At 37.3% G+C, this 288358-nt stretch overlaps 14 protein-coding genes and 2 non-coding genes across 19 annotated transcripts; 8 read left to right on the forward strand and 8 right to left on the reverse strand.

The window, feature by feature from the left end:
- Window positions 1-2272: 2272 nt before the first annotated feature.
- On the reverse strand, window positions 2273-2344 carry Trnad-guc. Its single transcript has one exon. It is a non-coding gene; the product is annotated as a tRNA-Asp (tRNA).
- A 1105-nt stretch (window positions 2345-3449) lies between these two features.
- Trnad-guc lies at window positions 3450-3521 on the forward strand. Its single transcript has one exon. It is a non-coding gene; the product is annotated as a tRNA-Asp (tRNA).
- Window positions 3522-6456: 2935 nt separating this feature from the next.
- Window positions 6457-9194, forward strand: LOC124631431 (cell surface glycoprotein 1-like). Its single transcript, XM_047165819.1, has 2 exons — window positions 6457-6487; window positions 6565-9194. Exons 1-2 carry the CDS (start codon window positions 6457-6459, stop codon window positions 9192-9194), a joined length of 2661 nt encoding a protein of 886 aa, XP_047021775.1.
- An 8409-nt stretch (window positions 9195-17603) lies between these two features.
- On the reverse strand, window positions 17604-34696 carry LOC124631420 (kynurenine 3-monooxygenase). The gene is made up of 10 exons (XM_047165800.1): window positions 34459-34696; window positions 33835-33904; window positions 32711-32904; window positions 32389-32437; window positions 31919-32006; window positions 30742-30913; window positions 28098-28349; window positions 22440-22670; window positions 18156-18317; window positions 17604-17710 (listed from the first exon to the last, which is right to left on the reverse strand). The coding sequence occupies exons 1-10, from the start codon at window positions 34525-34527 to the stop codon at window positions 17627-17629; spliced, it is 1371 nt and encodes a 456-aa protein (XP_047021756.1). The 5' UTR covers window positions 34528-34696; the 3' UTR covers window positions 17604-17626.
- Window positions 34697-36283: 1587 nt separating this feature from the next.
- Window positions 36284-51810, reverse strand: LOC124631224 (transcription initiation factor TFIID subunit 2). Its single transcript, XM_047165480.1, has 19 exons — window positions 51647-51810; window positions 51484-51538; window positions 51209-51372; window positions 50843-51059; window positions 50403-50635; window positions 49895-50072; window positions 48432-48701; window positions 47980-48120; window positions 47498-47778; window positions 46917-47156; window positions 46277-46526; window positions 45791-45953; window positions 45287-45456; window positions 40428-40641; window positions 39842-40043; window positions 39192-39453; window positions 38706-38882; window positions 38174-38299; window positions 36284-37637 (listed from the first exon to the last, which is right to left on the reverse strand). The coding sequence occupies exons 1-19, from the start codon at window positions 51688-51690 to the stop codon at window positions 37401-37403; spliced, it is 3624 nt and encodes a 1207-aa protein (XP_047021436.1). The 5' UTR covers window positions 51691-51810; the 3' UTR covers window positions 36284-37400.
- Window positions 51811-52291: 481 nt separating this feature from the next.
- LOC124630885 lies at window positions 52292-63199 on the forward strand. The gene is made up of 7 exons (XM_047164924.1): window positions 52292-52591; window positions 52823-52962; window positions 53875-54034; window positions 55150-55362; window positions 58005-58163; window positions 58630-58764; window positions 61087-63199. The coding sequence occupies exons 1-7, from the start codon at window positions 52442-52444 to the stop codon at window positions 61243-61245; spliced, it is 1116 nt and encodes a 371-aa protein (XP_047020880.1). The 5' UTR covers window positions 52292-52441; the 3' UTR covers window positions 61246-63199.
- Window positions 63200-63741: 542 nt separating this feature from the next.
- LOC124630886 (probable nuclear transport factor 2) lies at window positions 63742-66446 on the reverse strand. The gene is made up of 4 exons (XM_047164925.1): window positions 66198-66446; window positions 65799-65870; window positions 65458-65556; window positions 63742-64136 (listed from the first exon to the last, which is right to left on the reverse strand). The coding sequence occupies exons 1-4, from the start codon at window positions 66303-66305 to the stop codon at window positions 64020-64022; spliced, it is 396 nt and encodes a 131-aa protein (XP_047020881.1). The 5' UTR covers window positions 66306-66446; the 3' UTR covers window positions 63742-64019.
- A 166-nt stretch (window positions 66447-66612) lies between these two features.
- Window positions 66613-85592, forward strand: LOC124630884 (U4/U6 small nuclear ribonucleoprotein Prp31). The gene is made up of 9 exons (XM_047164923.1): window positions 66613-66917; window positions 67100-67235; window positions 67582-67786; window positions 68277-68419; window positions 68739-68923; window positions 69363-69503; window positions 70249-70398; window positions 72812-73036; window positions 85414-85592. The coding sequence occupies exons 1-9, from the start codon at window positions 66720-66722 to the stop codon at window positions 85522-85524; spliced, it is 1494 nt and encodes a 497-aa protein (XP_047020879.1). The 5' UTR covers window positions 66613-66719; the 3' UTR covers window positions 85525-85592.
- A 5984-nt stretch (window positions 85593-91576) lies between these two features.
- On the forward strand, window positions 91577-178996 carry LOC124631512. Of its 3 annotated transcripts, none has more exons than XM_047165945.1 (6): window positions 91577-91909; window positions 174344-174456; window positions 174854-175002; window positions 175099-175539; window positions 175629-175803; window positions 176950-178996. In XM_047165945.1, the coding sequence occupies exons 1-6, from the start codon at window positions 91834-91836 to the stop codon at window positions 178372-178374; spliced, it is 2379 nt and encodes a 792-aa protein (XP_047021901.1). In that variant the 5' UTR covers window positions 91577-91833; the 3' UTR covers window positions 178375-178996. The 3 variants fall into 3 exon arrangements, with proteins under 3 accessions (XP_047021901.1, XP_047021900.1, XP_047021899.1); XM_047165944.1 differs by lacking the exon at window positions 91577-91909 and adding an exon at window positions 152480-152878; XM_047165943.1 differs by lacking the exon at window positions 91577-91909 and adding an exon at window positions 167049-167289.
- A 71-nt stretch (window positions 178997-179067) lies between these two features.
- On the reverse strand, window positions 179068-188031 carry LOC124631513 (ATP-binding cassette sub-family F member 3). The gene is made up of 12 exons (XM_047165946.1): window positions 187826-188031; window positions 187523-187628; window positions 186903-187071; window positions 185812-186026; window positions 185164-185427; window positions 183624-183824; window positions 183051-183233; window positions 182485-182658; window positions 182041-182215; window positions 180996-181176; window positions 180014-180234; window positions 179068-179509 (listed from the first exon to the last, which is right to left on the reverse strand). Exons 1-12 carry the CDS (start codon window positions 187896-187898, stop codon window positions 179354-179356), a joined length of 2118 nt encoding a protein of 705 aa, XP_047021902.1. The 5' UTR covers window positions 187899-188031; the 3' UTR covers window positions 179068-179353.
- A 486-nt stretch (window positions 188032-188517) lies between these two features.
- On the forward strand, window positions 188518-189942 carry LOC124631063. 2 transcript variants are annotated; one of them, XM_047165196.1, is made up of 5 exons: window positions 188518-188832; window positions 188941-189036; window positions 189117-189253; window positions 189339-189414; window positions 189491-189636. In XM_047165196.1, exons 1-5 carry the CDS (start codon window positions 188778-188780, stop codon window positions 189526-189528), a joined length of 402 nt encoding a protein of 133 aa, XP_047021152.1. In that variant the 5' UTR covers window positions 188518-188777; the 3' UTR covers window positions 189529-189636. The 2 variants fall into 2 exon arrangements, with proteins under 2 accessions (XP_047021152.1, XP_047021150.1); XM_047165194.1 differs by having other exon boundaries at window positions 189339-189942.
- LOC124631060 (protein ANTAGONIST OF LIKE HETEROCHROMATIN PROTEIN 1-like) lies at window positions 189830-191538 on the reverse strand. Its single transcript, XM_047165191.1, has 2 exons — window positions 190932-191538; window positions 189830-190854 (listed from the first exon to the last, which is right to left on the reverse strand). Exons 1-2 carry the CDS (start codon window positions 191215-191217, stop codon window positions 190049-190051), a joined length of 1092 nt encoding a protein of 363 aa, XP_047021147.1. The 5' UTR covers window positions 191218-191538; the 3' UTR covers window positions 189830-190048.
- Window positions 191539-191657: 119 nt separating this feature from the next.
- LOC124631062 lies at window positions 191658-192895 on the forward strand. The gene is made up of 4 exons (XM_047165193.1): window positions 191658-191820; window positions 191900-191992; window positions 192090-192226; window positions 192304-192895. Exons 1-4 carry the CDS (start codon window positions 191778-191780, stop codon window positions 192853-192855), a joined length of 825 nt encoding a protein of 274 aa, XP_047021149.1. The 5' UTR covers window positions 191658-191777; the 3' UTR covers window positions 192856-192895.
- A 211-nt stretch (window positions 192896-193106) lies between these two features.
- Window positions 193107-195528, forward strand: LOC124631061 (transcription factor E2F5). The gene is made up of 8 exons (XM_047165192.1): window positions 193107-193319; window positions 193431-193540; window positions 193666-193767; window positions 193914-194085; window positions 194410-194469; window positions 194570-194659; window positions 194925-195009; window positions 195255-195528. Exons 1-8 carry the CDS (start codon window positions 193212-193214, stop codon window positions 195353-195355), a joined length of 828 nt encoding a protein of 275 aa, XP_047021148.1. The 5' UTR covers window positions 193107-193211; the 3' UTR covers window positions 195356-195528.
- On the reverse strand, window positions 195513-202157 carry LOC124631059 (WD repeat-containing protein 46). Its single transcript, XM_047165190.1, has 11 exons — window positions 202025-202157; window positions 201810-201944; window positions 201441-201673; window positions 200962-201213; window positions 200356-200506; window positions 197379-197614; window positions 196902-197066; window positions 196599-196738; window positions 196044-196234; window positions 195748-195846; window positions 195513-195660 (listed from the first exon to the last, which is right to left on the reverse strand). Exons 1-11 carry the CDS (start codon window positions 202040-202042, stop codon window positions 195538-195540), a joined length of 1743 nt encoding a protein of 580 aa, XP_047021146.1. The 5' UTR covers window positions 202043-202157; the 3' UTR covers window positions 195513-195537.
- Window positions 202158-202746: 589 nt separating this feature from the next.
- LOC124630901 (myelin transcription factor 1) lies at window positions 202747-217882 on the reverse strand. The gene is made up of 16 exons (XM_047164943.1): window positions 217852-217882; window positions 216356-217420; window positions 215566-215638; window positions 215235-215275; window positions 214684-214842; window positions 213875-214142; window positions 213297-213494; window positions 212918-213128; window positions 212668-212831; window positions 212495-212592; window positions 211617-211830; window positions 206125-206334; window positions 205477-205539; window positions 205074-205363; window positions 204789-204949; window positions 202747-204408 (listed from the first exon to the last, which is right to left on the reverse strand). Exons 1-16 carry the CDS (start codon window positions 217880-217882, stop codon window positions 204097-204099), a joined length of 3558 nt encoding a protein of 1185 aa, XP_047020899.1. The 3' UTR covers window positions 202747-204096.
- Between the last annotated feature and the right edge of the window lie 70476 nt (window positions 217883-288358).

Raw genomic sequence — 288358 nt, forward strand, 5'->3', positions numbered from 1 at the left:
TTTTGTTAGGGGAAGCCCTGCCAATTCTCTTATTGACTTCATAAAGGCCTGTACTCCCAGTGAACGTCCACTTAGTATCTGCAAAACTGACTTTCATTATGCTCTTGAGCAAAATGGTTTGAAAGCCAAGTTTTTAGAGCAAACGCTGAGTGCCATTACGTGGTTTACGCAGACAAAGGGTTGTTTTGAGATCGGTTTTAAGTTTTTAAGTGTTAGTTTTTCGGTTGTTTAGTTTATCGATTGGTTAAAATGAAATGGAAAATTGCTTTTCATTTTAGTTTGTTTGCTTTTATAAAGTACGAGTTATTAAGGAAGCTTTACTCGATGGCGTTAAATAAAATGCTGCGATTAGAAGACAAATGGGCTATTATTAAAAGTAAAGTAAATAATAAGAAATAGGTGATAGATTATGACATAGTTATAGAATTACTCAATTTGCAAGAGGCAAGGAGATACCTAGGCAATTTACTGTTTGCAAGAGGACGACAATAATGATGAAATTTCAAAGCTTGTTTTTTTTTTTGTCCGCAGCATTTGCGATTTTTTTAATTTATAAAAGTAATACTAGAACGAAACATATTACGCAAGCCACACAACATCACATCAAATTCCACCAGCCATACTAAAAAAAAAAAACAAAACAAACATATTTAAATTTAGAACAGGGTCCTAAACAGAACGTCAATTCGCAATACAAATGTCGCATTCCATGGAAATGAGAGGGGCCACCACTTTCCGTGGGAATCATTTCTCATGCGTTTCGTTACACCCCTTCGTAAAGGGCGCGTGCCACTCTTACTAAACAATGACACGTTTATTATTATTTTTTTGTTTATGGATTGTGTAACCGAACTCTTTTATCGACCGAGTTGAATTTGGAATATTGTTTGAAGTTGGAGTGTCTATAAATTGTCCCACGGTGGGGATGGAGTTTTGATGTTTGGTTTATACTGTGTTCCTTTTTTGAAAATGTGGCATTTAAAAATAGAATATTGATAGATTGAGGATTGAGTTTTTATCGGAGAATTAATGATTAACAACAATTTCGTTTTTTATAAAACTCTAATCCAAATGAAACAATTTGCAATAACTATCTCGGACACAAATATGCAATCAGTGCTGAAATCAAACTATTGATCATTAGCTTTCACAATTTGAAATTGCAAACAACATTGCCATACATCAAATATTCAATATCACAAATCGGCATAACCTGTTTAAAACGTTAATTTTATTTAGCCAACGCGTTGCTCCACTTCACAACTGACGTCGCATAATCAGATTCCGGTTTGATTAAAACAGTTGAATTCATTCCCGTAGTTACCCACCGTACTTAGAATATCCGACCTACTGGAGACGCCATTACTGTCTTCCTTCACCTCTGCCAAAGTTCGGGACCTACAATGATACATAATTTGACTTTGACAACTTTGTCGTGTGTGCACGAAAAGGTGTGGTCGAGAAGGTATGAATGAGCTATCAACCACGCGAGAAGGAGCCAGACTTTATCACATAGAGCTGTTTTTTTGTATGGAGGGTCCTGGAGGTTAAGTGTTCTAAGTCGTAGTTACCCACCGACGGATATGAAAGTTTCCTTCGCAAATATTATTTTCTGCAACATTTTTGAGCTTGATGTTTTTAATCTTATCTTTTTCCTTATTTGTTCCATTGGGCGATGTCCTATTTCGTTGACCTCGCTCGAGTATTTTTTCAATTTCTGTCTGCTTGTTCATGGAAGATTGATAAAGTTTTGTTTTGTCTTAGGTCAATCTTAGGTGAATCATAGATAAACTAGTCGACTACTAGAAAGGTTGAATGTCGACGCAGTTTGTCCTTGTTTGTCAATTTTCAAATGATGTACCTCCTGGTCATCGCGATTTGTTTTATTTTTACCTTTGGATCTAGAATGGCATTAATTAAATTAAATGATGAAACCTAACATCAAAAAGCAATTAAGTAATTATTATTTTTCTATGCAAAATTATTTTAATTTCACTTTAATTGCGTCGAAAAACAAAATTCCTAATGTTTTAATTAATAAGTCCTAATGCAGATGAATAATGCATGCATAATGGAAATGTTTTTAATTTTTGACACCTGTGCGTTCTTTACGGGTCACCTTTATATCGATACCTTCTGAAAAATATAGGTTTTTCCTGTTGAAACATGTCTATAGATAGTTTTGATTTTTAATTCTTTGTTCCTATATAAGTAATTTTGACAAAACTGTAAACAGAACACAACATAATATCTAGGGACTATAAAAAGGTAACTCCCCGGCGGGGAATCGAACCCCGGTCTCCCGCGTGACAGGCGGGGATACTTACCACTATACTACCGAGGATACGAAGATAGGGGTTAAATTAGGAACAAAATTCAACCCCACGTTCTGCTGTAAGTAGCTATTCTTTGAATATAGATGGTGACTCGATTGATTTTCTATTTTACATTACGACACTTACTTTTGTCGACGTAAACCACTAAGTACCATTTTTCAAAAAGAACAATTATCAAAGCAGTAAAGAAAAAATATTCCTGCCTACAAATTACAGAATCGTAATCTTATCGATATCTCGATTATAATCATGATTATCGATATTGTGTACAAACAAATGTGCAGCCGAACTGGACAATATTCATAGTGTTAATCGCTCATTATCCGCTTAATGACAGTAAAACACGACACGCAAGCCTTAAACGCAAGAATTCATACATTAATCATGAACTAGTTAATTTAATTTCAATTTAATTAGGGTATTCAGATATTTAAATGGCTATTGGTTTAGTCTAATTAATGTCTTTGTATGGTATGTGAGAACAGCTTCTAATTTATTACGCTTTTATTTCCTATATTCTAAAGTTGAGTTGCGCCATTACTATAACGACAACCAAACTATGACCAGCCGTGAAATTGCCACCCACTGGTCAAATCGGCAATTTGACAACTGAAGGTTCGATTATAGTTAAATGGTACAACTCAGAGCATATTGTTGAGTGTTTAACAAATAAACTAGGTATTTTCTCTAAACTATGCCATATTTTAAGTAGGTATAATTCTTAATAGTAGGTATAATCTTTGGCATAATTATGTATTTGTTTGTTTAATATAATTGTTTGACATGTTTGATACAATTGTACTAACTTTGACATTAATTTTTAACTAACGTGTATCAACATTTACGGGAGTGCATATTTCTAATTGTACTTGGTGTTCTAATAAACTTTAGGTATAACAAATATTTGCATACCGTATGTAATGGTAGAATGTAAATGGGCCACTTTAGATTTAAGAACATACTCTGTACACCTACATTCTGGCAAATAAATGACTTTGACTTTGAATAAACACATTTTTTCAACGAAAACAGTTTCTATTAACAAGGTTTAATTAAATCCTATTGCCACTTTCTTAATAAAAGGGTGAATACGATTTCAACCCTTACGGTGCATCCTCGGTAGTATAGTGGTAAGTATCCCCGCCTGTCACGCGGGAGACCGGGGTTCGATTCCCCGCCGGGGAGTAAGATTTTTGCTGAATGATATCTGGCTGATAGAGCGTTTATCCCTCTAACTAGTTATTTACTTTAAATAATAAAAATAATCCATGATATTTGTGATTATATAAAATCCAGGTGCGCGGAGAAGGACACGTGTGAAACAAATACAAAATAAAATGAAATAAACTAATCCTGCGATCAAAGTATCATCGGGGTTGGTTATAGAATTAAGAGGTATATTTCCACACTTTTTAATGTTTAATTTGACCTTTAAAAAAAACAATATTTATTATTTGTCAAAATCAAGAGTGGTGATCCAAATCGACAGATACATACGATTACTTTAAGTCATTACCCCTCACTGGTTACTCAGTTACTCGCAAATCATCGCACGTTAGCGTTAATTATTCTTAGCAAAAACAAGAGCAGAGTATTGCCCCGGTTCCCATTCCCACATTAATGGTAGCTGGCGATATTTCTAACACGTTCATTACACAGGCTTGTGAACTTATACATGCTAATTATGTATTACAACTAGGATTTACCACCATAGTGTAAATAGTGACGTGTTAGCAAGATATTGATGTTTTACAAATGCTGCAAAGTCATTCTGGTTCTTCAGCAGCTTACAGAATTACTCTGAAGCGTCAGGGACCCTGACATAACTATCCTTTACGTAGTTAAGCAAGTAATCATCTGAACATTGCCAATAACAAACCGTAGTACCTAGGTATAAATGAGCAGCCTATATCGAATTACATCTATCAACTATCAAATGAAATCAGCATCATCTTTGCACATCTTCACAACAAACAAAAAGTTGTTAATACCCATCCATTACAGGTTTACTAAGGCAGAACTATTTTGCAACACATTACTTACCCACTAACCCGTCAATGTACAAAGCATCAAACTAGCTATATATTCAAGCATGCCAGGAGCAATTAGGCCGATGCTTTGTGAATATTCAGGGGTAGGGAATGCCCGGTTGGAACGAAAACTATGCACTAACGATAATAATTGGTCGGCATGCCGCCCGATACCGATCACAATAGGCCTGTTGACCCCGACAGCTGGATACTGTTGAACTATCCGACAGTTTTAATTCACACTGAGATATTAAAGTCGAAAGGTTTTCGATTCAATGACGTGTTGGGTGTTAATCTTTCTTTTGTTTTATTCAGAAAAAGAGGATGTAAAAAATGTTTGCTCGTAGATTTTTAATGTGCAATTTTTAGGTCTTCAATTTCCACGACAAGACTAGAGACAATATTTTGACTTTGGGATCTGAAAGCTCCTATCAATTCACCGTAATGGTCAAATAAAAAATTGAAAGAAACTTTCACTCCTTAAGATACTGATTTTAAAGTACATAATGCATTTCTTATTAGCGTGGTTTGCGGTTATTTTTATCAAAGGCGCGTCGACACATGTGGTCCGTCGCCACCTTTGTTTGTTCGAAGGGAGTCGGCCAAAGCTGACAAAACACGTGTCTTAATTACAGCCATTACGGCCTGATGCCTGTGGGAACAGATTTTGTTTAATTTACTATAAAAAATTATGTACTTAAACAAACTTTTTTGTTTTGATGCGTATGCCATTCCTTAACAGGTGGTTTGAACTCATGGAAGTGAAACAAACTAATGTTCGAAATAACATCATCATCGTCATCACCATTCCCCTGCCCTGATCCCAAAGTAACATTTGAGGTGGGCGTACCTAACTTGTTTTTTTCTTCTAACCTATCTGACGTCATCTCGAAAGTATCTACCTAATACTCTTTGGAGAAAACTGGGCATGGAAAATCACTATTTAGCCTAGACTATCTAGTTCGGCCATTCAGAGAATGCGTTCCTGACACGTCGCGATTGAACTGACGACGTAACTACATTCATTGATTATTGATATAATAATGTTCTTTTAATGCTCCTCAATTGTTAAAACGGTAAACAACCAGCAAAAATATTTTTATCGTAACTGCAACGCCATTGCAAAGTTACGTCGTCAGTTCAATCGCGACGTGTCAGGAACGCATTCTCTGAATGGCCGAACTATAGGACAAAATCGTCTCGAATAAACGTGTCGAGACATGTCCTTTCTCAAACCAGTATTAATTAAAATAACCAAGGAGGCTTTAGGTACTCACCGCTCATGTTGCACCTGTTTCGTATAAAAAGTAAAAAGAATATGACAGCTATCAGTTTGCGGCATCCATTGCACGGTCACTCCTCTTAATTGGTCGACTAAACCGATTACGAAGATGCGTTACAAGCGGAGCTATAATATCCATACGAATAATATAAATAAATAAAAGTTGGCACGCATAGACTGTGTTTAATATTATTTAAAATTCTTAATTATTGGATCTACAAAATGGAGGGTTTTTGACAGTAGGCTGACTCTTAGGATGATGTCAGTTAAGGAAGATAGTGAATCGTATTGAACTCTTGCCGACCACAAGTCTTAAGCAAATACCACTACTATACTTGGTGATTATTTCCAAGTTAACTTCTTTGTAGACGAATGCAAGAAATATCCATCTGATTAAATAAAACCAAGGTTCATTAATATAAAATTAACTAATCAAAATTGATTCGCTATGCAAGAAGAAGAAGCTATTAATAACTGATTATCTGAATAACTCTCAGCCATTGTTTAGACCAAATCGATATTTTTGATTTCGGTACCTACGCGGTCTCTAGATAATTATGTAAAAACGCGGGACATATCTAAAATCTAGTGATACGTTTTTTTATGTTTTACGACACATATTTTTACGAGTTCATACGTATTCAAATTCTAATACATATTTTATTAATATGTAGGCTATTAGTCACAGCTCCTGTACCTATACATTAATGAAAAATGGTAAATTATGTTCATATAATTAGTAATTACCTACAAATTAGCTTCAGATGAAAATTGCATGTCTTAATTCGATGGCGTAGACGTGCGATAAATGGTGAAACGGAACATGGAGATTGGACCACGTGAGTAAAATATATTCAAATTAATATTTAAAAGTGACAAAATGTCTTTGAATTAACTATTGCCATTTTTCCCTTAGTTGTTTACTGGATGATGATACAATGCAGTCTCCATGTTGCATCATCACCATGGGCTCCTTATCCAGAAACAGCAAATGAGCACAACAAGGATGAGAATAGGACATTAATAAGGCGTAATAATTTTAGCGAACAGTTACCGAAATTTAATCCACAGTTATATAGCAATTACAGAGCTAGAAGCAAAACCCGCTCAGACGATGACTACAAAAAAAGTTTGTTCAAATTACAAAAAAAAACTGCCGACTTTGTTGAGCAACCATTTTTATCTTCTAACATCGCAAGTCCCGGTCTTATCGAAGAAAATGCTTCGCACGAATATGAACCATCACATGAATCCCAAAATTTACCTGCATTTCAACCTTCCATATTTCAAGACGAAATCCATGAATTCATTCAAAAAAAAGAAACAAACAACGAGCAACTACAAAAGCCTTTAAATGAAGTAAGTAATGAAGCTGTAGCAGAGAGTAGACTAAACCAAGGGGATACTTTAACAGTCACAGATAAATCTGAAACGTTGATTACCACATTAGCTAGTGATAAGGTGTCTGAGAAACCCGCACAGAGACTTGACTCCACCGACCCAGTAACGGATAAAAAGATCAATGAACCAACCAAGACTAGCCAAACACCAATTGATGAAAAAATATTTTTCCCGCAAAACTTAACAAGTATATACATGGAAGATTTATGTGAGAAACTGCGAGGTACCATATACGAAACATTGTTTTGCGTTCTGTCTGAACAAGCTCGTAAGCAAGAAAACATCGATAAAACGACAACACCTCAAAATTCTGAGAATAACATTGACCGTACAACTAATAATATTGAAATATCAACAGATGTAAACCCAATAGTTGAAGATACTGGCAAATCAATGGTTGACGATAAAATAACAACTGAAAAAATTGAGGCTGAAACTAATGCTTCAACAATCGATGATCCCCAAAAACCCGCGAATGACTCGACAAATAAACCAACTGAAGCCGACAACACTTCTAAACCAGACCAGACAACCAAGGACACACATAAACCAACACAAGATCCAACGCATGAAGAGAGCACTCAGGATGAAATGACTACTACTAAGGATGAAATGACCACTGGAGCAACGACAAACGCTGACATACCAGTCATACCAATAGACACAAGCAAGGAAACAGATATACAAGTCAAGAATTTCCAGACGTCTACAAAAGACTCAACTGTAGAGCCAAACACTCACGAACCAATTACTGAAAATAAACCTACGGATGTAAACACTTATGCCCCAACAGAGTCCACAAATAATATGCAAACGGATAAACAGAACACGGAGCCCACCGTACAAGCTGACCAACAAATGGGTGAAAAAACCAATGTGCCTACGAATGAAACACCAACACACGAAGCTACTGAGGAATCAGTAACCGAAAATACCCGTCCACCAATGCAAGTGAACATTAGCACGCCGATCCCCGAGCAAACCGGTACCGACAATGTAGCAAATGAAAGCCAAAATAAGCCAGATCAATTAATCTACAAGCCAGAGAATTCTCATGCAATTATCTGCGTAAAATTGATCGGAACACAGTTCGAGACGCTCTTTTGCCCTCCGCATCCGTTCATCCAGTCGCCTTATGATCATACTCCTATCCCACCTCACGAACAAATTAATAGACCATCTAACAAAGAGACGCAATATCATTACCATTATCATTATCACAACCATAACTCTAGGCCACAGTACGAAAACAGTGACGATTTACCAGGCAAAGACGGTAGTCAACCATATCACATCCAACCACAAACCGAACCATTACTCGTACACGAAGAAACTACGGAGTCATCACCAAACGCGCAGGAAGAGCTAACACAATACGAGAAACCCAGCGACGAACCGACTACAGAGACACCATACGAAATTTCCCAAGAATCACCATCACCATCAGATTATGCCCAAGAATTACCCGATTATAACGACGATTATAACGTCCAACCCCTAGACGAGCCTACGTGTTCACCACCCACGCAAACTTCTGAAGACAAACCACCAGAAGAACCACCAGAATATGGGATATCTGAACATACCCCAAATCCACCTTGTGTGTGCCCTGAACACACTCACCAAGCACCACAAGAACATCATCATGAATGTAAGGAACATACTACACCATCACAAGAGCATATCCAAGAACCGCCGCATGAAATTAACAACAAACAACAGCCAGAACACCAAAATGTACCATCAGGCGAGCATTCCAACGGACCATGGTACGAGGAATCACCCGATGTCCCTAAACCACCAATCGAGTATTACTACGAAATGCCAGACGACCCATCCTACGATCCTCCACACGAGTATAACCAGAAGCCACATTTCTTCGGGAAGATATACAATCATTTTAAAAAGGGAATTCAAGGAATACATAAATACAAAAAAAATATATTCGACAATATCCTGTTTGGGAATCAACAGTGCCGTAAGTGTTTTCCGTGGGAATTAGGGTTACAAAAAAATTGGAACCCAGTATCTAACGGCGGCATATTTAATAGGGGCCAAGCACATGGAAATATCCGAATGCACCACAGGTTACCATGTTGTCAGAATCTACGAAACGGTCGCTATTATTTATACCAGAACTACTAATAACTAAGTTGTATATAATATTATTTTATTTATGTTCATTGTAAAAAAAGCAGCCAAGAGTGTGCCGGGCCACGCTTAGTGTAGAGTTCCATATAGGGTTATTCCCGATCTCCCCCATTCTGTCGTTTAGCAATCTTTAAAAAGCGAATATTAATTCCCAAACTCCGCCAAGGCATTTTTATTAAAATTACTAATCACCAATTCACGAGGAAACATCTTTCCGTATCCGGTTCAAACAAAGCTCATGTTCAGCGAGAGAGTGTAGCTTCCTAACAGTGAAAGAATCATACAAATCGGTGCAATAGTTCCGGAGCCTGTTCGCGTCAAACAATTAAATCTTTCCTATTCATATACCTATTAGTATAAATATTACAGTATAAAAGGTACTTTGAGTTTCATTCTACCACACGAATAGTTTTAAAGATAAATAGTTTTGTTTCCCAATTGTTTCTTCCTCACATAAAAAGCATCGAAATATTAAAACATTGAAGTTTTATTTTCTTCCGTAACAGCTTGCTGACTATTGAACTAACTACACTCTTTTGCAAAAAAAAACGGTCACCTATGCGAAATCTTAGTTTTAAGGACTTTACTTGTATTTCAAAGGGTTTTAATGATTGTAGTATGTTTCTAGCATCAAAAGGGTTAGCCAAGCATGCGTGAGAGTGTATTCTAAATTTGAATTTTGTCCAATTGCTAAGAAATTGGTTAAACCTTGTTTTGGACTAATTGCTGGCAGAAAGTTCGTCGGTGTTTTGAAAAGTTTTTGAAGCGATTTTCAGAAAACTGATAATGCAGTTTTAATTAATGATTAATGTAGCTTTTTTTTAGATCAAAACATTTTTGAAAAACTATGCGTATTTGATTAAATTTTCACCTGCTCTAAATGGGCTATACTGATGATTAATGGCAATGTTAAGAGTTTCGGTATTTTAGTGTAAAGCGTTCTATTGTTAAGATATTGTACCCACGTGTTTTAAAATATCGCTTTTACATAATTAAACACTATTTAGAGGAGTATCAGTACATTGGGTTCGACAAAACCAATTTAAAGTAAGCAGTGCCGATCACAACTCGTCTCCTATCAGACTTTGTCATTTTTAAAAGTCTTGAAATTCTACAAAATACAGAAAATAACGCATAGACTGTGAGCACGAGATCTTAAGGTCTCGTAATCACTGATTTTCAAACAACCTCGTCTTTTGGGAACCTCCGTAGACCTCCGAAGATCTATGAGTCTGAGCGTTCAAATAGCGTGTTTTCATCCCACGGACATCTAGACACACGGCAGTGTGTCCGCCAAGTTCGAGCAAAAAAAGCGACACACCGGCCGTGGGTTATATTACACGAACCATTTCGGGCCAAATTCGACCCCCCTGTAACTCAAAATCTATTTTATTTACGCATATCAAATTTCTAGTATCTATTGAGACCCCCTCACTTATCTAAAATACAAAATTTCATTAATATACCTATTGTAGGTCTTGAGATATTGACGTCAGAAAATCGCTATTTTTACTATACACTCACTGACTGACTGATTCACTGACTCACTCATCAAAAACCAAGACCACTTCCAATGGTCGTATTGACTTGAAATTTGGCATGGAGGTAGGTCTTTATGTCAAGGTAAAGGGAAAAATCTGAAAATGGCCAAGTGTGAGTCGGTTTCAAAATAATGAAGGTGTTTTATACCCGGTGTAAAGGAGATGGCCAAAAAAACACCCAGAGTCGACAGGAACTTCATATGTATGATTGGATTCAGTATAATTTGTGGATTTTAAAAAGTATTTCAAATCATCTAAAAACCATGGGGTTCTCTTTTTATAACGTTTTTTCGATCAAGATTTTAGTTCACAAAAAAGTTTACTTTTACTGTTTGATGTTCGTTAGAAGTTGAATGCAGACTCGTGATTGGACCGTTTTACATTGCTAAGTCATTTGTTATATTTGACAATGTCACATGGCGCGATTTTCAAAGACAATTTCTCCAAAAACATTTCATAGCCAGTTGTGAAGGTTGCATGGAACTGCGAAACCTCTCCAAGTAGGTAAGGTCGGTGCTTAATCGTATCTGGAGTGGTTAAATACAAGACCTTTTAATCACCAGGCCAACTCTGAAACTATGGGGTTATTACTAGTGGCTTGTATAATGTTAGTTTACTTTGCTTTTTTATGTCCCTTGATGTTAATAATCTTTAAAATCAACATATATTCAACATAATCTATTTTTGCGATAATATGAAATAGCTCCTATACCCCATGGATTTCAGTCTGGATTTTTTGGCACCATCAAAGGTCTATCATAAAGAACCTATTGGTAACCATTTCATTGCTGTCGATTCTGGGTTTTTTTTCTATGAAAATTTGGCCATCTCCTTTATACCCCTAAGGAACTAAAACGAACTAAAGAAGACGGATCACAATCCATACAAAATTGCCCCACGTCCTATAACAATGTGACATATCTCAAAAAAAAGATAAAAATGTAAAAAAAAATATGGCATACTCTCTAATTTATTTTTTTCACACCTTCATACGAAAATACTGCTTTAAAAATTGTTCAGGCGCTGTTATGAAAACATCGTTCGTAGGACTATTTATGGACCATCTTATTAAATATTTTTTTTGTTTGATAGGGTATACCACACAGGTGGTCCCATAATCATCAGGTCAGGATCTGATGATGGAAACCCTGAGAAACCCAGGGCAACTTTTAAAAGTTGTAGGCATGCGCAGGATAAAAACTTGACTATGAGGTGTATGTCTGGTAACATTATGCAACAATGAAGGTTTGGAACTGACCTGATGATGGAGACGAAAAAAGATCGAGGGAACTCAACAACTGAATATGTAGGTAAACTACCTCGTGTTTGGGCTTATATTATTCGAATTGATGAGAACCTTCTACTAAAACGAAAAAAATACTATTCTTAGGTGCATCGGCCTAGAAGTCAGTGTCTAAGTCCCCAGCGACTTCTAGGCCGATGCACCTAAGAATAGTTTTATCTTGATTTTAAGTGTTTTTGGGAGTCGGTTTTATTTTATTGTAAAAAGTTTTTTTTTTGGCTTTTCTGTGACAAGCATAGTTGTCACTATCCGGATTTGTAGAAAGTTCTCATCAATACGAATAATAAAAGACCAAATACGAAGTAGTTTACATATTCAGTTGTCGAGTTCCCTCGACCTTCTCTGGTCTCCATCATTAGGTCAGCTCCAAACCTTCACTGTTGCAAAGGTCTATTCAATACAAATAATATAAGCCCTAACACAAGGTAGTTTACATATTCAGTTGTTGAGTTCCCTCGACCTTTTTTCGTCTCCATCATTAGGTCAGCTCCAAACCTTCATTGTTGCATAGTTTTACCAGACATACACCTCATAGTCAAGTTTTTATCCTGTGCATGCCTACAACTTTTAAAAGTTGCCCTGGGTTTCTCAGGGTTTCCATCATCAGATCCTGACCTGATGATTATGGGACCACCTGTGTGGTATACCCTATCAAACAAAAAACATATTTAATAAAATGGTCCATTAATAGTCCTACGAACGACGTTTTCATAACAGCGCCTGAACAATTTTTAAAGCAGTTTTTTCGTATGAAGGTGTGAAAAAAATAAATTAGAGAGTATGCCATAATTTTTTTAACATTTTTATCTTTTTTTTGAGATACGTCACATTGTTATAGGACGTGGGGCAATTTTGATCCATCTTCTTTATCTATATTTATATAATATATCTTCGAATGGTCGTACCGATCTGAAATTCGTTACAAAGGTTTGTATTTAGTCAAAGTAAAGTAAAATTCTGAAAACGGCCAAGTGTGAATCACTTTCGAAAATAACGAATGTGTAACTTTGATCCATGAACATAATATATGATAACATGTCATGTCAGTCAGTTGGTAAATCTAGTGCATTTAGTTAATCTAGTTCATTTCTTTGTAAGAAACATAGTGCATATTAAAAAATCTGAAAGATAGCATAAATGAGACATTTCTTTAACTAACTTCATCATAAGAAAAAAATAAAATAAACAACCTTACAAAAATAAATGAAATCCCACCCAAAACAAAAATGTGAAAGACTGCCAAGTTCGATAATATGGGAATGCTTCGCCTATAAAAGAAGTGAGATCTGAATAAGTATCAAGTTCCATACACATACCTCAGTTAAAAATAGTTACTTTTTAATGATGTGTAACTATTTTTAACTGAGGTATGTGTATGGAACTTGGTACTTATTCAGATCTCACTTCTTTTATAGGCGAAGCATTCCCATATTATCGAACTTGGCAGTCTTTCACATTTTTGTTTTGGGTGGGATTTTATTAAATAAACTTGCCTACACCGAGACTTTCTAGCATTTACAGCACTTTCCTCCTTAAATCATAACAATAATTGGCTATTTGCTCATTTCTTAAGAAACAAACGTTTGGCCAATAATTTAGGTCTTTCGTCATCTCGACACACTTAACACGAATGTGTTCAGTTGGTGAAACTCAAAATTTTAATATTTATCATGTCGTCAACTCGACACGTCAAGATTTTGATGCGTGTTCAGTTGGTGGAACTTAAATTATTCACTTTTATGTTTTCACCAAGTCGACACGTTTTATAATTTAACCCGATTTCAAGGAAAATGTTGAATTCATTGTTGAATTCATTTTCTGTGTCACAAACATCATTGGCCACTGAACGTCCGCTTAGCAAACGCTTGAAACGAGAACATGGATTCCCAAACTCCTTCACAACATTTTTACTAAAAATGTACATACTTTTCATTCTGTTACTTACTACAAGTACTAGGAAATCATAAGTGCATTGAAGCCAGATCAATGCATTAGCAACTTTTAATAATGTTCTACAATAAAATAATGGTATTAAAATCGAATCATTGTTTGTCACAAGTACTAGGGTGACATAACTTAACAGAAGCTATTCGCTATCGGATTACTAAGTGTTAGTTATTATTGCTTACCCGTGGAATATAATTGTTAACTACTGTATGTTGTAATGTATACTAGATGTACAGGGTTTTATTATTATTGTCGTAGCATGTAGGTTACTTAATTTTTGTGATCGACTTTAATATTTGTGTTGACATCTGTCAACGCCAAGAGTTAGCTGGCATGAATAATGGAAATGGCAAACGATTGTAATTTTGTGATAAGTAAGTACAAGAAGTTATTGTGATACGAATTGACGTTTTATTTCTGATGAAGGTTAGGAGATCATACCCTAGCTTATATAAGTATTGCACACCTCAGTCATCGTTCCGCAAGAAAATGCAACACAAAAATATATTTAATTTATTTTATAAAATGTGTGGAGAAAGAAACTTGACATATTGTATTATTTATTTTCATAAATAAACAAAAAATTCTTTTAAATTTTTAAACTCGTGGGGGGGATGGGGACATACTACCTATTTTAATTTAATATTTTTGTTGTGGATAGGGATGTCTGGGAAATCATGTCTAAAGAAAACGAACATTGTATGTGAGGAATAATGGAAATCAAACAGTTGGTGATTTTCAGTAAACCTCAAATAAAAACAAAGTATTAAGAATTACAGACAGTACCCACTTGAAAAGTCTTCTGTCGATAAATTGAAGAAGAACAGATATGTGCATTACTTAGCAATCCGATTAATATTGAAATAAAATATCTTCTGTTCAGTTCTGTTACCCTAGTACTTATGACATGCAATGATTCGATTTCAATACCATTATTTTATTGTAGAACATTTTAAAAGTTGCTGATTCATCTTCAATGCAATCTTCATGCATCTTCAATGCTTCAATGCACTTGTGATTTCCTAGTACTTGTAGTAAGTAGTTTGGGAATCAATGTTCGCGTTTCAAGCGTTTGCTAAGCGGACGTTCAGAGGCCGATGATGTTTGTGACACAGAAAATGAATTTAGTTGACTGTACTTTTTCCTTGAAATCGGGTTAAATTATAAAACGTGTCGACTTGGTGAAAACATAAAAGTGAATAATTTAAGTTTCACCTACTGAACACGCATCAAAATCTTGACGTGTCGAGTTGACGACATGATAAATATTATTAAAATTTTGAGTTTCACCAACTGAACACATTCGTGTTGAGTTAAGTGTGTCGAGATGACGAAAGACCCAATAATTTTGAATTCTTGACTCCCTTCAGCTAAATCATCGATTAGTAAACCGATACCTACGGAGTTATCTAGAGCTTTAACGCGGCAATAATTTGACTTTTTAGATAGCTTAAACCCTCCTCATTATTTTTTATGTGGTTAATTTTAACATTTATCACAAAATTTGATATTTTTTAAATGTCAAAGTCCGAAAGGAGACGAGTTGTGATCGGCACTGCTTACTTTAAATTGGTTTTGTCGCAGCCCAAAGTACTGATACTCCTCTAAATAGTGTTTAATTATGAAAAAGCGATATTTTAAAACACGTGGGTACAATATCTAAACAGTAGAACGCTTTACACTAAAATACCGAAACTTTTAACATTGCCATTAATCATCAGTATAGCCCATTTAGAGCAGGTGAAAATTTAATCAAATACGCATAGTTTTTCAAAAATGTTTTGATCTAACAAAAAGCTACATTAATCATTAATTAAAACTGCATTATCAGTTTTCTGAAAATCGCTTCAAAAACTTTTCAAAACACCGACGAACTTTCTGCCAGCAATTAGTCCAAAACAAGGTTTAACCAATTTCTTAGCAATTGTACAAAATTCAAATTTAGAATACACTCTCACGCATGCTTGGCTAACCCTTTTGATGCTAGAAACATACTACAATCATTAAAACCCTTTGAAATACACGTAAAGTCCTTAAAACTCAGATTTCGCATAGGTGCCCGCTTTTTTTGCGAAAGAGTTTATTTACTGTGGCGACATAACTGAATTGAAACTGGATGCATAAGTGACGTACATACCTATAAGGGTTTCTCTAAGTTACTTTCCCTAACAATGTCTAAGTTTATTATTGAGAGATGCCTACATACAGTAGTGCCGGCCAAGAATTTTGGAGTGGTGGGGGTGGTGGTTCCATGTGCCCGCCGCCGCGCCGAGTGATAAATTTTCATTAACGTCAAAGTAGTTCGCCATTTTCTTTTTTGATGTCAAATCGGGGCCCAATTAATTTGGTGGGAACACTTTCGATTCGTCGGGAGACAAGGTATGCGAATATAAAAACCTGGGAACGCCCCGGCCAATAGCTAGGAATTCAAGGTTTATTTTTCTCTTTTTTACACCTAATGTCGGACTGCCTCTTTGCAACGAATGAACTCTAACTGGTTTTATACTCTCATTTCAACAAACTGTTTTTATGAGTCTGATGATACTTTCCATTCACTAAAGTCTAAACCTCTAATAATTCGGAAACATGACCCAATACAATTATGTGACAATTAAATCAAAGTGAGCAACGCTTGGCCATAATAATACACTGAAACCAAAGCCCCCAAAGCTTAAACAGCTAATAGATATTCTCAAAGAGAAACGCGATGTATGCAGCGCGTATTTCAACTAAAACACTCATCAAGATTAGAGAAACATAGATAAGCCTAGCACTCATTTCACGTTCCGTTTCCCCCTAGCTGCGCTTCCATTATGCCGAGGTGCAGAGCACAAGTTTTGCTGCATATTGAATGAGCAAAATCTCGGCTATTATCCAATGCTGAACAAACTTGCATTTCAACACCGAGTGCTTTTAGTTTTAATCTCGGTTGAAATGGGAACAAACAAAATGATCGGAAGCTGTATTTTTTATATCTTTTTCTGAAGATTGGTTGGTACTCGTTTCAAGGATCAATTTCTATTCCTCCAAGCGTTTCCTTCTTTGATTTAAATAAACAGTTTTACGCTTTTATGTATTTAGGTAATACCAATCGAGTACCCGAGTTTCAATAAGGAAGTATTGGAATTAAGTGAAGCTAGAATATACTTTCAGCGTCAACAACAATTATAGGTATCTACTAGAACGTATCATCATCATCAGTCTTAAAGAAAGGTAAGTAAACTTTACCATATGTAGGTAGGTAGGGTATTCCATAGAATAAATTCAAAACAATCTAAGTAAGTCATTCTTAAGGAGATTACGGGATCTGCGTAGTAAATGAGAACTAACGCTACAAAAGGGATTCAATGAGAAATGTCTGTGATTTCCCTATTGCCAATTGGATTTATTGCGCTTTCACTCAGTAAATCGAACAGTATTTGTACACCTATCTAGGAACACAGTGCTAGATTATTGATCTTTATGTTTGGTGATACATAAGTTGGAACAACTTTAATAAAATTAAAGTGTGAGGACGTCCAAATTTTGGGTAATAAGATGTTTCATTTTAACATTTATTCTAGGTATGTTACCTTCGAGAAAAAGAGATGTACTTTAAATGAAATAAGTAGATTTAGATAAAACGAAACATATATTTAAACAAAATGTTTGAGTTTCAATGCAACAGCACCTCCGATTAATGCTGCTACGCCAAAAAATGACCAAGTCTTCTTTAGGACCTGAAATTAAAACGAAAATAATTGTCACGAAGCTACACCAACATCATAATTAAAGGTAAAATAATTCTATGGGGCATATTACGTATTTGCTTATAGAGAAAAGTATGTATGCAAAACTAAGTGCACAGATCGTTACAAATTCAACTCGAACCTGAAAAATTGAAATTGACCCTAGTATATTTTGTAATCTAATCTAATTAGGTACAGTTACTTAAATACTTGTTACATTTCTATCAACCAACATGTACCTGAATATTGGCTTAATTATCTCTCAATCAATCAATTATAAATTTATGTCTCATCATCAAGTTCAGGAATTTGGTAGTTACAAATTGCATTAAACATAGAAGAATGTTAATCCTGTATTACAAAACACCAGGCGTACCCTCTGCCGTAACAAAAATCTTAAAACTATTTTATACTAAAGAGGTCATATATTTCTCACCTGATCCTGCCACTCGCGGTTCTTGATACAACGACTGTAAGGCATGGTGGAGAATGTGACAGAGTTGTACAGAGGCACCCAGAAGTTGGGCAGCAGCCAGAATATGAAGTCGTCCATTGCTTTGCGAAGACGATACGACGGTCGGGTCACTAGGTCCCGCATCTGTGAACATGGAAAAATGTTTAAGTTTAGGACCTGAAGATCACAAAAATACCAGAGTCCCCATAGTACCTACCAATCTGCATTATCATAAGCTCAGCGACAAAAATGTATTGAATGTAAAGAATTTTCTGAGCTGATAGCAAACATCGGTACTAAAGAAGACGACGTGAACGTGCTGGTATTGGATTCATGTTTTTGTTAATGTTAAGCAAAACCACAGTTTAAATATATGTAGAGCAGTTCGGAAACTACGAACAAACGTTCGAAATGGCGCACTCACACAAACATGCACACAGACGAGGCTCCGAGGGGATCTCGCGGTGCTCTCAGTAACGCGTGTCAAGACGAGTGGTCTCGCGTTTAATTTATTTTTTCTCCAAAAATGCCACGAGCGAACGATTTATTTATTGTTATTGTTATACTTATCATCGTTTTTATTCCATTTAAGGCCGCAATCATAATGCATTCGTGGTCTTATAAAAAAATACTTAAATCTTTATTATATTTTTACTGTGATGCGGCGGCGGCGGTTATGAGAATATTTAAAGCCGATAGTGTAATAGTTGTAGAAAATGTAAATCAAAGATGGCGGCCGAAATACGTATAATATTTTTCGTCATAGGACACCCATCCATAGACATAATATTAGTAAACAGGACTGCGCATATAAACCCAAAAAACGAGCCGAGTGAAACAGTTAGTACGGAGGCTGTCTGTCCCTTTCTAATAGGGTGACTATGAGATTAAGCTATGTGAGACAAATCCGAATTTGCTAAGATTATTAAACACAGATTAGTATTGAAGTTTTAACTTACGCAGTTTGTGACCTTAAGATACTAATAAAGGCTTTTAATAATTAGCGGAAATTAGCAGTATAAAGGCAGGAAGATTCGAAGTGAAGACTGTTTTTTTTGTATTTCTACTTCATATATAGACTGCTGAGCCATTTATGTCGCCTTTCTTCATTTTTTGGGAAGCTATAACAATAGTACAACAGTTTTAAAATCCATCACCCATATTTTGACTCGTTACAAGAATTCATGGGCACCCTAGTTGTTTGGTTTACGAAAATGTTATTATTAGCTAACCTGTGGAACGATATATTGCAACCACCATAGGATTCACTTTTGCAAGTAGAAACGCAACACTTTTTCACCATTTTAATAGTTTAAATTGATTTAATACAAAAAAATATAAACAAAATTTTAAATGCTGATTACGCGCCAAGAATGTTCAGGGTTACCGCTAGAAAATAAAAAAAAGCAAAATAAAAATTTATGTTGTTTATGTTTTAATAATAAATACGAATAAATTAATGCGATTGTTATTAATTTGTTGACTTACAATTGTTAAAATAAGATAAAAATATAAGTGATTCAATTGTTTTTGGGAAGACAAAACTTTTGATCACAACATTTTTTTATGCTGGCAAGGTGTTAGAAAGAGACAAACAGCCTCCGTTCGAACTATCCCTCTCGGCTCGGATTTGCCTCTGTGTATTATGCAACCAATTTAGTACCTTATTGCGTTAGAATAGAGTTCATTTTCGTAAATATATATTTTGAGCGTGCGCAATCTTGTTTAGTAATATTATATCTATGCACCCATCACCCATTTTCAAGATATTCGAGGGTGCTAAAAACGATAGTGCAGTCAAAACGTGAATCCAAGATGGCGGCTGTAACAAGTATAATTTTTTTCGTCATGGGTGTCATTTTCATGGTATTCGAGGGTGCTAAAAACGATAGTGCAGTTAAAACGTGAATCCAAGATGGCGGCTGTAAGAGGTCTCATTTTTTTCGTCATGGGTGTCATTTTCATGGTATTCGAGGGTGCTAAAAACGATAGTGCAGTCAAAACGTGAATCCAAGATGGCGGCTGCAACAGGTATAATTTTTTTCGTCATGGGTGTCATTTTCATGGTGTTTGAGGGTGCTAAAAACGATAGTGCAGTCAAAACGTGAATCCAAGATGGCGGCTGCAATAGGTATAATTTTTTTCGTCACGGGTGTCATATTCATGGTATTTGAGGGTGCTAAAAACAATAGTGCAGTCAAAACGTGAATCCAAGATGGCGGCTGCAACAGGTATAATTTTTTTTCGTCATGGGTGTCATTTTCATGGTGTTTGAGGGTGCTAAAAACGATAGTGCAGTCAAAACGTGAATCCAAGATGGCGGCTGCAATAGGTATCACTTTTTTCGTCACGGGTGTCATATTCATGGTATTTAAGGGTGCTAAAAACAATAGTGCAGTCAAAACGTGAATCCAAGATGGCGGCTGCAACAGGTATCATTTTTTTTCGTAATGGATGTCATTTTCATGGTATTTGAGGGTGCTTAAAACGATAGTGCAGTCAAAATTTAATAATAAATAAACAAAGAATTTCGAGCGTGTCGTAGCAGACGAAAATATTTTTCTGTTATTAATTTGTAGATATTTATGAACAATAGGTATTTTTTTATGTAATGGGTTTTTAATTGCTATACCTACTTCAGCAGTATAGGTAGTAAACTAAAAACTTTTAATTTAAAAACTCAGTTCATAAATAAAGAACAGCTAAAAATAAATGTAAATACAATAATAACAATTACTTAATCAATTAGAAGATTATTTTAAGCAGTAGTTTAATTTGTTTGATAATTATGTAGGTATTTGTGTAAAAAGTCCTTGAGCCTTGTCCGCGCGCGAGGCGGTGCGGCGACAACCGCGCGCCCGCTCCGACTAACGCCCGAAACATTTTCGTCCAACCTCGGCTCGCTTACTCCCACCTAGGGTTGCCAGGTCCTCAAGGCCCCAGTACACGTTGGCCCAAGTGCGGCCAATACACGCCATCACCAATGTGTACACGGGGTATTGGTGCAGGTTGGCGGACATTTGTCAAGGTTGGCGCGCATTCGGCGAGTTGTCGGTTTTTTGGGCACACATCAAAGGAATCTTGGCCCAGCTTGGCGTGTGGTGTTTACACATTCGGCCAATGTTTAGTTCGTCACCGACCGCTGAGGATAGTACACTTTTGTGTTGCGTGTAAAAATAAACATAATAATAAACATAGTAGTAAATATAGTACTGTAGTATAATATAAATATATATAGTAGTGTATTATAGTATAAATATATATAGTAGTGTACAAATAAATAGCCGCGGCCTTAATTACTTCGACGTCCATCGCAAGTGGTTTGCCAGGCAGCAATGAGCCATGCGCCAATGTGTAAACATCATTTGATCGTGGCCTACATTTGTGCATTGCAACGCTTGGCTCAACACAGGCCAATGTGTACTGGGGGCTTCAGACGCAAAAGCCGGACAGACCTGTGAGTTTGTCCTGACATTTGGGTAAAAAATCCGGACATCTTGTTTTTTTTTATAAAAAATATAAAACTATTTTTTTTGTCCTAACATTCGGTCGGAAAATCCGGACGCCTCACATTTTGGAAAAATTTTGGTGTTACTTAAAAAAAATGGAAATCCGGGATTTTCTGATTGTATTAGCGGTCGGCTGTTCTCGGGTCAACTCGGCTAGCCAAGCGCGCGTCCGCCGGTCGCCGCGCCCCGCGTCTCGCCGATACTCGTTCGGCGTGATTCGACCTCGATCCGCGCGCGAATTTCGAAATTGAAAAATCCTACCTAAATCCTAACAGGCCGGATGCCGCTTATTTTGGCCGGACAAGCAATCAAAAATCCTACGTATGTCCTGCTTTATCCTAACACCTGGCAACCCTACTCCCGCCAAAACTTCCAAAGGTTATGCCACCGTAATTATAAAAGTTACTGATCTACAGCTATAATGTTGTAATAACAAGTTGTTGTGTAAATATTATATGTTTTTCGTGTTCAAACTATCGTTTTTTGCTGAGATTAACCGAAGCCATGAAATTACCTATTTAAATTGTATTGTAAGCTAGTTAGGTAGTTATTTAAATTCGATGATAGATCACTACAGAACAAAAAAGTAAAAAAAAAACAACACCAATATCGTTAAGGTGACAACCCTATTGCTTCAACGGAGCGTAGGTAGTTATGTCCGCAAACAGGCTTAGTTTCCATACTGTCCATATCTTTACCGTGGCAAAACTTAACATTCCCAGTATTCCATAAAAATCATAACTTAATAATCTCTCACCTCAATATAATTGTACATGGCCAAATCGCTGATCGCAAAAGTATCTTCCCACCTAGTATCGGAGAACTCGTTCAGAATCTCCACTAAGTTATCATTGTGTTTCTGGAAGAGCTCGTCCAGCAATGAGCAGTCTTCGAAGCCAGCGTTCATGCCTTGACCGTAGAACGGAACGACGGCGTGGGCTGCGTCACCGATTATAAGGGCTTTGTCTTCCACGTTGTAGGGACGACACTGAGAAATAAAATGAGTTAGATGAAAGGACACTTCCTATAATATTCCTAAATTAGGTATTTATGTTTCGACGACCTCGATGGCGCAATGGTCATCATGCCGGACCGCCGAACCTGAGGTCCCGGGTTCGATTCCCGGTTCGGTCGACATTTGTGTGATGAGCATGCTTGTTGGCTGTGGTCTGGGTGTTATGATATCTATTTATAAATATGTATATATGTAGCTATATGTAGTTTATCAGTTGTGTTAGCACCCATAACACAAGTTAATAAATAACTTACCATGGGGCTAACCGACCGTGTGTGAAAAAGGTGTCCCGACATTATTTATTATTTATTTATTATATTATTATGTCTTCATCATGGGCACATAGTCATCTAGCCATCTATGAGTAGGTACCTTTATGCAAGCTAGAAGGAACACTTGCATACATTTGTAAATCAGATATGTGGGATCAATGAACTTGTGACAAATGCTTGACAAGAATATAAATATGTCGGCGTCAGGATCCGACATCGTTAAATAAAACAAAGGGGTTCTCACACAATCACTTGGTTTATTCCAATTAACACAATATTAGTCACTACAATTATTTATCACAAATTTGTGGGAGGTGTGCACTCGGCAACGGTCGGCGAACGAATGACCCGAGTCGTGCGCGCGCGCCGCTTTATATAAGGTCCACCGTTGACAGATCGACAGTTGACACATCGACGGTGGCGCCGTCACGGCCATGCTGACATACGCTCGTCCTCGAGCGTCTTCTGAAAACAAGACAGCAAACTGCTCGATCATCCTGACATACTCAGTCACATCAAATCAAGTCAAATCAGTCAGTCAAATCTTTAAGTTGCGAGCCTTTTTTTACAACCAGAGACTGTTAAACCATTCTCATCGGTATTACAACCGGAGACCGTTAAACCATTCTCATCGGTATTACAACCGGAGACCGTTAAACCATTCTCATCGGTATTACAACCGGAGACCGTTAAACCATTTTTTTAAATTACCTTTTTCTCTCATCTTTTTCTCTTTTTTTTAGCTTACTTTTTTTTTGTGACCTTTTTTCCCCTTTTTCTTTTCTTTTTTTTTATAAAATCTCACATAGCCTACACAAAATAGTGGGTTAGTCACCAGAACCTACGACCCATTAAGGCCAGTTCTTAACATGATTCGGTTTGTCATAAGTCGCAGAACATTGACCCAGAGAGCCATTTCCTAAAATCAGTCACACCAGTCACGTGTCAGGGCAGTCCCCAAGATTTGTCACACTTGTCACATGTCATGGAATATCGGAATATCGGCCCTGCGAGCCAGTTCAGTTAAGCTAGTTACGTTAAGTTAGCCACCAATCATCACTTTCTGAAGTCATGTCAGTCGAACATCATGATCATTTCTGAAGTCGTGTCATATAAGTACAGGTCAAAGAACATTAATTGAAATTCGTCACTGTCACCGTCATTATCAGATGACACCTTATACCTTCCATGATCGTGAGCCGCCGTCTCGGCCTCCTCAGTCCTTAGTTGGAATACAAGCTACTTCAAGTAAGCCTACACGGGCTCCAGGTATGTTACCACAGCACTTTTCGAGTGGTCTTACTAGTACTCGAATTCAATATAAGATGGTCTCAAATGAACCTTAGCGATTTCCTATAAAGTTTCACGACACTAGTTGCACGGGACCATACAGTTGTTCCCATGGAGAATATTCGGCAAGAAACCCCATAGAAGATACCTATCATATTGTTCGTACTCATCATTATCTACGTCTATTACAATGAAAGCAAAAGCCCTAGAAATTCCTATGCAATTGAGTTTCGGTTTCTTCCGCTCAAATTAGACGAACAAAATCATCTTCAAGAGGAATCTCACTGTTGTCACTAAAAGATTAAAACGCTCTGTTTTTTTCGAAGCTATTTTCCTCCTAAATCATTCCGTTTGCTGTATCTCGAATTTCTATCTACGACTAAGCAGAGTCGACTAAAGGGCTTATTACACTTGACTAAATTCAGTCGTCTAAATGATTCAGTCACTAAATTCAGGCAAATGTAATCGCATTCTGGAAGGTACGTTACATTAAATCATTTAGAAACCTAATTAGACAAACCTATTTAGGCGACTGAATTTAGTCAAATGTAATAAGCCTTTAAGAAGCTCGCTAGATCTGAAGACATCGTTCTCGTAGAAATAAAATATAAGCTCGATTGGTATACGGTATATTGCACTGAACCTGGTACTATTTGCTACTCAATCAACATCAACAACAACGATCTGAAGAGTATGATGATGACTGACGGGTATATGATGATTATAATGAACTTCTACGAGCCCGTCGCGCAACGTTCGAATCATTCTCTACAATCGCAAATAGGCACTAAAAATTTCGCATTGCTCGCCCTATCTGACTGTAGGCCAAAAATTCTACTATTGTTATAAGAGTAGTAGAATTTTTACAGGATTTCTCGAATACTCCGACTGGTATACGATTATCTGATTGGAAAGACTAGCCGGAAGACAACAGCTACTGTTCAAGGCCTAAGTACAGATTCAAATAAGGGATTCCTAGTTGAAAGGTTGTATTCGATCCCTGAAGTCAAACTACCAAAAGGCCCAACTCTATGATCAAGATCTATGAATTCGTAAAGAGAGGTCAGCTATTAATATAGCCGTTTCTAGGTAATTACAATACAAAAGACTCAACAACCAAACCTCCTACTATAACCACACAGCCAATTCTACTAGTCTGCTATTGTGTGAGTCGAACTTTCAGACCGAAGTCAGACCTAGCACTACAACGATTTGGGATATCTCCGCTCAGTCCGGGACAGTCAACGTCGCCGCGCACAACCGGTAAACACTGAGTCACGTTGACTATAGGGATAATTTCTCGACTTATCAACAGCTAGAACGGCAGCTAACGTCCATTGCAAAACTCTCTCGGTATCGTTATCCTCACATTCAATAAGCAACTAACTATATCTAGTAGACATTAAAGTCAAACCAACTATGTCAGCCTCCCTTACAATGAACTCTCTCTGTTCGCGTTTACATACTACCTGATTAACCAAACAGATCGACCGATCGTGGCGCAGAGCCAGATACCCCGTCAACTCAGCCACAAACCCGACAATTTCTGCTCCCCCGGCAAACTTCATCTCAGACGGCATCCGTGAAGTCAGAAAAGGAAAGTGCTTAGGCAACTGACTAAACTTTGAAAACATTTGGGTCAGCAGTGGCCCCCCCAGCCGTCAAGTCCCAAATGTGTGGTGCAACAATAGCCATCCGCGCCGATGAGGCAATATTCTGGGAACAGCAACAGTCCTCCTCCGGAAAATCTAACCTAAACAAGAGGCAAGTCCTTCACACCGACACGCTCAGAATAAGACAGGCACCACCCACCAGACCTACACTCCAGAAATCACAGCCATAAGTGCGCACCAACACTAGCCAGAACGACTCAACGGCACTACACCCCTGACACATTTCTCCTACGCATCACGAGCTGCACTACCACCAGTTACGGATTTCAAGAACAGCAATCACCTTTCAAACGAAGAAACCGGTCACATCAGCTGCCAAGCATGAAATAAAATAAAGATCCAACTTTCAAATTGTGAATTACAACTACGATTGTCACTCACACGAACGCCTTCCATTCGACAGGCTTTACATGACCTTTGTGTCCCTTAGCCGACTTATCAGCCCATCCTGGTTTTCTAGGAACCACAGTAACGCGACACTAACTGTACTTACACGAGTCTCTTCCTGATCACCACGCTGCTATCGCACAGGCCAACGGGTCTTTTCCAAGTCACCCCGATACCCATCATAGGTACAGCATAACACAATAAAATCACTAAGTAGGCGTAAGAAGTAACAACACCTTGCCAACAAATCTATAGTCTGACGTATAATTGAATTATTCTATGTAACTGAAAGACATTAATCAGAACCCGTGGAACTACTTCTCAGCGTCGGTGATTCCACTAGTTAACTACCACTGACAATAATTGTGTGCCAGCTGATTGTTGACCACGGCGATCGTATAATTAGCCCTTATTACGAGATCAGCCAGCCGCACACATATTATAGTGCGCAGGCATCTGCGCAGACACAGACGTACCCTATTCCTTCAATCTCATAGCGACAGCCCAACACAACCAGAGAGAAACCACAAGGAGGACCGACATCAATGCGCTCTCCAATGAAGGGTGCGTCAATCAGCATCTTCCAGGCTCCGGGCTGCCTTTTGAAAATTTACAAAACCAACAAAGCGAACTCGTCCCGACCCGAGATCCCGCGCACAACAGTCGCCCTACGTGACAACTAAACCAACGACACAGTTCATATCTACCAATACCACTAGTCAACGAGGCAGTTCCACGTTTAATAACCTCGTGTAAAAAATAACCTCAACATAAAACTATGGATTGAACAATGGATTGGTCTCACCGGGTTTTTCCACTCAACGTGCGTGACGATCGCACATCGCTATGGCGCGCAGTACAGCAAAGCTTTCGCGGACGTGTAGCCACGGAGATGCACAAGCACCAACACTCCGACCTCACAAAGACACGTTGGGCTAATGGCAGGCAGCGTCGTAATTTTCTCGCCATATTGCACAATGATCAAAGTCATTGTTGAAACATGAAGAAAAAAAAAAAGACAAATTCGGTCAATTTTCTAGCATACCTTCAATAACTAGCTTGACATGTAACAATGGAAACCGATACCATTACCATAACCGTGGTTACCATACTTGTACCTTCGCTGAAATTCTTAATAAATCTTCTACTACAAACTCCATTTTAAATTATCGACTTCCATTTTTTTTCTTTTAAGTGGGTAGGCAATTTATCTTCACGTGGCGAGTTCTCCCGAAACCAGTCTGGTCATTCACCAACCAACCAACATCATGTTGCAGTACGAGATTCACCACCCAGGATTCTTGCTTGTGCTTGCCTGGCTTGATTCAATGCGATAGCAGTGTTGCATCAGGCGTATCAACTTTTGCCACTAGAATCTTCACATTTTGAACACGTGGGCGATGCAGGGCAATCCTTAACAGATGTGGGCATTCGGATTGTATCCCACTTCTGATGTCGGCGTCAGGATCCGACATCGTTAAATAAAACAAAGGGGTTCTCACACAATCACTTGGTTTATTCCAATTAACACAATATTAGTCACTACAATTATTTATCACAAATTTGTGGGAGGTGTGCACTCGGCAACGGTCGGCGAACGAATGACCCGAGTCGTGCGCGCGCGCCGCTTTATATAAGGTCCACCGTTGACAGATCGACAGTTGACACATCGACGGTGGCGCCGTCAAATATAAAAGATCAAGTTAAATAACATATCTGGCACACTTTATAATGTTTTTTATATATTTGGTTTAGATGACTTCGTAGTAATTACTCACTTTAATAGCAACCAAAGGTGATGGTGATCCCGCAAAAAAGTCTTCCACAAGCTTATCCTTGCCAATAAGAGGAATTGAATCCGGGAAGTATTTTTCGAAGAAAGCTATAAGTTTCTCTTCTGTGTCCAAGTTCTTAAACTTGGAGAACGGCATGAAAAGCGTTACTGTCCAGGAAGCGTCTTGGTTTGGGAGAGCTATCATCATGAACTCGCCTCTGGGCCAAATGTGGAGGTAGTTGGCGGGCATCTGAAACTACAGAAAGCAAACATTCAAAAAAAATCTTAAGTAAAATAACTACATACCCAAACAAAGGGCCTGGATGGCCATTATTTCTTAAACAGTTTTAGCTTCAGCTTTATAGTTGAAGCTTAAAATAAGTCAAGACCGTCAATTTCAGTAAACACTTCAAAACAAAGAAAATATGTATTTAATTATATTCTGCCACTAAAACGATGATATATCATTGTAAATACACCGTTGGGACGCCATTTGTCATCGAAACTTCAACAAATTTAATTTCCAACGAATTTCAGTTAGAACAATACTTTAGTGAAAGCTGACGTTAACAATATGACGAAGCGAATAGTTGTTCTATTTTATTTAACATTTCATGAAAGCTTTATTCAATTAACTGATGCGGAAAATATACCAGAATTATATAACTTTGCTGTAAATAAAAAATACAACACAGTTGGCTGTATAAATAGTATTCTGACAAAATGTTTCCCTTGTGGATCTCTGACGACTTTTGTAAATCCCAATGCCAATATGGATCAACTGATTAAAACTACGAATGCAAAAAATATCTGCCACAGTATCATCGTCAGGTCGTTTGACGATTGCGATTGGTATATCTGGACAAACGTCTACGTGATCACGGCACCAGATTTACTCGCGTTCTGGTTTGGCATGTTGGACTTATCAAGAGATCTGTTCTGGAATCCGAGAGCTAAATTCATCATCCAAGTGGATTATTTAGGGGCCAATGGAGAAGGAATTGAAGACGTTTTCAAGATAGTCATCAAACATAGAATGTACAATGTAGTACTGTTGCAGAACCTAAAAGATGATGCAGTTATTTATACTTACCATCCTTTCGAGAACAACAGCTGCGGAAAACGTTTCGATAAGATAATAACACTTGGTACATGTGAGAACGAAGATAACATAGTTGATTATTTCCCAAACAAAATTCCCAGTGAAATGAAAAACTGCACATTCAATGTTGTGGCAACTGATGATGTTCCAAACTTTATATCGAAATCAAGTAACTACACGGTTTATGGCAAATACGTGTCAGGGTTGGAGCAATTTGTTCTGGATACCATTGCCGAGCGAGAAGGCTCTTTTGTGGAGTACGAAGTTATCACCGGTGATGCAACGTTCGGCGTGGTATTACCAAATCGCACGACTACTGGTCTTCTTAACTATATCGATAGGAATAAAGCCGATATAGCTGCCGGCGGGTTTATCCTGATGCAGAATAGAGTCGAACTGTTCGATTACATTTGGGGTTTTAACTACGCCGCTTTCTATTTGTACACGCCGGCTGCAGGAAACCAGGTATGGCGAAGAGTTTACAGGGAGTTTGGTTTACGAACATGGACACTAACAGGCACAGCTTTAGTTCTCATGATAGTAGTTGGCCTGGTTATAAAAAGACTAATTAATGACAAATCTTTTTCTGTCCTATATATCTGGGGATATTTTTTTGGAAACTCCAACGGAGGATTTTCAACACACAAAAAGTTTAAGTTTTTAATGCTTATGTGGTCTTTTTTTGCATTTTGTATAAGCAGCTTTTATAATACAGCTTTAGTCGGCTTAGTGTCTGTTCATGTACAGGAGCAGCCCCATTCGCTGAATGTAGGGAACTTGAAAACTTTATCGTATGAACCTTGTATTAGTGATAATTCGAGGTTGTTTTTCCAATACGCCTACAATCAGACTTTACCCGTCGGGAAAGATATTCATAACTGCACAAACACTGACAGCTCTTTGGAATTAGTTGCTTCTACTAAGAAGTATTACGCTGTAGAAATGGAATACAGCTACAAGCTGAAGGAGTATCAATATATGGACAAGCAAGGCAAACCGAAATTGGAGTCCTGGCTGTTTTCCAACACTAACGTGATCGTCGTGTATCTCGTTCGCGGATTCCCTTTCATTGAGAAGTTTCAAGACTACGCCCATCGTTTGTACGAATCTGGGCTAACACTGAACCACTTCAAACTTATAAGCCTGAGAAGTTACAGCGTGCTGCAAAGGCATCCGAAGCCGTTTTCGGTAACCAAACTTCTTGATTTAAAAATGCATTTTGGTATCCTCGTCGCTGGTTGGGTTTTGTCATTCATTTGTTTCTTGCTAGAGATATGGTATAACAACATAAAAATTTCAAAGAACATTCAGAGAGTATATGTTAACTAGCGACCCGCCCCGGCTTCGCACGATTTTCTCACAATATAATGAATGTTATTATACATATAAACCTTCCTTTTGAAGCACTCTATCTGCTAAAAAACCGCATGAAAATCGGTTGCGTAGTTTTAAAGAACTAAGCGTACAAAGGGATGTAGGGACAGAAAAAGCGACTTTGTTTTATAATATATTATGTAGTGATGATTAACATTGTAACTGTACTTACGCTTCCATTATCGTCTGCTGGTATGCACAGTTCTAAGTAGCCGTGTTCGATGTATTTCTGACTGAAGTCGAAGAAAGGTCTCTTCATCATGGCTTTGCGGACGGCTGAGAAGGCGCCATCAGCCCCAATGATCAAGTCGGCGGTGACGTGAACTTGCTCATTTGTGTCTGTTCTATGAGAAGAGATAAGATCAATTTTAAACTAGTGTTTGAGTGGACTTCAGAAATTAACTGTAAAATAATTGGCTTGTATTTATGTTGCTTGTTTTGCGAATTGTCAAAATCAATAGTGAATGACGTCATTTTAAAATGTTTTTGATTTCATTTTCCAAATAACTTATTTCAATGACTTAGGTAGGTACTATGTACTAATGTATTAATTTTCTCTGGCAGTTCAAAGTCATCATCATCATCCTAGCGTTGTCCCGGTTGCCCTTCCGGGCCCGGGGTCCGCTTTCCTGCTTCTTCTCCTCCACTTCGCTCGGTATTCGGCATCCCTGGTGGTTAGTCCATTGGCACGCATGTCATCCCTTACGACGTCAAGCCAGCATTTCCTGGGTCTACCCAGTCTGCCCCGGCCGGGCGGAGGCGCCATGGCTAGACATTTGTTCCCCACGTAAGTGGCCGGTTTCCGTAAAACGTGTCCGTACCAGCGTAAGCGACACTCTTGCAATTTGTCTGCAATGTCACGGACATGAAGGCTGCCGCGGATGCGCGAGTTCCTAACGCGGTCTTTCCGCGTAACTCCACACATCCAGCGCAGCATTTTCATCTCCGTGACCCGCAGCTCCTGCTTGTGCCGCTCAAGCACAGGCCACGCTTCACTGCCATACAAAAGGACAGGCCTAATGATGGATTTATAGACCTGTCCCTTCAGCTTAACCGGCATTTTAGGGTCACAAATGACACCAGACACCTCACGCCACTTGGCCCATGCCGCCGAAATTCGTGCCCTGACGTCGCAATCGATGCCACCAGACGCGTGAAGGACAGATCCCAAGTACCTGACCTGGTCCGTCTGCTCAACCATATTACCGTCTATGCAGACGGAGGTGGGATCTGTTGAGTTCAAAGTACCTGTGTGTAAAACACGTAGAAACATAGGGAACCGTAAGATTCTCAAGATAAAACCGAAAGGTTTTCTGCTTAATTATAATTTTATCTAGCTAAGCACTTACCTTTGAAACGTTAAAGATCCCTTCTTCAAATTCGATTCAATCAGCTTATGGTTGAAATATCTCTCAACATTGTCGTATTTTTCAGATTCTGAAATATACAATGTGATTCGTTGTTACATTGTTTATGAAGATTTATGAGTCTCCATGAGCAAAGATAAACTAATACATACATATATGGTAGAGATACTATATAATTATCAGTTTTACTAGAGAAAACAATTTCATATCGTTATGAATAAATAACAAAGGTGTTATCTAAATCAAACAAAACAAGAAATTAATGTGTTATACCGACATATTTAAAAAATCTCTGTTTTTCAAGTGTTGTAATAAATTGTGTCATATGTATTTGTTTTTATTTACATTTTCATGTGAATTTATTGGAATTAATTTGAACAAATCCAATTTAGCAGATTTTTTAAATTATTTAACTTAATCTCAAAGATATGTTCGATAATTGATTTACCTACCTTGTAAAAGCAGTGAGTTCAAATAATTCCTCCCCACGGAGTAAATACACTGAAAACAAAAAAATATAAATCATATTTAAACTCATAACAGATCTAAGAAATCATAGGGATCTGATAAGTAACTTCAAATATTAGATCATGCTTAAAATCTGTCCCATTGTTACACGGAAAGCATCTCAAAAAGTCAAGGCAACAGTTATCAAACAGCCAGTCGCATAACTTTACAAAACAGATAAGAAACATCTTAAATATATTGAGCAATAATTAAGAGAAACCTACGTATTTAAAAATAAAATTAGAATAAAATCTATTTATAACAAACCTGTTTGGTGTTTGCGTCGTAAGGAATGACGTAGGTGGATCCATCAGTTCTATGGATCCGTCTGCCCGTCATAGGGATGCCATGTTCCTTTATCATATGCGTCTCCAAGCCCACATCTTTTAACGCTCGCCTCCCGCGCACTGATAAGGCCAAGTTTATAGACCTGCCTCTGGCTGTTGGTGTTTTTCTTATGTCTATGGAATAAAGAAAAAAAGTGGTTGATACCTCAATATTCTGAAATGAAAACTTGACTGATGCTGTTGCTATTGTTACAGATGTAACTTTGATGGACTATCCGGTATTCTAAATCGGGACCACATAGGTAACAGTTTATTGCATTTGCGAAGAAGAAACCAACTAGATTTTTTAAATTAATATCTTTGACTACTTATGTAAATTCTTGTAGGCCACTAGGTCCTTTTCCAACTTACCTAGATGTCTACGGAAATTCGACCATATAATACTTATCAACACGATATTCTCGAATATTATTATGTCATAATACAAGAAGTGAACGTAATCCATGATTTTATTACTTAATAATAACAGAGCCGTTGCCCCTTGATAGTGGCTATCAGAATGTCACCAGGCTATATAACGTAAATTGAGATTGTAAATAGCAGATTGGCCGTATTATGAAACGATAAACAGAAAAAGTAGCCCTCTTTCTAAATCAGTTGGGTAAAATAGATGACTTGACTGTCCTAGATATCCGTCAGCCATCAGATCAGCCAAGTATCCACCTATTGTATTCTTAAACCATATTATAATAGGCATAGATAAGAGATCTTTCATTTATCATAACAAGTTCATAATACATTAATTTATCTACCTACGCTACACAAAAGTAAAATCAGGAACTGGTCAAATTAAATTAGCAACCAGTTTGAGAGACATAACATCTATTCTTTCGGTTAAGGACACTAATTTCAATATTATGAAGGTTAGCTTGTTAAATATTATTTAACTCGTGTCAAACAGCAATTATAATTCCTAAGCATTGAGGAAGTTCTAGTATGTTCATGTCTCTAAGTATATGTCGCAATCAACTGGAGTCATCAAATCAAACAGCTAGCCCTGTCGATGACAACGTCTTTCGATTAAATAGTTAGGACTATACTAACCTTCGCGGAACTCGTACAAACGAACCCGATGTCCCCTCTTCGCTAGATATAGTGCTTCGAGAGACCCCACCTTTAAATTAAAGTAAAAGAAAATAAAATTGTTTTTTTCACAAAGCAAACAACCGCAGATAACGTTCTCTCTAAGTATACCCACTGACCAGAAACTATAATAAACTTTTACCCGAGAATCGAACCCAGGACAGGATCTAAGCCCTTATGAACGCAAGCATGAATTATGTCGGCTACTGTGCCTAGTCGGCTAGTGTGTGTAGTGTGTGTGTGAATTTAGCCCATTTCTGGCTTCAGATGCTTATTAAAAAACTTTGAGATTTATTTTGTTTTGATTTAACTGAGCTTGACGCACCCAAAACGTCGCATATATTCATATTTTTCAAATACGTAAAATCGTTCATTGTTTTATGACTTGATAAAAAAGATAAACAATTTCTAAGATCTTAATAAAAACTATGTAACAAAATATGAATAACATGTAAATAAGAGGGTACCTAACTTATAAAGTAGGTATATATAGTAACTACGTAGTGCTCTTACTAATATGTTATTTAATCCAGGAGATTTATTATTAAAATATGTAATTATCTTGTAAAATTAATAATAACTTACCAATCCCGCGCCAACAACAACAATATCCAATTGTTTTTTATTAGAATATCCATTCTGTAACTGCGCCATTTGTGCACTTACTCACAAAAACACCACTATAAATAAATAGCAAAACTTTAACAAATAAAATAAATATTTTAGTTTCTTAATTTCGTAATAAATATTCACTTAACAATTCATATTTGAGATGTGTTTATCAGTGGTTGACTAAAACGAGAATGAACTATAGCCCCTTTGGTGAATGATATGCGCGCGCGCACCGATATGGTTTCAATTGAAGCTGTTTTGTTCTCTCGCGTATTGCCTATTGGGAAGAAATTAATTTCAATTAGGCATGAGTGGAACTCACTTAATATTGTTATTATGTGCCCGATGTATGTGCCTAGTTGTTTCCCGTGAGTTCACTCGCATTCTAAGGCAATTTCTTTGCATAATGATGTTATTAATTTATTGATGCTAGTTTGATCTTATAATAAAAGATAAGATAAAATTAAATCATTATTTTCAACATATATTATACCTATCCATAGTATATCCATAGTCGTGGTGGCCTAGTGGGCAAAGAACCAACCTCTCGCTCGAGTATGAGGGCGCGGTTTCGATTCCAGGTCAGGCAAGTACTAATGCAACTTTTCTAAGTTTGTATGTACTTTCTAAGTATATTTTAGACACCAATGACTGTGTTTCGGATGGCACGTTAAACTGTAGGTCCCGGCTGTCATTGAACATCCTTGGCAGTCGTTGCGGGTAGTCAGCAGCCAGTAAGTCTGACACCAGTCTTACCAAGGGGTATCGGGTTGCCCGGGTAACTGGGTTGAGGAGGTCAGATAGACAGTCGCTTCTTGTAAAGCACTGGTACTCAGCTGAATCTGGTTAGACTGGAAGCCGACCCCAACATAGTTTGGGAAAAGGCTCGGAGGATGAGGATGATGATTATACCTATCCATCTACGTGGTTGGATAAACTGTCATAACTTTTACATGCGTGACAGGGTTTAATAGAGGTTTTACTCGTAATTAATATTTATCCGATTAAAAAAAAAAAAAAACGGTGGTCATTTCATTTTAGTGTTTAATTTACAGCTTTAGCGTCTTTCAAGTGTTTCATAAGTCGTGTTTATTTTCTATGTTCAACGGTGAGACATAATAAGTCAGGCCCGACCGTTTATTAACAACATAGATTAGAAACTAACGAAAGACATTTGATACAAAACCACCGTGTCATGTTACAGACAGGGGATCGACTGACCGTACGGTTTCGGCATCAAATTCTTCATTTTAGAAGCAGCCCGACACGGAAGTAGCTAGTGACATAAAAAAATATAGTACGTGCCAAACTTAATGGCGGCTGAAAATTTGGTTGATATCAAGTATGCAGCAGGCTAGGATGTGATAGCCAAGCTTATCACTCCCTTCAGTGCCCCTAAAAATTCTTTTATTCACATAGGTATTTTAAGATACCAATTTAAACAAATAAATAATTCTTATTTATCTTTTGATTGTAGAAACCCAATGTTTAACCTTCATAAAATTATTTAGCAAGATTTTATATTCGTACGTAACATTCATTGTTACATAAAGGTATCTTATCTGTTTTCATAATATGATTCTAATATTATGTATTACAGTACATAGGTAATTCAATAGTTAGTTCCATTTCACAGGATAACTAGTTCACTGATTAGCTGGGTGGCAAATCGTGTTATATGTTATTCTCATCGAAAATCGAAGTAACGAAGTGGAACTATAAAGTATGTACATTTAATCGCACCTTTTCTGAACTTTCTGAATTGAAAAAAATTGGTAATAAGTTGAATGAAACAGAATTAATCTTATAATTTTGTATTAACTTATATTTTACATTTGTTTCTTAAAATTAAATAAACTTTCTTTTCAAAATCTTCTTCCCAAACATAGTTTCATTTACTCTTAAAAAATCAACTTGAATACCACAAAATTCTCACTTACAGCTATATCTAAATGTTCTTATATCTAAATGTTCTATATGTTGTTTGTCTTTGTAAATGTCAATTTACAAAGACAAACAGTTTATCTTTCATAGATAAAGGAGATGATATCAATTCTTAACCTGCGTCTACGCTAAGAGAGCCGAGCACGAACGGAGCACGAGCCGAACACAATTCGTCTAGTGTGGACCAACTTACAAGCCTCTAACGAGCGCGCTGCGAGCATTTCGTTCGTGCTCGGCTGCGTTCCGCCTGTTGTCGGTTTTTGACGAACACAAAGGGATTTGCTAACAGTGATCGTTGTAAGTTCGTTGTACGTCCACACTTGACGCCGCGAACTACAAGCCGAGAAGGCTCCGCTTGTGCTTCGCTCGTGCTCTGTTCGTCTAGCGTAGACCCGCCTTTGGTTTGCCGAGTCACACTTATATTATAACACGATCTAATTGTTTACATAAAACAATCAGAAAAAATTGTACGTGACATTATCAAATACAAACATCCTTATTACAAATACAACTTCATCTCATTTAGAATACAACAAACATTATTATCTTCGATAATAAAGTCACATTAAGAATTTTAAGTCAATTTTACTCTCGACTCTATAAGTGAAGATCTCCCATTTTTACTTTAGGTTTTATTGTAACAACAAAAATTAAGCCTGATTTCTGTATTCTCAATTTTTCACGCAATCACGTAGAAAGGCGTTTTCTATTGGCCCGATATTCATATAATCTAACGTTTCTAAAATGAACCTTATTAAAGTTGCGTTCAATTTGCAATACCAAGGCGATAAATGTTGGATCAAATGCGTCAAATGTACTTTTCGCCAAACTTCATGGCGGCTAGCAACTAACTTCTTGACACATGTACGTTAATGTGTTCTATAACCGTCTCGCACTTTGAAACTTAAAAATAGTTGGTTGTTCTGAGCCGTCATTAAGTTAAGCACGAACTATACGAATATTTGAATGATTTAAAAACTCATATTACTAGGCATCGACGAGATATCTTCAGAAGGGCTTTGACTTGAACTGAATGAGCTAAGAGTTTCTCTCGTTTCTTCTTTTATCTTTAAATGTTCGGTGCTCGAAGGAGGCCGCGGAGGTAGAGATCGGTCCTTATCTTTGTGTTCCTTTGATTTATCTTTGCTGCTGTGTTTGTGCTTGTGCTTATGTTTGTGCTTCTTCTTTTCCTTCTTCTTCTTTTTGGCCTGGTAAAATATAATAAATAGTATTATTTTTTATAATTTTACATATGGAGCTTTCAAAGTTTTTCTAAAGAAATGTGAAATCTATCAGCAATGTCAGTAACTGTCAGAGAAATCATAACGAGCATAGTACATAGTAGTAATGAATTTATGTTCTACATACTAGCTTTCGCCAGCTATTTTATCCATGTGTTGAGGGAACTACTTCTCGCACCAGGTTAAAAAGCCTATATGTAATACTGATGAATAAGTTATGTTACGGCCGGTTCACACATGTCTCCGTTTTACTGTTCCGTTTTATCGTGTACGTTTTTTTTTCGTCGATGGCGTTTTTACTGTATACAGAATACTGTGCCATGTGTGAAGTCACTCATACAACTACATACGCCATCGACGAAAAAAAACGTACACGATAAAACGGAACAGTAAAACGGAGACATGTGTGAACCGGCCGTTACTGCCGAGTTTGATTCTTAAGATGAAACTAACATACCTACACACCCTCGAATTTCACCTTTGTAATATTAGTTTATATTTACCTTAGGAGCTCCCATATCATCTTTGTCCCGGAACATGCCGGGCTCGAAGCCGACAGGGCCTGAGGTGCCTGGTATACCAGGTAAGGCTACGGCGTTGTCTGTCATGAATTCACGTTTGTTGTCATCCTGTTCAAATCATTTAAATGCATTAATGTATGTGACTAGGTCAATGAAAGCTGTATTTGACGCAGTTGCACTCGCTTTCCGTGGGAACTACTGCCCGTACGCAAAAAAAATATGTTTATGTCTATTTTTATTTGCTAAGAATATTTTAGGTATGTATGTATGTCAATTGTGTTTCACGTTTCTTTATCGCGAATTAAGTTTATATATCCGTCTGGGACTTTAAAAGAGACCCTTGGATTTGTTTCGGTGTTTAATCTCAAGGTAGTCAAACAAAAATACTTATTTACCATTGAGTTTCATCCAAATTAGCTGTTGACTCGTGCAGAAATTACAAACACTTCACACTCACTTTCGCCTTTACAATACAACTGTGATATTCAAATTCCAAAATAAAACATTTACTTACGCTAAACACTCTAACAGGCAACTCAGTAGGTACACTTGTAACATCAATTTTGACATCTTCCTCCTTGATACTGGACAGTGGTACGGGTAACATGTCGTCTAGAGGAATGTCCACTATTCTGTCCAGTGTGGACATGGGGAGAGAGGTGTCCATTGGCACTTCTGGCTCGTATTTTACCTGTAATTTGAGTTTTGGTTAGTTCTTTAATTAAAAGGTCATTGTTTTAGGATATTAAGGTTAGATTGCCCGGGTAACTGGGTTGAGAAGGTCAAATACTGGTTCTCAGATGTATTCAGTCAGACTGGAAGAAGACCCCAAAATTGTTGGGAAAAGTCTAGGCAGATGATGATTGCTTTACGACATTTAGAGAGAATCAAAGAGGTAGGTTATCTTTTTGTAAGTCGGGTAATGTTTTTGAATCTTGAATATTGAATTGAATGCAGCAGAAGCAGATTCAAGAACGGTCATGAATTCATGAATACTCACATCCTCCACCTCCTGCTTAATAACCGGCTTAATTTCCAACTCCTTCAATCTCTCGCGTTCTCTTTCCTTCTCCTTCTCCCGCTCTCTCTCTCTCTCCAGCCTCTCTCTCTCCTTATGGTGCATCTGCTTCATCATGGCTTGTATTTCTGGTAGAGGGACGCAGATCGGGCGCTTGAGACCGTATAACGTGTAGTATAGGTCAACGAGATCACATCGAAGTCTTGCATCGTTTGAGAGAAGACAGTTTATGTTGTTCCATAGTCTGTTAAGGAGAAAATTAGGTTATTTAAAAGATATCTTGGGTGTCACATTATTAACAGAGTAATTATTTGTCAACCTTGAAAATACTGGCAATAGATTTAGTACAAGAGCAGCGATAATGGCCACGCTGGCCAAATAGCGTTAAAGTTGCGTCCATCGTTTAAAAAACAAATACACATGCGAACATTCGAATTGAAAACCTCCAGAAAGGAGGTTTAAACGGGTTGGTTATAAACGGATTTCTGTTTCTGCTATAATGAATGAATGACAAAAGTCTATCTTAACCAGAACATTAATTAACTTAAGCGCTTGTTCTTGTACAAAGATTAATAGAACATGTAGAAAAACAGGGTCTCCTAAAAGTGACTTATCAACATTTCCATACGTACCTATGTACTACAGCTTCAGTATCAAGCCTGTGTCTCTGGGCTCGTTCAAACGGCGGCATGTTGATCAACAGGCGAGCTAGACCGTGTCTCACGCAGGGATCCGCGTCACTTTCTACCGCGGTGAGTAATGATGATAGGTCTTCTGGTTTGCCGTCTACTCTGACGAAGTCTACTAGACATTCGAAGGCTGCTAGTCGTACGTCTGTGGAAAAGAATGGTTGTAAGATTTTTTTGGTGGATAAATTAACTGTTAAAATTTTTGCAACAATCTTGAGGCATTCTCCGATGGTTGACTGTTAGAGATCTTATGGCAGTAAGTCCGCCAATATCCCATTTATTTTTTGTTCATGAAGAATAATATCACGATAAAATCTTCATGATACCTGTTACATATAGATGCATAAAGACACTACACAGGTAAAGAGATATTTTAAAAAAAGCGAGATCTTAAAAAACGCCCTAATAGTATACCTCAAAGATTTTTTTTTGGTGCTTTGAAACTCAAGAAAATCAAAATATAAAAATATTTCGGATTGCAGAAGAATTGTAAGAATATTCGAAGTAAAAAAAGAACAAGAGTTCTTACCAATATACTGTCCATACTGTGCATAAGCTCTGAACACGGTGGGTATACTGGGCAGGTGTCCACACTGCTGCAGGCGACGTATGGCTCGCAGACAGCTCACCGTCACCGTGTTCTTGTAGCATGGCAACACTTTCTCCAAGTTTAGTACGCGGGTGATCTCTTCTAGTACTAGGCGTGTGTCCGCTGAGAGAGAATCTGCTGTTATTGGGGCACCCTGAAGAAGATAATATGCAGTGAATTTAAGGGTCTCTTAAATACTAATATAATGCAGAAGAAACTTTTTTTTTTGTTTTTTTGTGTCCGGTACCCAAAAGGCTCCAAAACCACTGACAGATTGAAAATTTATTTCCCTGTTAGGACGTAGTTACACTATCTCAAAGTAGCGCGGCGGTCACCGCCGGCGCCGGACGTGTGCGCCAGCAGGCTCTCCACAGTACCTGGCGTGTCCGCTAGAGGGCGCCACAGTGTCGTGCACAGTGTCGAGCACGGCGGCGAGCGCCGTCAGTAGCGCGGCGGTCACCGCCGGCGCCGGACGTGTGCGCCAGCAGGCTCTCCACAGTACCTGGCGTGTCCGCTAGAGGGCGCCACAGTGTCGTGCACAGTGTCGAGCACGGCGGCGAGCGCCGTCAGTAGCGCGGCGGTCACCGCCGGCGCCGGACGTGTGCGCCAGCAGGCTCTCCACAGTACCTGGCGTGTCCGCTGGAGGGCGCCACAGTGTCGTGCACAGTGTCGCACGGCGGCGAGCGCCATCAGTAGCGCGGCGGCTACCGTCGGCGCCGGCGCTTGGTAACAACATCTCCCAAGCCTGATCGGAAATCCCCCGAAATTGTGTCTTGGCTAAATAGCAGACCACCACTGGTGGCAAGACACCGAGGCATCGCAGGAAGGCCTAGAGGCAGCGATAGGGATCGTGTTATCGTATGTCAAACTGCTGCATCTAACATCTCTCCGATCGTAGCGGTTCACCGTTCCATCGGATAAAGGGATGTTAGACGAGAGAGTGCTCTTGCGTTTGCGCGTATGTTTGAGCACTGTAATATATCCTGCGCATCTGACTGCTTCCGTATAATGGACCCCGATTTGGCGAAGACTAGTGGCGATAGGTTGAGGTAGAGAGGTTCGGGCTGATGCAACCTGAGCTTTGTCTGAGACCTGCACACTAGCGGCTCTGGGGGTGTGAGTACATGCCGTGGTCGTTTTCTCTTTGAGCTGGGGGGACAGAGGGAATCCGGCAGCACCCAGAGCGACAAAGCAGCCCTTTTTAGGGGAGCACTGCTTTCCTTGCTCAGCCTGGGAGGGGGCTAGAAAAGGTGCCCTAAAAAAATGCTCACCCCAAACACTCTTTGGATAGCAGTAACCACGGCTGCTTCCGCATCTTTTTATTCGTGGTCGACACAACAACAGTAATAAACGTAAAACACCTTTACTGACTTTTGGTGCATGGAATGTTCGCACCCTTCTCGACCGCGAGACAAACGCCTGCCCAGAACGGAAAACAGCCATAGTTGCTCGAGAACTCCGCCGCTACAACATTGATATAGCTGCTGTAAGCGAAACCCACCTTGCCGATGAGGGCGAGCTAGTCGAGCATGGCGGTGGCTACACTTTCTACTGGAAGGGCACTGCTGCAACAGAACCAAGAAGGTCGGGAGTTGGTTTTGTGATCAAGAATAATCTTGTGAAGACACTTCAAGAATGTCCAATCCACATCTCGGACCGTATAACCACATTGCGCCTTCACTTAGACGGTGACAATTTCCTTAATGTTATCAGTGTCTATGCACCGACGCTAGGTAGTTCTGACGACATCAAGGATAAATTTTATGAAGAACTTACACAATGTCTCCATAAAATACCGAACAGAGAAAAGATTCTCTTGTTAGGGGACTTCAATGCTAGAGTTGGTCAAGATTATGAAGCGTGGCCTAAAGTTTTGGGTAGACATGGGGTAGGCAACATCAACTCTAATGGCCAGTTGCTGCTTAGTTTATGTGCTCAATTCCAACTTGCAATCACAAACACCATGTTTCGCCTTGCTGCTAAGCACAAAACTACGTGGATGCACCCACGTTCTAAGCACTGGCACCTCATTGACTATGCCATCACGAGGCAGCGAGACATCTCTCAGGTCCTAGTCACTCGTGTTATGCGCGGTGCTCATTGCTGGACGGACCATAGACTAATTGTCACCAAACTGCGTCTTTGCCTTCGGCGACCATTCAGGGCTAGCAGGAAAAAGCCTCAGAACATAAACATTGAGAAACTCAAACATCCGGGACCCCGAAGCAAATACGCTGAAACGCTGGCATGTGATATACACTCTCATCAAAATACCGGTGATATTGATGCAGACTGGAACGCTTTATCGTCGTCCATTCTTGACGTAGCCATTAACACCATAGGGCTAAAAAATAAACGCAAGCAAGACTGGTTTGATGAGAACGACGAAGTTCTTTCTAAAGCTATTGCCAAACACCGAGACCTTCTCAGGCGCAGTAATAACAGCGCACTTATAAGAGAGTGTGACCGTGAGTTGCGTAAACTCACGAGACACACTAAAGATAAATGGTGGCAAGACAAGGCTCAATACATCCAGTGGCTTGCTGATAGTAATCAGCTCGGTGATTTCTATAGCGAAATTCGCAATCTCCTGGGTACCACCAACTTCATAAAGGTACCACTGAAGTCGCTGGATGGTAAAAGTCTGCTGAAAAGCAAAAATGAAGTGTTAGATCGTTGGGCAGAACACTTCAATAATCTACTTAATGTAGATCGAACAGCCGATCTACACTACATAGACAGTTTGCCTCAACTTCAAATAGCAGAAGAATTGGATGATGCCTTGTCTAAACATGAGGTGCTTTGTGCCATCAAACAACAGCAAAATCAGCGTGCGGTTGGCCTAGACCTTATACCAGGTGAGCTTCTGAAGTACGGCGGCGAGGAACTGCATTCGCGCGTCTGGGAAATGTTTGTGCTTATGTGGGAGAAAGAACAAGTTCCTGAAACTTTTAAGTTATCACGCGTCAGGGCTCTCTATAAGAACAAAGGCGACCGGTCGGAATGTGGTTCTTACCGCGGTATTTCACTGCTCTCTGTCTCTGGAAAAGTCTTCGCCAGAGTACTTCTAAACCGCCTCAGGAACCTCTCTGAAAAGATTCTGCCGGAAACCCAATTTGGTTTCAGACCAGACAGAGGAACTTGTGAGGCAATATTCGCAGTCCGTCAACTCCAGGAAAAAAGTAGAGAGCAGGGACAGCACTTGTATCTCTGCTTTATTGATCTGGAAAAAGCCTTTGACTGCGTCCCTCGCGAGGCCCTCTGGAAGGTACTGAGAAAGTTGGGGTGTACAGAGAAGTTCATAAGACTCCTGCGACTCCTGCACGATGACATGCAATGTTGTGTAGCGGTTGAAGATGACCAATCGAGCTTCTTCTCCGTCACCTGTGGAGTGAAGCAAGGTTGTGTCCTGGCTCCCACATTGTTTGCATTATATTTCGCAGTTGTAGTCCGGGAAGTATTGAATTCTTCTCCTGAAGGAGTTCGTATTCGTTATCGGACTGACGGCAAACTTTTCAACCTGAATAGACTCAAGGCGACCACAAAGGTGTCCTATGCACATATACAGGACATTATGTATGCAGATGACCTCTGTTTCGTGGCTGAATCCCCTGAAGTCCTGCAACAGCTAGTCACGAACCTTCACAAGCAGTGCTGTACATTTGGTCTAAAAATCAGCATCAAAAAGACAGAAGTAATGTCTTCAGATAATCACGGACGTCAAGAACTGACCATTATGCTTGGTGAAGATGTCCTGAAGCAGGTCGATAAATTTCGATATTTGGGGAGCACTATAACAGCAAAGTGCGACCTTGACGCCGAAATCAATAGCAGAATTGGTGCTGCAGCCGCTGCTTTCGGCAAATTCGACAAGAAGGTCTTCAGCTCCCATGACCTAAAGATATCCACAAAGGTTTCTGTGTATATGGCAGTTGTGTTGCCTTGTATACTCTACTCAGCGGAAACATGGACACCGTACCGACGCCACATCAAGCAACTAGACCGCTTCCACCTCAAATGTCTGCGCAAAATATTAAATATCCGTTGGTTTGATCGTGTGCGTAACACAGAAGTGTTGAGGAAAGCCAATGTAGGTGGCATTGAAGCATACCTCATGAGGAGACAGCTTCGTTGGTGCGGGCATGTACTGCGCATGCCGGATACTAGAGTGGCCAAGCGCATCCTCTACTCCGAGTTGCAGGAGGGCAAGCGGAAACGTGGCGGACAGCTGCTGCGATACAAGGATGTGCTGAAGCGTCACATGAAAAGCTGTTCCATTGACCCGTCTCAGTGGGAGAATCTGGCATCCAACCGCAGAGACTGGAGAAGCCGCGTTAAAGCCAAAGTCTTTGACTTTGAAGCACGCCGACTTTCTGAGTTGGATGCCAAACGAGATGAGTTGAAAGCTCGACCACCTGTAGCTATCAACTACAACTTTGTGGCTGGTACCCTGACATGTCCGCAGTGTGCGCGGACTTTCACGCACAAAATTGGATACTCCAGCCACATGAGAGCACACGCACGCCATTAGGGTCGAAGTGGTCGCCGTTGCCGAAATCGGCGTGGAAGATTATTATCTCAAAATAAGTATATTCTGTCTGAGTACAGGAAGAAGTTGACCCGGGTGAAACAGTTAGAGTGAGGTAAATATGTGGTATATTAAAGTAACATATTGATCTCTACAGGTTGTAACTTTGTGTGTGCATCCACCACACTACAGTGGGTATGAACGATAACTACCACAAAGTGTAAACAAAGGATAGTTTCGATACAGCAGTATTACTAAAAGTTACACTTACCGGTTGCAATACGGATATAACAGGCGTTATTGTAGCAGCTAAAGCATCAACCAATGCAGCTTTATAATAGTTGTCAGAGAAATGGTTCTTTGAGTTGTCATTATATTTGAATAGATCCAGTAAGAAACGCACCACTTCGGGAGGACAGATTCCGTGAATGTTTCTTAGACCTGTGAAAAATACATGAGTTTTTTAATAGTTGAAGTACATAAAAGAGTACATGGGGTTAGTACATAATGGAGTACGTAATATAGGGTACATCTATCCTTATGTATAAAATTCAATAGAGTTGAGAAGTCGACACCGCCTTACTCCTGTCATCATAACTGGGTTAGAGAAAAATGAAAACTTTCTCAATATAGTCCTGGATGAACTTCGCATCCACGAGAGTTGAGTAACAATAGTTCCCAGATAATTTCCTTGTAAAAATTAAACTAAAACATCCTTATCTTTCATTTTTCACTATCTGATCAGAGATATTACGATTATTAAAAAATCACTCACCTGCCATAGCAACGGGTATAGTTTTCTGCAAGAAGTAGTGTTGCAAGTTGTCAAAATTGTTCTGTTTAATTATGTGCGGCGCCGCGAACGAGCCAAACATTTTGCGGAATATCGTCAACATGGCGGGCGGGCCTACCCATGAACTTATCATTGCGTTTGCCACCTGTAAATAAGCATGATATATTAATATTTTATAACTTATTGCATTAAATTATTTTTAATCTTGGGTTAAAGGTGAGAACGCCTTCATTCCGGAACTGTTAGTTAACTTTAGTTATGACTATGCAATACACTTTGAGGTACACACTTTTTGGTATACACTTTGAGGAGGAGGTTAGCAATAGCTTCAAAAAAATAATATGTGGAGATGAGTAATTTAATTTTCAAGAAACCAGCCAAATAAGGTAATCAATAAAACTCTTTATCCTAACAACTCAAACAAAATGATTCAAAAACAAACTACATACAAAATACTCTCTAACATACCTTAGTCAAACAATGCGCAGCTCTACACCGAATCTTATAATAAGTCTGTTCGTTCTCAATAACATCCGTCAGAGCTTTCCTAGTAGCTGGTTCTGGGTAGTTGTGTAACGCGTCAATAGCTTCACTCTGGGCGGTGACGTCACGCTCGTGACGCAGCTGGTACTGCCACTGGTAGTCAGGCTGGGATATCACTGTGCTGCGCAAGAGTGACATTTCGGGGTCGAGACGGATCCAAAGGACTGGGGAATCGCTGTGAAAAAGGGGTTAAATTAGAGAATATTTTTTTTTTTTAGGTAAGTTAAAAGAGAAAGATTAGGACAAAATTCTTTTAAATCGAATAAGATCTGACAGAAATGGGACTTCCTAGTTTCTGTTGTATACTCCAATTTACTGTTACGTATCACGCAGTTAATAGGGGACCCTACGGCTTTCGCAGATTATGCAAGATTACAAATGATCTGGATCGCTTCATCTGCCTGCCTTTTCAACTTCTGTTGGAGTCAACTTCTAATCTAATCAAATGCAAGAGTTTTACACGGAGACTGCCTGTCTGACCCATACAATCCATTTATCGAGTAACCCGATACGCCCTTTATAAAGCTTGTATAGACCACATAAAAAAACACTATTAAAAACTCACTCCATAGCCGACAGATCCATATCGACCTCCTCTCCAGTACACAGGGGTATCTTCTTCTTCTTATTTCTCCTACTCTTGCTGTGACACGTGATGTCCGCTTTCACGACCGTGTTCTCAATCTGCAGCATATGCTTGAATGTGCCGTCTAACTCCTGCAGTTGGACCAGTAAAGGTCCGACGTACTTTCTGATGCCGCGCTCGTGGACGCAGTCTTGACGGATTTCTAGTTCTACTGTGTTTCTGTGGGTTTTGTGAGAAAAATTGGATTTTTATTTAATGCACTGGTGATACAATTCGAATGTTAAGTTGTGTTGGCAATATTTTGGTTTCGATGGACGAAGTTTATTAATAAATTGATTGATTAGGGTGAAAACAGCACCGTTTAACTGTATTTGCTATTTTTTTTTATGGTGCACTATTCTTACTCATATTTTATATGGCCTGTCTATAGTGTAAGGATATGAAAATATGGCTTATTTGCGCTGCAAGCAGGTAAATTCATTATTTAAGAAAACCATTAAAAAAATTGTGGCAGTTTAATCCCTTAATATAAACAATATCTATGAGATTTCCAAACTTACCTTTTGCGATTGAACACGGAAGTGAGTTGAAACTTAGCGTGACCACCAGTCCGCACCCACTGGTCTACGAACACCGCCATATCTTTGCCCGTCACCGTAAATATAGCTTTCACAAAGAGGTTGGTTGACAGTAACAGGTGGCCCCATAGACCACTACCAATCTTTGTGTTAGCTGCGTTCGTAGCTAGAGAGAGTTGCTTGTTGAACACTTGAAGCAATAGTTCTTGGCCGATACGTTGTTCTAACATCCGTAGTACTAGGTGAGATTTTTTGCGCATTATCTGAAAATGAAGGATTTTTTTAAGTCTTTTATACTATGTAACGTCGAAATTCCCAAACGATGGTTAACTTAAAGTTTTACTAAATATGTATTTCTGTCGCAGCAATTTACGTAAGTTTGACAGAAATTGAAATATTTAGATTGATAGAATATCTAGCCATAAGTCAGAAAAAGTTCTTAAATTAATTTGAATAAGATTTACCTCAATATAACGTGGAGACATAGTATGAACATTTCGCACGGGGAAATAAAATACGTCTTTCGGTTCAACTCGGGCTCCGCTGGCTGGTGGCTGCCAAGGATCTAGGACTATGCCACCATATTGTTCTTCATATCCAACTACCTGCAATACAAAAAATCTAATGTTTAAATAGAAAAATAACAACTTAAAGTAGAAGAAAGGGTATCAAACACTGAAAGAATTTTTCACATCTACCCTTAACTTCTGAGATAAGCGTATTCAAAGAAAGAAACTCTTTAGCTGTTTAGTTTCTGCTCATATTCTTAGTGTGAAATTAAGGTATTTCAGATTTCTTAGTAAGATTTAAGGTAGACTGGTAGACACGCCAAACGCCTAAGCCCGCCGTTGTACTTTGTTTGCAAGAAGTTTTAAATAAATAAATAAATTTTATAACATAAGAATGAATCACTTACCTCTTGCAATTCCTGATGTATAATATACCGGTACTCATTATTTCCGAAGCACTTCTTAGAATACAAGCCACACATATAATCCGGTATGCCTTTAGCTAGCCACAGGTCTGACCAATTCTGCATAGTTATAAAGCAGCCAAAGAATTGTTCCGCAACAGCTTGGGCCATGGCTTTGCGGCTGGCATATGTCTGGTCTATGATAGCAATGGAGTGGAGGAGGTGGGTGCTCATTATAGACATTGTTGTGTATGCTGTGGCGTCGTCTTCTGTCTGTGAAGAGGATTTAATATTATTTACACAGTTAGTTTACACTGTTTCCCTGCAGTTTCACTCAATTCACGTGGAACTACTGCCGTACTAAGACGAAATATGGCCTAGGTAATTCAGGAATAATGTAGCTTAAGCCTTAAGGATACAAACAACCAAAAAAATATTTCCTCTTTATTATATCTATACTAATATTACAAAGAGGAAAACTTTGTTTGTTTGTTTGTATAGATAGTTCAACTCAGATTTGCGCGCGGCCCTATGTGTGCGTCGGCTTGTAAATATACAACTTTCATTCGTGTGACAGTGACGTCGTCCGAGCATGACGTGTTCTTATCGCTTTTTGTTATGGGTACAGTCGTTTACGAAAATGTCTAGTTCTTCACGGAGAAAATGTTTAAGGAGTCAGGTAGCGTTTCAAAAAATGAAACAACATTCAAAGCTTTTTATTATTACATTTTACAGTTTTTCATTATTTTCTCATAAGTTTTTTCAAATTGACGTTGACAGTATCTAAGAAATAAATGAGGTGAAATATCTAAGATCAATTAAATACTCCTTACATATTTTCTAGATCTCGGGGTACGCGGACAATAAATAAAAGTGTGGACTAAGATTGTAAAAAAACGTATAATCTAGTATAATAATGTAAGAATTTTAAAAAATAATATTGCTTCGCATAATGTCGACCAAAATAAGCCGGAAATAATGAAACTCATAAATGAACGTTTAAGTCATATTGATGAAGGGATGTTGGGTAATACTTGTCGACATGTACAAAAGAAAAAAGAAAAATACTATAGACATTTTGACATGGAGTCAAAATTTATAATTTACCTTGGTGAGAGTAGCGAATCCGAAAATTCATCATTTGTACCCGACTGTACCTCTTGTCACGCACACAAAGTCACTGTGTATGTACAAGGGTTACCCACACATAAGGCCGCGCGCAAGACTGAGTTGAACTTACTATAACGGATAAACTCAAAAACGACTAAACCGATTTTAAATATTCTTTCACCATTAGAAAGCTATATTATCTGCGAGTAACATAGGCTATATTTTATCGCGGTGCGGGCAGTAGCTCCCACGGGACGCGGGTGACATCGCGGGAAAACGGCTAGTTAGTACATATAGTATAAATTACGAAAGCCTTATGTAATTAATTTCATAATTACATCTTATTTTACACTCACCTCATCAACAAAGACTTGCTTATAACATGGATAAGGATATCTAGTAGACAGTGTTTCCTCATAAAACTCAAAAGCCTCATGTAGATACCGCACAGTATTCTTCAATATTTGCAGCAAGTTGGGTAAGCAGTAGTGTGTCACTTCATTCATGAATGGGTCTACGTATGTTTCAAATGGTCTGAAAACACATAATGGAGGAATAAGCAATTATTGTGCAAGCAAGATTATGCTATACGGAAAATTGAATACAAAAAAAAATTGTCAAACTTGAATGTCCCATCTATCAATAAGGCACTAGAAAATATTCAAATAAACTTAGGTCAAAGTTCACAGGTAACATAAAGACCCATTTTTCTTGATACCCCTGTTTAGTTGTCAGTGAAGTTGGCTAAATACTAATTAAAACATTAGTAGGTACTATTTCCAAAGACTTTGTTAAATAAAATGCCTCCTTTACATGGGAACCTCTAGATCAAAAAACGAAATGACAATGCGAAAATATACTAACCCTATGGCCAAAGCAATATTAGGAGCACAAGCCGGCGTATTGACCAGGTAATGGAAAGTCTTTCTCCTATGATCCGGAGTGTACACAACATCAACCAGCTCCCCACAAGACACTGCGGTGAGACTTTCATCAACCGTGAACTCCAGTTTCCAAGTACAGGGCTCTGCAAAACTGTCTACGCAAGGGAACCAGAGGCGTGCTGAGTGTCCATAGGTGAACATGTGAGCTGATTTCTGAAATAAAATTGGAAATACCATTTTTTTCTTTACATACAACTTTTGAGGACAACTTTGGCTACTCACTTCCCAAAGACATTTTCATAAGAAAGAATAGTTGTATGTGATGATTAGTCAAAAATAATTTCCTTTGTTATTAATATTATTGATCTGTCTATGAAAAGTAAAACAAGATTTTATTTCACACAGTTATGCAATAATTACCTCTACCAATGTCCCTTCTCCATCAGGAACCACAAAATGCATTCCACCTTGAGGAGACTCCAATGAGAATTCAATGCCAATCCGAAGTCCTCTCCCCTCACCCACCAAATGGGCAGCTTCTTCTGGAATCTGAACATGGAGCTCTCCAGAATTGTGATCTGGGTCTATCTTTTGGGCAGCAGATAAGTGGAATTGGGAAAAGACTTCCAATGATCTCCTGAAATAGTAAAAGTGTTCGAGGTATTTTTTTTGAGATTGGGGAAATATTTTGTTTTGGTTCTATGGATTGTGTATACATTAGTGAAACAATTTCAGTACTATTAACATCATCATGCAAGTATTTTAGAAATACTTTAAATTACATACGTGTTGGGGTCAGCCTGACATATATCCAAAAATGGGTCAAAATATTGAAAGTTAGCCTCATATTGGTCATTGAGACAGACCCGGTAAATACGACACTGTTTCGCATTTAGACGAATGTAACGCAGGTTATCCTTCAGGGGAACGATAGTCAGCTCGACGAAGCCCTGCAAAACAATGTATTTATGTAAAATTGTATGAAATATACACCATAATCGACTTATTTTATCGACCTGTTTAGATTTGTAAAACTTGACAATATTTATGATGATTCTTACAATAACGCTCCGCCTTTCGAAGCTGATCCCCGTCAAGCTGAGAATCTGATGGGCTGTAAATAAATAAATAGAATTATCACAATATGACCCAAAGTTTGGGTTCATAGGTAGTTAGAGCCAAAATTATCTGTTCATCAAACTACAAAATTGCTATGATACTTATAATTTGAAAGGACGACAATTGTCGCCCGTGCGTTCCTTCTTCATAGTTGCTATGTATTATTGGTCATTTCTTTCGGAATATCAGTGTTATTTCCATCTAATTTTATTTATGCAGAATTTACATTTACCAACACAACACACATTTTATGACACCACAGAAAAAACACAAACTGACTATAGACAAAAACCACAGATTACATCTTTCAATGAACGAATGAAACATGAAATATCCTAAGGGGGTCCCTAGACCGAACGGAGGGGCCAGAACTTTAGTGAGTATATGGGGCGAGTACATTATTTATTTATTTAGCTACATACGTTTACCATTACAGGTTACCCCAATGCGATAAATGTGCCTTAATTACCCATGTACATAATACGTACAAGAGGGGGTACATAAAGGAGTATTAAGGGGGAATTAGTTGGGATAGCTTATAAGGGGGTACATAAGGAGAGTAGACTACATTACGTTTTTATATTTTAGTACTACCCACAGTTACATTGCAATAAGAAATTAATTATAAAGGAAAATAAGTTGGAAGATATTAATTTTCTTTAAAACTTACTATTTTCCTTTTTTTCTTCTCCGTACTAAAACTAGGGGCATCTCTATGGCTGTCAAAACATGAAAGAGACGAACTGAAAGAAGAGGTCCATTGCGATATTACGATTATTGGTAAAATATTGTAAAATTCGTAGCCGCTGGATATTGACTTTAAACAGTTTGTGTTTTGTGTGGAAGTTGAATTGATAAATGATAGATAAAAACTAGTTTTCATGCTTATTTTCGGTTCGAATGATCAAAATGTGGGACTCACCATACTTGAGTTGTTTGGTTCTGTATATATTTTCGTTCCAAATTATTGTGATAAATTCACGCACATCTAATGTTTGGAAATTGAACCCGGAAGAAGACCAGATCGTTGACGGTACTACTCTGTCTCAGGTCAGTCAGAATTCTAATAATATGTCGGTAAACTTTTATATAATCAATGCGCTACATATTCATTAAACGTATGTACCTTTCATTCTGATATTCTAGACCTTATTATGCCCGTGTTTGCCTTGAATTAATTTTCATTCATGTATTGATTATTCTTAATATGTATTTGTACCATAAGGATGCACAATGACCATGTTTTGTAAGAAAAATAATTTAACAGTAAACATATTTTAGGATGACTCTGAAAAAGCGAGAATGGGTGAAGAGGACCCTGTCTTCAACATTATAACATCTACAGTGTACTATGGGAACACATGGACTAAACATGGCTTTGATATGTTTTGCACAGATTGTCAAATATATGAGCAACAAAGGTACATTTTTCCCCTACTATGTAAATGAAAACATTGTGTATTTATCTTATTTTGTTGTGCCTTGGTCAGAGGGTTATCACACCAACAACATTTTCTAAGGATCCTTGAGAAATTAACACATGCTAGACACAAGTGTAAATAATTGCAAATAAACTGAGATGTTTATAACACTATGTTTATCCAACCTTGCAATAATGGAAAGGAAAAAAGCAAAAACCTATCTATATCTAACCTCTGTTGACCACTATCTACTAACCTTCATTTCATTAATAAATCATTAAATTATAAAAATATGCTTATGCACTAAAAACCTTCATAAGCTTGGGAATTTTATTATAATTACTAGCTGACCCCGCGAACTTCGTATTGTTTAAACCTTCCCTGGACCTCTACAAACATTATAAAACCAAAATCAGCTCAATCGGCCCAGCCGTTCTCGAGTTTTAATCAGACTAACAAACAACAATTCATTTTTATTTATATAGATAGATTATGGTCAAGGCAAGGTTGCAATCATTTTCTGCTCATCAAATAGATATTAATAAAAGTAATGCCACTTAATCTTTAAAGGAGCTGGTACTAGCCATTAACAGTAAAAGTAAAAAGAACATAATTACTTGATAAACTATCTACCACATAAAATTAAATAATAAATTATCCTAGCAGATAATTCCTTCACAACAGTGAAACATTAAACTATAAAGCCCATTTCCCTTAAGTTGTTACAGTAGTGAGCAAATAAGCTGTGTATGAAATATAAATACAAATTATTTCTGTTTTCTACATGAAGGTGACATAGGACATGCTCAAAGTTAATATTATTTACTTTGAGACACTTAGACCAGCCTTCATTTAATATTGATTCATATAAGTGCCTCTATTTATTTTTTAATTGTCTCTTATTTATTGCAGAGCCGGTGTTGAAAACAGTGATGAAAGCACAACGTCTGAAATGAATGGTGATGTGGACGATGAGTACTTAGATTGCGGTAAAGCTGTCAATTTCACGTACTATGACAACTTGGTTGGTGTGGCCAGGCGTCATAGACATCCTAATGTACCTGAGCCTCAGGTAAATATCAGCAAATTCTGTATTTATAATCTTGTGTTTTTACTCCTATAATAAGGCTGAAGAGTTTGTTGGTTTGATTCACTAATCTAGAACAAGACAGACTTGAATGATTTGAATTCTTTCAATCTTATGTATCCCATTTATTGAGGAAGGCTATAGGTTAATTTTTATCCACCAGTTCCCATGAGTGGAAGCACTGTTGGAAGCTAGTGTAAAATAAAGGAAAATATTTGGAGGCCATTCAAGTTTCAATAATCAGACACACCCATTGCATTATCTTCAAATGTCATTACTGTATAAAAGTACAATTATCAAAATATATTGATAAACAATAAACAGTTTATCTTTAGAGTTTAAGGCTTTATTCCTGTTTTACAGTGTCATTTTATGATTTCGTTTTTGATGATTACATGACATGATAAGATTACTCATTATCTTAAACAAATAAAAACTCTTTTATTTAAGTATATTTTAATGTTGAAACACATAGTTATTGCTAGTTAACAGAACAGTGATGTTCCATTACCATTGATAAGTAAAATGTTAAAGGAAGGATGTTAATCAAAACAAGATGTTTAAAAAAAAGTATACTCACTTCTAATTTTATAATGCTTCAGTAACAAAAGTTTAAAATAGTTTTATTTGCCCAGTTAATTCTAGTTAGAGAAAATATTGTATGCTACAGTAAAGTATTGTAAATATTGGTATTTGTCCATAATATGTTTCCTTTCAGTACCTATATTTATTGTTATCAATATTTTAACACATGTATAAATGGTTGTACCCGTGTCCTGGGGGCAGTATACCAGGATAAAATTTGCCTGTGTGTTATACTGACATTAAAGCCAAATTACTGTCAAGTTTCATCAAAATACTACTTTTTAAGTTACTACTCAAGTTCATTCCTAAACCGAGCGAAATTGCTGGCAGAAGCCAATGAAACATATGCTTGAAACATGCTCTTTTTTGCGTTAATGGTTAGGCTGCATGCGACAAAAAAAGGTTCCAATTTTAAATATTTGTGAATGTATAACACGTGTTTGTAAACGCGACCACAATAAACAAATTCCTTGCAGAGTCGATAAAGAAGGTTTTAATGTCGAATATTATTTTAGGTGTCGCTAATATTCCCAAAGAAGAAATCAAACGGTTTGTCGCCGTCTGAAATCAATGGCTTCGAGAAGCGTCTAAAGAAAGCAAAGCGAGAGAAGCCGAAGTCAGTACAATTGTACAACCAAATCGGAAACTTCTGGAGAATCAAGGGCGATACGAGGCAGTCTATCGAGTGCTTCAGGCGGGCACTCGCTGTGTCACCTTATAATGCGGAAGTAAGTAAAATTACTACGTTATAAAACAAATGTCTCCCCGCCACGTATTTATGTCAGTAAGCGAAAAACTCTGAAACGAATAACGGATTTTCATGCGGTTTTTAGTCAGTCGGTCAGACAGAGTGATTTATGAGGATGAATACCCGGGCTTAGTCATTGCAGGTAGTTTGTATTAAATAAAATATTTTGAAAGATCTCCTTCGAGGACAAAAACTACACAGGTGCTGCTTGTGTTGAAATTAAAACAAGGACATTACATAGCATACTTGGAGCGTAACCTTAAAATAAAATTGACCAATATAACCTACTTTGAAGTATTTTTACCGTTGTCCGAGTTATAGTAAAAAAAAGATATTTCCTAATCAAAATAACGAGACTGATATCTATCTATATCTGCAACTTCAGCAGTGTATCGGTAAAAGTCGGAGAACGCCTCCTTGGGGTAGTTAGAGATAAGTTCATTGTATAGGGAAATTAAAGCAGCATTCATAAACGTTGTTCTTGCAGAAATATGTTAAACAATAATAACCGCGGAATGTCTAGGAATCAGCAGAAATCACGCACCAGTAGGTACATAAAATATCTTGTACTTTTCTAATATCTGCTGATATCCCAAAACGTGGGAGTTTATACACTGTCACCATTAGGCATAAAGGCTCGGTCATGGTGAATATTTAAATTAAATTGAGCATAAAAACATTAGGTATACTTTTACTTTATAAAAAAAAAAAACAATAGTCTGTCACGGTCAAACTTGAATAGCCAATGCAAATGTCCATAAAAATGGCAGATAATAATTAGCTCCTACGCTGTTTGGTTCAATAGCAATTTATTTTATGAAGGTAGGTACTTGAACAAGCAAAAGGTTGCATGTCTGATCTTCCTCTCGTGTAGCTGAAGAGACGACCTTTATAGATCCGTTTTTTTTTTTCTTCTGAAAATGAATAATGAATTCTGAAGCAAAACTAGCCTGCTTAAAAGGCTATAACACCACGTGGATAGTTGATCGTGAAAACATGTGGATCGAGAGTAAAGTTACGAACAATGACCAGAGTGCCTAGTGCGAGTTTTACAAGTTAATTTTTTCGATGCGAAGATTATCATACCATTGAATCACGTAGCACTTATCTTAGAATTGTGTATTTAATAAAGACTGTCATCAGTACTTGGTCGTATTACACTTGAGCTCACTTTTGCGAGTGTAATCATTATTAACCGGCAAAATGAAAGAAGAAGTAATACCTAAATAATGTGACGTAGCATACGACTCTTTATTTCAATAGACTTATAATTACGTATCGAGTTGCGAAAGCTGTCAAAACTCGGAATCAGCACTCTGATCTATAAATATAAAAGTAGGTATAACCATAGGGCCGGTTACTATAACAGGTTTCATTGTTTGTGGGTCACTTTTTATTATCCCGCAGTCATTTGTCATCTAATTAATTACTTCACACAACCGGCTGTGTTGTTTTGTTATATTTGTGACCAATTTATAAGGAAAGTCAATACTGTAATGTATTGATTGTTCCAACTTCCACGTCATTGACATTATATTGTGGGATAATGTATTAGGCGCGGACAGCGCGTATCATTACGGAAAAAATTTCGAACCGAATGGCAGGTTTTTTTCGTCCGAAAAAAGTAAGAACGTGTGCGCTCTTGTGAACATTTTGTACGAAAAAAGAACATTTCGGTTTCCGAATCTGAATTCCTGATCAGGAAACCGAATGTGTGCGTCCAGGCTTAGGCATAATAAGTTATGATCGTAAAGTGGGTATTTTTACCTCTAACATTCGTAGCTACGGGTAGGCTCTTTTAAGTAGGTAATCAAAACAATAGCTAGGCCTACAGATTATTTTACTATTTATTCACGGATTAGATACCTACTTTATGTATAATACTCGGAATAATACTATTATTATAGCCTATATGAAATACGAGATACAATAAATGACACACCGTTTAACATTATTTACATTGCGTAGGTCATTCGCAGGGTTTCACAGCAGATGTGCAAAGATTATTTTCCTGTACCTATCTGTAACTCCTACAAACCGTAAAATATGACAAACGAGGATGTTACTTCAAACCCAGTTCGGTTCTTCCCAAAAATTTACGATAAAAAAAATCTCAGAATTTGGAATATCAAACTCGAAATTCTGATAAATTTATTTATAATAATATGACTCACTATAATTATAGAAATGAACCCTTCTATGATAAAGATGCCTAAATAATAAGGAAAAATGGTTTCGAATTAACTTTTGTCCAACTTTGAATAAGTAATTGTGTACTTTATTGCCTCGATTTCCGCTGAAAACGTAAGCATGAATACGACACTGTTAATAAAGTTTAGAGGTCAATTAAGTTTGATATTTTTTTGCCCTTTTACCTACTTGTTTAGTTTGCTTAAAGTCAAACTTTTGTGCTTCCGACAAAATTAGACATACAATTATGTTACCATCATCAGGCCATTCATTGGCCAAATTCTGGGCCTCCTCTGTACGAGTGCTCTAGAAGTCTAGATTGTAAAACTGAAAAAAAAAATACAAACATCCGAATGGAGAACCTCTTCCTTTTTCAGAACTCGGTAAAAGTAAATGTAGATAAGATATAATATTGAATGTTTTTCACACTAGGTCCTGCTAAACCTTGCAAGGGTGCTATTCACCTTGCAATACTTGGACGACGCGATCTACCTGACGCGGCGGTCGCTAGAAGTACAGCCGCCGGACCGCAGCGCGTGGCAACAATACTTCACGCTCGGCGAAATATTCAAGGCATATGGACATTATCAGGTGTGTATGCAGATTTTGAAAATGGAACTTTTGATTTTGAAAATAGAACTCTGCGAAAAACTAACAAGAACCTCTTTATTTTTTTTAAGCCTTCTTTGTACTGCTATACGATTCGTTCGTGAGTTTAAGAACTTTTTGGTCTATTTCACGGAATTTTGCAGTGTGAATAGAGCTTTATAATAAAATTGTTATAGAATAGTTCTGTGAAATGTAAAAACTAAAGGGTTCAAGTAGATAGATACAATAACAAATTAACCCCAAATAGTAGAATTCACGACTTGCTTTGAAGGTACATAATTGAAGACCCAAAGTTAATATGACACTTTATCCTTCCATTAAGAATTTTGTACAACATGTAGTTAGAACTCCCTTTAATCAAAATTTTGCTTCAGCCTAGCATAACAATACTTGCAAAACATACTTCATTGCTGCTTACAAAGGTGTGTGACTATGAACCCTTGTTCAGGAAGCGGCAATGCACCTGAGACACGCTCTCGACTTGAAACCGGACTACGAACCCGCTTTAGCCGCACTCAAAGACATCGAGAACACACCGGAGGCATCAGTGCATGTGTATACGCTCCTTATTATTGTGTGTTTGGTAAGCCTGTGTTTTTATACTACTTGATATAAATATTTACTTATTTTTTGGAACAACAAATGGAAACAATGGCGAATCTGGGATACTTTAACAACAATTTTAGCGATTTCTGTCCATCTTTCGGTATTATTATAATTTTTATTGTCTCACTGGGGACACATAGATAAATAGGGTATGAGCGTTAAACACCATGCCGCAGAGATACCGCAATATCTTTTTCTTCTTTCGTACCTACAAGCGATATGCCTTCATTAGAAAACCGTTCACAATCCTTACGAATTCTCCTTATGCACCAACCTTACGTCTTCTCTTTACGCAGACTTGACACGCACATCGTATTTACATATTTGAGTCAAGCGTTAATTAAAAGTTTTTTTTTTTTATTATATTCCGTGAGAATGTCGCGTGTCATTAAGATATTTGAATTGATATGCAGCGTTAAGCGAATGAATAATTGAAAGCTATCTCTCGTCATCTTCGCTATAATTTTGCTGATCGTAGAGAATAACGTCACACGACGTTAAGAATTAAGTATCTCCTTAAGAAAAAAAATATAATTTCGACTCACTTTTTAATGTGGTCAAGTTTTCTGATTAAGAAAATCAAAATCAATTTCTGTGTGTAAAATATTGAAACGTTATTTTTTAAGTAATCACTCCTTTGAGATTTAATACTTAAAGCAAACACAAAACTAGAAACAGTGTAACAACAACGATTGTTTATCAAAAAGTAAATGATAATATTACAACATATCATATCATTTGTTACGTGACCGCAACGGAAGCAAGGTTTACCATATCTGAAGCCACAATGTTGCATACAAACATACTTATGTAGTTTGTTTATTGTCATCCCGACAAATATGTGTGCTATGTTGATGTTGCTGCCGATTTCGGCTGTTCAATACAACAGCCAACATTCTTGTTCACCACGTCAGTTTTTTGACTGCTTCTACGCAATTTGACGATAAGTATCAGTAACTGCAGTTCCCAACCTTACACCCGTCTTCCAAGGGTTCTAATTTCTGCATCCGGATAAAAGTAGCCGATGTGCTTTCTCAGGTTCTAGACTATCTTTTATCAACGTTCATTTAGGAAATCCGTTCAGTAGTTTTCACTGATAGACATACCTAATTATTTTCGCATTTATAATAAGTAGGTGTTAGTAAACATGTAAGTTTTGACCGGCTAAGATGTATTATTATTTTTGTTGCATCGATATCGCTAGGCCTGCGCGGCTGCGCATATCTGAGAGACATGCGTGTGATAACTAGGACTGATTGCATTTTATTTGATTTAGGTATTATGTTCCTAAATCGATTTTCAAAGCAAAGTTGTAAGTTGTTGTGAACAAGAAGTAGGTTTTACGAAAATTCCCAGCATCGTAGAAAGATTACGTATGTATACGACTATACGGTGTAACTGGACGGACAATAAAATTAGGTCACCAACCCCATAGAATATCTTAACAATAGAACGATCCCTCATTGCATAGCCACACATACCTAAGAAATACCTACATCAGATTTTAATCGCAGTCAGATGTAAATGTAGCTGAAGAAACCTAATTTTTCAAAACTGCTAATCACATATGGTGTTTCGTCAGTAAATTACCAAAGTATTTATTACTTTTTTAATTAGGCAGGTTTGTCAATTTTGATTTGTTCAGCTTTTGTCGCGCTGAAAGTGTCTAAAACTTGCAAATAACCGCTCATGCTAAATGAATTAAGTGATGTCACTCTATGAACTCTATCCTAAATGTTGCTGTTATTTTCCTTCCTTAAATGCTGTAATCTTTTATGATTCATTTCGGTTTTAGGATTTAGTTGTGGTATTTTCCTTTATTGGGTACTTATTTGTCTAATTTGGGTAACTATGTATGTTGTGCGATATACCTAATATTATCACAGCACTGATGTGTCTGATAGCTCAGTTGACCATACATTATAGTAGCCAATAGCTATATTTATCATCCATAAAATCCATCACAGTAAAACTATGTATGTAGGTAATAATAAATCCATGAATATTCAATCAAATGCCTACGTAAAAAAGTGAAATCGGAAATCGTTAAGATGTTACTACGCATTACGCAAATATTACGTCTGATTGTGAAGTGTTAATTTGTTTGCAAATAATAGCCGATGCTCAAATGTTCAGTTTTTGCACATTTTCAGTCAGATTAACATCGTGATTCGATATTTGATCAATTATCATAAACTCGAAGCGACAATTTTCCTAACGATTGTTTTGATAACTTCTCGAAATATGTGTAGAATTTCATTATCAAATCAATTAATTATTTTATTTTAACGTGTTACAGGTGATGGGAGTTTTACTGGTCATACTGTCATCAGTGGACAGCGGGGGCGATGTTGAAGAGCACAAGACACAACGGCATTTCAACCGAGCTATGGCGATGCGGTCCCTCCGCGGCGTGGCTCTGCCCGGCTCCCGCGGACGCAAGAAAGGAGGCTCCTAAACACAATACTAGCGATAAAACTGAGTTTATGATCTTTGGTCGTGTTCCTAAATTGATTTGTTAACTTTTTTATGTGTAAACTTTTCAGAACATAGTGTTCGAAATTTGAAAGTGACATTTGTTTTTTTTCTTGTGTTCTGATAAGTTTTTATGTTCGGGAAGAAATTGTCTGTGGTAATAATGATGAGTCTGCAGATAGTTCTACCAAATAGAAACTGAAATCCCAGTTTTGTTAGTTTTTAAGTTCTTTTTAAACTTATGAAGGATCCCAGTGTTGGCAATATTTTTTTACGCCATCGGATCCGTGTTGTTGTTTTGTTTGAAGGAGATCGTAAACTCAGTGCGTATGAACAACTCTCATTACAAAAATTTAAGGCTTGATAAAACAAATTACGAGTGATGTTGTCGTATAGTAACAATGTTTTTATTATAATCGCTATTGGTGACCCGTGGGATTCAACCGAAATGGATGTTGTGGTACTGTTCTCTTAAATTAAGTTTTTTTTTTATTTGTACCAAAAATAACATTTTGTATTTCATCAAGTTAACTTTGGATGATGGTTATGCGATGTAGATATTCTTGAAAAAAAGTCCGAAGGAGCACTTAGTATATGCGCATCTCTTTTACTTGACTATTTCATTTGAACCATACTTTTTGCCGTGTTTTCCCCATCTATCATTCTATACGTAAACTAATATTGACGAAGGGGCAACTAATCTTGTGCGTTAAAAACTATATGAATGAGAATATAACAATATTATATGCCTATCTCCATCCCAGTGTAAATCACCTGACACCACCCCTACCACAAAATTTTCCTCTTGTTGCGGTATCAAATGAATGATTGATTCCTATAGCACGTTTTTTTTACTTTGTATGATCACATCTACTGCAGTCCAAAGTTGGCTCAGACTCCCCGACATTTTAAGAGCAAACTGAAAATTGACTGCCTAGTGAGCGCTGGACGCACCCCTAGGTTATCAATACCGATATCGGTGATATACATATTTGTAAAAGACTTCAAAACTTATTTATATTAATTTCGGTTGCACTTAGCTTTGGCAATGGCGAGAATAGTTAACTTGATGACAATATATCTGCCCTATTGTGTTGTGATTATGCCTAACTAGAGATGCTACGACAAAATGTTAATGGCTGGTTGTGCTAATAACTTATTAATATTATATTTATGTACTTACAGTTTAATGGAACAGTACTATCAATCAGAGGCTAATGTACAAATATTCTTTACGTAACGTGACCAAAACGGTCTTGCCATGTCTTATTTTGATCTCTGCTTTGTAGTCTTCATCACGTCGCGGTAATACTGACGTGGTGTACCTTTATAGCAGTTTGGAAATATATTACAAAATGGCTTTTCATTATATTTACCTTTTATAAAAATACAATCTACAAATCCGCTCCGTTCTCGTTTAATATATTTGTATCTTAAGATAAGAAAGTTCTTATTTTTAACAGGAATAAATGCTTTGGTAAGCAATAATAGAATACTATTTGTAGCTAGTTTGTAATATTCGAATATTGAACAAGCTCGAATTTCAAGTTACTGTTATAAAGCGGAGGTAAATGTCGAATAATACTGTAGAGTGGAGTATTCCACCGATGAACAATAAAACTGCTATGTATGGGAGAACACGTAATCCGTCAAGTTCAAGAAGTCAGAGCTGGTAATGGCGTGCCAGCCTTGCAACGAGCGTATCACTTTTGCAACCTAGTCATTCACTTAGACAAGTTTGGCTCGATGTCAGAGCCTTGTGTGTGTATTTTGTTTAGTAGTGCATGCAAATAAAACTTGTTAAGTGTTCGTAGCGTCTAAGGATTTAAAACGGAGGAGCAAGTCTTAAATTCGAGATTGGTAAAAAATGTACCTGTTTTCAATGGTTCTTTTGTTAATTTTTGACTATTTATAATACATGATTGTCCTAGCATCTATTTCTGTATTTTTTTCCAAACCCTACCTACCTTTCATGTCAAACTTGAAAAACAACCCAAGAGCAAAGATGTAATTTGAATACATTAATCTCAAGTTACCTACGCCACAATACCGCAGCAAGTCCTTGTTATTTGGCAACTAATCCAACTTGAATCTGACTGAAATGTTGTAGTATATACTAGCTACTTAACTAAAATATAATAAAATGTGTCTGTTTGTACGATCGGTCAGTTGCACTATGGTATAAAAGAACTGGCAAAATGGATAGAAAGGGTAGTTGCCGAATCTCCTAAATAGAGAACAGAGATTGGCATTGTTGCACGTAGTACAGCAATTACATGTTTATGCAATATGTTTGTGAGTCGCGGTAAGCTTTTTGCATTTTGGCTGTTATGTAACCATAGCAACGACATTGCAACAACATTTTTTGCTCTAGAAGAGCAACCTACAGGGTTGTGTCATTACTTATAAGACATTATTATTCCTCGGAATATTTAGGTCATTTTGGAAAGGTTTAAAGGGAAATTATAAAAAACGATCATGAGTAAAAAATTATAATGTATTTATTATAAAATGTATACATGTAACTGAAAAAAGAGTCCGCCGTACTTGCTTACTTAAGCCATCTCAAACATCTAAGCAGAAAATGAATGCCAAATATTCAATATTATGATAATGTACAATTTGAATTTTTTAAACGATAGGCAATTGATCAATACTTATACCTAGTTAACCAAAACAATAGCTGTTCGAAATAGCGTGGCGACCATATTAGTAAGTATGGATTTTCTTGATCGATTTCATATTGAAGCTTAGAAATTAGGCGGCTATGTCGTGGATGCCTAAGCGAAATAGGTCGTGCTGTACAAAGAATGAGTCTCCCAGTGGCTTCAGAACAAATGTTTGCATGTACGGGTGTGGAGGGTCGTCGTCGCACTGAAATCAACACACATTTACATTACAATACTGAACAATGTCTTTGACATTCAACTCTACTGGTTAACGTTATGTGTGGAGTAAATATTAAGAAGCCAATATTAATTCACACACAAATTAATTAGCACAAGGATGCATTCTGGCACTTCATTAGAAGAAAGTGAGAAGTTAGATCAATATTGCAAATCAATATAAAACATAAATGGCTGAAGAGGTCAGAAATCTAAGAAAAATGTGATATGGATTATTAATTACAGTTGTTATCAAAAAAGCAGAAACAAAGGTCAACTCAACTGTACTGTTCATAACATCAGGACATAAACATACATACAGTGCATGTCAACTTTACAGACCTACTTTTAAGAGAAAGTTCTGGTTACATCAACTAAATATATTCTGAAGTAGCATGGCCTTTTCATTTCTTTGGTAGACTTCAATGAATATATCATCTCAATATATCTAACGTCTAGCGTACATGGAGATAGCCAATAGCCTGCCACTTTGTGAACCATGACTGGTTTACACATGCAATAAATAGCTGCCGCCTACATCATATCTTTTCCCATATTGTAAGCTGCAGCCCAAAATAAAAGAACATCAAAGAAAAAAATCACACAGTGGCATCACTAATAATCCTCTTGACTTGTCAAGCAACAATGCTACCTATCTTTTCAATCTGAACTTGGTCACCTTTAGATATATCTGGGTGCCCAATTTACCATTGTATGCTTATTCAAGAAATTTATCTGACAATGACTCGCATAATCCAATTGTGGGGTAGTTATGTTGCATTGTTAAACTTTAAAATAAATTAGTATCAACAGAAAATGGAATCCTTGTTTATTTACAAGACATGACCTTATTTTAGAAAGGGTTCATGTGCCAAGCAGTGGGGTAGTGCATTATCTAAAAGCACTAGGGTCTACTCTTACTTTGTATCTGGAGATAAAAGTAATTAGACGTTGTGAAGTGCCAGCCTGAACATGTCATGTTCTACATAGAATGAGTTTGCTATTGGCTTCAGTACAAATGTTTGAAAGTATGCATGTGGTAGATCATCATCCGTCTGTTGCAAATGCAATAACATTATTTATTTAGACTTCAGTCTTGTTTGTCTAGATTCTATTACATACAATTTAAAGCTTCAGCAAAAGCATAAATTATTTTAAAATATCTCAAATTACTGGATGCAGATAGTTTATTTTTAAAGAATTATTTGAGCAAATACCAAGACATCACAAGAAATATGCATATATTATTACAGCATAATATTATTTTTTTGTTAAACTATCAATGAATCATAAATATGTTAAGTGCATACCTGGAGCTGCCCAAGCACATTTATTAGTACTCCACCATCAAACATGGGCTGTGAGTCAACAGCAGTTATAATCCTTCCAATTTTTTGAAATGTCAAACTCTGAAATAAAATAAGAAACTAAGTTACCAACTCATTTTGCAAATAAAAAAAATACTTGTATAAATAGAGAAAATTGTAATGCATACAAATGATCTGTTCAATAGTCTAAAATATAAAATTTAAATAAAAGGAAAGCAAGATATGAATTGTAATTAAATTGTTTTTATTTTCTGTTCCATCGGACAAGGTAGAGTCGTTGAACTGAGATAATTTGATAAGGCTAATGAACTGCAGACACATACATTTAACTTTTCCATTATTTTAACTGCACCTTGCAACTGTACTCCTTCAAAGGTCATGAATGACGTTTCAACCTGCAATGAGAGACATCAATAACATAATCAATATAGCTGACAGTGGGGCTCCAGGTAGGGTTACACAGTGACTCATAAATTGTTTTGGTTACTTCACCAATAAAAATAACACTAATCCTGCATGTTAGTCAGACTTAGATGACAACGTGCAATGATGAAATTATTAAGAAATATATTTTTTACAAGAAGTGAATCTATTTCGGCGGGAGCAACGAGTTAACCTAAAAGTAAAAAAAAAACATCTGTTTTCTCCAAAATAGCTTTCTTTCTATGCAACAAGCACAAATTCATGAGACTGCACACATTTTAATCAAAGGAAACACTCACATTATACATATTCACTAGGTTTGGTCGTTGTGCCGGATCATCGAACAGTGTGTAATATTGCTGTACAAATCCTTTGCCAATTGCATCGTATTGTGGATTGAGCGCCATTCTGACGATATATATTTAACTAATTTCCACTAAAACGCCCTAAAATCACTTTCAATTGTAAACTGCAGGCCTTTTACGGGGCTTTTGCATACCCTGGACGAGGCTTTCTTTTTGTCGCACGATAAAAATGGCAAACCGTTTTTGGTGTTGCCCATTGTAACATACTATATAGAATGACGTTATATCATTCGTTCATTGTGCTAAAAGCTTCTGCTTCCAGCGTATATTACAATGGAATACTTTAAAAAACTAACAGATTATCTCTGGATTCTACGTCAAACAAGCCAAACGACAATGTCAATGTCATTATATAATATTTGTCGATGCTCAGATTTGTAAACTTGGACTTGTTTGAAGATAGATAATTTGTTTGTTCCGTTTATCGTGTGCCATAAAAGTATATTTTAAAGAAACATGTCTTTAGCTGACGAATTACTTGCTGACTTGGAAGAAAATGACGATGGAGAACTTGAAGCTCTCATTGAAACTAATAAAATGGACGAGGACCATGAGTTCGCCGTTCCATACCCCGTGATTCCAAAAGAGGAAGACATAAAAAACGTATCTATCAGAGAATTAGCGAAATTGAGACATTCGGATCGATTGAAACGGGTAATTGGGATTGTATACTTATTTATTCTATAATGGCCCCACTTTAACAAGGGCCTTCCATGACCCTTTAACATGCTTCACTTGTTTTACTCATACTCATACTCATGTCCTTGTATGAAACTCAATTAAGTAATTAACACATAAAAATACCACACTATCATGAATTAAACTTGTAATTTCAGGTAATGACATCAATAGAACACAATATTGGAAACAATAGACAGAAAATAGAAGTGACAGGCTTAATGGAAACAGATCCCGAGTACCAGCTCATTGTAGAAGCTAATAACATTGCTGTTGAGATTGATGGAGAAGTTGGTAGGTTCCTATGAAGTTTTTTTTAGATTATTAAGCCAGATCAGATACATTAGAGTTGGTAAAAAGGTTGGTTTCTAGTTGATGCTATTTCTGTTCTAAAAATGTTTGCTGCCTTGTAATCTCACAAATAAGATTCAGATTCAGTCCCTTTACCTCTTACTTTACTCTTACCCTTACAAGGGGCACTATACTACAGAGAGTCCACTTCTATAAGCAATGATTGCCATTGCACAATGTTATGCAACATACCAATTAAAAGTAAAACCAACCATAATGCATATATATAAATAACAAAGCCTATAAAGAGTTAGGCCAACATAAACATGAGATAAAAATTATTTTTCAGCAATTATCCACAGATATGTTCGGGATAAGTATCAGAAAAGGTTTCCCGAGCTAGAGTCCCTGATCATATCACCACAAGACTATATCCGGTCTGTCAGGGAACTGGGCAATGACTTGGACCAAGCTAAGAATAATGAGACCCTGCAGAGTTTCCTTACACAAGCTACTATTATGATTGTGTCTGTGACTGCATCTACTACACAAGGGTGAGTTTAAGTTAAAATACTAATATAGTTTAATTGATATGTCTCAAACATTGACGTTATTGGGCATAATTATTGGACATGTAAATCCAAACTAATATTATAAATGCGAAAGTAACTCTGTCTGTCTGTCTGTCTGTCTTTCTGTCTGTCTGTCTGTCTTTTCTTCACGCCTAAACTACTGAACCGATTTGTGTGAAATGTGGTACAGACATAGTTTGAAACTTGAGAAAGGACATAGGATAGTTTTTATTACAAAAAAAAAATAAAAATAAAATTATTCCGGACATATAGCGCCATCTATTGGTCAAATCAAAAATCTGCTGGTCACTATTCCACGCGAACGAAGTTGCGGGCAAAAGCTAGTGTTATATATGTTGTCATTATTCTAGTACATTTTGTATTATGTGGCCCTGTTATTAAATACTACCATACTACTGTTTATTATGCTACCACATTCTATATTTATTATAATTTGTATGTATGATTGCAGGAAAATATTGACTGAGAAAGAACTAGCTGAGATAAACGAAGCTTGTGACATGGCTTCAGAGCTGAATAACTTCAAAGCCAAAATCTATGAATATGTTGAAAGCAGAATGGCATTTATTGCACCAAACATAACAGCTATAGTGGGTAAGTTCAACATTCAGTTCAAATTTGATGAAATTTATATTTGTAATTATCTTTAAAAGATGACCCCAGACAGATGCTTCATGGCGACCAAACCGACTCGTGGCGAAATCCGCTAGTGTTAAAACACTTTTTCCAAATAGGCCTAAAAAGAACTTTCCAAAAATTAAGCTAGTTGCATAGTTCCAAGAAGTGGCATTAATGGAGAAAAACGGGCAAGAAAATCCATAGACAATCTTTTCCAAAAGCACTGTAAACACTTGTTACAGTACAGGCTCTTAAAACATGTTTTAGTATTACTGATAATTTTAATCTTGTTTAGGAGCATCAACAGCAGCAAAGATCCTGGGTGTAGCCGGAGGTTTGTCCAAGCTGGCCAAAATGCCAGCTTGCAATATTTTACCACTGGGTCAGCAGAAGAAAACACTGTCTGGCTTCTCGCAAGCTACAGCTCTGCCTCATACAGGATTTATTTATTTCTCAACTATTGTCCAGGATACACCACCTGTAAGTTAAAGATAAACATTAAGGGCCTTACTACAAAAACTTTAAACCCTGTTTTACACTTGTCTAATAAAATTTTGGCTGCAAAATGAACCATATGTCAACGTCATAATTTGACATTTTTTTAGACAAGGCATAAACTGACGTTTAAAAGTTTTTGTGGTAAGACGGTAATAGACTTATATATTTTTTTGCTTAAAATCAATGTTGCACCTAAAAATTTATATTACTTATTTATTATCCTAAAAAGTTTTTCCTTATACCAATCCTCGAAAACTAACGTTATTGTCAACAATTTTGTTCACAAATTAAATACTGAAAACCACCAAAGATTCTGAGAATAATCTAAAAATAAATAAATACGGTAAAACATACACGTTACGCTTATTAACCTGTCATTAAAACGTTTTTGTGCATGTTTCATTCTTATTTTTCTTCCTAGGAACTAAGATACAAAGCAGCGAAGTTGGTATCGACAAAAATAACGCTGGCAGCCCGAGTGGACGCCTGTCACGAGAGCACTGACGGACACATCGGACGAATGCTCAGGGAGTCCATTGAGAAGAAACTTGACAAAATGCAGGTCAGGATACAATAATATATTTTGTTTTAATCAATATCATATCTTAACCAAAAAAAGTTAAGTACAGGAAGATTCACAATTTACCCCAAACTACCTCAAACTAGGCATGTCTGTATCTTCTGCACGAATTTATAACGAGCTACATTAGCTCATTGGATACTCATCCTCCGAGCCTTTTCCCAATCATGTTGGGGTCGGCTTCCAGTCTAACCGGATTCAGCTGAGTACCAGTGCTTTACAAGAAGCGACTGCCTATCTGACCTCCTCAACCCAGTAACCCGGGCAACCCGATACCCCTTGGTTAGACTGGTGTCAGACTTTTTGGCTTCTGACTACCCATAACGACTGCCAAGGATGTTCACTGACAGCCGGGACCTACAGTTTAACGTGCCATCCGAAACACAGTCAATGGTGTCTAAGATATACTTACAACATTAGCTCATTGGATACTCTCATTGTCTAATGATAATGACCTGTCTGAATGTCCATATATATAGCAACATTAAGAGGTGTAAAAGTCAAGAATATCCATTATGTATTGCTGACTTGTTGAAACTGAAAGTTCTGAACACCTGATTTGGGTGTGAGGAATTACAATCAATGTTTCATGCATTGGGTAAAGAAATCAGTGCCTACATTTTTCTTATTCAAACTATACTGAATATCAGTACGCATTAAGTAGTAATGCAGTACATAAGTATATTAAAAGTAGCTACTTAATCATTTCATTTTATTTTCTACCTAGGAACCACCACCAGTAAAATTCGTGAAACCTCTCCCGAAGCCCATAGAGCAGAGCAGAAAGAAGAGAGGCGGCAAGCGAGTGCGCAAGATGAAGGAACGATACGCCATGACAGAGTTCAGGAAGAACGCCAACAGACTTAACTTCGCTGACGTGAGTGTAACGTTTGGATTTTGTATATATTTCTTGAAAATATTAAGAACAGTATTTAATTTACCTAATAAGAAATTTCGATGGACATCTGTATCTACTAATTAATCGTTACCAATCTGTCATTTACCATGTTGAAATGTTAAAATAAATCTTAACTTCAATAGTCCCTAGGTATTTTAGTTATTGCCTGTAAATATGGTTGTATTACATCCAACAAAGCTCGCACCACTACTCACAACTTTCCAAGAAAACCAATTTTCAAGAAATGGGTTACTGTGTAATGCCGTGTTAAACGAAATTACATAGCCATTTTAATGAAACAGGTATCATATCGGCGAAAATTCTTCGCGTAACGTTATAGAGAAACCGCCATAATTAGCGGATATAGCGAGAGCGGCTAATGCACATTGTACGTTGATACGAAATAATTGATGGTATGATTATCTGCGCTTGCGTTCGCGGAATCCTTAAATGTGACGTCACGCTCGGCGGTCCGCGGCAGATGTGTTCGAATTTCAAATGGCTGTAGAAGTTGGCTGGTTTTTTCGCGCGACTCAAATAGACCGGAACTCGACCTGTTGAAGCGCGCGGACGTCCGTGCCGGCCCCGTTGCGCGTGCGCCTAGTGATTAATGATCTGACACACGGCTGCGGCGGATTGATAGCCTAAATACGAGCTAAGTTTGAGGGAATCATTATTATCAAATACACGTGTTTATGGTTCTTTTGAACAGGTATTTCATTAATAGGCAGACGCATGAAGCTTGTTTCTCAGAATAAATAGGAAATATTATGTCATGAAGGAATTCCTATCTACGAGGTTCGTTTGTCCTACTTAAATTTTTCATGTCAATTACCTCTATGATAAAGCTATAATAGCAAGATACAAAGTCATTATGGTTTTCAATAAACAATGGAATCTTAAAGCGACTGAAACTAGAATGTAATAAAATTATCTAGGACAGTCGCGTAATATTTGGCGCGTGAGTTAATATGAACAATGCATAATTTGTCTTCATTGCTAGGCCTGTCTATCGGAGCAAAAACTTGCCTCATTAATTAGCTTTATTTCAATAGAAGATTTTTATGTGCTTGAGAATAAAAATGAAGACTTAGGCCTATGTTTGTGGGATGAATATTCATAATTTTTTGTCTATAATATAATTTACGCTGTACCGTTTCATGACAAAGCTATATTTATACTGTACCAACTTGCTTGATAGGTACGTCTTGTGGGACCTTTTTTAGGACCTGAAAACTAGTTCGCCATTATGTCCTAATAATTTATCAGCGATTCTACATGGTCGTGTGTCAGCTCTATGTAAGTATTAGCGCACTTCGTTGGCGACGCTTTAATCACCGCCTTCGATCGTAACACCATTAATTATAATTCCATCTGTGCTAATATTATTCGCCATTTACCACCAATCAAGGCGTTTTCTAATATAAACGAGATTTATGGTCAAATTGTAAGACATTTTATGGGAATTAAAAGTTATTTACTTAATTAAGTAGCGGTTACGTCGTTTTATTTTACTTTTTGTGTGCAAGCTATTTCAGATGTAATGGATTTTTCAAGAACTGGGATTTTATTGACGGTTTAACCGATTTTAATTATAGAACAATAATAAATCTCTTGTCTCCTATCTGCGCTCGTAAAACCTATTTAGCTTAGTTTTTTTAAGGCATGCGTTTCGCAAAACTGATCTTCAATCAATCTTCATTTGTGAGGATAATGCAAGCAAACAGACAAAGTGAATTGATATAGAAAGAGAAAGCAATTCATGTTTTATTTCTTCATAATATCCATATCCAGCAAAGCCGGATATTTCTACCGACAGAACATAATGCCAATACATTTATTTTACAACATGTGAAACTTCAAATTACTTTATGGTGTTGTGTATAAATGTATGTCATAATACAAACACATACAAATATACAGAACTTCCTTACATGGGCTTTAAAATTTTATACCGGGAAGTTAGAAATTTTAATATTGATTGCCAATCAAGTTTCTTTAATATTTCACTAAGATGATCGATGTTGCTACCCGTAAAGAGTTTTCTTTTTAAAGGAAACCCATTTCCTTTATTATTTTTTAATTTATATGCTAAATTGGAGACTGTTCATTTATAAACGGACACACCCATTGGAAATGTTCTGAATGGATTATTGACCCGTAATTTATTTTATGCTGAGTATTTATTACTATTGCTTTTATAGTTTACGAGCCTTGAAACCTTTTTTACCGTTGCACATGCAGTTTATGGTCTAAGTATCAAGGTAGGAAATGATAGAAAAGACGCAACTGGCATAAACCTATTTAAATAAAGAACAGCCCCCTACAACTTTTCACATCATTTTAATGCCAATAACAGTATTCTATATTCAAATTGCATATTCTTTCGCAGATCGAGGATGACGCGTATCAAGAAGACTTAGGCTACTCTCGCGGTACAATCGGCAAGTCAAGTACCGGTCGCGTGCGTCTACCACAAATAGACGAGAAGACCAAAGTGCGCATTAGCAAGACTTTGCAGAAGAACTTGCAGAAACAGCAGCAGTATGGAGGCGCTACTAGTATTAGGAGACAAGTGTCCGGTACTGCGTCGTCTGTTGCTTTTACGCCATTGCAGGTTTGTAATTTTATTTTACAGTTTGCGATAGATAGCTTTTAATTTCTTAACTTTTTTAACGCCATGGGACACCTCACGCATGTCTAGCAGTGTTTTGTTCAAACCTTTTGACTATTGCGAAACTATAGGATTAATTTTGGAGAAACAAAGCTACCGAAGCGACCACAGCTGTATGAATAGATACGCAAGGATTCAAATGGCTCAGAAATGCTACTTTCTTAATTTTTTGCTAAATATGATTGAGTGTTCCGCCCGTACTTTTAATAGTGACATAACCAACCTTGTCATGTAGTACAATAACATCAGTACTTATTATGTTTATTTTAACTTATTGAAACCACTTCCGTGAGAATGTGATTACTATTGGTGTTATAAATAAACATTTGCAATTGATAAAACTCAAATTGGGTTACCGGAATAATAAACCAAAAAGGTTGATTTAATCACTAACAATTTAAAATTCAAATATTTATTTGTGACTATTTTGTAATTCATATAAATGGAAGATTAATGTATAATTTACTTACGAAACATAAAAGTACGTCATCTGAATATTAGCATTGCTTTGAATAGTTACATATAGATTGATACTTTGTTTCTGATGATTATTTTGAAAACATCTCCAAAATATTATGTAACATAATAAGTTCAAGATTGTTCTTTATGATATTCTAAATACAAATATTTGACATTAAAAGTTAATGGAAGTTATTCGATTAAGCAGGTTTATATCTTGATTATCTGGTGAGATGCACTTAATTAGTCATAGTTAATGGAAATTAAAGTGGTTTTCTTGTTATCACAAGAGATTTGGTTAAAATTTTCATATTGGTGTTTATTGACATTAACATATCTATTATGATTTCCTATATAAAAATACATAAGATAAAATCTATACTTGACTAAGCTGCTTACAGTTTCATCATATAATTTTAAGAGGATTATTGCCATTAATTAGATTTTTGTGTACTTTAGGATTTCTTGCATACAATATCTTTGCACCATAAACTCGTTAGCAGTCAAGCATAATAAAAAACAACAGCTACATTATAAAAAATACGTCTCGTCACGGATATGTAATCTTTTAGAATAACAGAGCTAGTTAATACAGTTAAAACGGTATATTTTTGACACTTGATTTTTTCTATAGAACCTGAACCGTAGTGTCAAGTCTTCCGCGTATGAATAAAGCGTTATTGATTATATATTTGAGTAAATATTTATTATATGCACATATGATACACACGAGTGGACTTTAATATTCATATAGGTAGAGTAAAATGTAATTTTTATTTGCGCAGTTGTAAGACATGTGGACCTAGATTTTGTAATTAAGATTTACTATTAGAAGCTTTTCAGGCTGGCTTTTTCAAATTGACCACATAAATAAATGTTTCGCAGACATTTGATTGCAAGTCTAAGTCCAATGTAGACATTTTATTCAAATCGAATTTTGACCAAGAACTATCAATAACATATTGGTGAGAGCTTCTTCCCACCCCAGAGAGTAACACACAATGGAATCCACAATAATATTTATTTAGGAGAAAATTATAAATACATTTTCATGAAAAGAACAATGACATGACACAACACAGACAACCCATTTTTGATATATTATTCTTTTTAAGTACTCCAAATTCAAAATTGGTTAATAGGCCAGTAGGCCGACAAGTAGTAAGAATTGAAACTTTAACACGCCCCCTCAATTTTACTATACTAGCCCCAAGCCTGAAGTACACTTATAGTGTTTAATCGCGGGTAAAGCTTTAGTTAATACATCGGCTAACATCAAATCTGTCGGCAGATGCTTCAACTCTACAACATCACCCTTCAATACATCCCTAATAAAATGATACCTTATATCTATATGTTTGCTACGGGCATGGTAGCCGGTATCGTTTGCAATATATATCGCCCCCTGGTTGTCAGCATACATCGTAGTTTTTGATAAGTTTAACAGACCTATTTCTTTCAACAAACTACTGAGGTAAAGAGCCTCTTTCATAGCTTCGCTAAGACTTATATACTCAGCCTCGGTTGAGGATGTAGCCACTGATCTTTGCTTTTGCGATCGCCATGAAATTGTAGCTCCTCCTAATATAAAAGCGTAACCAGAGTATGATTTCCGATCAATTAATGAGTTACCCCAATCAGCGTCTGAGTAACCCGTTAACGACTTTCCTGTTTTTCTAAATGTTAATCGGTAGTCAATAGTCTTCTTTAGATATCGAAGAACTCGTTTAGCGGAAATCCAATGAATATGATTTGGACAAGTTGCAAATTGAGCTAACTTTGAAACTGTATTAGCAATGTCAGGCCTTGTGGCAACACTCAAATACATCAATGTTCCTATGAGTTCGCGATATGGCCACGGTTCCTTTTCCTTGTATTCTTCGTGACGCTTTGGAGCTGCAAAATTTAGTCCCACCTCAAAAGGCGTCGATACGGTTTTGCAGTCCGTCATTCCAAACTTCTTTAATGTGTCTTGGATATATTTACGCTGTGATAGACTTATTACACCGTCTTCCTTCACTGTCTCTATACCCAAACAATATTTGGCTGGTCCAAAATCCTTTAACTCAAAATCATCAGCTAATTTCTTCTTAAATTCTTGTATCAAAGTAAGATCATCACAAGCAACTAAAATGTCATCAACATATATAACAACTATCAAAACTGTTCCATCCTTCCTCCGCTGATAATATAGACACGGTTCATTTTTGCTTGGTTTCAGATTCATTCGACGAAGTGTTTCATCTAATCTAATATACCACTGTCGTCCCGCTTGCTTTAAACCATACAATGAACGCTTTAAGAGACAGGCATCTCCTCCAGCTTGAAGATCCACTAACATTTTATTAGCACGCTTTCCAATTTCTGAGCCCTCTCCCTCTCTCTGGATCAGCGTATGAAGGTTTTCTTCTAACATCTTTGGTATCTGCATATATACCTTTTCGTCGATTTTGCCGTTTAAATAAGCAGTACTGATATCTAGTTGATGGACTTCTAAATTCAATTCTACCACTAATGCCATTAAAAGTCTGATAGTTTCAAGTCTCGCTACTGGGGCATAAGTTTGGTGATAATCTACACCATAACGTTGACTATAACCCCTTGCTACTAGACGAGCTTTCTTCTTTGTTGTCATATCGACATTCAGTTTAGTTGTCAAGATATAGCGACAGCCCACAATCTCTCGATCTTTTGGTTTCTTAACAATATCCCAGGTTTCGTTCTTCACTAAACTTTTGATCTCAGATAAAATTGCTTCTTGCCATTTTTCACTCTCATCGCTTGATAAAGCCTGTTCAAGTGATATTTCAGCCATCGCTGAGAAAAACTCTTCATCATCTACATTTTGATTAATATCACCCTGTATACCTTCTACAGGTTCCATTGAGTCTGGGTGCATTTCTTCATGCTGTTCAGTTTCTTGTTCTTGAACTTCTACCATATTATATACTTTTCTTGGGCGACCACGTTCTCCCTTTGCAAGTTTCGGTCTTCCAGCGGCTCTTTTCAGGATAACTTGTTGCGTATTATTTCCCTCATTAGCTGGCTCGACCTCTGAATGTACATCACCAGGACAACTATCTCCATTGCCGTGACAATCAATCTCAGGGGCACAACGTACAACATCCGTATGAATTCTTTCATTGGATTGATCACCAGCGCCTGTCAATGTCTCATGCGTGGCAGGTAAATAAGTATAGAATTCAGTAGAAACTGGACTTTTCGCATTTGAATGTGTATCTTCAACTTCCAGTTCAACCTTCTGATGAAATTGTTTTGGTTCCTCTTTGGGAACAAATTTAACATCACGAGCTTCAACGACTTTATGTTCACCTGGTATCCAAATTCGGTATCCTTTCGTACATCTCGGATACCCGACAAAAACTCCCTCCTTAGCACGAGCATCGAATTTGTCTTTCGTTGGTGTCTTGTCTAAAATATAGGCTTTTGCTCCAAAACTTCTTATGTTGGATAAGTCGACTTTAGTTCCAGTCCATTTTTCAAATGGAATACCACCATTTAGACTACTCGTTGGACAACGATTGCGTATGTAGCACGCAGTCAAAACAGCATCCGCCCAAAATCCTACGGACAAACCAGAAGATAATAACATGCATCTAGCCATTTCAAGTAAAGTTCTGTTCATTCGTTCACTGACTCCGTTCATTTGAGGTGATCGCGAAATACTCAGCCTTCTTTGAATGCCTTCTTGATTTAAAAATTCATCAAATTCACGACTGCAGTATTCACCGCCGTTGTCAGATTGAAGGAATTTAATTTTCTTTCCTGTGAGTCTTTCAGCATGACTTTTGTATAGCTTAAATGCGCTAAACACTGCACTTTTCTTTCCAAGTAAATATACTTCACACCAACGGGTACTGTCGTCAATAAAAGTTACAAAATATTTCGCTCCGCCAATAGGCATGATGACAGTAATCAAAAATCATTAAAATAATATATTTATTAAATTAAACTTGAAGCTTGGAATATAAAACGCGCATTGTTTTCTTTATTAATAATGTGATTAATATGTATTTTTATAAAATAAAATTACGAAATAAGGCAATCCGCCATGATATCTTGAACACCAATCAGAGCTCGTGACGTCATTTCTCAAAACAACTCGCGCGAAAGCGCGCGAACGTCACATTTCGTTATTGTGAACTTCCACTGCGATCTTTGTTTTTAATTAATTAATTGTTTATAACACGAGTTATGGAGCCCGGATTTATCAAGGCAAACAGCACTAATTTGCCTAGAATTGATATCATAATGCTGAGAAAGTTTTTGGCATCAAATAAAGATTTTTGTTCAGCAAAATTTAGAAATGTTAAAACTTCCATGTAAGTATACTAGTTTAATTAAAAAACAATGAGAGATGAAACCTAACCTCGAAATAGTTATTTACATTATAAACTATGCTAGAATCTAGAGAACTACGTAATAACTTACATCAAAGTGATCTTCACAAAAATAAAGTTGTACCCTGGGCAATAGGTATTGCTTTTGAATCTCGCCTTGCAAGTTTAAGCCACTTGTTTCGTATTTTTTTATTGTGAGGAACGTACACAAATAACTTATCAGGAGTTGTTTTGGATGTGTTCTTACTTGGTCCCCCAGTGACCCCACAACACCTATGCCCTTTCGAATTCATATTTAATAACACAAAAAACTTAATTATTGCACGAGCGTTGTTTACTTGCGTCTTGTAATTTCAGTCGTGACGTCACAAGTGACGACATGACACTGACAAGCGTTTTCGCGCCGGATTCAAAGTGGACAGAGAAAAATGCAATTATTTGATAAAAAATCTTCGCATTTTCTTAAAATTAATAATTTTTCATATAAAATAGACGTATACCTACATCATACAAAGGAATTTAAAAATTTGTCATCATGCCTATTGACTGTGTTTTTAAAGGACCTACTATATCGGAATGAACAATACGTAATAATTCATTACATGGACCATGGCTCTATGTTTGGTAGTTCGTCTCTGCTCTCCATATAACATCTAAAATTTTCGTAACTCTCTGGCAAGCTATACAGTAATAAGATAGACATCAAGTCTTCGTGTATTTCTACACCCATATCACTTAACATATTCGCAGCTTCGAAGAAATTATTCAGGTGACTCTGTACGTCATCTCCTTCCTTCATGCGGCTCAACGTTAACTTCTTTAACAGACTTGCCTTTCTTACGGGACCTTTAGATGCATACGTTTTCTCCAATTTTCTCCATATCTCGTGCGACGTTTCACACCCTCTTATGTGTTTAAGCTCACTTGGACACATTGCCATTATCAAATCAGCCTTTGCCATATCGTCTTTATCAGACCATGCGCACGACTCCACTGCTGAGTCCGGCTTAGGTATAGTTCCATTTACGTATTTCCATACCTGATTTCTCGTGAGCAACGCCTGCACTTGAATCTTCCAGGTTTCATAATTTGTACCTTTCAAATTCTCAATTTTCGATGTAAACGTCGTCTAGGCCATAACCTATTGGTGAGAGCTTCTTCCCACCCCAGAGAGTAACACACAATGGAATCCACAATAATATTTATTTAGGAGAAAATTATAAATACATTTTCATGAAAAGAACAATGACATGACACAACACAGACAACCCATTTTTGATATATTATTCTTTTTAAGTACTCCAAATTCAAAATTGGTTAATAGGCCAGTAGGCCGACAAGTAGTAAGAATTAAAACTTTAACATAACACCTGTGGAGTTTCAGGCAGCGTAACCAGCACACTGGCAATTTACCTTGATAAAATGATTTATAGATCAATTCCGTTTGCCCTCACGAATAAGACATTCTATTAGATATTCAATTATAGTCTATCGATATATCTTCGTGATCCATCATGTTTTCTAAATGGACATGTCGTTTTATAGATACCATTAACGTCGACTAGAGATCGCTTGTACGAGTATGTCTGGTTCCCTTCTCCACAAATTCCTTCCCAACGGTTACAGAGAAAAAAAAAAATTAAAAATAATAAAATCCTTCCTCAGGGCTCCAAAACTTTACTTTAATTATGATATTTTGCTAAAAAATCTTTTGGAGCCATGTGGAAGGAATTTGAAGTTATATTTTAATTTATTATTGGAAGAAATGTATGAAAACTTTGCTATCAGAAAACAATGGGTTTGGAGCAAATGGGGAACAAGCCCGAGTATTCAATCCGCGTTTTGATAGTTGCACATTTTTGAAGAATTTAAATTGAATTATGCAAAATGCATTTCAATTTTATCTGATTTTATAAAACTTATCTGTTGTAATCTTTTTCTCGGTTAATATTCACACAGGTGTGCACTGTGGGTCGGATTATTTTATGATTATTATTGACATTGTTACATAATTTGGTCAATTTCAGCATTTCTTGCTAAATATTATCTACTTAAATATTTATTTACTTATCATACAAATAAACAAGATATTGAACCGATTAGATACATTTAATACAATTTATTTGATTGGTTACAAGAAGTTACTGACCTTACTGTTATCTAGCACTCCTTATTTTAAACGATTCTACATTAACTACAACTTCTTTAAACACACGGTAAATAATAACTATCTAAAAAAATAAGAAAACTAAAAAAAAATCTTGCTCCATTTCCGGACCCAAAACAGGTGATTAGATACGTACGTACTACTTATTACACTTAGAAAACAATCAACGAACATACACATGCGTACGACTACACTTACGACCAATCCCAATATTCTACCTTCTGTTGTAGATAGGAATTAAACATTACTTGTATGGGGCTAATGTTGAAACTTTATCCCAAGTATCCAAATCAATGGATGGATAATATATTGGGAACGGCCGCTAGTGCAATCAAACTGACTCCGCTGCAACGGTCATGCAAGCCAACAAAAACTCAACATAAACGTTTTAAAATTACATAACTACACGTTGACTCTTGTAAAAAATCTGTGCCGTTGTACGCACTCAACAAACGCATTGTTTCAGTACATTGTCTCACGTATTCGTTTACTTGTTAACGTACATAATACGAATAGAGCCATCTTCTCATTATACATAATAGTTTTGAGATTTTTCTGCATTCTTATCTATACGTAATTGAGATTTACAATAGCTGTTTTGAATAGCGACCTAAAATGTAAACAATGGAAGTGTTTTGGCTATGACTTGTCTATGCGCGTTTAAATAGGAAGAAGGTTTTATGTAGTGCTCCCACGGTTAGTTGGATTAAGTTCTTAGACTAATGTAATCAGATAAAATTAAAGTGTGCAAAATTCTTCATCTTCATTTAGCTTTTTAATGATAGACAAAATTATGAAAATTTAAATCCACTTTTATTTTCTGTCGTTTAATGCAGAATTTTGTGTAGCAAAGGATGACAGTGGTGACCCATATTCCTATAAATGTGCTCTTGCTGAGAAAAAACAAAATCTGTTTAAGTGTCAGGTCAATGACTGCGGTCCTATCTTTTCATATACTTAATTAAAACCGTCATTTGAATACTTTCCCTGAATTCATAATTCTGTACCTAATTAAGATCGAATTAAAAACAAATTAAGACCTTCTTCTTTGCAACTCTATAAATCTCCCGTGATTTGCATCACGCATTATAATTTATTGAATTTTTATGCAAATATAAGAATATAATATCGTCATAATAAGGCCTGAAAACTAGTCTAACCGCCAATTTAAGATTTCTCTGTCCTATCACATCCATCTATAATAAATCAGTTAACTGTTGCAGATTACTGCATGCATAGTATATTCTAATTTAATACATTCATTTTTATGTTTCCCAAGAACTTCTTCCTATTATGTAATTTTTAACTCTGCTAACTCAAAATTATGATATTGAGCCGCTTTCATCTCTTCCAGAAACACAGGAACCCTATACAATTATATTCGACCTCTTTTTCCGTGTACGCTGTTTTTCTTCATAACAAACATAGTAGCGGCTCATTACTGTCAACATTTTTTACGATTTTGTCCATCTGGAGGATCATTATGTCTTTATATTTTCCGCATCACCGCGTTTCCCATTATTAACTCCATTACACACGCCTCGTGAGTCAGGGTTTATATGGTAAAAAATCTGCGGGACTATGCGCTTAGCTGCTTCTTATATCATCTTGTTTTGTAAATTATATTAGGTTGTATACGAAAACTTTGACACCAATACAAAATATGACCAAAATCAGCAATAAAACAAGTACAGAGTGATTGCATGTCGATGTTTAAGCAACCCCTAAGATGGCCCTTTGAGCCAACCTGCGCTAAGCTTTATTGAATATCCGGTAGACCTAGATTTCTTATTACAAGCAAGCACAACAGTACTATCTCACGTACATCTGCGCCCTTGACTGACCGACAGATATACGAGTTCATACGACTTGCGTTACCGTTCTTAACGTCCCATCAAAGTTATTACACTGATGCACCCAGTGTGAGCCTAGCTTAGGACTTCTCACGCGCAAATAGTCATTAAAAGATTACAACAAACACTAAATATTATTCACATTGATTGCAACAAATATTTAATAAGAATCGGAAAATAAAAATGCATTGTTTATCAGGCTAAACATTCGCACGCTTGTTTTTGTATCAGATCGACTATCGTTAACACTCCTGCAGAGACCTAAGCCGTAATATCCTCGCGCGATTATGCAACTATATCATAAATAAAGTACCCCTACATTTTCACAACAGCATAACTTACTCCAAACGAGCCAGCAAACAATTGTAAAGGTCCGCACAGACCATAAATACTTGCATAGCACGTTAATCTCGAAGTTGCGATACACCGCCCTAACAGTAATGTGCGCCGTCCATAACAGTCTATGTAACATCTTACGGTTATCTAGTAACGATCGCAGTTTCTTAACCATGACGTCCTTTTATGTCAGTTCAACAACCCAATTAGTGAATCTTTATTTTATCTGTGGTGCAAACGTCAATACGGACCATAGAGGTTGAATGCTTTCGAAAAGCTTCATCAACGTGTTACTTTTACATCTTCTTTTAATTAATGATATTGTAAGTTGTTTTGCAATATTTTTCTTAATGTCAAGCGTGTGATTCACATCACCTATTTTGACACGCTCACGCTTTGTATGTAGACAAGAGAATATCAACTCTTTTTCATAGTTCAACTGAAGATAATTGACATTACGATATTTCTTCAGAATGCAAATTCAGAATTTGGGACTTTTTAATTGGACATGAACAAAGACCATCTTGAACATGAAAACTGACGATAAAAAAATGGGTTTAATGGTTATAATAAAGATAGGTGCTACTATTGATTAGGGCCATATTACAAGTCCTAAAACATGCACAGAAGTAGGGACGCTCATACCTGTAATACTAATTTACCTCGTGTCGCAGGCAGCCGTATTAATATTGTTAATAGGCTTAACATGAACTGTAACATATGTATCGTGTTACATAGAAAGTAGAAATCTAACTTATTATGGTGGCAGGCGCACTGTAACCTCGTCACCATTTTTAGTGGCGCTCATTGAAGGCATAATTATAATAGTCAATTTATCACTCGGGAGTATTAAGAAAAGATGTAGAACATATGTTGTCCGCGTTTTATGGATTATTGCACTTAACTTATAATACTTACTGCGTAATAAAAATCAGTTATCATAAATTGCGCCCTTATAGAATCCCTTTCCTCTTCTCTCTTGCTCTGTTTAACAACCTCTAAAACCATCTTGCGACGTCTTTCACGATTATAGTCCCCAAGAACCACAACATAAAATGGTGTACGTGTTAACATTAGTGGTGTATAAAGCTCGTCTGTTTAATACTCTAACTAAGGTAATACTCCACAGTTTAGCATGTAGGCGAGCTGAGAAAATTACCTATTAGTATTTCAGGCGATCGGGCTAGGACAAGACTTTCTCCGTTTACATTTCGCTCTTGGTATTTGTGCTATGGGAATGGCAACGCCCTTAGGTTAAACGATGTTGGGCCTCGTTTAGATTTAGATATAAATCAAAATGGGAATACTTGCTTTGAGTAAGATTAGGTATCAGCTATAAAAGGACTGTTTGGTTACTTGAGATCTTGAGAGAGGGCCCGTCATCTGATGATAAATCTAGACACTCCTTATTATGATCCCCGTTTGAAAATACTCATGCGGCTTTACAGTAAAATTTAAATAATAGGAACATTTTTGATTTTAATATGAAGTTACGAATATTTTCATTGCAAAGTACCTCAAATATTTTTAGTTTATGAAACACAGCCTTACATTGAGTTGCATACACTCTAGCTGGTGCTTTTAATTAACATATTTATCTTAAAGCACTGATTAACCTAGCCACTAAAATTACAATATTCCACGAGATAATTGTTATATCTGCTTGGCTGAACATTTTAAGTGTTCTCGTTATGCACTTGAAAAAGATTAAAAATCCATAGACTGGCTATGTAAACTCATTGTATATTAAAATTGCAAAAATCTTGCTTCATCTTTGTTAATATTAGGTACAAAGCAGACAAAATAAATATATAAAGTTACCTGAAACATGTTTAATCCCGCTACCTATTGTTGGTTGGCTGCGCCCTCGTGTTTAGTGCAGATAGGCCAGCAGCCCAGTAAATATAGCTAGGTGCTTTTATCCATTGGCCTCCGGCCGGCGCGCCCGCCTGCTGCCGCGTTAACCCGCCACATCCCGCGACCGTTAGCTTGCCTGATAGCAATCAGCGAGATTATGCCCCCATCGCACTACACACAAGTGCATCGCCTACCTGATATACCGTAAAAGCTGTAGATAAGTGCTTCGATTGCTATTATGTATCGAATCAAATTTCTAAAGCGGCGGTCGCGATTTCTTGCCGCGGAGTACACTCTCAATATAGTGAATATTTATTCGACCACGCTGGGAATAATTTTCAATAACAACATTGTTAGTTTTGACCCCAGTGAAAGTCGCTGTATTAACATCGTTTCATTATTGTTTAAGTTACAACTTAGTGTTACTTTTTACTAGCACGCGATCGAGGTAATTGGAAAGAAATGAGCATTGGTGTCGATAATTCAGTGGGTCAAACTCCTAGGTAACAGCGATCATAACACTTTTTTACGGTTTCCTCAAATACAAAATCCCATTAGCGCAACTAATTTGTCTGGCTGACCGCGGTGAGAATAGAATAGCTGAATGGATTCAAGTTATTTGAAATTCAATTTAAAATTTTATGGGCATCTGTAGTTGTTTAATGGATGAGATGTCTGTCTGCGTTGTTATATAAAACTATAAAAGAAGTCATGCCGTACATCGCGTGAACGTTTGTATCAACAAATGAAGCGACACGGCACAGCGCAAAAAGCCTCTAACGTGATAAGCAAGAATTAAATGAATGGTCATTACTTGGCATTGCCTTACTTGCGTACGAGGTGGATTATTGCTGCGTTGGCGCTGCTATTACATCCACAGATAATGATAGAATAACAAATGGAATGCCGAGTAATGACACGAATAACAAACTGATTTAAACAACGGGTCACCGTCTTGTTAGTGCAGAAGATTGTAGATATTAACTCTTCGTATATTATGGAGCTCGTTTCAGAAGAAATTACATGGCGTGTTACTTTGTAATATAACGCGCACTTCTATGGAAGCCGTCACATCATTTACAACGTGCTTACTTAATTGATACATTATGATGATAGTTGATTGCCTTGTAAACTTAACGCAGCATCTTCATTAGTACCCAACTGGTGTTAAGATGATGCATCCAACTATATTAAGATTAATGCAAATGTCGCCTCATCAGGTATCCTTGATCATGACTAACAAGTCTGTTGTTTTCCAAAATGCTAATACCGTTTTATTTGTTACAGGGTCTTGAGATCGTGAATCCACAAGCGGCAGAAACTCGTGTCAACGAAGCTAATGCCAAATACTTTTCGAACACATCAGGATTCTTGTCTGTCGGCAAGAACACGACATAACGTTACTTTTCATCCCACTTTAGTGTTATATTAGAAGTTTTGTGAATAAATTGTGACCGGAGAGCAAATTTTGTTTAATTTTATTTTACCTAGATACAGCCAGTGCAGCGCTAAGTTGGCCAAGAAGAACGTGAGCGTATCCATACAAGCGATTTCACCCCGACTCGTGTTTCGAATTTACTTTAACGTTGCATTGTCGAATAGAAATGATCCAAACGTTTAAATGGACGTTTGAATACAAAATATTTTACAAGCAGACCCAAGTGTTTGTAATTTTTAATTACAATTAACAATCCGTTGCCAAGTCAATGGCAGAAAGTTAGTTGCGTCTGTTGAAGAAATTGTACTTACAAGCAGCGGTGAAAGACGTCTTGTAATTTTGTTTGCACCTGCTTGAAATACCCAATAACGTAACAGGTGGCTTTCTATCCAATAACCAATGCAGCTTTATATTTTTTTTCCTGCGATGGCTGTCTATTCCAAAAAGTTGTATTAGGACTTGACCATGTTTGTATGACCTGCATATATTAGTCTCTCGGTTACAAATAAGTTCTATTATTTTGAAGCGACACCTAAAGAATACCTTTTAAAATTAGACGACCTTTTGAAGAAGGACTTAGTTAAGTGTTGTCTAATCTATACTAATATTATAAAGCTGAAGAGTTTGTTTGTTTGTTTGAACGCGCTAATCTCAGGAACTACTGGTCCGATTTAAAAATTTCTTTCAGTGTTAGATAGCCCATTTATCGAGGAAGGCTATAGGCTACTTTTTATCCCGGTACGGGAAGTAGTTCCCACGGGATGTGGGTGAAACCGCTGGCAAAAGCTAGTTTAAAATAACAGGTACCTCTAAATCTTATGAGAACCGAGGCCTTCATTCTTTAAAATAGAACAATGTTCAATACAGGTGCCTGAGAATATAGGCCAATATAAACAAACGCCTAGCATGTAGTAACTATAGGTAGGTAATATAGCCACCGCCCGCCATTACTGGCATTGATAAATTTGACCTACAATCAATCAGCAAAGGTCTACCTTTCACAAACGCTGTGTTTATCACAGATTAACATCATTTTAGTGTACTTTAATCTGTAAAGTCACGAAGGAAAATACTCTGAAGGAAGATTATAGCATAAACTGTTCCATCGAACACAATTAGAGTTCATCATTATTATCATTAGCTATCTTTATCGCTCACTGTTTCAGTGATCATTCGTCACGAAACTTGGTGGGTTCTATCATTAGGGCTCATTTGTACTAAACGATGCTTTATTAGTGTTTCAGGTGTAATGACTGGTTTCTACACTTCTGTACGAACTTACTATAGTTATTTGTTTGTTTAGCTCAGAAACTAAGTAGGTGCTGAACCGATGTAAGGCTCTGACTGTTTGGAAGCTACACGTCATTTTATTCGTGTCCAAGCAGTAGTTATCACTACCACGGGATGTGAGTAGTACCGCGGGAAACAGCTAGTGTATAATAAATACTTAAAAGAAACAACAGCAGCTAAACCTGCATTAAAAATAATTAAATAACTTAATCCGACATATGAATGGGATTAGCAACAAATTAATTATGAAGAATATTCAAAGGAAAGGTCCGTTCTACTTCTGTCACTTCCTTGTATTTCAGTTTGTCATTACGCAAGTGAGATGCACTGACCGGCTGCGTTACTAAACAGATTGGCACACAGACTTATCCACATTCCATACATTTTAATACTCATGACGGCTTGTAATGTGCTTTATCGTTATAATAAATAGCTGCCATTTTAGTATATGGGTGTGTAGTCTCTCAAGTGGCTATGTGTGTTGTGAAAATCTTAAGTTGTTTTGGGACATAAATGTAGTTTTATAAGTTTTAATGTAAGTACCTATAATATGTATAGGAAAGTTGTAGATAAACACAGCTGCAGTAAGATAGATACTTATCGTGCTTTAATATGTATAAATAAAACAGTACCCACCTAAACACTTAGGTCAACATGTTGTGAGCAGTTAACTCCTTGCCTCTTATCTGTGTTAATTGAGCTACATTCCTGCCTTTAACAGCGTAATTTTATTTGAATACAGCTATAATATTGAAAACAGACGTAAATATAAAATAATATTAAACTCAAACTTGAAAATCCTGAAGCGTTAAATTTAATTGAAACGGTGAATAGGCACGGAGGTAAAATGGCGGGAAACGACACAGATGCAAAATGTAGGTAATTATTATCTGTGGAGTGGCTGAATGTGGGAGTTAATCAATTTCTCGCGTATTCAACTCCTCCTGCCTAGTTAAATCTATCAAATGGACAGTAGAAAGCGTACATGCGATATTAAAATGCCTGTACAAGTCATTTGCGAGAATTCACCATTACAATTGCCTACAAAGTTTTAGTCATGTTTAATAAAATCATAGCTGTCAGTAAGTTGTTAGTTTGATTGTTGTTATTTTCCTTGCTGGGGAACCTATCACAAAATTAAAATTAAAAATGATTTAGAGGTAGGTATGGTATGGTACATGGTAAGGTTTTATTGACCAAGAACTTTTTTCATTAAATGCAAAGGCTCGCATAATTTTCCTATTTTTAAGATTTAGGGAAATAAGTAGATAGGTAGAGTTATTGTTTCCATGGCGTTCTTTGCAATATGTATCATGTGCTATGTCCCAACTTGATGAGTATGTATATTATGTATAATCTTCTAAGTTCCAAAGTCCCAAGCATTAGAATGAGTAGAATAAGTGCAAGGGAATCGAGTTAACAAAAAACTCGTCCACCCGTCTAGTTCATTGTTTCTCGGTGTTACTGCAGTTCAAGGACGACTGGTTACGTTACTATTTACTTAGTTACGAATGCAAGGATTATTATGTATGTAGGTTAAGTTTTTATTGGCTGTATGTGTTTTTTTTCGCGATGTAAAACGTGCAGTGCGTAGGCTTTGGTAACGAAAAGTCACCGGCCATAGTGTTTATATTAATAGCAATTTTTTGTTGTTGTTGCTTGTTTATGGTTGAAATCACGTCTGCACGTCCTCTCATTTTCCTCCAAAGGTCGGATCGGACGGTTTTACTCCTTAGGTTAATAAATAAGTCCGAGAAATCAAATTAATTAGGTACGTTTGATATATGCTCCAGTAGTAGGTTCTGAAAAAAAAAAAAAAACAATTACATACATCATAAGGAAAAACCTAAGTAGTCGGTGCATTTTATATCTTAGCTGTGATTTAAAAACCTATCGAAATTGACGACTTTTTAAAGCACATTCTCTTTCGGTGTATGCAAATATCGAAATAAAATATTAATCTATCAAACTTGGTGACATAACCTTGTAACGTAATCGGTCCATGTATGTTAAGCCACAGTCTAAAGTAACGGACATGAAAGCCTAGATATAATACGTCATACAAATTATATTCAATCAAGATCTTTAGTTTCGCAATTACTAAGTAAATGTAGAAACTGTAAGTACCTACTTTTTCTGTGGTAATTATTCTTCCTGTCTATATCACTACCCTCGATCAAAGATGGAGGAAGTAGGTGTTATAGGTAGATTTACCTAAGATATATTATCCATAGGATATGCAACATTAAAAGTGTAGTTCACAAGGAATTTTTCGATAATAGAATTTCCTTCATAGACATGATCCAATCCGTTTATTCTGATGTTTTATAATCGCAATCTCCAGCATATACTACCTTCTTCGCAGACACGGGCTTAAAGGTCTTTCTCATTATCTGATTAACTTACTTACCTGTGTTTGTTTACCTATCCGAAGCAGAGTCTAGATTATCTACCTAGCTTCGTAAAACGGTGACCCAATTTCTGTTTATTTGTCCCCTAACATCATCATCATAATGATGTATCATACGAATGTTTGCTAATGTCAAACGTTTGACGTTTGTCCTAAATTGAAGACTGCAATTTTACACGTTCGGAGGTCTACTGCGGAATATTTGGCTTATTTACAATTTGGAATGAGATCATGAAAGATACTAGTGGATTTAGAGGTCCCAATGCACGTAGATATGTATTGATCCTAAATCTCTGTGATAATTAGTGATTGAAAAATAAGTATCATAACATCAGCGGCAAATAGGACACCCTCCTTTTAATAAAAGTTCATTTCTAATCAGGGAAAAGATACAGAACTAAAGATAAAAATTGAACAATACACAGGACTTTTACTGAAGAATGTAAGTACTTACCTACAAGAAGAACGCCAAAGTGTTGCGTAACATTTCATAACAACGTTTACCTTAAAAAGTAAATACCTTGGTCCATTACTGTACTTCAACAGAGCATGTGGTGAGTGAGGAATTCCAGCCATTCAGCCGTGATCTATTTAATTAACTGCCCTACGTAATTGTTTATTTTGAGAATAACCTCTACTATACTCTATCCACGGAAGCAAGAGCTAAAAGGTAAACAAATAATGACACTTTTTCAAGATGGCGGTATAACCCGACCGATGACAAAATCACAGATACTGTGAACATTTTACACAAAAATGTGACGTTTTTTTTATCGGTCGGGTTATACCGCCATCTTGAAAAAGTGTCATTCTTTGTTTACCTTTTAGCTCTTGCTTCCGTGGATAGAGTATAGTAGGATTACACTTTTATTCTTTTTCTTACCTTAGGAAAGTTACCTACATATGTTCAACAAAACCCCGTATGCAGGAATGAAGTATGGGCGTTTAAGATGTTCTTTGTTATATAGGTTTCGGTATGCAGTTCTGAGTTCTTAATCTGATTGAGGTAGGTACCTGTGTCCCTATATGGCTAATAAACAATTTTGAGTAACATTCCTTAACAGGTGTCTATGGAGAATCAGTTACTTGCTGTAAAAGTTCAGCCATTTTAATTACATTAATCCTGTGGCTTTAAAGTAAATATCACCAAATTCGATCGTGATGAAATTATAGTCAAGTCTCTTAGTATCCCCCTCAAATGTACAAAATATTCGTTAAATACTCTCACTTGCCGCTTTCTGCTCTAACAATTACATACGACGACTGTGCCTTGCAATTAATGCCAATTTTATTCCACAAACTTAAATTAATTTTGTAGTTGCATTAAAATGAATGAAATTTCTAATCGCGGTGTCTTTTGTTGACGCTATGAAGATTTCATGAACGTGACACACTTAATATGAGACGGTAAAATGCTAAATTATGATAAGCACAAGAAAATGAGAGTAGGTAATCTTGAAATTGAAAAAATCACAATGCGTGCCAGCTTCGAGCGTTATTGCAATAATTTTAATAACATTACATTGAAATAAGGTTGTTTTCGATTTCTTTGGCATTTAGCCCTTATGCAAAAAGTTGATCATAATGTAGCTTTTACGCTAAATAAGGGCCAATTCTTGTAAGTGTATACTTTGAGGTATAAATTAACAAGTTTAGGAAAATTTTTAGGACAAGTTTTCAGATCATTATGCGCCACAGTAACCCAATATTTATATTCTATATGCATTCAAGCCTCACCGCCCTGCGAATGTTTAGAATATATTCTAAGAAAGCCTAACACCCTGCACGGAATATGTATGACAATAAAATACTCATAACATCGACAATACACTCTCAAAATATTTATAATACTTCGCACTTACTTCGCAGAGTCACAGGCTGCACTTGAATTGTGCGTGGGCTTGCATAAGGACGACCGCTAGTAACGGCCATTCTACGTGCCTCGAATGTATTTCCAAAGCAAATATTCAACATTTACATATGCTAATCGCAAAGGTTTAGTTCGACAACTTTTGCAACACCTTCGTCTATTATCTCCGTCGAGTTCCAAACTAAGATCTGGTTTAACTTGTATCTGGCGCGTCTATTGTGCGACAACGGATTGCCGGTGCAGCATTACGTGATGTCGTGTAGATAAGATACACCTAACAAGAAAAGAACGTTAACGGTTCATTGAAATCGAAAGAGTACGGGCTGAGTGAACGCCTGTAGTTCGCCCGAGAACAGGTTCCGAGTGGCGAGCGAGCAGCGAGTCAGCGACACATCCCGACTGGCCCGCGAGGTTACCGCGCAGTGCTCCGCCGGCCGCTTATCTACGTGCGCGTGCGCATCCGATACCTAACGACCGACCGCGGGAAACAGCCGCCGCAACTTTACACCAAAGCCGCTGCAGATAACGATTATTTATCACTAAACGATACCAGTGCTTTCATATAAATTCAAAACTTACAAGGATATTGATATGAAAACTTGACTCGGATGGTGTTTGAAGTGTTAGTGCAACCGGCATTTGAATAGCCGTTTGATAGTATGTTGCGGAGTGGACTGGCTTGATTAAGTGGGTGTAGCCATGGCGAGCTTCGAGGACCTTGCCTTCGACTGGGCGTCGCTCTGTCAGGATTGCCCGGAATGCTGGACCCAGTCAGGTAAACGACCCTTTTAGATAACCGTCACAAATTGTCACTGCCTTTTTTTACACGTGTTTACAGTTCGTTTGCTGTATCTTCAAGATGTGAATCAAAGTTACATTCATTGAATTTTGGCAATGTGACTCTGACTAATGTTCCGGTAAAGTACCCTCATTTGCGGAGTGTAATCATGTCATCATGGCAGATAATTAGCATTCTGAAGTTAAATATTCGTGTTACTAAGCTCGTCGAGTGCATTTTAAAGTTGAGTGAAGGCAATCTGGCTTGCTTAATTTATTGAGTAAAGTGTAATTTAAATTAACGCACTCGCGTCAATTTGGTTTGTAATTAAGCGGGTAGGTACACAAACGCTGTAATTTATGCGCAGTACAAAAGGGCAACGGACAGGACAGCTGTAATTAAAACGAAACTATCACTGCTTCCCAAATGACAATGCGTTTCGAATAGTTTGTCATTATGTACCTATTAGTACATTACACATATTGTTCGAGTTTCGTCACTCGTGCGCGCACGTGGTATTAGATGTAGGATTTATCCAATTTTATTCCTATTAAATGAAGATATAAATCTCAGTATGTAGCTACATAGATATTTTCTTAATTGTCTTACGTATTGTCCGAACTTACAAGTTATTAGTTAATGCAATTTCTAGCTGTCCGCAAAGAATACCAATTGGTCGTGTGTGAAATGTGGGTAGAACAATAAAAACATCGTAAAATGGCGACTAGTGCACGTTAATGCGTCTGTCTGCTTGAAAACGATAATTTCGTGCATTCTCCGAGTTAATATAACAGTGACTTATTTTGTTAGATTGTTGGTCTTGTCATCACTAATTGTGTTGTACTTACTTACATCTTTTAGAATGGAAATGGTGAACATGACTGAATGAGATTTTTAATAGTTACTTAAACTAAAAGATTACTTACCTGCATATTACAAAAACCTTGCCATTTTTAACAGCACTATGAATATGGATTAGAAAATTCACCAAATGCAGACAGATAAGTGGATTGGCAGTATGCTGCAGATTGGTCTGCAGCTGCAAATATTACCGCAGAAAGAATCACCTAGTTACATTATAATCTGTATGCTAATACCATGCGTGATCATTCTCCTATCTTATCTGTTAATGTATTGGTGATTTTTATTTATTGCACGTACAATTACGGTTATCTAATGCATATTACGCGTAAAACATGCGGTCAGTATAGAACATGCACTGGAAACACTACACACCGCTACAATGTAAATTAAAGTATGTAAGTACCTGTAATAGGGTCTCTGAATAATATGCGATACTTTACAAGAATACAGGTTCTCTAAATAATGAGATATTGAAGCTGCGGAAATACAGTCTCTAAAAACTGGTAAAGTTAAAATTCAATGGTGCCCATTTACCAAGGCAAACTATGTCTGCTGTATGCTGGATGGTGTTCCTAATTTAAAAGATTTCCTTACTCGTTGGATAAAAAAATAAATCCTATTCGTCACTTGTTTTAAACATGACGTTATAAAGCAACTTCTTCCCGCCTCAACGCATTATTTTCTATCATTAGTTATTGGCAGCACGTACTAAGGTGCGGTTATCTTGGACGTTCTAAATAAAACATGTTCGAAGTTCGAACTGTCTGTATGTTGGGTATACTTGTGCCTAGTGTTAACTGTTTTAGCCTTTTTATCGTCCCACTGCTGGGCACAGGCACACGGAGAAGGATTGAGCGTTAATCACCACGCTTGCTCAATGCGGGTTGGTGATTTCAGACTTTTTTGAGGTCCAGGTTTCCTCGAGATGTTTTCCTTCACCTTTAATCGGTCATTTGGTGTCCAAGATATAGTGGGAAAGTAGGTACATTCAAATATTGAAAAGTTGCATTGGCACTTGCCTGACCTGGAATAGCACCCGCACCCTGATACTTGAGAAGTTGGTTCGTTACCCACTAGGCCACCACGACTTGCCTAGTGTTAACACTTTCGTTAAAAAGAAACGTGTGATAATAGTACGTCGACCTTGGCGGCGTTGCGTCTTCATGTGTTAAGTGTTGCAGTGGTCACGCTTTCCGACATCTCTGCTTATGAATTGCGATTATAAATAAATATTCAGTTTTTTTTTTGGTCATCTGAATCTTGGAATGAAAATACTTCTTGGTATTTGCAAGTCATTTTGAAGACTAGATCTGCCACGCGCTCATCGTTATTAGAAGTATGAGTGATGATCCAGCATTTGTACACTAATCTTTGATTCTATCGAGTAAGGAATGTATTTTTTTAGAATGTTAGAACCATTCCAGCAGCTCTCCTCAACTAGAAATGACCCAAACGTCTAATCAAGTCGGCAAGCTAGCTATAAGTTCATTTTATGTCGTCAGTTAAAACAAGTAAGTAGTACCTAGGTATATGTCGTTCTTGATTTGAGTTTTTATCTCCTTATGCAAATAAAAGGCAATTTGTACATTTACCGCGATCAGCAAGAGGTAAACACTTATTTACATAGTTTGCTGTTACTAACAAGTACAAGGTTCATAACTGTGGGAGAAGTGAGTATCAAGAAACTGCAATAAAGAAACGATGTTGATGGCGACACTAACATGGACAACCCGTCAGACCATAGACCAAGTGTTAACTTTTAACCTATCATATATGGCAAACGTGACTCCAAGACCTGCTTGGAACTAATTTAATTCAAACTCTTACTTTTTTATGGAGACGCAATAGGTATTTAATTGACTTTCCTCAAAGTGAAATGGGTGTTCTCATCTTAAGAAAAAGGTAAAATTTTACTTGACTCATTTGCTTCAGGTTATCTTATTTCATAATAAAAGTATCTAAGCCATAAACTTTAATATCAATGCAATAAATATTACGATAGCCACTTGGCGAAAAATGAAGTAAGTCTCTGTCATATGTATTGAGTTTTTAAATGTTGCAAGAATGCAAGGAGTTGGTTATTTTGCATCCATTACTAAATGGTGACCGTTAAATTGGCAAGTTACGACAGAACTGATGAGACGACTCAAATATATCAAATGGTTATTCAATACGCTAGTCTTTCTTGGGTATAGAAATCTATGTATGTAACTCAGATTTTACATGCTTTAAAAAAAAATATATAAAAAATCTAGTGAATAGAACAAGTTCTTACGTTAAGTAGGTAGGTAAGAGCCAAAATTGCGACAAATTGATAGTTTATCAAACTCTCATGTGTGTCAAAGGTTATACAAACAAAACCAACGTGTTACTAAGTACATACTTAGTTGTACTCAGTCAGACAATTAGGTATAAACAGACGCGGTAACGAAGATTTATTTTTAAACATCTTGAATGTTAATTGTTTTCAAATTAACCGTTAAGATGTCAATGTAAATACATTTAATTGAGCACAACTAAAATGGACCAGATTAATTTAATATCTCCTAATAATTTGGTTTTTAATTAAAAGAAACAAGGTTTCAGAGGATGAAGTTTATTAGTGTTAGAAGCCTGCATAATATAAGGGTAGAAAGTAAAGGTCGGGTTGCAATTTCCGCTATACAGTTACAAGTGTTAGCAAATTCAACAGACAGCGGCGTATGATACGTTCATTGATTTACTTTATTCAGCGACTGGTCTAGGTACGTACTTTCCCTTTAATTCTAGGCTCCATTTGTATGTTTATTTTCTGCCTGGTAGGAAAAGTTATTGTTAAACTTACACCACTAAAGAATAATAAAATATCTGTCTCTTCTCAAATCTGCCGAAAGCCGACGTTACAATCGATCTGTGTAGGTAGGTTCAAACCTCAAGTTTTCAGACTACCCCATGTTTTACTTCATTTAGAATCTATTTCCTAGCTTAATAGATTTTATTGTAGTTCTAAAGTATAATGATTACAATATACCTAAACTTATATATAAGTACCTACTTAGGTTTTACAAAGCAAATAGCTTGGTTCCTATTACAAGCGTAGCGGAACGCTTTCTTGCTTCCAGATACTATAGAAGAAAACCTAATTAATCATGAAAACACGAAGAGAAACTAAATACTCTTAACATGGATAAACGGCCGTCATTACACGCTTTTTATTAGCTTCACCTGTATGTTTGTATGTTTGTAACCGACTTCTTTGGGCGCGATTTTGACCCACTTTAAACAGCCAGATTTCGTTCAAACTTTGTAGATTTATTGAGGACCGATGACAATACACCAATTTGATAAAATTATTCCATTTTTAACCGACTTCCCGAAAAGGAGGGGGGTTACACATACACATCGATTACTCCGAGGTTTATAGACCGATTTACGCGATTCTTTTTTTGTTCGACTCGGAATAGCTGCCAGTTGGTCCCATAGTCATCAGGTCAGGATCTGATGATGGAAACCCTGAGAAATAGAGGGCAACCTTCAAAAGTTGTAGGCATACATAGGGTAAAATCTTGACACTCAGGTGTACGCCTAAAAGCACTATTTAACTGTGAAGATTTGGAGCTGACCTGATGATGGAGACCAGAGAGGGTCGAGGGAACTCGACAACTGAATATGTAAACTACCTCGTGTTTGGGCTTAAATTATTTGTATTGACAAGACCTTTGCAACAGTGAAGGTTTGGAGATGACCTGATGATGGAGACCAGAGAGGGTCGAGGGAACTCGACAACTGAATATGTAAACTACCTCGTGTTTGGACTTAAATTATTTGTATTGACAAGACCTATGCAACAGTGAAGGTTTGGAGCTGTCCTGATGATGGAGACCAGAGAAAGTCGAGGGAACTCGACAACTGAATATGTAAAATACCTCGTTACGACTTATATTCTTTGTATTGATGAGAACTTCCCACTTGTATGGATAGTGACAACTATTCGTATCACTGAAAAGCTTTAAATAAATAACCTTTTTACAAAAAAATTCAACCGACTTCCCAAAACACTAAAAAGCAAAAAAAAAACTAATTTTAGGTGCATCGGCCTAGAAGTCGGTGGCAAAATTAACTTAGTAACATCCATTAGACACCGACTTCTAGGCTTTTCAATTTGCAAAATATGATTTTTGTTAATTTATATAGTTTTCATCTATAGTCGATAAGGTAAGAAAATTAATTAAAATTTTCTAGAATTTTTCTCTGCAGTCGATAAGGCAGGACTCGGTGTTAATTTTTATTTCCAATCATTATCTTTAGCCGTTTTCTCTAATATTGACATTTTTTTGTATACTAAAGAGAATTTTAATTCTACAAAACAAATAATAGTTTTAAAACAAACTAAAAAGTAGAAAATAAATAATAGTTTAAAAAAACTAAAAAACACGCTTTTTATAGAAAAACGAACTAAAAAATAGAAAATAAATTTTAACGAATTTAAATTAAGAAAACAGTGTTAAAAATTTCAATGAATGTAAATTAATAATAGTGTGAATACAAAAAAAAAAGATTAAAAAAAAGCGTGGGGTGCTTTTTAAGATATTATCGAAATGAAAATCACTGTACTCATATCTGTCAATAAAATATTTATAACTATTGACACCATGCACCCCACGCTTTTTTTTTAATCTTTTTTTTGTATTCACACTATTATTAATTTATATTCATTGAAATTTTTAACACTGTTTTCTTAATTTAAATTCGTTAAAATTTATTTTCTATTTTTTAGTTCGTTTTTCTATAAAAAGCGTGTTTTTTAGTTTTTTTAATTTTCCTTGAGAAAATCAAATGGAAAAGAGATTCTAATTATGTGATTAAATTAATCAGAGTTGTCAAGACTGTCACTTTTACTTTCTTTGTAAATTAGTCAATCAGGGAGGAATCTTTTGTTGATAAAGAAAAATATACCTACACAAGATACAAAATAAATTAATATAAAATATTACATGAGTTATATCTTAGACAAGTATATCTTAGACACCAATGGCTGATATAAAGGTGAAGGAAAACATCTTGAGGAAACCTGGACTATAAAGTCTGTAATCACCAACCCGCATTGAGCAAGCGTGGTGATTAATGCTCAATCCCTCTCCGTGTGAGAGGAGGCCTGTGCCCAGCAGTGGGACGATAAAAAGGCTGTAACAGTAACAGTAACAGTATTACATGAACATGTGCTCAGTTTGTCCTATACTATTGAGAAGTCGTTCAAGCAAAATGTAATCTGCCAAAAGTTTCAAAGTGGTCTTACATCGCTAAAGTCCACCTGCCTGGTTACAGAAAGTAAGATAAAATATTCCTTATGATTTTCAAATGAATAACACTAGCTAGAGTGGTAGAACAAAGTTTTGGCTGACTGGAAGCTACCTTTAAAACTATTGTCAAAAAATCTGGACATGTAAAGTCCAATGGCCGGTTCACCTTTCCAGAAGAGAGGCCAACACTAGGCATAGGAAAAATTAATATGACAAAGTTTACGAAGATCTCCATTCTACTGAAGTATTACGTATCGTGATTAATTTGTCCATGACCTAAAGTTGAGATATTCGCGTTGAAGGAGGTAATAGAGGTAAGTATGTGATCTTTTGTATAAGGCAGTGTTCATCTTGAGTCGTCGAGAAGGGCGTCACAATATTATTATACAAAATTACCGACGCAGTAAAACGATTTCTTCGTATTGAATGGAACATAAAAATGTGAAGAAACGTGATGATAATCCGATTTACGACTGAATCCGATTCATGAATTTTGATTGAACATTTTGATCAATCAATCCTTGCGTAAATGTTTATTTCAACCAACTGTAAATACAGCTAGAGATATTTCATGACACCTATTGCAGTTTTTGTTACTCAAGATTCTATCATAAACGTGTAAATTTTCTCACAGCGCGCATTTTCCTGCAATTATTTCGTATCTACATTGAAAACATGTTATTACCTTTGTTTGTTATCTATCGTGTAAACCTGCTGATAAAAAAATAAACATGTGAGCTAAATAAAACACAAAGCCGTCAAACCACTAAGATCAAAGCAATATTGGAATGGCGTTTGTAAACGATTAATCACGAAAGTTTCTTAATACCTCTATAGACCGGTATTTCTTATCCTGTCTTAATTGCCTGTCATACTTGGTATAAATGGTTAAAATACGTAACAGTCCGATATTATGTCGCCTTTCCTTTAATGCCATCGTCAGGATCGACATACCATATAAGTCGAGACAGCTTAGATTTTCCGCAAATGAGAGCCAGTTGCAGAATCATTTGAAATGCATGATTAACTTAAGCGAACTTAACGATATTAATTAAAAAGTTTGTGCAATCAAGTGGGAAACTACTTTCTATCTGAAGAAAACATGAGCACAGAAAAGTTAATTTGTTAGTTTTTATTCTGTTTGCGTGATTGGCGACAGCTTTTGCGGAGTTCCGTATTCCGGATAGATCTTCCAAACGGAAAAAAACTACTTCACATCTAAGTATAAGAAGTAGATAATTATGTAGGTAAATACTTATGTCATCGGACACTAATGAATAAGCAAATAATTAGACGCGATTTTGCTGATTATATACCTTCATTAAAGGAAAGATACTTGGTGATATTTCATAAGCTAGGATTCAAATTAAAGCTGGTAGGAATGGTATTCGTGTTAAATTAATGCTTGCAAATGCTTTGGAATCTCGTAGCTTATCTCTTGGCTGATCGCATAAAGTCACAGACAACAATTTCATTATCAAATCGGCATTCAATTCATTCAACGCTCAATTATTCGATAATTCTTACAAAATAATGATAGGCCTGAGCGTTGACGAGGTAATTGAAAGTTACACCGTATAATTGTAAGATATTGTTTCACTTTCGATTCACACCTAAAAGGCAGCAATTTATTTGACTAGAACAATCATGGTGTTAGCTCCAATCACCGTGGGCGTGGAATTGTTCTATTTAATTAAACTTAGCTTTAGTTCACACGACTGTTGCCATTGACTTAAGACCTTATGTCAGATTACGTACCATGACTATTCGGTTACGGAATACATTCTTAAGGGCATTTTGTGTGGGCTTACTGCTTGTATTTTAGGATGCAATCCCACGCAGGCGGTCAACAAATTGATTGGTTCGCCAGTGGCATTAATGCTGTTTAGTTTGACAAAATATCAATTTGTGTAGGTACTTAAGTTATCAGTTTACAGTTGTTAAAATGCGAGATTGTATGCATGCCTCAAGAAAGATGAGTGGTGACTAGGGCATGCAATACCGGTTTACCGGTTTCGGTTTTACCGGTAAAACCGCCCATTTTCACGATTTTTAATTTACCGGTAAAAATAATATTTAACCGGTAATTTACCGGTTTTTAGGTTTTTGTAATAATATATAGCAATTGTTCATTTAACGTCAAATCTTCATTATGTAGCCTGAACATAATGTAATATTGCATACATTACATATTGTAAGAGTGTTAAAGTTGCTGTTTTTTAGGAAAGTAAACTTATGCGGCTCCTTAACTATCTCTAGGTTAGATACAAATCTTCATTCTCATCTTAATTTATAATATCTAAACAAATTTTATTCATTCGGTTATTCTGAATTTCCTCATAGCTGTCAGCTCCTATTAGGTAAAACGGTAGCTTATGCTTATTTTACCTACTCTATGACCTTATTGAGCAAGGGCTTTTACTTCACTACCATGCGGACAGCTCTAAGGACACGGTGGAGCACACAGTCTAGGTGTGCACTGCCTGGTAAGGGTACCGCCGTATCGTCGTCGAGCCAATAGGCAGCGGCGACCTCTCGCGTCCGGCCCTGGTTCAAGCCATGGTCCGGAGCGAGAGGGAATCGGAAGGCGTCGCCTCCTTATGCGAAGCAGTCATGCTCGAGAAGGAGACGGTGGAGCGCCTGCGAGTTCGCACCTCTCATCCCAGCCGCTGTAGTGGACCAGGAAGACACCACGGGTGCCGAGTTTCGAGAGACGACTCCCGGCCACCGTAAGCGTCGGTCTGTGGAGTGTGGACGGTGAGTTCGGGTGGCTCATTGTTCCTCCGTCTGCATAGACAACAGACCCGTGTCGGCGGCCCGAGTTCTTCCACGCGCAGGGCCAAGGCCTGCCGGGGCTCCGGAATTGTTCGAAAGAGTTACCGCGACCCTGGTCCATAAAATGCCTACGATTTACCATAAAAAAGGGCTTACACTTCAATGAAAAAAATGTTCCCGTCTTGTGACGCTTTCCGTATCTTCTTCTTTCACTTCAATCTATCCAGGACATCTTCCTCTTCGAGTTCGTAGATTTTCATGTCATTCATTACGACACTCAACCACCACCGTTTCGGCCTGCCTCTGCGCCTTTGACCGGGTATATCTATTGAGATTGAGTACACAACATTGGCGATGTATTCAGGTGGTCTCCTTTTTACATGGCCGAACCATCGCAGCTGTTTCTCTTGCATTTTGTCGACGACATCGCGTACGGATGGTACTGACATGTTTTTTTGTTACGGCCCACGTCACAAAAAATGTTTACCACCTTATACCTTGTATTTTTAATTGTTTTTTGCTTTCAGACTACCCAATCTTATTGATATAATATCACATTTTTTTTTAATATAAAAATTACCGTTTTACCGGTTTACCGGTAAAAATATTTTATTTACCGAATTTTTACCGGTAATTTTTATTTTACCGAAATTGCATGCCCTAGTGGTGACCTATGTAGTTATTTCGTGACCATTGTGCGCGAAAAATGAGATCTCTTGTCTGTTTGGGTATTTCTTTATTTACCAAACATCTATTGTGGTCTTCTTTTACCTCAAAATGTTTTTCTTGAAGGCGGATAGCACTTTCAACCTTTATGGTGTGAATCATTGAACCTCAAACATAGAGGCTATTAGGTAACTTCACCAAGTTCGACTAAAAGTGTTAAAATGGTGATAAACAGGTGGCGAACATATCTTTCTTTCACTTGACTTTATGTGTGTTTTATTTAATGCTTGCACTTTCACTGGTTTATCGCTTATTACGATTTTTACGAGAAGCGCGACTTTTAAAAGAAACTAAAAGACTCAAAAGAATAATGGTGTTAATATAAAATATGTGTGGCCATTCTCTTTCGGTGGCTGTTCGGTCGTTTCTGAGTTCTCACGATAGCAAGTGATCGGTGGGCCTGTCATTGACCCAAGAATTAGTGGAACTATAACTTTATATGAGTTGTAATAATTTTCCAATGTTATTTGGAATTATTGAGTTGGCTCCAATAAATTCGTGCAGCGTGTTATCACGTGGAATGAACGTGATCTTCATTTTGCATTGTTTTCGTAAATTTATTGAAATGTGAATGAATAGTTAAATACCAAACAGAATTTTGAACGAAATAATCAATTTATATTCTGTTCTTGAAATTATTTTAGTCCACTTTTACATAACAAACGTAATAAAAACGTTATTCGAAATAACCATTCAACAAAGCTTCTTGATAAATAACTTAAGTGTTTTATTGCAAATTGGCTGCGAGCACGCAAGACTCGTACAAATAAATCATGTTTGCAAATTAAACGACCGAATCAAAAGGTCGAAAGTCAACATTTTTGTAAAACTATCCAATAAATATAAGCAGCTAACATTTCTTATAATGACAAAATATTCTATTCAATATTTTTTGTTGGCTGTCTATCTTTATTGATTAATGATTATATTATAAAGAAATGGCTAAGATTGTGTCAAGCCAAGCTTTAACTGTACCTTAGTTACTTACCTTATGTTGAAAAATACATGTTTGAGTAATTGGGGGCTTTTGAACTTTAGGGATTTTGTAAATAGTTCTATGGCATGCACTGAATTTAGTATTTATTAGAAACATTTGGTTTTCTCTGTTTGTCATATTAAAATTTTTCTAATGCAGGATGTTGCTAGTCTAAAAATGGTTTCCTTACCTACCTATATGTGGAATATTTTCACTGTCAGATTAGGTTTTTATTTCATTTCGACGTCAGTCACAGCCAGCCGCCCTACGATCTAAAAGGGGAGGTTTAAAGGTTCAAGCCTATTATGACATCAGGAATTCTGTAGATTTGATAATGTTACTCAGTGGCCCGACGGCTATAACATTCCAAATAATGACTCAGTCTACTAAAAGATTCCAAAAAAGGGACAAAACGTCACTGGAATGAATAAGCATCAATTGGACACGGTCAACCAACCGTTATAATGTAAGTGTATCCGAATTCTTAGCTCATAGCTTCTGCGTATCACTTTAGAATATAAACATTAACATTTGAATGTCCGTAAATCAATGGCGTCGCCTACTTAAGGGCCTCGGCACAAATTCACGAAGTCACCGGCTTGCATGACAACTTACTTGTGAAGTAGAACAAATATTTAAGCTTTAGAAACGTTTTAGTAATGGGCACAATGTTGGAGGTAATATGACAATAAGCTGAAGAACAACGATGCTAGCAAATGGGTTATTTACACAAATTAGTTGCATGGTTCTCACAGACGGAATGAATGAAGATGAATCTTGTTGCAAAGTTGAACGATGAATGAACGATATTTATGTTCGAAGCTGGCAACGTAATGACAACCTTTAGAATCAAGAGAAAACAGTCGTTTTCAGGACTGTTCGTCTGTCGGTCTGTTTGTCACCAAACAAATGACCACATAAAATATTTTTATGGTCTGTTAACACTTTCTCCCTTGATGGATCATGACATAACAGAGCATTTACTAGCTAATACGAGTTTTAAGTGGCCATCAGGCTTTTGTGGCTGTTGCCGGTAACAAAGCTGCGGTATCAAAATTTACGATACTATGTAAAGTTTAATACAAGCCGCCGGCTAACAGACATCGTTAAACGAAGCAAATTACTATATAAAACACAATATATTATCTAATACAAGTGCAATAAATATGCTGCAATAGTTCTCTAACAACTATAAAACGTCCAGGAGATTTCTAACGTTCAACAGAATTTTATTCATAGTGCTATAGGAATGAATAATGAAGATTGAAATTATCGTATGTATGTAAAGCGATCGTATTTTTCTCATGTTGACCGTTGCGATGTAATTTACATAAGATCCCGTCGCTCATAAACGCAACGCTAATGATTGTTTTTACGATTCCCCCTGATAGCTTGGTGCAAAGTAATTTTGAGTCAACGCACTTGATTTTTATATTGTTCCCCTTTTTTCTCAAGCTTTGTAAGTACACACTTCTCATTCTTCTTCATTCTTTGCAAATATCTTGTGGTATAAGTTATGGTTACAAATTATGTTAATCTTAACATCACTGTAATATAATGTATTCGACATACTTTTTACAATTTGTTACGCACCTGGTTAAAATAGTGTATTAACCTCAAATAAATTCTTCATAACATTAAAGTTATTCAGTTCTATATATTCAGATGGTTTATTCATTCATTCGTTAGTTCCTGTCTGTATAATCAGCCGCTGCGTGAATATTTTAAGTTCATATCGAGACTTTCTTCTTGTAAATGTTATGAACATTTGAATTTATTATTATTGCCGCTTATTTCCTTCAATATAATTGTTTGTTTATATGAAAATTATATGTATAACCTACAATACAATATAAGTAATAGGTATATAGAATATATTCGTAGTTAAATTCCTTATTATTGAACAGTCATCATATTACAATTGAAGTCAACGGCCACGGCTATTAAAGACTTTCTTTCAACTAGATCTAACATAACTAGAACAAAAAGTTTGTCTTCTTACTTCCAATATTTCAATAGACAGTCTGTTGCACCAGTAATATGAGAATCGATAAAATTCTAAATACAATCTATTGACTTATGAGTGTCGTCCACGCTTCATCGATTTAGTTTTTTTCAAGTCTGCCTCATTATACTGAGATAACGTTACATTTGCAAGATTGTGTAAGTTATATTATAACTGCTTATACATAAAGCAATCGATTAATATTTAATATTACTTACCTAACTACAATCGATAATCGAAATCGGTAGAAGATTCACGGGATTAAATAATTTCCGTTGTTCTTTATTAGTTTTTATTGATGTATTTTGGTTTTAATGAAAGAGAATGCATAGGTACACTGCAATTATTAGAGCAGTCGTGAGTTAATTTAAAAATTTATTCATATATATCCGTAGTTCGTGGTTCAGTGAATGTTTTAATGTTCTCTGAATTACTTGAATTATTCATGAAGTTTCCGTAATGGTGCACTTAGTTTCTTAGTGAGGTTTTTGAATGTGTTTAGAAAATTGTGGAGCCGGATATAAAAGCTAGTATTTTTTTGGAATTTCTCTATTTGCCTTCTAGACAATGAATTGTTATTATGTGTTTCTGATGCAAATTCATGATGTAGGTAGTAAGAACTCTGCTTTATAATACTACCTTTGCCTTAGTTTAGAAGACTAGGTTTTGGAATCAAAATGACCAGAATCTTGTCTTACCTAATTAGAGCATTCTGAATTATTTCCCAAAGGTTGGGCGAAACCTACAACTATTTAAGCTATTTTATTTTGAATAGTCATAAGTGTACTAATTAGCATTTTTATTAATTTGTCCGAGGAAATAAAGATGAGATGCAGTCGACACATTTGACATAAAAGTTAGACTTATTGCAAATTAAATCATTATGCATTCAAAAGCTTTAATAAAATCAAATATTTATCACTAAATGAATAAATAAACATGTAAACATTTCGTTGGTCTTCAATTTGTAAATTCTGTTGCAAATTGATCGCTTAATGATTACCTAACAGATAATGACTGCCAATATATATATAAGTATCATCATTATTTGCTTTATTTACCGTTAGAATGTCCGAAGGTAGTAATCTTGATAAATGGCTTTCAAAACGGAATGCAAACAATATGGTCACGAATTTACCAACGCACTTGTGACTTGGAAGATTTCGTGTGTGTCACGATAAAGGCGTGGTTTGAATGCTAGCTGCCGACTGCTACTGCCGATCGCGCTTGCAGCGACTGCATGAAGTTGGTCGATATCTGAGCGCGACTGCACAAGCTGCGCTTCCATTCAAAACGGTTTCTTGTAAACATACAACCCAGTAGTGCAGCTGCGGCCGATTTCATGCAGTGGCGGCACGTGCGGTCGGCAGTCGCAGTCGACAGCCAGCTTTCAAAACATACCTTTATGGTACACGTAACTTTAAAAAATATAGGTGACTAACCTTTATATTGATGGTGTATAGAATGTCCATATTATTTGTGCCAAGAAGGCTTTTTGTAACGTGGACTGTGTGAACTTTAACGCTTCGATGGTTTATAGATGGTAGCTATTGAAGCAAGTTTATAATCACACATCCATCACGTGGGGCGAGCAAGAACGTTCTTCTCAGATTTTTCTTTCAACAATTCATTAAGGAGATAATAAATCAGTGTTGTAGGGACTACAGTTTCTGGATTCTGTAAATAATTTCCAAAGACTTCAATACAAAATCTCTAGGAAGTAGGTAGGTTTTTCCAACTAGGTATGTTGGGGTCGGCTTCTCTAAAATCTCTAGCAAGTACCTATGTATTTAACATCTTTAAGTTAAATCTTGTGTTTCTAAGCTGTATCTCGCCTAGTTTCTGTACTTATCTGTTTTGATCATTAATGCCTTCTACAATCTGTTCAGATTATTTAAATAACATCCCGATTGCTCGCATTCCATTAAAATAAATAAATTCCACCTTAATGAAAGGATGAAGTAAGTAAATATCAACTTTTTGCTATTTTCTCATTACGCCATTTCTTTATTTGTATTCAATGTGTAATTGCGTTTTTGCTATAAGTTATCTAGTTTTTATGTTAAATGATTCTACTAAGTTACTATCTCTTATGAGTAAAAATTAATGTGTGGTAGTGAGAAAAGTTATTACAAAAGCATAAACACGTAAACGTGGTGAATTTACAAAAAAACTTATAAATAAAGGTGTTATAAAATAGCCATGAAATCAAATCTAAATAACATTCACAGCTCCTTTAACCTTCGAGGACCAACAAAAACTAGTAACAATATACCATCCGAAAAAACTTCACAAATAAATCTCATCACGTCTAGCTGACTGAATGTTAAGTATCACATATTCTCTAAATAAACCCTATTGTCTTCAGGCGTGATACACTGCTTCACAAAAAACCTCTCGGTCATTCTTTTGTCTATGTCTCCATTGTTTTACTTTTCAGATGTCCTCTCCCATGAAGTTCGCATAGTTTGTGTAACTTGAACCCTTTTTAGTCCTATATACTCGTGAGAAGCCGAGGGGGGTTCATGTGCCGTCAGCCGCAGCAGGGATACTGCGAAACCACTGATGTCAATAGCCACACAATCTAGTTGCCCCTACTATGACACCTGTTCATCAAGTTTGCTTTCATAATTTCTTTGGGCGACGAATGAGTTTTTATTTATTGAATGTTTTTTTTTCCTCCTTTAGTCTATGGCAGTTGTAAACCAGCCAGTTTTAACTGTTGGAAAATGGTAACATGTTTGCGAATGTGGCGTACTTGATCAAAATTTTTATCGTGTCCATTGTAGGTGATTCAAACAGTCTTTTTGCTAACATGAATACAAATTAGTGTACCTACTGCCAAATTGAGATTTGGGTTAATCTCTAAAAAGCGAATTTACAAAACGATACCGATGGCAATAAAGATGCAGAGACCTTATTTGGATTATTTACTCGATAATATAATCGATCCTTATTTGGCTTAATTGCTTTAAAGCAATGTAGCAAATGTATGAAGTGACGTATCTCACTCGTAGAAGTAGTAATGTAGTGTAATCGTAGTAGTAGTGGAGGGAGACAGGCAGGATGTGGAGTGGTGTATCAAACAGGTCGCTGCGCCCGCGCTTGTAAGCAACACCTTGCTAATCGAGGACCGCATTCCGCTCTATTGCCGTCCACCTTGCAGATTCGTAATAAATCAATATTTTGTTAATTTCTCATGCTTTGGGTTTGCGCTATACATATTTCCCTATAGTTTCTTAGTAAATAAGCTCTACACAGTAATGAAAAGACACTTCGTGGGGACACTTCTCTACTAGATGTATTATAAAGGTGCCTTGTGCATTCCTGTTGTTATTTTAAAGTTCTGGAACCCCAGTGCTGAATCAGAACCATTCTAATTTGTCATCGGATCTGAATTTAACTTTCATACCAAGTTGAAATCTATGTTGAACTTAACATATCCGTAAATAAATAATCAGGGAGAGTTACATAACTCCGCCACTAAATTTTAACCACAAACTCCACCCTAAGTTAGTACCACCCGGACCTTCCTTAACCTCATTGCCTAACATATATCACGTTAAACGTTACATCTTCCAGGATCATAGTTCATGAGTAATTTTATTAGCTGAATCTAATCGTGAAAGATGATTATCTTTGACTTTATGTACTGTGGGAAGCTTGTTTATAAGATCACGACGTGTGTCATGAAGTTAGGTAATGCTTTTTGGGTGAATGTTTGTGCTTTTTTTTTGATGTGCTAGATTTTTGCCTTTGACTATAGCAGTCATATTATCATTTCCTAAAAATTTGAGTTATTGTTTCATACAATATTTAAAAGAAGTGTTTCTTGACAGCGCTTTCCTAATTTAAACGTATTTACATTAATATTTCTGGGCATACTTATCAACTTATTTAATTGTTTATAGGTCAAAGTCAAAGTCTTTTATTTGCCAGAATGTAGGTGTACAGAGTATGTCCTTAAATCTAAAATGGTCCATTTACATTCTACCATTACATACGGTATGCAAATATTTGATAAAGTTTATATTATCTATTACTACTAAGGTACTAAGAACAACGTCACAAATAGTGCCTATCTTTTGTTTTGTTGAAGCATTTCCAATTTAGACAGAAACAGAAGTCAGTTTCTCAACGCATCAATTGTTTTTAACCATGTTCCATTGCGTTTGAAATCTAGCACGCATCTTACAAGCTTACATCACCTATTGAAGAAGGGTTGCTTCCGTGACACCTGACACCAAAGATCACGCTACTCGTGTTCGTACAAATGTTCCCACAGAAACATGACAACATGTACATGTATTTGCTTTTTCTCTTCAATTGCAAGCTGTTTGGTAATAAATTAATCAATTAGCATACTTACCTAATCGACTCATTAGTATTCACGGACATTATTGAATAGAACTTGTTATATCGATCTATGTGTTTGGCTTATTCGATTACAAGGAATCCTATTCTGATTTGTGCATTCACTGTATTTTATCAGTATGATTACACAGTAGGTAGATTTTCGTGGAAGCTCTACAGTTTTTAAATTATCTAAAGTAATCTAAATAATTTGAAGAAAAATGAGGGGTAATCTTTTTAATATACAACATCTTCTCAGTATAGGTTAAACTGTAATTAACGCTAAGGAGACTTATTGTAACTCTGTGACTTAAAATATGCAAAAGAATATGTCACAGAAAAGAAAACTTCTTATGATTGAGCATAAGTTATGTAAATGCTGTAATTGTGTATCGGAGCGACCCTGACCACACTCATAAATTAACTTTGCACTAAAATTAGCTTTGAGAAGAGAAATGTCCTCGTCTTGCAAAATTGTTTTACTCTTTGAAAAATACTGATGGATGCACCGAGCTCAACCTATTTCTGCAATACTCTATGCTCCGTCAGTATATTTTTTGATCCGGAGACGAGAACTTGTTAAATGAAGGAGGAAAAATGGACGTACAAACATAATAAATAATATTCACTAATAGAAACGATATTGCTCTGTACGTTTCATGGCTTGGTAACCATCAACATTCAATTGTTTGACACAAGCAAATAATTGTTTTAGTAATTGGACATAACTTCTAATTTTACGCTCATTATACATATCTTTGCAAAGTACGTACTTACTTACTATTGCACGTCAACAATTATTTTATATTTTTTAGAGAAATAAGTCAAAAATTGTCTCAAATGATTTTTTACAAAAATCTCCAAAATGAACGCATTTGGCGTTAACCGACTTCAATATTACAAAGTGAAACGATAGTCTGAAGGTATCGTATCATTTTACTGTCTAAAAAGGTTTTAACCTCCAAAATTAAAATTTTTCCTCTTCATCCCTTTTCGAACGTGATGATAATGATGATAAGCCCGTTTACGAAACGAGTTCCTCACCCTTGCGTTATCTGGCAAGGAGTTCGAAGTATCAATGATGTGTCTATGGATCGACAGGTGTCTAGCTGTTTTCGACAATGCATCCTGTATTGTATGTAATGCTGAAACATTAAAGGTTTTATTTCAAGTGGAACTATTACAGGTTCTTATAAAAAGTCAAATTAGTATGCACAGTGCCAAAGTTATTCAGGAATATTTGTGCCAAATTGGTCTATGATTGTATGTTTAATAATGAAGTAGATTTATTTTAGGCCTTAACAGTATATTTACTATATTTAGTAGTTAAACTTAAAATGTACTCTTCTGATAGCGACTCAATTTTCATAGTAGCCAACACATGAAATATTAAATAAATGTTCCAAACTCACCTATGGCATAAAGCCACAACCACTCGATGAATCGCATTTTAAGAAAATGAATTTGGGATTAATAGAAGCCGAAACTAATCCTCTTGATTAATTTCTCATCACGTATATGTAAGTGTAATGGTTTGATTAAAACATGCTGAAAAAAACTGCTTTAAAGAAAATATGAAAAATTGCATTGTTTCTCCATTTGCTTAATAATTCAATCATGAGCATACTAACTATTCTCCTTTGTTCTCCCACAGCGGGATAAAATATGTATGTCTTTGTTTATAACGTCTTTTTAAGGCTCTAGAATATCTGTGCATCTTTGCTTGAAATAGGTTGAGCAGTTTTTTCATGAAAGCGCGACAGACTGACAGAGCTACTTTCGCATTTTGTATATTTGCAAGGATAACATTAGTTATCAGGGTCACTACAGGGATCTTAAATCTTAGAGATTCCTCAGGAATGTCGGGAACAGTACAAAATAAAACATTACATACTGTTATTTAATAATTATCGCGTTTATTGTGTAAACTCTGGGGTTTTCCTATTTAAAAGCAGGTAGGATTACGATTGCCTTAGTTGTGGCCCGACAGATTTATTTGTTTCATCGATCTTTTCCTTCATAAATGCAATGATTGAATGAATGTAAATGTATGTAGGTAGTATGTAATTGTGTATTTAAATTATGCCTTGTAAGTTTTCCTGAAGTTAAAGTTTTGTTTATTAAATTTATTTTGGCTCATAGGCCTGGGATCCCATCCACCAAATGATTTTCTCTGGGTATTCATTCGCCTCATACTTAGTTTAGCTTTTCGTTTTACACCGTCGAACTTTCTATTGTTTATCGGACTGTCTTCGTCTATTTCAAATGATTGTATGTGTGTCACTAGGCATACTGAAAGAAAATCAAATTTTTCAACCCTACTTGCTATAAAGTAATGTATTATTTGATCGGTTATCATAATCATGGGTACACAGGATATTTTAAGATTAACAAACCTAAATGTTAATTTATTGTCTTACTCTTACTAATATAATAAAAAGGAAATATTTTTGTTTGTAACTTAAATTTTAAGGAACCGACGCTACGGAACCAATTTGAAAAAAATATTTCATTGTTGGAAACCCAGTTCTAAACACATCCCGAATAACACGGGGAGAAGTTCCCACGGGACGTGGCTTCAAGGGCTAGTTGCCCTTTGAAAAGATACACGTAGTTGTTGTTATGTGCACGGATATCCAGAAAGAATACTTTCCTTGCCATTTATCTTATTAATTAATCATTATTCAATATAGCACCGTAACGACAAGATGACATAACTTACACGTGCAATGAAAACGAATTAATATACTTAGATACTTACAGAGTACAAGAAGCCATAACCAAGTTATGCAGTACATAACTAACCTTTTCGTGAGTCAAATGGCATGTCAAATGCACAAAGCCCTTTATATTTACGGAGAAAAACTATTAAACGTTACGACAAATAATTAACTTTTACTGTTACTTTATAGCTTTCATTAATTACCTACTCGTATTCACTAATGAGGTAATGTTAGATTAAGCAGCTTTACTTGTCATTTCTGTTATTACCTAATAATTTAAGCAATCGCTAAAATACCTGATATCACTGAAAAAATGTTAGTAATAAAACAAAAAAGAAAAAAAAAAAACTTTATATAATGAATATTTTTCCTTTATAGCCTGAACTTCGCTTAGCTAAAGAATTTTGTAGAGGTATAAAAACAGGGCCCAATGGCGGCCACCCGAAAGGCATCTTCGAAGATAACTTGGCATTGTTTTCGAATGTGTGTATCAGTTTTCCAAACATTTCTTTGACATAACTTGACACCCCTGAAAAAAAAAAAGCTTTTAGTTTTTTTTTGTTAAATAAAATATACAATTTAAAAAGAAACATTTATTGTAATATTACAAATTAGCCGAAGCACAAATGCTGAAGATCTACATTCGGGTTGCTGAAAAGTGTAGGGCCGGGTAAGTAAATAAATAGTGACTCAAGCCTCATTATGCCTATCTACTTAATTGTATCAGACCTTGTAAAAGCAAATTGTAAATTAAATATAAATGAATATATTACCATAACGTTTAATTTCCAACCTCCTGACTAAACATCCAGTGTTCATTTGGCTCTAACACATATTCCGAAGTATATACGAGAAAAGGATGACTATCAGAAGAAATGTTCGCTGTAATAATAGCTGCTATAATCACCGTCAGTATCATCCAAGGGCCCAGATAAAAAGTCTCCGTTGCAGCCTCCATCATGTAATACTTGAAGGTCTTTGTCATCAATTCTCGCCCACAACAGTTGGCACATAGTCTTGTAAGTCTGGCCATCGTTGCCACAAACGGGACCTCGTCCTTCACAACCTCGGAAGACGGCAAGACTCCATGTTATTTGTGCCAGTATTAAAAGTCCTGGTGAAGGAAAATGGATTAAGAGGTGATGATAAGAGCGAAACGAAGATATGTTTTAATGTGTTTTGCACGACATCTTTAGGCACCACGCAGGTACAGAACTGTGAAACAGAATAAAATCAAACCCGCATAATTAACTGAAATTAGGGACTTTTCTTAAGTAAAGAGTGTCTACAAAACTACCACTTTTTTAGATCGTGAGGAGAGCTATAAAACGCACAGTTATTTAAAACTATTACCTAATAAAGTTAAAAACTTACGTTCAATAAGCCGACCGCGGCAGTAATAGGATTAAAAATAATTTTCTACTCACCAATAAAAAGCATTTTACGTAACCGATCGAGCCGTTTAACAAAGTGGATGTATAATTGAAACAAAACTTCTTGGAAACAATTCTTAGCGACGTGTAATAATTAAATTAAATAATGTTCGTTATAATTGTAATAGGTACCTACATACTTAAGTACCTACGTGACGAAGACACTATTATTCACGTGTAAAGGTACCTATAATATTTCATTAGCATTAATTAAATAATTGTTTAAATTACAAATGGGTACATTATTGGAACTCGTAATTGCTACTGATATTGCTACAGGTAAAGAAAATTAATTGGCATTTTAAACCCGATTTTCTAATCAATTTTGCAATGCATTTCCATGATTTTCTAATTTCCTTACAATTATTTTGAACTTTTTCTGAACTCTAATTTTTTATTATTTATTAAAATAATACATACAAAACCACAAGTAACAGGTTTACCACACTTCAAGCAGCTTAACGTCAGGTGGTTTCCAAGTAACACGATATCCTTTACACTCAAAATATTGTATGGCAGGCGACAGGTTAATCCTAATACAGCACGCGTCATATGGTGAAGGATAGTATTCCTTAAAACGGAACGAAGCCTTACTAACCGTCATGTACGTTTATGGTCTTTTTGCTATTCTGCAGGACTCCGATAAACTTAGAATGCTTTCATAGTATTATAACCACGCTTGCTCTAGATAGATTGCCGATTTCTTAAGTCTTTATGTTCAGGTTTTCTTAAGATCAAATATCTTAATCCTCCTAACCTATTGTTGAGAATCTATGCCCTGGCGACCTCCTGCTATCTATTGCTGCCTATTTGATCACAACTTAGTTCCGAAATATACAATCTTGCCTGACCAGGATTGGAAAATTGGGTGGGCATTAACTACTAGGCCACCACGACTCAACCCTCGCGTGTTCAGACAAAATTTAAACGTTGGACGATTTTGCAATTCCGTGGCTCAGTTTATTCGAATGTTCCCATGTAACTCAATCATGACTCAGCAGGGCACGGATGGTAAAATTTGCACAACAGAAGCCGATCATATAAACGATTCATCATGACTAGATGAATCGATTGTAGTTAAGTGAAATATAGCGTGTCTTACTCGATCAGTGAATCGATAATTCTCATTGTATTAAGTCACTCGTATAAGTGTGCTCATCACGATTGTCGATGATTGTTATTGGTGCTATAATCGGTTTTGTAAAATAATATTTAGATATAAGAAATGTATGTACTTTAGAAACACACACTTCAGGATTGTTTCTAATATAAACATTTTTGAAATTCAAAATAAAACAAGATTCAATAACAACAAAATGTATTCGTAGATAGGTCATAGCCGTTTGCACTTGCATTCATGAAACTCACTTAATACCTACTTAAAAACTAGAAAGTACTTATTTTATGATATAAGGATGCGTCCACATCTGGCGAATGTGCAACTCGCGAGCTGCTCACGTGGACGTACCCCAATGTTATTTATTTATTTGTTTGATTTACACGACTTCAAAACTCAGTTACGTAAATCAGAGTAGGTAAGTACATTTCTTGCAAAGGAAACTTAAAAATAAAGAATATATTTTCTTTAATTTTAGGTAAAAAAAAAACAATGATTAAAAATATAAAATAAAGCTTTAAAGTAACTAAGTAACAATTAAATACTATTTAAATCAGAGTTGGTAAGTACATTCCTTGCAACGAAAACTTCAAATTAATAATACGGATAATGTCGTTAATGCTGGCATGCCGTGAAATACGACCAGAACTTCTGCAGCACGACAGATCATGATGCCCGAAGCTGTCGACAGCTTCACCGCGGGCATGTAGCCATGCGGAACATGGTGTCATCCAGCATAGTGCCTATTTATTTACTTAATTAGAACGGCCGCAGGCCAATTACACTAATTAAGAACATGTCTATCACACTCCCTCTCACAGTACTTCAGACACACAGACAATATTTTCATCCATTCATTGGCAAAAATATAACAATCTGTATCGTCCAAGAGAGCGTTGAGCGCGGCAAGTGACCTCGGAACAGGTGAATTAGCACGGGCCACAGTGCGACAAGCAGGAACGGCGAAAAGTTTGTGTTTCCTGCTACGACAGCAATCATTCGGGACGAAAAACCAAGTCAGCTTTTCGTGCAAATCTGATGCGAGGATTTTATCCGATCTGATCATAATTTCTCCTGACCCCTAAAGTATTATTCTTGCTGACGGGATCGCCTGTAGCCAGACACGTACCCCCCTCTCCCACAGCCAACAATCGGGCTCAGTCAGCAGCACTACTAGACGTATTTAAAAGGATATTCCGTATATTTAGGTACTACAGGGCGACCCGTCCCATTGTCTCTGAGAGCCTCCATTGAGACTTGCGCATCGGGTTAATGTATCAGTACTTTTACTTATTTCAATTATCGTTAAAAAAATATCGTAAAATTTGGTAGCCTATTCAGTTGTTCTGAATTGGGTCCAAAATCTTCCTAATATGCGATTTCATTATTTGAATAATAATTGTTCATTGAATTGACTTCAATTTCGTTTTTTCTGACATCATCACCTAATGGCGTCAAACATTGTCCCACGTGAAGTACTTTGAGGTTCTCGTTGACTTTGATACCATTCTCGAATATGCAAAGATTTGCGTAAGTGACCATATCTGTGCCACATATTGGATCCCACTTTTCGTGGCAGTAATTATTGCAGGGTTTGAGCTGCGCCACGTCCAATGAGTCGTCGATCAGCCTCGCGGCTTCTAAGTCACACATTGACGGGTACGTGACACCGTCTGTCCCACAAACTGGCCCAATTATTTGGTAACTTATCGGACAAAACGAGGCAAGTGCGTATTTATTCAGAGTGGGCACACACGCGATTGTTACTGCAAAAAAATAAAAACACATAAACGATGTTCCAAATATAAGCGATGCGTAAAGTATTTAATATTAAAGAGTAGCACATGACTACTGACAAAGCAGACACAGCGCTATCATGCAATCGACTAAATCAGGGTCAAGTATCGATTCTATAATCGCACGAACTCGCGAAAGCTTGGGGTCACTATGATTTAGCACAACACTACACACTACACTACATAGGAAAACTGTATACTTAGACACGCACATAATATATTCCTTAGAACTGTGTGCAGAGAGGCGGAGGTATTCATGACTGAAGTGTGAATGATCGAGGACAGATAATCTGCCTCAACTTATAGATACGACACAAATGCCTATTGTTCGTACGCATAAATGTTTTTTTATATATATATTTACGGAAACAAGCAGTAAACAATTATATCTTATTTTGTGGATGACACAATTATTTACACTCAATCGCTGTTTAATCAACATTCGCTTGAACTATCGTTGAGTTTTATCTATTTCTCTCAACGTTGATGGAATAGATTATTGTCACATAGCTTTTTATCAATTACTTCAATGGCTATAGGCCGTAGACCATTACCTCACTTCAATTGTTATCACAAACCCAATGGGTCTATTACCATAATTAGCGTAAACTAGTAAACCGCTGACCATAGAACTCTTCTGTCGTGGTTACGTGTATCCTTGAAAACTTGACACATTTATTTACTGCCTCCTACTATTAAAAAACGGTGTCATTAAGGTGTTTCGTTATTTAATTAAATTCGGCACAGTAAAGTATATAATTGCAAGTTATTCGAGACTTTAAAGAGTGTAATCCATTTTTAGGGTTGTGCAAAAAATTACCAGCTTCGTAAGTTCGTAACGTATCGTATATCATAGAATCTGTCATTAATACATCGGCGGCTCCTCAGATCAAAGTTTTTGTTCATAAAAAAATTAATGGACATTTTATATTCGCTATTAGCACGAAGTGTGAGAAATCTGATACTTTGGTATATTTACGTATCACTTAACATTATGTAAATAGAGTAATGACGCCATATGTATTCACGCATTATGTTTCGTAGGATATAATAGCCTGCAGTCGGCAATTGGTGTAATTATTTGATACTTCCTTAAACAATGTCTTTTTAGAGTACTGTCAAGGAAATACTTCCAGCGTTGTGAACATTAGGAAGGCGATATCAGGCAAGGTTACATTCTGTTTAGAAGGCACCATTTCATTTTTATGGAGCTATCTTGAGGATGTGAAAAATTCAAAATGGAACGCATTTTTTTGTTCAAGTTTTACATTGCTCATTTTATCCATGCCCTTTTTGCGATCAGCGTTTGAATATCAAGTTCATGCCATATCGGTGCCTACAATGCAATAATTTGATTTCCCAAATAAATGTTATAGTCAAAGCCATTCCCAGTACGTTTTCACCTCCCAAACAGATAAAGCAACAACAGCGAGCAATTCATAAATGTGTCACTCGTATTTATTTAGAGGTTCACCTATCACGACCGACGATTTCCAACAGGGTGCAGTGGCCCGGTGGCAGTAATCCTATTACTGTCGTTTGTAAACCGTGGACGGTAGAACGGTTGTAAATGTCTGCTTACGATTTGTGCGACAACAAACATGAGTTAAGATGATTACGCTGTTGTTCGATAGAATTAACTTCTGTGCTGATAGTCACTTGTTTTTCTTTGCAGTTATTTAAATGAGACTGTTTACACTTTTGCAGGAGTTTCTGCATTGTGATTTTTGAAACAATTGAGGCTGTTTCTAGGTTGATTTCGCTTTTCAAATCCTCCTACTTAAGATTATTTAAAGCACTTATATGTAAAATACTTATGACGCCAGCTAATTCAAAAGCGCAATTACCTACTCCTCATTGAGCCATTAACATACTTGTTGTCATATAGTAACTACACAAGTCGAAATCAATAAGCAATACTGAAACAGGTTCCTTGTAAGCTTAACTTAATAACATTTGCATCAACATCCATCACGGCCCACTAAAACAAATGTAAGACCATCATAATCCCTTATAAGTAGATATTCATTAAACTGTTGAACAATATTGCGTGCGCAGGGCTTTTATTATAATAAGCTCGTTTAATATTATACAACGGTTGTGACCACGGCCTTTAAAGGCCATGTTTTACAGTTTAGCATGAACGATTTATTGCAAAATAACTCGCGATCACGACCTGTCGATACAGTTTCCTTCTATAGGTTACAAATGACGGATGTCGAGTGTTGCCAGACTATGTTCCGTTGTTATTAACCTTTTGAACGCCAATGTCGGCTATAGCCGACATGAGCAAGCGTGCCCTGTGCGCCAACGACGGCTATACTCGACAAAAAACAGGTCGCAGAAAAATACAAAATAAACCTATTAAATCATTACTTTTATGTATTTTTTAGTAGATATTTAATTAAGATTTTCGGGCTTGGCGTACAGGGCATAGGAATACCGATATGGCGTGGCGGTGAAAAGGTTAAGGAAAGTTTCAGAGATATATCTCAACTTCAGCGGAGTATTACATGTCTATGACTAATGTCAATGGAAGATTGTTTTGTTTTTATTTGGTTTCTTAATCTAATGAAACCATCTTTGCGTCTCATTGAACATAGCGAATATTGGTGAGAAAGTAGTTATAAGGAATGTACGATACATATAAATAGGCTTTGCAATATCACTGTGTACATATGTATATGAGCCACATCGAAATGTTTCTTAATTTGCATACATCAATATTATATGAGTTTTATCTGATTGCATTGAAGTGATGCAACGAGATTCATACTGATGATACTCTACATTGTTCAGCTTAAACGCTCGGCATTATTCTGGAGCAAAACATGACTAGTGAAATTATCCACATAGCGTACCGTGGGAAATTATTACGTTAACACGGTAGGGTTTTGCACTGATTTAATTTTAAAAGCTCAAAGGTTGCTATCATTGTTCTCGTGACGGATGAAAGGGAGCAAGCACTCGTTCGGTCACGATTCGCGTTCGATTTTACGAAAATGTTAACGAGCTGAGCAGACGCAAACGAAAGTGAACGAACGCTATTGTTCATGGAGCAGGTGCTATCGACAGATATCATCGTAATCCGACACCTACGTCTCTTCTGACTTATGCAACTTGTAGGTACAGGTAGAAATATTTAAACGCTTCCAATATGATTAACGAGAAATCTTTTGATAGTTTTAGAGAAAATGTTTTAGCTTTACTGCCGTGGAAATTGTTAATTAATAGCATAACCTTTGCGATATACAATTAGCCATTGCTTGTTTATATCAATCGTTTTGACAGTTTTCCGGGTGCCATGACAGGTGACATGTCGACACGACAGCTGCGGTTGTTACGTCACCAATTAATGACGACTATAAAAATGAAATGTGTTGGGTAAATGTCATGGATTTGATAGAAATAATATAGAAATAAGGCGACAGTAACTTTTACACTTATTTTATGATTAATTTATAATGGGTTGCTAAAAGGCAGCTCAATTAAAATTAAGTTATACCTACGTATTTATTCGATTCTGTTGACATCAAAATTCTCTTCACCAGTCTCCAGAACGATGTATGTACTTAAATTATCTATATGGGTAAAATTTTATGGCTATTACCGAAGTCTTCTTTCACCATGACGATAAAAGAAATGTTAGCTACATTTCAAAAAACGAATATTACCAAACTATTAGCATATACTTGCAATAACTAATGCGTATTCATGCAATTACAAGGTCACTTACCATCTGGCTACCATTGTTACACACGCCAAGTCATATAATATTTGCTTAGATACAATTTCACCAATTTGCATGAGCACAGAGCATTTCACTTTCTTTGTGAAGGCGTAGTATTAACACATTTTATAGCTCGTAAGACGTGAAGTTAAGCGGAAATTGTTGTTCGAGTCTCATTAATTCTTCTACAATGTTCCGATAGCCGTTTTGGCCTCGTGATGACATGTTATTATGCCTAGTTGAGTCATCTGCTAATTCGTTAAAGAAACTTACTTTTAGTACCTCCGCCTAACTGAGAAAGTAAGAGCATGTCGGCTAACAGTAAGTATAATGAATGACTAACATTTCGGCCGGTTTTCCTCAAGACATTAAAGGAATCGAGAATACTAACAGAGAATCGAGGAATGGTGTTTTCTTATAAAGGCTCTAAAAAGTTACATAATTCAGTAGCTTCAGTACAAAAGAATGTACATAAGTGAAAAAGTATTTAAAAGGCTCTTTAATGATACTACTACCCCTCAACTGTACAAGACCAATATATGAAAGAAAATAATTCAATTTGATTCTATCCATGAAAGGAACGCTTCAGTTGACCATTCGACAGCAATTTCCTATTCTCAGACTACAATTTAGGTCATTCATCGTCATTTCAAACGCACGGACATTGTAGTGTTCATTTATTCTTAACGCTAAAATGTGAAACACTATTGCCAGTTGCGAAAACATAGGTTATCTAAGGCTTTTATTCTTTACCTACATCTCACGCTTTTTCAAATAACCGCCATTCATAACCGCTTATGTGTTGTTTCGGTTATTTAGCTTAGTGTTGGGTCCAATGTTTGACTGTAGCGACCACGTTTTAAGTGTAGCTTTAAGCTTAATGCCGAGTAATAGTCGTTTCAAATTTATTTACTCTTCAGTAGGCCGGCTGGAAGCCGGTGGTAAGGTTTTTTTTAATTTGTGAATTTAATCAAAGTTTTTAGTCGTTCTTATACCGGACAAATAGCTGATCGTTGTTACGTGTGTACTTCCATTTCCATACTGATGTATGAGCCCAAAACCACTATCGGCCGACTAAAAGTTTGTAGTATGCGCGCTCTTAAGCTTATGGCCGAGTAATGGTCGTTTCAAATCTATTTAGTGTTGGGCACCTGTAGTACAAGCCATTGTTTCGTGACAGAGAACCGTTTTAGGAGATATTATTGTACTTTGTGTACTAACGTACCTACATTTGTTTAAGCGCTTTTAACTGTTACTGAAGTGATTTGAAAGTACATTAGATTTTAAAGGATTAATGAAAGGAAATGAAACAATATGTTTAAGTATTGTGTTTCATCTTATTGTGTCATCTAAGAAAAACAATTTTGCCGATTTAGGTACCCACCTAAGTAAGCACTTCAGAACACAAATAGTAAACAATGACTGACTGAAAGACTATTCACTACACGTGAATATTATTGTACTGTATTTTACATTTTAAAAAATTACCATAGCATTTTGTTTACTTTTCGATTTCAAACAGATTTTTTTAAAATTCAGCATTGTCATAAATCTCAGCAGCACATTTTGCATTATAAATTCACAACAAGCAATAACTTTATTTGTATTAACTAACCAAATATGAGCTCTTAACAGTCGTGTCCTCGAGTCAAAAAAATTAAAATACGGAGACTATTTTAAATGAAAATTAAATGCTCATATGTTTTGTAAGCCTTTTACATATTTAAGTATCATGTACGTTTTTATGCTCAAATACGGAAAATTTTACATTGCATTTACGACTTTAACACAAAAGTAGAAGGTCGAATTTTCAGCGTAGGTTGCGCCTGATGTCGGAAATACAACCTCCGATAATATTGTAATATGTTTACTTCAAATAGAAAGGCGAACGTAATAATTTTATAATATTTTGAATATTAAATCTTTAAAATCTTTATAAATATATCAAGTGAGTCACGATTTATTCGTTCTGCGATAATTTATCACAAAGGTTTTGCTCCTGGCAGGTGGTACGGATGCTATTAAATAATATTAAAACGGTTCACTGCACAACTTTTGATAACCTAGAAATATAGTTATTGAAAATTTAAATTGGTGCGTGTACCTACTTCCCAAAATTAATAGAAAAGTGAAGTAATATTATAATAATAATCAACAGACATATCTTTCTTCGTAGGCTTATTGCACCACAACATAATTATTAGGACCATTTTCAAATATGTAACACGCTTCTAGCCATAAAACCTTAGAAACTGTACCTATTTCACTTTCCCATTTAAAATATCAACTTACACACCAAACAAAACCTACATGACAAACAAACAAACAAACAAGGAAACGAAATCGTGCACTGACACATCGAACGCACTGAAACACAACTAATAAATGGGAAGTAAATAAATGTCTACTTAATTCTAAACACAAAGATAATAGTCGATTGTGGCAGTAGGGCCGTAGCCTGTATCCAATGCCTAAAATGGAGATGAAAGTTCCAGGGAACAAACTGTGCTCAGATACGGCCGTAACTCATACAGATCGAGAATCGACAACTAAAAGATTTACCGCAATGCGCTCGCGCAAAAGGATTGTTAATCGGAACTGAACGTGATATATATTCTGTTCTACTGTTATACTAATTGATGTTTTGTTTGTTTCAGGTATGGAATGGCGTTTTGAGAAATGATTGCGGCAGCTATGGCGGAAGAGTAAGTTTAACTTTTAGCTGTAAAATACGAAGAGGGAATATATCTTCTGGAAGTTTAATTAATTTTCAAAGGTTCACGTTGAAACGGTTTATCATTAAAGGCAATAATGATTATAATTCAACTAGCCAGTACAACTCAGTGGCGGATTTACAAATTTGCCGCTAGTAGGCCATTCAATTTTTGCCGCCCCTAATGATTGTGAACTTAATGATATTTCTGTCAGTTACTAGATTATTTTTGCAACCCGCTATGTACCGAAGAGTTTAATGTTGACCTAACAAGTTTATCTGACAGCGACTTTAAAGCGTAAAACCTCTGTAACTTTTAAACGGCTCAATTGATTTTCATGAAACTCGCCCGTAAAACACCTGTAATACAAAAAAAAACTAAATTAAAATCGGTTCATTCGTTCGGGTAGGTACTATATCAGAGGCGCACCCATCGGGTGGCACCCCCCCAAAAAAACGACACAATATAATCACGGACTAAAATTGTAATTGAAGTACTTAAAAATTGTGTAGAAATCATTCATGGTGCTTTTTGCTAGGTTTAACATAAAGAAACCGGAGTCATACCACTGCAAAGTTATAAAGCGCTAACTAGTTTTATAGAAACCAGTGTCAAGTAAAAAAGCCGCGAGCGCAGCGAGCGCAAAATTTTTAAGATTTAGAACAGTAAAGTACCAAAACGAGTTTATAAAACCGGCCTAAAGTGAAAAAGTCGCGAGCGTAGCGAGCGCCAAATTTTTGAGTTTTGAGGACACAAAAGCGAAATTATTTGGGACACAAAAGTCCTCCACCTCCTGAACAGCTTAGAAATCGTCAGCGTAGAGCGTCAGTTGTTTTTGCTACTTCGGTGCTTTAACTTTTTGTTAGATTGGACTCAAAGAGCGCAGAATAAACCAGAAAAGATGAAGAAACCGCGAGCGAAGCGAGCGGATTTTTCAATTTATTTTTATTGAAACGCTATTGGAATATTTTAAAATTCATGATCACATAAACCTAAGCATATATTAAATAAAATAAAAATAAAAATAGCCTTTATTCAGACCTTGTTTACAGTATACAATCTTAATCTAACAACTCTGACGAGTTGATGACACCAACGACCTGGTCTGTTTGCCCAACTTTGGCAAAGGCCTCCTCCATTTCCTTCCACTCTGCTCTGTATTGGGCTCTTCTAGTCCATATATTCCCTGCTATGCTTTTAATTTCGTCATCCCATCTTCGGTACTGTCTTCCTCGATTTCTTTTCTTGTCCCTAGGGTGCCAAGATATTATGTTTTTGTTCCACTTGTCTCTCTCCTCTGACTATGTGGCCGGACCATTTCCACTTTAGTTTCCTTATTCTAGTTGTGACATTCTCAATTTTCATGCGCCTTCGGATAGTGGTGTTTCTTATTCTATCAGATTTTCTTATATTTAGCATGCTTCTTTGCATTGCCGTCTGACACGTTTCAAGTTTCTTATATTGCGCTTTGGTGAGAGCCCATGTCTCGCAGCCATATGTCAAGACTGGGAGTATACAAGTGTTATACAGTTTTGTTTTCACGTACGTTTTGATTTCTGTATTCTTCATTATTTCCTTAAACCCCCAGTAGCGTTTCCATGCATTTCCAATCCTTGTGTCGATTTCTTTTGTCATTATATCAGTGACCGAGATTTGTTGGCCCAAGTAAGTGTATTCTTTTACAAACTCTACTGGTTCGCCGTTTAAAAGAATATTGTCTTCCAATGCGTTTGTCATAGCTTTGGTTTTTGAAGTGTTCATCGTCAGACCTACCTTGCGGCTTTCTCTATCCAAATCAGTGATCATGTATTGTAGTTGGTCTTTGCTCCTTGCCAGTATTATTATGTCATCAGCGAACCTCAAGTGTGTAAGATTTTCGCCATTTATGTTAAGTCCGTAGTGGTCCCATTCCAGTCTCCGAAAGATATCTTCCAGTACAGCTGTGAATAATTTAGGTGACAGTGGATCTCCCTGGCGTACGCCTCTGTTTATGTTTATTTGTTTCCCTTGTTTCTCTAGTTTTATTCTTGCTGTACTGTTAGTGTATATGCTTTTTTTTTAATCCTAATGTATTTCTGGTCGACTCCTTGTTTCTTCAGACATTGCCAGATACTGTTGTGTTCTATTGAGTCAAATGCCTTGTTGAAATCGATGAAGCAACAGTAGAAGGGCACTTTAAACTCTTTGGCTTTTTCAAAAAGTTGTCTTACCGTTAGTATATGGTCCAATGTTGAGTAGCCTGACCGGAAGCCAGCCTGTTCCTTGGGCTGGTTTTCATCAAGAGTTTTGGTTATTCGCCTTAGGACAATTTTTGCAAAAATTTTGTAATGTTCGACATTAGGCTTATTGGTCTGTAGTTGTTAATTTCTCCTTTGTCCCCCTTTTTATGGAGTAGGATTATTGTTGATGTAGTCCACTGTGCAGGAATTTCCTCGGTGTGCAATATGTCGTTGAAAATGTGTTTAAGTAGCGGTACTAGCTCGTTTTTACAATCTGTAAGTAATTCGTTGCTGATATTATCAGGGCCGGGAGCTTTATCCTTCTTCTGTGTTTCTATTGCCTCGTATATTTCTGCTATTAGTATAGGTGGAACCGCGTCGGTGTTATTTAAGTCGGTGTTTACTATTTGGTTCTTGCTGGAGTAAAGGTTTTCGTAGAATGTAGTTGCTATTGACAGTATATCATATCTTTTTGTTTTCGTTTTCGAAAGTCGGTCTTTCATATTGGGTATCCAGTTTTTCTTTTCTTTTAAAGTTTTTAGAGCTTTTTAATACCTCCGGTTTTGCTTATGTATTTTTCAAAAGTTTCACGCCTAGTGCGTTCTCTGTCTTTTCTTATTTGGTTTTTGATTTCTTTACTTATTTCGCTTATTTTGTTTCTGATAATTTTTGTTTTCTTTGTAGTATTTAACAGTTTTGATCTTGCTTCTAGGAGTGTAATTACTTTCTCTGACAAGTTTTTCTTCGTATTATATTTAGTATCAGGTTCTGGTCTCAATGTCAATATTTCATGTAGTATGTTGTCAGTACTTCTGCTGAGTATTTATACCCTCAAAGGATGATTCTGTCACTAATTTCAGTTTGTCTTTGATGGTGTTTAACATTTGTTTGTTATTTGGTGTTGGTCTTCTGACTTTGAAGGGTCGACTTTTAATAGTGCCCATTGACCTGCTCAGACGTGCTCTGAGGACTCGGTGGTCGCTATTAAAATTTACATAAATGGTGCCGCAGTCGTCAATTAATTTTGGTCTATTTGTTAAGATGTAATCAATTTCGTTTTTGAAACTGCCGCCTGGCGATTCCCAAGTCCATCTTTTTGAAGTTCTTTTCTTGAATAGGCTGTTCATTATCCTCATGTTATTTTCCATCGCCATTTCTATTAGTTTTTGTCCGTTCCTTGTTCTTTCCCCTCTGATGTAAGGGCCAAGTACAATATCTTCTCCATTTCGTGGACTTCCAATCTGAGCATTGAAATCTCCCATTACTATGCAGTGTTTGTATGTGTACTTTTTTAGGGCGATGTTGAGAGTTGAGTAAAATGCATCGATTTCTAAAGTAGATGACTGCTCTGTTGGTGAGTAAGCTTGCACTATAGACCATATTTCCTGTTTTGGAGGAATTTTAATATTTAATTTGTTGAGTTTTGAGGACACAAAAGCGAAATTATTTGGGACACAAAAGTCCTCCACCTCCTGAACAGCTTAGAAATCGTCAGCGTAGAGCGTCAGTTGTTTTTGCTACTTCGGTGCTTTAACTTTTTGTTAGATTGGACTCAAAGAGCGCAGAATAAACCAGAAAAGATTTTTCAATTTATTTTTATTGAAACGCTATTGGAATATTTTAAAATTCATGATCACATAAACCTAAGCATATATTACAGTGAGTTTATTAATCGTTTATTTATATATGGATTGTGTACTCGTATAATCATAAAAAAAAACTGTAAAAAAATTCGCAAAATTTGCCGCCCCTCTAAATCTGCCGCTCTAGGCACTGGCCTACTTGGCCTATTGGTAAATCCGCCACTGGTACAACTGTTTGCGTGCAGCCATGATGAATGGCGCCAAAGCTCTGTTCCTACGGCGCCCCATTGTTTCACATAAGCTATAGTCCATTGTGGACCAAATAATTAATTATGTAAGCTAATAACATTATATTTTATTACTAGGTTTAATTAACTTCTTAATTAAAATGGGAAATAAAGACAATGTCATGTGTCAACGATTTGTTTCCTTAATTTAAAGTCACATAAGAATTTTTGTTTCTCGAACTTTTTATGAAGCAAGTTAGAACAAAATATGAGGTGAAGAAATTATTAAGTATCTACCTCTCATTTTATGTTCATGAATTAATTTTCATTATGTCATCAAATGTTCAGTAGTCAGCTACTCGTCATATGTTACCTATACTGAACGTTTACCCGAGTTAATAATGTACTCTGTGACCCGAGTAAAGGTTAAAAAATCGATTAACTCATAACTTTCCAAAACAATTCACACACTTGCAGCGTAATTATCTTATTTTCTGTCAGTCGTCAACCTAAAAGTTTTATTCTTTCATTTCCTCCGGCACACCCTTCTGAGTATTTTCGTCATGAGAACATTGGACGCTTACGTCACTCCAGGTACACAAGAACATACTAATTTGACAGCGTGTCAGATTCGACACAACAAATCTCAATCCATGTGGGATATGGTTCACTTAGAAAAAAATCCATAGAAAGTCAACTTTCACATTTATTGTGGCAATAATCGAAATTGGAAATTACATATATTTTATTTAGAGTGACCGATGTTATTCATGTCAGTGAATGTGATGTACTCGACGTGCGTTGTTTTGATTAAGACATGACAGTTTGAAGCCGCCATATTGACGGATCTGTCAGGAACACAAAGAGCATAAGTTATTCTTTTTCAATATTTAAATACGTATTTTTTTGTAGAGGCAGATGTGATGTTTGAATAAATATTTAGCGGTAGGTATCCCTAAAATTTAAAGTTCAATTTAATATACCTACTTACTAGGTATTCAAACAAATCGCTGAAATACACCACATAGAGAACCCTAATATCCTTAATATCTATTAAACGCGTGAGGTACTAAACTCAATATTAACGATTATTAAATTTTACATAATACGTGCCATTTTAACCGCACGTTAATTTATTTTCATTGGATCTAGAGAGCGAACGGTTTGAGGTTTAGGAGAAAGGATTACCTAACATCGTAATCGTATTGTTTAATTAAGTAAACGTTAATTAACCGCTGACTATTATTGAGCTCATGTAAGTCTGTGAGTTAGTGATTTATTATACGCTATTGTACAAGTTCGCTATCAATTGAAACTTCGGTTTATGGGGCATTAAACGTACTAACAGAAAGTACTTTGATAGTAATTAACTATGTTTTTTATTTTTTCTTTCTCAGAGAATAAAAGGGCGCCGCCAACAATCAAGATTGCCATTTAGTTCCAATTGAGATAAGAGTATTACCTCAAGCCTTATTTTATTAAAAAAAAAATGTCCAAACATGCGTTGTTTATTTTCAATACTTCATCATCATCATCATCATCATCATCAGCCTATAGCAGTCCACTGCTGGACATAGGGCTCTCCAAGTGCACGCCACTGAGATCGATTTTCGGCTGCTCGCATCCAGCTCCTGCCAGCCGTCTCGCGCAAGTCGTCATCTTTTCAATACTTAAGTCTTTAATAACTGTAACGAGAATCTTTCGCAAATGGGAAATAAAACCTACTTACCACTGCCGGCAATCAACAATCTGAACATCCGATCAGTAATCTAGCTATGACTAAAATAACGAAGCAGTCCTAATTGTGACGAGATAAAATTTACATAACAATCTATTCTAACAACTTATAATATCCTATTGATACGCTATTATGCATTACTTACGTTGCATTGATATTAATCTATGCCTAATTGGTACACGTCTGATAGCCATTTCGCATCAACTGAAACAATGTTAGTCGACCGCAAACCAAATCGATTCCGGGTTTCACAATCATGTAAATACATCTGTTGTTTTAAAACAAAAGTAGCGCATAACAAGTTAGCATTCCTCGTAAGTACTAGGTCTCGGCGTTTGCGCATTCCGACCGACCAGGGAAAGTCTAATGTACGATCATTCGACCTCTTTTCATATTATTTAGCACTGACATTTACCGTACATATTGCTATTGAGATTAACATGAATTTGTTAACATTTAAATTACGTCAGGCTGAAATAGTATGGTAATGTAATGATCAGTAATTGAGCGGTGACTGACAGTGATTGAACAACATAATATCATGAAGTTTTATAACAGTTTTTTGCAGGTGAAGTCACTTATTTATCTGTCTCACAAGCTCTGAAAAATAGTTGTCTTACCTATTGAAAAATAAAGACACGATCTTTTAGACCAACAGATGCGTCAGTCAACTCTAATTGCTGATTAGTATTAAGTCTAAACGTTATGTCGACACAGTTAAATTACATAAGAAGTGTAATGCACGCGCACAGATCCGTATCTCCTCACAACGCGCACATTCACTGCACTACGATTAGCGCGCTGTCATAATAAATATTCAAAACATTAAGTCTTAGTTCGGAATCAGATTGACGCGATATCGCGTTATGACGCGCGGACGCGAGTCGCGCTTGCTAGACAGGCCGCGGAAATTTCGCACGCGCGATGTCGCGATGAGATTGTGAAATACGACATCGCGAGACCACCTGAGCGAAGCCTTAGTCGCCACACTGTCGGAAGGAAGAAGATAAAAGATCTAATTTGTACGTCGTAACGGTCTGTGTAGTAACGAACTAATTAATCGGACCTATTTGTAAGTTACCAAAGTCGTTTAGTAGACTTTCAATAGTAAACAACGCGCGAAAGTTTCCCACGGCCGTGTACAAGCAAATATTCTGCATTTATCTAACAACATTATCTAACTAAAGTACATTATATCAATTAGGGAGTATAACAATATAATTTAATTACTGAGATAACAAAGAAACATGTGACTTTCTGTGGCAACACCATCGTATGTGGGCGACAAGGTCGTAAAAGTGAAACAAAAGTTCTATTGATATTCGTTTTGTAAACCTATTCGAAAACTACTAACAGGCTCTCAAAAGCAAAACAAACTACTCTTGGATGCTGTAATGTTGAAGATTTATAAACCTAGAGTCCTTTTACGAGCTTTTTCCAGTCAGTAAAGGCGTTCAATACGCATAGCGAAGACAAGACCCTTTTTATACCTTGATGGCAATGCCTGACTTGCAGTCGTTGAGATAATAAGGCAATTCCTAAGCTCGATCAGGTTAGGAGCGTTGCCCTGATTATCTCACAACGAAAGTTGTAATAATTTTCAAGGCCCCGTCTCGCATACCATGCACGCTCAGTATAATGGCATATTTCTGCTTCAAATACCTCCAGGTACTTACCGTCTTAATGGCACCATAGATATTCACGTTCGAAGATCAAAGCTAGTGCCGAAGCTGGAATTATCCCGAGTGTATCGAATCGATTATCACTCTATTCCCTTCGTGGAGGCATCTCTATGGCACTCGTTCGTGACCGATCCCTAGTCGAAGCTCTCGATTGTTAACAAGTGCGCAAGAGTGGGGAAAGTTGGGAGGATCATGAAATTAAATCACGTTAGAAAGGAGTATTTAAATTTGAAACCGTGGGTCGTTAAATAAGAGTTAAGACTCACGGCTTTGCAGGTAAAATTACTTACTACACAATATAATTATTAATTGTAAATGAACGAGTAAATTAATTTTGAAGTTACAGCTTTCACTATAATGTGTTTAAGTAAGGCTTTTGTTTTCATATTTGCACAAGGGAGATTGAAATAAAGATAACTAAATCGTTTGGAATGGTAAATATAATCAAATTGAAGATAACAAGTCTGAATACCTATATTTGAGTATTTGAGTATTATTATAATGCTTTATACATTGACTATTATCCCAACTCTCTAATACTTAAATATGCGATACATTATAAGACAACAATACAGACATTGTGTTGCCCACACCAGCAGCCGGTAGCTAGAGGGACATTTACTTAATTTTACATCCTACCCACATTAACGTGAACATTCAACAACTGATTTCGCTTTCACGCTACGGACAACTATACAAATTGCTTACCTTTCAAATGTAAGTCGATTTATCTTGTTATGTCTAGAGGGACAGATATCCGAGGAGCGGGACGTGGAAAGCTGCGCGCGCGCCGATCGGGCCCTTCATCGCTGTTTCTGCGCTGAAACATTACAAAGCTGTCGACTGTCTCATGTCTGAGATCTAGGCTTTCAAATCAGCCTTCAGAAATAGAAATTATTGCTTTAGTTGAGATGAGGAAATTCAAGAGTCCCGTTATATGTATAGCGTGTTAAATTACATTTTATGAGTACCGAGACAGATTTTATGAAGCATATCCTATAATGAATTAGAAGATGGAGATAGCATTGACCCTGTGTGGCTTTTACGGATGCATTTATCTTTAGACACGTGCAGTAAAACCTCCACCCTTTTTGGAACAGCACTCCTTTAAATGATCTGTTCTACTCTTCACCAGATAAAAACAAAAAACCGAAGAAATAGACCTTATTGTTTCTCAGCCAGCAATAATTTCAAAAATGGAATTACATAAATACAATTACATCGAGAGCCTGTAAAGCGGTTATTAAACTCCTTATCAGCAGGGTTCAAGCGCGGTGCCCTCAGCTGATTCATTGCACGATCGCGAATCAATTTCCTAGTTTTTGCCCTGGTTGCTTTCCTTCCTGGGCTTCGGGTGATCACGTACAGCTTATCAGTGGTCCGACTGTGAGACTTGCGCCACCTTCCGTCTTATTTAGTCGTTGGAATTGCTATGAATGCTGGACGTAGCTTAGTCTGAACTTGTATTGTGTAATGTCTGGATGTTTTAGTGTTGATTGTCATTTCTTATATAGAGGTTGGATTACTATACACATAACGGGATATTGTCTGTGAATACATAAGACGCTAGGCCGATGTGACAAACCAGCTTTTTGACAAGATAATAATGTAAATAAACTCAGCGTCTTATGTTGCCGTCGGTGTTTCTAATTTACCATTATTTAAAACTGAATGGGCAGGTTGTCAACACCTACTGCCATTGCACAAAGGTTCTTACATTAGAATGTAAATTTCCTTGACACCGAACTTTCGATTTTAATGCTATAACTTGTTTTGCTCTTCATGTCCATCTACTTTCAGTTTTCTTTGCTTAATAAAACGACCATTACTTTGATGAAAACCTGATGTGCGAATATCACTTGAGATATGGTCCACAGAATGAGATATGGTAAAGTTTACAGAGCACCAATCTGTAGAAATTTCCGTGAAAGTACGAACATTTTTGAGAGGATATTACAGTACCTTCCTTGGCGAAAATACTGTAAAAGTTGTAATTGAACTGGCTAAAATCTGGGTCAGAACATAAAAGACGGAGTGAATTTTGAACTCCTGCGAACTCAGTTATGATCTGACACTTCATGATTTTAACTTCAAGAGCACAAGTTACCTAAGTAAGTATTATGTTAATGGCTGATGGAAACTATTTACAGCAGACAATTTCCCCTCAATAGATTTACAGGAAATATATGCGTAACCAATTTCCTACACGTTTCATATTTGTGTTATCTACGTTACGTTAATAATTTCAGTAATAAGTATACCGGATAAAAATAATAATGCAATAATTGGTGTCATTCAACCGACAAAAAGTATAGCTAAAAGATTTTATAAATGCTTGAATAGAGCGACATATTTCTACATTCGCGACAGGTCCATTACGCAAAAAGTTCCACTCCCATACAAGGGCCTTACCAGACGCTGTTATGAGATTTTTTCTCGACAACATAATAAACAAGTACATTATGCCCTCCATCCTTGATTTATTCCGTGTGAATTTGTCTTGTGAAACTGTATTTTTCTCAATCACAGGTGGAAAGTTCCACTTACAGTCACTCATTGACTGTTGTACCTATATAGATATCCTTAGTAAAATGACTGTAACAAAGGTATAGAGATACTAGGTATAATCATTATCAGAACCTATTCATTAAGCATAATCAAATGGAAACTCGTCTACAGCCAATACCAGACATGTTATGAAACCTATTTGTTTTATGACAATAATAACCTGCCAGGATCAAGAATGCTCCATGCCTCTTCCGACTTTTAAGACCAGCATTTTACATGCAATAAGCAGTTTGCATATCTAGCGAGCTTTTAATAAATACCGCATAACACTTATTACGGAATGTTCATTGAATAAACTAAGTCTTATATTAGAACGTAATATCCAATACCACAATGGTATTCTCCATTTACAGATTTCTAAGCTTGTTTGTAGTTAATACCTTTTAAGATTTATGGCCATGAAGCTGGGTTTCACTCTAATTAATAATTAAACTACAGAGAGGTTTATTTCCTTATCTCTTTATTTATATCTACCCCTCCTAAGACAAGGAGTCATTATTAAAATTGTGTTTCTGTGATAAAGCCGGTGTTATTATGCATTCATTTTATGATGGTAATCAAATCCTAGGGTTAGCAACGATCATGAAAATGAGACGATAAACTTTAGAGTTGAAATGAAAGCTTTAACTATTTTCGTAATTCACGTTCATTTCATAATAGGTAGTTATTTCATCAGGTTTATCATGGTGTGGTTATCAAGTTCTTAAATTATACAGAATTATAGTAAAAGCTTGAAATATATGTAATAAAACACTGCAAGCATTTCAAAGCCATGAAGATCTGGGGAAATTTTGACTAGCTATTTCTAAGCTTGCAAGCGTCATTAGAATTAAAAAGTTAGTCATAAATTTTATGTTAACACCGCCATGTGAACGTTTTCCAAACACTATATATTTTCCCCTTGACCCCATTAGATTATGAAGCCTATGGTGTTTCTACAATGGGAAATGTGAACACTTGTCAACTTTCCTCTCTTCACTGAAAGAGGTCCATTCAAGCAGTTGTCAATAGGACAGACTTTGTCACGCTATTGTAAGAACGCATTGAAATGACATTTCATGGGTGGTCACCGAACGATGTAATTTCTTTGAATCACCTCTGAATGTAGAGATGTGTGACAAAGAGTCTATTCGAAGTAATTAAGCTCTATGCTACATAAAAGTTGATTGAGAAGTTTAGAAAGACTTCACCAACTTTTAAGTAGGTATATGTCAACTTGTCAATTAATACGACTGATTCATGAAACCTAGTAACATAATATGTACAGCCAATCGGAACATATTATACTTGTGTACATGATACAACGAAAGAACTGTTACCTATGATTACAAATCGTCGCATGCAACTTCCGCGAGAGTATAATTGAAATTGAATATGGCAAATGAAACCGGGTTAATTACATAAGTTTAAAGTGTTCGCAAAAAGTCCTGCCACACTTCATTAAGTAAGGAACGAACCGACAATAAAACAGCAATTTCTCCAAATCAATTTACTAGTTTTTGTTCAGCATATGTGTGCTGAAATTCTCAAATTCTGGTTTTATTAATGCATTTTAAATTTATAAGTTTGGTCTCAAAGAAGGAATAGTCACCCAGAGTTCATTGTATTTTATGTCGGATTCTAGGTTTCTTGGTAAAATCCTGTCTCCGTAAGTGCTTATGTTAATGACGCTCTTAAACTTTAACCTTGTGTTTTTCTCTGAAATAAACATAAAATACTGAGGTACTTGCTTGTTTTTGCAAACAAATTAACTTATTTTGCACACACTTTATGCTAACGTAACTTAAAATCGATATTCAAAAATCCATCGACGTGAATCAATTATTGAAATTAAACCAATAGTTCAGAAGATGCGTCCGTACTTTCTCTTTTTTAAATACTATAATATTCGTAATTAACTTCCAACATAATCAAATCGTAATCAAGAACAAATACGATTGCCTTGTACATCTTTAATTGTAATTATGTACCCAATGTAGAGTTTGCTTTTTATTTTCATCTGCTATTTTATTACTCACGTAATTTCAAATTGGGCAATTAACCATTTAGTAATGTAGCTCTGTAAAGTTTTATTTTTATTTAATTAAAAAAAAAAAAAAAAACTTTTTAAAGAAGTCGGTACAAAGGCTTCAATGAAAAATATTTACACAAAGTCAAGTTACAAAATGCCTGAACACTTAAATGCAAAAGCTGTGTTAAGCGATGTCAAGATATTTTTTAATATTCGCGACAGTTACTTATTTATGGAAGTAAGATTCAATGGAAGTACCAGTTCAGTTTTTTGCATTTTTATTGTGTTAACAGACTTTTGTTGCTGACCATACCTCAATAACACAAATACGTACAGGGCTCATCAGATTGTCCGACCGAAACCTTTCATCCACACAACAGCAGATGTATTTTAACTGCGGCATTTAACCACATGCCTGTATCCAATTACGTTTCCTGTTAAATTAACTGCCAGTTACTTTTCATGGGCTGTGTCCGTTATATCACGGTGCGCCGGCCGCGACAAGTGACACAGTTTACGTAATCGATTATTTATTGCAAACGAGTACGATCGATATTCATATTAATCGGATGCTCGCCTTAGTATGCAACCTGATTAATCGTTGCCATTTAAATCGATTTAGCTCGTGCGCGGTCATTGTGCTGACGATTTATTGTACATTTACATTTAACTGTTATTGTGTGTAGATAAGTGTATTTGAATTGAATGTTATAATAACAGTTGAAGATTGAAATTATCGTAAAGTTACGACTAAAGCACTGACGTAAACTTCATCAAGTATTGCGTTACCTACGACTATTTCACTACCTTAAGGGATTTATTTCCTACCATAATATTTTAAAAACTAGAAACTTATGTTAGAAATAATTAAAACAGTATAAATGATGCTTTTAATTCATTAAACATCAAACAAATAAAATAATTCATATCGGAAAGATAGATTGCTAAAGTAGTTTCAGATAACTTGTTTCGTTTAAGCATGTCTGTATGTACAGTACAGAACCTGAAATTATGGAATATACAATCATTGGAAAGCAGACACCATTAACTGCAATAACAAAATCGTATGTGAGCAATTTTCATAAAACCATTTCATCCACAATAACCATAATATGGACAGCCAGCACATAGAATGACATAATTTATACAATTTGCTATACAAAAACCCATTTAATAGAATGACTTAAACAAACAAAAGTTATTGAGTCACGAATAATCGATTTAGTTACGTGTGCATATAATCGAGAGTAGGTGTACAGGCAGGTCAAGCTACCCGAATCTGTCAAATTTCACCAATCGAACAACAACCTTACACTATTGTGATAAGGGTGAAAATCTATTGAAGAAATTTGACAGATTGTGGTAGGCTGTACTCTAATTGCATTGCCTCCTGGTGATCTTTCATGGTATTCAGATTTGGGCTTTGATAATGGAGACAAATGTCCAACATTTAATCACCATAGCCTCTGGTAGGCTTATCTGTATGACGTTTAAATCACTTTCTTTATGTAACTTGTTTTCGTTTTGTAATACACGAGTTAACAATCTTCGGAAAGAAGATTATATTAAGTACTTGGACCTACATACTTACATTATAGTAATTGCGATGATGATTTAATTTCCATTGAAATGTTTGGTAATGATTTCTAATATGAATAGTCTCAAATAGCTTTAAGCTATGTAATATTTTACTTTACGAATGATTAATTTTAGTAGGTAAGTAGTTTTAAAATACAGGCAATGCTTAATGGAAAGTATGGTACGCATTTGCATGACCCTCGTTTCGAATGGCAACACGAACAATGATGTTAATTTGTATAATTTGGAAACCTCCCAACATTGTTGGGAAAAGGCTAGGCAGATGGAAACTTCCAACTTTCTAAATAATGTTAATATCCTTTTGTAGTACAGCAGTATTTAAACCAGCATACTAAATATATTCCAAAAGGTACTAACTTTACGCAAAGTTATTGAACAAGGTTTCATGAAAGCTTTACACACACACTTACACAGAGTAAATAACTATGTAGAGGGAAGTGACATTATTACGAAGATACTCCATATCACTTACGTGCTTCATCGATAACTAGTGGGGCCATCACTTGAGTGCACTGCAGAAACATAGTTGCATCACTATATAGTATGTTAAAATACTGCCGCATTGGGTCGTGCCCATGCATTTAGTGTTTAACTTATTAACAGTTCTGTTCTGCCCTAGTTATGTAAGGAAAATGGGAGGGAAAATCGTGTTAGGTATCGCTTCTATGTGTTGTACATAGTTGTTATATTCTGCATATTTTGTGTTGCTAAGTTCCTACTTGGTTTTTGGCAAATTACGAAAGTCTGCCCTCTTCTGCGCTCTCTGCAACAATGTAAGACGAGGTTCTTTTCTGTCGAACTATGAGTAGGTCCGTAGAAATTCATGTAAAGGCCTGCTTAATGTACTTTTTTGCTAACAAGTTATGCGGAGAAGTAATGAAGAGTTGCACACTTATCTCTCGATACGCATAACGCATTTTTTTATATCCACGCAAGACGGCCTAAGCGCCTTCAGCGCACGCTCCGTAAAAAGAGATAGAAATCATATCAGATATTTACACACTGATTTTCTTCACACTTTTAAACATTTCCGTGCTATAAATATTTTCACACTTTCCATAGGTTTAATAAATCTTACCACCGTTAAACGCGGGGCTATCAATTTCAATCTGTTAGCTCGAATCTGTTATTATCTTGTACATGTAACAATTTTGCTGTGAAAACATGATGGCTGTACCTATTAGGAATTTCACTTCATTACTTATTTTATGGCTTACTCGTACTTACAAACTAATACTGTTTTACTGCATAGGCGACCTCGTTTCTAATGGTCGCAAGCACGTCGACATTACACGAATACCTACATAATTGTGAGCTAGAGATTTGAGGTAATTCCTGTATCGGAAAAATGGTCTTTGGGTCAGTATTATGTTTCCATAAGTCTGGAGAGAGAGTGAATTTGTAGGGGCCATAATGGATTTTTACCAAAAAAAAATCACAAAAATGTATTATTTATCAAATTTATTATTATTTTGTATGGCTCTACCAGACCTCGGGACTATAGAGTCCCGGATTTTTGGGAGGCAAACGTGGGGCCGAAGCCAACACGCTGAAGCCCTTTTGAGACAACTTTAATGAAATGGTGACACAAAACCGACGATTATCCCTGTATACACTATTGAAATGTACCCAAGGACAATCCCCGATTCTGTGCTAAACTATTGCTAACTATGGATGAAAACTACTTAGGCTATTGTGATGGGATGCTAATGGACTAGGAATGGGGAAACTACGGGAACTATGGCACCTGCCGATGACAATGTATTAAATACATGTTAAAATGGCAGGTGGAGACTCGCCAACTCACTTACTGGGCCCCCGGGAATCAGTCACTGAAAAGCAACAAGAGGGCAACAGGGACATGAGCGGCTGAGAAGGGTGAGGATACCTCGGCGGACTTTAAAAGCAGATCACGCGCTCCCTGTGGGTTCAGCATCACCGGCCCACTCGCCACTTACCACGAGGCACCTACCCTCCGAGCAGGGCTAACCTTGCTCTAGCGACTCCACTCTGACCGGCCGATGAAGGCAAGCCAAGAGGCGGGAGACCTATCCCCCGTCATGCTTCACTCCGGCAAGCCGGAGGTGGGGGACAGTATACTCTCCCTGGAGCACTCGGATATATAGCCCCGCGGGGTCGCTACTCCCCGTCATCCGCCTCAGATGCCCTGCGGGGTCCTCAGATGCCCTGCGTGGTCCTCAGATGACCTGCGGGGTCCTCAGATGCCCTGCGGGGTTTATTTATCAAATTTATTATTATTAAAAAAAAAATATTATTAAAAATTATCAAAGACACTTTTATTACAAGTTAGGCACTCATCTTAGCACCATACGAAAAGTCTTTGTTTGTAATCTACCGTGCCGGAAAAAAAATGTTTTTGAAGTGCTTGCAAAAAGTTTGCTGCTCGTTTCTTGACAGCTTTCCTGAGTGTTCTTGGAAATATGTCGGTTAGTTTGAGTCGCCGGTGTCTTCTAAGTAATAACATTACTGGATAACGGTAACCGCATTACATAACGCGAAGTAAACGGAAATCATCTACACCCGTAGTTCACTTCAAATTAGTATGAGGTTTTTAAGTAAAGCTGACTTTTATTTAAATAAAAGCTTTCGAAAAGGTACAGTAAGAATTTATATCAGTGACATAGATATCGATTCCGGATGATTTTCATATAAATACAGAGAAATTACCCCATAAAAGCTGAAGGGATCGTCTGAGATCTGACTCGAATAAGAAGGTCTAGTTTGTAGACTGACTAAGAGGAATCGCAACGGAAAATATATTTCGGCGACCTCATATAAAACAGGGAACAAAGCAAGAAGAAAATTGAGAAACTTTTAATTAACATTTATTTTATTCAACCTCGGAACCTACACAAAAAGGTACTTCCTATTACGTGATATTAATGAACTAAATACAAGCAGCTACCGATTATAAGTAGGAGTCAATAAACAAAAAAGCTACAACATCCGCTTGTTATATATATACGACAAATTCCACCAGATATATGCATAATATTAGTAATCTGTAGTCGATTATTATTAATGTACATGCAAATAATTTCCTGTCATTTACCAACCGAGTATTATAAGTACGATTATATAAAACTTTGTGACTGATTACTTGACCTTATTGCAAGTTGATTGATGAGTACCATGTAAAAAGTTTCATTCATCAATTATGTATAAAACCTTCGCTATTGTTCTTTATTAATTGTGTGCACTCTTTAGACGCGTGACAGACTTGACATCTTTTTTGTTTTTTTTTTTTTTGCGTTATAGTTATTATGTAATTTGATTAATTGCGATATTAACTGTTATAATTACTCGTTGGTATCTGATTGTGAGTAGCTATTTAGCCAATCACAAGTTGCACTTATTTATTTCTTTAACAATACAGTCCTCCTGTAAAAAGACTATAATCATTTAAAATATCCTTTATCCCTTCAAACTATGTGTGATACAAAAAAAAATATAAAATAATACTTAGATTTTAGAATATGAAGTCATTTATTTATTTATGTACCTGCTTACAAATTTATAAGTCCATAATGGACGTCGCAATGACGTAATTAAGTAACGTAAAGTCCACTAAGTTTCTCCGGAAATACTCGAAATGCTAGCGAGGTGACAAGTTTCTAGCTATCCTAGGAACCCGGCGAACAAAACCTAGGAAATATGTGCGTGACTTTATCTTATTGTTTTAACTGCGATAATAAATTTATTAAGACAGTAAAAGCCCGCTGATAGTTAGGAAAACTTCAATTACATTCTGTAACAGGAATCGCTTTCGGCTAACGTTGAACGCAAAATGATATTTTGACAGCAAACTAGCAATTATCGGAGATTGTGATAATATCAGTTTAATTTTATTATGATCAGTTTATGATGCCTTAAATATTACGTATTACCTGTAGGTATATTTTGGCAGAGATTGGCTTAATAACAAAAATAAATAACGTCTAGTTTTTCCGTCTAAATAAATAAAAGGACAATTATGATACCTTACATAATTATGATGATATCACTATTATTAATATCAAAATTATACACAAAATAATTAATTAGATGGGTACAAACAACAGACACCATCACAAATAACAAAAAAGGTGTACAAAAAACACCTTATCTCAATGACATTGAAAAACTAAACAAATAAATTTATAACCCGTTTATTCACTAAAAACAATTTTTATTTTATGGCTTGAGAAAATGAAGTATGACAATAACAATTTCTAGTAGCTCTAGTAGGCACGCGACGGGTGAAAAAATATATAACAATCAGCAACCGCATAATCTGAAATCTTAATCTGTTGTTGAAGCATGCTGCGCGTGAGTTGGGTTATCAAGTCACGAGTGAAAGATATGTGGTAGATAGAAAAAATATAAGGATCTAGCTAGCCGTATTGGTTGCTCCAAATCTCAGTACCTTAGGCGCGTTGGAAGATTTGACGAGTCCAATTTTAATGGTTTAAGTTTAATTTGTTTTATACTTTATATTTTCCTCACATGCGCTAAATATATTAAGCACTAAATACTAAATCGATCTCAGTGGCGTGCACTTGGAGAGGCCTATGTCCAGCAGTGGACTGCGATAGGCTGATGATGATGATGACAAGCACTAAATATCCAACAACCCACATGGTTTTACCCATTTAGTTTTAATAATGGTCCAGATTTGAATACGGCTCACTTCCGATTCATTAGATTTTTTTCAAAAGAAAAGAACAACACTGTCGCAAATCTTATTACATTTAGAACGAATTTGACTTTTTTACTAACTTAACTCGTTTGCAACTAAAACATTTTAGTTAGTAGCTTTATTACATTGTGTAATTATTCTGAATCTATACATCTCAAACGGCAGTACTATCATTAGCTTTGTATGTGTGGCATACAGCTCACGATGTTCCCACATTATAGTATCTACAGTCCTGTATTTACAGCGCAGGTAATTATGCAAAGAATGATGAAAAAGCTTATCTTATTCTGTGGCCTATAACTACCAGTTGTTGCAACTTACAATAAAATTGGTTTGTTTGTGTTCTGATATTTTGTATAGTCATAAAATGTACCTAATTTATTCTTGATGATATCAAGGATTAGCTGTTCCCCACAGCTCTTACTGTGTCCTGAGGAAATCCTCCTGCACACAGATAAAAAGTAGCCTAAGTCCTTTCTTAGGCTCTAGCCTATCTGTATTCCAAATGCTATTTAAATCGGTTAAGAAGATTTGCCGTGAAAGCGTAAACAGATCATAAAAGTTACTTGGGCATTTATAATATTACTTTTTAACTTCAATGTATCGTACTTTTTAACTAAAAAGTCGTGGTGGCTTAGTGGGTAAAGAACCAACCTTTCGAGTATGAGGGTGTGGGTTCGATTCCAGGGTCAGGCAAGTACCAATGCAACTTTTCTAAGTTTGTATGTACTTTCTAAGTATACTTAAACACCAATGGCTGATAAAAAGGTGAAGGAAAACATCTTGAGGAAACCTGGACTATAAAGTCTGAAATCACCAACCCGCATTGAGCAAGCGTAGTGATTAATGCTCAATCCTTCTCCATGTGAGAGGAGGCCTGTGCCCAGCAGTGGGACGATAAAAAGGCTGTAACAGTAACTTCAATGTATAGGCTATATTTGGCTGATCTACCAAGACTTGAAATGTGTAACGATTTGTAACGTAACATAAAAATTACATTAACTAAGTGAAGTAACAGTTAATCTCTTTAAGCTTTAAGCACCTGCCAATAATCTTGACGCAAGAATTAATATTGAATTTATAGTAATTTAAAAACAAATCTTTAAATATTTTCTTAAGTCGTAATTATTCAAAGCCTGCTTCTGACAGTTTATTAAAATTTCTTGAGGCTTTGCGTTAAATTCTTAATTAATGGCTATTTATTATTTTTTAATTTTTTTTTTTATTTATATATTTCCACACTTACATCTATCTTTACAGGATCTTAACCTAATGCGATAGAGAAGTAAATAAAAATTCTAAACATATCAACTAAATTGAAACATAACCCTAAAAATATATATAATCTATACATATAATAATCTATACATATAATAAATCTGTAAAAAAACTGTGTCTGTACATTGAATATATTTAAAAAATAATAATTGGGTGGGGTTTAGAAACAGTAATGGAGCACAAATCCAAAAAAAAAATTCTGTCTGTATGTCTGTATGTCTGTATGTCTGTATGTCTGTATGTCTGTATGTCTGTATGTCTGTATGTCTGTTTGTTTGTACACGCTAATCTTCGGAACTACTGAACGGATTTCAATGATTTTTTCTTTGTTGTATCAGTATTAAACCTGGTCAACATATAGGCTATAATTTATCTTCGAAACTTGAAGACCTGATGCAGAACACCAACAGACCAACAAAACTATAAGAGATACAAAAATGGTGCCATGGCAAAAATTGTTTCATATGATGAGCATTTTCAGCTGAGATAATAAATTTTAAGATCTGGAACACCTGATGTGGAACCCCAAGAGCCCAGCTTCTCTGTACCATATACAGGTATGACGTTTTAGCAAAAGTTGTTCAATTTGATAAGCACTTTCTATTGACTTATACAAATTGAAGACCTAAAACACCTGATGTGGAACTCCAGAGGCCCAGCTAGACTATAGCATATAGAGGTGTGACGTTTTAGCAAAAGTTGTTCAATCTGATAAGCACTCTCTGTTGACTTATAAAAATTGAAGATGTAAAACACCTGATGTGGAACGCCAGGAGCCCAGCTAGACTATAGCGTATAAAGATATGAAGTTTTAGCAAAAGTGGTTCAACCTGATAAGCACTCTCTATTGACGTATATACATCGAAGATCCGGAACACCTGATGTGGAACTTCCAGAGCAATACTACACTTGAAATGTATAGAAATGAATGTTATGAAATAGGTGGTATGGTGAATCAAAAAAAGTAATTAGTCCGTCTTTTAGATAATCCTAAAATAATGGTCACGTATTTTTTCTTTTTCCTTCTCACAAACAAATAATAACGAAGATATAACACGCTTGAATTTTGTGTTAAGTCACTGCTTAGCACAAATTTGACATACCTAGACGTGGCGTCACGAGCCCCCACTCTCCGAATTTGTTGCGTTATATCTCATTATTATTTTGTATGTCTCTTCCAGACCTCGGGACTACAGAGTTCCGAATTTTTGGGAGGCAAACGTGGGGCCGAAGCCAACACTCTGAAGCCCTTTTGAGACAACTTTAATGAAACGGTGAAACAAAACCGACGATTATTCCTTTAAACACTAGAGGTATAGAAATGAACCCAAGGACAATCCCCGGTGGACGTCGTTAAAAAAAGACAATCCCGGTTCTGTGCTATACCATTGCTAACTGTTGATGAAAACTACTTGGGCTATTGTGATGGGATGCTAATGGACTAGGAATATTGAAACTACGGGAACTATGGCACCTGCCGATGACAGTGTATTAGATACATGTAAAAATGGTGAAATGGTAAAAATGGCAGGTGGAGACTCACCAGCTCACTTACTGGGCCCCCGGGAATCAGTCACTGAATAGCAACAAGAGGGCAACATCGACATGAGCTGCTGAAGTGTGAGGATACCTCGGCGGATTTTAAACGCAGATTACGCGCTCCCTGTGGGTCACTTACCACGAGGCACCTATCCTCCGAGCAGGGCTACTAACCCTTGTGCGGATAGCCCCGAGGACACGGTGGACCACACAGTCCAGGAGTGCCCTGCGTGGGAAGGGCACCGCCGGGTCCTCGTCGAGGCTTTAGGCGGCGGCGACCTCTCGCGTCCGGCCCTGGTTCAAGCCATGGTCCGGGGCGAGAGGGAATGGGATGCCGTCGCCTCCTTCTGCGAAGCAGTCATGCTCGAGAAGGAGGCGGCGGAACGTCAGAGAGTTCGCACCTCTCATCCCGGCCGCCGCTCTGGAGCAGGTAGACACCACGGGCGCCGGGTGTCGCGAGACGACTCCCGGCCACCGTAGGCGTGGGTCTGTGGGCGGTGAGTTCGGGTGGCTCATCGCTCATGTCTGTTTGTAGACAACAGACCCGTGTCGGCGGCGCGCGTTGTTCCACGCGCTCCTCAAAGAGATGTCAGCAACCCCAGCGGGGCCCAGCAGGGCCAAGGCCTGCCGGGGCCGCGGGTTGTTCGAAAGAGGTACCGCGGCCCTAGCACATAAGAAGGCCTACGACGGAACACGACGGCTTTTAGTCAGTAAGAGTCTGACACTCCCTCACCGCTGCTAACCCACAGCGGGAGGGGTCATTTGATGATTTTTTACGTCGTTAAAAAAAAAAAAAAAAAAAGGTTTACTAACCCTGCTCTAGCGACTCCACTCTGGACGGCCAAGCCAAGCCAGAGGCGTGAGACCTACCCCCGTCATGGTTCACTCCGACCGGCCGGAGATGGGAGACAGTATACTCTCCCTGGAGAACTCAGTATATATAGCCCACCGGGGTCGCTACTCCCCGTCATCAGCCTCAGATGTCCTGCGGTGCTTATATCTCATTATTATTGTTGTTATTATCTCAAGAGCCTTTGTCCCAATTATGTTAGAGTCGACTTCCAGTCACGATGCAACTGAGTACCAGTGTTTTACAAGGAGCGACTGCCTATCTGAGCTCCACAACCCAGATACCCGCTCAACCCAATACCCCTTGGTAAAACTGGTCAGACTTACTGGCATCTGACTACCCATAATGACTGCCAAGAATGTTCAATGACAGCCGGAACCTACAGTTTAACATCCCCTCCAAATAAAGGTCATTGGTATCCAAAATACACACATCAAAAGTGTCTAGGGATCAAGCATTTTTATGCGGATTTCTTGAGATTGAGATGTGGCTTTGTAATAAATTTATGATTTTATAAATTTATATGGATCCTTTTTGGTGCATTTCATAATTTGAATCAGGAACTGTGAATCAAATTCGAGTAAAAGATGAAAATCAGCTGTCAATATTTTCCCTATAAACACATACAACGCATTGAAGACATTATTAGTGCTACTGTTTCCCTACTACTGATTAAAACCAACGTTATTATGGAGCGGCGACGTCATTTAAGCAGGGAAGAAATGCTCAGAGCCGTGGGAATGATAGAAGCTGGTTCCCGGCAACGTACTGTGGCTTTAGCTCTGAATACAAGTCAGAGTGTTATCAGTCGACTTTGGACACGTTACCGAAGCACTGGTACCGTAGCTGAGCGCCATGGAGGACGGTATCGCTGCACCACACGGAGACAAGACCGATACATTCAAATCTTAACTCGAAGAGCTCCAACAATAACCGCCATGATGTTAGCCGTGAGGCTTCATCACTCTTCAGGGAACTTAATTAGCGACCAAACAGTCAGAAACCGCTTGCATGAAGTGAACCTTCATTCCCGAAGACCGCTACGGGTACCACCTATAGCAATGCACAATCGTAGGATTCGATATCAATGGGCTCTTGAACACAGAAATTGGGCAGAAGAACAATGGCGTTTCGTGTGCTTTTCTGATGAGTCTCGTTTTGGTATGAGACCGGATACAAGACGTATACGACACTGGAGAACCCCTGGACGCCAACAGCGATTAAAATCCTGCCAGGAAGTCCATCCTTATAGTGGTGGAACCATCATGGTATGGGCGGGTATTTGGATCGGCGGAAGAACTGAGTTGATTTGGATCAGAAGCAACCTCAACGCTCAAATTTATGCTGAGACGATTGTATCAGACGTCATCGTTCCTCTACAAGTGCAAATCGGTCCCTTATTTCAGTTAATGCATGATAATGCACGACCGCACACCGCAAGAGTTGTAAGACAGACTCTCGCGGCAGCTAACATCAATGTCCTGCCCTGGCCTGCTCAGTCGCCAGACTTGAACCCGATTGAGCATGCATGGGATATGCTACAGAGAAGAGCTCTGCCGAATATGGAGGGTATCCAGTCGCAAGAAGACCTTTTTTTGTTGTTGCAACGAACATGGGCGGCCATTCCACATCGTGATTTGGATGAACTCATTTTGAGTATGCCAAACCGATGTTCTTGTGTTGTTAGTGTTCGCGGTAGAAACACGGATTATTAATTGTTTAAGTTACCCAATAAACTTTTAAAGAAAACTGTTATTTCAGTCTTTTTTTTCGAACTTTTGTGTTAGTGTTTCAAATGTCAAAAATCCCTTTATTAGGAAAATGGCAAATTTCTTTATTAGTGCAAAGGTGACTTGGTTTATCGTTACTGTGACAAACGAAAACACTTTATTTGATGAATCCTTAAAGAAAATTTTAATTAATATCAATCAGGAGAAAAGTTATTGCAAAAATATATGTTGATCCCTAGACACTTTTGATGTGTGTATACGTAGAAAGTACATACGAACTTAGAAAAACTTTTCTACCTGCCAATGCAACTGCATTGGCAGGTACTTGCCAGACCTGGAATCAAAGACGCACGCTCATACTTGAGAGATTGGTTCTCTACCCACTAAACCACCACGACTTCCACTAAGTCATCACGACTTGGTCATCTCAGTAACATTTAATGGTTTTTAACGTATTATATAATACGTGTAATATTTTTGTCACACACAACTTAAATGCGGACTAATTAGAATCACCACTTTTATCCCTATGGTCACGTCTTTTGCGGTTCAGTTCTCAGCGTTTTGTTTAGTCTGCTGTGCTTTTGCCGTTGAAGTACAAAAAATAAATATATGGAACGTTTCTAATGGCTATGCGTATTCCGTTGTTTTCAAGTCAACGGGCCCTTAAAATTCAATATCAGACGGTTCAGATCTTTGATTTTGCTGACCCCGTAGTCGCTGGCATAAGGGACTTTATCCGCGTACGAAGTCGCGGGCAGAAGCTAGTTAACAATTAAAGTTGTTAAAGCTTTGTTAAAGCTAAAGTTAAAGTTAAAGATTTGTTAAAGCTTATTCATATTTGTCAAGTTTTTAATGAAACTGAGGCTCTGTGGATTAAATAATTTAAACTGCTGGATGAATTGGAGAGCTCATTGCTTTTCATTTTTAACCGACTTCCCAAAAAGGAGGTTCTTTTTTTTCTATGAATGTACATCGATTATTCCGAGATTTATAGACCGATTTACATGATTCGTTTTTTATTCGACGCGAAATAGCTGCCAGTTGGTCCCATTGTCATCAGTTCAGGATCTGATGATGGAAACCCTGAGAAAAAAGTTGTAGGCATTCATAGGGTAAAAACTTGACACTCAGGTGTATGCCTGAAAGCACTATTCAACAGTGAAGGTTTGGAGCTGACCTGATGATGGAGACCAGAGAGGGTTGAGGGAACTCGACAACTGAATATGTAAACTACCTCGTGTTTGGGCTTGTATTATTTGTATTGACGAGACCTTTGCAACAGTGAAGGTTTGGACCTGACCTGATGATGGAGACCAGAGAAGGTCGAGGGAACTCGGCAACTGAATATGTAAAATACCTCGGAATTGGGCTTATATTTTTTGTATTGATGAGAACTTTCCACTTATATGGATAGTGACAACTATTCGTATCACTAAAAAGATGTAAATAAAAAACTTTTTTACAAAAAAATTAAACCGACTTCCAAAAACACTAAAAAGCAAAAAAAAAAACTAATTTTAGGTGCATTGGCCTAGAAGTCGGTGGCAAAATTAACTTAGTAACATCCATTAGACACCGACTTCTAGGCCGATGCACCTAAAATTAGTAATTTTTTTTTTCTTTTTAGTGTTTTTGGAAGTCGGTTTATTGGATTGTCATATGTAGAAGTAAAAATAATTTACATGGAATAGCAAAATCAATGCTTTTATGTTTTTAAACTCAATATTCCCATTCCTGCAGATAAGTATATTCAGTCTCACTAAGCCATTTGGGAGGTTCGCCCATATATTATCTAAGCCAAAGAATTAAGCCAAAGGTGTTAATTACGAGCTCAACAAATGAATGGACGCATATAGCAGCCGTCGCCATGTTGTGTATTGTTATCTAACAGAACATACCTACTTATTATTCAGATTTCACGATAACACTGTTGCACACTGTTGTACTAGGTACAGACAGTTGCAAAAGGGAACTTTGATTTTTTGACGACGGTTTTGCCAAGGTTTTGGATGAAAATTAACGGTTTTGAGAACTTCATATAATTATGGCATAGAGTTCATAGAAATATACTCTGAAGTTGGCTTCATTGAAAAAATACATGATATCACTTTTAAATGAAGGTTTAATTAGGTACATTACTTTACTTTGCCAAACTTTACTAGAATGAACGTATCAAAACTACACACCAATAGGGTGTGTCCATACTATCGTGGAAGCTCATAAATACTGAAACAAGCAAAACAAAACACGCACGACTTCATCAGCGTATAAACTTGCTGAATGAAATATTTTACAAGGTCGATTTTTAGTAGTACTATATCATCCATTTACGCAAACTTAACATTCTTTAGTAATATCACGCGAAAGCATACTATCAAGTACACTTAGTTAAAATTGGCATCTTCGGCACGCAAGTATAATTTAGGTTCGTTCAACACTTTTGTATATGATTGTACTGGCTTGCGAATGTTTGCTACTTGAACACCATCATCACCATTAACTATAGAGATTCCATCTTCAGACTATCCGCTGTGTAATGCAATGGTTCGCGAAGCTTGGGGCTTGCATTGATTACACTGATACGTTCCTTTACTCAACTGCATTCATGATATATGCTGGTCATGATGATTGTAAGCATTTTTTGAAGGCGAAGTTTATAATCTGGTATTTATGTCAAGTATTACCAAAGTCAAATAAATATGTGCAACTAATGGCCGGTTTCATACATAATACGAAATATACACCAAATAGCTATGATTTCGAACAAATCTGACGACCAATCAATTCTAGCTGCGCAATAGTTAATGGCTTATGTTTAACTGATCACCAGATATAGTAACAAATAGCAGACAAAAATAGTAAATGGTCACCAAAATGAAACTCGCATTTTAATGTAAAACTATAACCAAAGTTTTAACACTTTGCTATCCTATTTAAGTGAAATTACTCCAAAATAAATCATGCGTAAGCCAAAAATTGTAAATGATCACCAAAATTAAACCACCATTTTAAAGTAAGATTATAACCAAAGTTTTTAAATTCTGCTATCCTATTTAAGCAAAATGAGTCCAAATAAATCATTGTTATCCCAAAAGTAGTAAATGATCACCAAAAGTAGTAAATGATCATCAAAATTATACCAGTGTTTTAATATAAAATGATAATCAAAGTTTTTACATCTTGCTATCCTGTTTAAGTAAACTGACTCCAAAAAAATAAGTTCGGCCTGATACAATAAATGTAATAACAATATTTGGACCCTTTTCCTGCACTAGGGTGGAAAATTGTCTATTGCATGCCTCTAAACAGTGCGAAAAGAGTGTATTTTCGAGGGAGTGTATTGAGAAACACATTCTTCTTCTTCTTTCTCCTGCCCTGTTCCCAATTTTACTTGGGGTCGGCGCAAAATGTCATTTTCTTCCATTTTCCCCAGTCACTCGTCATACTGACACTCACGCATGCATTGCAAGCCGGACACATAACTTAATGTGGCATCATAATACTTTATTTGGTAATAAGCCTACATTTTATGGCAATCACAGTGACTTATTTAGGCAAAAAAAATACATTAATTTGGTCGTCAAGAGTTGGTGATCATTTACTAAATTTGGTGGTCGAATACAATTTAAAGTGAAGTCGTGACTAAAATAGCTGGTACTATTACATTTTTAGACTTTATTTTTCTGGTGTTCAGTAGATATTTCTGGTTACAAAACTCTCAAAGCATTTTATGGTGGTCATTATATTTGTTCCCATAGTTAATGGTCCGGGATTATTATGAGCGATTGATATTCTGTTGCCTACGCAAAATCTACGCGCTACGCCGTAGCACAATCCCGGATCTTAAATACTGTTGTTGCTATAATCAATCCTTAGTGTCACGTGCTACCGATTAATCATCGAACACTTTCATTGATATCTATCAACCGAATTCCGAAAGGCACCAATAACAATTCGTTAATTGTCAATTTAATAATGCGATCAACTAAGCAGCATTGTTACGGCCGATCAAAGGAGGTTCTATGATGTAATTCATTAGGTTTAACCATTAATTATTTTAATCGTCGTTTACATGGTCTTGCGCAAGTGCTTTCGCCCGTAAAATAATGTAACCATTCATTGTTCAGTGTGAATGGAGCTTTGTTGTAGGTGGTTCCGAATCGTTTTGCACACTTTCGTGCAATTAATTTTATAGTCGTGTGCTATCAAATTGGTTACGCAACCCTTATTTAATTTCGGTCGTAATTTTTTATTGAAATTGTTCATTCATTGCATCTTAGGCATGCAGTATCGGAAGTGTATTATAATTAGCTATCATTGAATTTTCTTTATGAACCGCGACGGGAGTTATTTAAAATTCAATTTTAAAATGTAAAGCAAATAGTGCTTTGATTTTTTACTTTTTATGTTCAGTTTGGAGCAGGAAAACACTGACAAAAATACTTACTGTATCTGTATACGTTTACTCGTATTTCAGTCGGTATCTAGGAACTCTATTAAGTCTAAAGTGGCTCCATAATGAACGTGAGCTAAACGAGCTATTATTATCTCGCTCGTTTTAAATCAATTGCCTCATTTGTTCAGTGTTTACATCACTATCGTTGTACTCGATTCCTACAATTAGTAATTAAACTTTTACTAGAATTTTTATTTTTAGGTTTCTTCTGGGAGTACAAGAAATATCCATTACTTATTCGAAGAAAAAAAATATGTACAAACTTACATTATTCTTACTCGCTGTTAAATCGGAAACCTAAGGAAACTTCTTCCCTCACCCAAATAACAAGCCTCTAACCAATTTTTATCTCAATCGTCTCGCTACGTCTCGCACGACCCAATATCCATATACAGATTCTAAAAAGATCAATGATTACCAAATAAACCTACATAAGTCGACTTGGAAACATGCCCGATATCCGAGCATAATTTATCATATTGGCGCTGCGAGTACGACCCACCTAACTATGTCAGACATCCCTGCGAGCGAAAGTATATCTCCACCTACTTACGTGGTTATTGATCTTCGCGATAAGATGATACAGTTTCTACGTGAAGTAAAGGAAAAGTTCTTCCTTGACACAAATACAAGAAACAGACATCCTTGCTACATTTTTATGCGGAAAATCGTCAATTCATCTGTGTTAGGTAGGGAGTGTCAAGCTTCTAAACTGACAAAAATCCACCATCTTTCTTTTGGACCCCATTTGTTTACCAGGGCATCGGTAACTCTTTCGAACAATCCCGCAGCCCCAACAGGAACTACCCTTACTCCTAAACCATCATTCATTGACCACGTACTTGAAGATGTTATTTTAAGCGCCTGCACTTAGTTTATGAGCAACTTACCTTCGCACATCAACATACAGTTCACAGTCAATATAACATGAATCAACGTGTTTGGAATATCAATGTTTACTGACACTTGCATCATTGATAAATTTTGTGATGATCATATTAAATCAACCGGACAGGCTGTTGAACTTCGCCCAGGTTAGAATGATGTCATCGGAAACTATAAGAAATGGTTATTTTGTCCGTTTAACAAGTTTTGGCAATGTCAATACGATTAATCATCTATCGAACACATGTTTTTCAACAAAAGCTAACGCTTTTTTATATTTTTTTATTAATGGCCATAATAATTTAGAAATTCAACCGGTAAATGTTATTTTTATTCATATATCACGGATTTTAATGTTGTACTCCAATCGCTACTTAAACGCCTGGCAAACTTTACCAAGCAACATCGTAGCTACATTGCAATTTCATAGCGTGCCAGGCGTTAATTCGTATAAAGCTCAGATTTATTTATTTGTTGTATTTGGGTAATTAGTTGTTTTGTGAAATTAATAAAAAATATAAATAATACATAATATTTTATTTGGCATAATGGGAAAAACCAGATTTAAAGAGCAAACCACTTAGGTACAATGTTTTACATTTATGTAAAACTTAATGTCATCTTTTCTACTGATATTTTCAACCTTATCAAAAAACTGATCAAAAAGATTAATTTAACTCGCTTAAGATTTCCTACTTAGATATGTAACGTATGCAAATGACATGAACTTCCGTTATTTAAAAAAAAAATCAATATCAACAGTATGAATATTAAAACTTAATTGTCGCTGGAAATAAGATGACAACAAAGTTGAAGACCTTGAGTGCGTTCGCATCGATGCTGCAAGCAAATAGCTTAATTAAATTCCGTTCGAGAGGGATCGTAGCGCGCCGGTCAGTCGCAGGCATGGCGTCCCGCCGTCGCCATATCCCTGCGTTGCCATAGCTCGTCGATACCACCATACCGCCGCGCATGCGCCCTGCGCCGCACCCCCGCACTACGCATGTGCGACCCTACACCAGACGACGGCCAGCCAAGTTGCGACACACGACTCCTCTTTACGCGACACTGTCGCATAATTGATTGTCCATTCGATACTGACATTGAACGGCCGATGTACGGCGGTCGACTGGTCGATTACAACCAGTTATTTGCTTACGGCTATCGAGATAAGGCGCTTCCGCGCGACTCCACGCGACGCCTCACATCCCCGCGATCAGCTGGTGAAACTCGCGAATTCGTAATGGCATCGTACTGTGATAAATATTGTGCACCCAGGCTTTGCGTGATGTAAACAGTGTTGAGAGTGCAAGTGGGTGATTAATCATGGAAGTGGCCAAAGAAAAGACGTCGGGTGTGGAGGACTTTGACGAGGATGATGTTACATCTCGGCGCTGCATGCTGGACGGTGAGTTCAATCGATACGTCTCTGCGTCATAACTGTTAGCGCCATCAACTTGCAGCGTTTGTCAAGTGCATTATGTTATACAATGGTACCAGAGACAAAGATCGCTTCTGCATTCTGCAATGACGTGTCTGACCGCGTCGATTGATGGCAAAGCTTATTGATTTTCCCCATGGATACCGGAGACAGCTTGTTTATGCAAATCTTAGTGTTCAATTAGTTTTTACTGATTTGCAATTACCATTAAAACGTGAGTTTTATAAAAAATATAATGTAATTAATTTAAATTTTCCAAAACGACAAGATTAACGTTACCCATATCGGATTAATGAAATCCACAATAAATCAAATACGATAAATTTCTAACGAGACGGCTGTTTATCTTTGTGCAGTTGAAATAATCCAAACAAAATAATTAGGCTAGTAACCATTTGATAAGGCATGCAGATAACATGTGTGAATGTCGTTTAATTACAACATCGGCTTAGTAAACTATTCCGAGGTCGAATTGTTAGCATAAAAACGGTCAATCAGTATTTAAATTAGGACGACATTACACCGTGGTATCACATGACTCAAGTACATGAGCAGTGGTTTAAAATGTGGTCAGGCATGACTGTAAAATCTAGCACTCAGACAAGCAAATGTTTGAACAAAAGCTTAAAAGTGGGATGACCACACTTGCTATTTCGAAATCTATTGCCCTATACATTCCTTCGTTATGAGTCCATGACCCGGTTCTAAAACCAAAACTGGTAAGTATGACTCACGGTTAAGGAAGCTAAATAAAATGACATTGAAAACTGGAGTCGTCAAGTACAGGACGCGAATGCCCGTGCGCCCCGTTTTGGCAAACTTTTGCATTGTGGCGCGGCGCTGAGGGCGTTGACCGGTTCCCCTCGGCTTGACAACTTTTATAGGGTTTTAAAATCGATACCTTTAGAGGGTTTTTGTATCGATACAGACAATTTTAAAAATGAATGCACGTGCCCCTCATTTTATATGAGTCATTAGGTGTGCATATGAAATCATCACATGGAAAAGCATCAGGGAAAATTAAGAACATGCATGCAGATAGTTAACTTTAAATTAATGTTATATAAATTATGCCTTTAGTTTACATAGTAAAACCGAATCCGCTCGTAAAATAATGGATACTAACGTTCACATTCCCAAAGTTTCACGTTACTTGTGGTTTATGTTGCTGCTAACTACTTATTCAGCTAATGCATTGAATTGCATGACACATTTACTACAGTTTGATTCATAGAATTTTGAATCAACTGACGTCTTTCGCTGGATATGATGATGGAAACTAATATAATTCAGTCTTCTTTTGAATTCTACCTTTTGTAAGGGTTTATTATTGTCACTATTTAGCAAGATTTGACAATTGAACAATATATGTACATGTACCTCTTTTGAGATCGATTTCGTTTATCCAGAACGGTGAAATCATATCACATTGTTTTATTGTCACACAATTGTTAAGTCTCATACCCAATTGTGAATTAAAGCTAGTCTTATTATTGCAGGATTGATGTACAACTCTTCATTTCACTTAATTACTTACTGAACATGTTCCAAATAAATTAATATTTTAATTATCGACTGCTAGACTTTCTACATACACTGCTGCCAGTTTACTTTCTACGTTTGGTGCGACTTTGAACATTTGGTCGGCAAAACGTTTGTTGGCATATTAATTTGGATCCTACATTTTCTGTTTATACGAACATACGATCGCAGTCTGCCAATTTAAATGTCAACTAGCAGCTACCCTTTTGTTCTGCACGAAGTTTATTAGGCTTTGATATTTGCCGGATACACTCGGGACCAATAAAATCATTAATCATTTAAAAGTCAATGTGAGGAATGCCTGTATTATGGTAGAGGTGTGTTGTTGGGATGGTACCTACTTATCTAATACTGGGTATGGCACGTCAGTTGATTATAGTTTCACATTCAGAAGGCATGCACTTTCATAGGAAGCTGCAGACGTCATACAATAAAAGTGAATACAACAATGGCCGCTTGCGATTTCCGACTCGCTTAAAGTACACACACTTCAGACAAAAGGTTTAACTCAAGTGCAATAAGTAGGTACCTCCTTCAAGTACTCGAGGGCTAATTATAGAATTTAATGTATAAGTTTCCGTTTTCACGTTCTGTATATGGATGTGCCTGCCCTTGAACCGTGCAACTGCGATCTGATGGTTTAACCGGTCTCGAGAATAATTTTACCACTGTGTTAAGTTAAAACTGAATATAAAGCTCAGGAAGTCGAAACTGCGGTATAAAATTATCTTATGTTGGCAGTTTAATTTATGGCTTTTGTAGTATTTCAAGATGGAACTTGTTTTTCTTAGAATAGGCCGAGTAAAGCGTCATGAACACAAAATTAGTTTCTAAAGTCACGCACTGTTATCTCATTAAATTCGTTAATTAAGAAACCCTCAATTAACTTTGATACGTAAACAACTCAAGGTTTGTGCCAACCATTCCATATTCGAATTTCAACAATGACAGTAGCGGGTCTTATTACGAAGTGGTTCCAAAGAGGTGCGAGCTCTGCTGGATCTTTTTACAGACGGCTTTAAGCGCCGGCGCATATACTTGAGCAATCGTTAATGCTACCGGAGCACGCCGAGTATCGGAGCAGAGCACATTATGAGCACAATAACCCTACTGCTTTGAGTAGAGGATTTAAATTGGTCTTTGCGCGAGCAAATTAAATTATTTTTAATGATGATGAGTATTCGATTGGCAGTTGTGCAAGTGCTATGGGCTCTCAAAGATAGCATAATGGATACTGTATATATAAGGCACACTTATATTTACTTATATTTTCCCAGTTGCCCATTTTGATGAAAATTATATACCTATACGTATTCGTAGCTAATCTATACCTACTCTTATTCTTTTATTACCTAACAAAATCTAGTATAAATAATAAACACAATTTGTATTCATAAATTATTTTATTCACTCGACATTTACCAACATTCTGATCTTATCTTGTCACATTATTACATTCGAAACAATATTAGCATACACTGTCTACACAATGTATTGACAGACATAGTTATGCTTATTATAAAATATAAAGTATATAAGCAAGTAAGTCATCGGTATATAATAGGTACAGATAAGGATTACTCAAATGAACGTTTATCTACACTTACAAAGGTCAAAATATATTGTTTCGGTCAGACACTACCAGACCTAGTGATCTTTAAGCTTATCTTAAGAATTTATTTCAGTGCTTATTCATTTGCTGTCTATTAAGACAGAAGAAATATCGCTCTGTAATCACTTTTAGGTCAATGGTCAAAACTACGAATGTGAACCTCATCTCATCTTCCGAGCCTTTTCCCAACAACGTTGAGGTCGGCTTCCAATCTAATGCAGCTGAGTACCAGTGTTTTACAAGAAGCGACTGCCTATCTGACCTCCTCAACCCAATTAGTCGGGCAACCCAATACCCCTCATAGAGCAATTAATATTCACCCAAAACAATTCAAAACTGAATGACAAAAAGTCTCTAGAGTTTTAAGTAGTCGTAAATGATAATAATCAGTTTTTCAACGTAAAATGTTGGTAATAAGGTGCCTTCCCAACGTACGGCAAGCCTTGAACTAAATGAAATCATAATGTTTTTAAACTTTTAGTTACAATATTTTCCGGGTTTGTTCACGACATTTTCTTTAGCTAGCTAGTGCAGAACAAAATATAAATTAATCATTTAGATGTAGATAGCGTAAATAGCGTTGAAATGCGGAATTACTTGGATTAAGCTTAAATTACAGATTAGCAGTAACCTTTTCAACAAGCGGATCTGAAACGTATCAAATTGCTAATAATTTTTGTTTACACTACTTATGTAACTTTTATACTCGTTTTTGGTCATAGAAATACTGGAAGCGACAGTTTTGACAGAAGTGATAAAATGAAGTTCACAATTACCCTTAAACAATCCAAAGACCTCCCATAAAAGAGATTCCCAAATCTGACATTTTACTACAGTCTATAGAAATTAGGGAGATAATAAATTATATCACTTAGGTACCACCGTAGCTAATTAGACGTTTCCCTCACTCCTACTACTAATAAAATCCTACAAACGCCTACAGAGCTACATACTACATATTACATAGATATATCGGGTTCCGGGACTGTCATCGACCGTTGTGTTTAATGAACGTTAATTCCACTTCATACGCCACGTGGCCTAGTTGGCTAACAAGGATGCAAGGGCTGGCCCTTAGCCCATTAGTTATAACAGACAAAACTACTACACTATCCGTATTAAGTAGGTAGTTTCGTAGCCGGCACACCTGTCCGACTGTTGGCATTGAATTCAGAAAAAAGTTGTAAATGTATCGAGAATGCAAATGCACAAAAATAAAGAATAGTTTTTAAAAACACGTGAATTAAGGTAAATCGCAAAACAAAATCTTATTATCATAACATTAATTAACGCTCTAATAGAACCAGTTTCGTTTTAGTTTTTCAAATCAATAAACAAGCCATTAACAATAGTAAAACAAAAAAGCATCTACTGATTTGGAATATTATTTCCAATGCTTTGTGTAAAAACCTTGTGTTGTGTGTAATCTTGTTATTAGGAACATATTTACCTATTTCAAGATATGAAGTCAGGCAATAAAAGCTAACAATATTGCTGCACCTGCTTAACATAATATGTATATACAAGATATGAAGTCAGGCAATAAAAGCTAACAATATTGCTGCACCTGCTTAACATAATATGTATATATAAGTATGTATGTGTATACATTGACGACAGAAGGACGCGTCAAGCATACTAAAGAGTAAACATTTTTCTACAATATAGGTACAGTCAACTTCAGGTCAGTGGTAATAGTTTTAGGTAGGTACAGGAAAATCGTACTTATTACTATTGAGTTAAGGTGCATCACAGTTACCACTAATGTGCAGTTTACTGTACCTAGGTGCAGAGTTTGAGTGGCGATGACATTGGTATAATCTCTACATTGAATCGCTGATCTATGTCACGTATAGCTACTTCATAGCTTCTCTGACGCAAAAGAAAACACTAGGTACTGTGTTTCATACTGTCAACATCAGCCAGTTGAACGAATTATGACAGAAGTTGAAATTTAACGTTCAGAGAACTTATTATGTATTTTTATTTTACTGGGTACAGGTCCTGTACACCTTTTTTGCTCGGATGGGTTTTGAGCAAAAAAGGACGATTTTCTATTTCATTTCTCAAGTTTCTTAAACAAAGAAACAAAATCCCCAGTGTGACCAGTCAAGGACATAAAACAGGTTTGATATAGTGGAAAATAAACTCTGTGAACTGCTAAAAGGATACTTACTATATTGCCTTTATTTTACGGTAAACAAAAATAGTGATTCATTGAAACATAGGCAGAAAAACACACAAAAATTGATTGGGTTGCAATCTTTTCAAGAACAACATCATAAATATCTATAGCGCCAATTAATCTCAACGCTTCATTATCTCAAGTGGCTCTCAAACATAAACTACCAGAGAACATATGAAACAATATGTAAGCGAGTACCTATCTCATAAAAATGTAAAACATGGTACTCCAGCTATGACCTCATACACCTCACATATAAACAAACACTTAATTATGTAGTAAAGTGATGCAAGTCTCATTTGAACAGTTACTTCACACAATAGGTACCTACAAATCTAGCCGAAATAACGTCCAGTTTCGATTTGTTCATACAGACAGTAATGTATGTAATAATGTCGCCGATAAGCCGACATTTGCAAGAAGATTATAAGATAAAAGTGGAACACAGCTCCATTCGTTCTTTGTTCTGCTTTATTTGTTCAAATGACTTTAATAATTCCGCGTTGAAGCCGTCACTCAATCTTTGTAAGAATATCAGTATAATAGAGCCTCTGGAGAGATGCCAGAAATGAAGATACTTTTACTAGAAATTGGGTCATCAGTCAGGGCCAACCTCTTGATGTTCGACAAACGACCCTAATTCGACGCCACTTGTAAAGACTAGAGATATAATGATGTCTTTGATGACTCTACAGAAATTATAATTTGAGAGATACACAGTTCGTGATAACGCTAGCTTCATTAATCTTATGTGCATTTTATGGTTTGCAAAACTGATGAAACATAAGCGTGTAAACATTTACTGTCGAATCATGCTGACTTTATACAATATTCATCCTGGAAGGAAAAAAACAGTCAAAAACATTATTAACATGATTATAAAATAAAGCTATTTGTGTCGTTGAAACAAAAAGACAGTAGAAACATTGAAACTAAACGCATGACTCACTCGCCGAAGACATTGCGTTTTGTTACCAGCGGTTTGTCGCCGACCAACGTTTCGTCATGTGTTACGTAGCTCAATTGCGCATGCGTGCACACCGTAAAATTCCAGCCATCTATCACTTCTAACTTGTATGCGGTTGTTTTTTATAAAAGTGTGTTTAACAGACGTTGGTAAATATATTCAGGGTCGTGGTGCACACTTTTGAATGCATATTCATTGGATTACATTGCTCATACTTGCTGAAAACATTCATTACCATTGCCGAGGTACCTATCATGCTGGCGCACGAGTCATTTAACTTAATTACTTAATAAGTTTTTTCTAAAACATTTTACTCTACAAGGCTTAAGAAAATACCAGTAAGTACAGACCCAGAACGGAGGGTCTCATAAGTTGGATGGTTTCGCGAACACCTGTGGAATTCAGAACACCTTGTGTGGTATAAAATTGAAAATGAAGGATTCCGTGATCAACAAATAATACGAACATGAAATCGAAAGGTTTCTTTTGTACATAAGTACTAAAAGGAAAATCAATAAAACCTTCAGCCTCAATCAATCAATTAAGCCTTTCAGATAAAACTATTGTTAAGTGCAATCTGAAAGCACTAACGCAATCCTATTACTTTTACCACAATCAAAATATTGTAAAAGTACATACGTTTCAAGATCTTTAAAGTATAAAAATAATTCGCGAAGCATTCGCAAAAGGCGAGGCTGTAGAACAATCTACTTTCTAAAACAAATTGATTCTACTTTCAACAGATTGCGGCGTGCGCGCAGCTATGGGAACGATGAGCTGACATTTGTGGCCAATCGTGCCCTTCCTGTTGCTTATCCAGCCTGGAACACTTTCTCCGACACAAATTACTGGAAATTATTTATGTTATGCAGATAAGCATAAATATTCAGTTAAATATTTTCTGTAATCTGAGATGCAACGAACTCTGAGGCTTTAATAGTATTTGCTACTCGTTATTACGCTCGTAATAGGAACTTATTATGCAACCTACTATAAGGCATTCCAGGATTCATTTTTGTTAATAGTAGTACTAATTCAACAAGTGCATGCTTCATTCAGGCTTAATATATGAACGTGTCGCCTATAATTTAAGGCACTATCACAGCAATTGAAAATTCTAGGTAAAACTGTGGCAATGCGGGAGGTTTCTGTATTTATTTAGGTTATCAAATTACATATTAAATAATGGAATTTCAGTAGCTTTCGACCTCAAACAATCGCATGTAGATAATCGTTTTGTTTCAATAAAATCACAAGTTTTATGCAAAAACTTTTTGTCACAACTTCGAAACTGGGCAATTGTACCAATTTCACAATGTACCTCTGATTATATAGCTCCCGTGCACTGATACGTGTATTGGGTAAAATATTTTGTAACTATATTTATGTAACTGCAGTAATATTTTGTGTCTGACCACTGATGAGCCGGAGATTTGTAATTGATACTGCGCAAACGCTACTTGTCTGTTGTCTGTGCTCGCTTAATTGTGGCTACTTGTAGTCTCATCTATCATTTATAGCTACTTTTGTAGTCATGTTAAAAAGAATTATATAACAAGCACCAAAAACCTTCAGAAATATTCGAACAAAGTATTTTCTGGATCTACATTTTCAGAATTATGTTAATTTTGTAAAATAGAAGGTATTTAAGAACAGTAACAAAATAAGTTAGGATCAAATTCAAATTCAGTAGTGTTTATAAAATTAACTGTCCCTCACTACCAGGCCCGCCGCTAGCAGTTTGTTCGCCCCCGTGCAAAACTGATTATGCCGCCCTACTACACTACATATTATACTGGGCTTTGTCAAAAATGAAAAAATCGTTAAGCGCACAAAAATACCCCAGCAAATTAAAAGAAAGTAGTGGAAAAAGCCGCGAGCGCAGCGAACGCGAAATTTTTTGAGTTTTGGGACACAAAAGTACCCAAAGCGGTTAAAGAAAAGCACCATAGGTAAATTGGAAAAGCCGCGAGCGTAGCGAGCGCGATTTTTTTTGAGTTTTGGGACACAAAAGTACCCAAAGCGGTTAAAGAAAAGCACTATAGGTAAATTGGAAAAGCCGCGAGCGTAGCGAGCGCGAAATTTTTTGAGTTTTGGGGCACAAAATTACCCAAAGCGGTAAAAAGAAAGCACTATAGGTAAATTGGAAAAGCCGCGAGCGTAACGAGCGCGAAATTTTTTGAGTTTTGGGACACAAAAGTACCCAAAGAAACCGTGACTGAAGCGAGCACCAGTGATTTTTGTCACTTCGGTGCCTCAACTTTTTGTTAGATTGAGGACTGAAAAAGTAAGCGCAGAATAAATTAAAACGTGCAAAGAAAGAACCGCGAGCGAAGCGAGCGCTTTTTTTCTAACTTTAAGGAATTCAGAGCGGAAAGGGTTGACAGTCGGACTGTGTCACCTCGCTTAGTCCCGTGGCGATGCGTGTCTCGGGCCTGCACTGCGACTGGTAGTGAACCTAGGCTTTGCAGATTACAAAAGCACTCTCCCTTTTGCCCGTGCCATCCTGGTCGTGCAGATATGTGCCGACCGAGATGGCGCCCCCTAGACGTGGTACCCGGGGCGGACCGCCCCCGCCTCCCCCTTACGCCGCTACTGACGTCCGTGATTGAAACTATAGATAAATTAGGGTTAATACGCCAAATGTCGGCCCCCTTAGCGATTTTCTGATTGCGGTTCGCTATAGCACCGACAGTTTCCAACGAAAGATAGTTTCTGATGCGGTTTTGGATAGTTTGATTAATCTATGTCATGTTTATAGGCATAAGATTGATATTTCTACGAAAAGAAAAAAGTAATAAGGCTTCTAATGTCGGCCCCTATTTCTTGTACCTTATTTCTTGAGATTCAACTAATATCACCCCTGCCGTTATTTGGCTATTAAACGTAAAATAGATCTATTTTCCTATAAGCTTTGCAAATTCTCTTGTTAAGCCAACGGAATTAGTACAATAGGAATTTATAAAATAGACTGCATTTGCTTTAAGTCGGCCACGGCCGAGACTCCGGTTTTAAGTCAAAACTGTTGTCCTAATGGCGGCCTCCTATTTTTCCTTGAAAAATATACGCAAAACGCTGAAAAAACTATCTTAAAATATAGTAAAAATAACCCATTAGTGATAATCAAGCTTAAAAGAAAAATAAATAAATGTTTTATCGTTCTAATATCAATCCCCAAAATGTGAGTATTCACTTCGAGTAAGCTACTTTACGTGCGAATTTGATGTTTCAACGGCGCAATCGCTACTGACGCTCAGTATGAGAAGAGTAAATGACAGAATTGGATAGTAACGATTTGTACGTACAGAGTATAAACCAAAGTTGCAATTCGAGGAGCAAAACTAACACTTAATTACCTTTTGAATGAATGCAAGCTGAAAATGTACAGACGGCCGAAGTTTGGGGGGAGGCCGACATTTGGCGTATTTACCCTACTAAGTCTCTGCTGGAGCATTATTGATCATAAATAGTTATTAAAAATTTTTAATTTTGAAAATGATTTTTCAACAGATGCTACTGAAACCGGCAGTGTAAGTAATATTCTTAGCGCTATTACTGTTTTCGGAAATATTGAAATGAAATAATTGGTAAAAAGATATTTCGATTTGCCGCCCCCTACGACGTGCCGCCCGCGTGCGGTGCACGCCATGCACGCCCGCTTACGGCGGGCCTGCTCACTACAAAGGTATACAACGAAGAAACTAAACCAAACTTCAGTAACTATGCAAAAGTTAGATGATTATATTATCTAACAATCATACAGTCTTTGCTGACGTTCGACTAACCTAAAAATAATCATAGCTTTTTTGTGTCTATGAGTAAGCATTACGAATCAATCTCGACGTTTGATAAGCTATTCGCTAATTAAGTATGTCTGTGACCATAGAAATTTTATGTCTAAAACTTTGAACTCCACATAAAACAAATTTCAAAAATATCAAGTAAAATCCTTACTAATTAATAGTACAAATGCAAATCGGCAAATGCATGTCTATCCGGCTTTTACGCCAAACTATTGAACCTTAAACAGATTAGATTGAAATTTAACTACACGTCAGCTAGTCGTTTGCCTAAAAACAGACATAGGCTACTTTTTGTTCAGGTGCAGGAAGAAGTTCGCACGACAGCAGGTGGAACATTACGTAAAAAATAAGTTATCATACAATAATCGATATATTTAACTCGAATGATTCACCATTTGCCTTGCGATATAAATGAAAGTGTTATCATCATTTAATCCTCACATTAATTTGCCTATCTGTATCTCCAAACAGATTGGGTTATCGCACGCGAATCCGTCAGGCCTGAGGCCATATTCATTAATATCACAATGTTTGAATATTAAGTATACCGTTACTGCTAAGTCTATGTAGACGGGGTCATGCATAGTACCTATTTTAGTGTTGGTAACTGAAAAGATGACAGGTACCCGTTAAGGGTTAGATCATCGGTACAAACAATGTAGTAGAAGTAGATGCAAAGCTAAAAACTAGGTTTGGTTTTCCATGCCATTGTTAACTGCGTGTTAGTAATCTGTGAAATAAAGTAGAACATACTGTTGTATGCTCGTTTGGTAGGACCACTTAACCAGTTTAGACGCAATTAAGAAGGTAAATATTAAGATAGACTGATATATTCCAAAATTCGGAAATAATTTTCTCAGGAAATAGGTGAACACTGAACTATTGGTTTTGGAAACTAAAAATGTCCGTCGTCGTAAGCACCTAGACTAACGAGCGAGTAATGACTATCTCGGTGGAAACCGACGGTTCTAATCAATTTTTAACGCACGAATAGGTCACGAAATGTTAGCAATCTTTACCTACCCATAGTACGATTATATGTACAAAAGGTTATGGACGTACTGGCCTATAATGACACAGAATAATCTCGGCCATGAAGCTGTTGAAAAACTTCTTTAAAATCTTTGCTTATATTATAAAATTTTTTGTTTCAACGTGCTAATCTCAGGAACTACTGGTCCGATTTGAATAGAACTACTTCAGTGTAAGGTAGGTAGCCTATTTATCGAGGTAGGCTCTAGGCACCTTTGTATCCAGATGTGCGGCAGTGCCCACGTGATGCGAGTAAAACATTCCGCAGAAGCTAGTGTTAAAATATATAGAAATAACAACTACAAAACAAGTAAAGTACTAGTGTTAGAGCGCTGGTTTCATGCCAAGTCATTAAGTATTAAGGTTACTTATGAAACATCGCAATGAGGAAGGAATCGCTTTGATAAAGATGGCGTTATTAACAATCGTCTTTAAAAAGTGTTGCTCATTTGTTTAATGCAACAGTCTAGTCGGTTACGAAGTTTTTTACCGGTTCTTCTTCATAGGGCAGAGTATTGCCATTTTAAAGTCATGCTCAAGCTACTGCCCCACTAAATATGGAACTGTAAAAAAGATTTGTAGATAACAGATAAATAATCTAAACCAAAAATTCACGCGGGATATTTTGTTTTGGTTGCTTTACCTATGGTGCAATCAAACTTCATTTGCGTTCTTCTATTTTCGGCTCTAAAGTTGTTAATGGTCTATAGATGACGGATTTATGAGTAGAATTACAAGATAAATTACGTTTTTCTTTCTCCATTAAGGTTTACTGAGTAAACATGTAAAGTTCCCATCCCATAGTCATTCATATAAGATCGGATACACTTTCGGTTTTTACTTTCATGATGGCATGTTTTCCAAAACTTTTGTTAATTACAAGGCAAGAAAAATTTAACTACCAGTTGTAAGACGAACAAAATATCTAGTAAAGATTTCATAGTAGGTACGTAGAGACTTCCTAGCTTCCTACTAAGTGCACAACTTGTATAATTCATAATTACATCATCTACTGTCTTTATCATTAGATATGATCTTTTGCATACATTATCAGATAGCATACAAACCTACATATACCTAACAATATTGTAATTCGACCAAATACAGAAAGATCACATACTTAGACACTTAAATAACTTATGCAAGCTTTTATGAAAAAAGAACAAACCGAAATCCGAATTGAGAATCTGTTTTTTTTTGGGAAAGATTTTTTCCCTGGCTGGATTTAGAACTAAAAACAATTGAATTGAAGGACAAAAAAGAAGATAAAATGATGCTCGGAGTTCAGCTCGCGTGACTATGAAAACATTCGCTTCTGGTAGCAGATAATTGAGATAAATTGATCATTGTGTCAACGAATGTGTGCACGAATGTTGGTACATTCGTGCGGACGTTGGCTAACTTTGAGAATAACTTAGACGAAGACAATTCACTCATCACGACATGTTAAGACGTTTTGTTCACACATTCGTTTTTATAGTTGCATGTAATACCCACGAAGTTCCCACGGAACAGTTATTGGACAAAGATGTAACCAACTTCCACTACATATTTGTTAAATTTTGGAGGAAACGAAGCATTGTCATGGTTTGAAAGAAAATTGAAGGTTACCAGGGAAGAGTAGAGCATTCTCAGCATAGACAAGAACATTTTTATCTTTTGGAATGCAGATCTTTAGATAATAATTTGAAGTGGAACTTGGGATTTTTATGCATTTATCTAAAACTTTATTCCCACCTGTTCATGGAATGTCATATCATCTAGTCTAGACAATTACCCAAAATCGTACATAGGTTTTCAAAACATGCGCACAATCACTATTATGATTTGTGAAGAATCAGTACGTCGTGTCAGCAGTGCCATGACCAAACATATCATTTGAATGAAATAAATCAAGACGTTCAAATTTATGAATCACTGATTGTCGTTTCTTGACAGCCATTAATTACAGTATTTTGGTATTCACTTTCTATTTCAACTTCATATCTCTAGACGGAGTAATTTTAGCTGACCCATAACAACTGCTGACCCTGGCTAGAGGACGCAGCAATCATAGATAAAAACTAAACGACCCTCGAAAATTAAGAAACAAACTCCTCAATTAATACGTGCTGATAGCGATGAAGTGGTTCGATATCTATCAATAATTAAACTGATCATAAAGATAGCTCGAATCACAAACCCGGATCTACGGTCAACTAACTGGAGCAAATTAATGTTTCCAATTCACTTTGTTAGCTTAATTCCAACACCAACTATAATTCCGAGGTGTTAACGGTTAACTTTACAAGAATACGTTTATTTATAACTAAGGTAAGTACAAGTAACTCAGTAACCAGATATTAGTGTCGTGGGATTATGACCAATTGCGTAACGAAATGTCCTATTTATTCGATACGACAAGCCGTCGCTGCGTAGTTTCGGTCTAGTGATCGCATTCGATCAGCCGCGCGGCGATCGCACGGCGCGGGTATTGCACCTGCCCCATCATCGCTTCCTACAATATAATGTAGTATCTATTGGTTTGAATAAGTACAACCAACGGGCCTTGTATATTAGATGTCAATTGGGACAGATAAGACCATCACCCAGTTTCCTTGATAATTTATCCAAACAAGCTAAAAGAAATTGCTGCCTTTATGTTATGATAGATGGTTATCTTGACATTTACAAATGTTTAACGTGCGAAAGCATTGTTCGGGTAGTACACTTTCTAGCTCATCTTTTCAAACAGGTACATTTCCATACCGATATCCTCCTTGATTGATCGCTAGTGGCACATTGCTGCGTACTTTCTCCGGCGATTAGTTTAGACTTTTTGTTCAATTATGAATAACGACGGTTGTACGACAACTTTGTTAATTTCGTCTTCCGAACGAGTAATCGAAAGAATTGAGATTGAAATGAGATTGGGGCGGTCGGGCGATGGCGCGGTAATTGCACCGTGCTGCGGGCTGCGGCCGCGACTGCCGGCGCAGCGGCGGCCTCGCCTCAGTCCGTTCTGCGCCGCCGCTCCGGCCGCGTCTCCAGCACTACCACCGAACATTACGATGAATTAACTCGACTATGGCCGCCAGAGCCCAAACTTAAAAACTTCGTGAGTGACCTCAAGTGGGTGGAAGATGAGCGAAGAACAGGAACAGTGCGACTCGTTCAACTCGTGGGAGCTGAACGGGCTGAACTCCTTGGACCTGTGGGACTACACTGTCGAGCTGGAGTGCCTGCAAGGAACCGAAGGTTAGTTTCGCAAGGCTGTGTGAGCGGCGCTCGCTGGTCGTCGCCCTAGACGTTGCGCTCGCAGCAATTCGTAACGCAAAGAACAAAACTAAATAGAATCGATGCATGGAATTGTTTGAATAACGTCAGTCTGTTACGCTAGCGTTTACGGTACCGCTTTCTATAGGTCTTTCTCGTTAGATTTAGATTATCTTCGACGATTAATGTCATGGTTTATTTTCTAAAGGATATTTATGGTCACGAGCATTGATCGGGAGAGATTTAGTGATGTATTATGTATTGTTGCAATTATTTGTTAGCTTTTCCCTTTAAGGTGACTCGTGCTTTGTTAAGCCATTGCTTAACAATGGTCTAACTAAGCAAAGTGCTAACAATAATGATTGTATCACGGGCTCGTGCATATTGGAGAGGTTACGTGGTATTACAGACGCATTTAACACCTTCAAGCACGTCCGCATCTTCAATTATAACGGTACTGAAGTGTATCGTGCACATCATGACGATGCATTCGAGAACTGCCTTGTAATTAATACTGAGGCATCATCAAAAAATATAACTTTTATTATTGCCATCGACCTTAAAACTCATAAAAACGTTGCACATAGCGCGATAAAATGGTCTGTTCCTTATCATTTTGATATTGGTTTAATTATCTGATTGATATAATACCCTAACACAAGATAAAACTAAGCCAGCTGCAACTGATGTAGGAGAACGTCAAACGCTTGAAAATTTCCTAAAGTTACGTGCGCATATGGTAATGTAGGTAAATATATGCAATACAAAAACATAAGCAAGAACATGAACATGAAAGTTACACCTTTTTCTGCACGAGCAAAATGTGACTATACATAGAAACAAGTGAAGATATACTTAGATAGGTAATTAAACAGTCTATAAATAAAACGTCATTGAAACACAATAAACTGGTCTGTATTCTACCAAGTCATTATTTATGTATCCGTGTTTTATACCACAATAGCTTAACTGAAACATGCCTATTGAAATGAAGCTAAAAGTACATATAAAACAATGATTTTCCGGAAAATTCAACCATTGAATTCACTTAACCGACTTCCAAAATAAGGGGAAGATTTTACCTTGAAGGATTATCAGTCATTTTTGTGTCACATCTTGAGTCTTTAATTTAATTCTTCATAAAGCAAAGCCATTTTTGCTAACGGTTATAAATTCATTATGGAGGTAAAGTTTTTTGTTTTAGCAACTAAGCAACCTTCGGACTTCGCTCTTGAACTCTCCACGAGTATTTATTAAGACTATATTTCATAGTGTTTACTTGCAATTCATGACATGAGAACACTTCTTGTTTTTATGACTTGTAGTTTTACCAAAGAGGATATTACTTATATAAGATGAGCATGTTTTAAAGGCAAGATATACCTAGTTAAAAGTTGTTGCTTATGGCAACAACGGCTGTTTTGACCAGGATATTCTAGAACTAATGAACTGATAAAAAATGTAATCAAAAGCGACATTATCCCTAAGTGCTACTAGGCTGTGATTCGTGTAGTCATCAAGATAAAGCAAAAAAAAGATTATAAATAAAACTATTTCATATTAGCACTTATTATTATTTATTTCTTTATAATGTACACAACTAACATTTAAAAGATAGACGCTCATGTACCATAGAGAATGAAGCGTGCCTTCTACCCAGAGCTTCGTAAATGCAACCCGTCATTGTTTTTCCTCACACTGCGTACAGTCGTAAACTCCAATGTTTTCGTAATAACAACCAGTTGCCATTAAATTAACTTTTATAACCACTTAACACGTACATTACGCACTTTTGTGACGCGACTGTACGCTCCGTAGAATTCTGCTGAAACTGTGTATCGTTGCTTTGTAAATGTCGTAATGAGACAAATTACAATAACTTGCGATAATGGATGTTACAAATGTTTTAAATGCCTTATTTATCCATTTAAGTGATTTCCTGGGTGACATGAAGAAAAATAAAGAAGCCAGTCAGCATACATGGCACTTGATATTTGCAATAATAAATTTGCTAATAGATATAGGTCCAAGTGTGCGAAAAGCTGGTAGTCACAAGTTGGAAGAATCAAACTGATCAGCAAAGATATCAATAGTTCCAATTAATTAAAGTTACCATAGTATGACATCGTCATATTTTCACAAAAGACAAAAAAAAACAATTATGCTCGTGGGAGGTTCGGAAAACAATCCATAAAAATATAAAGAAAAAAATATAATTTCATTCATAATTAATTAGGTAATCAAGATTGCAATCTTGATCAATACATCTCAGAAAATAAGCTGTATCTCATTAAGGCTTATTAAATAAGGTAGGTAGGTACCTAGATTAGTCTAGTGTTATGTGGTTAGCCACATAAAACCTTTTTTTGTCGTTGAACAATTTGCAAATAAACAAGTCACAGTTGATTACCTGCCTAATATTTATATTTTGTTTGCGGTCACTTACCCTCACGCTATTCGCTTGGGACACTTCAGTTTTAAGCATGACTAGTTTAGTGGTGATATAATATAACCAGACCATTTTGGAGATCTTATCAAGTTATCACGGTAAATGCACGCCATGATACTTGATCCATAGATTAAAAAAAAAACATTTAGATTGTCTTTGAGATAAAATATTTGTCATGCTTAAGTAGGTGGTAATTCTGGCTGTCTTTATGGTTAAATGGGCGTACTGGCATGGTAATTCTTTGCCAATATCTATCGTTTAACCCTAGAAGCCCACTCTACGTAAATTTGACGTATACCGCGGCGAAATATCTCTGTTACTTTCACGTTTACCGTCAGATCGCCGCTAACTTCTGAACCAACTCAGTAGCCATTGGGACCTCGCAGGACACAGTTGCATCATCTCGGTAAGTGCCGCCATTTTGTTGTAATAGAGAGGTTGCACGTCATTTTGACGTATAATTGGGCTTTGTGTAACTTTTGAAATTGTTTCAAATTTTTTAAATTTGTGATTTATTTGAGTTAATCGTATTGTTTCGTTACATTTTACATATAATATTAATATTTTCAGGTTGAATACAAAATGGCGTCCCGTCAACGGCTAAACCAGGACGAAATTGCTACAATTTTAGAAAATGATGACGATTATTCTCCGCTGGATTCGGAATCCGAGAAAGAAGATTGTGTAGTTGAAGATGATGTCTGGAGTGATAATGGAATGGTACCATCATCATCAGAAAATATTAGTGATGAGCCAGAACCAAAAAAACGACGCTATTGTGGATTTTGCTCATATAAAAAAAGGTGGATGGCCAAAGCGCAGTGTTGCAAATGATGTATGTGGAGAACACAACATTGATGTTTGTCAAGACTGTATATAAAGACTGTTTTTTTCTAAGAGACTTATAAAATATTATTACTAGTCGATTTAATTTTATGAAAAAATTTTAAACTAGTTGTTTTTTTTATAATTACATAATTTTAAGAAAAAGTGTTAGAGGCTTGATTTTTTTGTTGTTTTTTTTCTAAGATTTGATTGAAATGCCATAATAGTATTAATAAAGAGTATTTTTTAACTTAAAATCTATTTTATTTATTAATTAAAACTTCAATTATGATAACTCATTCAAAAATATAGTTCATTAACAGAAAAAAATTGGAAAACTCTGAAGTTTTATTTTTACACGTCATTTTTACGTATGATTGGGCTTTATAACTAGTTAAATATGATTGGGCTTCTAGGGTTAACTAAGCTCTGGAAATAGCTAGGTAAATGTACAAGCAAGTCTGTTTACATCAACAACATCGTTATTTACCAATTAACGTTACTAATTGAGTAGGTACCTAGTCCAAACTGTCACATCGGGTAATTATCTTAATGGAAGAAATTAACGTCTAACGATTTATTGAAAAGTCAATATTATGGAATATTCCGACAAATTGTTTCGCGATGTACCTTAATGATCAAATTGATTTAGAGAGAAATTATATTAGTGTTCAATTTAAGGAAAGTTGTAGACACAAGCCCTCAGAATTGAGTAGTCCTAAAATAAGTTAGAAAACGAACAAGCAAGGCCAGCCTGGGCCAGCCATAAAAACGATTTAATAAAATGCAATCAAGCCATGAAATATTGTTTTAAATTCTTTCTCAATGCAAATATTTCTCAACAACCAAGAAGAAAGAACTGAAATTCGGTAACGTCAATCGTCAAACGGGTTACAAAACTCTGCCCGAGTCATAAGTCAGAGTTCGTTCATTGTACGAGTCTATAGAACTCATGAGTCATTGTCATTCAGTCATCCGTCATATTGTCTGTAATTGCTATGTGACATATACGAGTTATTTGATTGGTATGCACAATGGGATATTACGAACAATTGAAGAGTTTTTGCTCCATTTAGTTTGTAAATAACACGATAGTCATCATAAATCGTGGGATTTGCATTTGAATGTAAAATTGCTTCTCTAGTTTTATTAGTTTTTGCCATGAAACTTTAAGCAATCGTTTCGAGTTATGAACTAGTGTTTAGCTAAAACGCTCTGTCTGGCAAACTGCTAATGTCTTTAAATTATTATAAAAGACAACACTTTATCAAGTCAAAACGTTATTGAAAGATTTTTATGATACAAAATTAAAGTTAATAATTCATAATAATATTACCACCTCATAGTTTACTTAGGTACATTAAACTGATATGCGCCTTTGGCTTCAGTCTATTAAAAATGGCTTATTTTGAATGATTACTAACACCTATTGTTACATTGTTGAGAAAACAGTTAAGTACTACTTATAATTTTCTCTTTGGGAGATCAAATCATGAGATCAGTACGCTGATCTGAATATCATCGTGCGAGAAAGTTTCGGATTATGTTATACCTACCAGATTACATTCTTGGCAAAAACTCGATGGCCAAGAGAGAGTCTTATTGTTTCCATAATGCTGAATTTGAAATTAAATTACATCGGCGTAATTGAATTTTCGGTAATTTGATCATCAGATTTAATGGAACGTGTTTTCAGCGTTCAGATGCATGAAATTACCAGTCATCATTGCCAATTTGTTTACCTTTTACCAATATGTTTTAACGAGGTTCCCGAGCAAGTAGAAGCCCGATACATTTTATTTTCTAAAGTGATCAATCCGGAAAGTACAGAAAATAAATCTATATATAAAACTTTTTAGTGTAGCGACAAGGCTTCTAAAATAGCGAACTCGCATAACACCATCAACAGACTATGTTTATATCATCACAGTTTTAAACCCATTACTTGATCTGTCTGATACTAAGATACGATCACCACCTCTCACGTTAAGACCTAGGAACATACTTTCACGGACTAAAATTGGTTGTAAGTTTGAAAGTAGCTATACAATATTACATTAATGAATCATGTGCTTAAAATGCTATATTTCTAAGTCTTTAATTAATCAATGATAAGCATCTCGTAAAAACAACACGCTCAGACTGCAGATTAATGCAAATTCAGCAGAATTTACATTTATGAATCACTGCTCAACTGATTTACCCAGAACTTGATAAACTAGCTGCAACGAAGTCTCGACTGGTTTCGTATCAACAATTCCTCACGTTTGCTGGCCAGTTACAGGAATTACATCGATTGCTACTCGTCCGTCAAACACAGGCATCACTGAAGCGAGAGACAGTGGTCTACGTTTCAAAGCCGGTTTAATCAATGTTGCGAAGTTAAAAATATCTTACATCAGCAATAAGCCGATTTCCAGTCCCACCAACAGCAAAAAACCATAGCACGCGAAAAAATACTGGTTTCATTGCTCAGTTGAAAGAATAAAAAGTATTTTTCGATTAGATAAATTTCAATTCACAGATACGTTACGCGGTAATACCTGTACATGCGATGGTTATAGAATACGTAATTTTAGAATTTCATTGGTGCATAACTAACGTGCGTCAGATTTTTTTTCTTCATACTTTTTAATACCCTTGCGTGCGGCATAAGGCCTAAACGAGTTCTGTAACACCATTATAATATACGTCAGCTTGACTGGTGAACGTATACTTTGTGATGAAAAAAACACAAGACTGGAACCGACTAGCATGAATTCACTGAAATAAACGCTATATTTTTTTCTGTACAAAAAATCGTCGTCCATAAATTGTTATTTATTATGTACAACTACGGGTTTCAACTCTACGTCGCATCTGAGTGCCTCCAATTAAAATCTAGTGTTGTTTGCGGTATGTCCCTCCTACCATAAAATACCTACGAAACGAGTATTAGACGTAGCATAGCTCAAAATATTTGGAGCGAAGAATATTTCCTAGACCATGTGAAATATCTTATCTCGTGTATAAACATCAACATTGTAGTTTGTTGCATTAATTTATGCGAAAACGAATGATAAACTTAGTTAAGTAATATTTATTTATCAGAAGATTTTGGAGAACTTTTTCCGCATACTTACAACAATTCCAACGTTCAACAGTTAAATAAATCACAATTTCCCCGATATGTCTATCAACTTTCATCTACGTGCGTTCCGTACATACTCATTGACCTGGATTTCGATAATTTTGCGTTATTCTTCGAGCGGGCAAGGTTACATTGCAAAAACCTTTCACGGACGGATCGATGAAGGCGTTGTGCGTGGCGTCTTTTGTTCTATTTTAAGTTGACAGTGTTGTTGCTTGGCAAGCGTTGTATTGTGTTGTGTCACAGGTGTTCGTTTACCCGTGTCTGTTTGTCAGCTGTCGCAATGCGCCAAGCGGCCCGCCGTCACTCAACTGCAGAAACGCGATGGTGTTCTGATAGCTTAATTACTTCGTCCAACTCACCCTCTTATCTTTAGATGCAATGTCTTTCACTTTTAACATTCTTTCGTCTCTACATGGCTGGACTAGGCAAACACAGACAAGTTTGTCAAACAAACGAGTAAGTAGAGATCATGCGTGGTTACGTGTTGAGCCAAACTTCTTAGGTAACTGTAAGGTACGGAGAAGAGAAACGAAAAAGATCATTAACCTTTTAGGGTGTCGTATTTTACTACTAGTTAATAATTTAAGACTTGAAACAAAGTCATTAAACATTAATTTTCTTATTTCCAGATTTGCAGTTGGCAGCGGAACTCGGCAAAACTCTATTGGAGAGGAACAAGGAACTCGAAACAGCTCTTCGTCAACACCAGAATATCATCGAAGACCAAACACAGGAAATTGAGGTACTTAAACAATTAAATAAAACGATCTAATACAATAGGACAATCTCATAATAAAATTGAAATAACCATAACAGTTTGATATAACGTCAGAGGCAGATATAACTAGTTACAGCCAGTATTATTTCCTATCATTAAGGCTATAGACAATTTAAATCATAATAACGATCTCGACTACCATTTGAACTTCCTAACCCACCATAATTACTGTCAATAACAACGATTAGAACATAATAAACAAACATTGCATTACGAACCCACGTTATGACAAAAACTTATAAATTAAATTACAAAATTATTCCAAGTACGCAATATCTTGGTGAGATTGACAGCAAAGATAAATTAGCTGGCAAACATGAAGTATCTTAACGTAATTTTAATGCAAATGTTATTGTTTCAGTACTTAACGAAACAGACGGTCGCGCTTCGTGAGGTGAACGACTCCAGGCTGAGGATCTATGAACAACTGGAAGTGAGCATTCAAGATTTGGAGCGCGCTAACCACAGGCTAGCTGTCGACCATGCCGCGGAAAAGAAACACATTAAAACGTAAGCATTTACGAAAATTCACGACAATTTGCTTCCTATTAACGCAATCTAAAGTCATGAGGTACATTTAACATATTTTTTTTGTCATGTTTTTAGTCTGTGCGCCACAATTGAGACGCTGGAGACCAAATGTGAGGAACTACAAAAGACTGTCGACGACCTAAACGCCCAGCTGGAGATCTCCAGGCGAAGGGCAGAACGGAAACCCGAAGTTGAGAAACCCAAAGAAAAAGAGAAATCTGTTGAATTAACTCTCAGTGTCAAAAAGCCTGATGTAAACAGTACACCGATTAAGACGGTAGCACCTCTCCCAGAACTGACTAAAGAGGATGAGGATTTACTCAGGCTTAGCGATGAACTCCGAGAGAGCAAGGTAGCGTTCGCACAAGAACAGAGGAGGGTGACGGAACTGGAGGAACAGTTGGCGTCGATGGTCCAGGAGAACAACAGACTGCACGACCAGTTCAGGAATTGGCAACAAAGGGAAGACGAGCCGAAGTCTATGCATGAAGAATTCTCTATCCTTGAAGAAGTCAGGTAAAAACTGCTCAACTATTTGGAAATCTTATTATTCCAAAATGTTTCATTCATGGTAGCATCACTTATGTGTTTTATTTTCCTCACAGACAAGGACAGCTATGCATAAGATGTCTGAGAGGCGTGGAGAGAGGAGACGACATGTCGTCAATGCTAGACGGAGACGATGATGATAGGAGCGCAATCAGCTCTCTGATTCTTCCTCCGTCAGGCCAGGACAGCCCCCGCGAAGATCTCGTCACTAACAAACTTGTCAAATTCGACGTAAGTGTCACTACGATATCCTTGCATTGCACGTTTCTAAAGATTCTGTTGAAGCTTTAATATCTTTTTGTAGAAATTCTTTTCTGTTATTAACAATGTGTACATTTAATTTTCCTTTTACTTCTCGTCTTGTAACAAAATTAACTCACAGTTCTGCGTAATACGCAAATCGACTAACATCATTAACACGCTAAGACTAATCAATGTGTAGTACAATGTGGAATTCCATTGACAGATCATTCAGACTCATTGGTCCCAACTGTTGAATGTCTATTGTTCAGCAATCGATACACGTAACACTTTCCCACTTTTCCGCCGGAGATGATCGTGTTGGATAAATAAAATATTGGCATTGGACTTCGCCAACAATCTCATATGAATTTCGCTCGTTTCTAGGCGACAAAGCTTTTCCAACTGCCCCTGATGTTGTTGATCACGCTTTGCATATGCATTATGAAGCGCATTTGCAGTAGTTTTCTTTGGATATATCGTATGTAGTCGAAGGTACGTCCATTACCGACTCGTTATTATACTAAACGCGAATAGTGCACGCTGAACGATTCAATGGTGGCGGTGTACCGAGGCTGATAGTTCGTGCAATCACTCCGAACTAACGCATGTTGTGTATGTCTGGACGTAAATGTGCAATAGCCACGTAATTGGTTACAATACGGATGTGGGTTGTTCATACTAATACTAACTCGTAAATAATACTATATGTTGTGTTAATGTGTATATGAAAGTTTTCAGTAGTAATATATTTATTAGCTTATTTATAACTAACATGCAGAGTGATGTCAACTATCAATATTAATCATAAATTATAAGTAAACAATTAATTAAAGGAGTAATGGGTGTATTTTTGACTAATCATATTCGTTAGATATTTTTGTTTTGAATAATTTTGTTTGATTTAAAAATCATTTCATATTCAAGTTCATCTACTTCCTGTGAATTTAACTCGGATTTTCTTTTCAGTAACAGTATTATACTCGTTCATTTCTTGAAAATAACTTCATACAAGAATAATATTATATCACTTGAATAACAAGCATTACATGTTTTAAACTCATCACAATCACTAGTAGCTGTCACAATCTCACTTGGTGCCGTAACAATAACGAATAACCACTATTTACCTTTCAGAATGCCAAGGAAAAGTTACTCCAGGGTATATGGGCGAATAAAGAAGATGGCCACGATAACCCTTACAGAGAACTGGTGCAGAAGTACGAGGCTCTTCTAGAAGTTCAACTGTCACAGGTTAAGAACATCAGAAAGACCAAACCGACCACTTTGCCCAGCACTCAGAATCCGTGTGGACCTCTGTCTCTCCAGGATGAACTGCAAACTTCTGGAGACTACAGCCAGTTCAGTGTCAAAGACACTGATGAGGAAAGCGGACACGGCGAAGAACAGAAAGGAGTCGGCCAAACTAAGAAGGTTGAAACTACTTCGCGCAAGAAGATCATCCAGACTCCGGACTTCTCGGAAGCAGAGACTTCAAGCTCCGGATTTTCGGATGAAACCAGCAACAAAGCTACACAGACAGAACGCGAACGACCAGGCTCGTTCTTGTGCACAATCGCTGACGGAGAAGATTACCGTTTCAGCATCTACGATGATGTCAGCCCCATGGACAGTCGGTTCCGCAACAGACCAGAGTACCGTGAGCTGTTCAAGGAAATCTTCACCATCCTCAAGAAGGCGGCGGAGAACAAAGACGATGGAGAGCAACTGCCGCTCCTCGATGACACCACAGCTGGCAAGGTGCCACCAGTCACACCCGCGAACGAGGAAGCGTCCGGCAACTTCACAGATGACACCCAGAGCGTATTTTCGTCTGTAATGTCTGAACAATCGATTCCAGTGTCCGATATTACCGTGCCCGAAACACCAACTTTGAAAGAAAAAGAAAAACCCCAGCCCGAAGCGGCAAAGAAGGAAGAAAATGGTAACAAAGAGAACAAACCAGTGGCAGAGAGCACCACGGAGAAACCTAAGCCGAGCCCGGCACGCCAACCCAAAGAGCACCCCGTCTCACGAGACCACAGCGTGCAGAGAGAGAAAGAGAGGGAGAGGGAGAAGGAAAAGGAAAGAAAGGAAGAGAAAGAACGCGTTCTCACTCCGCTGGTGCGTCAGCCACTAGAGTACATAGCGGCCACTAGAAAGAAGTCCAGACATCGCAATCGCAAGCACAGCCAGGACCGCCAGGGCGCGGACTCGCCTGTCTTCCCGTCGCCACCTAAGATCACCTACCAGAAATCATCGAGCAAGAAGAGGAGGGACTACAGGCCGATCGAGGCGAGTCCCCTCGTCAGAGCGGCAGAGAACGATTGGAACGGCTCCACGCTACAGTTCTACAACAGAAACTTAAACTCGCCGACTCCCAGCGCAAGCGGCCGGACCGGCAAGATCTACCAGGGATGGAACACCGAGACCGACTCGTGGGACATCAAACAGAGCACTGCGTCACAGGAAATTCACAAGCTGAGGAAACTAGAGCTTTCCTACGCTGAAGTACTGAGGAACGCCGACAAAACAAAGCCTCGGCGCAAAAAGCATCAGTAAATCATAAGTTTTATCTCATCGACCCCTCTTACCAGTAGTAAGAGTCGCGTGATCAACCGCCATTTGTCATTGCCAACTGGACATAAGTAATTTAGATTAGTATTTGTGATCTGGTAGAGTAACTTTTTAATTTTTACCTATATATTCACAATCACAAATTGCCATAATAACCGGTATAGTTATTGTATACCAGTATATTATTTATGTATGTATACTTCAATAGTCCTATAATCAATTTTAATTTATTGAACATTCCCAATAAATACCCTTCCCTCCGATATCACATTCGCCAATCTATTTCGTATGAAATAAATATACTTGCATTTAAAACCAGAGCACCTATCTATGTCTCAAGATAGTTTAACTGCCTGAATTTGAGTTCAATTCTATTAATTTCCACTGAATAATTTAATTCTTCCTATTTTAGTCATTATTTTAATTGTATATTATGTATTTGATCATTGATTTGTAAATATGCATTTTTAAGTTAATTATATTTTTTTAATTGCCATCGATATTTTCGAATATTTCGAACAACGCGTTTATGTATGCTGAAGGTATTTAATGGAGACAAAGTGAGAGAGAGGTTGAAGGTATAAATAAAAATTTGCATTGATATTAACAAGTTTTTCATTTCTCCTTCAGTGAACCGTGTATAAGTAAGAAGTAAGTATAAATAATAATGAAAGACTATTTATATTACAACGATATAATTTAGGGTTACTTTTTACATGGATATACTGTATACATGTGGCTAGGTGTGAAAATTGCGTTAAGCGGGAATGCTAACATAGCGTCATGTCGTGTCGACGGGGCGGATTGAACATTGTCGACCATGGAGGTTCAAAAGGGGAAAAGCGGCAGCTTCACACCACAACACACGTTTATACTATAATCAGGCTAAAACTTAACGGGATGCATTGGCTAAGGCGGCTCGTGGACACGACACGACACGGTGCTGGGATTCCAGCTCATTGGTCTACTTATTCTGAGCTTCGAGTTCTCTCTCGACGATCTTGCGGTATTCATCGAAGCCTCCCTCTATACTGGTGACGGAACCTCCGCCACAAACCCACAGCTCTTTACAAACCATTCGTATTAACCTCTCGTCGTGAGAAACAAGGATAACACCTCCCTATAACAAACAATTAGTTCTCATTAAATATAGACATTAATTCGATAGAACAATGGTAATTTCTTGTCTATTTAAATAATAAAGCGATTAGATCAGAGTTTAATCGCTTTATGGACGACTGTTTACATTCGTTATGTGGCTTCTCTACAGACCATTATAATCACGGTATACAATACGGCTATAAATGGAGTTAACATCTTGGCCCTATAGGCAAACTTTTATGGTTATAAAATCAAATCTGCTTAAATTTATTGCAAGAGTACAGCCAAATTACTCATAATTATCACTGAACTATTAGGCAAAAAATGGCTGAGATAAGAGCTCAGAAGTTTTAGACAAACAAAATTTTATCTGCGTGCAAACCCGTGAAGAAACACAATATATATAGAAGATGAGATAGGTGGTGTGGCTGGTGCCTTCGAAACGAGAAGTTCCTTCTTTACATAGACACAGGGAAAAATACAGCTAAACAATCTTATATAAAATGTACATATAAACACTTACCGTATATTTAGTAATAGCTTTCCCTAACGCCTCAATGGTCTCTATATCCAGATGGTTGGTAGGCTCGTCCAGCACTAAGAAGTTGGGGTTGCCCATACACATCCTTGCGAAGGCGACCCTGGACTTCTGACCTCCGGACAGACTGGCAATCGTTTGTAAAGCTAAGTCCCCACTGACGCCGAAACTGCCCAGTTGTCTTCTATATTCTTCTATCGTTTTACCTGAAGGAATATTTAAAAGTGTAAGTATGTCACTTTGAACGAAAAACGAACGTTAAAAAAACGTAATAACATACGAATTGAGAACATTTTTCTTTTTGGGAAGTTGGTTAAAAATACCTATTTTAACCTATGATTGCATTGTGACATTACTATATTTCGTATGACCATATATTTGCTGGCTGAGTCAAAGTAGAAGATATGCTTATAAAAATAGCAATAAATAATATTGCAAAGAATGGTTTTTTCCACAAAAAGGTATAGTTTATCTGTGATGGTTAATTGGATTTTATATTTTTCCATCCTCCACTGAACCTAACAGGCAACCTTATAAATCATCAAGTATAATTTGATTCCAAATAAACAATTCAGGTAAAAAATGATAAATCAGCAAAAAACCATAAATTCCAAATAAATATGACACAGCATGTAGGTATCGAATTAATCAACCATTGAATCCTAATTATAAAAAGTATTAAGAACAATAGAAGGTAAAAATGATCTTTATTACTCTAGACATAAAGAGCATAGTATCAAGTTACATTTATTCGACCTTTTCAATCTAATCTTATAAAAAGTACCGAGACCTCTAAACCTAGCTACAATCAAACGAAACTGAACTCTATTTATGTGAAAACAAGGTTCATAATATCCCGATCACTTCCTTGAAACATGTCACTGTGTTACCTACAGTATTCATCAGAAAAATAAATAAAGTGACAGATAAAAAACCAGCTCTATTGTGTAAGAAATGAGGTCCAAACCTGGATAACTCCTTTGTAATAGTTCTACGGAATTGACGTTCATTTCAAGTTGGTCGACGTGGTGTTGGGAGAAATAACCGAATTTCAGTCCTCTGTGCACGCTGCGAATACCACTGGTAGGCGATAGAATACCCATGATTATTTTTAATAACGTTGTTTTACCCGCGCCGTTGTCTCCCACCTGGAAAGAGGTAAATAAATAATAATTAATTGGTAGGTATTACATGCTGATTCTGCGATTATGCTAGATTCAGTCACATGGTTGAAAACTAGGTGATAATTAGGAATATATATGCTAATGTATCAAAAGAGAGGAGAGGGTTAGGATACGATTCTTAACTTCATGGGAAAAGAGAAAAAGAAACATATAGTCAATTTCCCAATAAATATTCATAGGATATTATTTACACGAATGATGGTCCATGATCACTGGACTATTTCATGATAATATTTAATCATTACTTCTAAGGTTAAATTCCAATGTAAATAAAGTCGATTGTACCGATCGACCCATAATTACTACTACTGCAAAAAAGCTACCATGAACCGCAATTCATGTTGCCAAGTCGTTATTCCATCAATGGCTGTCACGCATCGTCAACTTATCTCAAACATCATGACATCTGGCTATCAAAGCAATGATGAGTATTCACGACTCTCCAATTATATGGGACCTTTAATTGTTACCATTCTGTCTTCGTCAATTTAGTTTATTCTCAGAAATATTTGTAATTTCATTATATAATTTTAAACTTCTACAAGCAAAAAATCACAATAGGCTAGAATATTACTGGCGGATGTACACTACACAAATCAATACTTTGGTGAAACCACTAGAGTAATATTTTGGCCTTTTCCAACACTGGTTTCACCCTCGTCATGAGAGAACTACTTCCTTCAGCCTGATAAAAGTGGCCTATATATTTGTCTGATGGATGATGTATATTACTTTCAAAAGCTATTGAGAGATTTGTAGGCTAGCAACTAACTTTCGAGTAGCCATTAAGTTTCGCACGAACTATACTTAACTTGGAGGTATACTTACAATACATATCCTAGACTCTAGCGTGGCTCCAAGGTTGACGTCAGAAAATATGACCTTGTCCTTCGAGTAATAAAAACCAACTTCATTCAGCTGCAGAATGGGCGGAGAGAGCGGTTCTGTCTCCGGGAATCGGAGGACCACGTCGATTTCCTTTTCTACAGGCTTTAGTTCAGGTCTGGAAAGAAATTGAGAGATTTAAATTAGTAAAACATAATGGTAAATCATAGTGAGTTCCTATTATATTGGCCTTCTTATTCATACGTCTATATTTTGACTTAATTACATAGTCACAATACACTATGACCATCACACTCATAATTTACCTGACCTTTACAGTCAATGACCTTGACACTGACAATATATGACATCCACGTTCAATATATATGACCTTCACACTCACAATATATGACCTTCACACTCAGACTATACGACCTTGATACTCACAACTTGTCCAGCATCTTAATCTTGCTCTGTACAGAGGAGGCTCGGTTGGCGTTGTATCGGAAGCGGTCGATGAACTCTTGCGTGTGGGCGCGGTGCTGTTGCTGCGCTTCGTACTCGCGTTGTTGGTTCTTGTGTTTCTCCGTCTTCGTTTTGTGGAACTGGTCGTAGTTACCTCTGGAATAGAGTAATTGTAAGTATGATTAGTAAGGCAACTCATAGACTTTTTATGAAAAAATGGTTGGTATGAGTGAATTCAACAGGAGACAGACATAATAAGTATCTTTAAATAACAGCTTGGACATTTTCAAAATGTGATGTGATGTGACATTTTTTATATGTCCATTTGTGTCCATATGATTTCAGTTTTTGGAATAAACACATTATGATTTATGATTATTATGATTCTTATTTATACTTAATTCTTTAAGAATTTTGTACAGGTAGGTACATTTTATATAATGGGAATAATATGGACCCTATGAGACACATGATAAAGAAGTTGGAGTATTTATGAGTCTTCATTAAATCTCTAATAATCAAGGTTTTTGGAAAGTTTGTTAACATACCTGTACGTGTCTATCCTCTGCGTATGCAAGTGCATGATATCCGTGGGTACCGTGTCAAGGAAGTTGCGGTCGTGAGACACCACCAGTAGCGTGGTGGGCCAGTTCTGTAGGTAGTTCTCCAGCCAGATGATCGCCTTTATGTCCAACATGTTTGTGGGCTCGTCGAGTAGGAGGAGGTCGGGTCTGTTGATAGAATGAAATAATCGGTTAGTTTTGATTGTTTTAATCGATTTAAGGTTCGATAAAACCAATGCTTCTTTTTTATGACAAAATCGTTTACCAATGTCTTTAACCACACTCCAGATTGTTATAAGATATATCTGATTATATACTGAAATATTCAAATACAATATAAATTAGTCAATACAAAGTTGGTGAGGTGCAAATGAAAGTATCAATATCAGTGTTTTTATCATCCTGCTGCTTGTCATGGAGAAGGATGGAAATTTAATTACCGCGTGTACCTCAATGTGTGTTGGTGGTTTCAGACTTAAAAGTCCAGATTTCCTTAATATGCAAACAAAACGAATTATGTTTATTTTTTTCTGCATTAAATGAATTAAACACACTTACTTAGAAAACAAAGCTCTAGCCAACGCTAGCCTCATTCGCCAACCTCCAGAGAAAGTCTTGGTCGCTCTCGTCTGCATCTCCGGCGTGAATCCCAAACCGCTGAGAATGATCGACGCACGCGCCGGTGCCTTGTCCGCCTCAATGTTCTCTAGCTGCGCGTATATCTCGCTCAGCTCGTTCGATAAGCTGGGGTCTGTTGAACTGGGGAAATGAGAAATGTGTTATTGGTGTGGAAAAGAAGAGTTGTGCTGTTAATGAAAATTATGGTTAATCTAACTTCGGTAAGCGATTTCATCACCGGGATTTCAGAGAATTCTTTCAATACCCAGCCAGGGAAAAAAATATTATAATATGGGTCTCCTGTGGTTCTAAGCTGTTCTTTAAATCATAAAAAGATATATTTTGAGCCACGAGAATTTTAATTACTAAATCGTGTGGTGTATTATCAGGCACCCTGTACCTATAATAGTGGTAAAACTTGCAATGCAGTTAGCCCTCTGAATTTTCTTCATCCAATTTTTTTGTCTTTACAAGACTGCCAAGTGTCAAAATGGGTAATGTTTTTATAACTATTTCTTAAGTTTAGTTTTACTTGCATTTAAAATTCATATTTGAATAAATATGTGGAAACAGGTAGATGAAGAAATATTTCTTTAATATTGCATCATCTTCAAGTTTTCGTACTTTATCTTGTTTTAATGTTATGGTGCTCCCACATTGCCGTTATAAAATGTTTGTAAACATTTTATAACACCAAAACATTTACTAACAAATGTTAACAATTGTTGCACTTTGTTAGAAACTGTTACATGTTATAAGTGCTCCTACATTGATGGAAAATGTTTAAACATTTTATAACATCTAGTATTGGCTCGCAGTTTGGTTTCGCCTTCTGAGGGCTGAGGACGCCCTTATAAAATGTTTACAAACAAAAGATAACACATGTTTTATTTTGTTATAATTTGTTTTGTTATAAAATGTTTACTATATAACATAACTAAACATTTTCTAACATGAAAATTTATTTGTGATTAAATGTTTGCTAACAAATGTTTACTAACGTTATTAAACATTTTCTAACGGCAATGTGGGAGCACCATATGGTTTGTTGCAGATTCAGGTAAATATGCGAGACATTGCAACCTACCGAGGTTGAATGACTAATTAGATACATATAATATACTAAGTGATGTACTTATAAATTGTTGCCCTTTCATGGTTAACTGCAATGTAGAGCTAATAACGTCTCTTTTTTATCATCTATCTAAACCAAAGAGACTTATTCTTTTGGTATATGAGACTGCATTTTTTTTATTTGTAGCTTTCATATTATGTAATTGTAATATGCTCCAACAATAACTGCGTCTATCTATAGACTTACCATTATCACAAAGTTATAACTACACTATACTCAAGAGTACCCACTACTCTATGTATAGTTATAGAAACTTGGACATCTTTTTCAATAGACCACTTATTACTCTAGACACACACAATATTGATGAAATAGCTGAAAAAAGGTTTTAATACTCCAACTTACCCAGTATTAACAAGAGTAGTGATTTCCTTCTCCCGTTTCAACAAATATTCTCTAGTAGTATCACATTCAAGTACACTTTGCAATGCCACAGTATCGTCCCCCACCACTTCTTGTTCCACATGTAAAATTGATATATGGGAAGGGATCTTCAATTGTTTTGATGCTATCATTCTTAGTAGCGTGGTCTTGCCGAGTCCGTTGCGCCCAACAAGGCCGTACCGTCGACCGAATGCAAGGACTAGGTCCGCGCCTTGTAGTAATACTCTGGAAATACAGTATTGGTTAATATTGGTTAGTTAATTGGTTAAATTTAGTTGATTCCTGCCACTAGGCATTTATGTTGGAAAATTGGGGAGGTGCTACCACTAAGTCAGGGGTAGTTATTCTCCCTATATCTTACTTTTACTAGCTGGTGAGATTGAATAATCATTACAATCCAGTCTCCTATCTCAGATATCTTCTGTACACATCATTATTTTAGCATGTAAATGTTGGTCCTGTAAATTGCTCTCTAGTTGTGTTGGGTGCTGTCTCATCAGGCTATGAGAGTGAAATAATAGAGAAGCAATCAGCCTTAGACACTATATTATAATTATGGTATTCAAAAACCTTTTGAGAGTATAATAAAAATATGCAATTATGTTATACCTGTCACCATAAGCTATATCAAAGTTCTCTATCCTTATATCCTGTGTCCTGTTAGTGCCCTTGGCTTCAAGTTTGCTGTCCTTTTTAGAGGTCACTTGTGACGCAGTAGCAGTTTGAAGTATCGGTGCCGATACCGGTGCCTTGGAGTCTTTCTGTTTCTGCTGTTTTTGTTGTAATTTCGCTTCAGCCTTCTCTAATTTCTTTGCGTCTACTTTCTATAAAGATAGATACAAATTATTAAAGATGAAAGATTGCATTATATTGATTGAATCTTGTGTTGAGCTGTTAAGATTTCAATTCAAGTATCTAATAAAATATGTAAGTATAGCATAGTACATATGACCACATGGCCATGTTTGTTACTATAAAACTACCCATTGTATATTATAGAGTAGATGATAGCTGCCTTGTTATAAATTCTATTTTGAAAATATGTACCACTATTTTCAAGTGGCAATTATTTATAGCTGTAATCTATTATAACAGTAAGCTATATCTGATGTATGTAGTAAATACATTTGTAGACCATATCTGATGTACCTACTCCAAACATCATCCTCCGAGCCTTTTCCCAATCATGTTGGGGTCGGCTTCCAGTCTAACCGGATTCAGCTGAGTACCAGTGCTTTACAAGAAGCGACTGCCTATCTGACCTCCTCAAACCAGTTACCCGGGCAACCCGATACCCCTTGGTTAGACTGGTGTCAGACTTACTGGCTTTAGACTACCCGTAACGACTGCCAAGGATGTTCACTGCCAGCCGGGACCTACTGTTTAACGTGCCATCCGAAACACAGTCAATGGTGTCTAAGATATACTTAGAAAGTACATACAAACTTAGAAAAGTTGCATTAGTACTTGCCTGACCTGGGATCGAACCCGCGCCCACATACTTGAGAGGTTGGTCCTTTACCCACTAGGCCACCACGACTACACGGATACTACGGTAGGATGTACCTACTCCAAACATTGTAGGCAAAACAAAACAATTTTATATAATGCTTATTTACATCAATTTCTTACTTAGTATAGATACTACTTGTTAATCCCATATTTTGTATAGATAATTTGCAGTATATCAAACTACTTACCAAATTGTCATCTCTAGTGTTTATCCATATACTTCTGAGATCTTCAGTTTCAGTCACAGTGGTGGTCATGGATGCCAAGTGTATTGGTGCGTCTAGAACTTTCCGAGGCCCATTACTGCTGCCCGGCTTCTCAGGCTGCAGCATATGCAACAGCTTTTCACATATGTCCCTATATTGAACAATATTTCTTTAAATATAATGTCGGGACACCTTTTTCACACACGGTCGGTTAGCCCCATGGTAAGTTATTTATTAACTTGTGTTATGGGTGCTAACACAACTGATAAACTACATGTAGCTACATATATACATATTTATAAATACATATCATAACACCCAGACCACGGCCAACAAGCATGCTCATCACACAAATGTCGACCGAACCGGGAATCGAACCCGGGACCTCAGGTTCGGCGGTCCGGCATGATGACCATTGCGCCATCGAGGTCGTCAATGCTGGTTTGTAAGCAAAATTAGGTGTATTTAAATTATATTTGGGATATTTTCACATGCATAGTAACTGTTCTTTATCACAAGCTATCAAAAGCTGGGTCAGTGGGTTGTCTTAGCTGTGAATATCATGGTAAAATTGAGCCAAAATGTGTGAAGTAAAAAGTAACCTTATATCTTTTTCCGATTTCTGTGAGATTCCCTGGAGTACTTCGCCAACTGCTTCGTAGACTTCTTCAGTGTCCTCGAACTCGCCGGCGCTACTATCCAATATGTCTGTAAGGCAACCATACACATTTCTGTGAGTCCTTGTAACTCATGGACATACAAAATAAAACTGGACCTGCAGGAATAATACACTGGCAAATGATCTTAGACATAACTGTAGTAATTACTTTTGCACCGAACTTAAAACCCTTAAATAACACATTTGTGAACTAATAAACTTTTTTTATAACCTACAGAAAACATACCTTCAACGTATTTCATCAATTCCTCGTCTATAAGCGGGAATTGACTTTTAATGTATTCACCACATTGAGCCATTTTTATGATCAATGTTAATTGCTGTGTTTATTAATAAATATCATTTATTTATTTTATTTCTAAATGCAATTTTGCAAATGCACTAAAATCGCCCGATGTCACGTCACGTCACCGAGCAATCGAATGTCAAATCGTCAAAATGCCAAAAAAATTTAACTTTCTGACAGATTGTAGGATTACCATAATACAAAAATAATCGTAAATTGGCGGACCTTGGGTGCGAGTGCGGGGCTGCCGTGCAGACGATGTCCCACCTAATCGCATGTCCACTGTGCCCTGAAACCTGCTCGCGGGAGGACTTAATGAGCGCATCCGGCCGTGCTCTCGCTGTGGCGGAATATTGGGCTGACATAGTGTAGTCTCATATGACATGTCATCGACTCGAAAGAAGAAGAAGAATCGTAAATTTTACTTGTCCTAATATCAACTAATTTCGGATTAGGATTGAGATGCATATATTATACATCCTATATTCCATTATCTCCGCGTTTCGTGTGCATAAAATTATTGTAATGTAAAAGCAAAGCCAACAACAGCTTTGCAACGTATGCTAAATATGGATATATTTCTATCCCTGGAACATAGCTTCGACACTTCTATTCTAACATTGACAGCATTGAGTTCTGACAGGTTTCTTTGATGTGACATTTGCGTAATTACGGGGACGCAGTGTTTGAAAATCAGTTGTATATTATTGTGAACATCAGCGTTATTTTACTCTGCATGTGATTGAAATATACCTTTAACATATTATGGAACTTCTTTAGCTTCATATTGTGTACTTTAAAGTTCTAGACCGAGAGGTTTAAATGTAGCTATAAAAATATTACGGTGCACTGTGACTACCCAGTTGGAAAACGCCCAAATTGTCGACACAAAATGGATGAAAACATTGATAGCAATGTTGCCGTTCTGGCTATTTTAGACAACCAATGTGAGTAAACAAACAAGCACACATGTGTAATATGTAAATTATGACAAATCAATGTTTGTGACTGATTTGGTTTGCTATATAATTTCATATCTTTGCGCTTTATTACAGCTACACCATACAAGCCGAATATGACTATAACAAACTATAATCACAGCCATACCATAACTCAAGAAGAAACAGATGTAAATGAGACTAATAAACAAAGTATGTAGTTCATAGACAGTTTGATATTAAGTTCTGTATATTTTACTCAAGTTAATATTTGCTGTATCTTCTATTTGTAGATGTTATTTGGACAAAAAATGCAACACTCATGCTTTTAAGTTTGTATGAAACAAAAATGCACATGTTGGACAATCCAAAAAAGAAATCAAAGATGTGGCTATCAATAGCGGAAGAATTGAAATCTTTAAATGTTGAGGTAGCTATGCTATGATATTCTATAGTATATTATTAAAACAAGATAATAAATGTAAATTACTGAGACTTTGATGCTATACTTTCAGGTAACTCCAGACCAGGTCAGATGGAAAATAAATGCCCTTACAAAAAAATATAAAGACTGCATCGACAATGGACAAGGTGCAATGAGTTTCAAATATTTTAATGAAATGCACCAAATTCTGGGGCGATATAGTGATAATACTGGAACTTACAGACTTGCTTCAGGTGTTATGCAAGGACCAGATGATCTAGATAAAGCTAAAAGAAATATTTCTCTAAAAGGCTCAGCCCCTTTCAGAAGATTAAGAGCAGAAAGAAGAGCAAAAATAGAATTAGATAAACAATGGTTGGATTACCTCAGAAAACAAGAAGATCAAAAACAGTTACGAGATGAGAGGTACGAAAGAAATTTAAGGCTGAGGCAAGAAGAATTGCAATTAAGGAAAAAAGAACTGGAAATCAAACAATCGCTAGCTTTAAAAAAACTACAGCTGAAGGAGCAGAAACAAGAAGAAATGCTAAAAATTGAAAGGGAAAAATGTGCACTCTTGAGAAAATTGATTGAAGATCAAGATTTAATGAGGCAATAAAAATTATACAAATTTATGTGACCTATCTTTTATAATATTACAGCTTAAATAAATTAATTCATATTAAATTGGTAAATTGTGTCTGAGATTGTAATTTTAAAACAAGGATAAATATTTTCCGAAAATATAACACCCATATGAATGATCAATGTTAAAACCATACAGACAGGTAATAGGATTTCCTATTCATGTTCTTCAAGGTGGTCATTTTCATCAAGGCAGTAATTATGCAAAATACACGCAGCTACTACAGTGTCAGTTATAAATGCTATATTTCTATACACAGTAAAAAGTTTCACTCTCCGAAATCTTCCTTTTAAAAGATTAAAAGCTTTATCACTTAATTTTCTAGTAGATATATGTAAAGAATTAAATTCTCTCTGCTGAGGTGTTAATCTTTTATTTTCTCTAAATGGTGGCATTAGCCATGGCAATGAAGGATAGCTGGAGTGTCCCACAAGGAAAGTATTATGTGGGAACAGTGCATTCCTGTTCTGAGATGCTGTATTGTACAAAGGGGACTTTTTAAGAACTCTAGCACAGTTTGAAGAGCCAGGCTCACCACAAAAGACATTTGTAAATCTTAGATTTGCATCAATTGTAGCCTGTAGTATTATTGAAAAATATCCTTTAGGATTGCAATATTCCCTAGCATTTTTGGGCTTTTCAATTTTTATGTGTGTACAGTCAATTATTCCTACCATGTGAGTAATCCCAGTCTTAGTATGAAATGAATCACATATATAGCTTATTTCTTCAAAGTTTTGTGGCCACTTAATAGCATCATTCAATTTGGTCAGAATCCAAGCTACCACTCTTCTTATAACTCTAAAAGTTGATGATATTGATATATCAAATCTTGTTGCTATTGGTGTAAGTGGTTCTGTGTTTGCAATGAATGATAAAAATATGTAAAAACAAAGTTTTGGTTCCAATGGTTTTAGTCCGAATTTATGGGATGCTATAAACCCCGACTTTTCCAGTTCATCTAAAACAAAAAAAAGATGTAGTAATAGCCACTAAAATACAGTGTCAAATTTTGATTAGTGGAGTTTTTAATCTTACCAATAAGCCTATAAGCTGTTTTTCTTGATAGTCTCATTCGGTTTTTGAATTCTGCATCTGTCCATGAGTCTATAATATGTAAATAATCATCTACGCGTTTCCGTCTCAGCCTGATTAAATATTGCATCAGAGGAAAAAACAGAGTGTCTTCATCTTCATCAGTCATGTTCTCATCTTCTGAACCTTCTGGTTGCACAGTGCAAACATCACTCCATTCGCTTGAATCGCTGTCATCACTACTAGCTGCTGTTTCGCTTAACCAGAGCACCAGTTTCTGTTTATCCATTTCAAAAATTGTCTCTCAGTCATCAACTGTGTCCTAGTCAACACATTTCTAACAATCTTCTCTGTGTTTACAAACACTTCGGCATTGTTTTTGCATGACTATTGGTAGATATTACCGAATAATTTCTCTCTCTCATCCCAGTAGATTTTATCGATTTTCCAAAATCTACCTTAGAATGAATAATTAAACAGTTAATTGTCGAAATCCGATGCGAATACACAACAAGCAGATCGGTTTTTTCTTTTCAAGAATTTCTTTCTGTGATCCCGTCTGATCTGACAGCTGACAATAAAACCATCAAAAATCAAAAATACAGCGAGGAGGGTGCATGCAGTTATTTGTAAGAAAGAGAGCACAATACCAAAAGTGCCAAAAAGCCTGAAATGCTTGACCTGGAACGTTCTGAATCGTGTCTGGCAACATTTCCAATAAAAAAGTTTAAAAAGTATATAAATTTGACAGATATCCAAATGTCCAGAATTCATTATACAAAATAATGTTTTTATTTACAAAGCTCCTTGTTATTTATATTTAATTGTGAAAGTAAACTTGCGGTTAATATGGATGTATGTGAAACCAGCGACTATTGCATTTTAGAAGAAGGTATATAAGTGTTTTATCATGTAAATAAAACAAATAGGACACTAAAGACTATGTATTTATTCTTGTGATTTCTTTCCAGCCTCTCAGGATAACTTGGAAATCTGTGAAAGTACGAGTGATGTAAATAATCTAAATGTTGAAGCGAAACCGAATGATGGATCAGAAAAAACCTGTATGTTGTTTGTTACCGAGTGAAATATTTCAAATTAATTGTAAATTTACTGATTGCTCATTAAAGTATTCATTTCGTTTCTCATTATTTAAACCAGGTGCAGTTTGGACATCAAATGCCACGACAACACTGCTGAAGCTATATGAGAACAAATTAGAAATGCTGGAAACACCTAAAAAGAAGACAAGGATTTGGATAGCAATATCACAAAGTTTAAGTGAATATGGCATAGAGGTATTTAACTATAACATTGTTTAATTGATCATCTAATATTATTCAGTACTCGGTACTTCAGAAAATGCATGTTTCAGATGACTCCCGATCAAGTCAGATGGAAGATAAATGCCTTAACAAAGAAATACAAACAATGTGTGGACAGCGGCCAACATGATAAATTTAAATACTTTAAAATAATGAATGATATTTATGCACAGTACGATGTAGATTGTGACTCCTATACATTAACAGAACTGTTACATAGAAAGAAAGACAGGAAAATAAACACAAACAATGACCATAATGTTAAAATGAATGCTGAGAGCAAGGCTGTGATTGAAATGAGGAAAATAAGACTTGCAAATAGAATAGAGAGTGACAGGTCTCAAGGTAAAATACAATTAGAGAAACAATGGCTAGAATACTTGAGAAGACAAGAAGAACAGAAGCAATGGAGAGATGAAATCTATGATAGAAACTTGAAGTTGAGGGAGGAAGAACTAGAGCTGAGAAAAAGGGAGTTAGAGATAAAAGAAACACTTGAGTTGAAAAAAATACAGCTAAAAGAAAAAGAATACAGAGACACTTTACAAATTGAAAGGGAAAAATGTGAATTACTTAAGACAATATTTAGTAGTAGGTATTAGATGACTATACTAATAAAAGTAAAGAAAAACAATCAGGAAATTATGGTTTTATTGTATTCCAATAATTTATTTCTTGAAAAGCTTTAGCAATGAAAAGACAATCCTTGCAATAGGAGGTATTCTTTTTGGGTATTATTAAAAAATGTTTCAAGATCGTGTTAAACGGCTTTAAAATCGACTAAATGCGAATTGCCAACACAACAATATATTTTACTATATCTGTGATAAGAAATTGCTTACGTCGTCTGTGCGTCGCAGCGCAGGGCTACCAACATAATATCCCGCCGCGACGCAAAATTCTACAGAAATCTCCGTTTAATCTGGGCGAAAATAAAACAATACCGTGATTTTCTACAATGACGGACTTGAAATCTAAAAGATATGAAAAGTCTTTAGGATTATTGACCACAAAATTCATGTCATTACTGCAAAAAGCTAAGGATGGTGTTTTGGATTTGAAAACCGTAAGTATAGCTTGATTTGCCTCCCATTGATCTGTCAAGTGAATTTTTGGGCACGAAAACTAAATATTTTGAACATAATTCGCCAAATTAATGATCGCGCATTATTTCTAGGCGACTAATTTGTTAGCTGTGAGACAAAAAAGAAGAATTTATGATATCACTAATGTGTTGGAGGGAATCGGTTTGATTGAAAAAAGGAGCAAGAATAGTATACAATGGAAGTGAGTAAACATGTTATTATTAAACAATATATTTTGAGTTCATTCTTCACAACTATCTTACTTCTTACTATTTGTTACACGCAAAGCTCTAAAAACAGTTATACTCATTTCAAAACACATTTCAGGGGTGCAGGTCCAGATTGCAAAACAACTGATATTGGACAAAAAGTTATGGTTTTGAGAAAACAAATTGGGCGGCTCGATGAACATGAAAGACTGCTTGATAAGTGAGTACCGATCCATACCATTGAAAATTAATATTTAAACATACCAAATTATGAAAATATAGCACATAATGATGTACAAATTTACTAGAAATGTAACATTCAAGGTTTTTTCTTTGCATCTTGTAATAACATTACTTTCATTCCAGACAATTACATTGGATTGAACAGAGCATAAAGAATGTGCTGGATGACACAGACAACAGTGACCTATGTTTTGTTTCCGATAAGGACATACATGACTGTTTCGAAGACAGCCAAGTTTTAGTATTAGAAGCACCACTCGGTGCTGATTTATCTGTAGGAACTATACCGTCTAAGGTAAGTCAAACTACTAAGTGTAATTTACAAATTACTATAGATTACTGTTTTTGTCCATATAGTTGTTCTTATCGTGTGAATAAATAGGTAAGGGATAATTAATGAGTTTATTTCTAAATTGCTTTAGGCATTTATACATTGCGAGTAAACAATGCAATGTAACTACTAATATTATGCAGTACAATACAATGATATAAAATGAGTATTCCTGTATTTAACTGAGTTATTGATGATGTCTTAATTTTTATATCTTAATGAGATCTGTCTGAGATGTCTTAATTTTGTTCCGATGAAGATTTGAATAATAATTTATTGTTTTTGCAGAGTAAGCAGAAATATACAAGTGAAAATCGACAGACTTTGGTGGCAAAACACAGCAAAAATGTAATCAGATTCTTACTATTACAATAATTGTTTGATTATAAGCAAATTCTGTATGTAAATGGAATTATACAAAGAGGCCTTAACAATATTTTTGTTCCAGGATCAAGAACAGCAGTATTTTTTACATTTAAAATCAACAGAATCTATTGGTGTTATACTTTTAAGTGATAATGATAGTGATAGTGACAAGGTATGCACATTCATTATAATTATTTATTTGCTTTTCTTAAGAGTCTTTCAAATTGGGTGTTCAATAGTTTTCATACCTTGCAGTTGTGTTTGTATGAAAACAATTGCATGTTACCTATGATTCTAGATTCCCTGTTTCATTTGCATACCAGGGAAACAACTTCCCTTAACTGCATCCATTCAGCCGAAAGATTTTAACAAACATACACTCAAATGAATTAACAGAATCTTACTCTTGGTAATGTAATAATTATTGTTATTTTTAGGAAATGGATGATGATGCAAGTATGGATGACCTTGAGGTCCAGAAATACACGGAAGGAAGAAGTGCAGATAGTGTGCATGCCAACAGTGAGTATTACTGTTGACTTTTGTTTATTGTATGGAGGAAATAGTGCTGCCTTCATCTAATTAAAACTATTGAATTTTACTGGATTGATTTTTTCTAAGACAGGTCTTATCTGGCGTTTCTCACTATCAATCCTTTCCGATTTATTTTTTTCCTATTTGTTTTCTTTGTAATATTCCCCAAAATTACTAATTCAAACTCCCTACAGACTAGCTGGTGGTGACCTTAAAATATTTTTTTCTTTCAGATTATCTGCTGAGACTGAGTCCACCAGTTACTAAATATGACTTCTCCTTTTCTCTCTATGGATCAGAAGGATTATGTGACCTATATGACATCCCTTGTTAATTATAGTTTGTAGGCCTTTACTCAACTTTGTTTTTAAAGACATTTTTTATTACTCTATTTTTGATCATGTTGAAGTTTATTAACTAAATTGTAAATACATTGTGTAAATATGGAAAATCGTTTTGGAAATTATGAAAGGAAAGAAATAAATGATAAGTTTCTATGTATACAAAGTATTTGTTTTATTTCTTAGTCTTAACTGTTGGTACAAATCTGTCAAGCACACCAAATGATTGTTTCTTAACATTTTGGGGTTCGGGCAAATTGAGTAACTTCTGTGCTTCTTTTGCTTGTTCCACGAATTCCTGAAAAAGAGGCAGTTATTAGTTTGCTGCATATATTGGGTTTCCAGTCCTATGTTAGTACAACTTAGTTTATAATTTTATATTTACCTTTCTGGCAGCTCGTTTTATAATTTTCTTTCTTGCTATCTGTGTTTTGCCCTTCTTCTTGTGCCTCGGAGTGAAGTCCATTTTCTTAGGTTTGAGATACTGAAAATTAAGAAAAATTGTCTTTAACGTTGAATGCAAAAACACTGATTTCCTTATCTGCAATCAGAAGTAAGAAAGAAGATTTTCTTGCAGTAGCGTCATATCCTTAGCAATAAGCTAATCAGATGATAGATATAGATAAACTGTCTTGGATAGGCCAATATGTTTTCAAACGCTTATTTTAATTATGCACTTACCAGTAGTTTCTTCTTAGCCTCCATTTGCTCTTGCATAGAAGGCACGTCAACTTCAGTAATATCAAATGGATTGAGCGTGATGAGTTCAGCAGGAATTTTGTCCAGTAACGCTTTGACTTCAGCTTCCTTTCTCTGTTTCTTATTCTGGAAGGGATTGCTTTCCAATGCGTCGAAGTTCGGCTCACCACTGCCTAGAAGATAAAAATAATACATGTTTAAACTAAGCGTTCAAAGTAAGTACCTATATTACGTTATGTGATCCAGCGTTCAAAAAAGGATGTGGACATATCTATACAATATTGTTGAAAATTCAAATACATACACATTTGTTAAATTCGGGTACGTTGGGAGTATGGGTACAGCGTACATATGCGTAGTTCAGAAGGGAATCCATAAGAGTATACAGGGGAAGTAAGAACTACATACGGGGAGTATATAAGGATGATAGTCATGCTACCTCAGTCCTATTTTATTACTCGAAACAAGTAATTACTAGTCTTTTATCATTTCACACAATAATATATTTTATTATACAAGTGTTGTCTTGTATCTTACCTGGTACAATGATACTTGTAAACCCATTACTAGTTCCGATTCCTAATACATCTTCGTATGGGCAGAATTTGAAGTTATTTATAGTTTTGGCCATCCTATGTCTTAGATAGGGTTTCTCAGTTGTCTGTGTGCAGCAATCTCTGAAACAAAATAATGGACAATCAGAAGACTTAATTTGAAATTCGTCCTTGGAACCACGCATCTAGCTTATGATGGTTAGAAGCTGTCTATAATATATGAAAAAAATATTTTGTCTTTAAATAAGTTAATAAATTGCATACTCAAATTGACTTGGATACATACTTGTATATTTCAACAACTTCATCTAGTCCAACAGCAAGCATATCCTTTTGTGAGAACTCAAGGTCCACTGGGGCACTTCGCAATCTGTAGTGTTGTACTGGCCCATCCAAGTTTCTTATGTCCCAGATTTTCATACTTCTGTCTACTCCTGAGGTCGCCATGTACCTGTTATATAATAATTATAAAGAAACATTCTTAAGAGTTTTAATAATCTAAAAGAACATTATCCAATATCTATATAAGCTGCTTGATACGAAACTTAGCTTTTTGTTTGGTTCACGGATGAAGACGCGATGTCTTGTATCAAGAATCACTTCATATTTCATTTTTATTCCATTTTACATAAAAAATGTACTTATTATTTATTTATTTATTAAAATACAGAGTCAACATAAGAACTAATTACAATGTCCCACAAAAAGTTGACTGTATTTAAAAATCTTTTTTACTATAGAGCATCAACAGAATTATACTCACATTCCTCTATTATCTACAGCAATCGCGGTAAGTGGTGTCTTATGGCACAATATCTTTGCCAAAGGGTCTTTCACAGTTGGGGCCCAAAGTGACACCACTCCCTTAGAGTTACCCAAACATAGGGTAGCATTATAGGGATTCTGGGCCATGACTGCAGTTCTCCCCAAGTGGTTGTTGTAATGTCCCACTATTTCTCCTATGGAAATATCTAGCCAGGTCATGAAGCCAAATTCATTCTGAAAAATAGGATAAAATACATTGCTTAATGGTACATACTAAAAGTAAATAATAGATCAATTTGAGGATTAATAACCAATCAATTTCAGCACATTTACAAAACCATAAAGCTTACAAGTCATATACACTAATTCATAGAGAATACAAATTTGTGTACTATAATTTTTGTACTCTAAAAGTGGAGCTTTTAGGGTACAAAAATTGTAGTTTTGAATGAACCCCTATGAAACAAAAATTCCCTGTTAGGAGCTACAGTGTGTGACATACAGGCTCTATATTATATATAGTCCCCAGGCCGGCGTACAAATTTTTTTTTGATACATATACACTTAAGACTTTGTGAGTGCCTTCCTTACGATGAGTCCGACAAACTTTTCGAATGCGCAAATTTTGCTGCCGCTGCGTTTTTTAATGCTTGACTCCTGAAATTGTCGATATGACGTCACTATGGCTCTTCGTACATACACTTTTCATCTTTTGAGATTCGTTTAATAAAGTTAACTAGAGAATGGTGGTCAACTTGTCCGATAAAGATCGTGCTGCGTTTGGAGTGTCCACCATCCTGAAAATGTCGATATGACGTCACTATGACTCTTCGTACATACCTGTTTCATTTTTTGAGATTCGTTTAACAAAGTTAACTAGAAAATGGTGGTCAACTTGTCCGATAAAGATCGTGCTGCGTTTGGAGTGTCCACCATCCTGAAAATGTCGGTATGACGTCACTACGACTCTTCGTACATACCTGTTTCATTTTTTGAGATTTCTTTAATAAAGTTAACTAGAAAATTGTGGTAAGCTTGTCCGACAAAGATCATGCTGCATATGGAGTGTCCACCGTCCGGAAAATATAGATATATTTTAAGATTTGGTATAAAGTACTGACAATTGGTGTGAAGTATGTTAATAGTAATGGCTGGCCATATTAGCCGAAGAACCGATAACCGTTGGGGTAAACGCGTTCTAGAGTGGAGACCACGCCTCGGCAAACGTAGTGTAGGACGTCCTCAGGCACGGTGGAGTGATGACTTGCGCAAGGCGGCTGGCAGGAGCTGGATGCGAGAAGCCGAAAATCGATCTCAGTGGCGTGCACTTGGAGAGGCCTATGTCCAGCAGTGGACTGATATAGGCTGATGATGATGATGATGATGATGTTAATAGTAAATGTTGCATTTAGAAAGTCGTTTCGAATGATATATGTATCATTACTACAGGAGGGATTTATTAACTTGAAAACACCTATCGATAAAATAATCTTATATAAGCTCTAGCTTCTGAAATACTAACAATTCGCCGAAGTTTTTTTAATATGAAATGTTGCATTTAAAAACGTCTTTTGAATGATGTATAACTCATTACTAGAGATGGGATTTATTTCATTGAAAACATCTATCAATAATTATAATTTTAAATAAGCTCTAGCTTCTAAACTACTAACAATTTGTCGGAAGTATGTTAACACGAAATGTTTCATTTGGAAAGGTTTTTCAAATAATATATAATTTGTTACTAAAGAAGTAATGGATTAGCTTGACAGAACCTACCGATAATATATTCTTAGAAAAGCTCTAGCTTTTAAAGTAGGTACTAACAATTTGTCGGAGTTATGCTAATACAACCTTGCGCTTAAAAAGATCTTTTGATTGAAATATGGCTCATAACTTCAAGTGAGATGTTATTCCTTAACACAATGTAAAGTATCAATAATATGCCATAAGTCAGTTATGTCTTCCAGAATACTAAGAATCGGTAAGTGGTATGTTAAGACGGAATATAGCGCTTAAAAAGATCTTTCGATTGACATATGGTTCATACCTAGATGTGGGACATTATTCCCTAACATAGTAAAACCTATCGATAATACGCCTTATTTGGGCTATATCTTCTAAAATACTAAGAATTGATAAGTGGCATGTTGAGACAAAATGTTGCACTTAAAAAGACCTTTTGATTGATATATAGTCCATTAATAGATGTGGGATATTATTCCTTAACATAATATAAACTATCAACAATACGTCTTAGTCAGGCTACTTTTTCTAAAATGGTAATTAAAATTGGTAAGTAGTATGCCAATTTAATATACTTAAATAATGCACGTGAATATTTAAGTCAGAAATTGACAAAAAGAATAAACTTCTTCCAATTGTAATATTTTTTCTCATTTTCTTGTCGAACTGACTATTTGCCTCACTACATTTGTCGGACAAGTCGATATTTGCAATAAGAATAGTATTATCTATCATTGTTGTATTTGACCGACATGTATGTATGGGGAGACACAGTGACGTCATATCGACATGTTTCGGATGGTGGACACTCCAAACGCAGCATGATCTTTATCGGACAAGTTGACCACAATTTTCTTGTTAACTTTATTAAACAAACCTCAAAAAATGAAACGTGTATGTACGAAGAGTCGTAGTGACGTCATACCGACATTTTCAGGATGGTGGACACTCCAAACGCAGCACGATCTTTATCGGACAAGTTGACCACCATTCTCTAGTTAACTTTATTAAACGAATCTCAAAATTGAAACGTGTATGTACGAAGAGCCATAGTGACGTCATATCGACAATTTCAGGAGTCAAGCATTAAAAAACGCAGCGGCACCAAAATTTGCGCATTCGAAAAGTTTGTCAGACTCATCGTAAGGAAGACACTCACAAAGTCTTAAATGTATATGTATCAAAAAAAATTTGTTCGCCGGCCTGGGGACTAATATTTTGATACTCACAACAGCAGCCAACAAGAAGTGATATGGCAGGAACTCCATCCTCAATATCTTGTCCATTTTCTTGACACAATGTATTTCAGTGCCGGTGTTGTCATACATGTACAGCCATTCCTTCTGTGCTGCTGCTACCATTGTTTCTGTGTGTAACCAACTGGAAAACAAGGTAAGGAATTGCAAATGTATGTAATGTAAAATGAGTTAAAGATCATTATTCTTCCTCTTCTTTGAGCCTTTTTCCCAAACTATGTTGGGGTCAGCTTCCAGTCTAACCGGATGTAGCTGGGTACCAGTGCTTTAAAGTAGTTAAAGTTCATTATTGTCTAATGAAATTATTTCACATTGGAATTATTTATGCAACAACAAAAAATGGCTGAACTTACATTTTGTGTTATCTAAACTAATATTACAAAGAGGAAAATAATTTTGTTTGTTTGTAAAGGCTTCGAAACTACTGTACCAATTTGAGTCTTTTATTCTTGGGATGCTACATTATTCCTGAGTGATATACATAGGCTATATTTTTTAAAGGTACCTGTGGGATGTATGTGAAACTGTGAGGAACAGATATTACTGTAATTTGAAATTTTCAGAGACTTTGGAGCTTACCTGACATCATGAATAGATTCCATGACATTAATTTCAAAGTGCAGTTTCTTAGTAATCCAGTCAAAGGCAGCCAGATGCCCTTTTCTGCTGCCCAGTAATAAATGCCTGCCATTTCTAGAGTACTTTGCCTTATATGGTCCAAATTTAAGGTTCAGCTCAAATATCTTAGCAGCTGCAGATATGTCTACATTATCTGCTATGATTTTCTGGGATATTGCTGTTGTTTTGCTGTCTTCATCTACTTCTAGACCACTGAAAACATTGTAAAAAAGATATGAAGTATATATTTTTTTGCAATAAATTGCATGCAATGTTATGACATACTAATTTTTAATAGCATATAGGGAGACTGGTGCCTATCCCTACATTATTTGGATAAGCTTTGGCAGATTATGATAAAACAGGTTTCTTGGACAGTTGACATTAGAAAAATCAACTTGTAACCAGAGTTTTGGTAAATATTTTATCTTTATTCTTACCCATGATCTTCAGTCAATAAAATGTCAGCTCGGGCAGCTTGCTCCTGAGCATAAGTGAACTTCCTCTCTCTTTTCCTCAACTTTTCGGCATGCAGGGGATGTCTTACTCCCTTCCCTACTCCCTCACCGCGCGAATGTGCCTCTAACTTCTCAGGGTCTATGGGAGCCTTCCCTTCATATTTAGGTTTTTTACCTTTATCCAAAGGCTTTTTTAATGGAACTCTATTATTTTTCTGAAATTAGAAGTAGAGGTATAAAAGGGCTCTTTTAGAAAATGGAAAATTTTTATTCCTTCCTGTGCGGTGACGAAAACAATACAGATAACCTGCATTGTTTACTTCTATTTTATTAATTTGTTATTGACTTTACCTTAAATTTATGTGATTTCAAAAGGCCTGGGGTAATTTTTATATTGTAAACTTCGACATCTTGGCTCTGTTTGGCATCATTTTGCTTAGGTTTTTTGTCTTCACCATCAAAATATCGTTTGGGCACATTCTGTTTCTGCAAACGTAAAATAAATTGTTACTTATTGGCAATTTTAATTGCTAAGGTTTAAAATATTATGTGCAGAGCCAAATTACCTTTTTCGGATGCTTCATTTTTGCACGTTAGTAATCAATTGATTTATGTTTTTAGTTTAAAATTCTTCTACTTTCTCACATCACATGCGGTGTATTTTGCCAGTTTGACAATTGCCGAACACCATGCGTAAATGACATTATAATTTTCATGTCATTGTCATTATTTGACATAAACGAAATATACCACAGATAATGATATGAAACGTTCCAGTACCCGTTCATATTTTCAGCATTTTATTTAGTCGATTACGTATAACCAGTCTATTAAATAATCTACAGTGTGTTTAAAGTATCTTTTGGTGTTTTTAGTTTACAATACACATAATAACAACAACATAGCTTGTAGGGAAACTACTTGGTCTCGGGACTATTACCCACGTCCCTCGAGAAAACTACTTACAGCCTATATCCTTTCCTGTTCATATTCCTCAGGCTTCAGGCTATCTGTGTATCAATTTCATTTAAATAGGTTCAGTTATTTATATGGTACGATAAGGATAAGTCTAGAGCAGTCGCACAAAGGTAGGTATTACCTACCTATATGTTCATGGTGTGTATGTGTGTGGCCTTCTCCTTGTGAGAGGAGGCCTGTGCCAGCAGTGGGACGATAAAAAGGTTGTAACAGTATGTTCACGGTGTAAGTCACGGGAAAAAAGCTCTTGAATTTCACCTACCATGAATTTATTTCATGTGAATGACAAGGAAAATGAAAACCACTGAAATAATCTTGGTATTTATTATTTTTATTCTCTTTAACAACACATACTCAATATTTTACAGAAACGTATATGACAATCAGAGTAGTAACATAGTAATAAGTTTTAGTATTTAAATGCGAATATTAATAATTCCTGTGTACCACTGTGATACCATCAAAAGAAAAGTTTTATAATAAAGAGTTTTTATTTCAGTTAAATCAACAAAAACGAGATTTGTGTCTAATACGATAAAATTGCACATGTTTTGTGTAAAGCGCATTAACTAAATTTATTGCAAATTAACATTAACTTGAGTTAATTAAGCTATCACATATTCCGTAAAGTTAACAATAAATAAGTAACACGTAACATAATCACAGCAAAGTGAACATTGGCTAACAAAGAAAGTAGGTATTCATTTATCCCTAAAATCGATTATCAATTAGTGACTGAATTATTAACTTACACGATCTAATGAGATCTCATTATTTCCTAATACAAATAAAAACGTCCCTATGACGCGACAACTATCGTTATTCACAATTTTATTTACAAACTGACTAGAAAGTCCTCTAAGGAGTTCATTATTTTTGTTTACATCGTTTATATTTCTATCTCATTACTTTAGTCTTAATAGGTCAGCGTTCGGGAGCTGCTGTGACTCTGAAGCATTTGGCACATTCCCAGCATTATCAACTTTTAAGACAGATTAACAGTTTCCTTATTTGCTATTTTATTCTTTGCTTGATAAAAATCTGAGTTTGCTTCTGAAATTATACATTCTCTAAACGGACCACTGCTCGGCGGCCGGCAAGTTAAATGATAAATTATTTATATCCGAATGTAGGTACAATATTTACACAATTGATTTTCATGCGTTCGTGAGGCTAAAATCGCTTAGATACATACAATAGTATAAATTTCTCACCTAACAAATACATTAATTTTAAGCATATGAGTAACAGTGTTTAAAATTTATTTTATGTCTATAGTCCAGCTTACAGATTAAAAGTCGAACGAATCTTCGAGTGTCAACGTGATGTCATAAAGAAGTCACACATCGTATACAACGGTTTACAAAAAAGACATCGTTACCTAATACTTAGTAGAACACATATACCTGTCGGAATGCCCCAGTCGGGACACGCTGTACAGTTACATATATCACGAAACTATTTTAGTCCCTCGCGTAATATCATGCAGTCATAGTCTTTGTCTAATATCTTTGGTGAGTTACTCCGCAACTGCATCCGCACTACCACGAACACTAAATTGTACTAAATTGAAACAGTCTGAATCACTTATAAGCTCCGCCGACGGCACTCAAGTTGGTAAAGTTCACTGTCGCTCCGACTCGGCGGCGCTCTGTGAACCTTAAATGGGTGTGGGGAGCACTGTGAAGTCCTGGAGCGCGTTTTTGACGGTCTCGTAGATGGGGCGGTTCTCGTCGGGGCAGTAGCCGTCGGGCGAGCAGAGCGTCTGCAGCTTGGTGAGGTACGAGTCGAAGTTGTCGTGCGCCGGCTTGTCGGCGCCGGGCGGCGGCGGCGCCCCGGCCGGGCCCGCGCCCGCCGGCGCCGCGCCGCCGCCCGGGATGCGCACGTGCTCCAGCAGAGTGATCACGTTGTTCCGCAAGCTCTCGTAGTATTCATTCAGATTATTGTTGCGTTGTATTAACGTCTGATTCTCCTGAAAGACCAACCCACAGTTCAACACCCAGCTCCTACTGTCTCCAGGTTAAGCAAAACGGGCAAATAATAAGATTTTGACTTGAGTGGCTACTTAACGATGGTGGTACCAAATTATAAAAATATGTTGGTACTCACAAATAGGTGTTGTGTTAGTAGCACTCAAAGTTGGATGTTTCGAGCCATGACAGTACCATCTAAGTTATCAGACAAAAATTTTGGATTATAAATCTTTAATGTGATGAATTAAGATTTTTTAGCTCGTGGTTATATCTCTCTATGCAGCGCCAAAAAGCCAAGAATAAACAAAATATGATTCAAAAGTAATGTAATGAATGATGGACCTGCTTGAGGTCTTGTTAAAACTTGTATGTCACTTACCCTATCTCCATGTGAAAGGTGTGTCTCCATAGCGTTGATATCTGATTTGAGCCGCATCATCTGCGACTCTACGCGCGCGTTCTCTCGCTGCAGTTCCGTAATCTCCTGCTCGAGGGTCATCAGATCCTCGCCGTTCCCCGTCTGCATATTCATCTCCATCCCTGAATTCCAGAACATTATCTGAAGTAAGTTTGTGTGATCTTAATCATATGCTCTCAAATTAATATTTTAAGTCAGAAGTCAAAATGAATTTCGCTATTAAGGATGGACAAAATGGGTTTTTACCTGTATATGGCTTTGGGTACAATGGTGTGATATCGTCCGGATATTTGGGTTTCTTTGGTTGCGGCGTGGGCGTCGCTGCGCCTGCCACCGGGCAGCCAGACAGCGAGCGGTGCGTTAGAAAGGATCCGTTGATGTGTCCCGATCCGTCACAACCAGGCGTCGGGCAGTTGACTCCGTCGAACTTGATAGCCGAGGCGGCCGCCGCTACAGCTGCCTTGTGTTGCTCCACTGTGCCACCACTTTCCAGCACTCGCATTTTATTGCGGTTCGCGATAGGGCACCCCGATGCGCTGGGGAACCAAAACCAAGCATGTTAGCACATCTTCTTGTTGCCACTCGCACAATCTACCATACTCTCTACACTCTACACAAACATCTACTTTCCACTGAGAATCAGTCTTACCTTCGATGTGACAAGAATTTCCCTGTAGCGTGTCCAGATCCATCACAGCCCGGTATAGGGCATCTAAGCAGCGTGGAAATAACCAAGAAACTTATTGGATTACAGAAGATAAGCGGGTTTGTCTAAATACTTCTTACAATATATTCGTACTGAGTTGGAAGGTCAGAGGTATGAAAGCTATGCGCGTGTTAATTGTGGAACTCCTAGAAATTCAATGCCGTACATAAATTACGACAATACATTGAATATAATTAGTTGGAACCAGCTCAGATGTCGAGTGTCGTATTATTCTGTGTGATTAGAATACATGTGAATGCAGTAAATTACTGACTCGTGTAAGTAATTTGCTGTGTAGCGAGCGACTATTTATTAAACAAAATGTTTTTTTTTTTATGATCTGTTATTAAAGTTACGATGACAATAGAGATAAAGAGCAATTACTTGGAAATCGCAGAAAAAAAAATATTTTCATCAGACTATCACCTAGGTACCACACTCTCAAGTATTCCTAAACATTCCATAATTAAATAGTTTATTTGACAAAACCCAAAACTCTACATTCAATAACAAAATTTTGAGACAAGAGCGCGACAATTAACAGACCATCTAATTTGCATCAGCACCATAACAGAGTGAAGGCGAACTCACCTGAGCGGCTCGGAGTCCTGTCCGTCCCTGGGCTTGCTCTTGGGCTTGTTGGCTCGAGGGCAGCCGGACAGCGAGCGGTGTGACGAGTAGTTGCCGGTAACGTGCCCGGAGCCGTCACAGCCGGGCGTGGGGCACTTGAGCTCCTGGGAATGCGGCTGGAGCTGGGAGCGGTCGGCGCGCGGACAACCGGACAGGCTGCACATAAACAAACTGCTTACAATGGCGTGCGGGTGCAGCGAACTGTAGCTTGCAGATGCTCGCGTGGTAGACATAGATTCCTGACAGCTACGGGGGGACCCCATCAAGCCCTTGATTTTGGGAACTTTGTTGGGCTGGATGCATTTTGCTACATGGGAGCCATATTTCAAACACCAAAAATACTGACACTTCATCTGATGATCTCGAAACCTTATGGGCACCCCTTGGTTTGCAGCTATGGAGAAATTGTCACGATTTAGATAGAGAAACCTTGTGGGCACTTCTTGGTGCTCAGGTAACGTTGTAATAATGTAGTTTGGGGACACAAGTAACAATATAGTGAACGAGGTATCGAAATAATTGGTCAGTAGATTCTCTTGTACAGCATATAAAGTCATCAATGCCAAATGTTTCGGTTGCGATACGGTTGGTTCAAACGGTCCTTATTAGGACTACTAGAACTGGTTCCGCGATAATATTTTTATGTTATGCCCGGGTGGTAATGTTGCGTTCTATTTTAGTTAAACTTAGTACCTACTTTGTAATTTTATTTCTTCTGCGGAACATTTCGTTGTTGTACGTACGTACTGTACTTAGGCTAATTTAAAAAGTGCGCATGTTTAAATGCATCGATTTAATTTAATAATTGATAATGAAGAGTTAATGAGTCTGCTGATAACTAACTTTTTTATTTGTTCTAATTTCTAAAGATAAATAAAAAACTAAATGGAAGTAGTTAAGCTACTCCACATAAATAAGCTAATTTACTTAATTCATTTTGTGTTTTTTGTTTGCACGAATTGAATATTTGATTTATGACTGGCTCTAATTAGGAGTTAATGTACTAATTAGGCTTATATAAACTTGCGCATTTAAAGCAGCTTCAGATGTATCATGTGCTGTTATTTCTAGATGTATTAATTTTTGTGTGCCTTAAAAACTTCATAATTTTATTTCCCCAAACTTTTTTGGGAGGTGGGATTCCACTATTTCTATATTTTTGAATTTTTGACAGATTTTGTATAGAAAATAAGTCAAACCACTATATTTGTTCCTCAGATAGATATTGACTGATCATTGAAAAATCAGCCCTGAGGATAATTATTAGGTACTATTCCGCATACGAATGATCGCATCACATCTAGAAGTCGGCTTAAATATTTTTTGGCATTAGTTAATTGACTCCTTCAGATAAGTAAGTACCTAATTGAATTAACATATTAACGATCATGTTTATAAACAAACATGTACCTACCTCACTAACCTCATATAATTGCAGTTAGCGAACGAAAAACAAAACAAACTCAGATTCGCTCTAAATAATTTTATGTGCCACAATTGATTGCAACATGAACGAAATAAAACTCATTTTATAATTTATGGTATTCGTAAAAATAGTTCGACTTGGCATGCATCTGTTAGTTTTAGTTCTAATGTATTTCGATTTAAATTTAGAACACTCACACGGACATTTTCATATTTCGAATGCCCATAAATAAATAGATGTAGCTACTATATACTAGTAAAGAGCTTTGAATGAAAACTTCTTGGAGATTTTTATTTGCTAAGTTTAGGATTAGACAATTTATAGTGCCCAATACAACATCTAATATCTATAATAAGATATATACGCAAATACATGTCTAGATGTGTAGTACGTGGGCTGAGCTGCACATTATGATTCTTAGCACACATCTGTTTTGTTAACGCGCTAATTGATAGAAAGGCAACATTAGAAACCGCATGTGGATTGGTTTTATGAAAACATTTATAGTAGAAAACCCAACTATTTTGTTCTTATCATTAAGGAAACTGAATCTGATTTCTAACTTACGCATGGCCTTGCGTAGTAGACGTACCTGAGTATATAACGGCTAAAATATATGGTCACATAAGAAAATAAGTACAAAAAGTGTATCTACATAAATGACCGTGTCCAAAGAGATTTGAATATGATATCTACACGGAGGTATTTACATAGCTACGACTATTAGCATGTAGGCGCGACATTGTTCTGTCATTGTTTATGTACTGATCTTTTGAAAACAAAAGTGTAGTAACGAATTCACAAGCCACTGTGTCATACGCAACGTACGGTATGTAAATAAAGATGCAAGCGATCTACGTATGCTACCACGTAGAAGATTGCTTGATAAAAATGCACCTTATCGCTTACGTTATAAGTTGAAAAATGTTAAAAAGACACGATTGTATTGTGTATAATGTAATTTTTATCAGGTAGGCGATAATACATTTGGTTATAGGTGTATCGGATAATGCGAGCATGTCGTGACGTAGCCTCTGTCATAGTATATTCCACGTTTTCTTTATCAACCTCTTTTGTTTATTTAGTCAAAGTAGTACTTTACGTATTAAAATAAATATTAATCTAAGTATTTGCACACAAGGAACACGCATATAGTGTTAGAGCAACAAGGCGTAAAACAATGTTATAGTACGATCGGCGACGAGGAATATTAATAAAGGCATGCGGTTAGTTTGCATCAAAATCCCGTGGGACGCCGCCAATTGGCGCGGAAATGCGCAAATTGTCGCTCAGGGGCGCAATTGTGAACGCTCTACATAGCCGTGCAAACGTCAAACATCGAACACTCTTTGTTTTGAATAAGTTTGAAAACAAATATTCATAATTTCCTCAATGCTAATAGGCATTCAATTAATTTTGAAATAATTCGAAACTGTTACAATTTTACCTATTGTTCGATTGGATTTGGCATTATACCATAGACTCGAAGATTTTTGTGTATGTTATTCAATTTGTCATTCTAATAGATTAAAATCTTCTTAAAAATATTTGTTCTTATACAGAAGAAAATACCAAATACAAAAAAAAAAAAAAAACTAATATTCGATGTTCAAAATTAGCACGGCTGCAGACATTGCAACCGCGAACTCGTATTCAGCCAGTGATTGCCGCTTGCCTGCGGTGCGTAGCGAAGTTGCCAGAAATGTGGCCGGAGCCGTCGCAGCTCTCCACGGGGCACTGGATGAGCTCCCTCGACTCCCGAATCCGGTAACTCAGTTTCCCATAAAAGTCGTCGCGGTGATAGCTAGCGTGAATAAATACAACGTAACAGTAATGAACCAAAAAGAAAAACAAAACCATTTGTTTGTTAAAATAAAAAGCAAATAAAATATTATTCAAGGTCTCCAAAGTTACTGTTTCCCGTAAATATAGAAGTCATTAACCCAGCGAAGAAACATAACAGAACTACAGAAAAGTTTGTAAACTAAAAACTTTGCCTCCAAAAATGTTATCTAGTACGTGAAGCGAAGTTTTTGAATGTTTACAAAGTTGGTATTATTAGCCACCTCGCTGTTGTGTTTACGTATTGGATGATAGGAAAACTATAAAAAGTTTTTAGAACACAACAAAAGTGATATAACAATTTTAGTTCTTACCTATTTCGCTGCATATCTGCGCCGTCGTTAATATAAACGGCAGGAAAGTGGCACAAAAATAATTTAAAGTGTGTGTATCTTATCGTTCGTGTATAGTTTATCTGGCGTGCGCGCTGGTGGCACGACGCGCCTGCGCGGCCGCCGCCGGTATATTTAGACTGGTCCGCCAAGTGTGACTTGTGTTGCGTTCGAAAACTTGCACTAGAGTTATTCTAACCTAAAAGTATTACTTCACGCTTTATTCATATTCTAATTGAAAAAAACGCGCTACGTGGGATACAAGTATTTGTATAGATAGACATCGGCTATTTTGGTGAATTAGTGCGGTGACTGACTGTTCGTATAATAAATAACCTGATAAAATACTGTTTTTATGCCGTTTTCCCTAGAGATATTATTTTCCTACATTGTGTACCGATACTGAAATTCATTTACCTAATAACGCCCGGGAAAAAATAAATTAATAATTCAAATTATATTATGTCAAAATGTAGCATACCTAGTGTGGCCATGATAAAAAAGTATGAGTATTGGGTACCTATTTAAAATAAATCGGGGAAATATATTTTTTGGGCAAAAAAATAATAATTATGGAATTATAAAAAAATATAATTGATGACGAAAATAAATAATTAAAAATATATAATTTTACAAAATATATTTATTTATGACCTTAATTTTGTTTTATTTTAAATACCTAATAATTTATTTTCAAGTTTTGTTATCACAAACGATCATCATTTTCATAATCATTCACTGCGTGCAACTAAACGCACCATACCTTCATACAGTTTGGCGCCTATTCTCAACCCAAGACATGCGAGTATTGAATGTTTTCACATACGTCACACTATTTTGCGCGACCAACAAAAGAAAACACGTTATAAGATTTCAATACAAGCCGAGAAGAGCACATTTGTGCCACAGCTGCGAAAGGGTCCTTTAGACCGTTTTTTTGTACGAACCGTTTTTATAATTGAATAATAAAGTAAGTAGAGTAAAAAAAACATAAGTCTTGTCGGCCTTAAGCGAGTACTGGCTGAATAATTTTTGTTTCGTGTTCGTAATCAGAACTTTTAAATGTCACTAAGTCACGTGAAGTATTGGAAGAACCAATTAGGTATATGCAATAGGTTAAAGTGATGATTGTGTTACTAATTATACGATTTAATGCTGTATTGTTATTCAAGAGCGGAACACTGCAGTAGTAAGTAGTTCGGTAAATACAATACTGGAATAAGGCTAAAGGACCTATTTCCACAATTATTAAAGGAATCCACATTGAACGATTAATAGAGACCCTCGTTCACACTATGAAATGTTTAGTAATTCGTTTTGTATTTTTTATATTATAACGTTAGCAAGTGTGAGTTAAAAGTGGAAGGGCAATAAAGTTCGTATTTTATGTACAAGTAAGATATTATGTTAATAACATTATAGTACGGTGATTTATTATCCAAGACTAGCAGCTAAGTATCTATTTACACGGAGCGACTGCCGTCTGACCTCCGCAACTCATAAAGGACAAGTAATACTAGGTAATATTAAGTATCTATATCTAGAGCTAGTCTCACATTGCTTTTGCCGTTTGAGATAGTCCTATGACCTCTATAATCCAAAAGGAATGTTAATCTGACTAATTTTTGACGGCAACAGATCATCGTGCATCGTATGCTTGTTTTGCTTGCGCCATATCAAATGGGAAGGGATGGTAGTACCTCCTAGACTCCTCTGCTCACCCAAGAGATGTCTTATTAGACTGAAGTATAATGAATCTGAATGTCACCAGCCTCAGTAGTTCCAGACTTCACACCTTTGTAACCCTTTAACCTAGTTATGATCTGTGGGAACATAACAATATTTATATTCACCTGCTATCTTTAGGCTTGTCGTGCGGGGCGTGAGGGGGCGGCATGTAGCACGGCGGGGAGTAGGGTGGCGCATGCGGGGGGTACGCGGGCGGCGGGGGGTAGGCCCCGCATTGGTACTGGTAGCCCCCGTAGCCGGCTGCCGCAGCCGCCGCGGCGTAGTCCGGCTGAGCGAGCCCGTAGCCTGCCACGGGATGTGGACTGACACCGCCGTAACCTATGGAGGAGAAAAATCTTCAGTCTGATGTAAAACCTTCCCTTATTTGAGGACTGTTAAGAATATCTGTACTCTAGAGAAGAATTTTACACAGGAACAGGCGTGTTATAATGAACAGGAACGGTGAACCTACGTTCACTTTCTCATGAACGAGAATACGGAATATTTTATTCCATAATAATTATTTCAACCCCACGAGATCGCATGAATTATAATTATTCCAAAAACATCGCAAGCAAACTTTTGTGTACATTATAAAATTACGCCCACTCATGTTTTACCTAAGGCGCGAGTACACTGTATACAGTGCGATGTGAGCGCCGTGAGAATTCAGTAGCTATTATAAATTTTAATTAAAGCTTCGTACACAGTGATCCGCAAAGCCGCGGTGTTCTGGCATGTAACCGCACGGCGCGGCACCGCACGCCTGCCTCGCCCGAGGTACGTCACCGCGCGAGTACAACGCATGGGAGTCATTATCGCGGTCGCGTTTTAATTTGTACGACGTGTTTAACGGCACCAATGTGCACGAGCCCTTACGAGGGGTAACATGTAGCGAATATGGGACATACGATAGCTTGTATAAAGGATTAGATTAAATTAAAACAAAATGAGGTAAGAATATTGTATGCTCTGTAATAATTTGCTTAATGAGTGTTCTTACCGGCGGTGTCTCGATGGTAAGCTTCTAGGTATGGATGGCTGCCGCCGCTGTCGGGAGTTGATTCTCGACTGTAGGACACTCCGCCGGGGAAACCTCGACTGTTGAAAAAAAATATAAATTAGAATTCATTCAAGATAAAGTGTTTATGAAACCTATTGAACAATTAGCCTCACCTATGTGGTAAACGGGAAACGCTAAGGTCGAGGGTCTGGCCCTGCGGACTGGGCACCTGGGGGCTGGCTGTGAGCTGAGGCGAAGCTCCCGGCTGCGGGCTGCCTCGCGCTCCGCCCCCGCTGCCACCACCGGCGCTTGTGTACACCGGAGATGCGTATGGACCCTGTTATGAAAATTTATTTAGTTTGGGCAATAAGTTAAAAGGGCCGATTGTGTTTTGACTAGTCCTTTTTATTTGTCTATTCTCACCTGTGGACTACCACTAGAAGTGGAAAGATCTATGGCGGGGCGAGGATCACGAGGATCCCGCGGCGTGGGGCTGCGCGGTCGCTGCGCCTGCGCTGCGGCGATCTTCACCGAGAGGTTGATCGCGGAGAACCCGGGCGGGACGCCGGGGCCCATCGCCGCCACGGCACCCACGGCGCCCACGCCGCTACCAGCCTCGTAGTGGTACATTGGTCTGGTGGGACACGGCCAATTTTGATATTTTCGAAGGAGTTAAAATAAAACCGAAAATCTACGTCGTATTTCAAGTGTCTTTAGCAATCCAAATTTCAAAAGATGTATTTTAGGATCTAGGCATCCCGTTTACCACATAAGCGTTTGGCACTAGTTGTTCGTGACCTACCTAGGATATATAGGTCCGGAGCTGGTTTCTTGTTCAGACTGGTCAGTTTTCATGGGGGTGGGTAGGTGCGGGTCGTGGTAGCGCTCTTCCTCCCAGCCGTAGGGCCTCTGGGGGCACTGCGCGGGGTCGTAGCGCTCGAAGGCGGGGGCGCCCTCGTAGCACCGCGACTCGTAGCCGTACCGCGCCTCATTCATTTGACTACGGACGGAATTAACGATTCATACTTCTAGAAGGCACCTATTGTTATACCCTATACCTAAATAGTGGCTGATGGATTGATGATCAGTATTATCTACTTATTCATTGCTATTGATAAGTTTGTACTATATCCAAAAGAATAACGTAATGTTATTTCAGCTGTAGCCTAAGCCACACGATTATAATTTTCTAAATAATAAGCCTTTCTTTTAACTTTCAAGCCAATTACACAAACGTAATGACTTGCTCTTTCCTTAGTTCAATCTTGCAAGGCTGATTATAAACGCGAGACTTGATTTTGCAATATATAACCCGTAATTTTAATTGTATCTTTAATTCAGAAACGGTGTGTTATCAAAAAAGTCTTCTTATCAAATTACCTGTAGGACCGCACATGGTCATCGGGCGGTCGCTCGTAAGGGGACCTCTGGTCTGGCGGCGCGCCGTAGCCGGCATGGCGCGTCTCCATGCTGGGGGAGTCGCGCTCGGGCTCGGCGGCCTCGCGCTTGGGCACCAGCAGCTCGCCCTCTCGCTTCACGGCGGGGCTGCGAGGCGAGGCCTCGCGATCCCGGGATATGCTACCCGAAGAACTCGCTACACTCTCCTGGCTGATCGCAATGGGGGGCTGCGATATTGAACTGTGGGACACTGGAGACAATATGCTGGTGTTACGAACTGTTTTACGTTTAAATGCAGTATTGGGCTGGTGTTACGAACTGTTCTGTGTTTAAATGTTGCATTGAACGGGAAATAACGAGTTCTGGAGTTCTCTTGCTGCAATATATATGTATTTAAAGGGGGTTTCAAGGGAGATTTTTTTACATTGAGGAGAAAGGGAATAATGGTAAACCTGCGCCTTTCATCTGTCTGGTTTTGGATTGGGAAGGGATTGTGAAAAGGTTTGTGGTGTTATAGGTGGTTTCAGGAGGGATAGGAATTTTACTTATATACTACATATAAATAAAGTACATAAAATAAATAAAACACTGGACTGAGGAGGTCAGACAGGGCAGTCGCTCCTTGTAAAATACTGGTACACAGCTGCATCTGGTTAGACTGGAAGCCGACCCCAATATAGTTGGAAAAAGGCTCGGAAGATGAATTTATGTAAATACATAAAGTAACGATAGGACTACTCTTATACTAAATGCTGTAGTACTAGGTAAGTCAGAAGGCGGCAGTATCTCACCTGAGGGCCTGGCTCTCTGAGACCTGGCAGCGGCTTTGCGCGCCGCGGCAGTGGGGCACCCCGACAGGGAGCGATGCGTGCTTCGGTTGGAGCTGACGTGGCCGCGCCCGTTGCACCCCGGGGTGGGGCACTTCAATATCGTCTCGTGCAACGCCAATACTAAACAAGAAAATCATTGTGTTAGGGCACCAAAGTGGTAAAGAATTGATTTCATTGTCCGACGTTCATAGAAATTAAGGCAATTATTAAATAAAATTGGATTTAAACTATGATAATCCAAATGAATCTTCGTCAAATCGAAGGTGTCTTTAACATTGCTTGTAAATAGGAGTATGTGTAGTACAAAAGTCTAAAATTGACTAATAATTACGAACTAACAAATAAACCGAAATAAACAATTTAAAACCAATAACAACTAAAATCAAGCAAACGTTAACCAAAACCTAAGTAACTAACAGAACTCTCTTTCTATAGCAACATATGCTAAATCATAGAAATAACGCAACTCAATCGGTGAAGCTCAACTGTTGTTAATGTTAAGTTCTACTTACTCTCTGGAGTGACTTTATCCTTTCTTGGACATCCTGACAGACTGGAGGAACAAATCATCATCAGTAATGCTATTTTTGTGAGGTACATACGACCATATAATGTAGGTAGAATGAATAATCTATTAGTATGTCATGGATTGGATTTTAAAGAATGCTGAATACCTGTGTTAATACACTACATTTATTAATTAGAGCGCCTCTATAAGCTCGATTATGCACCGTTCAAACTGGCCTGTGCAATTCTATCTGGCAAGCAGTCCGACTCTCGCAAAGGGGTTAGATCTGTTGATTGCGTCGAGCTATGCTGAAAATCATTGAATCATCGACTCACCTCCTGTGGTGAGTGTATAGGCCGGTGACGTGGCCCTGCCCATTGCACCCGGGTGTGGGACACTTGTTGCCTTCTGTGAACAAATCGAGCGGTGCACAAATTAGTGTTTTCCTGATGAGCGGGTGGGGGCGTGCGCGCGCGATCGATACGGACGGGCGTGCCGCGGCCGGGGCGTACCTGCGCGGCCCCGCCCCGCGTGCCACCCACCCCACGCACAACTTAAAAGAAAAAATAAAGAACGCCAAGCGGCTGCGCGCGGACTACCAATTTTTCTTTCAGGAGTTGCGGGGCGGGCGCTAATGCCCCGCCCACCGCCTGTCCTGACCCGTTTTTATTGCTCGTCGCCCCGACATAAACCCAGCTATCGCCCAGCAACATGAGGAAAACGCTTAGGTATTTTATGTACCTATGTACGTTATCGACTTAGGTGGGAGTATAACCTTATTGTGACCGTCTCCAACTAAATTATGGCGACGTCTTACAAATGAGAAATGATTTGTTGCCAGCTTTTGTTACGCTACGTATGTAAACGTATTTACTTAGAATAGTAGTAGCAAATGAAGGCTAGACAATCGCGGTATGTATAAAGTAAACGATGTTTTATTAGTACACGTTACAATAAGCAATGTTACATGACAGCTGTAGTGAGCATCGACCCGGCTACGTTATGAGATATCGCGAGACGACCTTGAAACAAACTTGGAGTTAGTTGATAGCGCGGAGTTGTACGTTATGGCCAGGTCGTTAAGAAAGTTTGGGTATCGTTGTTTGAGGTGAGTGCGGCCGGTACCTCGTGCCGGCGGGGAGAGCGCGGTGACCGGGCGCGAGTCGCGCGCCGGCTGCGCCGAGGGCACGGCGCGCGCCTCCTGCAGCGCCGTGGCGGCCCGCGACCCCGCGCCCGCCGGCTGCAGCACCGTGTACTGCTTCGAGCCCTTGTGCTCCTTCCTGTCGTGCTCGTTCGAGTACCCTCCGAAAGGTTCACTTGGCAGCGACGAGTTATGAATCCTGTGCTTCACTTCAGCGGGCGGCTTGAACGCTGACTGCGTGGAATACGGCAACGCGGCCGTCGCCGCCTTGTAGGCATTATACAAAGACTGCTTATTTACAGACACCATTTCACCTTTTCGTTTTGGCTTAATATCTCTGTCGTCATCGTACTTATCGTCACATCTATCTGACATATCTATTTCAAGTTCGTTGGAAGACGAATCGACGAGCTCATCGAAATTTGGAGCACCATACTGAGTGGACTGTCTACTTAGTCTTTCGTAATCTTCACACTTTTCTATTTCTATTGTTATGAGGTTAGTTTTGGTTTCGTGGTCACTGCCAATGCCATTCATGTGCTGGGCCTGGTGACGCGAGAAGCTTTTTTGTGACATGTCGGACGACTGTGAAGGGGAAGACGGTATTTTTTCAGAACGTTTATCATCAAAAAGGTTTTCAAAGCCGTTGGCATCTTCGTTTTCATCACCGCTATGCGACTGGGGTTGTTCCCGGGTCCAGTTGCCTGAGAGGGTTCTTAGCGCGGCTTGCGTCTCGCGGATGAGTGTTTCGTCATCTTCCTCAGGCTGCCGCAAGGTCTGCGGCCGGTGCATAGGTAACGGTCGCCGGCGCACATCGGGCTCTTCTCGTCGCTCGTCATCTAGAAGCCGTCGTCTTCTCTTGCCATGGATTTCCTCTTCGTCCATGGAGCCCTCACTACTGATGCGCTCCAGGCGTCTATCGTTAGTTCTAAATGTTTCTACATCCACACCGAACTCCAGCCTCCTCTTGTTGATCTGAGACAAGGAGGCTTGCGTAGTTAGCGGCACCGTCCTGAAACAATTGGCATAGTCAGTAACATCCCCGGGCCCTGGACACAAACATTATATAATAACACCAAATAAATAATGAATCATTGTACTTGCGATTCCATTTTCCATCCACAATCAGAAATTTTTACGCGGAAATGATTCTCGGCGTTTCCAATCGACGTATCACATTAGAAGCACTTTGTTGTTATTTATATTTGCACAAAAATCGTTCCCACGTAAAAACCATTTCACTCAAGAGCTTTCAGACCAAATAATAAGTAGTTTCGTCATCGTTGAAGTAAGTCTAAGAAGAAATCGGCGATTAAATGCGGTTAAAATAATTTAGTTTTCATCAAGCAGTACCTATGTTAAGTTTATATAAAGATTATCAATAGTAGTGTATTCGTTAGAGCTAGGTTATTTTTCATGTTTTTTAGCCGACGCTTAGTTCTAGTAATTAACGACGAAGTATAGAGTATGAAATGATTACCGCCAGAGTCTGAGAACGTCGCACCACGCATTTTGTTTCGATGACTCGCGTTATATTTTAGTTATTTCTCGCTTTCAAACTTTTTAACAGTAAAATTAAACTTTGGACAAAACTTTTCCAGAAAAGTTTTAGAAGTAAGTATGTCAACTTGACTATTTTTGTTTACTTTTTGTTGTTTTTAATGGCTGTCAGGTTATTTGGAAGAGGTTGTATACTTTACGCAGAGTTTTATAAAAAGAGTTTTTGTAGCGCTATGGTATGCTTTATTATTATTATTTTTTTATCTGAAAGGAGGAATTGTGTTCAGTTCTCTTTATATGCGCAATTTTCACCAATACCAGACGGTCTTAATAAGTCTTGATAGTTTATTCTGTCTTATTTTATTTATCTGAATACCGAGCAGAGCCTACAGTAAATAAAAAAAAGTCGTGTGCCTATCTACTTAAAATAATTCGTTAATAGAATGCCTTAATTAGGTAGGTACTCAAAGATGGGTTGTCTAAAGTCATTTGCAATATTAAGATCGTACGTAATTGAGTTGAGTTTCATAATAATAGCTATTCCAACATAGTCGTAGCATTGGGTTTAATTAGTAGTTTATTTTATCACAATCCTTTCATGCCACGCTAAATAATAACCACACGCACACAGCACACACACACATAAAAACAAATCAAGAAAAACTCCAAAGATTAAGATTTTCTTTCGAAAATATTCTATTTCATTTTCCTGATAGGTACTCGTCTTTGATTCAATCCACGTTCATTACCGTTACTAAGAATAACATACTAGAGTTCAAGAGACAATATCATCTTCAATATAATCGTGTTTTCCGAGCCCTACAATAAAGTTAGAACCATAACTCCATAAAGCAATCGGGCCTGATTTATTGATCGGCGATATTCTCTCAAAGTTGTGCAATATGCGCCCGACTCGAGCCGAGATAGTAATCGATGGTCCTTGACGGAGGTACCTTCGGGGGAGCCCACCGGAAGGCCAAAATACCGATAGTACGACGCCCGGCAAACATTTACGTACGTGACGCACCCCTAAGTCTGTACCGATGTAAACCGAAATTATGTAAACGTGGAGCGTTTTCAGGCGTCGGGATTGGGACGGAACGTTGGTTTTCGCGTTCGGCCTGTTCGTATGTTGGCGTAGGGTAATTAGATAAACCCTGAGGGCGGAGGATGCTTAACCGGTTTAAACTAGTGCTCGTGCGGACCTTTATCAGCGGGTGGCGAGTGGCGGGTTATCTCGGGGCCGCGTTAATTGTAATGCCTGTAGATTAGGGCGCGATATAAGGGCGGTCGCGCCGCGAATTTGCGGAGCCGAACGCGACTGGATTAACGAAGATGCCGAGATGAAACGTGACTGCTTTATATGGAGAATTGATACTGCTTGAGATTTGGAACGCTTTTATTATCCTTTTGGGTTTGTAGTGAATTGAAGATTTTGTAGAGTACGAAATAAAGAAAACAACGCAAACTAATGAATTTGTTAAGTACATGTTTAGGTGTATACGTAGGTAAATAACAAGATGATGACGATGAAAGGTGTCGGAGCAGAAATAACTGGTAGGTATTCAAGTATGTGAATTAATGACGTAGTTTTAAACCTAAATATGCATATAGGTAGATAGAAAGCTAAAACTTTAGTTTACATAGGTACGTAACTTTACTAGTTTTATGATTCAGAGTTACACAGTTTTTTTTATCTACCTACTACTTCTTATTTCTTGATTCCGATTGAGAATTACACATCATCCTCCGAGCCTTTTTTCCCAATCATGATGGGGTCGACTTCCAGTCCGATTGAGAATTACACAATTTTCCCAAATAATAACTCCATCAATTTTAAAATCCATATTCAAATTCCTTTCTACCTTAACGAAACACGCATATATCTCGGTAAACTCTCAGAAAAGCTCTATTGTTGAAAATCTCATTTTCATAATTTCTCATAATTCCTTGAAACTCTATTATAATTCCTTAGAAAACGTGAGGTATGGCTGAGACCCTTTCCCGGCCTGGAGCAATAATAAACACGCGTCGGCCTCCCATGGGCCCCTCAGACGTGGCTTCCAAATTCAAATTGCACCTTAGAATTCTTAATTATTGAAATCATAAATCAAAACGTGCCGTCTGCGCGGGCGACCATAAAATTGTGAGGGGGTACGAGCTCGAGTGTGGTAGGATTAAGACATTATCACTTTTCTTTGGAGCACTCCGCCCTCCTTGGCCGCGCTCGACTGTAAATCAGCGAGTAAATCCTGCGGATTAGATTCATAGAGTTGCCGCGGCCTGCGGATCCCGCGCCTCCGATAATGGCGTCGTGTGCCTGCGTGATTTTGCTTTTAAATCGACTCCCGGGAAAGATAAATACTCTTCCAATTTAGCTACAGCCTTGAGTCTCCCGTTTAAATGGCTTTAGCGGAACTTCGTTGAAGTTTACAGCGAATAACATCTGACGCTCGCTGATAACTGGACACTGGCGTACGATGAAACTTTCGTGACGGCTCCGACTGAGATTATAATTATGTTTTTGTTCAACAATACAAAGCTTTCCAGAGATTTATTATTTAAATTCTAAAACATTTTAGGTAGGAGATAAGATATTGTTTCCATTTGTTTGTTTTGGTTAATAAATTCATAATATTGTAGAAATACCAAATGTAGGTGAACCAAAGTTGATGGATCGTCGATAGGTAGGAGCTTAAATAAAATTAAGAAATAATGTATTGAAAGGACTTCAGTACCTACGATTTTAACGGGTCTCGTAAAATTCTGAAGGTTCTTAGGAATTTGAGGGTCGCAGCACTTAAGCACTATTAAGCATTAATATTTCGTGACGGCATTCACTAAGTGGTCATTAAGTTAAGGCATTTAGGTTTTTGAATTTATGCCGTAATCTTTAAACACGGGTCTAACTAGAATATCTTAAGGGTAACCGACCCACTTAAAATACTGAAACTTATATTTTAGCCCAAAGAAAAAATTACGAAAAAGCTAGAAAATATCTTCTGAAAATGACAGAGAAAACCTCCACATTCACGAATACTCAAATGACATGGAAACGCTTCGCAAATAGAGATCTACAAAATAATACTACTTGTTTCTCACGATCCCACTCGTGTCCCACGGGAACAACGTACCACACCCTGATAAAAAAGTAAACCTTTGTACTTTCTCAGGCTCTAATCTACCTAAGCATAAAATTTCATACACGTAATTCAGTTCAGTAGTTTTGGCGTGAAAGCGCAACAGAAAGACAGAGTTATTATGCCAGTTATTACAATAATATTACAAGAATGGGGAAGACTTTGAGAAAAAAATTAAATAAAATAAGATAATACATTTCAAAACTCCTGCTTAGTAAAATACCAACAGAAATTAGGATACTAAAGCGCTGGCTTGTTTCAAAACCAAATTTTAGGAATAATTTTCTATCCTTTTCTTATCATTTCAATTCGTTGTTGTATTGTTATTGACTCCAAAATACTTTATTTTAAGATCTTTGGATCAGATTCCAGTTTGAATGGTAGACTACACCCATTCACAGTTTCCAATTGGTATGGGGATCGAAGCTTGGAGGGGGCCGCAATACTATCAAGAACGAAAATCTTCGAACATCACTATATATAACTTACAATAACAGTTAAGCAGATAATGTAGGTTGAATATATACTTGTCTAAAAATGACTTAATCCCTTTTCGTCACATAATCACACAAATTAATTTACTCCCAAACTAAGCAGAGCTTGCACCTCTTGAAAAAAGATAAAATAAATGATTTGAATGTTCAATGAGGATTAATTACTAAAATATTTGCGTTTCTTCCCAGGAAAAGCAAGGGCAAGTGTGTTATTAGTTATTGTATATTTTTATACAAAACTATAATATTGACGAAAAAAAATCCCCGCAAATCTTTAGTGAATTTCATAAACATTTATTACACGTTTTGTTGAGGAAGCCAAAACTTAGATACGTTATGCGCACAGCGGAACAGTCCCTATTTTCAACCGACTTCAAAAAAAAGGAGGAGGTTCTCAATTCGGCTGTATTTTTTTTTTTTTATGTTTGTTACTCGATTTCTCAAAGACGCCTGGACCGATTTCAAAAATTCTTTTTTTATTTGAAAGGGTATGCTTGTCATTTGGTCCCATTGTCATCAGATCAGGATCTGATGGTGGAAACCCTGAGAAATCGAGGGCATCTCTTGAAAATTGTAGGCGAGCATGGGGTACAAACTTTATATTTATGTGTTTATCTGATGAGACTACAATACTATGGAGGTTTAGGGCAGATCTGATGATGGAGACGACAGAGGATCGAGGGAACTCCTAAACGGCACATCTTAACTACCTCGTGTTTGGGCGTATTTTATTCGTATTGATGTACACTTTAAGCTGAGATGGGTAATATTGCAGATTCGACAGTGAAGACGAAAAACAGTTTAAGGATATTCTAAATGGAAATGTTTACCGACGTTTAAGTATTGGAAGAAAGATTTCTTAACCTCGTTATTTCTGCCAACGCCCTGCCGTCGTGTGGTCGATTAACAGCCAGTTTCTTCATCAAAAGTTAAAGCCAAAGTTAAAGTCAAAGTAATGTCTAAAGTAAAAGTAACGGTCAAATTCAATTTTTCTATTAGTTTTGCTGTCACTTTAGCCTTGAAAAAACGTATTTGACCGTTACTTTTACTTTAGACATTACTTTAACTAAATAACTGTAACTTGTTGGCATCCAAATCTGACAAAACTATACCTTCTATACTTCTGACACGACTTAGCGGAAAATACCTCGTATTTGGGCTTATATTCTTTGTATTGATAAGAACTTTCCACTTATATGGATAGTGACAACTATTCGTATCACTAAAAAGCTGTAAATAAAAAACTTTTTTACAAAAAAATTAAACCGACTTTCAAAAACACTAAAAAGCAAAAAAAATATATAATTTTAGGTGCATCGGCCTAGAAGTCGGTGGCAAAATTAACTTAGTAACATCCATTAGACACCGACTTCTAGGCCGATGCACCTAAAATTATTTATTTTTTTTTGCTTTTTACAGCCAGTTTCTTCATCAAAAGTTAAAGCCAAAGTAAAAGTCAAAGTAATGACTAAAGTTAAAGTAACGGTTAAATTCAATTTTTCTATGAATTTTGCTGTCACTTTAGCCTTGAAAAAACGAATTTGACCGTTACTTTAACTTTAGACATTACTTTAACTTTAACTTTTGATGAAAAAACTGGCCGTTAGTGTTTTTGGAAGTCGGTTTAATTTTTTTGTAAAAAAGTTTTCTAATCTATATTAGTTAACCATTAAATGGATACCAGAAATGTTATTGTTACGAAATTAGTATGTTGATACTTAACATTACTTATTGTAGCTTTTCAAGAGTATATACAATTTAAATGAAATTTTCGATGTTGATTGATTCTTTTATGGATACGATATCGTCAATTTTCATGTAGTACAGTGTGTACAGTGCACGAGAAATGTGGCATCACAAACCAATGTTTTGTAGATTTTCTGCGAGTTTACAAAAGGGTAGATTTTTTGTCCATTTTTGTCACCTACATAAACTGAATGTCTGTTTGCCTACCTATGTATTTAGTTGACATAGCATATTGATGTTATGAAATTAGTATATAATGGGATACGTGACCATATGTAGATGCACATATATCCAATTTATTGAGTTTTCAATTTCAAAATATTTTCTCGTAAATAATATTTTAGTTTGACATGGAGCAGTCCGAGGTGGAAGTCAATATTTAATGTAGGAAATTGGCATGTGGGTTTAAAAATACTCATGTCAGTTTGTTTTTACAATGATATGTCTATCATTTAAGTTTTTTCGTCATACATCGTCATACATTGAAGCCGGTGACTAAGTCAAATTAAAAATAATGTTTACTATACATATTTTGATTTTTCATCGATTCTTGAACTTATGAGTCATACAAAAAACAACAACAATATTAAAACATACACAACAAAACACTGCATTTTTTAACCCTTGGCACTTGTTCCTTCGACCCCATTCGTCCATCGATTTTCCAAAACTCGTAGAGCAGAACGCAACATATGAGTGCAAAAAATCAATATCGCAATAGTTAGTGGAGTTAAAATAAGTGGGGTAATGGTACCCGCGGTGCATTGTAACTGGCAAGCTACCCCTGCTTCATGTCAGGGTTGCTACGGACATGAAAAAAATGTTTTTTTTTTTGTTGTTGTTCTTGTGAAATATTCTCGGTCTGGTTTGGAAAATGTGCTATGATTGATTGTGTTATTTCAAGAATGTTTTTAATTTTAATAGTTAAGAAAAAACTATACTAATGGGTATTGTAAAAGAAGCATTAGATTCGTTTTCGAGTTGAAAACAAAAATAAAAGTAAATAGAAATAAAATCCGGTCCTTATATTTGTGTGGTTTGTAGTTAAATAAATTAGTATATGAGTAATTATATATTACCTAGTAGGTATGTTAATTATAATTCTTTATCATTACTGTATTCATGAGAATTTTAGTAGTATACAGAGAGAGAGATGAGTGAGCTTACCAGCAAATAAATCAGCAGTAATTCATCACGAATTAATTCATGAATGAATGCATAATTAATATTGATTTACTTTCTTTTCTCTATTTGATTAACTATCTAAGTAAAGTAGGTATGTTTTTGTTCTTTTTCAAAAGCAAGGTCGACAGACAGGCAGAGTTTTTCCGCATTTGGGTACACGTCATATTAGTAAGGATAGAGAATTCTTCTTCAGTGCTTTCATGTCGGGGAAATAAAATAATAATGTTTGCGATGTTTTATGTAAAGTAGAACTTGTTAAAATTTTGTTATTAAATGTGCTTTAAACTTCATTGTTTAGAGGCTTCTAGTTTCCTTACTCTTTCGTAATATATTTACGAAAATCCGAGCCATTTTTTATTATTTTCGTGTATTACGAATCTATTTACTTATATTTTATAAGAAATGCAAGTACCTATCAACCTTTTGTTTCATAAGCGACTAAAGAGATTTATGGTTTCAGTTGACCATGTGCTTCTCTTGGTTCACACGTAGTAAAAGAAAATAGATTTGTATTATTTAAAGTAAGTACCGCCACTTTTTAAGTAAAAATTATGAAAAAAAGCATGATTCTTTCACAATATAGAAGATTTTTTTTTATTTTGCATTATTTTTCCGCATTTCGTCTCAGGGCTGACAGCCCTACGTCAAGAGCTCACCCGTGTGGAGGGTTATCGCGCTGCATCTAACCCCCGCATGCGAACATGTTCCCACTTCCCAACCCAGCATTTATTATAAACACAACCTTTACCAAATAAATACTCCGGTTTTAAATAATTTTAACTGTTATTTGTGTGTTTTAAAGCAGTGATTATTTTCTTCCTGGTAATGTTTATTTTGATAAGGTAAAATATGAAATGTTGTAGTTGTTTGTTTGTTGTCAAGCTATGCTTTAAAATTTTAATATTAAATTTCATTTTTCTATTACTTGATCAAGAAAGAAGATAGTTACAAAATAAATTTCAAGCTTTTTATTTGCTACTATTGCAGGAGACTGAGAGACAATTTATTTGAATTAACAAAAATATTTTTTTATTCTGACTTTCTGACTCTACTAACTTCTGTTAGTCAACAGACTCATCAATTTAGGAACCAGATAAAACTGAGTAATTAAATCTTTCTTAGGACAAAATATCCTATTTGGTCCCTTGATTCGCCTCACAAGCGTGATATTTTTGATAAGTATTAATTATTTTATTCATATATTTTTTAACGCCACCATTTTACACACAGTGCATTTCCTAAACAAAAATCCTATAAACAATTAACAGTCACTGCATACACTAAAACTTTTTTGCGCCGATCGTAGACTGGCAGCCCTACGTAAAGGGCTCACTCATAGGGGTTATCACGGGTTGAATCGCACCCTCCTACATACAAGCGATGTGTACCGTTGTGTCGAAAATACGTTTCTTTAACGTTATTCCTTCATTTTTTTATCTTTGTTGCTGTAAACAGCTGACGGTTCGAGGTCTGAATGAAGAGTTTTTGTGAATGTTGTCAATGTGTGCGTTTGTCTTTTTGTGAATATCATCTGTCTAGCCTTTTTCTAAATGTGTTGGGCTTCGTGAATGAGTGCGAATTTTAAGATGGTTTAGAGTTGTTACTAGAAGGTTTATCGAGATCCAATTCATAGATAGCGATGGTTTATTGGGGATATAAATTGTCTAGTACCTACGTACCTAAGTAATTACTCATAAGCTAATATGCCAGACATTATCACCTTGAGGAAATGCAGATTTAGAAGACTTGTGGAATACGTGTGTGTGTTGAAAAGCTTGATTGTAACTTAAATTATTCCTTAATAACAACTGATTGGTTTATTTTGTATTTTCCTTTGTTGTAGGTTCCTAGGACTACCAATATTTCAACGATCAAACTACTCCATGACATCCATAACGTATATTCCTAAAACCAAAATATAAGATCCAACCTTAACCAATATCCTTTAAAAATAAACCTAACTAGCTACTTAAAACAGCATAAATCCTCATCAAACCACCAAAATCACTTGCACACATCGCCACCAACGAGGTTGAAATGCAAAATACACTCAAACGCGACATTTTAGCGGCCCATCAGATACGGGCGAAACAATTTAGCGCTATCAGATGTCGGGTGCGCTACACGTGAAATCGGCCTCACCTCACCTGAATTAAACGTTTACGTTTCGTTTACGTTAATTACACGGTACGGTTAATGTTTTTAATGCTGTTATTTTTTTGACGACGTTAATGAAGAGGAGTGGGTTTATTTATTCAAAATCAAAGTCAAAAGTTTTTATTTCATATAGACCTATTACAGGTTCTTACGAAACGTCAAGCTAGTTGCGCGTTTTTAGTTTCTTTTTGTTGAAAAGTTACGATGATTTATCATAAAGTGTTTATAATTATTTCAGTTTAAAAGTATAGAATAAAAAAGAAAGTAGGTATCCATAACTATGAATAACATAAAATTATATTATTAGCGCTATCAGATGTCGGGGGCGCTACACGTGAAATCGTCCTCACCTCACCTGAATTAAACGATTACGTTACGTTTACGTTAATTACACGGTACAGTTAACGTTTTCTGGTTTGCGTTTTGAGGATTTTTTGACGACGTTAATGAAGAGAAGTGGGTTTATTTATTCAAAGTCAAAGTCAAAAGTTTTTATTTCATATAGACCTATTACAGGTTCTTACGAAACGTCAAGCTAGTTGCGCGTTTTCGGTTTCTTTTTGTTGAAAAGTTACGATGATTTATCATAAGTGTACCGACATAATTATTTCAGTTGAAACCTACCGAACAAAAAAATAAAGTACCTATAACTACGAATACTATAAAATATTATACAATTTTATTTTTTTTTTTATTAGCGCTATCAGATATCGGGGGCGCTACACGTGAAATCGGCCTCACCTCACCTGAATTAGACGATTACGTTAATTACACGGTACGGTTAACGTTTTTAATGCCCGGTATTATGGGGACCTTGCTTAGTGACTTGCTCGTTTGCGTTTCGGATATTTTTTTGATGATAATAATGAAGTGGTTGTTGGTTTATTTATTTGGTTTACTTTTGTTAAAGATATGATGTTTTATTGTAAAATAAATTTTCTATACAGTATCCATGGGTCTACAAATAATGGAATATTATTCGTAGCTGTAGGTATGCTCTTAACATTTTTAATTAACAATCTTTTAAGCTAGAGAAGGCTGAAAGTTATTATCTAACTGGTGCCTTAAACCTTTGTTGAATAAAAAAGTTTTTCGTCTATTTATTTTATCAAAACATTTACACATACATAATAACTTTTTATCTACAGTAGTAATAAATAAATGTATCTGTAACCCTAACCACTATCGCTTAAACCCTTTGTCGATGAAACCTATTTTTCAAATTTTTAGATCTTTTATTTGTATTAAATTAATATTTGAAATGTAGTAATGACTGACTCAGAATTTAATAAATAAATACATGTACCTAAACTACATAATTTATGTTCATAATCAAATTAAATCTGATAATCATAAGTACAAGTTACACGCGACTAGTGAAGGGTTTGTAATGTATTTAGGTTCGCGCCATTACGTATTCTGTCTCCGCGGTAATATCGCGGTTATTTGCAGACTCGCTCATCTCATTGCGAAGATTCGATTACCGCAGATATGCCAAACGAGGGAGGAATAATCAACCTCAAGGCAAACACACAAACATCCGACTAAACCCTCAAACATTACGTACAAACTTAACACTACTCAACTCATCAATATTGAACAACACACATTATGAAAGCATTTCGTGAAATGGTTTTACGAGCGTGGGATTTGTGCGTAAACGATATAATTTTATCTTGAACACTTCTTGAGTTTTTTCGTTGAACACCGCTGAAATAACAATGCCGCAGATATTTTATTAAAACGTTTAACAAACGCGTCGACGGTTTCAAACGTGGCCAACAACAAAACAGTTGACGGAATTCAAACTAAACTTTGTTAATGAAGCGGCCACTTACCACATGGGTCGGACGAGGGCCGACATCGCTATAAAACGGTGGGGCGAGTCCTCATTGCGCACTAAAGTTTTTATTTATTTAATACACGGCTTCACTGAAGATTAAAATATGATGTAAAAAAATCACTGCACTAAAATGCACTCGAGATTGAGACAGTTAAGTAGCGGTACGTAGCACCGGAGTTCGTAGCACAGCGTAGCGCGGCTACGTCGGAAAAGTTTGTCCGTAGGCCGTGTCGGGCGGCAGCGAACGCAGGAGCTCGCTCCGCGGTGCGGGTGGCTCGTCGCGGGGCGCTATTCGCGGACTATGCGGAGGCCGCGGGCAGGCCGGGCTCGGGGCGCGCGGCGCGGGGCGGGGCGGGGGATGCGCGCGCACGCCGCCGCCCACGCCGCCCCGCCCCACACACCCGCAACCTATTTATTTCTAGTTACGTAAAATTTACGCGCAATACCCGATACTGCATTTAGCTTATGTTACGATCTCCTATAGCAGTATATAAGCAGTAATGAAAATGTGGTTACATTATACGAGCAGACTTTCATGCCACGCCCGAAAAAGGCAGCTTTATTAACTCGTTACGCCGTATACAGAAGAAAACTCGACACGCACGGCTATATAACGAACGGTACATAAAGAAACCTACGCCCTCCTGAATAAAAAGCTTTTAAGAGTTTCGACACCGGTCAAATAAAAGGCAGACGGATCAACATTAAACGCCAATCAGTGTATTTCACGCGAGACCACTTCTGGCCCCAGACAGGTGAGGCGTGAACTGAAAAAAGAAGTCGTCTCCGGTCGCCGGTCGCCGGTCGCCGGAGGGACGCCGTCAAATTTGGCAGACGAGTTTTTTCCACCGCAGCCGATGCTATCGATGTCACTTAAACGAATTGAATAAACGCGTCGGAGGGCGCCCGGTGTCTATCTGCCGCCCTTTTTGTACAGCCGCGGCTGTCCATCCTGATTTCATCGCTGATCCGACATATTCCAAAACGCCTGTCTGTTATTCACCGCTCCCCGCAGTGTTGCTCACCATTCATTTGATATCAGAGCGATGCGATCTCTCGAGTCATGTCGACTTTATAGCCGGCAATTGTTATGTTACGAGTACGTTCGGTACGTGAATTAAAGCAAAAGTTCGATAAACTGTGTCGTCACAATCAGCTGTTGGCGCCGCGAGCGCAACAGACAATGCGATTAAGATCTACGCAGGACAACTTTCGCCGGCGCGCCGAGCGGCAGTTAGTTGTTATGAAAGAGAGAAATTTGTAAATTGTTCGCGCCCGAGTTCGCGAACTCCGTCGAACCGGAGTTTGTTTTAAGAGTCCAACCTTGAAACAAGAAGAAAAGTAGTCCTGTAAAACAAAGTTTTGCGGCCGCCGTCGCCGGCGCAAGCGGTTCAAGGATTGTGCCCGAACTGTCTGTCTGTACAACTTTACCGATTAAAAGCTCAAAAGCTTCCAAAGTCATTTTAAAAGTTTATCTGCACGCGGGCGTGGAGCGCGGGGTGGCGGGGGAGCGTAGGCGCCGGGTTCGTTATCATCCCGCCGCAATACTTTAGTTAAAACCTAGTTTAACTTATTTATAAATCGGCGGTCGTCGGCCGAGGCGGGCCTCCGTCACGATCACGAGTTGAACTGTCAAAGTTGCGAAGACGCGGCGTGGACGTCGGCGCGCCTACCGCGGCTCCTCGACATGTGTTCGCGCCGAATACTTGCCAACGTACACACTAAGTTCCTAGACCCTTCGCTACTTTGTTTTACAGCTGTTCCACTTAGCGAACTATGCCTCGAGTTGGGCGCGAGTTCTTGCATGTGTATTGGCGGCACACACCCGCATCCGAATAGTTTCATAAACATAACCCAACTTAGTTTTGGACGACTTTTCAAAGTCAATGCATACTAACTTTCGATGTCTGGGAGTGCGATATTACGATTGGATCAGTTTGCGGTGACTTTAATGCATTCGTTTGTTCGAAACTTTGTTTTATTGGATCAAACTTCGCAACAAGGTTAAATACGTGCTTTTGTTTATTTTTTGCGGAATTATAATGATTGGGATAAAAAAACTTGTGAATTAATTTGTTTGATTGGATTGATAGTTGTGATTATTTTTAAAGCTATAGTTGTTCATCTGAATCGTTTAAACTATGTACGTAAAGAAGAAGTTCCCATTCACGCGTAAGACTCGAAACTTCAAGAATTGTAAGTACCTACTGCTTGCGTTAGATTAAGTGATTGATGGTTAAGATTAGCTAGCCCCGTGGTACACCTACTTTCCTCAAAAAATTAAGGTCAAGAGGGGGTTAAAAATATCTCTAAGAAAATACCACCTAGTACGGTGACGTAGATTTTGAAAACGTAAGTCATCTCGAGTGACTTCTGAATTAAAAGTCAAGGTCTGCGAGGAACAACTTCAGCGCAAAGTTTTGGTTCAACTTCGTTTCATTTGTTTAGTAAAGTTATGTTTTTTGGTCGTTGTTGTGCCTAACTTCAGCTGTGGACTGTTAAATGTTAAGTTTTGGATTTTGGGAGTTACCTCTATACTTCTTTCTGAATGGTCGTTTATGTAAATATGGGTGCAATTTGACATTGTCATTAGAGAACTTAGTACCTATTATTGAGAGAGAGTTTTTAGTTACAATGATAATAATTAATCTGCCTTCATCATTCCTTCAATCCACCATTAACAAAACCAAACCATTATTCCAAATTAATCCCATAATTTCTCTCAACCTTATGCTCTACAGTCGACACCGAAAAACACGGCACCTACATTCATAATCAGCGTAATTACTGAAATCTTTGTCAGAAAGTCACGATCAACAGCCGAGCAGATAAAGCTACCACGACCCTCGGAGCGGTACCACCAGCACCAGTTTAACATGACCTTCCCCACCCCTTGGAACACTAAGACAGTACGAAGACAAAGGGGTTTGAAGGAGAAGTCGGAGGGGTCTATGAACTCTGGTCGCGAAATACATGTTATCTTCTCTCGCCAATAAGTCACGCAATAATTACCGCCCGCAGATCACGCTCCCCCGTAGTACATGTTTATGGTGTATTCCATAAGTACTTACGTAAATAAATACGGTTTGTGACAATTGCAAGGTTTATGACCGTAGGTAGATGCCGCGGGCACGGAACGTTGCTTTATGGAAGCACCTACAATGTTGGAGTCCGTGACTGGTCGGTAATTGAGTTGTAAGCTGGTATTATTGGTTTGAGTTTTTTTGTTATATTCAGGTACTGTGGTGTTTTAACTATGTTATTTTAATCCGCTTGTCTATAACTGATTAAATGCCTATCATTTGGTATGAAAGCTCTTGAGTAAGTATCAGAAATATTAGAATAGATATATACCTACTTATTTGATCTATATATTGAATGGTTACTTACGTTTTTGATGTGGACGGCCTGAACAACTTGTGTGTTATCTGTACTTCGTATTCATTCTGAAACAATAAAGAGACAATTATTTAAAACCTTTCAAGTGATATTCTTACGGCCAAGGGTTGGAGCAGTGTCCTGAAAAGCCTTACTTCAGTAAACATCACAGAATTTCCAATTTCAATTAGGCATTACATGTTACAAATCAATTGAAATAACGGATATGCTCTTCGAATACGGTTCTGGGCCATCGTCCTACCAATTAAATAGCAGTATAAATATAGGCAGTATAAACAAATATTACCCCCATATCTCGTCTTACGTCATTCAGCTACAAGCCGCCCATATCAACCCGAAACAGTCACTACACTATCAAAAAGCAATTAATTTCGAATCTAACCATTAACAAAACACAAAATCACATGTTTACATCCCATAACTATTTAATACGGAAGGGTAGGATTGGTAAATAATCCGTATTTTAGTATCAGATCCTTCGTATAAAAACGATGGCTTTACGTGTGGTCGACGCGTCAAAATGTGACTTTAATTGATGTCGTGTCGTTATACAAACACTTGGACTTGTACCGACAACATTAGCTCTACGATTTGTATTGATATTACTAATTTAATATTTTGTTTATTCAAATGTGCTTAACAGGATCGAATGTCATCTTTAGTTTAAAATACTAATTACCCTCCAGTTAAAGCTTGAAAAGATGAACAACTTGTACTGTCATCTTCTAAGAGTTCCTCTGAAGTCATTAAGTCATAAGCGTTCTTAGTGGTCGATACAATCAGCTACAGCATCCACTAAATTACATAACACTTTTCTTTCTCAACCCAGTCCTGCTATCTATACCTCAAGGTACTTCTGCATATGTCCCACAAACGTGACCAGCCGAGGGCGGCACGTAAATTTGATTTTAATATTGAACACGTAATATCCTGTTTGCTTGGGCCCGTAATTGATACAGCCCTCTTAGCACGCGTCTAATACCTGTCATTATTTTCAAATTCGTCGGCTTTGCCTTTTAAACGGTGGATTATTTAAATACTCCGTCCGTTACCGAATTTAATTTTGGTTTACTTTGTTTTACATAAATTAGTTTTGTGTTTAGTGTAGTTTGGTTATTGTTTATCTTTATTTTGATAACTGTGTATGTGCCAGCATATATTAAAAACAAACAACTTTAGGTATTCTACCATTACATCCCTTTAAAATATGTACCTCCATACTCCACCATTACTATCATAAACCACGCTATTTCACGCTCACTTCGCAGTCAATTTTTCTAATACAAATTCTTCCATCATAAGTTAACAGCGAATCATATCCGAGGCAACACTTCAGGTAGATGCTCCCCCACCGCACAGATTATGGCGGCGCCATCAAATATGCATAAAAGCCGTAAAATGCCACACTTAACCGCTCCCCACTACGTTGTCACCTGCAGTACTGTGCCGTCTCATCTCAGTCTCCAGACAGATGCTCAGACACAGAGGTAATTAAAAATTTCCCACCTCCTCGTAAATTTGCATGGGAGACGTGAGCAAATATGAAAGTAAGATGCTTTGAGTGATTTGTAGTTTAGTTAAAATCCTACCTATCTTTGATTAAGAAAAATGCTTCAAGACATTGAAATATTTATGCCGTGCTTTCATAGCAATAATGATTAGCCACCTAGGTGAAGACATAAATGCTCACACAAGTAAATAGTTCAAACAATAGCTTCTTCAACCCTTTTGTTGATTCTCAACATCGCCTCATTATTTATTCCCATTCCATCAAATATAATTTAATTTTCTCTTCAACACGTCAATGGAACTACAGACACACACGTAATCTCTCGTCATAACTTAATTATTTCCTTTCCATCAGCGACGTAAGTCGTCGACACTACGTAAGTCGCGTGTGAGCATCAAATCTACAATACCATTATAACAATCACCTTCCCGTTCATTAAGGAGCTAAGATACTAAATTTAAATTAACAGCCCCTTGTTAGGAACTATGTACATCTGTAGAGAAATGAATGTTCATTTGGTAAGCGAAAATCGTAGTGTCGCGAACTGGGTTTGTGACAATATCGCGTGTGCAGCGTTTTAGCTGTTTTGTTGTTGTCTGCTAGTGAAATGAAACGTTGATTGTAACTAGGATATTTGATGGTAGTTGTAATAAACAAAGGATTTGTGGAAATAAGTAACGAGGTACACCTACTCTTATTCTTTATTGTACAAAGGCATTTAAAAGACACACACAACCCAGAGAAGACATGTACAAAGGCGAGCTTAACCCAGAACTGGGTTCTCTAACAGCAAACCTTAGAGCGATAGAGAGATGCGATAGGCAAGAGAAAATTAAAAGTGCACAACATCTACTATGCAATGCTATGAAAATTTTGATTTTAATGCAGTGTTTTGCTGTCTTCTTAACACTGGATTCTCTCAAATCATTCCTAATTTTGGACGCACTCATATGTATGTGATGTTCATTCGCTGTATTTTATTGCAATAAAAATACAAATAGGTACATATATGAAAGTAAATCTTTTTGATAAAATTTACTATACAAAATACCTTTCACATTAAAACAAACATCTATTCACCATACACACATTCAAAGTACAGTCATCCAGCCAATTCAGCCGTCTCCCCGTCTTTATCGTATCTTTAATGAACACTCATAAGCGGCGTACTTAACGTATTGTGTCGCGAGACGTTAGCTGCTGACTGTACCTAGCGACGCTAAATGAGCTGAGCAGGTTTGTGGGATTTGCGTCTAGTTAGCAAGGGATTTTTGGTGGTGGTTTCATTTTAATATTTGGTATTTTTTGGCTATGTTTTGGCAGAGGCAGATGCGATGAGAAATAATATGTAGGTATATGTTTTTTAGCAAGGTAGGACTAGCAAGCGCAGCGTAGGACGTTTACCAACGAGGTGGATAGACGACCTTATAAAGGTCGCCGCAAGACGCTGCATGTCGCGGATGCAGGTCGCCTCCAACAGGTATCTGTGGAGATCAAAGGGAGAGGCCTATGTTCAGCAGTGGACGTCCTATGGCTGAGATGACGATGACGATGATGATATGTTTTTTGCATATTGAGTGTTCTAAGACTGGAATATTATACTAAAAGTCAAAATAAAATGTAGGCATGAGGATGATGATGAAGCACAAGTATCGATATATGTCCGAGAAGTACAAAATAGTCTTATATATGTACTTTCTTGCCCGCTCTTCTTTTGGAATGGGCAACTAGAATCAAACTTAGTAACCTATATTTTTGACGTTCATTAGTGCTTGTAAAGGCCTAAAATAAATTAAATAAATGATTAGACTTTGACTTATCCATGACCATTGAGTAATCAACACTTTGATGAAAAAAAGCCTACAATACTTTTATAAAACAATTGACAATCGAAATGCGTCCGAGTATCTTCCTCAGCACCGCTGCCAAGAAAAACAAAAGAAAGGTGTAGGTAACGTATCACGTCCCCCAATGAAACAATGTAGGTTCAAGGGAAATGCTAATACGGGCCGTTCCGTACAAATTGATACTCGATCGTCGCTCATATAAAACACTCCGCGAGCAAGATCGCCCCATGAATAATACAGAATTGCCGAACGCCGACGAAGAGACGCGACAATACCGGATCGTGTATGACGAATAAGTTTCTTTCTTACTATTGAGAACGAGCATACGGATTTAGATTTGACTTTTAAAATATTAGTCAAAATTATATTGGTACTTTGTAAAAATCCAATATTAGCATTTTAGGGTAAACTGAAATCAGCATTTTTGAAATAAAAATACATAAGACAGTCCACAAAACCTCTTTTGGCAGTGTCTAATAATCTAGAAAGTCACGTCAGTTTATACCTTGTCTAAAAAAATGTCAAATTATGACGTTGACATATGGTTCATTTTGCAGCCAAAATTTTATTAGACAAGTGTAAAACAGGGTTTAAAGTTTTTGTAGTAAGGCCCTAATTTATTAGTTTACAAACATCGCTATTCGCACTTCGCACAAGTCCAAAAACATTACTCCATTTTTAAAATTCGTCATTGTAAAGCGGCACCTACCAAACCGCCCTTATTTTCGTCACGTCCACTATAAAACATAATTCAGATTTTCATACAGAACCATACAGAGACCTCTTGTGTTTCCATTCTGTTAGAACTCCCCTTGTCGCATAAAAATACCCCGAACGGTTGTAAAACACTGTTGACTTAACTGCCTTTTACTTGTTCTATGGTAATTTTATAACACTATCGTATAATATTTGGTGGTATACAACTTGTCTATATATTTAGCTAGATATTCCTTATATGGCAAGATATTTTTTTGACGAAAATTCAGCATAATTAATTTGATTTCCTGTGTGATATTTAAATATGCACTAGCTTCCCTGCGGTTTCAACCGTCCCGAGATAACTGGTTCACGTAGCCCGGGTCTAAGATACCTCCTCTCTAATTTTCAGCTTAATAGTACTAGCCGTTCACGCATTCCAAATCACAAATATAAAAATATAATTCCAACAGTTTACCTAAGTCTAAGAAATATTCGCACATTTCCTACTTCCCACCTATTAGTTCCCTCATCTGAATAATTGAAGTCATTACCCTTTCAGCTGTAATGACGCGTCATAAGGCGGTGTCTTATTAGGTGTGATTGTGTTCGAGTGTCGAGCAAATCAGTGGGTATTAAATCACTAGTGTAATCCGCGCTTACATGATCGACAGTCAACGTAGTCGCGTGTGCGTAGCTACGAGCCACGAATGTGCTACGTGCGTAGCGGAGGTAATTTTGTTGGAAGAATTTAGTTTGACTTCAGATATTATATTTTTGTGGGGTAAGTTTCGAATGTTTTTTGTAGTTCTCTTTGTTGATTACATATTAATTTGGAATTTGTTTTCACAGATGGTGTGCAACTACAGTAATTGAGTTTTTTCACTATAAAACCTCTATTCCAATTATTTCAATTTTCCCACATACGGATCACTGGAAATATTATATATAGGATTTTAGAAAAAAATGGTAATTTATTAAATGTTTCTTTAAATCATCAAAGGCAAATAATATTCCCAATCATCTAATGCAATAAATATCATTTAAGAGAAATAAATATTTTTTACAAAAAACATCGAATAAGACGACGATCGCAATCTGTTGCCATAAAAGTACCGCATCCACCTCCAACCCTATTTCATACATCCACAACATAGTGTGTAAACGTTCGGTGTAGTGTTTACCTGTGGAATCGCACAGACAATTACCTCTTTATACGATTAACGCTTCTCGAGAACGCACGTCAGCCCTGTTACACGTCACCGCCGTGATTCGCTGAATATATGCCTGAATTAACCGCTCCTATTTGAGTTTCGTTTAATAGTTTATTAGTGGGAGTTGATAGAATACGGTGATAGAATTATGGTAAAGAGCCATCGAGGAGTTGTCAGTTTGATTTACATTACCTGAAGGGACCAGTTGTGGTAAATTGTTTGCTTGATCTCCACTCCACCAAACGCCGATGTTTTTAACAGTAACGATTGGATTAATTAGAACTACAATATGAGTTCTTCAGTAGTCGTAGCTCCAAAGAATATCTAAAGACGGCTAATTAATAAATAACATTCAGAACAAAAGGCTCCCTCTTTACTATTATAGAAGACATATTCTACAATAAGGTTCTATCAGACGTGTACCGTCGAATGTGCATTCACCGCTGAGGCAGGTGTCGGGAGAAGAAGGAAGCGGACAAAGGGCCCGTCACGGAATGCTTGAAGGTATCTCGGTGACCACAGACTACGTAGACTTTGTAGGTGTAAAGAGGTTCCAAGTTTCTTTAGGATTTAAGAATAAACTTATGAACAGTTTGGCGAAGTATTCGAAATGGCATAATTTATAACTCTGTATTTAGTTGAAAGTTGCAATTAGTTAACGACAAATTGTTTTGTAAATATTATAAAGTTGGCGACTAAGAAAATTATTGACGTTACGCTATCGAAAACAATTTGAAATGATTGTCTCAAGACAACGAGCTTTACCCAGTAAGTTTTGAAGCAAGCATGGCATCTTATCTTTATACGTGACCCATCTGCGTGTTAATTGGTCTGTGTATACTTCAGTGAATATACACCAAGCAGGCTGATTCCACGACGAGGCCGATGCACTCATCGGCCTTCAACACGAAGGAGCATAAAGATATTGAGCGTGCATTGTGAAGCTCGCCATTGTGGCGCGAATCGTCCGCGATAACACACCGACCGCCACCGGCCGCTTTGTCTCCCTAATTGTTATATTCCGAACAAAGAGCCAGCAGAAACAAACGACGTCAGCGCTTGTTAGCTCCCAGGCTAAACGCTCCGTGTAATAACATGTCCTCAAACAATTGCACGACATTTTCAATACGTTAGGAAATTGGCTATACGCGATCGCAATGCGAGCTCGAACGCTTTTGTTGTTCTGTTCTGCAATATTGACTGCACTACGGGCTGCGAGTAAGTTTAAATGGTGAAACCTAATCGCTCCGCTATGATTGACGGGAAAAAATGCGAATTCCATAGAGTAAATGAATCGGCGGAAATTCGGAGCGCCAATAGCGCTAATGATGTTCATTTTCAAATTTGGAACGGTTCGACGTTTATTCGTTTTAAACCGGTTTGTGGCTGCTTCCCCCGCCATGGCATCAATCATTTTTAGAGGGTTTCGCTTATCCAAGTTTTGTTCCTGCCTCCGTCCTCTGCTTCCAACTTTTACATCGAATGATCTCCACTGAACCAACAGAGCGTTCGCCGTAACCGCGTTTTGTATTATTTTTTGTGAATAAATAATATTATTTCTCGAGGGAAAGGGGGATTGGATTTCGTTAAATATGGTTTAGTAATTGAATTGAAATCTCTCAATGTCGACGTTCAATTAAGCTTTAGATTTCGTTCTTGATGAAGGTATTTTCTTTGTTTCCAGATATTTAATAAATTAATTTTCTAATGAACCTTCGGTTTTGATTCTTATCTTTTGCTTTATTGAAGTGAATTAAAAATAATTTCTAATTTTATTTGATTAAAAACTAATATGCAATCACTCAATTCATGTTTTTAGATAAATTAATTCATTATCACACGTGCACCACCGAAGCCATCAGCGGATTACCTTCATAAACCAATTACAAACTTTAAACACATTAATTACACTATCCATTACGGTGTCTGTCAAAAGTGATTAATGCTAATGTCGGACGCAAGATTTTTAACTAAGTTAAGATTAAAATAGCTTAGGGTATTATTTGTGAGCGCTCGGAGCGACGGATCACTCATCTCTCCCTTGCAAATTATAATGACACATCCGCCGGGAGGTTTTAAGCCAATTCAACTTTGAGGATTCCTGATACCGTGGGCAATGGTTTTTCCTTAAGAAATTCTGCCAGTATTTGAGGTAAAATATAAATTACGTGGCATTAGCTCGGATTTGGATATCGTTGTGGAATGATTTGTGGGTTTTACATACACATTATTAAGCGAAGTTATTAGGGGAAACGTTTTTTAGGTGAACAGAGGAAGGTAAAATACAAAACAAAAGAATAAGCAATGAATACCTGTGTACAAACAGTACAAACTTCAAATACATTGACACGAGTGGATGGCGAGAGTGCGCGGAATGAGCCATAATTTTTATTTGTTTTCCTAAAGCGATACCAATAATAAGTTCCAAAGCTGCAGTTCCAATAGAAACATCGATTCAGGAGGGTCCCTGCAGGAAACAATTTGCGGTAAAAATCCGCACTGATAGACGCGATATGAGCAACGGGAGATTTTTTTACTTATTTTTGCCGCACGGGGGAGATCGCGAGCGGCTGATCTTTGTTTTATGAGAACGATTAAGAAAAGCATATTTGAAGTGTGTACTTGGCTTTATTTGCGCTCCGAGGGAAGCCACGCTTCATTGATCTGTAATCGTTTTTCGCATTTTATTGCTGTAGTACCTCGGGGGTCGTGAGTGTGCGCTGTGATTTGTATTCGTTGAAATTAGTCTTTGTTCTTAAAATTAGAATCTTGTTCGCGACATAATTCAGTTGGGTTGGTGGCGGGATCCTGTTATTTTGGCACTTAATTTCGCGGCGTTAAGCGTTGTATTGTGGCGCGAGGCGTCTGCTCGCGGTGATCAGAATGCTAAGTACGCACCCTGAAAGGGTTCCCTTAATTGTGCGGTGTTCCTTATGGACCGCAGCCGGCAAACGGCGGCCGTGTACACAAAACGATGAGGTTTCACTGCGCTTACCAAGAAATGAGTTTCTATGTGGATAGCGTATGAGATTTTATGTTAATTACTTTTGTAAGTTTGTGAAAATATCCTTGGGTAGAACTCTGATTCCAAAAATCACAGAGCAAACTACGATTCCGTTGCTAAATAAGTTAATTTAGTTTTATGGTGCTTACAGTCCCTCCAAGGCAATCACGACGGAGACGTTTTAATAGTCAAAAAATTAATTGCAAGTGGCGGTGGCCGTGATTTACATGACTCAAATGTGGTCGTTAGTGCGAATTGAACGAAAGGGTGGGGCTTTGAGCTACCCCAATATAATTAAACTTTACTTTCAGCTATAATTATAAAAAGCATCAAACATTTTCTGTTCGTACCTAATATGAAGCACTTTAGTAAAATGATTTATCAAAAGATGTATTTTGTATTGGAGGCTGCTGTCAAAAATTACGCATTTCAAATATGTATGAACAATTTCGCAAATTAATGCGCGGCGGTTCTTTTGTTTTGGTTCGGAGCATAACGCAAAATAAAGGCGTATTAATTATTCAGCGCCACACTCGACGCAATCAGAATAAGTGCTGATGTTTCTGTCACCCGCTGCGGCTGCGGCGCGGCGCGGCGCGGTGCGGTGCGGCGGCGGTCGCGGTGTGCATGATTAGAATTCTTAAGCTGTGCCGAAGGCTCTTGATTAGAGGAAATTAAAATCATTATACTCGGGCGCGCACCGCTCTCGCGCCACAATGCCGCCGCTCTACCCGACTGACGTAAAAATAAGCGGGAAACGCACATAAAGAAGGAGGCCCGCCGGAAACGGAAGCGGCACCATCTTGGAGCCGCCGGGCGGGAAAACAATGGATTCGTTAATTAACATTTTCTTACGCCTCGCGGCTGTCGAACGAACGGTTTATCGGACAAAATATTTATGACGTAGACGCAATGAAAATTCCACCATGAAATTGCACAATTGAAATTTCGCCCATAGAAGGTGGGGATTAAGAAATTACGTGACTTTTCCTTAAATTAGCTTGAATTGTTTTAATTTCTATGCCTTTTATGAAGGAAGTTGAGATTTTTTTTTGGCACGCCACTAACTGTATTTATACTCGACAATAGAATTGCTTTGTCACATTGCTTGCAAATTATGTTTTGCTTCAAGTGGCATACTAGATTCAGGTATATGCTCGCCTATACATCATCAAAAACTCAGTAACAAAATCCAAAAACCGCTTTATCCAAAAATAAATCACCAGCCACCCAACACCACTTATCACCACTACCACAAACAATGACATAGGTGAACGAATGAGTTGAACCGAACTCATGTTGAACAAATAACTCAATGTGCGTACAAAACGTATCAGTGGTAGTCTGTAATAGAGACGGAGTGCCGCCCGGGGCCCGCGTGAAAAACGGGCCCCATCAATAACAGCCTATCGGTCAGAATGTCTGCCTGTGCCTATTGATGCCAGATTGATTGTTTAATATTTAGTCTGTGGTCATTAATGTCGTTTGTGATGTTGGTAAGCTTGTACAAGCAAATAAATAAAAAATATATCAACTGTTTGAATTTCGAACACATCGAAAATATAATATACATTTTTTAAAGATATTTATTTTAATGTTTTTTTTACTAATCAGAGTATAATGTTCTAATTTCCTTATCTGACCGATTTTTTTTCGCTGCATGAAGAATTAGTTACCTCCTAATTTTGTTTTGTCTGCTCGTTTTACTCAGATGATTGAAAACTGTGTCAATTTGATTGATTGACATAAAAAAATACCTTCATTACAATATAGTAAGCAAAAATCGCAAACCACCAATCACGAATCAGTTCATTCATTTACTATACCTACATCTGACCCCGTGACTGAGTGTTGCCATTTATCAAAGCGAGCGGTTGCACAAAATGCAACGCACTCCCCAACAAATTGTGACGTGAAATATGAATATTGACTGCGTTTGTGTATATTCGATCACTATTATCCGATAACTGATTAATGAGAGGAGTAAATTGTAGTACTATTTAGTTCGGACATGTAGATATTTTTTATCGATACATGTAGACCTATAAGGTCGACAGGTATCGCAAACAAGCACATAGATTTTTAGAGCATTGAGCTTAGCTATACTTTTCTTCTGATGGCCCAGTTGGCTTGGTGAAGTTACATAATGTATTGTTAGCTGCCAGTGATTACATAAAGGGCAGCAGAGACGAGCGACCATCGACACCCCACCATTCAGTCGTGTATCTCTACTTGGAGGATTCCATTTTCGAACGTCATTGTGACAAGACATGTTATAGTTTGACGGGAATACGATTTTGCCGCGCTTTTGAATATTTTGGTTCAATCATAGTTGATTTTCATGTTAAAACTATTTCTTGTTATTTCCTTGTTAAATAAACCTGCTTCTGGTTCTTAAAATCAGAAGTGGGATAGTCTCACTCCCACTATAAAGTTTTTGATTTCAGTTTAGATTCATTGGCACTGTTTATTAAGTACGACGCGGTGTAAGGAAACCCGCCGACCAAAGTTTTTGCTGTTCTATTTTAATTTTGTAATGGATTGCAGTGCGCTGCATAGATTGGTATATTCAAGATGCTATGCAGGCAGCGTAAGTGATACCAATAAATATGTTGGTTGGTTTACTTGTTGTGGAACAAAAATAATACGGAAGGTCTATCGTATTCTGAAGAGTTAATGACATCAATGCCCAAATAACTGGAAGAATACATTGAAGGATAGCATTAATGTGGACTGCATAAATTCCATTATTGGAAAAATCACAAAGGAACATTGGTTTTATTTATTTTTATGGAAATAACAGGTCTGGTAACTATGGTTGTTGGTCAACAAATTGATTGAACATAGTCACATGATAAATTATTAATCAAAATGTTTGTGTTATAACCGAATTAGTGATTGCTTTTGTTTTCATGCGGATATAACGATGAAATAAGTTGAGAAGTTATGATGCTTCCGATTTATAGCGCAAGCAGTGCCTATTGCTTGAGCTTAGAACGGTGATGCTGTTGGGACTCTTGTGTGCTTCGGGCGGAATGAGTTTCTGCTTATGTATTGCCGTGGTGTCTGTGAACAACATGCTTTGCTCCCACTATGTTCCAGATGTTACGAGAAGTATCCTGTAATGTGCCTACCCGTATGTAAATGGTGAGATCAATCCGGTTTTATTTAGCCTTTATGTAATACATGATTTGTAATCCATTTTGGTAACTTATTGGTTAAAAACATACAGAAAGTGTTGAGTGAAACCTTGAGTTAGAATCTCAGGTGCCACCGCTAATGACCAACGGGTTGATTTTTTAATACAAAACTTAGATAAATGTTTTAAAGCTTGAACAAAATGATATACAAGCTGGAATAATAATGTGCATCTTTTGTTTGCATTTAAAATGTTTTTGTCCCATGAAATCGAATAACTAACAGGCTTATTATGTAAATGAGCTCAGTAATGTTTATTCCTAATCTTTCTGCTTATGAGAGTTTCAACAAGTACACAGAAATATAAGTTTACTGCTGTTGTGATATAACTGCACTCTGTTTTGATATTGACTTACTCAATTTCCTTACACCAAAGTGGAATAGTTCAAATTGTGCATCAGCCTCTAGATTTGTTAGTTTGATTTATTTATCTGTTTCTACTTTTGATTCTATTGAGTTGTGCAGTATCTATGATGGATATCAGGGTGACTTGGAAAAGACCCATTGGCCTGTCTGATGGCATTGAGGTGCCCGAAAAGAGACTTGTGTACTCTTTTAAACTCTTTGGTACAGGTTTGTAAACTCTTTGGTACAGTTGGTGTTATGTTGCTGTAGTTGTGGCCTTCGAAGGCCTGTAGAGCTCAAGAAAGGGATACAACCAATATCTAAGATCCCAATGGAAGGCAATGGCGTAATTTGCATTTTATAAATTGAAAGTCTGTTTACCGACCTTGGTTATTATTTTATTTTACTGATTATGTAATTTGGGTGCATTAATTGGTGATGTCAACTTTCAAATCTGAAACATGACAATGCATGAGAGTCTTTCAATTGAATGTTTGTTTGCTATAGCCAGATGCTTGCTTGCTTGTCTTTTGACTACAGGTTTTGAGGATAAGCCTAAGCCAGAAAACACTATGAGATCACCTTAGTGAGAACCATGCGAGGTGATGGTGTAAGCGCTGCAGGTGCTGTGCCACTTGACATACTACGAGTGCTGTGACACTTCAAGCGCCTTGGGTGCTGTGCTGCTGCACAAGCTTTGCATGCTGTATAGGGTGCCAACTGCCAGTATCTCGTTTGGCATACTCCAGTAATGATAGCCAGTGGATGGTAGACCTGGTATATCATGCATTGAGGTCAGGTGATCTGTTCTATTTTTCATATGGCTTTTTGATTCCATATTGGAAGTTAGTGTGCTCTTACCTCTATTAAGAGGAAAATGTGTTATAATGTACCAACCATTGGTATTGTTGCACATGAGTATACTGTGTAGCAAAATATGAAGTGAAGTTATTTACCAAAATATAATGATGGTCGTGTTTTGAGCGTTGCTGACACATGATTAGTACTGACACAGATTTTTGAGACATAGTTCTAAAGTTGAGTTTGTTTATCAACATTATGCCTCGAATTTATTACTTTGAAAGCGAAAAGCTTTCCAGATTTTGATGGTCAGAAGTAGCCGAGCGAAATGTATGTCGTGAGTGCTTGTTCACAGAGTTGTACACTAGAATAAGTAACGGCCGTGTCGCAGCAAGCCAGGGCTGTTGTACCGGTGCGGCTGGTCTTAGCACCAGCGCTGCTGTTTGAGTGCTGCTAGTGGTGGCACGAGCGCTGCTGAGCCGGTGCTGCTGGTCGCGGCACGAGCGCTGCTGAGCCGGTGCTGCTGGTCGTGGCACGAGTGCTGCTGAGCCGGTGCTGCTGGTCGCGGCACGAGGCTGCTGATCCGGTGCTGCTGGTCGTGGCACGAACACTGCTGAGCCGGTGCTGCTGGTTTCGCCACGAGTGCTGCTGGCAGATTGCTGTCGTAGCTTGCCATGATGACGTCAATGTGGCGTTGAAAGAAGACGACTCTGGTGGTGGAATTGCTGCCGAGTCGAGTGGACGCTGTGGTCTGCTCAGCCTTATTGAAAGTTGAGAGCATGCTAGTGGTCCTGATGTGTTGGGCCACTGATTGACGTGGTATTGTTGCGATAATCCATGTTGGATTATATATCACGTTGTGACACTGATTCTGTCATTCACGATGCACTGAATTTTATCTATATTCGTGTAAAGTCTGAAGTATTTGTTCTTAGTAACATCTTTCTACAGACCTTTGCCCGGGGGCGCTTGAGTGCACGCTTGCGCCCACGGTATAACTAACAAGTAAATTTTATTCCTTCTTACATTTTTCTTATGATATATGCTTCAGCCTTATACACGGTACCTTCTTCTTCTTCTTGGCGAGTCGATGGCAACTTAAATTTTGGAGGCCCAATATTTCGCTGTACACGGTACCAAGTTAATAATTATATGATTGATATTGAATAATTTACATGATTGATACACGGATTGATATTGAATAATTTACATGATTTCTTTATATGTTGTATGTGTGTACGTGTATGAGTAAACACTGGGAGGTATGCAAACTTTGGAGCCTATGCCTACAGTGTGGAAACCTTGCGCGGTATGCAAACTTTTGAGCCTATGCCGGCGAGTCACTGGGAGGTATGCAAACTTTTGGAGCCTATGCCTACGGTGCGGAAACCTTGCGCGGTATGCCAACTTTTGAGCCTATGCCGGCGAGTCACTGGGAGGTATGCAAACTTTTGGAGCCTATGCCTACAGTGCGGAAACCTTGCGCGGTATGCAAACTTTTGAGCCTATGCCGGCGAGTCACTGGGAGGTATGCAAACTTTTGGAGCCTATGCCTACGGTGCGGAAATCTTATGCGGTATACAAACTTTTGAGCTTATGTCGGCGAGTCACTGGGTGGTATACCAGTGTTTTGTTATTTATTTTGAACCAATTATTTGATTTAAAGTTGATGTTATTTATTTTCGAGTCGCTGGGTGGTATACCAGTGTTTTGTTATTTATTTTGAACCAATTATTTGATTTAAAGTTGATGTTATTTATTTTCGAGTCGCTGGGTGGTATACCAGTGTTTTGTTATTTATGTTGAACCAATTATTTGATTTAAAGTTGATGTTATTTATTTTCGAGTCGCTGGGTGGTATACCAGTGTTTTGTTATTTATTTTGAACCAATTATTTGATTTAAAGTTGATGTTATTCATTTTCGAGTCGCTGGGTGGTATACCAGTGTTTTGTTATTTATTTTGAACCAATTATTTGATTTAAAGTTGATGTTATTTATTTTCGAGTCGCTGGGTGGTATACCAGTGTTTTGTTATTTATTTTGAACCAATTATTTGATTTAAAGTTGATGTTATTTATTTTCGAGTCGCTGGGTGGTATACCAGTGTTTTGTTTTTTATTTTGTACCAATAATTTGATTTAAAGTTGATGTTATTTATTTTCGAGTCGCTGGGTGGTATACCAGTGTTCTGTTATTAATTTTGTACCTGTTATTTGATTTAAAGTTGATGTTATTTATTTTTCATTGTTTAAATGAATTAGTTCTTTGTTTGAGGTTTGTAATACCTCGAATAATGTTTATTCTGAAAGTTTCATGTGTCCAGAAAACGATGACGAGCACGTTAACCAATCGAGATTCAATTATGACGAAATTGAGCCAGGTCCAACTCGCTTATTGAATGTGCAGGTGTTCCGAGACACAACCAGGCTCAGCCAGATCCTGCCGAGGACGTCAGGGTGTCAGGAGAGGCCGTGTTAGCTGCCAGTGATTACATAAAGGGCAGCAGAGACGAGTGACCATCGACACCCCACCATTCAGTCGTGTATCTCTACTTGGAGGATTCCATTTTCGAACGTCATTGTGACAAGACATGTTATAGTTTGACGGGAATACGATTTTGCCGCGCTTTTGAATATTTTGGTTCAATCATAGTTGATTTTCATGTTAAAACTATTTCTTGTTATTTCCTTGTTAAATAAACCTGCTTCTGGTTCTTAAAAGTATATTATATAGGTTCAAAAATGCATGCTTATGATGATAAGATTATTATCAACAACCCTATGACTTCATTGGCTATTTTAGAGATATCTAATTTATTTTATTTCAAAGCTGACATCGACATTAAGGTTTTAAGTCTTTAATTGTTTCCAGTATAATAGCTGTGCGAGTGGATTTAGTCGGCAATAACAATGTAGTAAACCGCTCTTAGTGGTGGATTACCGCCATTAACCGACGCGGCTGTAAAACCAGTGATCGATGAGCGCCCTGATGTTTATTGTCTATGGACGGCGGGACACTATAGTTCGGCCATTCAGAGAATGCGTTCCTGACACGTCGCGATTGAACTGACGACGTAACTTTGCAATGGCGTTGCAGTTACGATAAAAATATTTTTGCTGGTTGTTTACCGTTTTAACAATTGAGGAGCATTAAAACAACATTATTATATCAATAATCAATGAATGTTATTACGTCGTCAGTTCAATCGCGACGTGTCAGGAACGCATTCTCTGAATGGCCGAACTATAGTGATGTGCACTACACGGGCACTGATTTACGTTAATTTTCGTAAATATTACGGTTGTAAGATAAAAAAACAACAGTTTTATGTGAGGTATTCATTAATAGAAATTAAAAATGAATATATTTTAAATAAGGATTGTCACAAATGCAGTTAAATACGCCACAAGTGGGCAAAGGCAGCCGCAATCGCAATTGTCTCAATTATTAATTGTAATTTTTGACAGGCACCTGTCAATTTCGCAGCGCTCAACCCTTCTTTAATCCCCCACAAGACGCGAGGTGCCGGGACGTCTCCTTAGCCGCTCCCTCGGAATAAATTAGCTTTCTCCCGGCCACATCGGGATATAAAATTTTGAATATGAATGGAATATTTTGCATTTGTAATAAACCGCTTTTCCCTGTAACGCTGCAGATGCGTACTCGAGTACTGGATAAAAATGAAATCTCGCCCAGTGTCGTTCCTCAGGTGGCCCGCCATAAATATTTATTAATTATTTTTTCAATAATCTCTCCTCTCTTGTATCCTCCGAGGATGGAGGGATATCTCCACTGTTAATTGCTTTTTGTTTCATTTGAATAAGTATTGTTTTTGACTGCTCGAGCGTGACGTTGAGTTTTATAAAATCTCGACGATGAATAATTTTGTTGAAACAAAGTTAATTGAATCCATTATTGATTGTTCTAAATTTCGTTGGAAATATTTATCATTAATTTATATTACAAGAACAAACTTTTAGAACAAAATTAGGCATCCTTGTAAATCACGTAGATAGTTGATAATAGAGGCATTTATATCTCTTCAGGATAGTTAAATAACATGAAATCGCAATTACGTCTACGTATACGAGATAATAGCTGGCTAATTAATTTTATGTTTGTTTCTTAATCGCCCAAGAAAGTTACATTCACATAATTATGTCAGTGAAGTTCCAGACTGCTTCAATAATGGCATAACCTCGATTGAAAAAATCCATACCGCCAATGTCGACATTGCTTCGCCTAATTGATTTTATAATTCGAAGGAAATTCAAAAAGAGAACATTTACATTTGAAGCACGTCGGCTACACGCAGCAGCAACCGATGCGCCGATTGCGGTTACCACGATATTCCGATTGCCAACCAAAAGCAAATCCTTAAGCTATGACTTAAAAGTGCCAAGACTTAAGGTACAAAATACAATTATACGAACCCTACTTAAAAGAAAACAATAATTTTGCATGCGACTACATTCAGCCGCTCCACTTTTATTTTCATACGCTTGTATAATTTTATTAAAACGACTCAATCTGAGTAAAGATTTTTATTTTTAGAATAAACTTTGAGATTTTTGTAGGCTAATGGAAGCGTAAGTGCTACATAAAATGTGATGTGTTTTAAAAGTGAATAAATTCAGGTATCGATTATGAATCGATTGCGGGGACATAACTGGTGATGTGTATGATTTTACAAAGTCGGGGTGGTGTTGAGCGATTGTATCAATTTGCCGTCGTAATACGCGGCTGCCCCGCCATGTTAATTTTTTATTTGATCAAGATTGTTATCGTGGGCGAATAGTTTGATAATGAAGGCAATTTTTTGATAATACACTACCAGGGGGTGGATTTCGAGTGGTTTATTTCGTAAGTAAGTACAAAATTACACACGTAGCCGTGTCATTTCGTTGACAATTTGAGAGTCGTTTGATTCCATTTATCTCATTTTCTTGTTAAGTTGAATTATTTATTACCAAAGTATAATGCTGCTTTTATACTCAGCAATTTTTGAAGACATCAAATGGACAGTTGTAAAAAAATACGATGACGAGAAAACTTGGAACTTATAATTACGCTAATCGAAATTATGTCGAATAACCTCCACATGTACATACAAGCTGTTGATTTGCATCCGTGCCATATTCAAGGAGGTAATTATGCTCATGATTCTCGACCCGAATCAATAAAAAATTGGTACATAATTTTTTTTCTTTAATTTTTTTTCGGAATTCCGTAAATGTCATCTAGCCTTATTTAAACTTGGCGCTTATGTTACTGGCGTTAAAACCGCGCTGCGCCCTCACACAAACGCAAACACAAAGCATTCGCAACGATCACTCATAAATTTCATTCATAAAATTGGATTACTTCGGAAATACCACGACATTACAATGACAAAAAAAGCAGTGCATTTTAGTTATTTCCCATCTACTGTAATTCCAATCCGATTATTTACGTATTGTATGTCCTCCTCCTGAACTATAGCACAAATGCAAATCAACACCTTGTATAGAAAGTAATAAATTACCATTAATGTAATGCAAACTTTAGGCTATAATTTATGAAGGTCTAGTTGTCCAGTCATCGTCCATTCGGCTGTACCCGCAATTTGTCTCCCGACCATTGTAATCCTCAAATTGATAATCGATGGGCGTCTACAAAGGCACGTTAACGACCAGCTAAGTTATCAATCTTGACTAGCCAAGGTCAGGGCTTCTGAGGGATGTCACATTGATGTCATTCTGGTGACTTATTGTGGTTCTGACTGACGTGTTTCTTGTGCGATGTGTTTTTGTTTAGAATTTGGAGATGGTATTGGTTTTATTGTTAGGACTGGAAACAAAAGACAATTCTTTTGTTTTATACTTTAGACCTTTCGATGTCAAACTCTTAATCATGTTCCGTCAATTTAGTAAAAAATGTACCCAGCTTATGTAAAAATACGCTAAATATTATTTTTCCTACCCTTATTTTCCAGGGTATCCTGACAGTTACTGCAAGCTCGTTCATTTACAAGTTTAGGATAGGATATAGAAACAAAAAATATACCATGTCACATTTTTATTCGAAACCTGTACCAATTAAAACAATTTCTGTCAAAAAATTCGATATTCAAAATTCGAACCGCACGTCACATGTATCGACAAATTGACATACGTCAAAATTAAACGCTCCGAGTACTGTTTGTGTGAAAACAAATGCGTTTGGTTGTTTTCGATAAACATCGTTACAAATTAACCCTGCGATACTGTGCCCGCCCGTATCGGGACATCGACGCACCATAACGACATTGATTAAACTGATTCTACTGAGGCGTGGGAAGGGTTACCTATACGGATGTTTAGGCAATCATTGTCGGGTTTTATGGAAAAATGTTGGCTGTTTATTGAATTTGAATAAATACACTGCAAAAATTGAAGAAAAAGTATATAAAAAATTTGAAGAACTACTGCCCGTACCGGGATATAACGTAGTTTTAGTTACTTGGGAAGAATTTAGCCTTCCAATAGTGATTTTTTTTAAATCGGTTCAGCAGTTTTGGAGCCTTCAGACTACAAACAAACAAACAAAAAAAAATTATCTTCATTATATTAGTAATACATTAGGACTTTTTTAAGGTTTGACAAGACCCACATTTCTAATTTGCTTGTTCAATTTAAAATCTGAAACCCTTCACAAACAAAGCCTACTTAAAATAACCTTAAAACAGATTTGATCGCTATCTAGGCACGCAGGTTAAATGAAAGTTGAAAACAATTTAAGCCCTGGATGATACGAAAGGGTTACATTTCACTCACTCTTGTATTTACGTATGTATATTGGATAACTGATTAATTATTTTGGTCACTAAATATAGGATTTAAATTACTTAAAGACAATTATAACTTTTATTTGTTTGAATACTGAACGGATTGGTACAAATATTGTTTTTATAACATATCTCTAAATAATGGTATTGTACGTGTTTTTATTAAATAACTCATGTTATATTAATCTACAATGAATATTTTGGAAGTATCAAATGGTTATTATATGTATTACAAAGTATGAGCTTAATAAAGCCGTAGAGAGGCTAGATATTAAGAGGTCGTAAATAATAAGTCAGTCTTAATGTCAACGTGGGGTGGAGTTTCTGTCTTAAAAAACAATATTTTTACTATTAAGCAGTTGAGGTCTTGTTGGGGAATTAATTACCGGATCTCCATAATATGTTTTTGCTATATTTTAATGGTCACCTAAATTGATAAAAACTATGCTTAACGTTGACACTGTTTATACCTAAGCAGTTGGTTTCAAACAAAAGGCATACATTATGAATGAAAAAAAAAATAGAAATTTTGTCTATTTAAAGTGACAGCAGCTGATTCATTTATAATAGCGTAAAACAGTAAGCCGAAGCCGAAACCAGCGAATAAGGGCTCACGTTACTTTGAGTTTCACTCGTCACCGAGGATACAACGATAATGCTCGGATCGCGTGAAATCCCACAATATCACCGACGATTGACTCTGCTCAAAGGAAATGAATAGATTTCATTTTAGTGTCATTTGTACTACTAATGGCACCACGGGGCGTTGAAACGTGTAAACAACTCAGCTGTCGCCTTCTGACACGATAATGGTAGTATCATAATTATTTGTTTATTGATTCGTTGATAGCAATAATTAAGTTGTGTTGTTAATAGCCATGATATCGGATGTAGATGTGTTTATTTTTGTCATTTTATAAATACGTGTCCCAACACTATCAAATACAAACTTTTTATTTTTTAATAAGAAGATGCGGTGTCCGAAAAATGTTGTCGATAAAAACAGAAAATACTTCACTATCCGTAATAAAAAACGTTGAAAAGACAATATTTTTTCTTTTGTCATAGAAAATTGCTGTTGAATTGTAGCGTGCCCCAATAATACGCAGCTCAATTACGTCACAATGTCTTCTTTGTATTTTCCCCGAAAAAACTGTTCGTAATAAATAATACCGTATGTCATTTCTCAGCACGTATGAAATTTATAACACGTGCAGCGTTTTCGAAGGGCAATTTATTTGTAATAGAGCCGTTCGATGGGGACCAGCCCACCGGTAATAGTAAGCCGGCTCAAATATAAACCTGTGTCTTATGTGAAAAATAATGATTGTTTTTAGTAGATTTTCCACATTCAAGGTCTCTTGAAGTTAGTCTACACGGTTTCTTGTGAAGGTCATGACAGATCATTACAATGTAGAGCGATGTCCTTGAATCTACAATTTTACGTATCTGATCTCAGTTTTATATTTATTGATTGAAATGCTAAACTTACGTACTTTATCGTATTGTTACGTGCAAGAAAGATCCTTATCATAAATCCTCGTGAACCAATTTCACCTCATCCGAAAACAATCGATTCCACTCGAAACGAAAACAGCAAATATACGAACAAAAATATATAAATTAAAAAGCAATTCCGCAAGCTCGGTGTCGGTATATCAGAGGGCCGGTAAAGAGGCGCCTGCCCACGATTTGTGACTTAATCACTTTATTGGCAGCGGGGGAGCAGGCCTTATCGGAAAGAAACGTCGAACCGACCCGCTGATATATGAGTAAACAAGCTTGCACTTTTCCTCGGCGACTTTTGGCGGTCACAGCGGCCATAAAGTCGTCGCTAAAGTTTGGATTGCGCTTGTGGGGAGCACTCCCGCTTTAATGTCGCTTTTTTTTAGTTTTAAGCGCTTTAGCAGCAGTCACGTTCTTATTTACCTTGTTCGCGTCGTCGTCGTCGTTGTAGTCGTGTGTATCTGAAACAAATGAAAATCTTTATATAAAAAGGCAAGGGGTAGTTGTGTACACTGCGCCCATACTCCGGCCAGTGATTAGCCGACGCACACTGTGCTACGTAACGGACCTAAATATGTTTGTATTTTGGCTTTGTCGGTACACACCCAATATCGGATCCCTCCTGAGGATCAGCCATTACGCAGCCTCTTAACGGCGGACGGTTTTAATTAAAAACTTCTTGCATTAGCATGTGTCCGCCCAATCATGATACTATATAATCCCTTCAAAATATTATTTAATTTCGGTCGAGAATCCTATCTGGTGCGGAGGATCCGAATGTATTAAATATTATTTTAGGTGAATCGATCTAATATGAATTTGAGATGATTATGGAAAATCATGAATGTATTACAAGTGGGTCAGGGTGGGTTGTTGATTGGCCTAAACAAACAATACATCTCTTGCGGGAGCGGCGGCGGTCTTACGGCGATAAACAAGCACAGGTGTAGCAGTACCCGCCTCAACCGCTGTCCGGACCAACTTGGAAAGTATTTGTAAGCGTTCAAACATACCGGGCTCGTTATGCATGCCTCGCTGGGTTTAATCACGGACCAGCCCCGCCCGGGGCGGAGCTAATGTTTTCACTATGTATTTTTTAAGTACCAGCAACTTGTGCCGGCATTCAGAACTCGCGGTTTGCTCTCAATATTCCAGGGCAAGTATTAATATTGTATAGATTGAATATTCACAGAAGGTACTTGTTTAAGTTCAATATGCTTTCATCCTATGTTAACTGTTCGAGCTCGATTACATCTATAAGGTAAGCAATTGTTTTGTAAACCTATTTGCCCTGATTATGCCAATATCGTGTCGAGTTGTTAAACAATCCTGCATTGTTTGTTTCGAAGTCCATTGAACTTCGAACAAGTACGTGAAGCCTGCAGTATCAAGTCGAAGGTCCTCCGTCTATTAGCAAGTTGTGCTCGACACTTCGCCCACATCCGAATCTTGGTGCCTATTATGTGACGTGTCCAATATTGACACAGTGTCCCGCCGATTGTGCGTATCTCACGGCGATCCCTCGTCACCATGCTTGAATATGGGTTTCGGATACGTCGCTTTGATACGATCACTTACTATGATAATATTCAATGAACCTGTATGTATACATTCATTTTTACGGTATCGATATAACTAAGATAAGTGAAAGATTATAATTAATCATTCGGCACCCAGCGTCGTAAGCTAACGCCCAATTTTGTTTGACTTGGCGAAAAGTTGCGCGCACAGTCTTATTTATTTTTTATCAATTTCACTCGGGCGAGCCTTAAAAGCGTCGTCCCGTTTTATTATAGGGACGTGAATTAGCAAAAAGAGAATGGATTTTGGCTGTGATTATGTCAAAAATAATTAATTATTATCGATTCGATGGCGAGCAGGGGAGCGGATTGATGGGAGGCACTGAGCGTGGAGCCGCTCTTTAAAATTGGAAAGCTAATTACTCAGTTACGAAAGTCTCAGTGGGGATACTACAGAAATCACTGAGCTACAGGATTATTTGAATACATTTTGCAATTACATAGTCGATGTAACCTCAAAAGCCTGTATCTAGAAATTTTAATGAAAATCTCTGTCGGAAACCGGTGACATTTCGATAAAGTCAGTGAGTGTTTTCTTTCGGGAAGTTTACAATCTATGCGAGGGAGGTTGAGCCTAAGGGGCACGTGTGAGGGGTCTCCAGAATTTCTTCATTCATTAAGCCGCCGCAGCTCGTGATCGGCCTGCCCAAGTAGTCGCTACATTGTACACATCGCCGATGAGCTAAACTTTAATTTAGGCCGCGGTACCTGAGACCACTCATTCATAATGAATCGCCTCACCCTCTGTTTAGTTTCGGAACGAGACCTCTAGTGTGTGTGACTGACATTTTATTTACGACCTTATTTAAACGTCAAAGAAAACCTCACAATTGTCGGATGGGCCGAGATGAAAGCCAGTTTTGTAGCGTCAATAAATCACGAGTCGAAAAGTTTGACCGTGGAAAGAAAAATCACAGTCATCGGCCTCTTTTTAAATTAACGCCATTAGCTTCGAGATTTCCTCTTCGGAATAGAGTGCAAAAATTACCTTTCTTCGTTTGAGCAGCCCAAGTAATTAGTGACGCTTGGCTTTTATTTGTTGACGTTCATTATTCCTTGATTTTGGGACGCGTGGGACTGGGACGGGGATAGTTTTTGTTTGAATTAGAAAGGGAGGGAGGTTGGATTGAGGAGCTGCACCTGCCACCGCACAAATTTGCAATTTAAATTCCGAACGAATATTCTAGAGGAGCTCCTTAACACGACATCTGTTTAAATCGTCGACGATAGAGTGACTGCTGCGGTTCCAACTCTTTGTGATTGCGACTTAATTGAAATAAAACAAAATCCTTTCCATGATTTTGGGGGACTTAGAAATAATCGTTACAACTGTGATTTTCACTGAATTGGTAAAATAGGAATTCTTCTCAAATTAAAACAAAGGGCAGTTTTAGGTTTTGCATAAAATAAGTTAATTGTTAAATGGATACTAATATTAATTAATCCCAAAACAATAAAGTATATAGGTATTTCCAAAATATGTAACAGCGAAATAAAAATACAAACCACATATTAGTATTACAAAACAAAAGGGTAACATCACGTTATAATTTCCCAAATTGATTGATACGTTTCTGTCGGGATGATATATTGTACCGCCAGTGTATCGGACGCGGTCGGCTAATAGGTGTTAGTGGGTAAATAAAGAAGTGTTTTGGCCGGGCGGAGCCGCGAGTCATTAATAACTATCGCCCCACGCCACTTCATTAACGATCAATCACATGTGGCCTGTGTTGTGCGGGACAGCTTGTTGCATTACATGACGATATTTTTTTCTTACTGAATCATTTTCGATGCTTCTAAGTGTAATTAACGTGTAATATAAAATTAGACCCAAAAGTAAGTAAATAGATATAGTCAGAAGCCAGTAAGTCTGACGCCAGTCTAACCAAGGGGTATCGGGTTGCCCGGGTAACTGGATTGAGGAGGTCAGATAGGCAGTCGCTCCTTGTAAAGCACTGGTACTTAGCTGAATCCGGTTAGACTGGAAGCTGACCCCAATATGTTTGAGAAAAGGCTCGGGAGACGATGATAAAATTAGACCCAAAAATATACACTATATACAAGCTTATTCTCCATCAATAAAGAAGTTGTAAATCGTAGCAATCTCGTAGCAGCTGCGTAGCACGTGCTACGAAAATTAGTTTACAAAGAATCTGTAGCTGCTACAGAACTATTTACAACGTGGTTTATAAAAATAATAATTGAACAGCATCCAATTAATAGTTGTAAAGTTCAGAAAATACTGTATTCGCTAAACCAACATCGTAACGTACATACGCGAAAGAATGACTTGTCGGAAGGAGTTAATAATCTTATTAATTTGTTCGCGCTTACCCGCGGCGGACTGCCACCGACGTTCTTTGTAATTAATGGGAACACCTCATCTATTAAATTAGTATAAGGGCCTGAGAATACATGTGTGTACATATCGACCATTTTACCAAGACCCTTCAATCTTTCACCTGCTACATAAACTTTTGAGTAACACACAGGTCTTAATAATTTGGGTGGTTGTCATATAGTCTTAACAGAATAAATAAATTGCCTGTAAAGAAAATGAAGTAAGAAATTTCATTTATCAAAATGGTAACGAGTTTCCACGTTTTGAGTGATGGATTTGAGATTGTATTGGGTTTAATTTAATTACTAGGTTTACTTTGTTCGATGTATAATACAATTTTACTATCATTTGTTTTACGTTTTCTTTTCATAATTACAATTCTAGACAGATACATTACCTACATCTACGAAAATAGAAAAATTGTTCAGGCATAAAAAGAACTTAGGACACGAAATTCAATACAGACCAATCATAACTTTCGAGACAAGAATCGGTCATAACCCAAACAAAGGTAGCTCAAGTGGTCCCATAAATTATACCCAGCCAACTACACGCTTTGATCAATTAAATTTTATTACACACGTTAATTAAACGGCCCTCTAAGTGAAAGATTTATTGGAGGTTTATCCTCATAACTGGAGCTTAAAGGGCGATCTCAATACGGCTAGGCCTTTCTTGGGGCAAGGCTGCTTAACCTCATAGTGATCAAGGGCCTATTCAACCGAGGCCTTCACTATGTAATATCGCTGTATGTATGTTTAAGTAGATCGGCCTGCCAGATGTCAAGGTTTGTGTTATTTTTAGCCAAAATATTTGGAAAATCATTAAGTTTGAAACAATCATAAGTAAATCTTATACTGTCAAAGCTAGTTAAAATTGTAATAACGCCTAGTTTGTACACAAGAAAGTTAGTACTAAGTATTTACCTTTTGTAACTTATATTGTAGTTCCATGTATTCTCAAGCTCCTACACAGACGAGTTAGAGAGATATTACACATTTAATATATTCTAAGACCTTTGTATTGCGATGTAAGCAGTAATATTAATCACGACATAAGCGCTTAGTGCGGATATTGCGGGTCCACTACATTCAGACTAATCTCACGCGCTCTAAACTTGGGCTCCGCATATGAATAGACTGTGAAAATCGTTATAATTTACATCTGAGCCATATGTTTCGGGCTTGTGAATGTTGTGCTAAGAATTTCTGTTTAAAATTAATATAGTTCACTATTTGGTCACTGCGTTCGATCCTCAACACAGTTGCAGCGACGCAACAGTCGCAAACTAGAAGCAAAAGTCAATTACAGTGTAGCTATTTACTGAGTAGACAGTGCCGTAACAGCTCTTTGATATATGCGCAGTAAATTCTAATGCGATGTCGCCCGCGAGGTGTCGCCGTAAAGCCGCCGAATGCGGAATGATCATAATAAAGTATGATTTCTTGGTCGGGGACGCGGCCTAACTCGGATAATCACTCCTCAGGCGTACCCATATAATTCCTTAGTGCATAATGAAAGTTGATTAACATTATACCGCGTACAGGCATCGTGTGTGTGTGTGTCCGCCGCAGATTCCGAGTCCTAATTAAGAGCGAGGGAGGGAGGGTCGCGGCCGGCGGCGGGGGCGGGGTATCGATCATCACCCGCCAAGGAATCGACGCAGGGACCCGCAAAAAGGGGAAGCCCTCATCTGAAAATCAGCGTCCGCTAAGCCGGTCCGCTGCGAACACATGTGTTTTGATTTAAATGCGCTCTAAGGGTCAGTTTAATGCGCGACTGCGGAAACGGAACGCTTCAGGCGAGATTTGCAAATCCGATGTGAATAATTACACGGCTTACGAGCGCTTACCTACTGCCTTACAGTCATTTGCATATTTTCTTGTGGCTTTATGCTGGCAATCCGCTGGTGTGGAAAGTAAATATGTCCGTGAATGCTTTAAACATTGACTATACAGGCATTTCTAAACTATTATAGATAGCTATCAAAGGAAAATCGCATTATAAGTAAACAGACTTGTATTCCGAATTCGATCATATTCTACACGATTAATTGGTGAACTCCTTGAAATTTTGCAAAATAAACAGGAAAAAATCAAGGAAACAAGCACCGCTAACAAAGCTGTTTATGAAATAAAAAAACGTTGGAAAACACTTATCGCGCTCGAGTGCAAATCGTCGACTGTCACTTCAAATCCCGCCGGCGCACGGACAAAATGGGAAAAAGTAACAAAAATAACAATCAAATAGAGCATCCACGGAAATGAGATCTGAAGGAATGATCACGGCCGACCCCGGGGACCGGTTGCCTCTTCAAAAAAGACTTAATCTCTCAATTCACTAAGGAGTTAAGCTTTAAAAATATTTCGATAGGCAACAAAGAGCCCCTCGCTTGTCGCGACGCGGTGTCTTTGACACGTCGCCGCCGGATTTTTTCGCGAGATCTCTTTAGAGACGGGATGTCACTCATTTTGTATCGGCTTTGTCGCGAGAGGTTAAGCGCCGGTTTATTGGGCTTTACTTCCGATTCGCAAACAGGGGGACGTTAGCTGATTCGTTTTCGATGTCGTATTCCGATTAAAAAAATTAAAACCTCTAACCTATCGAGATTTATCGGCGCAATACTGCACAATGTTTAAAACGAGCCCCTCGGAATCGATATGAAAATTTGACGAGTGGGGTTGTTCGCCAGCTGGCGGGCATTAATTAAGAATACGTGACAAAAGACGAGACATGCACACAAACACAAGTCGCGCCGAAAAAGGTCCGGATTACGTAACCCTTTTGCGCTTTTGATTTTAAACGTCGCGTGAAGTGCGAACCGGACTGTGGCGTCTAATTTGAAAGGAGACTTGACAAATCTGGCTTCGGGCCGCCCCTCGTTTAATCGAGCCGTCGTTACACGTGATGTCGATATGAATGTTGATACAATGAAATAATATGGTGGAGTAGGCGGTCACTATGGTTACAGGCTGGGAGCGAAGCCTTATTTGAATGGAGCTGTGAAAGGCTTTTAGCCTCGTTTGACCATTTAGAGCGGGTCAGCGTTTTGGGTGCTGACTGTGCTCCGAAACCGGGATAATTAGCAGGCAAACAAGGAGCAGGGTGCGGCACAACTTTTGCGGACCGTTCAGGTGCTCGGCAAACATCGCTGCAAGAAGTTTAACAGCAGTTTAATTGCGGAGCGAAAACAGAAGCGCACTGAAAACAGTTTAGTTCCAGTGAAAAGAACCTAGTCGGTTATTGAGGTGAACAAGCATAATCAGAACTACGTTAGAGTTTGAAGTTTATTGAAAATGAGAAATGTCGTGTACTAGCTGCTACAGGAGAAATAAATTTAAGTTGAGCTCGCACAAACTTCGTAAAGTTATTAGCTCACCTTCGTTTACACCTGTTTATAAAGAAATCTGTATTCCTTTGATACCATTTACTCCAACATGAGCTGTGGTTTAAATATTTGAATTTGAAAAAATTATCTACATCACCCACATATTTTTTTACATTAAAAAAAAAAAAACTATATTTCCCCTTTTTCCTGAAGTCCACAGTAAATTAAACGCCTTAACCAGCTAACCAGTGGATATTTAGGTGCAGTTCACACGGGTCCATAAATCGAGCGTGTCAGCACCAGACCGGGGTAAAGGTGTGAACACACGGCCTATAAATTACCAGTGGCGAGCGAGTGCGTGCACCGCGACCGACGCTAATCCCGCGGTACGTGACGAGTGTGCCCCGGCCTTAATTGTACATTGTGGTCGTAGTTTCAATAGCCCGTAACTAGTAAGTATGTATGTCTTGTCGACTTGGGAAATTATATTAGTGTATTTAATGCTCCTGAAATGAGGTGAGGTTATTATTGGTACGTAAATAATAGGTTAAATAAGGCAGTTTCTCGTAGCTAGCAAGTACACATACCTACATATATTTTTTTTTAATTTTGACCAAATGGTCATGGTCATGGCGGGTGATTCTCTTTTCCATTATTTTCTGTTGTGCTGTCAAAGTAAGGAGCCAACTAAGAAAGTATTTTCACATCGATTTACTACTTACTATGTATTATGTTCACATAAGCAAAAATGGTCCAAATATTCCCTTTATATATATAGAAACGCCGTAATCCCTAGTGGGATCGCATGCGTCGCTACCAACTTCGCTAATACATAATTGGGACCAAATCCCTATTGGAGGTCGACTATATAGGGACAGGTTTCTTAGTGCGTGTTCGCCTGCGAAATTAATGAAATTAACCGATGCGAGGTAAATTCGATGAAGAAATGAGGGTGGCTTATTTATTTATTAAGCAACTCTAGTTTATTAAATGTCACTTCTAATAAGTCTGTTGTAGGTAGGAGTGACTGTTCGGAAAAGACGACTTCTTCTCAAAAATCTTTCAGAAAAATAATGTCACGGTCGTACACATACTTGGAGAGTAGCTGTCTGTTACAATTAAGGCAAATACGTTTCATAATCTACACATATTGATTTCTAGCTCAACAATTCAAAGAAATCACCAACAAAACCCAATTAGTCTTTACTACAGCAAAAAAAAAGTTCACAAAACTTTTCCACCAATCAAATATTTCTAACGTCTTTCCAAGTCAAAAGACTAACAACTAGTGTTGCACCAAATGACATAATAACCCAAATTAACTAGTGAACTAGCTGTTGTTACGATCATTACCCTGTGTAATTCCCGGAGCGGGAGTATCGATCGCGGGGAGCGACAGAAAACTTTCTAGACAGCTTTTATATGCACCGACTCTTTACCCTGTAAGTATGGAGTACGTTCGATGAAATGTTCCACACTGGAGGAATGAAGCGTTGTACTTATGTGATTGACGGCTTTAAATATTAGTTGGAATAGGTATTTATTACTGATATTAAGGATAAGGTATTAGTGTTGTTCTTTTGTGATATTATGTGTTTAATTTTTTTTATTAATGAGTTTTTTGTCGAGAACGCCTAATTTCTTTAAAATGTCGATGCTGTCGTAATATTTGAAAATATTGAGATTAATTTGATTTACCTAATTATTTGATATTGAATGATTACTTCGAATTAAATACGACAATATATAAAATTCATTTCATAAAAGCAACAATTTTGGAGACGACTTCAAATCACAATCTCGTAAATGCGAAATGCCAAACGTCAAACGAAGTCGTATTGTAAATGGCACAATGTGCATTTTCATGTATAAATCCAAATAGAAGCTTTAGTTAAAAGCCTTATTTAAAGCTTTAGTTATGTATATTCGGTCTATAGTCGGGAATTATTTCTGCCAAGGTAAAACAAAATAACTGCTGAACATTTGACAGGGTAATTATCTAAAGCGTGCGGGAAAGATTCGGGTGTTTGTTTTTCATCGGCAAGACGTCAGAGATGACGTCAGCGGTGACGTGGCGTGCATCAGACAGTTGATAGGGGTACCATCTCTCTGTGTTGCGTTGTATACGAGTACCTATATGAATGTACTCAATTGATTTCTTCTAATTAATATATGCAGAGTGGAAAATAAATTCTATTTTTATTGTTATTTTATAAATTCCATTTTCCATTTCGTGATAAGTAGAAATACACAATGAATCAACAGGACACACTAGAAACAAACGGCATCTTGGTAAATTGGTATCTTCTGAAATTATTTTTGCTAAGGTAAAACAAAATCATCGTGAACATTTGACAGGGTAATTATGTAATTATACAGGGATAAGCTTGCGGGGAAGGATTTGGGTGTTTGTTTTTCATCGGCAAGACGTCAGAGATGACGTCATCGGTGACGTGGCGTGCATCAGACAGTTGATGAGGGTACCATCTCTCTGTTGCGGTGTATACGAGTATATCAATGTGCTCAATTGATTTCTTCTAAGCAATACCTACAAAATCTGGGTAAAATCACTACCTTAGCAATACTTGGTGACACCATTTTAATTTCAGTATTTTATAGGAATTTTAGAGAAGTATATTGTTGAGTCCTTACTTCGTGAAAGTCAAAAACAAAAATGTAACGTATTCTTTTGTGTAACGTACCAGTACAAACAGGTTTTGAATTACTCCCAAAAAGCCCTTCCACATGTCAGTCACATCAACGTTCGCGATACAGTTAAACGCTAATTCGTTTACCGTATCGTCTGAATAAGAACAGGACGTAATCGTGCGATTCCATACGGATCGTGTGGGGTTACTCTAATCAGCTATGAAAATTAGGTTCCGCTCCACATCTGCTTTGTACCGTTAATACGGAATTTAATTACTATTTCCAAATATCATATTAGACTGATGGATGGGAGGAGACAGTCTTGATGTTTAATTTACCCATGCTCGTAATAGACGCATGTTTATTCTGTTATTTGCGTTGCTAAGGGATAAAAGGGTGTTTTGTGGTGTTTAGATATCGGGATTTAAATGAGAGTTTCTTGCAGGCATATAAAACTAATTTGTTGATTTTTCAATCCACCAATTTTGTGGTGTTCCGTAAAACGCGCAGAACTTAGCAAATAGCAGAGTATTTTAAATATATTTTTTTAACATAATAAAATTGGAACCTCAAACTACACAATTGTTTTAACTGAATATAATCACTGCTATCTATAGGTAGATATATCCCACTACGCAATTTCCAAGCCACTAAGACATCCAACTCCTAAGATTATCCAACTAGTGTCATTAGAATCCACGGGTCCCACACGCAGGAGCCACGGCCTTTCCATCCATCATCCAATTAGTCGAGTGATCAATCATCGTGCCGATCACTCCCTGGGAGCCGATGATTTTTCCCACTCTTTGTATCACCTCCCGGGACTTGTTAATCACACGCGTGAAGGATGCCTGCTGTAAAACCTTGATAGATTATTATTTTTGTGGGTATTTTGGGAGTGCTCGTTCCGTTTCGGTTTGTGCAAATGTTGTTTGTAGTGTTCTAAAATTAGGTTCCGATTTTGGAGATTGAAATAGATTTTCTATTTGATTTATAAGTTAAAATAAAAGTTCAAAAGAATAAATTAGCTTCCCCAACAGTGTAACAGACTCAGTTAAGCTGGCACTTCAATCACGATAATATAAACCTCAACAAAACGGCACGTTATAAAAAGATGAACAATAATTCTTTTTTATTACTCACCAAAGTGGGAATCTCATTGTCGGCGAGGAAATAAATAATATCAGGAAGGAAAAAGAAAAGGGAAATAACACAACATAAAATATTAAGATTCACCCTGGATTGGCATCATTCTGCGGTCGGCGCGGATTCCTTGTAGGGGCGGCGATACCTAAGTCTTTGAATCTTAATGCTATTTGCATATCCGAAGTCATGAAATAAATCAGCCGAGACGGACAGCGGGGACGGCTATTCATTATGCGTTTCTTTGTCTACCAGACTACCAATTAATGAAAAAAAATCTTGTTATTTTGATTCCCGTCATGGTGATTTATGTTAATAAAAATATATTCCAAGTAGTACCTACTAAAGAGCTTTCTGAAATCTCTGAAATAATCTTAAAATCACAATATCTATTTGTGAAGCGGTGCGAGTCGCGAGGTGAGCCCTTGTGCGGATAATGTCAGGATCCGCCTTCAAATTGCGCTGTATTGTGAGTCAAACGCGAGAAAAACGGAGAAAGTGTTAGGGCAGCATTTACATAAGTTGAGACAGAGGGTGTCGTGCAATACATATGAAAATATTCAGGGCCGAGGTGATGAGAGCCCTCCGGCGACTCTATGCATAGCCTTTATGATGGGGAAAATATTTACAGCCGGCGCGAAAACGCAATATTTATGGAGCAACTGAAAATAACGCGCGCGAGGGAAATCTGCCGCTATTCAGCGATGATGCGGTTTATTGTTTTACATTTGATGGCTAATAAATTGTGAGTTATAGTATCAAATTTTCTACTCTACGGCTTTTAGCTGGATTTAATATTTTATTTAAAGGCAGCAGATACCTCGCAAGTGTGCGGTCTAGTGTTCCACGTGTTAGTTCGTCGCGAGATAGCGTGGTTTTGTTTACATTTCGGTTATACGATTATCGATTGCGGGCGGCAAAGTTTTTATGAATTAACCGTCAAACAAGTAAAGAAGAACAATGAAAAAACAAACTCTTCAAACAAAAATCGATGACAATCTGGGCCAAAAACTTTGGTGGAACTTCGCCGGCAAAAAGATTTATATACTTATAAAAAAGTGAACGGGAAAAGAAGTTTTGGAAAAACTTTAAATTGCGACCTTGAACCGGTTGAACTTTGTTTCAGATTACTATTAGTGGAGTTGAAGGCTGGGAGTTTTTAATGGGAAGGGGTTGATATGCGGCGGACAGTTCGCGTCATTAACTTGGGGTACAACTTTACTGTGCATGATGGGGATATTTCGCTTTTGATTAGGGGGCTATCCCTTGATTTTGTTTAATATCTGGTTCACGTTTTGTATTAGTGAATAGAGTGCGATGAACCAGGGATCGATCGCGGATGGGTAGAGCGCCCAGCCGCGGTCGGCGTCAAACTTTTGGGTCGGTTTTAATGAAACAATTCCCCAACTTGAGTGAATTTGGGTCATTGTGTACAACACTTACGCGTAACGCTCGTGAGGCACGGATTTCATTTGATTGCTTTCAGATATTAGCGGAGATACAAGTAAACACTGTGAATACTAAGTGGAGACTCCGTTCGCGTGTTTGCTTTGTTCGGGATGAATATTACAATGTTAATTTTAAAACTTGATATTCTGGTTACGAGATAACGTTATTTAGTAAACTAGAAATATGGCTTAATTGAATTGTTGAACACAGCTCGACTATTTCATTTAAATAAATTGCAGTACCCTTCAACCTTGTCATCGTGTAAAAAAGCTTTGTAAAAAATAAAGATAATCAATAAACACTTCCATTTAAGAGGCGTTTAAGGCAGAGACTCGTCATTTGCAACATCGCTTTCTTTATTAACTGTTAAATAGAACCGGGTGTTTATGTAAATTGTTATAGCTTTTTTAAGAAAATCCTCGTTTGACACGTAGGCCCGCTCGTTATTAAGGCCTGCTTGGGACACAATGGGATTTTGAAGGTAAATAAGTCTTTAAAAGAGGAATAAGTAAATTAGAAGCGACAAGATAGGAATCTCCCCTATTTTTTTCGTGAACGTTGGGGCGAAAAAAAAGACGATCGCCTTAGAGTACGTACACCTTTAAGTTGGATTAGTATGGAGACATATCTGATTTTAAATAAGAATAATTTTAAACCTATTTATATTACGTAGTATTTTCTCTATATTATCTGCTTTAGCCATTTAAATCTTAGTTTAAATGATTACGCGTTTAGATAGCGTTTAGAGATATTTCAGTGTAAAACTGTGGTAAATCTGGTTTGATTTACAAATGTTTTATTACTCGGTTAAAGTTTGTAGCTCAGAAAGTTTGCAGCTAATATCGTTATATTAATTCGACGTCTATTTCTGAGAAACTAAAATACCGTTGAAATAAATTATTGCATTTTTATTTTAAACCAATGTTATCTTAGGATTATGTTATTCATAAAAATTAAAACGATCGATCGACATGAAAAAGAGAACGTGTTTTTTTTATTCTTTTATTTTTCCAATTTGATTACCATAATAACAAAAAAATCCGATGTCCGCTTCCACCCTCTTCATCTTAAAAAAATCTCTTTAGGGTGAGTGCGGCGACACTCGGCCGGTATCATAACAGCTGCTTCTAGCGATACCTACTTATTAAGCCATCGACCGGCAAAAGCCATCTTTACCTTGTCCTCCGCCATTATACCCGCTCATGTTTTTAAATTATAATCTTAAGATGGATCACGGAGCCATTTTGGAAGCCAATTATGTTGTGTTTACAGGGACATAACGTAAACAGAGCTATTAAAAAATATACTTTCTTATTAGTATTTTTAAATGCACCTGAGGTTAATGTGTCCAAAGAAGGACATAGAAATTTCATAATAGTGTCATCAGATACCTACAAACGAAAACAAAAACAATGACTGATGCTAAAAAATATTGAACTTTTTGCAATATCTGATAATAGGGTACAAATTAACAACAGCGAAAGTAATTATTGATGATACTATAGGACCGTGTTTATTAACGTGAATTCGTAACTAACAGTGGAGTCAAAAGGTCAGAATAATTTCCTCAACGATGTCCTGATTACGTATGAGCCGTAGGGGCGCCGATTAGCTTCGTTTGCCGAAGGGATGTCTGCATGTGGCAGCTGTCAAAATATTCTCATTTTAAATTAATTCCTTCAGATTGAGGTTGTCTGTGGAGAAAAATCTTCATTTTGTAATGTAAAGTTTCGAGAGGTTGGAGAGTTGTTTATTACAAAAAAATCTTGAATATACCAAAGACAGAAAGTTTGCACCTCATGTTGTTTAATCGTTGTCATAAGTTACCTTTCAATCCCCAAATGGGTATCAAAACCTAAACAGCGTAACCCAATAAAATTATTCTTATGCGAAAGATAAGCATTCTTTGCCATTAAAGGTAATTTACAAATGACTTCCCTCCTGTTACGGCGCCCAGAAGACTGTAACGGAGTTGAGTAGTCTGAAAATGATCTTACAAAGTGTAGGCCGCCATCGCTCCCTGAAGTCGCCCGGAGGCTTCGAGGCGTGCTGTACCGATACAGAGTTTAAGAGTTATGCAAATGTTATGGACAACAAAAAAGTTAATGTCAATGATAAGTGCGGGCCCAAGGGGACGATCACGCGCACTCCAACCTTTTTTCTTGACGCTACTCATTGGACGGGGACTCTTATTTGCGCACGGCTATTGTATAACCCTCTTTAATTTATTTTGTTATTTTGCAAGTCGTTCGCACAGTCTCTAGCGTAGGAGATCAAATTTTATTTCCAGTAAAAATAAAGTAAACAAGGAACAAAGGGATATTCAAATAAGACATGGTCTTCGTTGAAGTTATTCAGAAGTTGCCTTCATTTATTTTCTTTTGCATGGGAAACAGCGCCCAATACGTAAATAAGAAAAGCTTATATCTCCGGAACTCCTTAAGACATGCTAAAAAAATATTTTATTTTCTCCCAATTCTTCGACAACCATAATTGTCAGTCAATCATCGAACAAATTCTCTTAACCCCAGTGCTTTCAATCACCAAATCTCATTTAACCATCCCCGTCACCATTTGCATCCGATTGTCCTCAAGAGAGTCGCGAGTGTCTGTAAAAAGTCCTTAACTGGAGTACGTGGAATTAGGAGCCCGTTGGCGAAGGGGCCCCGAGATCCCATTAAGAGCAAGCAAGTAATGCAGGTGTCTAGATGAGGTTTTAGTGGTAAAAGTCAACGAACTGCGGACTTAGCTGCGACTACTCTGAAAGTATGTGGGAAAGTCTGTTTGGTAGTTTGTAAGAGTAGTTTATAACTTGAGTGTCTGTAAACAAAGGGGGATGTCTATAGTTGATTCATTTGCTTTGAATTCATAGAAGTTGTATTATTGTGTCATGGTTGAATTTGGATTACCTGTGGGAGACTATGATAGTTATAGTTCGGCCATTCAGAGAATGCGTTCCTGACACGTCGCGATTGAACTGACGACGTAACTTTGCAATGGCGTTGCAGTTACGATAAAAATATTTTTGCTGGTTGTTTACCGTTTTAACAATTGAGGAGCATTAAAACAACATTATTATATCAATAATCAATGAATGTAGTTACGTCGTCAGTTCAATCGCGACGTGTCAAGAACGCATTCTCTGAATGGCCGAACTATAATATATTCTTCAAAAATTAAGTCTTCAAAAATTGTGTGTTGCATTACGTGACAGTTAGAGAGAGAGTCAAGTCATAATCACAGTTATTGCAATATTTAGATACATAACATGTTAATTTCCTACGATCATAAACAATGAGTGAGATATCTCATTTATTCAAGCAAGTTTAAATTGGCTGAGATACCAAATTACCTCCACAAAATTCAATTTAAGGCAAGAGAATTTGAAATTCATCACTTTTCAAGGCGAGCGAGCCCTATATCGATCTTTCAGCATCTCATACCTAATCTTAAGTAGCGTGCCGTAGGTGAAGTTTTACATGCAAATGAATTAATTCTTCGCGTCAGAGTGTTCCCGGTGCATCGTAGGCGATGCCTCGTTGCATTTATAATGTGAGTTCATTACCTCGCCAAGCCTCCACTAGTCTACGAGCTCCCCGTAATGGGTTCGGAAGAACGTTCGCTTCAATTATGAGTGGGATATTAAATCGGTACCTATCTATTGGTACATGTGTCTGCTTTTGTTCGCCAGCCGAGTGTAACATGTGTGGTTTTATTTTAGCGGAATTAAGTTTCATATTCCTCGTGTGAAAATTCTGCTCGTGGTATTACGGTGCACGGGAATTAGTGCAACAGCTTGTTTATAAACCTTCTGTTGTCTAATAGTTTACTTTGTTTTATATTAACTTTCAACGTCAACAAACACTCCCTAAGTGAAACGAATTGAAATATTTACACCGCAAATTCACAGCATTTTAAATTAAAATTTAAAAGAAAAAATCTTAAACAGGGTTTGTTGAAAGAAAAAAAGGACAGTGCTTTTAAAATTTTATGAAGCATTCGCCCGGTTGAACATATTTTCCTTGAGGCATTGCGGGCTTGTGTGCATTTTTAATTTTTATATCCACTCAGCCGCGGATGACGCGTTGAATTTTTACTGAAGCAGGTCTTTCGGTCTTATTAGCAGGGGCGGGTTAATTGTACAACAAGCTTTACTAACAATGTCGCTTGCGGTGTTTTTGTAAGAACGTATGAATTTTAAGAGCTGCTTAATATTTTTGGACTTTTAGTTGTACACAGCCCGTGTAGAGCTACGTCTGTTTTTTATCACCCGAGTGCATATTGCATGCAGTCTGTGCTATATTTTTCCAACTTTATAAAAACAAAAACGGATCTACTGATTCATAACGACACACAAAAGAAATGTGGCATCAATTCTGATCTACACTGCAAAAGTATTCACGACACTTGAAACCGCGACAGAAGTACTAGCCAAGCAAAGTTGGCATGGAATAAAAATCCCGTGTCATATGTAATAAAACAGAAAAGCGATGTTTATCGCGGGAAGGTGCTATGATTTAGCGGGACAGCCCTATTTCAGGCTCCTCGGGCTCAAATTGAATTGATATGTTTCCGCTAACGGTGGCGCGCGTTTTTCTCTACATATCGCTTATGATGCGCGCCAAAGCGGTTGGAAAAATGATGTGTATGGTCGGGAAAAAGAGTATATTCAGACTTGTTGATATAAAATTAAAGTTTTGCATGTGCATTTTTTACAAGTTAGTTAGATGTATAAAGTCATTTATTAATAACAATCTAAACCAACGGTTTTTTTTACATAACTACTAACAATTATTTTTAAACTTTAATATCCAGGTCTAAGCCGTAAACCAGGACCTACTTTTGAATACAGCTGTATAGGACATAGATAAAAAACATGCCCTTCACAATAAATGATACAGAAAAGTCCACAACAAACTTATTTTACAGCTTCAATATCCAAAATATGTTGTCAAAATACCCCTTCCGCCGTAAAGCAAACACTTTATCCTGCACACCGTACGTGATATGAAGTGTGAGATAGGGGTGTAGTAAAGAGTGCAAACGACCGAGCCTCGGTGTCAGCCGCTCCAATGCACGCTAAGAACATTGCCAATTCTACATATTTCACACCCGACCAGCATTGGAACGCGAACATATATCATCGTGATTTATTGACATCGATTCCTATACGAGTTATGGTTCTGACTAGTTTTATCTGATTGGCTAGGATCTTGTGTTTTGGGTAGCTAGAGAGTTTAATAGTTTGAAGCGAAAATATTTTATTTCAGCGACGTTATTCAGCCAATTAAGCATACCTCTTCGTTATGTTCAAAATTATAAATATTGTGATAGAATAACAGCTTCATCAGGCCCAATTCACTTGCGACTCTTCACACACAGTAACTAAACATCTTTTCAACCCCAAAACACTTTAAACAGCGATAACCCGTAATGCAAACAAAACTTGTTCACTTTGAAAAATGTATCAGTAAACCATCTCCCCTGCAGCGAAGTAAACTACGCTCCGTAGGCCAACTGTATCAAAATGATAAAAATGTTGAGATCCAATAACCATTCATCCATCAAGTGTCAAGATATAATCTGTGGAGTCGGTGCGACCTGCTTAGCCCCGACTCACGGAGAATTCACCGAATATAAAAATGCCTGAAAGATTTACAGGTTTCGCTGAGATATCGCTTACAGATTTCGCTTGCATTGTGGCGGGGAAGTAGGATATTAACTCGAGGTAAGGAAATCTCTTTGGTAATATATTTTAGTTTCGTGGAGAAGAAAATCAAGCCCTATAAAATGTATTTAGCTGAATTTTTATAAGGTATTTTTCATATTCAGTTAACGAGAGTACCTAAATGAAACAATAACTCAAGAACATCCCAAGCCGTTATTCTGCCTTTGTAAGTCAACAAATACCAAAATGAGTAAAGCTTAAAGCAAAAACTTATTCCTCCAAAATATCACAGTTTAGAGAAGCAATAAAACATACAGATATGCGTTTATCTACCCCAAACTTGAGTACACTCGTTCCAAGATATCATTTCTACAAACTCCGGGCAGTAAGAAATCTGTTTGTATCTGGCATTCCGGGCCAGCGAGCGATTTAAATCTCTTAAGCTCAGTGCGACCGGCCGCGGGCACCACTCCACCACTCACAAATCTTTCATAATCTCGAAAGATCCTCCGAGGGGCGTTTTTCATACTGTACTTACAGATTTAAGGTTGAAAGCGGACGAAAAACTATCCCGAAAAAGGGTCACTTATATTCTGTCCTCCTTTTTACATTTTAAACAATCGACTCTCACATGATTCTGTTGATGTTTTAATTTTATTTTCCCGTATCGTGTCGTATATTTATATTTCACGATGTGGGGTCGTACAGGTACCCCGTACCGGTATTCATAAGCAAATACAAGGCGAGGGACCCCATAATTTTCGGTTTGCATTTTTCCATCGCGACCGCGAACTCGATTTTCACTCCCAAGGGCGAGCGGACGGTCGGCCTCAAAAATATTAATGAAAATTTTTACATAAATTTATTCGACTGAGGGGCCTATGCGTCGTTCCGAGAGCCGATGGGGTCCGCTTCTGTTTTTTATTTATTAATTTAATGGTATTTTCGGTCTAATTACCTGACTGAGGTATAATTCATTGGTTTTGTATAACGAGTATTTGTGGATACTCGTGTGTGGATAATTTATAATATTGAAATAAAAATTGAGCAATTTTTTCAGGCTAACGCTGCTCGAGTGATATGTTTTATTTGGTTGGGTAAAAGGAATTTTATTTTTTGTATGCGAGTGCTCATTTTCAGGAATTAAGATTTATTTCGTGTCCCATTCATACATGCTCATAAATAATTGTTTACACAAATAAAGAATCAGAGCACACACAAATCAATATTATGAAAAATATTTGCTCTACATTGATCTTAAATTACATAGTATGTGTAGTGTTACAAACTTTAATAACAATTAAGCGTGCCTATATAATAGATATTTAGAGTCGTTACCAGAGTAATCCAAAAAGAGCGTATTGACTTGTCATATAAACTCTATATACCCTATGAATCTCATAAACGTATCTGAACTTCAAACCCTCAGTCTATTGAGTACACTATAAAAAGCAAAGCATTCTTGGCTTTAACCCTTCACCGGCGGCATCAAAAGAACAAACGCAATATATCGGGGTTCGGCTTAATTTGCCCGCTACCTAACTTTAATGCGAGTAGCCCGCCCGAATGCTCCAAATTACTCCACGATATTTTTAACGTGCGGAATGCACCCGTTTTAGGTTACGCTGACGATATTAACTGGATTGTTCAGCGGAGCAAGGGTTAAGGAGCTCAATTTTCGTCCAATAGTAAAATAACTTCGATTACGTGCATTTTCGAGATTTTTCACAATACTTCCAACATTTTCCGACTTATTTAATTAAACTTGATTGAATGTTTTCAAGTCCGAAATCAGTGCACCGATTTTAATCAAATTTCACCAGTTTTTACGGTGCAAACAAGCAGGGGACCGTGGATTCCTAATTCGGCGCGTTGTGCTAAGACAGAAGATTTTTTCTCCAAATGAATATCCCATCTTAGGGGACATTGGCTTCTTGGCGTGTTTACAAAACTCCCGACAAGTCCCACTTTGTTGTTTAATGAAATTATCGGTTTACCGAGTAAATGAACAAAGCCAGATTTCGCTTTCGGTCGGTCAAAAAAGGGAGGGAATTTGTTTTTGTTTTGCTCAGTAGTATGAATGGACTCCTTTGTGGTATTCCTTGGCGGAGCGCTGTACTTAATCAATTATGATCGATTCGTTAATTTGAGATGCAAAGGGGATTAATGTAGATTTAAAATGGCGGCTATGGAGTATATTTCGTGATGAAAATATTTGGAATATCTTATTTGATGTTGTTGTTTATTACGGAATATTTTTTTAAAACGATCTATTCCAAGGACGAAAATATCATGTCAAACTTATGAAAAAAGTTGTAGTTAGTGTAGTCTCATTACACAACAAAGTAGATTGTTAAAATATCTCAAAAAGTTATAAGTACGAATATAAGTATCCGATTTTGATTTACATTACCAGAAAATAGACTAAGAAATAAAAAGGATCGTGTAAAAATAATGCTACACAATTATATTGTGTCTTCATCGCAACCTTCGTCTAAATAAAGGCACGTCCACACATGTCCAGTAACTAACGCCCGCCCAACTAATAGCTGCAATTAGAGACGGCAATGAAAAGAATATGGCGACCCTCGTGACACTAATGGCCGCTCCACTTAATTATATAAAGTGCTTAAGTAAATGATAGCTAATTCTACCGTGCTCGCCGTCCCGTAAACAAGAGGTGTGACTTTCCACCATTGTCGGCGATGTCGGCGATCTGTCACTTCCACTTCCGAGGTCCTTCCCGCGATTCTTTCTTTCATTGTTGCCCTTTCTTCAAAAGAATACTTTCTTTTTTTTTCTCCCATCCGGTGCGTGCAATTGTCACCCTCCCGTAGTGTTTGTTGTGAGCCTTGATTAAATACCGTTGTCAAATTTTGTTAATTTTTCCTTCCTGTTAAGTTTGGAGTTTAACAAAAATATATATTTCTTCTTTTACTTTGTAAAAAGATTTTCATACCCCACTTTTAAGGGACGCTTAAAAATAAGCCCTAGTTATTAATATTACAAATGATTGTGATGTGCTGTCAAATATTTTGATTCTAAATTATTTTTTTCATCCATGTCGTCGGCGTGTCGGTAAAAATTTACATTTAAATAGAACATCTGCGGGCAGGTCGACCCTCTTAAGGCTTCCTCGGCGATTTTCTTACCCGCTAATTTGTAAATCGCTTCGTAATATAGAAAAATTAAAATGCTGATGTCATATTTTACTCGCTATTTATATGCTAATATTGACGTTTTGGCATCGACGTAGGGACTGGCTTTTCATTAAAATATCAATAGGTAATTTGCGGAGGACCATTTAAGACAGCTAAATCAAAGGAGATGGCCAAAAAAACACCCAGAATCGACAGGAACTTCATATGTATGATTGGATTCAGTATAATTTGTGGATTTTAAAAAGTATTTCAAATCATCTAAAAACCATGGGGTTCTCTTTTTATAACGTTTTTTCGATCAAGATTTTAGTTCACAAAAAGTTTACTTTTACTATTTGATGTTCGTTAGAAGTTGAATGCAGACTCGTGATTGGTCCGTTTTGCATTGCTAAGTCATTTGTTATATTTGACAATGTCACATGGCGCGATTTTCAAAGACAATTTCCCCAAAAACATTTCATCGCCAGTTGTGAAGGTTGCATGTAACTGCGAAACCTCTCCAAGTAGGTAAGGTCGGTGCTTAATCGTATCTGGAGTGGTAAAATACAAGACCTTTTAATCTCCAGGCAAACTCTGTAACTATGGGGATATTACCATTGGCTTGTATAATGTTAGTGTACCTTGTTTTTTATGTGCCTTGATGTCAATAATCTTATAAATCAACATAAACTCAACAGAACTTATTTTTGTGAAAATATGATATAGCTCCTATACCCCATTGATTTCAGGCCGGATTTTTTGGCACCATCAAAGGTCAATAATAATGAACCCATTGGTACCCATTTCGTTGCTGTCGATTCTGGGTTTTTTTTCTATGAAAATTTGGCCCATCTCCTTTAGCAATGCGTGTGTGGAATATCAATGATGATGATGCATTTGGAAGATTTGAAAAGTTTCAAGGAATGTATAATGGCAGTCGTTAGAATTCTAAATCTTGTTCGGAGTAATTGTGATGAGGTTTAATCTTGACGCTTATCCCATTTCTCAAGGCGTAGCATCGCTGCAATTATTTGTAAGACGGAAGGGTTGAGACGGCGTAATGCCGCAATATTCGTAAATTAAGCACTTTTGCCGGCGCGGGGCTCAGTAAATATTATTTTTTTATGTTAATAACCACGCGATTGCGTTAATAAAGCCTTACATCTCGTAATTAGCCGCCATTGTCTGCGGAGGCGGCGGAGCGAGAGACGAGAGATGAATTGAAATAATTCCCGAGAAAGGCTTGTCCGTCACTGTCCTTGTCACAATTTGTATGAGTGGACTCGTGTTGCCTTTATATCGAGGTGATGGAGTTCAAGGACAAATGTTAGAAAACTTGGCATTTGATGTTTTCGCATGTAGGTTAATACATTGTAATAATTATATGTGTATGTGTCAAACTTTATTTTTTTCCTGTAACTTGCATCAGATGTATAGATGAAAAGTCTTTTCCTACACCTTTACGATGTTCATATGTTTAAAACAAAATATTTATTTTCCAGTTGGCAAGTCTTCACTAATCAGTTCCGCTCAGCAGTTGCCATCATCGTCTCCGCAACACTGGCTCCATTAATTAATAAATTAAACAAGGCTGTTCTTAATTCCTCAGCCTCAGCCGCAACCAAAATATTTGCCATGTATAAATTCACGCCGGCGATCATGAAGACAACCCTTCATCGCCGAGCCTCCTTTATAGCTCTATTTGTGTATTTTAATTACTGTCATTATATGCTAATGACTACCATCCCTTTTTCTTATCCTCCCAAATGGGTTATTGCAGACTTATATCTATGTAGCGCAGTTTTGTCGAGTAATTTTGAAGATTTAAATAATAATAATGACTTAACTCCGACTCGGAAGGATTATTCATTTTTTTCAACGGCCCAATGTTTTGATTAATTGTTCTCGTGCTGCTAGGAGATTCTGTTCGTAATTTGTTTTGTGTTATTAACTTGACGAGGAAGTCGTTTGGATAGACGGTTTATTTGAATCTGTTTCGGTTAACTGTGGGGGATTAGTCTATTTCTTTATTGTCAGTCTGAAGCTATAGACGAAAAAAAGACAGTAAAAATGAATGGTACGTTTCGTTGACAGCGCTTCATTGAAAACAAAAGCAGTGCTAACAAACAGCTGTCTGGTTTTGACGTACGCGGTACAGAATTAGTACGTCAACTCTAATATAGTAATTGGTCGCGCGTCGACTAAAACAAATCTGGGTTTTGTACAGGGACAGTCGGGAAGGCTCGTATTGTGCCATTTGTAGCGGTCTGAAATGTCTGAAATAGTGTAGTTCATCAATTATTCGTTAACTCGTGCTCCGTTCAGCGAAATGTCGTTTTTAACTTGGTTTGGAATTTTATTTTAGTATTCTTCTAATTGGGGGAATGGACAGCTGTTTTCTTTTAAAAGTGTTTGTTAATATTTTAAACATTGTTTTATGTTCTTGGAAACATGTAACAGTAATATCAGAAAATATATGAAGATTAGGCATAGTTAACCTAAGCTACACATATGTACACGAACACGTCTTTAAGACTTACAAACACATAATAAAATCTACACATGCGACGTTCCTACCATGTAACATTTAGCATTATCGTGAGAAAACACTCCCCACAAAAGAGTGGTAAAGATGCAAATCTCGAGACGTCACGTCTTAACGACTCATGTCTTTCCCTTGTACGTTAAAATCTCCAATCTTGGAATTCTTTTACATAATCATGTGTTGAAAATATAACAGCTTTTTAGGGGCGTTTTATAAACCCGTAGTTATGTATGCGAACCTCGTATATGCAATAATACCAAGTATTTAGCATAATCCGCTGATTTAACCCCGTGTAAGAAATAAAGATTACGTATATTAGGTTTTATGGCTGCGGTACGTCTCAGCCTTAATTTATAGACTGTAGGAACATCTTCAAAGGGCGATAAACTTTGGCGATATATCAAAATAATTGTGATACATTTTTATGGTCTGATTTTCATTGAAGCCGCTTTGTATTAGCATTTTTGTGTAAAAATGGAAGAGGATTTAGTAGTATCTTCATGGTATCTAGCTTATGATGTACCAATTATATTTGATAAATTATGATTTCAAGACGGTTCCTTTAATGATACAATGCTATTTACCTAGAACAGAACATTATTTATGAAGACATTTAAGTACAAAGTACACCTACAAAATATTAGCTTTGCACCCTCTACAAGCAAAGTGAGAGTATCTTCACAGTTTTTACCGTCATTTTACCGTCGCCAAGACATCGCCTGTCCATATTTACCGACATCGTTGCTTTTTACGAAGTCTCATCCCGCCGTGTTTACGACCACGTCACGGTTTATTGTTATGTCAAGGAAAAAGGGGTTAATGTCACATTTTTGTATCGCTACAGGTGTACAAACCACCTCCACTTACACCTCAGGCCCTAGTAACGACAACAAATAAATTATCCACGATCACAAAAACATCCCTAATACGAAATCGATGCAACAAACGACAAATGAATTATGGAAGAGAATAATCTTCATATTTTCTCAAAAAGCAAGAGCTCGGCTCACTCACATATTTATTGCCATTGAAAATCCAGTTTCTGGGAATGTATTCGTGCGTACGGGCGGGAAGCATGTTTCCTTGTCGCATTAGGCATAAGTAGTGCTCTCTCCGCACCCTATTAACTGTGATATATGCGACAATTCTTTTCGCAAATCCTCGAAACAGAAGGGAAGGCGCGTCATATCGCGCGCTCCACTTACCATCGACGAGCGTGTGTGACGCGCTAATTCCACACTGATAAATGTTTTCACCCGGAATTCGGAATTGGAAATTTTCTGGTGATTCGTCACCGCATTTGCGAGGATAAGAAATGCACGTGTAACCGTACCGCCGATCATTATGGGTTGAATTATTACTGGCAGCTTGTTTGTCAGAATGTCAGCTGTCATTTTCCTGCTTTTTCTCCTGCTTCCGTTATTTTGGTCCTTCGGAACTTAATTAACTGTAACGTTTCATCGTTTTATAATTCTAAAAAATAAAGCATAAAATAAAAATATATTCGAACCAAACAAGACTAACTAAAATTATGTAAAATCCGCAGAATACATCGTCAATTTCTATCCCCAAGCGATATAAGAAAAACCTTTATCCAATCCAGACTAATAAGAAGCGAACACGGCTCCCAAACGCGATTCACGTGTACAGACAAAACCCGCGATGTTCCCCTTCAAGGCGCCGTATGTGATGTATGCAAAAAGGGAATTGAATAAGGTGATTTCGTTCCGCGGGGTCGCTAAGGGAAAAGAATCCACGGTAATGGCGAATACAATAAATTTTCATAAACAAATTGCGTTTTGATGGCGGCATATCGGCGCGTGTGCCAACTCCCAATAAGGATTGATAGGGAAACAATGTGGGTGCACACTGATTGAATGTCAATTTGCGGAGGCTGCGGACGACGGAATAATTTCATGTAATGGTGTACACGTCGCCTTAACGATGTGTTAGCAGCATGTGCCGAATGGATTTTGTCTTGTCTACTTAAATGGGAGTTGCATCGATTTATTTTGTTTTGGGGTATTGGAAACGATACGAAATACTTTTTCTACAAATCATTTTACAAATAGCTACTTTGGTCGACGTGTATAGATTGTTAATCCAAATTAAAAATCAGTTTTTCAAAACTTTTAAAAACACATTAAAAGTAGATAAATTCGTAGGTATAATTTAAAAGTGAACGGTGTGCTAATTTGTAAGTCGAACAAGAACACCTGGTCTAGATGTGCCGACATTTGGGAACGTAAATCAGGCGTAGACCCCGCGCCACTTGTCAAGCCCAGAGATCATTACTGAACCCAAAAACGTGGAAAATATAAATTAATTTTTATTTTCGTATTTATTTGCTAGGATAATCTGGTAGGAGTTGGGATTATATGGTGCCTTTTTTAAATAAAATTTTTTTGTGATGGCTGTTAAAAAGCCTGAGGTAAATATGAAGGTCCACGTACAAAATGAAAATAATTCCTTTTGTTAAGCTGAGAGAAAATTGTGTATATTTTTTATGCAATGTAAACTTATTTTAGTTTCACAAATATTTGCCTCCAAATATATTTCTAATATACTCGTTCATACTTATGAAGTGTTAAATAAACACGTGCGGAATGGTTTAATAGCTTCCATATTTTTTATACTTATTTACCACCTACCTACGCATAAACTTTCCTTCCACGTGTAACCTTTAAAAGCAGGAGATAGCAATATAAATCTAGACAAGTTTTAGAATAGATCAACGTGCCTGTTTATGACTTCTTATTTAAGTACCTATATATAAAGGTATTTTATATGCCAGCTCAAATATTGTAATGTACGAAGAACAATACACAGCACTTACCACATATACATACTTACCTACCCTTGTTTGAATCTTAAACATCGAGCCATTTAACACGTCACCTGTATCTCGGAGCTCAATATGAAAAATGTTCACACGCGCTCCGAGGTACCGAGGTGCGGGTACGGGAGGAGCCAAGTGTACCCCAAGGAGTTTTGACTTGCAAAGCAGCCTCGCCGAGATTTTTCACGAGGGCCGTAATGACTGCTTGATGTGTTCGAACGACGAGTATGGAGGCAGAGTGGCTGTACTAAGACAAACTTTCCGTCCTTGTGCCATGTTAGTCTTTTAAAACTTAGGTAAAGGACTGTTTTTCATGAACAAAAGAACAGCACGAAATGGAAATGGTACATACCTCTTTGTAGATAACCATTCTAATTTGACGAGAATAAAAACGCGACATGAAATTTCCGCAGTAGCAGAGCAGTAAACGAATTCGCAAACAGAGTAACAAAATGCAAAAGCAGACGTTCTAGGAATCCGCATTTACGATACAACCGAGGCTTCTCATTAAACATTCGAATACCATTTCCTGTCGTGCGAAGGAAACAGGATTGTCACAATCCGTATTGTTTGAGATCTCATAACGCGTGTAGCCCTTTGACTCGGCATTTCCATACAGAATGCTAATACAAAATGTCGTTATATAAAGGCGACTCCACACTTGGCTAGCTTGCAAGCGCGTCACCTTTGATGCGCGTATGATTGCCCGCGCCCGCGACACATTGGATCTATATTGTTGTCTTTTTCAAGTTTCGTAATAAGGGATGAGGGTGTATTAAAGCCTTTTATCCGGCTCGTCACGCCGGCACGTGGGGTCGGGAAGGGGTTTAAGGTGAGCAAACATTAGCTCTTTTACATTTTTGCAATTTCATCTACGACGCCTCACGGCTGTTTGCAGTAGCTTGAGTTTCAGGAGGCTGAAGGTTTCGGAGCGTTACGACTTTAACTGTTTTCAAAAGGGTTCCAAAGTAAACGAGTTTTTAATGTTTGTTTATAGGCGCGCTTAGTTGTGTCGCTAAAACGGTTTTGTAGTGAGACACATTGAGAAATCCCAAGTGAAGTTAAGCCGTGTATTAAGTGCGCTAGGCCCGGGGCCAAGTGCTTGCCGCAGACTGCCTGCAAATCTTGGCTGCATTCTCGGACATTCCAGAAGATGTAGCCGGGATTAAACGACGTGGTATATTCAACAATTACACTATATCCAGGCAATTCTCGCAGGTAAGGCTGCATATTTTAGGGGTGAGACAATATTAGCTGCTGCGCTCGTGTGGAAAATGAAACTGTTTTTGGTCCTAATTTACAATGCTTGTAATTTGAACGAACACGTTCCTTGTACGGAGGTGTACACCGTTTTGTGTACGCTGCGAGCATTTTGAAACGTATTAGCTGAGTTCGCAAATATGCATACGGAACAATGCAGAGCGGTGAGCAAATGTTGGCGCAACCACTGCTATGTCTAATGCGGTGCACTATCATATTTACTTACGCTGTTTTATTAATTAACTGGTAACTTGGAAATAAATGAAATCTAACCCGTGTAGGGCTTAGCAGTTAAATTAGATGGTTAAATTTTTCAGTAGATCTTTATGACAGAGTGCGAAAATGCAAACCTTCTTCATCCATTGAGATTTAATTATTTTCTTGAATTTATCTTACTAAGCTGATATAAATTCAAGATAAACTGCGTAATTTTTCATCTTAGATAAACAATAGGCACTTCGTTGTAATTCTACAAAAAGTAACTCAAGATAACAGATAGCTGCTGGCGACAATTATTGCGGTGTGCTTAAATAAAGGGCTAATTACTTACAAGGAAAGAAGCTACGTCGCGGCGCGCACCGCACGGAGCGCCGCGGGCGACCACAATTCAGAAATAGCTCATAACTCACGTGTAATCGCAGTGGCGCGCGACACCGCGCATCCTGCGGCTGATAGCGCGATCGCGCAAATGCTATTGTGCGCACGCTCTTACATGCATTTTAGCAATAATTAACTGCTCTTGCTATTTATCAATGCTCCCTAAACGACGCTTCGGTAGTCGCAATATTAACTTCTGAAATTATATCAACACAAGTTACAAGGTTAGTAAGCTCGTACCTATTTACTTCGCAACAAAGTTCCTTACAAGCACTACAAGATAAACGCCATTAAACCAGCCAATTCATACAAGTGTAGTGTCACGCTAAAATTAAAATTATTCAAACGTACAAGGCCACCATTGGAGCAAACATAAACATGAATCTATTGTCTAAGTTTATACGAAAACAAACGCGAGCGTCATTAGCGCCCGCTCCGTATTTAGCACATTATTCAAAAAGCACGTGAGCCAGGAAACCCTTAAAATTACACACGAAACAGTGCTCTTTACCAACTTTCCCATAAGAGCCCATTATTTACGGAGCCACCGTACCATTAAGATTCTCCACATATCTTCGAAAGGCGCGTTATGGTAATTACGGGTCGCCATTTTATCTCGCGACTCTTCGCGATTAGACGTCGCGCGCTCGGCTGCACGTCGAAATAACAAGTGCGCGAACTTAGTTCGTTTCTGAGAAGGAGCCTTGTGAAATTAATTCGGATGGAAGATATCTGGCGGCGCGATAGCGACTCCTTCCGCGCCATTTATTGCTCGTGTGGTGCGGGTATCGGTGAAGGGGTAAAGAATATCAAGATGTAACGAGCGCCAGCCGGAAGGCTCGCAAATGAGCTCGCACACTTATCTGTGTTAATGTGGGCGAGGGTTAATTTTGTCTTACATGAGCAATTTGGAGATACCACCCTCGTTTCCAACTTACATTTGTTGTTAGTATATGATTGTACGAGATTTGGTGTGTTATGTGGCTGAACCATTCATATCACTGCTTACGACATTGGCCATTGGTTTTATTTGCAATCCTTTTTACTTCTAACGGCTTCAATCTTTCGCTTACTATAAGCAGTATGAAGCAAACTAACAAGAAACATGCATTCTTCAATATAAAGTCCTTCAACAATAAGAACGTGCTCACACACATCTCACGTTTAATTTATACTACTTAAATATTCGTTAAGATTTCGTCTAGACAAAAGGAAAATATAGCCACGTCTGTAGGGTAGAATGAACGGCGCGCAAACACGGATGGATAGCAAATACGAGAGTGTATTAGGCAATGAAATTAAGTCGCAATGCAATCTCCTTGGATGTGGGAACTATTGTCCTAGCACAATGCTGCTATTAATTAGTCGATAGCGGTATTGAATATTAGGTTTCGTCGTATCTGCTCGGCGGTCGGGCTCTTCGAGAAATTGTAGCGAATATTATTTGATTTCAGCTTTATGTATTTTAATATCGTATTAATATTAATTGGATTTTGCTTGTCTTTGTCGTTAGTGTTTGTATACTTTTAAAACTTTGGTGGATTATGGTTCTATTTTTATTTATGAAGTCTCAAGTACAATTTATAGATTAAAGTACTTAACTTAATCTCGAAGTCCCAACCGCGATCACATTTCACTCCACAAAAGATAAAACTAACTTAAGTTATTCAATTTCATATACAGCAAAGCAAAGGATTTTCCAGTGAAATATTGAAGGAATCGACAAAAGTTGGTCTCATGTAATATGCAGCGCCGTAGGACCAGTGACTGCATACTTCGCGCCTAAGATCCGCGGTTCTACGAGCGAACTTCTAAAGCCGCTTGCTTAGGTACTTAGGCTTTATGTTATACTTTACGTTTCATACTGCTAAAAGACGATAATTCGATGGCTTTGTGGACAGGAGCCGTTCAGAAATGAATGTACGACTTAGTATCAGTTATAGGGAATGTTACGACATTTAAAAAAAATACTGGGTGTACATGATACAGTGAACATGCATTGTCATTGACTCACCTATTACTGACCATTTACCTGTATTCCTAAGTATTAACCTGGATGTTCCTAAGCCCAAGCCCGTCTACACGGCCAAAGTTGTTGATGTCTCAAGCATTCAAAATGATATTGAGAGTACTGATTTTTCCCCAATTCTTTTTTCTAATGACGCTAATGAAGCAGCTGACATGTTAACAACTTTATTGACTCAAATTATTGACAAGAACACCCGAATCTCCAAAGTCTCTCGTAAGAACCGTAACATCAAGCCCTGGATCTCGCCGGGCTTACTTCGTTGCATAAGAAACAGGGATAAAATGCATCTCACTCTAAAAACGCATCCGGATAACCCTATACTTAAAGTAACGTATTCTCGCTATCGCAATTTCTGTAATTCTTTGCTCCGGAAGCTGAAAATACGCTATGAGAAAACTGAATTTATGAAAAGAAAAAACAACTCCAAAGCTACATGGGATCTAATTAAAACTCTAACGTACTCGAAATCTTCATCACCTCCGCTGAAAGAATTGCAGCAACTCGAACCTGACAAACTAGCATTAGCAAACAGAGTCAACCATTACTTTGTAAATGTTGGCAAAGACCTAGCTACAAATATACAACAGGTTGCGAATATACCAGTTTACCCGTCAAGTTTAGTTTCGACTTGTGACTCAATGTGTATCCTGGAAACCGATGACCTCGAAGTAGAACGATTAATAGTCAACTTGAAATCAAGTTCTGCGGCTGGGATTGACGGGATTTCTGGTCATATATTGAAGTCAACTCGCAATATTCTAATCCCCTATATCACTCATATTTGCAACCTAGCGATAACTACTGCTGTCTTCCCAGACTGTTTCAAAATAGCTCTAGTACATCCTATTCATAAGGGTGGGGATAGAGGCAGTGTCAAAAACTATAGACCTATATCCATTCTACCAACCATTTCGAAGATTCTGGAGAAGATACTAAACAATCGTTTGCTTAAATTTCTAAATGCACATCATCTACTCTCCGTAAACCAATATGGCTTCAGAGCTGGAGTTTCAACAGAGGATGCGGTTATTGCACTTTCTGAAAAAGTTACTCAACTCATGGATAATAAGCAGCGGTGCATGGGCTTATTTCTAGACATTTCGAAAGCTTTTGACACTGTCTCTGCGCCCATACTTCTGTCGAAACTGGAACGCATGGGAATTCGCGGTCTTGCACTTGACTTCTTCTCAAGTTACCTGGAAAATCGTTTCCAACATGTTAAATTAGACGAGGTAACAAGCGTTAAAACTAGAATAGAATATGGGGTGCCGCAAGGCAGCATTCTAGGTCCAACCCTATTCCTCATCTACATTAACGACCTGTGTTCACTTCCCTTAACTAACTGTTTCATATTTACTTATGCTGATGATACAGCCTTACTTGTTCATGGGAATGATTGGTGTGAAACAGAAAAATATGCTCAGATGGTGCTAAACATTGTCATGAACTGGTTTAATAACTTATTGACTTTGAATGCAGAAAAAAGCAAGCTTATTTCTTTCTCCCTAAGTAATAGAACTCAGCCAAGCGTAGTACCTATTGTTAAAGTACATAGTTGCTTTCCAAACTCCAGCTGTACCTGTCCGACTCTGGCCTCTACCTCATGCATAAAATACTTAGGCGTGCAAATTGATAAACACCTGAACTGGTACGGTCACATAAATAATCTCGTTAACCGAACACGCAAGCTCATCTCTATCTTTAAGAAACTCCGTTGCTCAGCTGACACGCAAACACTTATGATGGTTTATTTTGCACTCTGTCAGTCTCTTCTTCTATATTGTTTGCCAGCCTGGGGTGGCACCTGCAAAACACACTTATTGAAATTAGAGAGAGCTCAGCGAGCAGTCCTTAAAGTAATGTTCTGCAAGCCCTACAGATACCCCACTTTCGAACTTTATAGAGAAAGCAAAGTCTTGACAGTGAGAGGACTATACGTGCTGCAGTGTGTACTAAGGAAACATCGGCTGCCGTATAAACAAAGTACTAAACGTCGCGCAGACATCGCTGTTCCACCAGTCAGACATAAAACCACCTTCGCAAAACACCAATTCCCCTACTGCAGCTCTGTCCTGTACAATAAAATTAATAAATTTCTCCATATCCACAGTTTGAATTATCACAAATGTAAAACCATAGTTAAAGAATGGTTACTTGAGAAGTCATATGATGAGACCGAAAATCTTCTATTCCCACAATCTTAAAGCAGGCCTCCTCTTATTTCGAGTATCTAGAAACCCGGACATTCGTACACACTGCTCACTTTCACGCATCTACCACTACCACACTCACCAACACACACCTCGTCATACACACTCAGTACTTTCACATTACTTACTCATACACTACACTTAAACATCTACCACGAAACTTACTCTCACTCAATCACACACACTACATTTATTATCATTTATTACTTTCTACTTACCTACATTAAATTGATATAAATAATTTTTGTTTTGTTATGTTCAATGAGTTACCGGTGAAAACAGTTTTTGTATAACTTTTTAACTCCAATGCTTACATTGTGGAATCACTGGTACCCAAGTCACAGGCTATAAACCTAGTTTGGGAACCAGGAGATAATACCTTTGAACATTTTTGTTGTACCATATTACTGCACTTGTAACGTATGTAATCTTTTTTTTACTGGAAATAAACATTATTATTATTATCTTGTATGTCTCTACCAGACCTCGGGACTATAGAGTCCCGGATTTTTGGGAGGCGAACGTGGGGCCGAAGCCAACACGCTGAAGCCCTTTTGAGACAACTTTAATGAAATGGTGACACAAAACCGACGATTATCCCTGTATACACTATAGAAATGTACCCAAGGACAATCCCCGGTTCTGTGCTAAACTATTGCTAACTATGGATGAAAACTACTTGGGCTATTGTGATGGGATGCTAGTGGACTAGGAATGGGGAAACTACGGGAACTATGGCACCTGCCGATAACAATGTAATAAATACACGTAAAAATGGCAGGTGGAGACTCGCCAACTCACTTACTGGGCCCCCGGGAATCAGTCGCTAAATCGCAACAAGGGGGCAACAGGTACATGAGCGGCTGAAGGGTGAGGATACCTCGGCGGACTTTAAACGCAGATCACGCGCTCCCTGTGGGTCCAGCATCACCGGCCCACTCGCCACTTACCACGAGGCACCTACCCTCCGAGTGGGCTGTTAACCCTGCTCTAGCGACTCCACTCTGACCGGCCGATGAAGGCAAGCCAAGAGGCGGGAGACCTATCCCCCATCATGCTTCACTCCGGCAGGCCGGAGATGGGGGACAGTATACTCTCCCTGGAGCACTCGGATATATAGCCCCGCGGGGTCGCTACTCCCCGTCATCCGCCTCAGATGCCCTGCGGGGCTTATTATTATTATCTTGTATGTCTCTACCAGACCTCGGGACTACAGAGTCCCGGATTTTTGGGAGGCGAACGTGGGGCCGAAGCCAACACGCTGAAGCCCTTTTGAGACAACTTTAATGAAATGGTGACACAAAACCGACGATTATCCCTGTATACACTATAGAAATGTACCCAAGGACAATCCCCGGTTCTGTGCTAAACTATTGCTAACTATGGATGAAAACTACTTGGGCTATTGTGATGGGATGCTAGTGGACTAGGAATGGGGGAACTACGGGAACTATGGCACCTGCCGATAACAATGTAATAAATACACGTAAAAATGGCAGGTGGAGACTCGCCAACTCACTTACTGGGCCCCCGGGAATCAGTCGCTAAATCGCAACAAGGGGGCAACAGGTACATGAGCGGCTGAAGGGTGAGGATACCTCGGCGGACTTTAAACGCAGATCACGCGCTCCCTGTGGGTCCAGCATCACCGGCCCACTCGCCACTTACCACGAGGCACCTACCCTCCGAGCGGGCTGCTAACCCTACTCTAGCGACTCCACTCTGACCGGCCGGTGAAGGCAAGCCAAGAGGCGGGAGACCTATCCCCCGTCATGCTTCACTCCGGCAGGCCGGAGATGGGGGACAGTATACTCTCCCTGGAGCACTCGGATATATAGCCCCGCGGGGTCGCTACTCCGTCATCCGCCTCAGATGCCCTGCGGGGCTTATTATTATTATTATTAGTGGAAAGCAGTGTTCTGATCAACTAGGGATAAACAGCAAAGATGAAAGAATTAACATAACAAGAATTGAGCGATTTGTTATAAAATATTTAAATTCAATGAAAGGGCAGTTTCCTCATCAAACTATGTTATACGGACATAAAATAGAAGTACAACACTACCGCAGTTCCGATCTTACCAAATGAATTCTCCATAAAGCTGAATATACAAACGTTTGCGGTCTTAGGTGAGAGCTCAAAGGGTCAGTTCACACGACAGGTTAGCGCCAAAAGGATTGACCGAGACGTGTCGAGGTGGGAGGGCCGACCACAACCTAGTCGCTTCTCAACCACATTCGCTTTTTGGGTGAATTGTACCACCTTTGCGGTTAATTTTCGTATAGAACTTTGCAAGTCGTTGTTGCTAACTTTTGTTAGTGGTACTACTTTCGACCGATGTTTATTGGTTAGCCTTTATCGTGGTCTTTAGAGAATTGTTTTATTATTTTGAGATAGTATTTCTTTATCTAAACATACATCCCTTCCCACAAAACCATTTAGTTTCATTCTACTTTTGTGTTGCTGGGTACTCACAATCAAACCAGCTCGATTATTCCGATCAATTGCCATGTAAACTCGTACCATCATAACGCCTTTTCAACCAAAAAGGATAATCAAACTGCACAAAACAGACCCGTACCCAATAAGACGTACAAACAATAGTAACTCTCAAAGTATCAGTCTGGCAAGCGAGCGCCGCAAAAGGAACTCGGCGAGCTGTTTACGTGAGGGCTGTTAGCAAACACCTGTAAACGCCTTTACCTTGCCTCTGTTTGTACTGGACGTTCACGATTGCCGTGTACAATTAGCCTTAGATGTCTCACCTGCAAACCAATTTATTGCTTACACTTGGCAAACAAACCTCTCTCTAT

This window comes from Helicoverpa zea, chromosome 6 (genome assembly GCF_022581195.2).
Source record: "Helicoverpa zea isolate HzStark_Cry1AcR chromosome 6, ilHelZeax1.1, whole genome shotgun sequence".
NCBI classification, from domain to species: domain Eukaryota; kingdom Metazoa; phylum Arthropoda; class Insecta; order Lepidoptera; family Noctuidae; genus Helicoverpa; species Helicoverpa zea.

Coding starts and splice junctions, on each gene's coding strand:
- LOC124630884 (XM_047164923.1), top strand. CDS start 66,720: ATGTCTTTAGCTGACGAATTACTTGCTGACTTGGAAGAAAATGACGAT. Junction 69,504..70,248: donor AGAAACTTGACAAAATGCAG/GTCAGGATACAA, acceptor TTTTCTACCTAG/GAACCACCACCAGTAAAATT. Junction 70,399..72,811: donor ACAGACTTAACTTCGCTGAC/GTGAGTGTAACG, acceptor ATTCTTTCGCAG/ATCGAGGATGACGCGTATCA.
- LOC124631063 (XM_047165194.1), top strand. CDS start 188,778: ATGGATGAAAACATTGATAGCAATGTTGCCGTTCTGGCTATTTTAGAC. Junction 188,833..188,940: donor GGCTATTTTAGACAACCAAT/GTGAGTAAACAA, acceptor GCTTTATTACAG/CTACACCATACAAGCCGAAT. Junction 189,254..189,338: donor TGAAATCTTTAAATGTTGAG/GTAGCTATGCTA, acceptor CTATACTTTCAG/GTAACTCCAGACCAGGTCAG.
- LOC124631060 (XM_047165191.1), bottom strand. CDS start 191,217: ATGGATAAACAGAAACTGGTGCTCTGGTTAAGCGAAACAGCAGCTAGT. Junction 190,855..190,931: donor AACAGCTTATAGGCTTATTG/GTAAGATTAAAA, acceptor TTTTTGTTTTAG/ATGAACTGGAAAAGTCGGGG.
- LOC124631062 (XM_047165193.1), top strand. CDS start 191,778: ATGGATGTATGTGAAACCAGCGACTATTGCATTTTAGAAGAAG. Junction 191,821..191,899: donor CTATTGCATTTTAGAAGAAG/GTATATAAGTGT, acceptor ATTTCTTTCCAG/CCTCTCAGGATAACTTGGAA. Junction 191,993..192,089: donor TGATGGATCAGAAAAAACCT/GTATGTTGTTTG, acceptor TATTTAAACCAG/GTGCAGTTTGGACATCAAAT.
- LOC124631059 (XM_047165190.1), bottom strand. Junction 201,674..201,809: donor TGAAATCACATAAATTTAAG/GTAAAGTCAATA, acceptor TTCTAATTTCAG/AAAAATAATAGAGTTCCATT. Junction 195,847..196,043: donor AGGCTAAGAAGAAACTACTG/GTAAGTGCATAA, acceptor CTTAATTTTCAG/TATCTCAAACCTAAGAAAAT.
- LOC124630886 (XM_047164925.1), bottom strand. CDS start 66,305: ATGGCGCTCAATCCACAATACGATGCAATTGGCAAAGGATTTGTACAG. Junction 65,557..65,798: donor AAATAATGGAAAAGTTAAAT/GTATGTGTCTGC, acceptor ATTTTATTTCAG/AGTTTGACATTTCAAAAAAT. Junction 64,137..65,457: donor ATGTGCTTGGGCAGCTCCAG/GTATGCACTTAA, acceptor TGTTGATTTCAG/TGCGACGACGACCCTCCACA.
- LOC124631061 (XM_047165192.1), top strand. CDS start 193,212: ATGACGGACTTGAAATCTAAAAGATATGAAAAGTCTTTAGGATTATTG. Junction 193,541..193,665: donor AAGAATAGTATACAATGGAA/GTGAGTAAACAT, acceptor AACACATTTCAG/GGGTGCAGGTCCAGATTGCA. Junction 193,768..193,913: donor CATGAAAGACTGCTTGATAA/GTGAGTACCGAT, acceptor CTTTCATTCCAG/ACAATTACATTGGATTGAAC.
- LOC124631512 (XM_047165943.1), top strand. CDS start 167,175: ATGAGCGAAGAACAGGAACAGTGCGACTCGTTCAACTCGTGGGAGCTG. Junction 175,003..175,098: donor GAAAAGAAACACATTAAAAC/GTAAGCATTTAC, acceptor TCATGTTTTTAG/TCTGTGCGCCACAATTGAGA. Junction 175,804..176,949: donor ACAAACTTGTCAAATTCGAC/GTAAGTGTCACT, acceptor TTTACCTTTCAG/AATGCCAAGGAAAAGTTACT.
- LOC124631431 (XM_047165819.1), top strand. CDS start 6,457: ATGGTGAAACGGAACATGGAGATTGGACCAC. Junction 6,488..6,564: donor GAACATGGAGATTGGACCAC/GTGAGTAAAATA, acceptor TTTTTCCCTTAG/TTGTTTACTGGATGATGATA.
- LOC124631224 (XM_047165480.1), bottom strand. CDS start 51,690: ATGAAGAAGGAACGCACGGGCGACAATTGTCGTCCTTTCAAATT. Junction 51,373..51,483: donor TCGAAAGGCGGAGCGTTATT/GTAAGAATCATC, acceptor ATTGTTTTGCAG/GGCTTCGTCGAGCTGACTAT. Junction 50,636..50,842: donor GAGAAGGGACATTGGTAGAG/GTAATTATTGCA, acceptor ATTTTATTTCAG/AAATCAGCTCACATGTTCAC.
- LOC124630885 (XM_047164924.1), top strand. CDS start 52,442: ATGATCAAAATGTGGGACTCACCATACTTGAGTTGTTTGGTTCTGTAT. Junction 52,963..53,874: donor CAAATATATGAGCAACAAAG/GTACATTTTTCC, acceptor TATTTATTGCAG/AGCCGGTGTTGAAAACAGTG. Junction 58,164..58,629: donor AGGCATATGGACATTATCAG/GTGTGTATGCAG, acceptor ACCCTTGTTCAG/GAAGCGGCAATGCACCTGAG.
- LOC124631513 (XM_047165946.1), bottom strand. CDS start 187,898: ATGGCTCAATGTGGTGAATACATTAAAAGTCAATTCCCGCTTATAGAC. Junction 187,072..187,522: donor AAATCGGAAAAAGATATAAG/GTTACTTTTTAC, acceptor TGTTCAATATAG/GGACATATGTGAAAAGCTGT. Junction 183,234..183,623: donor GCTAGAGCTTTGTTTTCTAA/GTAAGTGTGTTT, acceptor TTCTATCAACAG/ACCCGACCTCCTCCTACTCG.
- LOC124631420 (XM_047165800.1), bottom strand. CDS start 34,527: ATGGCGCAGTTACAGAATGGATATTCTAATAAAAAACAATTGGATATT. Junction 33,905..34,458: donor TTGTTGTTGGCGCGGGATTG/GTAAGTTATTAT, acceptor TTTAATTTAAAG/GTGGGGTCTCTCGAAGCACT. Junction 32,438..32,710: donor ACGACGCAAACACCAAACAG/GTTTGTTATAAA, acceptor TTTTGTTTTCAG/TGTATTTACTCCGTGGGGAG.
- LOC124630901 (XM_047164943.1), bottom strand. CDS start 217,882: ATGCGTGGTGCGACGTTCTCAGACTCTGGCG. Junction 213,495..213,874: donor GACCATGTGCGGTCCTACAG/GTAATTTGATAA, acceptor TTCCGTCCGTAG/TCAAATGAATGAGGCGCGGT. Junction 213,129..213,296: donor TCCGGACCTATATATCCTAG/GTAGGTCACGAA, acceptor GTGTCCCACCAG/ACCAATGTACCACTACGAGG.